The sequence below is a fragment of the Ostrea edulis genome, chromosome 2, assembly GCF_947568905.1.
Source record: "Ostrea edulis chromosome 2, xbOstEdul1.1, whole genome shotgun sequence".
In the NCBI taxonomy this organism is placed as follows: Eukaryota; Metazoa; Mollusca; class Bivalvia; order Ostreida; family Ostreidae; genus Ostrea; species Ostrea edulis.
The window spans coordinates 68,419,856-68,708,213 of record NC_079165.1 but is presented as its reverse complement, the minus strand read 5'-3'; the positions used below and the strand labels follow the sequence as shown (position 1 = coordinate 68,708,213).

At 35.6% G+C, this 288,358-nt stretch overlaps 15 protein-coding genes and 1 long non-coding RNA gene across 28 annotated transcripts in view; 4 read left to right on the top strand and 12 right to left on the bottom strand.

Moving 5' to 3' along the window:
* LOC125679140 (uncharacterized) overlaps positions 1-7,997 on the top strand; it is a 33,599-nt gene extending 25,602 nt beyond the window's left edge. Inside the window, exons 16-19 of the mRNA XM_048918112.2 lie at positions 1,427-1,558; positions 1,796-1,846; positions 1,963-2,055; positions 5,679-7,997. Of these exons, the coding sequence (XP_048774069.2) occupies positions 1,427-1,558; positions 1,796-1,846; positions 1,963-2,055; positions 5,679-5,734 (332 nt within the window). The 3' untranslated portion in view covers positions 5,735-7,997. The remainder of the gene's footprint in view (positions 1-1,426; positions 1,559-1,795; positions 1,847-1,962; positions 2,056-5,678) is intronic.
* Positions 7,998-11,300: 3,303 nt separating this feature from the next.
* Positions 11,301-19,072, bottom strand: LOC125679139 (uncharacterized). Of its 2 annotated transcripts, XM_056157050.1 has the most exons (10): positions 18,934-19,072; positions 16,219-16,457; positions 15,973-16,059; positions 15,565-15,769; positions 14,050-14,300; positions 13,827-13,950; positions 12,924-13,058; positions 12,463-12,528; positions 11,748-11,915; positions 11,301-11,412 (listed from the first exon to the last, which is right to left on the bottom strand). In XM_056157050.1, exons 2-7 carry the CDS (start codon positions 16,451-16,453, stop codon positions 12,944-12,946), a joined length of 1,017 nt encoding a protein of 338 aa, XP_056013025.1. In that variant the 5' UTR covers positions 16,454-16,457; positions 18,934-19,072; the 3' UTR covers positions 11,301-11,412; positions 11,748-11,915; positions 12,463-12,528; positions 12,924-12,943. The 2 variants fall into 2 exon arrangements, with proteins under 2 accessions (XP_056013025.1, XP_048778894.2); XM_048922937.2 differs by lacking the exons at positions 11,301-11,412; positions 11,748-11,915; positions 12,463-12,528; ... (1 more) ...; positions 13,827-13,950; positions 14,050-14,300 and adding an exon at positions 14,825-15,371.
* Positions 19,073-45,124: 26,052 nt separating this feature from the next.
* On the bottom strand, positions 45,125-61,074 carry LOC130052366 (uncharacterized). Of its 3 annotated transcripts, XR_008800685.1 has the most exons (5): positions 55,976-61,074; positions 55,543-55,639; positions 47,854-53,623; positions 46,871-47,459; positions 45,125-46,658 (listed from the first exon to the last, which is right to left on the bottom strand). It is a non-coding gene; the product is annotated as an uncharacterized LOC130052366 (long non-coding RNA). The 3 variants fall into 3 exon arrangements; XR_008800684.1 differs by having other exon boundaries at positions 46,871-53,623; XR_008800686.1 differs by lacking the exons at positions 45,125-46,658; positions 46,871-47,459 and having other exon boundaries at positions 52,759-52,839; positions 53,445-53,623.
* Positions 61,075-72,703: 11,629 nt separating this feature from the next.
* LOC125681322 (O-acyltransferase like protein-like) lies at positions 72,704-91,805 on the top strand. Its single transcript, XM_048921359.2, has 15 exons — positions 72,704-73,425; positions 75,535-75,728; positions 76,384-76,477; positions 80,048-80,153; positions 80,386-80,663; positions 80,898-81,065; positions 84,229-84,325; positions 85,346-85,438; positions 85,860-86,019; positions 87,945-88,024; positions 88,266-88,391; positions 88,494-88,614; positions 88,725-88,914; positions 91,274-91,416; positions 91,521-91,805. Exons 1-15 carry the CDS (start codon positions 72,759-72,761, stop codon positions 91,641-91,643), a joined length of 2,640 nt encoding a protein of 879 aa, XP_048777316.2. The 5' UTR covers positions 72,704-72,758; the 3' UTR covers positions 91,644-91,805.
* A 7,234-nt stretch (positions 91,806-99,039) lies between these two features.
* LOC125682156 (protocadherin-9-like) lies at positions 99,040-123,296 on the top strand. Its single transcript, XM_056157049.1, has 8 exons — positions 99,040-100,449; positions 102,825-103,011; positions 103,250-103,306; positions 106,474-106,581; positions 117,850-120,645; positions 120,812-120,901; positions 121,776-121,881; positions 122,309-123,296. The coding sequence occupies exons 5-8, from the start codon at positions 117,967-117,969 to the stop codon at positions 122,539-122,541; spliced, it is 3,108 nt and encodes a 1,035-aa protein (XP_056013024.1). The 5' UTR covers positions 99,040-100,449; positions 102,825-103,011; positions 103,250-103,306; positions 106,474-106,581; positions 117,850-117,966; the 3' UTR covers positions 122,542-123,296.
* Positions 123,297-126,125: 2,829 nt separating this feature from the next.
* On the bottom strand, positions 126,126-134,801 carry LOC125680833 (uncharacterized). The gene is made up of 8 exons (XM_048920608.2): positions 134,411-134,801; positions 132,588-132,710; positions 130,802-130,896; positions 130,250-130,367; positions 129,485-129,564; positions 128,594-128,847; positions 128,112-128,455; positions 126,126-127,983 (listed from the first exon to the last, which is right to left on the bottom strand). Exons 1-8 carry the CDS (start codon positions 134,730-134,732, stop codon positions 127,820-127,822), a joined length of 1,500 nt encoding a protein of 499 aa, XP_048776565.2. The 5' UTR covers positions 134,733-134,801; the 3' UTR covers positions 126,126-127,819.
* A 5,037-nt stretch (positions 134,802-139,838) lies between these two features.
* LOC125681047 (protocadherin-9-like) lies at positions 139,839-158,393 on the bottom strand. 5 transcript variants are annotated; one of them, XM_048920945.2, is made up of 7 exons: positions 158,262-158,393; positions 147,442-147,502; positions 143,217-145,919; positions 141,988-142,095; positions 141,625-141,736; positions 141,007-141,494; positions 139,839-140,017 (listed from the first exon to the last, which is right to left on the bottom strand). In XM_048920945.2, exons 3-6 carry the CDS (start codon positions 145,881-145,883, stop codon positions 141,313-141,315), a joined length of 3,069 nt encoding a protein of 1,022 aa, XP_048776902.2. In that variant the 5' UTR covers positions 145,884-145,919; positions 147,442-147,502; positions 158,262-158,393; the 3' UTR covers positions 139,839-140,017; positions 141,007-141,312. The 5 variants fall into 5 exon arrangements, with proteins under 5 accessions (XP_048776902.2, XP_048776900.2, XP_048776899.2 ...); XM_048920943.2 differs by lacking the exon at positions 158,262-158,393 and adding an exon at positions 157,585-157,827; XM_048920942.2 differs by lacking the exon at positions 158,262-158,393 and adding an exon at positions 152,386-153,891.
* A 12,223-nt stretch (positions 158,394-170,616) lies between these two features.
* Positions 170,617-174,156, bottom strand: LOC125681049 (protocadherin-9-like). The gene is made up of 3 exons (XM_048920947.2): positions 171,469-174,156; positions 171,277-171,370; positions 170,617-170,946 (listed from the first exon to the last, which is right to left on the bottom strand). The coding sequence occupies exons 1-3, from the start codon at positions 174,154-174,156 to the stop codon at positions 170,870-170,872; spliced, it is 2,859 nt and encodes a 952-aa protein (XP_048776904.2). The 3' UTR covers positions 170,617-170,869.
* A 2,657-nt stretch (positions 174,157-176,813) lies between these two features.
* Positions 176,814-190,952, bottom strand: LOC125681993 (glycine receptor subunit alpha-3-like). 2 transcript variants are annotated; one of them, XM_048922357.2, is made up of 8 exons: positions 190,649-190,952; positions 184,411-184,475; positions 184,042-184,109; positions 183,706-183,941; positions 183,452-183,534; positions 183,213-183,353; positions 178,203-178,660; positions 176,814-178,015 (listed from the first exon to the last, which is right to left on the bottom strand). In XM_048922357.2, the coding sequence occupies exons 1-8, from the start codon at positions 190,738-190,740 to the stop codon at positions 177,824-177,826; spliced, it is 1,335 nt and encodes a 444-aa protein (XP_048778314.1). In that variant the 5' UTR covers positions 190,741-190,952; the 3' UTR covers positions 176,814-177,823. The 2 variants fall into 2 exon arrangements, with proteins under 2 accessions (XP_048778314.1, XP_048778315.1); XM_048922358.2 differs by lacking the exon at positions 190,649-190,952 and adding an exon at positions 188,345-188,488.
* Positions 190,953-201,087: 10,135 nt separating this feature from the next.
* Positions 201,088-226,731, bottom strand: LOC125681744 (glycine receptor subunit alpha-3-like). The gene is made up of 8 exons (XM_056157048.1): positions 226,138-226,731; positions 212,566-212,627; positions 208,679-208,746; positions 207,941-208,167; positions 206,268-206,350; positions 205,968-206,144; positions 205,258-205,658; positions 201,088-202,204 (listed from the first exon to the last, which is right to left on the bottom strand). The coding sequence occupies exons 1-8, from the start codon at positions 226,224-226,226 to the stop codon at positions 202,001-202,003; spliced, it is 1,311 nt and encodes a 436-aa protein (XP_056013023.1). The 5' UTR covers positions 226,227-226,731; the 3' UTR covers positions 201,088-202,000.
* A 4,331-nt stretch (positions 226,732-231,062) lies between these two features.
* Positions 231,063-241,177, bottom strand: LOC125680645 (sushi domain-containing protein 2-like). The gene is made up of 17 exons (XM_048920336.2): positions 241,081-241,177; positions 240,302-240,402; positions 239,848-239,942; positions 239,341-239,664; positions 239,150-239,248; positions 238,935-239,073; positions 238,579-238,842; positions 238,335-238,489; positions 238,082-238,245; positions 237,646-237,932; positions 237,054-237,320; positions 236,277-236,615; positions 235,848-235,990; positions 235,613-235,715; positions 234,276-234,497; positions 234,008-234,193; positions 231,063-232,992 (listed from the first exon to the last, which is right to left on the bottom strand). The coding sequence occupies exons 2-17, from the start codon at positions 240,351-240,353 to the stop codon at positions 232,841-232,843; spliced, it is 2,991 nt and encodes a 996-aa protein (XP_048776293.2). The 5' UTR covers positions 240,354-240,402; positions 241,081-241,177; the 3' UTR covers positions 231,063-232,840.
* A 1,382-nt stretch (positions 241,178-242,559) lies between these two features.
* Positions 242,560-255,762, bottom strand: LOC125679426 (sushi domain-containing protein 2-like). The gene is made up of 18 exons (XM_056157040.1): positions 255,603-255,762; positions 254,450-254,568; positions 253,949-254,332; positions 253,596-253,700; positions 252,050-252,209; positions 251,188-251,451; positions 250,931-251,106; positions 250,633-250,799; positions 250,212-250,502; positions 249,835-250,115; positions 249,552-249,686; positions 249,125-249,298; positions 248,831-248,967; positions 247,897-248,023; positions 247,501-247,722; positions 245,371-245,559; positions 244,951-245,077; positions 242,560-243,805 (listed from the first exon to the last, which is right to left on the bottom strand). Exons 1-18 carry the CDS (start codon positions 255,670-255,672, stop codon positions 243,745-243,747), a joined length of 3,189 nt encoding a protein of 1,062 aa, XP_056013015.1. The 5' UTR covers positions 255,673-255,762; the 3' UTR covers positions 242,560-243,744.
* Positions 255,763-255,889: 127 nt separating this feature from the next.
* Positions 255,890-258,459, top strand: LOC130052363 (ATP-dependent DNA helicase RecQ-like). Its single transcript, XM_056157043.1, has 3 exons — positions 255,890-256,184; positions 256,507-256,666; positions 257,179-258,459. The coding sequence occupies exons 1-3, from the start codon at positions 255,890-255,892 to the stop codon at positions 258,122-258,124; spliced, it is 1,401 nt and encodes a 466-aa protein (XP_056013018.1). The 3' UTR covers positions 258,125-258,459.
* A 144-nt stretch (positions 258,460-258,603) lies between these two features.
* LOC125650100 (uncharacterized) lies at positions 258,604-263,023 on the bottom strand. The gene is made up of 6 exons (XM_056157042.1): positions 262,858-263,023; positions 262,370-262,668; positions 261,515-261,997; positions 261,287-261,416; positions 260,642-260,772; positions 258,604-259,924 (listed from the first exon to the last, which is right to left on the bottom strand). The coding sequence occupies exons 2-6, from the start codon at positions 262,595-262,597 to the stop codon at positions 258,755-258,757; spliced, it is 2,142 nt and encodes a 713-aa protein (XP_056013017.1). The 5' UTR covers positions 262,598-262,668; positions 262,858-263,023; the 3' UTR covers positions 258,604-258,754.
* On the bottom strand, positions 262,980-267,457 carry LOC130052364 (uncharacterized). 4 transcript variants are annotated; one of them, XM_056157044.1, is made up of 4 exons: positions 266,751-267,457; positions 266,344-266,401; positions 263,259-263,312; positions 262,980-263,026 (listed from the first exon to the last, which is right to left on the bottom strand). In XM_056157044.1, exons 1-3 carry the CDS (start codon positions 267,288-267,290, stop codon positions 263,278-263,280), a joined length of 633 nt encoding a protein of 210 aa, XP_056013019.1. In that variant the 5' UTR covers positions 267,291-267,457; the 3' UTR covers positions 262,980-263,026; positions 263,259-263,277. The 4 variants fall into 4 exon arrangements, with proteins under 4 accessions (XP_056013019.1, XP_056013021.1, XP_056013022.1 ...); XM_056157046.1 differs by lacking the exon at positions 263,259-263,312; XM_056157047.1 differs by lacking the exon at positions 266,344-266,401.
* Positions 267,458-270,941: 3,484 nt separating this feature from the next.
* LOC125679425 (sushi domain-containing protein 2-like) lies at positions 270,942-285,003 on the bottom strand. 2 transcript variants are annotated; one of them, XM_048918650.2, is made up of 19 exons: positions 284,631-285,003; positions 284,284-284,405; positions 283,649-284,029; positions 283,056-283,154; positions 281,855-282,023; positions 281,298-281,552; positions 281,018-281,205; positions 279,298-279,464; positions 278,928-279,218; positions 278,532-278,803; positions 278,285-278,419; positions 278,009-278,185; positions 277,779-277,915; positions 277,287-277,413; positions 276,754-276,969; positions 275,169-275,354; positions 273,354-273,486; positions 273,128-273,151; positions 270,942-272,885 (listed from the first exon to the last, which is right to left on the bottom strand). In XM_048918650.2, the coding sequence occupies exons 1-19, from the start codon at positions 284,689-284,691 to the stop codon at positions 272,789-272,791; spliced, it is 3,237 nt and encodes a 1,078-aa protein (XP_048774607.1). In that variant the 5' UTR covers positions 284,692-285,003; the 3' UTR covers positions 270,942-272,788. The 2 variants fall into 2 exon arrangements, with proteins under 2 accessions (XP_048774607.1, XP_056013014.1); XM_056157039.1 differs by lacking the exons at positions 270,942-272,885; positions 273,128-273,151; positions 273,354-273,486 and adding an exon at positions 273,625-273,672 and having other exon boundaries at positions 275,170-275,354; positions 284,631-284,766.
* Positions 285,004-288,358: the final 3,355 nt, after the last annotated feature.

Below are 288,358 nucleotides of genomic sequence, written 5' to 3'. Positions count from 1 at the left end.
GCTCCATTAGAAGACGAACGATTTGTGGAAAAACATATCCATACCCATTTCATGATAATAGCATCGTTTGGACTCCCAATCTTTCCAACATTCCCGCCATAGATGCCTTTGATTGTTGATGTGACATCGTTTCTTCAGAACTACTGTGATACAATGTCGCACAGGCATTACCGCGTCATTGACTAGAATGTTTGTCCCGAAAACCTCGCGAGATTTGTACCGTTTTCATTTTTAAAAATATTTTTGTGGTGGGTCTGGTTAGTTTTTTTTTTAATTAGATGGGTCATTGTAAAATGAGTTTATCAATTTGATGGGTCATGGGGTAATTTTTTATTTTTTTTTATGGGTGCTTGGTATATACAAAAGGTGCCTCCCGACCCCCCCATGTATTTATTTCTGGAATAGCCCTAAGAAGATATGGCCATATATGGCAAAAACTTGTCCGTCTGTTAGCTTTTTCGTGTCCGACCCGTAACTTAAATACTACAAGGCCTAGAATCATCAAACTTTGTGTGTAGATACATCTTGGGTAGAAGGTGTGTCGCACATTAAAACCAGGTCACTGTGACTTTTCATTAAGAAGATATGGCCATATATGGCTAAAACTTGTCCGGCTCATAACTTGAAAACTATTAGACCTAGAATCACCAAAATTGGTCAACTAATGCATCTTAGGTAGAAGGTGTGTCACATCCTACTTTAAGGTCACTGTGACATTTAATTAAGGTGATATAAAAAAAAAATTAATGGGTACAATCTATACTGTTAACAATATGTGACGGGCGTATCATGTGCCGTGGCGGTGCACTTTATTTTAGATGGCTTGTGTAACTTTGTATTGAATATAGTTTAATTTTATGGACTTTTCTCCACAATGCTTTAACTTTGGAAACTGAAGAGAAAAAAATCCTTTTGTATCAAGATGTCATCAGGTGTAGGTGAAGTCTCACAAATTTAGACCTATTCCTGGCACTCCAGGCTATAGCAATAAGGGTTCTCTACTGTGCTAATGCCTTCTGTAACACAGAATCTTGGGCTTTTTATGTTCTCTTTCAAAAGATGTGTAACTTTCTCTTTTAACTGCTGATTGTTTGGCAAAGGAGCTGTCACTACCTAGTTTTGCATCTTATGTTTGTTGTGACCAAGGTACGAGTAGGGAGTATTTTATAACAGGGTAGCATGTTAAGAGTTACATGTAAGACTGACCACAGAATTTGTTATACGAATATTGATTTACAAAGAGAGAAAAATCATGTCTGAAAGTATCAATCATCAACATTATATTGTTCGGAAAAATAAAGGGGGTAGGGTGGTTATGCAATCCAGTGGTTGGGTCATCCTATGGTCAATTTAATGTGTTTGTAATTAGTTTTATTAACTAATAACAATTTCTATCCTTTATGTAGTGTATATGATATTGTTTCAGAGGTAAAAGTTTTGAGTACAATACTGAATTGGCTGGATGGAAAAGAAGAAAAGCTTGCCAATGACAAAGTGGAAGAAGTAAATCAATTGATAACAAAGAAGGAGTTCGAGGACTGCTGTATCTGTCACTCCGGTATCCTTATTAGTCTAGAAGTTACTAATGGAGGTCCATCAGATTGTAGTTTGACATCATTTGATCGTTTTTCGAAAATTTCATTTTTATTTAAAATTCCTAATCCTTTTTTTTTTCAGGCACATATATATATTTATTTTTTCTGGAGTTTTATTCTGGCGATATTCTTTTTTTAAATTGTTAATGTATATGTCATCCAGACAAAATATGGCTTGTTTTTTACTTAACTAGTGTTAGTTTTGAAAGAAGAAGAAATGACATTAGTTTGTCCTAATGGGCATGTATTTGGTAAGTATTGTGTGAGAAATGCAAACCTAGATACTTATAAAGGATATAATATAATGATTCTACAGGATACACAAAAATGCAACATAAACTTTATTGTAATGTTTTGTCCTGTACAGGGATGTGCTGTTTGACTTTCCTGCCTTGTTCAGCAGCGTATAGGACTTGTGTTAGTTGCAACACTCTGGCATCTTCTTCTGAAAAACTTAAAGGTATGATATTGATATAAACTGGATTCTGGGTTCTTTTTAGTCTTGTCCTTTCTAGTCCAAAATTATAATTCCTAAAAACACCTGTATAAGAGATGGAGTTTTTATACGCCCATGATGAATGGGTTGTATTAATGCAGTTTTTATACGTCCGTGATGGATGGGTCGAATTAATGTAGTTTTTATACGCCCATGATAGTTGGGTCGTATTATGGTATAGTGCAGTCTGTTGACACCTTGTGGATTAGATCAGTACTTATAAGGCTAGGATTATCTAACTTGGTACACATGTTCTCCGTGATTAGAGGACAAAAGCCTGTTGCAGTGAAGGTGTAATGTTACAGACACAAAACAAGATAGAAATAAGCACTAAGAAGGCTAGAGTAATCAAACCTGATATACATATTATCGCAATTCACCTTTGAATTAGAACGCTTTGGTCGATATAGTATTGCATTTTGTGACGACACAATTGAATCTGTTTGTAATACAATTGCGAAATGCAACAGAAACTCTCATTGGTCCATATGTATAAGTCCGCCCAAATTCCCTTTTACGGAAGTAGTCAGCATTTGAAAACGTGACGGCCAGATGCTAGATGAAAAAAAACTTTCAAGGAAGAAAGAGAAAAAGTTGTATTCTTGTGTTGTTGTCTCATAAATTTAATATAAAACAATTCCTAACATATTTTCTACTATACTTGTGTCCAAACATACCTTCAAATATTTTTTAAAGCCCCATACGACCCAAAAACTCGATCACAGCTTTTGATGATTTCGTTCGTAGACGTAGCCATGTTAGGTAGCCAGTCAATTCGAATCGCGGTTCATTTCCATATTGGTACAATAGCGTCTAGCTGTGTACTAATTCCCCACAAATATTTTAGCTAAATTGTTTAAATAATATACCACCCAGTCCTATTAAATGATAATTATTCAAAAAGCTAAACTCACGGCAGTGCGGCTTTCATTAGTCATGAGCTTATGTAGCATTTTCGTTCATCTAGAGCTTATTTTACCTAATTACAAAAACTGGTACAAAAATGTTTTAATTTCTATTAATTATTCGTGTTGATAATAAATGAAACCGATTTTATGAATAGATACCAATAGCAAGAGTTCGAATTGACCGGCTACCTAACATGGCTACGTTAAGATTTTTTTATATTGAGTTTATGAGACAGCAACACAAGAATACACCGATTTCAGGCCTCAACTGTCCGCAGCTTTTTGTGACCCGTAAATCGAAGGTTTTTATAAGAGGTGGATCTTTTCAGAGAGCTATGTACAGTTCTCCAGCTACACTGAATCCGCTCGAGAAAGTGGGCGGGCTGTAATCGGCCAATGAAAACTCTTGTTGTATTATATCAAACATGTCATTCAAATTGTTCAATCGTCTCATTCAATTGTGTCGTCACACAACGCAATACTATATCGGGTAAAGCGTTCTAATTCAAAGGTGAATTGCAATAAAACATCTTAGTTAGATGTGCATTTATCTGTCGTCACTGTGAGAGGTAGTATTAGGGTATGAAGTAAGACTTGTATCACTTAAGATCCGGTCCATTTCCTCTGCTCATTTATAGCAAAAGTAAAACCATATATTTATTCATGGGGGAGGGAATTGCATTGCAACAAAGAAACAAAACTAACCCAGAACAAGATGATAAGACCAGATTTCATTGATGGTAGCAATGTAGAAGAGCAAATAATGACAATAGAGAAGGAGGAACTGAGAATGATAAAGAAATTTAAAGGCCGGCAATTGGGTATAAAAGCAGCCAATCGGTGAAAATGGTGGAATATATGAATTTTCTGGTCACATTCGGATTGCAGCACTTATTTTGCAAAAATAAAGATTAAGCTGTTGTACTGAAATTTTAAAATGGGTATGCTTGTTCCCCTCATAACTGCATATATTGGCCATATCTATTTTAGATATACATTATCTTGAAGTTTTAATTTTGGCCTTGAAAATCTGAAGCAGGGCTAAATTTGTATTTCAAACTAGAGATTGACAGTTTGTGGGTGTGATTATCTTTTGTTATTGTTTACACCGGATGTTGACTCACATATTGCACGGGCATGCTTGTCTAGTTCTAGATAAGGGGGATTGTACAAAAGGAAACATGTAATCAAATCACTGTATAACGTGGAAACAAAAGTACTTACTCATATATCATTGGTAAATCCAGATTTTATTTTTTAATTATATATAATCACATTCCTTTAAAAAATTGGTTAACTTTATAAAAATAACTCATTAGGACTGTTCAGTCTGATCGCTGTTTCAGAGTTTTGCAGGATTGCTGGTACCTTTTCTCGAATAATGTCCATCATGATGTTTGTCTGATTAAGCAACAATCTCCTAGGCCAGTTGTGTAACTCCCATTGTCTCTCACCAATAATGACCAATTGATTAACCATCACTCTAAATTTACTCTCAATCTGGACTCTTACGTGTGAACATTACAATGTCAAAAGAGACAATCACAGAAAGAAGGTCTCCAAATATAATGGACAAAGTGTTTCTTAATAATCCTTCAATGCACATGTCCTCCATTGCACAACTACAATACCCCCCACCCCAAATTCTTATCATAATTGAAAGGCACCAAGAGGAAAATCATAAGTATTAGTATATCATACCAATATTTGTGTATATTATCAAAATACTACATGTTTTAAAAGACATGGATAAAACAATGATGAATTCATTTTGTAGTTCCTAGGGTGAAGTTTTGTTAAAGTAAAAACATATCCTTTCAGTGCCTCACAGATTGAACAGAGTGGTAGAAAAATGCGGGAAAACTTTAGTTTATTTTGATAAATCATGCCAGTCTCCCTGTTCAAAATATCGTCTGCTACAGAACAAGTGTAGAGTCAAGCATCAGACTGCTGCTTATTCTGATAACACTGCTAAGCCCTGCCCTCTTGCCATATATGCTTAATTGCTGTAGGGGTGTAAATTTTTCTAGGTTACTCTCGGCTTTTAAATACTCATCAATCCGAGTTTTGATACTGTTACATTCACAGAGTGTGATCCGACTTTCCGGATCACCATACTGTGGTGATCTGATTCCAGATTGTGTCTTTCTGAAACTGATGACATCTGAGTGCATCAACGCAACGTTTTTGGAAAATGATTAACTATGTCACGGACAAAACACAACAAATGGATTTCACTGTATGTTTGTCATTCCTAATTAGGAATGAAATATGCATTTAAAAATATGTAAGGGGTATAAAATAAATTCATTACTACAGTAACTTTGTGAAAAAAGTTGGATCATCAGATCAAACTTGACACTTCACATCTCATTTGATCTCATGATCCACACCTGTCAAATCGACATAATCCAACTCCTTGAATCAAGATACTGTAGAATAATATATGTAGATCATATAATTAATGAAGTACAAGCAAGTGAAAAAGACTGAATTTTGAATATTTTCAACACTGCACACACAGCATGTGTAATACACAAAAAACCTTTGAATATCACAGAAGAGTTCAGCAAAGGGAAATGACTCTAATGCAACTCAGAAATTGTAAATTATTACTGTTCTGATAGATACAAACAAGTATTTATAGTGTTTTTGCATTTTCAAGCAATTCTATTTCAGACATTTCCTGGTTGCCCAAGGATGAATGCTCGTTATGTGGTGGAATACTACTATGAAGAAAAGAGAAACTTGCAGCGCAGAGAAAGCTCAAAGCTAACTCTTCTTAAGCAAAAACTTGAGAATACTGGAACAGATTCAGTTTAAAGTCAAGAAGAAAGTCCACTGCAGGGCTCATTAGAGTGATGAAAAGCTTGCCTTGTGTGTTTACAAGTAAGGCAGTGCATGTTAGCAATAGTGAGTTGGACTTGTGTCTGAAAATTTAGATCCAATGGAGGGTTTTTCCCCCAGCCAGAACAAACAAAAGATTTTGGCTATAATAGACAATTACAGCATACACGTCATTCCAAGATGGAAGGGTGTTTTTGAATAGATGTATTTTCATTATATAGCATCTTTAATTTGAAAGTTGAGTTTGAATTGGAATGACGTATTGTAGTGTTAATAGCAGCTTTGAATGAATAGAAAAATCCAAAGGCTGGAATAATATACACCTTCCTGATGCAATGTGTATCGTGATACATTGATGGTAATAACAATTATTTTTGTTTCTCTCTACTTTATGTGAAAAGATTTAACTTGAGACTTACTGATCATTTTCTTTATCAGTTTATCGCTTTACTTGTTAACACTAGCCCATCATTCTTTTTACTTTCTGTATTGTTAAAGCTGTAATGCTTCCTAATGGCAGATCAGTAAGCAGCAAAGGTAGTTTTATTGTCTCCTCCATTTTGATTACAAAGTGAAACAATGTCTGCCAATATCAATGATAGATCAATGTTAATCACTGCTGTGTACTAAAGCAATGGGTCAGAGTATATCATACACTGAATTGAGCCTAAAATTCGGCTGTACATGGTTATTTTAATTTTGTTCTGTACTTGTATCTTGATATCCTCTTAGTCAATGCCAGCATTTTTGTGTACTATCACAAGTAATAAAGGATGGATTCTTCTCATATTCATTACTATACTGCTACAACTATAGAATGTATACATTCTTATGACACATAGAAAGTGAGTGTTGCAGTTCTTGTTTTTGTGTCAAAGTCACACTTTACAAATCAAGAAACCCAAAACATTCCATTTACAGCAGACATAAATTGTATATATATACTTCTGATTCATTACAAGATTTATCATAATTTGTTGCATAAGCGTTATGATGAACATATTTCTGCCTGCTTGCATAACAGAATTAATCAACTTATTCCTGGCACTAGTCTACTAAGATATTTTTTTTAAAATCTTATAACACTGGTGTAAAAAGATACATAATGACATATTAAAATATGTAATGAAATCAGATCATATAAGGAAAAGAAAATTATTTTCATTAGGAAATGATTAAGAATAGGACATTTAAGATTCATTTGAATGATGAAAGGAATCCATCCTTATTAGTAGTTAGTTCTTCTCTGAACAGTAGATCATTTCTAAAATCCCAAAACACCAGTTTTTGGAGAACCACACTTGCCATTCACTCCCATTAACAAAATTTGAATGAAAAAAATATTAACATTTATTGAAATCTTGCAATCTGTGTTAGGAAAACACCTGGTTGGGAAAAGAAATCATTGTATTCCTGAGTCCTATTCAAATATTGGAGCTCCCCTGAATCCTGAATTTCTAAGGTGTCATGCTACGATACGTGTTCTTCAAATTGCAGTAAACACCAGCACAGATAAATTACAATTTTTTAAAAGGTATATAGCCAACTTCCATCTCCTCGAGAGGGAATACTTTTTTAACGCGATGCCTTGCCATTAAGCCAGGGCCAGCATTTCCCATGCAGTGGAAATTCCTACTTTCGATAACCTTCTGGATAACCTTCTCGATATCTGAAGAGTTTGAAAAAATTAAACATAAATTTTCGGTAAACTTAATTCAAATGCATGCATGTACATAGTTTCACTGGTTGGGGAAAAAATGGTGTGAAAATAGAAAAATGATACCTAAATTGATTTTCTTTTGCTAAATTATAAGTTGAGTTTTCAATTGCTGAATGCATATGTAGTGTATCATGTTAGTTGTCTTGTACTAAATTTTGTATTAACCACCATCCAGTTAGTTTATACGTTCCAACACAAGTGCTGTGTGAACTACAGTGAAAAATGTTTAAAATGAATGAGGTACAGAAATGAGTTTTAGCATTGTCTATGCTTTCTGCTCGGGATGATTCCTGGGGGAGGAAATAAATAATTGAAATTTTATTTTATAAACAAAAGCAAATCTAACAATGTAGACAAAGTTTCAGTATGACATACATTATCGATCTCTTTTCACTCTGGTATACAAGGGAGAAAATAAAGTTCGTCTTGCACTGGACTTTTTATTATAGAAGGAATATGCCTCTTCTGTCATGGGCGATGTGCGTGGTGATGTAGGAGAATCTTTTGTGCTCTTGATGACTTTGCTGAAGTGGTTGAATATATTATCTGGAGATTCATTAAATCTGTATACTGGTAGTATCAATAGGAACTCTTTTTTCTGAAATGAAAATATTACAGTATATACTGTAAGTATGCTTTCTAGCTGCCATGGAATGAAGACCACTTTGCCTGAATAAATCTCCTAGTAGAAATTCTGATTGCATACAATACGGGAAACCTTTTTAAGTCCAACATTGCAAATATTGATTGAATCATACAATTAATCATTTGATAAGCAAATCCACAAACTTGTCTTGGTGAAAATATATCTTCGATGTTTCCAACTTGTTCCAGATTACATACTTCTTTATTTTTTTCCCAGGGTTATTTTTTTTGAAATTGATTACTCACATGTATTCAGTATGGAAGAAAAGGTGGACAAATAGATATTACTGTATACTTGTAGTATTTGTTTCAGACACCAATGATTTGATCAAATCCTTAGAAAATAATTTCAAGAACAAATTTAGTTCATTCTTCTCACTTGAGAATTTAAAAGTTGCCCCAACACTCTCTGTAAATGGTTTGTTGTAGCAGGGATTAAACTTAACCAAAAAATCTTGGAAACAATCAAATATCTGTGTGTAAATCGCTGTATTAAAACGTTTAAATCCTCTGATTTCGTAATTGAACTCAAAGTGGAAAAACGTATTTAAATCAAACCGGCAGTAAACGGAAAATATCGATCGCCAACCTAGGCAATTAAAGTACAAATTCTGCTCTCCCAGTCGAAAGGCCACTGGGCGAGCGTTGATTTTAATCCCTGTTGTAGGGCTTTCGCAGGAACCTCCCTCATGTTTCTTCTTCGTCACTTTCTGAGTCAGTTGTTACGAATGAAATATCCCAAGATGACACTAGAGATATTGCTATATCACTTCAGATAGCTGGATCGTACACAGAACCAATGTCTGACATGTTAAAACGAGTCTTCGTCGCTTAAAATGTCCGCCATTTTGCACGCAATCAAATGGAAATACCCCAGCTAAAAACATATTGAAAGACAAGAAACCCCAGTTAAAAATAGATATTGTGAGACCATGGGATTTAAATATTATTTGTCTTACAGTATTTCATTGGTTAATTTCGTATGAAGTCAAAAATACTGACCAATCACCGTTTGTGTAAAAAAGGGGGAAAAGTCGCATATAAAAATACAAACATGATGGACTACAGCGCATATGTGCTGTATCGGGAATGCAGTGCAAGCTACAAGAGATGCTTATCAGCGTCTGCGGGGATGTTAGCAATAAAAATTCAGTGCATATAAGCGTTTGAGTGGTAGGGAAAGAGTTAATAGGTACAGAAAGGACATTAAAAAAGGGAAAAACAAGAATTTTAAAACTCCATTTCTTTCAATAAAAAATGTAATTTAGAAAATATCTTTAAGTATAATGTAACTATGTACATGTTTGGTAATAACAGGTTTGCAAGTATGTTACACAACACCTGTACTAATGAAATCAGGTAGACACAGGTAAAAATGTCTGAAAGCCACAGAATTAAATATTTCTGTCATCACGTGACACTAATTTAATTTTCTCACAAAATCCACATTTAAATGATGTTTTTACTGGACATCCTGATAGAGTCTTGCGGTTGTGTAGTAAACATTCGCGACATATTTTCTTCCTACCATCTATTTTCATGAGTTCATGATGATTGATAGATTGAATGGCAATTTTCTTGTTGCAGTTCTTTGACCTTTTGCCAATCCTATGTTTTCTGGAGGTAAATGCAGCACGCAACATCCATTCAAAATCCTAAATGGTCATATCCTTTCGGGGATGGGGGATTCTTCTCTGATTTCTGATACAAAACCCATGCATTCAAAACTGATAAATTTACAATGTACCAAAGGATGTTCCTCCACCACTTTGTTCCTGGTCTTCCAACAGGATAATATGAGGCCACACCACCCATGTGCTTATTGTAATGGATGTTGACATGTGGTTTTCCCGTGTTTTTTATACAGGTGTGGTGATGCAGATGTCGAAAGAAATGTGATCTGGCGCTTGTCTTTGAAAGCAGTAGCGATTAGATTTCCGTACTGCATATGTATGAGGTCTCCTTGATTCTTCAATTTTGCATTTCTCACATTATCAGCGAGTCCTTTTCTATTTGCCACTATGGTACAACACACATAGGTTCCCACAAACTCCAGGTGCTCAGCGGGAGTGATGGAGGAAGAATCGATCAGACTAGAAATGTCTGTTTTGTTGATAATAGTGTTGGGATAAATCGTAAACAACGTCATACCCTAGACCATGCTATCGCCCTCATTTCTTTCCAGTATAGATGTCAAATCCACAACAGTACCCAGTGTCCAATTCACAGATTCGCCATTTCGTTGGTTTTGCCGGCATGTGTTGTGTGAAGTGCAACCTCCCTTTGAATCCAATCATTTCTTCATCAATGGAGAGTTTTTTTCCTGGCTTGTAATTTTGGCTGGATGACAAGATTTCTTACTTTCATCAATTGGTCATAGGCAGGATCATTTCGTCCAGGTGTGTTTGATGTATTCCTCAGGTGTAAATACTGATTAATTTTCATGAAACGAGTTTTCGGCATGATTGATGCAATAAATGGGTCAGAAAAGTACTCCAATAATTACTAATATGTGGTGATAGTTGAACACATCAAACTGATGATTAATTTTTGGAAACTCTTTTACTATAAGACTCCTAATCTGAACATGCCTATCTGTTGCTAATATTTCTATTCTAAAGCCCTTTTGAATCAAATATAACATGCATCTCCTAAATCCCTCAACCTCCATTTTACTTGAACTTCCTGTTTCAGTAACTTTGATATTAACAAAAGCTACAATCCCGGCTGTAGAATTTCCATGGATTCCATGTACATTCCATGGAAAAAATTGTCCATGGAATAGGCTGGAGTATTTGGACTACTTTTCCAGCTCTTTTCCATGGATAAATTTTGTGAAACTCAACAAGCATTGTCCATGGAAAAGATGCAAGGCTGAACAACGTCCATGGAGACAGGCTGGACAATGTCCATGGAATCCATGGAAGCAGGCTGGACAATGTCCATGGAAGTACTAGTGGGCTGGAAATTGTTCAGGGGGAAAATGTCACATTGTCTATTCAATACTTAGATCCATCTGTCTGTTGAGAACTCTTATGTGCACCATAATCTAAGCTGAGTGCAAATGCTATATAAGAAAAAAAAGAAAAGAATGTTAATCAATTTATTCCTTTTAATATTGATTTCTTGAGGGTTTCAGGAGTTCCCTAATCCTATCTCTAACCAGGACTTCTGGTATTTTGAACTTCTCTGCCATTATTTCTGGAAGAAGAAAAAAACAACATGTTTACCAAACTGTATACAGATTTTCATGTGATTTTTCTCTAGACTATTTAATAAAACTTAACTTAATAATCTTGTTTAAAATATTTAAGGAATATTAACTATCAATTATCCATCTTAATTATAAATATAATTTAAAATATGTGTGAAATAATCTTAATGTCAGAATTTTAAAAAGGCATTTTAATCATGTTAATGAGTCTTTGATACATCCATTTTAATACCTAGAAAATCAGTTTTGCACCAGTCAATTTCAACATCTCTGAAATTAACATATCTACATGTTACCTTACACTTATTGAAAAATTTATTACCATAAATGACTCCCAATTTGCTTGGATCCTCCAAGGAAGGCTGGGCTGTAAAGGTCTTGTTTGCCTGTACTCCAGTCAAGGACCTTTCCTTGATTTCGTCTTTGGAGTACAGGCAACGAAATAACATCTTGGATCCACTAAGCCAGCAATCTTGCAAAGTAGCTGCATCTACAATTATATGTAATTAATTGAATTCTGTACTTTAAGTTCTTTCTCCGACATTTATATATAATCAGAAAAGCATTGCAGTATGTGAAATTTTCATAGCATTAAAAATCTTGTAAGTTTTGAATACTTATAGGAATTGACACATTATACAATTTGACACAGTATTATAGGAGACTTCCAAATCTCATACGGCCTCAGTTCAAGAGTCTAAATTGGATTTATTCATATTTGTGGCCAACCAGATGATTAGCAATGAATTTGTGAATTTCTGGAAGATTGCCAACTTATGCATCAGTGAAAATGTTTAACTTTTTAAAAGACTTTTGCATCATGTTATTTAAAATATATAATTCAGTGACATTTAAAACATAAACAAGTTAACTTTATTGAAGTCTGAAAAAACTGTTTTTGTCACCACATTCCAACAACAACGGTTTTTGTCCTCTAATACCGGTACTTGTAATTTGTACAATACTGAATTCATTCATGATGATTATGACTCAGTTTTCAACAAAGAAGAAAGAATAAAGCACAATAAATGAATTACCTTGGTATATCCATTGTATGTCTTCTCAGAATTGAAGTCAGGAAGACTTTCAACATTCACCTCAATCTGCATGTTAAAAATCAAAAAATTTTGAAATTGTGTCAGAAAAAGAAGTTGGCATTTAAAATAATGTAAAGCATATACTGACATTGTATTATGGTGGCTGGTGGGCAGATTTCATTTCCTATCAGAAAACATTCAGATCACTTTGAACAGACTCGGACACATAGTTGTGTGAAATACAGACACCAATAAAGAAAGTGTAAACCATAACAAAGTAGAACTGCATTATTGTGAAATACATTTCTTGATAAAATTAATAAAATTTTAATGGTGATTTTTTTTTTTTTCAACCGCTGGAAGGTCACCATACAAGTCAATGTTGCACGACAAACAAAATAATTATAGTAAAATGACTCTGTAACATTTTGGGAGATTTAAACATATATACATGTACTAACGTTACATGGATCGACGCTGGCTAATGGAACCTTTGTATGTTGGGGTGAACAAACTGACTGTGAAGCTCTTTGAAGAGGCTGGGGAGAGGCACAGATATCCCGATGCTGGGGAAGGCTTCTGACCCTCTCTTCAAGCTGTAGTAAAATAATATAAATAATGAACAAAATGAAAACTAGTCAGACATTTTCCCCCAATATTATAACATCCTCTTCCAATGTTCAATCAGATAATGTACTCTCAACTGTGCCAAAATCTTGCGTTTTTGTTATATGTGGCACAACTCCCATCCCCCCCACCCACCCACAAAAAAAACCCTTACATTTTGGGGTCAACAGAGGGTCCCATTTGAAATTAAAGACTTAAAGGCAAACAGCACGAATTATCTAATAGTTTTGTTTGCATCAACAAAACATTTTACTTGTAGACAATTACAATAAATTTTAAGCATGTTTAAAGCATGGATTGGAAAAATGTGCTTAGTAAAGATGACTATTTTTAAGTAAGCTGAAAATATGTGGATATGTGAAGGTCAGAGGATGTAAATAACATAACAAAATAAGGGGTAAATTTCATGAAGAAGCTGCACAAGGATTGATTACACAAAAAAAGAAGGATCTGAAGTCAAAACATGGATTCCAGTTGGGAATGGCTGTGAGACAATAGGTTTTTTGAAGGCTGGTGTACGGTAAATCAACTGATTCGGTGAAGTGCAATTTTATTGTGTTTTAAAACTTACAAATCCAAAGACACAATTGTTTTTCTTTTCACTGTAATTTTAAATTTGCAGCTTTGTCCTTAACCGTGAAAAAAAAAAATTAAATTAAAACTGCAGCGAAAATGAAGATTTATATAGTATTAATTTTACTATTTTTCTATCAATCACCATAAGATCCTTTCAATACCTGTGACGTCCATCCCCATAGAGCAGACAAATTGCTCTCCACTGTCTGGACTGTTCCAACTTGGCAACTTTATTTTCCAGAATGGAACATCCTTGACACTTCACACATCCTTCACACTTGTTTTCTGCCAATCAGTTACAATCATACCATATATATGAATCAAGAAAAATCCTTTCATGCAAAAAAAAACCCCACATGTACACTGCTTCAATTCAATACCTACCAAGTACAGAATTATTGAAGGAAAAGGAGTTGTCAGTGTCTTGCAGTAAACGTAAACTATCTCCAACAACAATTGATGATATGAGCACGGATGATTGTGATGAAGACCTGGTGGAAGATGGAATTTTGGATGATGACGAGGTTAGTTGAGCAGATGAAGTTATGGTAGCTGACAAGGACGGAGTTGACTTTGTAGATGTTGATGGAGGATGAATTTCTCCAGCTGGTGACATGTCAGAGATGCTAGCAGTCCTGGAAATTGAGATTATAGTTATAAAGATATTTTTTCAGAATCACGATGCTATCAAACATTGATAATATGGAATTGAAGAACTGAAGACAATCTGATCTTTCACAGTAAAAGATGACCTTTGCCTACAGACGCATATGCAGGCCAACAAATGAACACAGGAGTTATAGAGTGAAAATGATTATTGTAACTGCCAATAATGTTGCTGAAGACAGACATTAAATTGCAACTATGTTGTAATTAAGGGTAATTAATTAAAACCAACAAGCAAACAAGATTTAGCACAAGTTCAAACTTTCAAAGTAGTAGTAATCAGTGATTAGTGCTTAATTGTGTATGTTGAGAAAATGAAAATAGTTGATAGAATTGTTATGGTTAAAATCAATGTTTAAACTCCTTTTTTCTTTTTGCCTGACCTTTCACAAACGCAAACATCTTGTTTGCATTCATTGGACTCTATCTTGGATCAGGTCCTTTCTAAGTAGCACATCTGTTTGTTTCTGTTGCTAGATTCTCAAAGAAAACTTTAGGTATAAGCCTTAACAGTTGGAACTAATAGGAAAGGGACGTAACTTGGACGGTTGTATTTTTCCCGAATATCGAAGTCAGAGTCAGCTGTTGAAGTGCAGGCCATACTCATCATATCTGCCAGAGGTTTATTTACATTGCTGGACGTCTTGGTTTTGACGAATGCTGACCCAAATCTGGAATCGTGATTTTCTAATTCATTTTCCGAATTTTCGTCAATCTTGTCATCCGTTTCCGAGTCCGCGTCATTACTTGACAACTTCAATCGCTTGGATGGTCTTTCATCATCATCTTCCTGTTTCTTGTCTGACATTAATGAAGACAATTCTCTAATTGAATTGACAATGGCGTTAACTCCTAAAGCTTGGTGCAAAGAAGCTGTTACAGATATATTTACTTCACCCTCATCATCAATATCTACACTCTGTAGTGGTGCTATATCTGCCCAGTGATACCTAATTTTCACCTGTCTGTCATGTAATGCATTGACTGTATGCATATCCTCATCACATGTATTGCATAATGTGGCAGCACATTGTTGACACCTTTTGAGAAAGATTTATTTTGTCTCAAATACATAAAAAAAATTAACATTTATTTACATGAATATCAATCTTAAACAAAGGTAACAGTTTAGTCACACCTAAAGTGTATAAGAAATATATTAACAATTATATGAACACAAATAGACATTACTTATTAATAATAATTCAAGGTCAAGAAACATAATTTGCAAACCTTATTAAGCACACAGTTTGGTATTGGCATTTGGAGCATACATTTGGAGGGTTTGCAAATTTAGTTTTGATTACTGCTTCAAACAAACACTGTCGTAAATTTGCCCAGTTTTCAGTTTCCCGTTGCTTTCTTTTTTCCCAAATGGTTCTGTTGTTAGATTTTGTTGCATTCCTTAACTGTTCAATCTTGATTTTCAGTTCATCAACTAAAAATCATTGCAACTAATTTTAATTCCACAATTATGGTTTTTTTTATGAAAATATTTGTTTTTTTAGAAACAATCAGAAGGCATAATCATGATGATATATGTTTTCTTTTAATATTTGATTGGTTGGTGATATCATATGGAATCTAAAACCATTGAGAAAACTGCAATAAACAAATGTAGATGCACATTGTAATACACACCGGATTTTGATATGTTGGCATTAATTGTGGACATCAAATCATCTTGCTGAACTGAAGGTTCCACATTTAAATTTAAATTACCCTCCTCTGTAATCAATGTACATAATGGTCAAAATTATGAATCAAAATAAGGAATCATTTATTACTAAAGTTACTACCTCTACATTTTCAACACATGAATTAAGAGATATCGATTAAAAGCAATGAAAATCTAACTAATCTTGCACATATAGGAATTTGCAGTACCTTTGTTTTGGTCAGTGTCTTCAAATTTTCTCTTTCTGACAGGATGTCGAATGAGCCTGCCTTCATTATCCCTAGCTGGAAAATGGGCATATTCTCTCTTTGCTTTTTTCTTCGGGGGTGCCAACTTCTTCACTGAAGTTTTTAACTTTTCCTGGCCACTTTTAATTTGTTTCTGCAACTTGGCCAATTTTGCAATGTTCTTTGAGTTATCATCTTTTTCCATGCCATTAAGCATACACCTATGAAAAAAAAAAGATACAATAAGTTAAGTGTTAAAATGAATTTGTAACCAGCGGGGGAATAAATGCGGTGGCCAAATAGCACATTTGGTAGAGCACCTGACTGGAGATTCAATCCCGGTCTGGTCCATTGCATTTTTTCCCTCGCCGGTTATAAATTTATAACCTTAGGCAAGATATAAAATATAGAATAAAAATAGTATTAATCTTTATTTCCTCACTAAGCTTTGCCTACTCTCAAGAAGGAGTGTTTGACATGTTGCATATTATCATGTATTATGAACCCTAAATATTTAAACCATTGGAATGATATAGATTGAAATCTCAATAAAGACATAAATAATTAAGTCCTATAGGGCATGCCTTGGAACCCTACTGTTCCATATATTGAAGTCCATGTACAGGTCAGATAATTTTAACACATTCTCTATTAAATATTACCTATGGGGACCCCCTGCTGTCCCACTTATTGTAGTCCATGTGTCGGATATGGCACCTTCTTCATCAAATGTTACTGGTCTATGATCTTGATTACAAAATTAGACTTGTGATAATCAAAAAGTTTGTGGAAGCCATGCCTGTGTTGAATTTATTCAAAATTATAATAGTTACTAAAGGATATATCGAAATGGGTTGCATGATGCATTTTCTCCACTTTGTTTAAATTTGAAAAAATGGCAAACTCAACAAATTAACTGAAAAAGTAAGATTAGATCCGCCACTGACCAATACATTTAGGTGGGAAATGTAATCTTAAACTTGGTGGGACAGGGATAAAGCCATTTTCATTTGAAAATGAATGCAATTACATGTCTCAAACATAAAATTTTATATCAAGTAGCTGGCTACAGTCTATTTAGAGGCATACTTCTAATACATGTACAAACTCAAAGACGTGCCATACTTTCCTTCATGTCTTCCATACAATATAAATTCTTAATAAAAAATTATTCCGGGAAAAAAAGAATAAAAAGTGAAAAAACATTATTATGCCTACTCAAATATGTACATAATATAATCTGATAATATAATGAGTGTGCTATCTATTTCAATACCTAAGAAAATCAAAACTTGTGCGGAGTCCAATACTTTTGTCCAATTGATATAGAACCCTAATTTTCTAAGGAGTCTTAACAAAGTGACTAAGGCCTTAGCACACCTATCCTTAGATGTTTCACATAAGAAGAAATCGTCAAGGTATGCTACAATATTGTAACCCCTACGGGCCATCATCCTGCATACAGCCTGAGAGAGACGGTGGAATATACCTGGGGCTTCTTTAGAACCAAACGGTAGTTTTGTGTCAAAAAGGTAAGTAATTTTGTCGTTTAAAACCCATTTAAACCCTGTAACCTATTGGCTATTTTTGCTAATTGGCACAGATCTATAAGCAGACTTAAGGTCAACTTTTGCCATAAAAGAACCATACTGGACCAATTTGGTGGCATCATCCAGTGATTGGTACTTGAATTTGTAAGATTTAGAAACATAATCATTGACTGCCTGTCCCTTAGGACGACTGCAGTCGTGGATTATGCGAACACCTCCATCAGATTTTGGAATTACCCCGAGGGGACTTATGATCAAAGGTGGAGATTGGGCCATAACATAATTACCTTCTGCGATTTCAGCTAATATCTGTTCCCTAGCTTTCTGAAATAATTTTGAATCTTTAAACGTGGATGGGTGATTATCGACTTCCACTTGTTGGGGGATCAAACTAGGATCAATGATATCAAAACCATTTTTTATGCCATGCAAAATGAAGTCTTTATCGATATCTCCACTTAACTCCTCTTCCCAGGTCGTGAGGATGAGACCCGTGAGGTGATTTAGTAGTTTTTTGAAATGGAGGAGGGATGGTCGTAGGCCGGATGTCTCTCTGCACACCCAGGCATAGAGCAAACATGCGCAAATTTACATTGTTTGGTCATGCACCCCGTCCTTGAGTTAAACCTCTTACAAATTTCATAACCCTGTGGGGTGTGAGAGGCTCGTTGAAAGAAGGTGCCCCCTTGCATTCGTGTCCCTACTTTCTGTTGAGTTGGGGTGGGCTGAATCACCCTGGGTTTTAAGAAGACCGTTTGAATGTGTGGAATGTCAGTCCCCCATCGAAATTTGTGATAGTGCTGTAGCCTACGATATTCCCTATCATAGAAATACACAGATTTCACCTCATGAGAGGAGAACAACTGGTAAATCCTGGTGGTGTATGACAAATAGTCAAGAATTTGGTCATGGTGAAGGGAAGAGTCTTGCAGAAGTTTATGCATTATACCTAAATTAGCCACCGACCATTGGGATATGGAAATTGATTCCAGTTTAGGTTTCGCAGGGCCTGACTTGAAAATCAGTTGACCATCGTCATTATTAGATAAGACTCTCTCAGATTGGTCTACTATGTCTAAGTAATTAGAGGAATTTGATGGAACAAAAGACTTTAGATAAATTTGAGGGTCCTGCCATGAATACATACCATTAGAGGCTTGCATGGGCTGCGTCGTTGGACGTGGTTGTCCCTGTGCCTGGTGCAGCTGTCCCATAATGTCCCGGATAAAACTGGCGTCAGAGGCGTCCTCGACCGGTTTATTTTGTCCCCCGCGGTCCTCCATTGGCGTACCCATGCGGTCGGTGGATGTTGCCACCGCCATTCCTCTCGGAAATGTCTGTTTTACACTATGGATAAGTAGTTTACGCTGTCCCAGTGGGATAGGGGACTCTTCCAGGTCACTGGGTGTAAGAAGCGACAGGGCTTCCATACTGTTGAAGCCCATGTCCAGAAGATATTCCGCGGTGCGGGGTGAAATTCGTTTAATGTTGGCCCATTTTTTAATGGCGTCTTCTCCGACTGTCAATAAAACTTCGTTTTCTTCGCTACAAGTATTATCCGTCATCATTGCACGATGTCTGTATTAGATCTAATCACAACGGGAAATGGCAAACTCGTCACAACGTGGCAGCGGTTCAAAGAGTTCTGGTGCACATAAAATACATGCGTCGCACATAGCTCCACATTCAAGGATAATAATAAAGCGTGCTTCCGCAGCATCAAAGTCTGAGTCTACCATGATACAGTATAAACTCTCTTCTTCCTCGGGAAAAGTTAAGTACCACGACGGAATGTCAAAGAAAGCACGTATGTCCATGGCGGTACAAGTCTGCATGTAAGTCAACGTATACCAGCCAAATAAAATTAGTATTATAAACACATTGCAATAATTCCTTGTTTGGAAAATTTATGGTATAAAAACGGCCTAGACTGCGTGGCCTTGCTGCTAAAGGTTGCGTGCCCTCTGCCCTTCGTGAAATTTTCTAAAGTGATGCTTAACTAGAATTTGAAATGCCGAAGTAGGAAAATTTATGAACGTTGATTGGATGATTAAATTGTTATGATTTGAAATAAGATAATTAATAAATATGATTGGTAGAAAGGGGGGTCCCCCTAGAGGGTGCAATCAATTGTCCCTATAGGGGGGGTGTCCTAGATATATCGAAATAGTAACAAATGATACTAATGAAAGACAACATTTGATTGGTTGATAAATTTAGACGATAGGCATAGTTACCAAAGAGCGAATGGGGCAGAGAAATGTTAGTTAATAATCATTAAATTAATTTAATAGTATATCAAACCAGTGTTGCTAATATCTTTACCACTCCTAAAAGAATACAGTGCATATTGTCTATGGCAAACCCTTGAAAATTGTCATAGAAAGGCAAATAGGCAAACCATGAAAGCCCTTTATTTTTCTCCACTTCTTCGCCATTTTTCAAATGAGAATCATTGGTTCTTAGTTCATGATGTCCATTCTCACTGTCCATGTTGAAGGGGTACGGAAAAGTGTGGCCACTCTCACTCGTTTGGACAGGCTTTCCTGGAGCATAAAAATATGGGCATCCATAGAAACCATTAAACTGCACCATGTTCATGAACAGACATCTGGCTGGAGAGTCCAACACTCCGTTTAGAAGAATTATCCTGATCAGCTGACCATTTACAGGACTCCTAATAGGATTATAAATAACTTGAATATATTATTTGCTAATTCCTGGGTACATTATACAGGGTTTCAAGTCCCTATTTATTCCTATATTTTCCTATGAACTTGAAGGTTCCTATATTTTGCCTTTAAGTCATTAAAATCCATATAAGCCCTGTATATCCCCCCCCCCCCCCCCCCCCCAATGGAGTCCTATATTGAAAAATTATTGAATGGGTTGGTATTCTGAAATATGGAATGGAGGGCCCAGCGGCCCATTTTACAAAAGAACTTAAGTCACAAGTCTTAAATTGTATTACACAGTTATTACTTTAATACGCCGGTTTCGAGATACATCCGAGTTATTTCCCTTTGGAGAACTCTCGTACATAGTAAGGCGCGAAATAATTTGTTTACACGCGGGGGTGGGACAGATATTCATCACAGCATCAGTGAATGTACTCAGTAAGTTTCTCATATGCTGTTTGATAACCTGAATTCGATTGATACACAAACAAAGTAAGTGATAAGTATTTAGGGAGTATTTAAATACATAAAATTCTTATCCTATCACGTTATTTCGCTATTCATAAGTACCATATCCAAGATATTTCTTGCAAATATGACATTGTTTGTATGTTTCCACTTCGGTAAAACATTTCTTTCAATAGTATTTAGTATTTCCCACATTTACATATTTAAAGAGAAGCCGCTTTTAATACATTTCATCGTCTTCCTCGTTGACTGTATATCCACTCTGTCCCACTTAGGCATTCAAAGTTCCACTAAATGCACCTCCTATACAGAAGAGTTCGTATCTCGAATCTGGCATATTAAACAGTCAGGTAGTAAATACTTGCACACCTAGCTTTATAAATGGCACATACTTGTTGCCATTCCTGCATGATGCCAACTAAACAAAAAACAAGATGATAACATTTTCCATGTTTATTAAAGACTTAACAAGCATTTACAAAATATGTTGCAAACTAAGATGTACAAGGAAATTGGCATTAGAATGGCCGCATTGTGTAAATGTACAATTAAATACTGGGTCCAGAAGGGATAGCTGGTATACCGACTAATAAGTACTGGGCAAAACCAGTGGCCCTGCGTTGGGCGCAGGTGCCAGGGATCCCAAATTTAGGTACTAGACATTTGGGTCCGAGAGAGTTGGGAGCACATCTGTATACCCTGTTTCCCGGTGATTGCTTCTGGTCAGTAGTACTTCTCTACCCAAGTACTCCAGTACTAAATCTCCCCTCCTGTTACGAGAGGTGGAGAGGGCCCCAAGCCTGCGGACTTGGCTATGACCCCAATCGAAAAGTTTTTACTTATTTGATTACATTGCTCTGCATGGCATACATTTGTAGACAACCTGTCTACCCAACATTACACCCACCATCATGCATGACGGCTGGGCAGGGAAACAACGAACCAGATATGCTCACAACCCTCCCATTTATCCCTACGGACCCGCCACAGACATCGATATGATGTTCCTCCATTACTCTGGGGATACCTTTCTCCTGGAGGAAAAATTACAACGGGGATACCTTCCCCTGGATAAGGGACAACAAACCCTGCCTTAGATCGTTTAGAAAAATGTTGTTGCCAAACTCAGATAGGTGAGTACCATCAAGTCTAAACAAGTGATGATTGGTAACAGATATGTTTGGATGGGGAATTACATCCCCACCCAATGTAGTGACAAACTTTGAGATAATACTGTTAATTCTTTTGCGTTTTTTGTCAATCTTTTTACAGTATTAAGTGGTGCTCCATGCCAGTAACGGCGTGGTAAAATGTGGGACCACACAAGCTTAGTATTTGGAAGGAGGGCGTTGTATCGCAGAAAGCTGCACTGAATCTCTTGGATAAATTTTTTCCTTGTTAAGTTTGGAGTTACCAAATCATTGGATACTAGGTGAATTACTAGATACTTAGGGGGTTCTTCTTGCCTGATGAGCTGTAGAATATGTGGGTCCAAGTTGTGCCAGCACATACCCCTGCGTGTTTTCCATATCAGAGTGGCCGGGAGGTTGAGGTTATATCCCCCCGGATTGTGTTTGGCTGCTTCTCCCGCCCAATAAGGGATGGAGGATCCTAGAATCCATGTTCTAATACCTGCAAGGCTTTGGTTTGGTTATTTTCTAATAGATATAGATTAGGGGCTAAAGATGCAACTAAAAATTTTGCACCCATCCCCACCCCCACATTGTTTAATGCAGCGGTATATGGAATTTGTAGGGAAAAGAATTACGTGATCCTCGTGTATTTCAGGAATGCGGTAGATTTCGATCTACCAAATTTCTGGATGTCTGACTCAGTTGTACCTTGTAATGCAAGATCTGTTGCCCTGCCGATTCGGAAACTGTGTGTGCCGAATGGTCTAGTATTGTGACAAACTAATGATACCTTCATGATTCGACAAATCAATACCAATGTATAAAAAGGATCCACTCTCTAGACCATGCTCAATACCAACTGAGAAGATTGATCTTAAATTATCTATTACAGATTTCTGAAAATCCAGTGATCCTGTCCATAAAAAGTCATCAACATGACAAGCCAAAATACCTTGTATATTTCCTTCTTTGTCTTTCCAATAAAAAACAGCTGGATCCACCTGTGATACTTCACCACCACATTGTTTCATGACATCTCTACCAATTCAAGGAGTCATCTGCTAATCCGTAAACACATTTCCTTAATTTCCAAATTTTTCCTTTGCAAGCAGCTTCTATCGGAGGTTTTATGAATATGTCTCTTGTCAATTCTGAGCCTTGAAGGAAAGCAGTTTTAATGTCCATTGTATTAGTAGTCCATTTCCTTTGAGCAATGATAGCCAAAATCATTCTTAGTGACTCAGTACTACATGTCGGAGAATCTTTAGGAATCGTGTTAGTTTTGGTTTCTTCAAAACCACGTGCAACTAACCTGGCTTTTGGTTTAATACCACCGTCAGAACTTTCCTTTAATGTGCAAATCCATCTTGTGGAAACACATTTCTGCCCCTTGTCTATTTCTTCCGTATATACCTTGTTATTTTTCCATGATTCTAGTTCTTTCATTTTTGCTTCATCAAAAGATACATTTTCTGTTATCATTACATTGTTCTCTAATTCATTGTTTTCTTGCACAATGCATTCAAGTCCCTCAATCTTACTTAGATCTACAGAAATCTCTGCATTTTTTAATGATTACGGCTCTGAATATTTCACGTTGTACCATGCTTTGTTTTTTCCAGTAGCCTTTCCGGCTCGACCAATAACCTCAGCCACACATTTATTTCCTGTAGTTGTATCGGTATATTTAATTGTTTGTCCATTTTTAACAGTAATGACCTCAGCAATATCAGCCTGTATTTCTTCTTCCTGATTATTTTCCCCTGGATTTTCAATACCGTTTTCTAAATTTTCTCCCACTTCTTGTGTATCATAGTTTGACTGATCATCACTATCAGAATCATCGTAAATTTGTGGAAGGCTAGGTTCATTGGAATTAGCATTCTTTCCATGTTGTAGTTCATTATCAGGATTTCCATTTAAAACAGTCTCTCTCTGAGCTACATGTTTGTCGTGCTTTTGTAATCTACACTGATGTACACGCACATATGAACCTCCATGTCTCACAAAAACAACCGGGCCATCCTGTCCAATTACAGTCCCTGGCCCTTTCCATTCTTTACAATTTGGTCTCTTATAGTAGACTTTTTCTCCAGTGTAATATTTCTGATCACCATTTGATCTTGTTTGTTTTCGCAGTGCCCTTCTTATTCTTTCAGAACATTCGCTTTGAGTAAATGCAGTTCTAGCTGCATGAAGAGCGACAATATGCTTTCCTACAGTCTTACTCGTAGTAGTTCCTTCCAATGCAGGTAATTTATCAATCAGTGTACTCGGTAAGTTTGGATTTCTTCCAAAGACAAGCTGATAGGGACTATAGCCATGGACATTGTTTAATGCATTTTTCGCCATCAGTGCCCAATTGAGTGAAGTTTCTAAATCACATTTATTGTCTTCTCTTAGCTTCAGCAAAATTTCAGTTAAAGTTTTATTGTGTCTTTCTAGTAACCCATTACTCCATGGACTGTATGCCGCTGTAGTTTTTACCTCGATGTTAAAGTTTTCAGCCATATCTCTTACTTCTTCATTATTAAATTCACCACCATTGTCACTGAATAGACGTTTAGGTGCCCCATGTATTGAAATCCAGACTTCTATAAATTTCTTAACAAATTCTGAGCTTTTCTTGCTCCTAATTATGCATCCTGCACTGAAACGGGTGAATTCATCAATGATATAAAGATACCATGTTTTTCCTTCTTCTAGTTCATGCAAATCTACGGCAACTGTTTCATTGTATTCAGTGGCAAGCGGAAAACCAACAACAGGTCTTGGTACAGGCATCTTATGCAAAAAACAAACTTCACATTCTTCAGTGACTCTTTGAAGCATATCTAGGGTGTTTGCATCTGAAGTTCCAGCACTTTTCAATAGCTGACTTAATCGATCGGCTGAGGCATGACCAAATTGTTTGTGAAGTTTAATCAGAATTTTTTTCTTTTTCTTTTCTGTCATGTTGTCTTCTATTACTAATACCTCATCTTCTGCGCATTCATCTTGAAATGTATCTAAAATATTCACACAGTAGTGACCACTCGACGTAAACTCCAATTCAACAGGCTCGTTGAACATTTCATTTCTTAAATCTAGGATAGTACCTGCCTTTTTCAAAGACGATTTACTCAGAAGTAATGGAATATCCGATTTAACAACTTCAGTATCAATCTTGCAGTACGTGTTTCCTATTTTTGCTGGAATTGACGCATGTTTGAAAGAGTGTACCACTTGTCCATCTCCAAATCTAAATGGTCTGTGGCTCTCATGAGTATCAACTGAGTCTCTATTTACACCACTCATATACTGATCAAACCATTTTTCCCCACAAACTGTACGTGTGCATGCTGTATCGATAACTGCTGACCCTTTTGATTCAATGACGAATTTCATTTGGTGTGGGTAGGTCTTTAGTAAGTAAAGTCAAATTACAATTGTCCATAGTATCACTATCATCTTCTACAATTTTTGCTGACGCTGTTTTATCTGGACAGTTTTTAGCCCAATGAAAAACGCTCTGACATATTGCGCACTTTGTCCTCTTTCCAAATTTATTGAGTGGATTCGTTCCTCTTTGAGCATTCTCAAACTTTTGTCTGGGTAGAAATCTTTTATGCTGGGTAAGAAAGGCTTTTTCTTCTTTAACTGTTATGCCTGAAAATCCGCTTGTCACTCCTGCACTTGCACTTTCTCCAAAAATACGCTGTAGTGCAGACTTCATTGATGCATACTTTACATCTGGTGACGCTGTCAATGCTAACTGTTTTTCACTCGATGAAAGTCCAGCATTGTCTAAAATTTTGAATACTAAAACTGCTTCCGGAAGTGTCATTTCATACTTCTTTGATTTGTTATATCTTTTATCAAATTCAACAATGAAATCAGTCATTGACATATCTTCCGTTCTACTAAATGTGTCGAAGTTCTTATAGGCTGCATAAGCTTTGTCTTTGTCATCCCTGAGAAAAACTTTATCAAGCTGTTCAATCAAAGTTGCCATCCCGGTATCCTTTGCCATATCGGCGGCGGCAATGTCCATTGCCGTTCCTCTTGCATTTCCCACTAATGTCAGTGACACTGCTAATGCTTGTTTTTCGGGTTTTAGGTCTGTAACAAGTTGCCAAACGTTTACTTCGTTTTTCCAAGTTTCGTAGGTCATACATTTTGGATTGAATGCCGGTGGATTTTTGTAGTTACTCGCCATTTTTAACTACGCTCTGCTACCATGAAAAGCTTAAATACTTTGACTTACAGTTTCTGCTGTATAATCCCTCATATGAAGCACTACGTTCGTTTGATCACATGTGAATTCTTCCCAACGTTGGGCGCGCCATTTTCCTCCAGAAAAGCACTCTCCTGCGCGGGAGATTATTCTCGTATATCACAAAATAGTTTTCACTTCCTGTTTACATTGACAGCGTACTGTACTTATGTTCATGTTAACACCGATATGACTACAAATGTGTTTGAAAAGGGCAAGGGTTAACTGGCACACATTAGAATTTGGTGGTTCGGCAAAAAGAAAATCATCTAAATAATGTAAAATATGAGGGTTGCGCGATTGAGATTGAATGATCCAGTGTAAAGCCGTAACAAACTTTTCCCAGATCGCACAGCTTATTGATGCTCCGAATGGCATCATTTTGTCGAAAAAATATTGTTCCTGGAATTTAAAACCTAGTAGCTCAAAATCCGTTGGGGCAACGGGAATGAGTCTGAAAGCAGATTTGATGTCAGATTTTGCTAATAAAGTGCCCGCCCCCAGAGTAGCAATAATAGCTGCTGCATCATCGACTGAAGCATAATGTACTGAGCATGCAGCTGGGTCTATGAATGAATTAATGGATTGATGTTCTGGGAAAGACAGGTGATGAATGAGTCTGAAACCCCCCCCCCCCCCCCCCTTTTTGGGGGACGAGTCCTAACGGTGAAATTTGAAGGGATGGGAATGGTGAGTATTCAAATGGTCCCCCAACCCTCTGAAGCGAAAGTTCGTTATGTAATTTCTGTGCTACTGTGTCAGGGTTTGTGGTTGCGCTTCTTATTAATAAGTTTTTTGATTCCCTGTAAAACTGTGGGGCATTGTACTGGAGCTCAAAACCATGTAGAAAGCCATTAATGAGAAAAACTTTTGCACTGTAACCTTGAAGATAATTAGACAAGTTGTAGACATTGATTGGAGTTTTTCCTGGCGTGTTGACAGCCATATTAGAAATGACTATTTTTGTTCCTGCATTTGACTGCTTGATGTGTTCCGCCGCACGAGTTGCACGAGTGGACGAACCTGCAATTAGGGTAAAATTTGCATGACTTGCCTGCGTTGAAATAAATACAGAAGTAAGCTGAATTGATGTTTTTCTTAGTTGATGGAAAGCTAGCTTGTTTGTTTTGGAAGGAAAAATTTTGCATGGAAGGGTTGGGTTTACTTTGGGCCTGTGTGGGTACATAATTGTTGGTGACATGAATTAACCACAGTTCTGGGTTTATGATTCCCCAAGATGAATGTGGATCCGAGGCTTTGCGGAGCCGAAACTGTTCATAAGAAAACCACCTGTTCCCGGATCTGTCGGCCGCCATTCGGGTATCCCTCATATATTTTAATAGTTCTTGGGGCCCTTGTTTTGTACTTTTCTAACATAATGCTTGTGAAAATAATGAATGCTGAAGTCCATTTGTCAATAGATAAGAATGTACGAGATTTCTGCTTCACTAGGCACATGGTGCCATCTCGTATCTGAATATGACCTTGCGTATCCACATGATCAGAGATTTCCCGCGCAGATTTAGTAAGGATCGCCGTATTTACCCGCCCAGATTTTTTGTTTAATGTTTTGAGGTACGTGGGCGCTAATTGGGTCGAAAGAACTGGGGGTTTGAATGGGTTGATATTGTATAATATCGAATGGAGGGCCCTGGAATTCAGTGTTACTTGTACTGTAAGGGAAGATAGTGTCAACAGGAGGTAAAATATTGATTTCAGACTCACCCGATAGCCTGTCTGTTTCTTCATCAGATGAATTCATGATAGGTGTAGGTACGTGTGTGGGTTCTGCCACTGTTACTGTGGCATTTGACGTTGTTCTGCAGGCTTGTGGCGATGGTTGGTTTGTTCAGCGAATTCCGTCCCCCCTCCCCATGCTCTGGCCGGAGAGCTGAAATTGGTGTCTTGGTCTCTCCTGCTTCGGGTGTTTTGATGCCTCCTCACTGGTGGCATGATGTCGATGATCGAGTTGGGAAAGTTTTGATAAAATTGTGATACGGCGTGTGCAATACTTTGGCTGCTTGCCTCGTGCCTGGTACGGAAGAGGAAGTACTGTCTGCACATTAACTCATACTATGATGACTTTGGTATTGATTAATTTGTTCGATTCTTAGATCAGCCAACATTGGAAAAGGTTTTTCCATTAATTAAATGAGATTAATTTGGTATTGAAGCAAATTAATCTGTCTTAAATGAATGAAGTAAAACTTTTCTGAGGCTTAATTTTCAACATTTAAAAAAAAATATTTTGCATTTGGAGTGAATGATCTTACATTAAACTGGGAAATTATCCATTATGTAAAGTTGGTTGTAAGTTCTTTTGTAAAACGCACCCCTGGAATTCGGCGTTACTTGTATAAGGGAGAATAGTGTCAACAGGAGGTAACAAAATATTGATTTCGGACTCGTCCGATAGACTGCCTGTTTCCTCATCGGATGCATTCCCGATAGGTGGTATGTGTGTGGGTTCTGTTGCTGTGGCATCGGATGCATTCCCGATAGGTGGGATGTGTGTGGATTCTGTTTCTGTGGCATCGGATGCATTCCCAATATGTGGGACGTGTGTGGGTTCTGTTGCTGTGGCATTGGACGTTGTTCTGCGGGCTCGGGATGGTTGGTTTGTTCCGTCTCTCGTGTCGCATCGTCTCCCCCGTGCTCTGGCCGGAGAGCTGAAATTCACATCTCTCCCTTCTGCTTCTTGTATTTTGAGGCCTCCTCGGGGGTGGCTTGATGTCGATGGCTAAAGATGTCGATGACCGAGTTGAAAAAAATTGTGATAGGGCGTCTGTAATATTTCCGTGTTAATTGGCTCGTGTCTGGTACGGAAGAAGTGCTGTCCGCGCATTAACTCGGACTATGATGACTTTCGGTATTGATTCATTCCATTCTTAGATCGTCCAACATTGGGGGAAAAGTTTTTCCATTAATTGAATGAGATTAATTTGGTATTGAAGCAAATTAATCTGCCTTAACAAAATATATATATAATATTCTTAGATTTTTGTTATATGCCTAGGAAAAAAACCCACCCAAAATCCAGGAGCTGATGCTAGATTGATATTTTTAAAATTAGATTGTCATGAAGAGAATATAACTATGATGATTGTATAAGAACTGTATTGGATGGAAAACTGTCTGCACATCTTAAAGGATTTCATCATTGTTTATGTTTGATATTATTGGTTTTTGAGTTTTTCCGGGACATGAAAGCTGACTGGATCAAAAGAGCTGTTGATTGCCGAGGGTCGATTCTCAGTGACTGAGAAATTGGGTCCCGCGAAGTCGACAGCTGGCAGGAAAATGTCAATGTGGGGAATAAGACATTGATGGTTTACGTCAAACTCACCTGACGGATTGGCCTGCAGGTCCTGAGTGGCATGAGTGTCGTCAGTCTCTGATGGTGTGGTTCCTCCCGCTGCATTTACAACAGCGGATGTTGTAGGTGTGGACCTCGAGGAGTTGGTGGCCACGCTGTTTGGCCTACGTCTTCTCCCACATCCCCGGGCTGGGGACACGAATTGACGGTTTCTTTCCGCCTCTGAAAGTCTTTTCACCCTGGTTCGCACGGGTGGCATGATGATGGCAAATAAGAATGTTGAAGTAGTCAATTATTCTGATTACACTTTGTCTAGCGAAAATTCGTGACTTGTCTGCTTGTAGACGGAAACAGAAGAGGTAAGTATTGGTCCGTTTGGTTAAGTCATTCTTGGTTGTGCGTTATAGGAATAAGTCGTACCACAAACGTGACACGTACATTAAATCCACCAAGGCGATAACACAAAAGTCATATACGCAAATGAACTTCGGTCACTTAAGCTGGATTATTTGACATTGAATTCAAATAATCTTCATTATTATTTTTTTTTTATTTTTTTTTTTTAAATAGATATGTGCCTAATTCGAATGAAAATTTGATAGTTAAAATTGCTATACAATGTGTTTAATAGATAAAAAAAATGTGTTCAGAGCACAATCTTTAATTGACAAAATACACAGTATGTGATTGAGTTTTATACATTTACAATAAATGTCTTGGCTTATATCAAAGTTGTCAGACATCAAATACAGACCAGAAACCATACAAATTTTTAAAGGTGGTACATAGGGCTGAAACGATTCAGGTACCTCATGGTTCGGTTCAATTTTCGATTCTTAGGCCACAATTCGATTATTTTCGATTCAATTCAATAGTTGTCAAAAATTCTAATAAACAATTTTAAAAAATACACAGCTTTCATGTTTTTATTTCATTTCCCCCTGAAAATCATCGTTTTCAACAACGGAATATGGTCTTTATTATATCACATGCTATAAAATATCCAAGAGCATTGGTAATTTATTTCTGTGAAACAAATTCTACATACTGCCGCAGTTCCGTTCTCTTTAAAACCAAAATGCTTCCATACAGGGAACCTTAGATTTATCGGAGATTTTTTAATCACGATTCCCGAGTTAGCGTCCGCCATTTTTGTTGTAATAAATTGTAAGGTAAAAAACCAAATCCGTGTTGAATTCTTTATTTCCGGAAAAAAATGTAAACATTAACCGAATCAAAATTTGAAAATGTTGAACTGAATGCCGTGAATCGCGGTCCGAGTGAACCACAATTAATTGTTTCAGCCCTAGTGGTACAGATTATGCACAATAGTTGTGCATACTTTCCTTCATGTATTTATTCATGAACATTGTCATTTATTTGTTATCAATGCATCAGCTACTCCTACTCAAAACACAATATTCAACCACATACACAATACATTTGACAAAAAGAATTGCATAGTATATACTTCATACAGCGTTTATTAGGCTGAAGACTACCCTTGCACTTGGTTTGAGTGACTTTGTATATTCTTGTGGAAGTCCTATTTCTTCCACCAGATGATAGTTCTTTATAATTACTTACATGCTTTGACATCCCATACCGAAAAAAAAACTATAACTAAGTTATAACTTTGTAACTAAGAAAAGTTATAACTAAGTTATCGGAGTTTGGAACCACTTCTTCAAATAAAGTTATATTTTACTTATAACTCAGGTACAAAAAAGTTATACTCATGTATAAGTTATCATCTTTTATTTCAACATGAATACAACAAGTGCATAAAAGTTATCAAAAAGGTATAATTCAAAAAAGTTATGCTTTATAAACGTTACCTAAAAGTTATAATTCAAAAAAGTTATACTTTATAAAAGTTACCAAAAAAGTCATACTTACAGACCCTGAAACGTGCTACTACACCAGTTGCACGGTACGGTTCGGTACGCTTTATGAATGGTACGGTTCGTTTCTTGAATGGTACGGTACGCTTCTTGAACGGTACGGTTCGCTTCTTGCACGGTACGGTTTGCTAAAAATAGCTGCACGCTTTGTGAACGGTTTGCACGTTTTATTTATGAGGTGGGCGTGGCCTGAACGCTTTGACTTCGTATAAATTGTACGTTTCGATAGTTTGTTTTCACTCGATCGGTCTTATTCGGCTCTTTGATTATCGGCTGCAGGATTTGTGGTTGTGTTAGAATGTGCACATGGGGGAAATGAGACGTTATTTTTGATTGCTTCGATGGAATAATTCCATATTGATAACGTACATAAAAGTTATGAATAAAAGTTTTTAGAATTTGCTTAAGTCTAAGTCTTAATGGTTGTTATTACGTTTCAATTTGTTTTTCATTTCTCATCAGACATTTATTAATTTACGATTTTATAAAAAGTTGTTACATGAACTGCTCCCCGACATGGGCGTGCGTAAGTGTAAAAACAAAGCGTATTAAGTTTCCGGATATAAATTACAGTGCCTAAATTGGAAAAGTTTTTAAGAAGAAGTGAATTTTGTTTTGAATACACTAAAGTCGCAAATGACACAATGATTATATATCTGCACGTGAAGTTTGTACGTCCTTTTTTGTCAGCATTCAGTCATTCATAATTAATAATGTTAGATATCTGTTGCATTTGTCTTTGAATCAAATAAAATGATGATAATACATATATATTCCTATCCTTTATCACGCGAAGTCCGATTTTCATTTCCCTGACTTTATTTTTGATCACTGAAAATTGAATTTAAAAAAATTAACAGAAAAGTAAGGCAAGTGTATAGTTTGCAATAAAAATGTTTCATATACCTTTTCTATATATTGTTGAAATACTTGAAAATGCTGAAATGAATAATTTTTTGCGGCCGATTTGATGCTTTGCATTCGTCTCATAGCGAATTAGAAATCTTCTAACACTTTGCCGCGTAGCTTTGAAATCGTACTTTGTTTTAAGCATCTCGGTGATTTTCACAGTTGATAACCCAGCTTCGTGATGTTTGAGGATAATGCTTCGAATAACCAGCGATAGTCTACGACCTCCTTTCCCATCGGGTGCCATTGTGAAAATAATATACTGTGGCTGAAAAAGTGGGTCACATGACATAAATTGCACGCTTTCTGCACGGTACGGTACGCTTTCGGGCTTTTGGGGGCGGGGTTTGCATAATATTATCCTGCACGCTTTCTGCACGGTACGGTACGCTTTTTGAACGATACGGTTCGTTTCTTGAACGGGACGGTACGTTTCTTGAACGGTACGGTTCGTTTTTTGCACGGTATGGTACGTTTCTTGAACGGTACGGTTCGTTTCTTGCACGGAACGGTTCAGTTCGTTTTTAGGGTGTAGTAGCACGTTTCAGGGTCTGTAAATTATAATCATATAAACATCTGGAAAAAAGTTACAAAAAAGTTATACCTGACAAAAGTTATACTCGACAAAAGGTATCAAAAAGTTACGCTCATATAAACCGCAGGAACAAAGTTACAAAAAAATTATACCCAAGAAAAAGTTACACCTTATAAATTTATTTTTTTAAAAAGTTACACAAAAGTTATACTTAGCAACAGTTATACCTAGCAAAAATTATAATGAATACAAGAATAATAAGACATTAAAGTAAAATAAATACAGGGATGATAACACATAAAAAGTAAAATAAGTACAGGGATGATAACACATAAAAAGTAAAATAAATACAGGGATGATAACACATAAAAAGTAAAATAAATACAGGGATGATAACACATAAAAAGTAAAATAAATACAGGGATGATAACACATAAAAAGTAAAATAAGTACGGGGTGATAACACATAAGAAGTAAAATAAGTACGGGATGATAACACATAAAAAGTAAAATAAATACAGGGATGATAACGCACAACCGATTATAAACAGCTACTACAGTGGAACCCCGTTATTACGTTTTCCATTTTGTCACGATAAAATAACGTAATATCGGGGGCAACGTAATAAACGTTCCTAGTTAAATCCATTAAAAATATCATTTGGAAATTGTATATCGTCTGTTGGTACTCCGTGAAGGAGTGTGTGAATATATCTTTACCGTTTCTTTGTTTAAAAGACTATGATACTTTGTTTTATTTACATCTTATCTTTAATGTCCGTAATTCTTCATATTCTTATCCCTTTTCTTTATTTCGATGTAGGATACATAAGGATGTTTTGATAAACGTTGCTTTTTCTGCATTCGTTTGGACCGCCATTTTGTTCAACTTTAAAACAATGCGTTCATGTAAATTTCTCTCAATAACTTGTTCTGGTTCGTATTCAACATTCGTATTAAAAAATAACAAAACATCGTTTTTATTAAGTTCTCTAATTACACAATACACAACACAATAAAAAAAATCCCACCTAAAAAGCAACAAAACTATAGACACAAAACGCACACGATACCCAACACTTGCACACTTCTCACCAACAATAAACATGCACGGAGAACAATTTAAAGACCCATCTCATGACCGTACGGTCGGTGAAAATGTAGGCGGGGCCTATTCTAAACAGATGTTATTTACCTGGAGTGGCCAGGGTCTACCAAGATGTTAATTGCTATATCCCGTGACACTCAGAGAAATACACAAAGACAGGACGCGTTAGAAATCTACCTGTCCGTGCTTGAACAAAAAAAAAATAAGTCTTCAATTCATAAAGAGTACATGTATAAAAATATGACATATTTTATATGTATATTAGTTTATAGCCATTGGAATTTGTTATAAAATTATCTTCATTAATGCTACACTGTCAAAGAGTAGATAAAGTGTCTCCAGATATCCTCACGGTACTGAAATGTTCTTTGCCCAAGGATTCTCTTCGTTTTCCCGGTCGGATACTGATACGTTCCGGTGGACTGTCTGTCAACATTCTCGTTCCAGTGACAAATGGCTAATCCCGTTCTCATGTTGTAGGAATCATCTCCTAACTGGGTTCTTTTGTCGTGAAACATCTTGAGAACATTATTGAATGACTCAACATAATAGGTGTCCAATGCATGCACAAAATCTTCAGGAAACTTATACACCACGAACCTATGTATTGCGTCTGTTAGAAGTTTCTCCGCAGCAGGATCCGTGAGGATAAGTTTGCTTGGCTCGTAGTTTGGGTCTGTTTTACATCTACTTTGGGGTGGGCAGTGCACATGATCATTTTTGTAGTGCGGAACGATGTTGTCTAGTCGTGATCGTAATATTGACGGATCTAAATCGCAGTTTCTCATAGAGTATTGCACGTGAGTTCTTACTGAGTGTACTTTGTCAGAAATCTGTTCATGCCAAGTCTTTCCGTGGTGTTTCAGTGCACCCTTGGCCACTTTGCACATTTGCTTCTCTACGGACTTCGCAGCATGCCAGGTATCATTTTGATTGATAGTGTCTTGTCTTTCCTCCCGAATAAACTTATTAATGCTCGTGTTTCTGTCATGGGCATGGATGTGGATGGTAACTGGGCCACCAACAGACGATATCTCGCTGTCAAAGAACTCGTATAATTTCCTTGTCCCTAGAAGTTCGTGTCTTTGAGTACACCGGTCATCCTCTTTTGTGATGTGTTGCTCTTTCAAAACTTTGTGCGTCTCCTGGCCGATACACACAACGTTCGTATCTTTTGCATTTCTCCTACCTCCATGACGGGCATCGGTCAAAATTGCTATCGCACCACCATTCTCATAAGATAGTCCAATTTCCTCTTGAAGTGCGGAGTCACATGCACGGTCTGTAGTAAGCTTGACTGCCTCTGTATATTTCGCCATCAGATCACGCACATGATTTGATGTGGGTGTTACAAATCCTAGTCCATCTTGAAGTCTGTTTATCTGTCCTGAAAGCAACCCCGTACTATAGCATGAGTGAATCCATCTGGCATTTGCCAGAAAAGTTCCATTCTGCAGGTAAACAGAGCTACTCCACGAAAGTGAGTGTCCAGAATTGCAACTGAATTGAAACGATGCTACAGCTCCACACATCAAAATCTGATCCGGTCGGAATTCAAGTCGGGAATGACATGTATCGTGGTGATGTTTGACTGAATTTAGAAGTTGAGAAACTGCACTATCCGTACACATAAAATAAACATGTTTCCCATCACATCTTGGAATATCTACTCTTTCGTTGGATTCGGAACAATCCCTCTCAATAAGAAAGTCCAGGGCCCGTTCAATCACATCTGCGTTGTTGAGACGCTGGTCCTTTGCTAAGTTGTTACTGGATCTCTGTTTCACGAATGCGATTTTCTCCCTAATTCTCTGCGACACAGTAGAATCCCCTGGTAATTCTAACTTGAATGAGCTGGAACGTTTCCGTGCACTACCCGGAGTCTTTGGCGTTCTGGGTGTAGAGGACAAATTATCCATAACATATAATAGGAATCGCTTGATGGAAAGATGTGAACTCAATGAGAATCTGAATAATTATGCCGACTCAGGAATACCGGGATGGGGTGGGGGTGTTATGAAACCCTAGTGTATACCTTGAAACAGTACCTAATGAACGAGGAATCCCCATGCCAGAATCAATTAGATTGGGTGTGAAGGGGGCTACTGTCACTTGTATAAATCATGATATGTACTCCCCCTTCTATATATATATATTTTTGTAAACATTTAATTCCAGGGACGTTAGCCATTGAAGTATAGAGTGAAATTTATTAATCAAATATATTCAATATACACCCAATAAGTCAACGTTTCCAGTTCTAGCCACGTGGAGGCCCCCCTGCTGTAGAACCTTTTTTTTTTTAAATTTTGTATTATAAATAAGTTTAGGCTTCAATCACTGCCACATATGTCCCATGTAAGGCTGTCCATCTACATTTGGCAACCACTCTCTGACTTGACGAATTACACAGTTTGGCATGATTTCCCGCTTTGTTCCGTAAGTCTGCCACACAAACTGCTTTCGTCTCAAATCCGTTTGTATGGCTCTGGATTTTTTCCCCTGATATCGCTCATCATTCCAGGCTCCTCGATGGCAAAGCATTGTCCAGAATTTTTTATATAAATTTTTTCTGCCATTACTGTTTTTTCGGGATGCCGGTTTTGGTCGATCGGGCCACCAAGATTGTCTGTTGTTTTCTGACAGAACACATGGCCGACAGAGGCAATCCGGGCATTCTATCAATGATGCTAGAGGAGGAATGATAGGATTAGGAAGCTGCACGGAGGCTGATGTTGTTTCGGAAACTTCTTCTTCCTTTTCTGGATCCCATTCCCAATCGCTATGAGCAAATAAAGCACGAATTGCCGCTAATTTCTCCTCTGAAAGTTGCACAGTGATCTTATATGACATTTTCGTCGGGATACAATATGACTATGACTGATTTATTTTTAATGTACAGATACGTAGCTCAGGTAATTATCGTCTCATAATTTAAAAAACAATTCAGAGAAGTTATCTTTGCGGTAGATGAAAGGGGCTGATACGCGTGCCGTTAATTGCTATCAACACGTTCCGGTCTCGGATACCCAGGTGACTCGCTTGGTTAAAGCTGTCAATCAGGACCTGAGCTATTGTCTATTATATGATTGACAAGCGGTGTGTTTTTTATCCTTGTCCAGGTAACTTTTAAGGGAGGTGGCTTAAAAATGGGTCTTTAAGCGCAATCCACATAAAAAAAATATATAATGATGCACGAAGATTTCATTTATAACGCTAAATGATGGCACTAAAATCACGTGCACATCAAGGGATTTTAAAATATTCACTGAGGTAAATGCCGTGCACAAATCGGCCGATAGATTGGTGTATGTATGGACGAGATTTATGAACACCCAAGCTGCATGTCCAAACAACGAACAATTTTTTTAATTGAACACCTTCAGTCACCTATGTCCAAGCAGTTACCCAAGCGGTTGTAACATTGCTACGATAAATTTTGTCTTTCTTGTTTGGTACCAAAGCTGTCCGTGAATAGAGTTTTAATAGCGAAGGTAATCACACTATGCTGAACACGCAGGTGGTTGAGAAATTATTTCTTTGATTATCAAAATATGAAAAATGAAGTAAATTTCATTGTACAATTTCTAAATAAACATTATTTAATTGTTTGTCACTGGCTTCTATATGGGGTATTCACCTGTATTGATGTCACTAGATCTATTGAAGCGTGATCAGTCAAGCGTCTCTAATCCCCAAACAGACCAGGAAATTTACATAGTGACTGCCTCAGGCAGTCAAGGTGTGAATGGCTTATTATTTTGAGAATCACTATTGAATAATTAGGGGTTTATTACGTTTTTGTCGGAATTTTTACAACGTAATACAGAGTCCCGGCATTTTAGGACAATGTAATAACGAGGTCTATTTTATATAGGTTTGTTAAGAAATGGTTTTGTGCTTTGAAATTCCAACGTAATATGCGGACTAACGTAATAACGGGGTTCCACTGTATTGTTAGTAATATTAATTTCATTTATAAAGTTGGCACCAATTTTTTTTTAAAAGAATAAATAAGATACCTATCACTAAGTCTTTGTACATACTATAAAAAATAAATATTATATAATCCCTTATGAAGGCCCATACCGAAATAAAGTACACTAAAGTATGCTTTTATGATACTTTAATGCCATATAAAATTGTGCTTTTAAGAAAAAGGTCAGGAAAAGTATACTTTTTATACACCCGTCTTAAGACGGGACGTATTATGGTATGGCGTTCATGTCCGTCCGTCTGTTAGCTTTTTCGTGTCCGACCCGTAACTTAAATACTACAAGGCCTAGAATCATCAAACTTTGTCTGTAGATACATCTTGGGTAGAAGGTGTGTCACACATTAAAACCAGGTCACTGTGACTTTTCATTAAGAAGATATGGCCATATATGGCAAAAACTTGTCCGGCTCATAACTTGAAAACTATTAGACCTAGAATCACCAAAATTGGTCAACTAATGCATCTTAGGTAGAAGGTGTGTCGCATCCTACTTTAAGGTCACTGTGACATTTAATTAAGGTGATATTAAAAAAAATGTTTTAATGGGTACAATCTATACTGTTAACAATATGTGACGGGCGTATCATGTGCCGTGGCGGTGCACTTTATTTTGTACTAGACCAGGTTGCCTCTGAAAGCTGATGACCTTTTATTGTACTTATTTTGGACTTTGTTTTTATCCAGTGTACTTTTTCTGTACTGTTTAGTACTTTTTCTGAGCTAAATTCTGACTTAGATTCTTTTCATTGACTAAAAATGACCTTTATTGGAACTTATATTTTTCTGACAAAACAAGAAAAATAAAGGGTATACTTTTTTGGTACTCAATTTGGACTTAGTCTTTTTACATTGTACTTAAAATGACCTTTTGTGGGAATTAAATATTTTTGTATCCAATTTGGACTTAGTAATTTTTTTTACTGTACTAAAAATGACCTGTTATGGGACTTAATTTTTTGGTGATGAATTTTTGCACTGGTAGTATTCTAACACATTTGCTCCAATTAAAACAGAAAAGTAAAGATTGTAACGGACATTATTTGACGATAAGCAAATGTTGACCATATTTTCAAAACTAAATAGCTTCCTGTCATTTTATCACATATACAAATATGTACAGAAAAGAAGAAAATTAGTTTCATTTTTTAAATTGTGTATTTTGAAAAGATGTTTTTAAAAGAATGCAACATTTTAACAATGAAGTGACAAATTCACATCAACATGTTCAAAAATGTCATTAATTGATCTATAAACCTAAGTTATATATATATATATATATATATATATATATATATATATATATATATATATATATATATATATACACACACACACAAGCCATTATATTTACTACATACATGCACAGAATAATTAAACATGTTAAAGGGACGGGTTCACCGTTTTTGAAAAAACCCGAAGGATTTTTCATTTTTGATGTTAATTAACATTAAAGATACAACTCATTTATTTTCAAAAGCAAGAAACATTGGAATGAGTGGGTCGTGAATTGTGTTTGGGGCAATGGAAACAAAATATAACTTGTCACTTGCTTTTGCACAAACACAAACGTTGGTGATGAACGTCCTTCACATTCACTGCTCTCAACTGACCACAACTTGGTCTTAAAGCAACCATATGTTTGTCACATGTGCTGCGAATTATATTGTCCATAGATCTTCTGATTTTTCCATAATATCCATCAATGCATAAAATGAAAACTCATCAAAATGTGTTTTCACTTTTACAAAACACTGAATGCGTCCATAGCCATTTCTGTTAAAGCGAACAACACTGTTATCACGTCTTACAGTTGCCTTATATTCTTCAGAATGGACAATTTGATGGTTAGCATACAATCTGGTGAAAAACATTGATGTACTTGCATTCCCACCCACTAAGAATATGGCGTGCTGTTCCTCTGTGGACATGGGCCTGCTGTGATACGCACCAACCACGAAAACCTTTTCTGTCACTTTTTCTCTTATGGGCTGTTGTTTCTTTTCCATCATCTTCTTGAAAAATTCGTGTTCTGCACTTCCATAATGTAATGCATGTGCCATCGTTGGCAAGGACTGATGAACACGTACTGCAAATGCAATTTGTTTATCTACACTCTGGGTACCATGAAATAATCGTCTTAATTGTCCATTAAAGTCCTCGAAATAAAAGCATGACGTAGACCACAGAGGACCCAAATCGACAACTCTGTCTGTCATATGCAAAAGAAGGTGTACATTAGATGTCGAATATCTTTCACCAGTCACCGGGAGTCACATATCACTTTCAACAAATAAGTCATGTCTGTCTCCTAGCTATTCTGCAGGATTACTAATGAACTTATCTTTGTCCTCATTGAGAATTTCACAGTTGCCTCTGAATCTCTCCCCTTAATGACAGCATACTCTAGTAATTTATTCTTGATTTTCCAATTTAAAAGATGGATATTTTACATTTTGAGGAGATATATTGTATATGTTTGAAAATTACAAGTTTTTTGTTTTCACCATATACGTCTTCACAAATTGAAAGAAATGTGGGTGACTGGTTATTCTTAGAATATTCAAAGTTAAAACAATTTGTCATTAGTGTCATATAAACAATTTATTTATTGAATTTAAATCTCTTACAAGAATAGTCTTTAAAATCGTCTTGTCGATTCCTTCCTTGCCATTAGAACCAGTCAAATTTCCTCTCCTAACCAGTTCCTCATTTGTATAAAAGATAGACATTAGATAACAAGTCATACCCATTCCACTTGTTTTTCTACTAAGGACTCAAATGTCTTTAGGATATACATAGATGCCACTACCTGGCATCAGCTTCATCATCTAGAATAAGAAAAAGAAGCTAAGCTAAAAGAAAAGCAAAATCCATTTAAGCTCTTAACCCATTTTGCACTGAGGCCAACTTTGATGCTGTTATCACCAGAACAAGGAGCTTGCCTCCTGCTGCTGTGATAAGCTGGGCAGTCTGATGCATGTTGATAATTATGCTAATGATTCTCTTATCTTTATTCCATTAATGCATATAAAAGCAGGCACGTAAGCAAGTTTTTGACATCGGGACATATATTCACCAACACCCCCATATTTTCCTAATATATATCTTTCCATCTATTGAAAAAAATTGCAATATTTGTCTTCAATTCAAACATTTAATAACTTGTAATATCAAGGAAGTTGTATGCAAGTTAAACACATTAAACTCATTTTTATCAAATTATATAAATGTACATTGATTCATTGAACAGTTCAGAAACGTCCAAAAATAAGCCCTTGTCCATCCCGCGTTGAGACAAACTCATCAGCGACTTCTGATATGTCCATTTTTGACCCCGTGACGTTGACCTTGGAGTTTGACCTATTTTTTGAAAACTTTAACCTTACTAATAACTTTTGAACAATAAGTGATAGAGCTTTGATATTTAACATGAGTATTCCTTGTTACAAGACCTTTCCGTTGGTATTGAACCTTTTGACCTTGAGATTTGACCTACTTTTAATTATTTTTTACATTGGTCATAACTTCTAAATGGTAAATATTAGAGCTTTCATATTGTACATGAGCACTTTTGACAAGATCTTTCTACTGGTACCAAGATATTTGCCCTTGTGACCTTGGCTATCTTTGGAATTGGCCATTATCGGGGCATTTGTGTTTCACAAACACCTCTTGTTCGTTGTCGGCATACTTGTTCGTTTCTCTAGCGATATTTTCAAACAGAGTGGAGGGGAAAATCAAATTGAAGAAATCCATTTCCCGTGCTGTTTCATTAAGTACTGTCCTAGATCCAGAATTCCCAGTGAAAGCCTGTGTTTGAACATTTTTCAGCCCTTCAAACCACATAGATCGCTCGCCATCTTCATTTCTCACATGGGGTCCTCGTCGTTTTCGCTTTCAGAATCGGTCTCAAAGTCCGATAAATCTGAAATCTCCACATCGGAAATATCCTCAGAGTTTACTTCGACAAGCTCTAATAATTCTCTTCTTGCTTTTTCAACAACATCAGGTGCAAATTCTGAACCACTCTCATCACTCGACTCCATTGTTAAAATGCACACCGTTTTCTCTCATTCAAATCTCGCTTTCTTACTATAAAAAGAAGTAAAACGTCATAGGGTTTCCCTAATTTGGTTTGTATGACATTGTATCATTGGTTGAAAATTTGCTTTATTCTCCATTGCCCACGGATTCAGCGAATCAGAGGCCGTTTTACAGGTATTTTGTTAATCACGCTTCTAAACGTGATCCGAATATGAATGAATGTAAACAAACAAGCTTTGAGACGTGACTAGGCTATTAGTGAATTTTATCAGCTCGCCTCCAGGCGTTATCAGGGAGCAAAGAGTTAAGCCTCTCCTGTGTCATAGTCGCACGAAGATAGGTCTTGTCCGCTCACTTGTGGCATTAGTGGCTGGCATCACTAAAATGAGTCTTTAGAGAGTTACAATCTCCGAGAACAGACATTTGGTAGCTGGAGGCATTTCAGACACAAACTTTATCAAATACGAAATAGACAAAACACTAGTTGATGAATTGTTCAAGCTGTTTCTCGCGAATGATGTGAATATTTCCAGCTGCGAAGATGGAGATGTCTGGTCCAAATCATCACAGTAAAATTTTATCACGAAGTCCAGATCTTCTGTGTATGTCTTGTCACCACGCACAGACTTTAAAAAAAAACGTCCTCTAGATGGCGGTAACAGAAAGCCAGATCTTTTGCCTGAAAATATTTTTAAATACATGTATAAATAAACAGTATATCATTTTCAGAAATATCAAGTTTAGTGTAATTACTGTAAATGAACCAATGATGCATTTACTTCATTAATTCATTAAATTAACCTGTAAAATATCATGGAATAAATTAAAACATATAAAATAATGCAACCATGGGTTTGGTTTGAACCAGGAGGAGTTGAACGAACATAGTTCTGGATTCTTTTTGCCGAAAGACCGCTTTTGAAAATTAAAATTAGCAGGTTGATTGATACGTGTTAATCCGACCATTTTTGAAATCAAAATGCAGAAATATATGTGACAAAGGTAAACAAAAAATCTCAAAAAGTTGTTTTAGACAGTAATTTTTATTCATCTTCGGTTTTTTCCTTGAATCCACATGCTCATTCAGCTCATATGCTCATTTATTGTAACAGTTATATTATTTGATAATTGTTTGCGGTATAGTGTACAATGTAAAGCGTCCAAACATCGATCGATCAATTAATGAAGCATACTTGATATCCTATTTTTAATTATTGTGTACAAACTTCGGGCCCAGGTACCTACTTCACCTTTTTCTTTACTATTCTATTTTTATTTTTTTTTCTATTAATTTTTTTTTTATTTTTTGCAAAATCATTGGGGCGGCAACTGACGCCCCTTTGCCGACGCCCCTAAAAAGTATATATATTCAGAAAGCTTATACTTTTTACTGTCCAACAATGTAAATTTTGTATTACATGTATATACTAATTTAGTTATCTTTAAGAAGGGTTAAACCTGATGAAAACTTAAAAACAATTCTTAAAATTTTCCATCTCATTTATTAATTTGCATTTTTCTCAATAAAAGTCAAGGTAAACAGTAAAATATTTTTGCATATATTTCATGATTTACTTTTCTTCTTTCAGATGCACTTTACACAATAAAAATCCATCAAGAAAATTTGAAGTTCGGGCAATTTGAATGTCAGTTTGTAGTTTCCTTGAAAATAGAGTTTTTCATGCTTCACAATACCTGAAAGTTTTTTGTACAATCCAATGTAATATGTCCAAAATCCATCAAATAAAGTACATGAATTTAACACAGACATAAAATTTTAAAAAAATATCAACAACTTTTCACAAATTAGGAAATAAATTCCAATGAAAGTCCAATTATACCATATATGGTATCCGGCATAATCCGCACACATTTTCACTGTCTGATCATCCTCATTATATGTTTGGATTGACATTCCAAATGCACAGGAACATTACACTGTGAGCAACCAAATTTCGTAACTCTTTTTCTTTGTCCTGGGGTTCCTGACAAGGAACATTCTCTGCACACTTTGTTTTTGTCAAACATTTTTGTAATTGAATGTTCTGTGGCTCGCCCCCCACAATCGACCCTTGGTGGTTTTCTGGATGATCGTCTGTCGCCAATCAAGTCCTCCACAATTTCCTCAACAAAGTCTTGAAAGTTTGGCCAGCGATCCTTGGCGATTTCCGGATGAGTGTCCTTTGCTACAATGTATCCATTGTGAGCAGAAACCATCATATGTAGAAAAAGAGTTGGCGCCACCACTTCTTTGAGCGATGATGGAGCATGTAATATCCAATCATCTGGTCGCAAGTGTCAACTCCTTTGATGTTTTTCTGGTAGTCGGCCAGAAGATGGGGGACTTCTACTACATTTTGTGCTGCTGCAGCTGTCCTACGGGTCATCCAGTGATTGGTACTTGAATTTGTAAGATTTAGAAACATAATCATTGACTGCCTGTCCCTTAGGACGACTGCAGTCGTGGATTATGCGAACACCTCCATCAGATTTTGGAATTACCCCGAGGGGACTTATGATCAAAGGTGGAGATTGGGCCATAACATAATTACCTTCTGCGATTTCAGCTAATATCTGTTCCCTAGCTTTCTGAAATAATTTTGAATCTTTAAACGTGGATGGGTGATTATCAACTTCCACTTGTTGGGGGGTCAAACTAGGATCAATGATACCAAAACCATTTTTTATGCCATGCAAAATGAAGTCTTTATCGATATCTCCACTTAACTCCTCTTCCCAGGTCGTGAGGATGAGACCCGTGAGGTGATTTAGTAGTTTTTTGAAATGGAGGAGGGATGGTCGTAGGCCGGATGTCTCTCTGCACACCCAGGCATAGAGCAAACATGCGCAAATTTACATTGTTTGGTCATGCACCCCTTCCTTGAGTTAAACCCTCTGCACACCCAGGCATAGAGCAAACATGCGCAAATTTACATTGTTTGGTCATGCACCCCTTCCTTGAGTTAAACCCTCTGCACACCCAGGCATGAATACATACCATTAGAGGCTTGCATGGGCTGCGTCGTTGGACGTGGTTGTCCCTGTGCCTGGTGCAGCTGCCCCATAATGTCCCGGATGAAACTGGCGTCAGAGGTGTCCTCGGCCGGTTTATTTTGTCCCCCGCGGTCCTCCATTGGCGTACCCATGCGGTCGGTGGATGTTGCTGCCGCCATTCCTCTCGGAAATGTCTGTTTTACACTATGGATAAGTAGTTTACGCTGTCCCAGTGGGATAGGGGACTCTTCCAGGTCACTGGGTGTGAGAAGCGACAGGGCCTCCATACTGTTGAAGCCCATGTCCAGAAGACATTCCGCGCTGTGGGGTGAAATTCGTTTAACGTTGGCCCATTTTTTAATGGCGTCTTCTCCGACTGTCAATAAAACTTCGTTTTCTTCGCTACAAGTATTATCCGTCATCATTGCACGATGTCTGTATTAGATGTAATCACAACGGGAAATGGCAAACTCATCACAACGTGGCAGCGGTTCAAAAAGTTCTGGTGCACATAAAATACATGCGTCGCACATAGCTCCACATTCAAGGATAATAATAAAGCGTGCTTCCGCAGCATCAAAGTCTGAGTCTACCATGATACAGTATAAACTCTCTTCTTCCTTGGGAAAAGTTAAGTACCACGACGGAATGTCAAAGAAAGCATGTATGTCCATGGCGGTACAAGTCTGCATGTAAGTCGACGTATACCAACAAAAAAAAATTAGTATTATAAACACATTGCAATAATTCCTTGTTTGGAAAATTTGTGATATAAAAACGGCCTAGACTGCGTGGCCTTGCTGATAAAGGTTGCGTGGCCTCTGCCCTTCGTGAAATTTTCTAAAGTGACGCTTAACTAGAATTTGAAATGCCGAAGTAGGAAAATTTATGAACGTTGATTGGATGATTAAATTGTTATGATTTGAAATAAGATAATTAATAAATATGATTGGTAGAAAGGGGGATCCCCCTAGAGGGCGCAATCAATTGTCCCTAGGGGGGGGGGGGGGGTGTCCTAGATAGATCGAAATAGTAACATGATACTAATAAAAGACAACATTTGATTGGTTGATAAATGTAGACGATAGGCATAGTTACCAAAAAGCGAATGGGGCAGAGAAGTGTAAATTAATAATCATTAAATTAATTTAATAGTATATTTATGAAGCTCAAGTTCCTCCTGAGCTTTCGAAAGCTGCTTCTTTACTCTTAACTCCCTTTCCTTTATTATTACAGTGCATTGTTTTTGGCTCCCCCATCTGTTAAAAGTAAGCAAGACATGAGCATACAGAAAGAATAATTATACTGAAAGTAAAACTTTAAAATGTTTCAGTGGAATGGGCTCATTCTCAAAAATAATGTAGAAGTCATTGCCCATTTTCTTTTGGTGATCAATAAAATATTAAAGCACACATGTCAGTCTATCACATATATAATGTACCCCATCTGTACTGTTCGGAACATTTGTTCTATCCAAGAAGTCCTCAAGCACTTGGTCTCCTTGAAAAATCTCATCAGCTATCCATGGAATCTGTTAGGAAGAAAACAGACGTTTAATCAAAAGATGTTATTAAATCAGAGTGCTGACCATGGAAATGACAAACCTTTTCTTGTCGAGTTGTTAAGAAATTTTAAAACTTTTTAATTAAATTCAGTTAGAATTTAACAAAAGTCTCCCCTTATCATTATTATTGTGAACATAAACATTAGTTTTTCTTCTTTTAATAATTGAATTTTGATTACCTCTGCAAGAGGAAGACTGGTTGATGGCTTCTTTTTCAATGGTTGTTGCTGTTGAATAAGTGTACTGGTGTTCACCTGACCTAACTAGTGATTTGGTGGCTGTCCAAACCGTCTAAAGCGTGGCTGTAGTGGAGCAGGGTTTTGGTCTGAATCGTAGTAATAAACTTTCTGGAATTGGCCTTCTTGTGCACTGCTACTCTGTACTTCTGATGATGGTCGGGGCTGGACATGTTCCTGTTGCTGATGGTTGCCCTGGCTCTGATGGAATTGTTGCTGCTGGGAGGTGCTCTGGTTCTGATAGAAATGCAGCTGTGGGTAGCTGTGGCTCATATCAAAATGCTGCAGTGAGTTTACCAAGTGTTGATGAAATTGTTGGTGGGTAGGGGTTTGACTGATGTTGTTCAACAAGCTGACCATCTAAAGGCAGTAACTGGTGTTGTTGCTGTGCATCTAAATATGGTCGAAATGGATGGAATGTCTTACTCAGAGACGGATCTGGTTGGTAAGTGTTCTTTGGATGTTGTGAAGAAGGGAACCGAGACTCGTAGGGAGGTTCAGTTGACTGATCCAGTTGGTTCTTGGAAGAGGTCTACAAAATTAGTACGATAGAATTACAAATATATCTCCCCAACATTTTCCCTCATTTGATTTTTTTTTTTTCAGCAAATGATTAATATTAATACAAAAGTTTGAACAATATGCCCAAAAATACCTAATGTATGTAAATTCTCAGACCTCAAAATAACCAATGATTACAATAACCAGTCCCCTCCCCCTTTTTCCAGTCATTAGTAAAGAAACTGAATCATTAAAGTAGTACTTTTTCTTTTCTTTAAATAAAATTAATTTTCTACTGTCAAATGTAAGACTGAATTAAATAAATGGGGAACCAACATTCCATATGGATAGCGAAAGTGACCAAAAATATGTATAAATTTGTTTATGCCCCTCTTGTGTTAAAACAAGCTTGATAAAGGTATTACCTGATGCTTAAAGATGTGTAGCGATTGTAGAAAATCTGCATTCTTCTTCAAGCCAATCTCTCTTTTCCTCTTATTCACTTCCCTCTTTTTTTCTTTTTCTGCTTTGTTTTCTGAAATAGACAAAAGCTTACAATCAATTGTAGTAAATTCACTAAGGCCAGATAAAATAATATGTGTGGTTACAGTTACACTCCCTTGAAAAGTAGGGTAGGTAGGTTGGGGTTTTATTTTTTATTATGTGAGATTTTACAATAGATCATAAGATGGAAGCACGTTTTCCTTTTGATTTCACTTCTTTGCATGTACCATTTATATATGGTGTGATATATATACCAATCAAAATTGGTAGGGATCACCCTACTAGTTTTGACAATTTTTATATATTTGTATGCAAATAAAAAATTAAACACAGAAAAAAAAACACCAGTGCTTTTCATTTTGTCAAAATCATGTTGTTAAACATGAAAGTAGGAAATGATATTTCAACCAGCGTACTGTTTTCAATCCCTTCCAAGCTTTGAAATCTATCCAGCTTTTTCAAAAATAAACAACCTGAAAATTGCACTATTGTTTATGTAAGCACTCTTATAGTTCTAAGTCACTTTCTGTCTAATGTTAGATGGCCTGTAGTGTTTACAACTTAGCATTAAAAACATTATCTATATATTAGCTATGAATGAACTTATAGTCAAGCTTCAACTGAATGAAAATGGATAAAAAACTTGTATGTATTGTGGTACATGTATATATTATGCACCCCTTCTCATAAAACAAAGTCTATTTCATTTGACAAAATACGGTAACTGATTTTGGAAATAGTCAAAAAAAAGTTTTGGGTTGGGAGTATATACTAGAAATAATATATATATAAACATTGTATGAAGTAAAGTTTAGGTGTTAAGTTAATTTCGTTTTTGAATGACTCATGGCTTTGAACACATCTGTACATATTAGTTACCAGTGCACCTGCATTTTGGGTTGAAACGAGTGATGGATCATTAAACTTTTCTTCATATGTCGCAGGAACTGCTACTGGATCAAGTGCGAGATAAAAAATAAAAACATTCGCCTACGAACAGGGTCTCGTTTTTGCTAGCCCTCACTTCACGTCCGCACAGACACTGCCCGCCTTCCGGTTCTGCAGGTGGTTCGCCTTAAATAGGTCACTTAATATTGATTTGTGCAAGACAGTTATCATAATATTTATGGGGTTCTGATGCTGGCATTTATGTAACCTTATTACTGACACCGAAGCAGCTTCTAAAAGATGTGCCGCCATTGTTGTTGTCAGTATTGTTAACTCTTAATTACCAAAATGATTTCGGGTAATAATTCGTACATCGATAAATTGAAATCGGAAAATTGAAAAAATTAATAGGGTTGGTGGATATATTTAGACTGCACAGTGGCTATTGTCACCTTAATTATTGAATTGATATTTTGTGAAGAATTCTGAGTTTTAGCATAATAAAAAAAATAACATGAAAATGTGTAAAAGATGTAATAGAAACATAAGCACCTGTTCCCTTCTCATATTTGTCTGCATTGTCTTTCTTCATGATGCTACACCCCTCAGTGAAAACATTGTGTACATTGGCTGAAATGCAGATGTCACAAAACATCAAGCCCAATTTAGAGTCGTATCTCAACCATTCCCTATTAAATCTCCAGCTGATGTTAAATTTACGTTTTTATGTGGAAGGTTTTGCGATTTGGACAGAATCAGATGTTCGAGCAAGTGGGGTTGAATGTTCAGACCCTGAATTGGAAATAAAGCCAAACAGACAATTTTTTAATTTTAGACTGACTAAGGTCAGAAGCTACAAGTTTACGTTTTCCCATATTGACAAGTCAAAATGTCAAAAAGAATGGGCCATTTTTGAAAGAGCACTGACAAAATGTATCTTGTCAGATATTTCCTCATGCTACTGGTGTTGCCTTATTGATCCCTTTCTGACTCTTGATGGCTGATCTCTCCACAGACTTTGCTGCATGCCAGGTATCAGTCTGGTTTAATGTGTCCGGTGTTTCATCCCTGATGCATTCCTGATGTATTTGTTTACGGATGCATTCCTATTGTGTGCATGAATGTTTACTTCACAAATTGATGGGTCGACCTATGGAAGGAATATCACTGTCGAAGTATTTGTACATGTCTCTGGATGCATAGGTCATCTGTCTTGGTATATATATAAATTCTCTAAATACCTATGTCATCAGAATAAAGTCCTTAAATACGATTAAGCTACATTTAAATCAATGTTCGAAATGACTTGATAATTGCTTCATGAATACTACAATGAAAATCCTGATCTTCATCGTTATAATCAATTCAGTTGTCTCGAACCATGTTATATAATGGTACTCGTATAATATACATTTGATCATCAGAGGTTACTATTCATACCTGTAAATGGTAAACATATATCATAGTATGGTGGTGGTAATAATAAATAAGATAGAAACCAATATTTACAGTTTGGAATTTATTCCGCAATATTATATACATTTATTATGTTACTGGTACACAACTATAAATCACAGAGTCATTTGTTTAACACATTGTTTTCTTGCATAGCAAATTCGTTCTGTTATAGCACTATTCAGCGTTTGCTCGCTTGGTGCAGCATGGTCATTTTTTCGACACCACCCATACAGAAAAAAGGTACATTTTGGTTACACTTTGGGTACTTTTCGGGTACTCTTTGGGTACACCTAAAAGTACCCGGAATGTACCCAAAAGGTACCTGGAATGTACCTAAAAGGTATCTAAAAGTATACCCTTTTTGGAACCGGACTCTGAAAATATTTCTAGCTGCAGGCGGGTACTTTTTCGGGTACATTATTCTTTCCCAAGCAACTGTCTAAGTTATAATTTTCGGGGGTACCTTTTGGGTACCTTATTAATTCCAACTTTCCAAGTTTCAATTTTTAGGGTACCTTCTGGGTACAATGTTTTTGGGTACACATTTTAGGTACGACTCGGGTACACTAAAAAGTACCCAGAAAGTATCCAAAAGGTACTCAGAATGTACCTATAGGGTACCCAAAAGTCTACCCTTTTTGGAACCGCACTTTAAAAATATTTTTAGCTGCAGACGGGTACTTTTTCGGGTACATTGTTCTTTCACATTTTGGAGATACATTTCGGGTACATTCTTGGTACAATCCGGGCACCAAATTAGGTACTTTTCAGGTACAATCTGGGTACCATTTTAGATACAATTCTGGTACCATATTATAGGTACTTTTCGGGTACATTCTTGGTACAAACCAGGTACCAATGTAGGTACTTTCAGGGTACATTTTAGGAACAATCCAGGTACCAAATTAGGTACTTTTCGGGTAGAATCCGGGTACCATTTAAAGGTACTTTTCAGGTACATTCTCAGTGCAATCCGGGTACTAATTTAGGTACTTTTCGGGTAGAATCCGGGTACCATTTAAGGTACATTCTTGGTGCAATCCAGGTACCAATTTAGGTACTTTTCGGGTACAAACTGGGTACATTTTAAGTACTTTTCGGGTACATTTTAGATACCGTTTTCAGTACTTTCTGGATACAATTTTCAGTACTTTCTGGGTACCATTTCTTGGAACAGGATGAAACCACAGTACTATTTTTGCAGAAGGAGGTGTACAGAAGGATCCATTCAAATCTTTCCAGAACCAAAATAATATAGCTACCTTAATGGGACAAAGAAAAAGCTTTCTACAGAAATCAATGAAAATTTATTAAAATCAACAGGATTAGCACTCGATCTTCATAAAATATACTTTCTATTTGAGGCAACAAACTTCTACAACATACAATGGATGAATAAAACAAATCATAACAGTGCAAAGAAATTATTGAAAGATTTTGAGTTCATTAAAAACAAGAGGCCCATGGGCCACATCGCTCACCTGAGTCACCTTGGCCCATATCTGAAGACTTTCCATATATATTTGCATGTAAAACCTTAGTCCCTATTATGGCCCAAACTACCCTTTGCAAACTTGAATCTACACTGTGTCAGAAAGCTTTCGTGTAAATGTCAACTTCTTTGGCCCAATGGTTCTTGAGAAGAAGATTTTTAAAGCTTTTTCCTATATTTGTATGTAAAACTTTAACACACACACACATACCCCACTTGTGGTCCCATCCTACCCCCCGGGGGCCATGATTTGAACAAACTTGAATCTGCACTATATCAGAAAGTTTTCTTGTAAATATCAGCTTTTCTGACTCAGTGGTTATTGAGAAAAAGATTTTAACTATATATTTTTATGTAAAACTTTGATCCCCCTTGTGGCCCCATCCTACCCCCGGGGGCCATGATTTGAACAAACTTGAATCATGCACTTTGTCAGAAAGTTTTCATGTAAGAATCAGCTTTTCTGGCTCAGTAGTTCTTGAGAAGAAGATTTTTCCTATATATTTGTATGTAAAACTTTGATCCCCCTTGTGGCCCCATCCAACCCCCGGAGCCCATGATATGAACAAACTTGAATCTGCATTATGCCAGGAAGCTTTCATGTAAATCTCAGCTTTTCTGGCTTAGTGGTTCTTGAGAAGAAGATTTTTAAATGACCCCCACCCTATTTTGCATTTTTGTGATTATCTCCCCTTTGAAAGGGACATGGCCCTTCATTTGAACAAACTTGGAAGCCCTTCACCCAAGGATGCTTTTGGCCATGTTTGGTTGAAATTGGCCCAGTGGTTCTGGAGAAGAAGTCGAAAATGTGAAAAGTTTAACAGACAGACAGACGACGGACAAAAAGCGATCAGAAAAGCTCACTTGAACCTTTCGAAATGTCAAGTCACTATCAGTACTGCTTTCAGATTCGCTGAAAATAAATTCTTTGCTTTTCTTTTGCATCTGGATCTTTCTTCCCCCCCCCCCCCCCCCCCCCCCTCCCTGTTTTGGATCTTGATAATATGGCAGAGATTTTATGCCATTTTGCACTAAGAAAATTCAGTTCTGTTATCTCTGGATGCATACACTGAAAAATTAAAAGAAAAACATACACAATAAGAGACAATGCACAATGAAACCTTTAAAAAATGATGCTAAAATGTGCCTGAACTCACTATATACATATCTGATAGTAATTAAGTAACATGTGCTTGTTTAATCAAAAGTTGCCCAAGTTAATGCAAAAAACGCCATCTCATTGGACATACTTAATATTAAAACTGGGACAGAATCAGAGACGAAATAATGGTTTAATATTCAGAATTACACTTCTCATAAAATCATGAAATATTAATTTGTTGATTTTGGTCACATTCAACAATATGTCAGTTATACAATATTAAACAGCATCCATTTTTTATTGGTGGAGGAAAGATCCAATATTGGGAGAAACCCCACCTTCTGTAAGTAAACTTACAAATACTCTTACATATAGCACAAGGTGTGCAAGCAGGACTTGAACTCACACATACTGGAGATAAGCTAGGCTCTCCAATTGAAAGAATGATGTTTTTAACACTCAGCCACAAAGACCCATTTGAAATTTTAGTACGATACAATGTTCAGTACAAGTACAAAAAGTTTGTTCAACATAATCATATATTAATTAAATTAGCTTGAAAAAAGGCTTACAGGCAATGGATTTTAGCAAATCCTTGCTGACAGCCTTTATGCTGCCAGCCTTTACGATGTCTTCATGGCTTATTACACACGAAAGAAGAAATCTCGCAGCTGCTGTTGACGAAACTTTCGTTTTCTTCTAGGTATGAGGCCCGGACAAAAATCCCACTGCCGGGCACCATTTCCACCTTCTGAAATATAAGTTTAAAGAATCAATATAATGTTTGCATTAGAAATTAGGATGAGAATTGATTACTTGAGATCAATCAATGCATCTGCAAGTTGTGCACCAATTCGATCAGAAACTGACATATTTGTTTTCTTGTTTGAAGAATGACCCTAATACTTTATGATAATGCTGATGAAAGGAGTAAGTATTTAGTACTTTTAATCCCTTGAATTAAAACATTTGTTCAATTATGCAGGACCATTGTGCTAAGCTGTATTATTTTGACCATTGTGCTATTTTAACTGTATTATTTTGACCTGTGCGAAAATAATTTCCTTTGCATTTAATAGATTTCTGTCTTGTCAGAAAGGTGTCCCATGACCACAGGGGCTAAGCCCGTTTTGGGCCCGAACTCTGTGATACCATAAATATAAAAAGGGGTCTAACTCTGACACAGATAAAAAACTAACCACTCTCTTCAAATGCCTAAAATATCTTAAACTAGGTAAGCTATGCGTAATTTGTCGTTTTCCTTGCATAGATTAATGTTTTAACTACTTGCATGCCAAAATTTCAAGTCACTGGTTCTTAAAATAACAAAGATATACGTCATCGCTCTCTCGATTTCACTTGTTTATTTTTACTAGGACATTTACCGGTCCAGGTCACGGAGTCGTTTCTCGCCTAAGACAGCAGCGAAATTCAGACTAGTATGGAAGATTTCGGACCTATCAATTAAAATTTCACATCAATTATACGCTACTTACTTCCTCATATTTTAATAATGTTCTTCGTGTAGACGTTACACAACTTATTTTTCCTCAGCCGCATCAACTGTTGACAAGAGCTTGTACTCAAAAATGTTTCTGTATTCAAATCCCATTGATAAATGTGACAAAAAACAAGGTATGACCATTAAATGATGTCTCTGTTCATTGAACGCGTTAATGTTCTATTCCCGTTCAACCCTGTTAGGAACTGCGGAAACAAAACAAAGTTTTTCATTTGTAGTTGCACAAACACACATATCCAAAATGTCTTTGACAAGTACAGCTTGCACTCCTCCGGATGGTTATTTCAATTAATGAGCCATGTTATTGTGTTTCACAAACACATCTTGGTTTTTTACTTGTTTTGATTCTCTGTATTAAAATAAATACTCTAATTTAAAACTAATACAGAGAATCAACTCACACCTACATGTACATATCAAAAATCACAATTATAGATGTGCTATTCATCTCATACATCTTTTAGCTTCATTTTGAGATATACCCATTATGGTAGAAACAGCTGACACGTTTTTTTTTTTCCTGCATAAGGAAGATTAATAAGTATGACTGAGCCATGGATTCAAAGCAAATTCAATCAGCTGTTTCTAACATACTGGGGATCACCTCAAAATTAACTGATTGATATGGCCTGTTTATTCGCTCGACAATACACCATATCAACTCGTCGAATAAACCAAATATTAAAACGCGCAATATAGATATCCTATACATACATATATATACACACAGGTAAAATATTAAATAAAATACGATAACACGTAAAATGAAAGCGCTTTCATTAAATGAAAGCGGTTAGTTTAACAAATGTGTAAGCATATTCTATTTTTTACCTATTGATTACTGGACGCTGAGGCAATTTTTCACATTTTGATATCTGATTTCCTGACCCTACCTGTCAAAACTCTATTTTAACTGCTATTGATCTTCAAAATGCATGAAAAGTATCTATAATTAAATATAGACCTGTATTAAAACCACATCAAAACGTGAGATTTCAAATAAATTGTTCTAGAATGAAATGTTTTAACTACCTACCCACCTACTGTTTTTGGAGTGAAACAGGAAACACACATATATGTATTCAACTATATATATGTGTTGGCCTAAGGTTAGGAAGTACTACTACTCTAAATCATTGGTCACTAACCTTCTGACGAAGTTTCATTTAGCTCTTCCTCCAAACGCTTAATCCTCATGTTGGCATTCTCTAGTTCTTCTTTTAGCTTAATGCACTCTTGGCACACCTGTTGAAGAGAGTAAATATTTATTTAGTTATTGGTACACCATTCCACAAGAGTAATTATTTTAAATTACCCCCCACCCCTTCACCATTTGTCTGCATGCAATTTGTAAAAATGTATTTCCTATTTAGCCCTTATATGATATACCCTAATCCATGTCCATAAATTAACGTTGAAAGGGAAGAAAAATATTTACAATTTCTGACACAATTTATAGATACCTTACATCCTCAGAAAAAATTTGCCAACGTACAGAATTCTCCTATAATATGAAAAGCCTTTCAATAAAAACATTTAAAATAGATTGTAGGCACTCAAAATGAAAAGTTTGTATTGTACCTGTTGATCTTTCTGCATATTTCTGGAGCAGTCACCCATGGTATATGGAGTTGTGCTGCATGCATCCTCCTCAGTTAATTCAAAGCTACCCCTGTAAGGATTGATTCCATCATGTAGCCATCTATTAACCTCTGGTGTGTTGCATATCTGATTTTGGTACAAGGTGTAGTTCTGGGTGTGGATGGAATCTGGTTTTGGTGGTTGCGGGGATTACAAGACACCTGGTTCTGGTTGCTGTATGACTCATTGGACATCTGCTTTTGCTTGAAGTAGGTATTTTGCATAACAAAACAGAGGTCATTATCAATTCCTATGCACACACATACATCAGTAATCTGAGTCACAGGCACTGCTCTGAGTTGTCTGGTAGGTGGTGCTACAGGAACCATATGAAATTTCCTGCTCGAACTCAGGGAATCAGTTCTCATCAACACATTGTCTACATAGTTCATCATCTTCACTATCGCAAATAATTCGCATATATCACATATCATGACCTTGACAAAAACTTGAACTTGTGCAGATAATTCTCCTTCCACTTCACAACACTATTGTCTCCTCTAGTTGTATTTCTATACTCCTTGCTCTGCACAATTTGATGACAAATATGCAAACGTTTGAAAAACGAAATGCATTGGAATTCTCCAAACACTAAAAATATTGCATGTTCTTCCTTTTCTGAAAGTCGCCTGCTGTAACATCCACGAACCATAGAAATGCCATCTTGAATTTGTTCTTTTGATGCATCAACTTTCTTGTCCAGAAGTTTACTCATCAAGTTCAGTTCGCTGCTACCATACCGTTATGATTTCAACATCTGACAGTCAATATTTTGGGTCCCATGAAATAGTCTTCTTAGCTGACCATTGAAGTCCTCGAAGTAAAAACAGGAATTACTCCATAGTGGGCCTTGGTCCTCCACTTTCTCCACCAAATGGAAGGTGGGTGTTCGATGTGGAGTAACGCTCCCCATAAAACACTGGTATGTTGAGCACAAACTCAATTACCGGTAGCATGTACCGACACTGCTTTAAATCACTGGGTGAAATTTTCTGTTGAAGTAGTGTGTAGATGGAATACACTAGGAGCGAGAAGTGGTGAAATTGGTCATCTGGAAGTATCCCAAGCAAACAAGGAAGACTGTAAAAGATCAAGAAGTTCTGGAGATCTGCTGCCTTGTAGTGGGCCAAGTCCATCACTGTCCGTGGAAATCTTGGAACGAAGCTGGGTGGTTTTATCGACAGCAATCGTCCATCAACTTCACTTATCTTCGAGTGTATGCTGAACACTTCAATCTTTTGAGTTTTATCAAACCACAGCGACATGATCATTTTCACAACATCAAGTATTCGTTACACAGTGCATGTAGTCAACAGAAACACCACAGACAATATTAAAGTGTTGCAGGTAATGAAACCAAGTTCGCCCCTTGACTCCTAGGACACTATGTTGTCTAATTCCATTAGCTTTCCTCTCTTCTGCTTCCCTGGCATTCATGGTAATGGAATTCAGAGTTCTGGCATCATGATATCCATTGGTTGAATGGATAAACTTTGACCCCTTTCACTTGTCTGGACACTCTTGCCTTGGACATGGCAATAGGGATCCCCAGCCATAAAATCCATTGAATTGCGTCATATTTTGGAAAAGGCACCTTGCTGGGGCATCAAACACTGCATTTAGCAGGATGGCTCTTACTTTGATGTCATTCACCAGAAACCCTGTTTAAAAATTTGAACACTTTGAAAAAAAAATTTCAAAACTGGTCTCTTCCCAGTTACATTGTATCTGGGTTCTCTCTTCCACCAATAAAAACTGGGCGCCACCAGATAACTGAAAAATTGTTGAGTGTGGCAGAAAACATCAATCAGTCGTGTTCTCCTCTTCTTTTGCTTATGACCCCTGTTGTGACTGTGACCTCTGTCATCACCAGTCGCCGACTTGAGTCTTAGAAAATATTTTAAAGGCACAATTGAGTTGTTTTTCGGGCAATATCAACTTTGACATTACTTTTCAATTGTTTAATACTTACTGTGACGTCATAGTACTTTTGTGTATGTAGTCTTCCATTGCATTGCAATGGCAGATAAACACGACTGAAGAAGAAATATTTCTAGAAAGTTTTTTAAGATTTTACTTCGAAAAAAAGAGACTTTATATATTGTAACGGGAATAGATGTAAAACAAGGATTTCAAATCCTTCTCAAGAGAACATCAGTCCCCGTAAATTAGGAAAATATATTTCCTTTAGTCCCAAATGTCAATGTTGGATAATGAGGGGGGGGGGGGGGAGGGAGATCTATGTTTTAACTCTTTCAACACTAAGTAACTGTAAGAGCTAAATACCCCCAACACTAAGTAACTTAATTTGGGGAACTTAATTACAAATAAATGGGGCAGTTACTTAAACACTGATAACTTTTTATGTATTTCATGTATTTCAACAAACTAGGTATCAATGGAAAGATAAAAGTCTCAACTTCAATATAACTGAAATATATTTTGTATATATGTCTAAGTTCAGGTGTGAACAGGTAAATAATCAGGTAGATTGCTGAATTTCACTATCTGGCTCAACTTTCCATATGATCACTTCCAAGTGAAATAAGTTTATCAGCATACTCAGTTTCTTCCTTCCCATTTATCTACCTGTCGTTAGATAACAGGTAGATGAGGTAAAAACTCGTTTAGTGTTTATGATTATTTTAATTATTTACAAACAAGCATACATAAAAACAACAGTTATTGTAATGTTAATTATACCAGTCTCTTAGTGGAAATTAACCAAAAAGTCATTTTACAGGACCTGGTGTAATAGGTAAAATCACTGCCAGTAATAGAGTTTTTTGTGGTAGTCACGGAAGCAGGTGCTTTTGGAGTTACAACACAGAGGAGCGGAACACTTCTCACACATCATCGTTGTTTTACTACACTTGTAAGGATTGTCTTTAACTGAGATACCTGGATGACTTGAAGCATAGTTCTTATGCTTCTTCAAGCAAACAACACAAAGTCTATCAGCACTGCCACTGGGAACAGGCCAGTGTCCCTTTTCATGAAGGCGCTCATCTTCACCATTTGAAATTGTCCGTGGACGTTTGAAGGACTTTCTGGCTTGTCGGAAGCCTCCAATTAGTTGATGTGCTACGTCCATCCGGAAAGAGAGCAGGTCACGCTTCCGTTTGTTTGGCGGAAAATGATTCACAACAGTTCCCTCAATGACATATGCATTATACAATGCACACTCTCTAAGTTTTGCTTCTATCCATCTGTGCCAGCGCATAGTTTTTTTTTTTTTGTTGATTCTGGTGTTCTGATCCAGGCGGTCAACTCCTCCCATATATTGGGCATACACTTCAACTGTTGGCGTGCATGGAAGCTCTTGCACAGTCCCGTCTTTTGCTCGACGCTGGGTGGTCGCAACACCATCTGGTTCGTGACAACTGGACAAGTAGTAAACTACTCTGTTGTCCTTCATGATAATAAAACTAAATTATTTCTTTTCTCTCCACTTCCAAATTTAAGGTTAGAGAAAATAGAAGACAAGTCTTGTAAAATTAACAAATCAACGGTTTATTCTGAACACATTTTATTTCTATAAATCAATAATTTCAAATAAATCCTTGTGAACCTAAGTATTCTGTCTTATTATTGTTCTCTAACTGGTAGATTTAACCAGTAATTCAATTGTAATGGCAACGGAAAAATTTCCGTAAATAATTCCATTAACAGTGATTTTTGGGGGGGCCAAAATGCCACCGATATTCGGCTGTTTCCCCTCACTAAAATTAGCTATTTTTTCCCAATTATATACATATGTTTTTCCCAATTTCAAATCCAGGGAAATTAGGCCATTTTAAAAAAAAAGGTTACCGTATATTTCTGACAAAGAGTAAATACGTTTTTTTCTTCAGTTTTATTCTCCAAACCATTGCACATGCACATGCAAAAGGTTTTGTAAAGAATATGTAAAACAATAGAGGCATCCATATGTAAGCAGATATGCAGCGAAGTATATAGTTTCCAGATGCACATTAAGCCATATTATTTACAATTTAGTTTGACCGCCATTGTATGTAAGGTCAGGCTAATAACAGGAAGTGGCCAACAGTATAGGGTTTTACTAAAATCCGAAAAATATAAAACAGGAGAGACATTCTGGAAACTTGATTATTAATATAATATTTACAAGATTATGGGTACAAATGCTGGTGAATTAATAATTTATTATTTTCTTTATGAAATTAGACAATAAGTATTTCTTAGAAAAAGTAAATAATATCTATACAAGGTGTGACTTCCAATACATATTTAATGTTAAGTAATGAATTATTTTATGATTTTAAATCAGATCTGAAATAAACCTCAAGCCAAAAAAATTGTTATTTGGTTATTTTATATGCATCTTTACCATTTTAATTTACTATGAATGATTTTTCCCAATTTGAGGAAAATGTCGCTAATTTTTCCAAATTCAAAAGGAGGGGTGGTAGTTTGAAAAACTAAAGAAATCACTGAGTAATTTCAGACTGGTAAATTACAATAAACAGCTCAGCAGATAGCTGTTATCAACTTACTCTGTAACAAACCAATACCAATTCTATTCCCAATCTATTAAAACTCTTCCCAAAATAAATGTAATGAAAATTAATTAAATAAAATAACACACCTTCCTACAACCCGTAAATCAGCCAAAATCTACCTAAATCTGTGTTGTCTGCTACAACTGCTGGTTATATACGTAGTAAAATGACATCATGAAACGCGACCAATCATTTACGTCGTGTAAATTACAGCAACCAATGAAAAACGTGACGGGATGCTCTATAGTTCCCCCACAATATTTTCATGCTTACGAGAAATTGATAAAAACTGAAGGAAACATTTGTTTTTTAATCTAATTATTTCTAGTATAATCATTGAATATCTATGTAAGCTTTAACAATAAATTATAATTGAAAAAATAGCGCTCGTTAAACTTCGTAAACACACAGCACAATGCATTATGGGAGGCGACCATTACTTAAACAAAGGATACGTGGTCTTAACAATAAAGCAAAAATAAGTCCAAACAGTGGAACACAGGTAATTATACATGTATAAAACTAGTTATTACTCAGTAAACAAGTTATTTCACACACCGTTCATACTCGTAATAACGAAACATTCCATTACGCATCATAAAACAAACAACGGAAATCGCACAACTTTTAGGGGGCGGTGTCAAAAGCGAAAAATATAATTCATCACCTACATTTACTTATTATTCAGGATGACTTTCAACAATAATTATACATACAATAAACAAGAGTACATGGCCATAATCTTACAGTATTATAGGGAACCAAACTCGGAACAAAGCATCCTAAGATGAAATTTGTTAATATGAATGTGTTGCCCATCTACAAGGGCATATGATAATTAATGAATTTGTAGTCAAGTATAATAATTAAGTGTGATAATTAATTTTAGTCATTACCTTCCCTTACAGAAAATTGGTACATTTTGGGGTACGTTAAAAAAATACTTTTCAGGTACAAACTGGGTACATTTTAGGTACTTTTCAGGTACCATTTTTTTTCTGGGTACAAAAGCCTCTTTTCAGCTTCAAATTGTAAGATCGTTCATTTTGCCTACTATGTCCAGACAGCTATATGTAGTATACCATGATATGTCGACGGGCATTAAATGTCTAATCACAATCTGAACTGTTTTCCGAATCACTTGAAATTCCTCACATTTTGGTGTCTGGATCTTTTCACTCCCTGGTATGTTTCTTGAGAGGATTGCGGTGATTTTGTGGGGCAGTGCCACTTTACACTTGGCAAACTCTGTTCTGCTGTCTTGATATACGTACAGTGAAAAATTATAAGAAAAATCTAGTTTCATGTGAGAAATTAGAATTCTCTTCTGTACGAAATTTGGTATTTTGGTTCAGTCACAATCAACAGTTTCTAGCTAAGTTGCATAGCAAACCTTCTGTACCGATACTAGCAAACTCTCTCACATAATGCAAGATATGTGCAGCCTAGACATGAATCAGAGCTACTTGAGATGAGGGACATTATATGAAAATTTAATTCTCCAGCCCGTGTAGGAATTTCAAAGTTTGCCAAAATGTAAAATACATCAGCTTGGATGATACACTACCATACAGTATATTACAAATGAAATTATGGAATATTTATTTATTGATTTTGGCCACATTCAACAATATGGCAGTTATACAGTGCGAGCAGGACTTGGACTCGCACATACTGGAGATAATAGGCTCTCTGATTGAAAGTGTAATGCTCTAACATATGAAATTTTAGTATGAACTCACATTAAATTAATGAAAAGATATAATTGTGGATACAGATATATTTAAGTTTGTTCAAAATAATTATAAATAAGCTTGAAGTCTCACAGGCAGTACATTTCAGCACATCCTTATTGACAGCCTTTACGCTGCCAGCGTTTACAATGTGTTCATGTGTTATTAGACATGACAGCAGAAACCTTGCTGCTGCCTTTGGAGATGGTTTTGACTGCACCTCTTGTCAAGCCCGGACAAAAATCCCACTGCCGGACACCATTTCCACCTTCTGAAATTGAATTTTAAAGAATCGATATAATGTTTGCATAAGAAATTTAAGATGATACTTAATTACTTGAGTTGAATAAATGTGTCTGCAAGTTGCATGTGCACCAATTTGATCAGACACTGACATATTTGTTTTGTCTGAAGAAGGACCCTAATACTTTATGATTATGTTGATGACAGGAGTAATTATTATTTTCATCCCTTAAACAATTGTTCAATTATGCAGGACCATTGTGCTAAGCTGTATTATTTTGACCTGTGCGGAAAAAAAAATTCTTTGCATTTAATGGATCTGTCTTGCTAGAAGGGTGTCCCACCACCAACATGTTCGGGACCTTGGTTTTACTTCTTAATCCGAAAGACATGGGGTAAAAAGGGATACTCATCTGCACACAGGCCAAGGATTTAAACCCAGGTTGTTTTGTTGAGGGTCCTAAGCCCTACCATGAGACCATAAAGGAAAAAGAGCCAATGAAATTGAAGAACAATTGCTATGAATGTACCTCTTTCTCCTCTTGAGCAACAATCTGTTTTTCTGCTATAAGAAAACATTGAAATTCATTATAAAACTACATTATATTTCTTTAGCTATCAGCAACATCACAATCAGTACAGTAAAACTTTGTTATAGCAAACACAGATAAAGTGAATCATCTGTTACTACGAAATCATTTTTTTTTTTGTTCACTGAATTAATTAGAAGTACAACGATTCACTGCGATACATCGAAAACCTCAATTCTGTCAGCCAAATCGATTCTGGACTGAATTTTGGTTTTAGATAGGTAGTAAAGATTAGAAAACATGTTAGTTTTATTTTGATTATTCCAAATGATTAGCTGCAATTTTGTAATGAGTGTCATTGAGTGGTCGAACAACTTCTTGAGCCAAAATAGCATGAAAGGTGAAGATAATGAACAGTGTTTATAATCTCATAATTCCTATGAGCAATACAAAATAAAAAGTATGGTAAACACGGACTCCTGGATATACCATAGGTGGGATCAGGTGCGTAGGAGGAGTAAGCATCCCCTGCATGCATATTATGCTTTTAAGATTTGTGTTAATGACAACATGGACAGTACCCGACAACTGTTTTCTTTTTGAAGTGCGTCAACTTCATCCTGAAGATTTCTTATTTTGTCCTTAATGCCTAACTAACCCTGAAGATCATCGATGTCTTTTGTCTTCTTTACACATCAGACGCATGTGGCAGTCTGCCATAGAGTCTTTGGGGACTTCATCTCAACAGTTGGTCTTTGAATGGCTACTAAAAAAGTTTTTACAATGTTTGCAATGACAAGAATTGATATGAGTAAACCCATATCTAAAATACTCAATTAAAAATGTTCATTCGAATTATCACTTACTGCTTTATATAATTATTGTAAAAAAGTTTTTATCATTTCTACAACTTGATCCAAAGAGTTGGATAACATCTCGTTGACAGGCGTGGATCATGAGATCAAACTTGACGAAATCCTCGTCTCTTGTAATCTGCAGGATTTGCACCTGCCAACTCAATGTGATCAATTTTCAGATCATGCAGCTTTCATTAGCCTGGACTGTTGTATTTTATGTTGAAGTTAAATGCAATACTTTCAAAATACTGTTTACTAAAACAAAATATAACATTGATGAAAACAAGTGTAAGTTTCTGCGTCGTTTGAATGACAAGATCAGATTTTCTTGCAGAAGCCGGTAATAAGCACCAAATTTCCTTGTTAACTTTGGGCACTGACAATTTCACAAAACTTCACAATATTTGGGAAATTGGGATTTATTGTAATATTCCTCACATTTTTCTTTTCATTTGTCTCCAGAGAACATGACCTTTAAAATTTTAGCAAGTTCCTCTATCACTGGTTTTCTGAATTTATCTTTCCCATCAAATTGTTTAGATAGTTTCTCCAAAATAGAATTGTTGGTCTTATCTCTGAATTGGAACTTTTTTGCATAGTATTTTCCGAAAAAGAAGCCTCTGTAGACAATCTTTTAATCTTTTTCGGTGGTTCCTTCACAATCTAATTAAAATTAGATCCTTTGATCTGCTCACGTACATCACTACACAAGGATCCAACGAAACCGTGTAAAAGTCACAAACTTTAATAATCACTCAATTAAATTCATATCTACTCGATCCGGGAATAAACATGAAACTGATCTGGGAGTGGGCTTGCATATCCCGCGTGATACCCACATGACTTGGTGATGAAGGAGAAGGAAATACTTGCAAAATGTGATTTCAATTTCTAAAGTGAAATGAATACTAACATTGTAATGAAACATAAGGAAAATACCATGCCTCCCCCCCCCCTTTCTTGAAAAGTGTGGCACTGATGTTTTCTTAAAAGCAACACTTTCAAAACGTACAATGAAAATAAAGATATGTGTTTTCATAGCATTGTGAAAGTATTTTGATATATTTTTTTTTTCATTTGGGAAGCATTTGGATAAAAAAGTAATAATAAACCATTCATTTGATAAACCATTTACTAAATGATAAACCAGTTAACTGTTGCTGAAATACCCCGAGTAGAAAGTAAATAGTAGCATATTTAAAGTAATTTTAAAAGTAAATTTAGGTTTTTCCCCCATTTTATATACATATGATCCAGTCCAAATTATTATCCTATTAGGGTTAACATTAGTTATATTTATTTATATTTTTTGTTGTCATTACATTTGTGTATGTCCACACATTTTTTCACTTAAATTTAGTCTATAGGTATTCTATAATGACTTGGATTATCTTCCTTGGTTGGTTTGTCTTGATTCTAAACTTGTCCTATTTTAGTTTTTACACATTATTCAATATAATGGGTATATTTGGCAAGTGTGTGTTTATTTTAAGCAAATGAATTTGCATTTATTTATTTTATAAATGCATTTAGCCAGTGTAATAAATATTGGACAAATTTTGAAATGTCTGAAATAATATTGATATGAAACAAAAAAGGGGGAAGGTGTTTAGTAATTAAACATTGCATGTTCAAACAGAATGATGTAATACATACTGATATTTTAGTATGTAACTGATTTATAGAAATACTTTGTAATTCATATTGTGTTTTTTAAAATCATTTCACATTCACCCTAGACTAATTTAACTTACCAATGTCACTTTTCTTATGTCGATCTGCATAGACAGATTCTTCACATTGAGTGAACAGCCAAAAGCAAGAGGCTATATCTATAATTAATGTATTTTATGTTTATTAAACATATTGTTGTCCATTTTATTTATACACTGACAAGAAATCTGAAGTGATGCTCAGAAAGGCACCAAGTTCAAGGTGAATGTGGGGTACTGGTCTAATTTTTTAACATTTTTAAGCCTATGATATAGAAATGATTTTAGAAATTCATTTTTATCAATATTGTTCAGAATATATGTTGTATTTCAAACATTTAATTTACTATAACTGATGTTAATTATGTATATTAACGAATTGCTAATGTACAGTATATTTACTGTGTGTGTGCACACACCTTGTTCATTAAACTGTTATCTGATTAATATGACTGTTATGATTGATTATCTGATTAATATGACTGTTATGATTGATTATCTGATTAATATGACTGTTATCTGATTAATATGACTGTTATGATTGATTATCTGATTAATATGACTGTTATGATTGATTATCTGATTAATATGACTGTTATAATTGATTATCTGATTAATAGGACTGTTATGATTGATTATCTGCTTAATAGGACTGTTATCTGATTAGTATGACTGTTATCTGATTAATATGACTGTTATCTGATTAATAGGACTGTTATGATTGATTATCTGATTAATAGGACTGTTATGATTGATTATCTGATTAATATGACTGTTATCTGATTAATAGGACTGTTATCTGATTAATAGGAATGTTATGATTGATTATCTGATTAATATGACTGTTATGATTGATTATCTGATTAATATGACTGTTATCTGATTAATATGACTGTTATGATTGATTATCTGATTAATAGGACTGTTATGATTGATTATCTGATTAATAGGACTGTTATGATTGATTATCTGATTAATAGGACTGTTATCTGATTAGTATGACTGTTATCTGATTAATATGACTGTTATCTGATTAATATGACTGTTATGATTGATTTTCTGATTAATATGACTGTTATGATTGATTATCTGATTAATAGGACTGTTATGATTGATTATCTGATTAATAGGACTGTTATGATTGATTATCTGATTAATAGGACTGTTATCTGATTAATAGGACTGTTATCTGATTAATAGGACTGTTATGATTGATTATCTGATTAATATGACTGTTATCTGATTAATATGACTGTTATGATTGATTATCTGATTAATATGACTGTTATCTGATTAATAGGACTGTTATAATTGATTTGAAGATAATATGGTTCATGTTCATTACTATTTTTCCTGTAATAAAATATATGAAATTATGTTGTGTATCTTAATCCCAACCAAAAGTGAGTTATTCTGATGATCATATGTGGCGTCAGCATTTTACATTGGAGTCGGATTATCTTCTACAGGACATTTGTCAAATATGCTGCTTTTGTAGAAAGTCTCCTTGCCTCTTCAAGCTTGGCACAGTGACCTTGAAGTACTTTATATAATGATGAAGAATGTCCACAAGGTCAAAATGAGTGATATGACTTCTGATTCGTGATGCTTCTCTGTCTAGTGAACTCATGCAGTCTATGCACATCCAGCATGGTAGAAGCTCTGTTCTGCAAGTTTGTTTGAATGTCCAATATTAACAGAGGGAGATTTTTTAGTCATTTTACCCACCTCATTAGAGTTTAATTCTTGGGAGGTAATGTCACAGGGATCAACATTAATAATTGCCGAGTGGAAACCCAGTTCAGGCAAGTGAGACTCAATACTCACTTGTCCCATTACAAGTGATTATTTCAGCAGGAAATGTGATTAATATGTTTCCCCTGCCCAGAAGGAGGACATATTGTTTTAGTGTGAATTTGTCTTGCGCTTATCATGCAAAGTTTGTCCAGACCATAATTATAGATATTCTGATCACCCAATGTCTGTCTGTAAACTTTTCACATTTTATTTGCTCCAGAACCACTGGGTCAATTCCAATCAAACTTGGTACATGTTATCCATTGGTGAAGGGGGTTCAAGTTTTTTCAAATGAAGGACCATGACCCCCTTCAAAGTGGAGATAATCATGAAAATGTATTTTAAAAAATAGGATAAGGTCATTTAAAATTTTTCTCAAGAACTACTTGGCTAGGAAAGTTTAATTTACATGAAAGCTTCCTGACATGGTGCAGATTCAAGTTTGTTAAATTAAGGCCCCTGGGGGTAGGTTGGGTCCACAATAGGGGATCAGTTTTACATGCAAATATACATACATGTATGTAGGGAAAATCTTCTCAAGAACCAGGGGTATGGTGAGGTCCACAATTGGGGATCAAAGTTTGACATGAGAATATATAGGGAAAATCTTTCTCAAAATCTACTGGGTCAGAAAAGTGGAAATTTACATGAAAGCTTCATGACACAGAGTAAATTCAAGTTTTCAAATCATGGTCCCTGGGGGTAGAGTTGGGCCACATAAGGGAATCAAGTTTTACGTGCTGACATATATAGGAAAAATATTTTTAAAATCTTGAAAAAGTTGAAATTTACATGAAAGCTTCTCGACATGTAGTAGATTCCAGTGTATTCAAATCATGGTCCCTGGGGATAGTGTGGGGCCAGTATTGGGGATCAAGGTTTTACATGCTGATGTAATGGAAAAATCTTTAAAAATGTTTGTTGAACTATTTAAGTTAGGGCGTTCATATTTTGTATATACATTCTTTACTACAAGACCTTTCGTGTGATGCAGTGTTGTGTGATCTTTTGACCTATTTTTAACAAAAATCTGACCTATTCAATATGTCCTGAACTATTTGAGGTATATCTTGTAAATATATTTCTTATGGCCTTAACTTTCATTTCATATTGTGATCTTGATCTGGGAGTTTGACCTATACTTTTAAGAAAACATATCCAGAACTATTTTAGGTATGGCTTTCATATTTTGTATGTGCATGTAGATTTTTTTTTATGGCAAGATTTTTTGACACAATGGTGTTTGACCTTTTCAAAAATCTGACATTTCAGTATATCCTGAACTATTTAAGGTAGGGATTTTGTTAGCTGCAGAACTGCAACTCTCTGAGAAAATATTGGGATATTTGGACACAAATATAGTAGGAAAATATGTAAGGATTTTTTTAATATTAAATTTATGAGAAAAAAATACAATGATATCAGGCCTCAACCGTGTGCAGCTTTTTGTACCTGTAAATCGGGTTTTTATAAGGGGTGGATCTATAGCTCTCTGATCTGTCCCAATATTTTCTCAGAGAGCTACAGTTCTGCAGCTAGGATTTTGTATATAGATTCTTTATGAAAAGATATTGGTATGTGATCTTGACTTGGAAGTTTGACCTATTTTTATCTTGCCTATTCAATATCTCCTGAACTATTGTAGAGCTATTTCTTATGGCAAGGTCTTTCATTTCATACTGTGACCTTGGTCTTATCCAGAACAGCAAGGTCATGTTAGTGTCATTTTCAGTTATGATGTAATCCTTTGGGGCCACAATATGGGGTTAAAATTTTCATGAGAAGAAAGTTCAAACATTCAAGATAAAATATTTCCAGGAGATGTTTCACTTCGAAGTAAAATAAAATTGAAGTTTCAAAAAGCTATACATTACCCAACCTCTACAAAATCGAAGAGATTTCGGGGAATATTTACGATTTGCCTACATTTTATACGTCCGTCGAAGACGGGACGTATTATGGTATGGCTCTGGACCTTGTGGGCAGGATACAGACCGCACCGAAAGCTTCAGGATTTTACAACTTGGTACATTTGATCACCATGAGAGGAAGATGCCTATTGTTTTAGAAGGTCAAGGTCGTAGTATCACTTAATAGGAAACCCTTGTGGACAGGATAGAAACCCAACCATAAGCTCCAAGATATTACAACTTGGTATATTTGATCACCATGATGAGAGGAAGATGCCTATTGTTTTTCAAGGTTATAGTCAAGGTCGCAGGAAAACCTTGTAGACAGGATACAGACCGAACATGTAAGCTCCAGGATATTGAAACTTGGTACATTTCATCACCAAGAGGAAAGAAAGATGCCTATTATTTTTCAAGGTAACAGTATTACTTGGTAGGAAAACCTTTTAGGCAGTATAAAAACCGAACTGTTTGGGCTAGGACCGTCAAACTTTGTACACATACACTTTATGCCAAGTGGAGGACGCCTATTGTTTCTTAAGGTCAAAGATCTAGATCGTAGTAGCAAGATGCAGACCGATACGTTGGGGCAAGGACCATTAATCTTGGTACACATACATCTTATGCCAAGTGAAAATATTACATAGAGTACATGATTTGTATTGGGTTTTTTTTCAATGCAAAGAAAGTATGTCGCACCCTGATGATTGCTGATACTACTTGAAGCCAAGTTCTACAAATCATGGTGTAAGAAAAAACGCCGTATATTAGCTTTTGACGGACGTATCATGTACCGTTGGTGGTACTCTTATTTGTTAGCAGTATATTTGTTAATCATCAAATCATTTTAATACTTGTTATGTTCGATTCCAATTTATGATAAGAGTGAAATAAACTTAAATCAACATCAATTTATCGCGCCAATCGATAGGAATAAACAATTTATAGGTGGGACCTTTGCCTATTTTAAGCGGTAGACATGCTGTCATACCGTAGTTACTCATCTCTGTTGTGTGTTTACGTCTCTGAAAGACCTTATTTTGAGCGTTGATATTAATGTATCATTAGCAATAGGCGTGATAGTGAGAGCGCTATCTTCAAGATTTATGTTCCCACTAGATACGGGCCTTGTATGTGTAGAATGACTAAAACTTTAGATCGATCCTGCCAATGTCATGTGTTGTGATCATGATCCAATGTCGTGTCAACAAAGATGAGATCGTTTTTAAGCTCGCGTTGACCCAGACACGGATTGGTTACATAATGTAGAATGCTGCTGAAACTACAAAATTCTTGGGAGGGTCACGTGACGAATATTTGACAGAATTATTTGGAGTCTACAAAAAATTAAGGAGGCGTACTACATCGTCATAATGGCTGACTTCCTTTCAAAACATGAATGAAAAAATAACTATCAGCAACATTTGTATATCCCTTTTGATTACCTTGCTGAGTAGTGAGTAGGTACAGTAACAGTAAAACTGTAGATCTACCGCAAGTTTCGAGTCCAGCAGGGGTTTTTTATTTTTCGGATTACTTTCTACTAAAACTGCATTTTTTATCTAGATGAAATGAAATTGAAAGTTTTCAATTTCAAAAATAGTGTTGCACATATCCTCCACTTTTCTTCCATATCAAATTTCTCTGATGTAGTATACCTCCTTAAACAGATAGTATTTCAGTCTTGATATGGAATGAAACATTCATCTTTATCGACTGATTTACAAGATATTAATATAAAATGTCCATTGATAAGATTATTATTTCCTGGAGCAGTAGAAGGCATATCAAAGTACAACATTCTATCATTGGATATAATCACAATAGATGTTCCACTCACATTTTACAGTGAAATGCAGATTAAAACAAACCCTGTTTTGATGGTAAAATTAATACAGTACATTTAGGTCTCTGTTGTTTAGATCAAGGGACTCCTGTTTCCCCGGGATAGAGGCTCTGACTCCAGGGCGGGACCAGACTTGGCATACAATTTCTTGGCTACAGATCTATATAGCTCTCTGGGAAAATATTGTGACAGATGATTTTGTTTGTTGAGAGTTTAGAAGAAGAGATCTGTTGCTTTTCTCCACTTTCCCACCTCTTTATTCCCACCCTTCCAAACCTAAAGAGTAAGCATAACTTTGGTAATGATACATTTTAGCTCCTTCGCCAAATGCTTGGCAATCTCGGGTCTTGCGGATATGACCATAAAAACAGATGTCGCGAAAGACTTTACACGCTCACTGCTACGACCCTGAGTTGTGGTACTTCAGCTGGGCTATGAGTTGGGGGGGGGGGGGGGGGGAGGGAGGTCTCAAAGGAACGTAAACAAAAGAGAAAAAGAAGGAAATAGATATCATTACAATTTGTAAAGATATCAAGGCAAAAACACTGCACGTAAATTGTGTAACATATATGTATGCCATCATTGTAGACATGAAATTGCGTCCTCAAATATTATATTGGTTTAATCTCTACACCTATTTTCAGTCATTCTAACACAAGCGACCCCCACACTACCATTTTCGTGTCGCTATAAGTTTTTGAGCCCGATATATGTCCAGGCCAAGTCTCGACGGGACGTAAAACAAACATCGGCGGAGCAGAAAAAGCATCTCGGAAATTTAGTGGTTAAGGCGCTCGTTTCCCAACCGAGAGATAACGGGTTTTTGATGCAGCGCCCCGTCATATACATACATACGATGTTTATTATTCTTTGCCCCGGCATTACAGGTAAATATCACGGGTTTTTCGATATGTCCTGAAAAGTGAAGGTAGATGTTAACATGAAAAAGACCCTTCACCGCTACAGTCTCTGGACGCCGTGCATAGGTCACAATCTGTGTCACTTCACATAAAACTTGTGACGTCTCTATAGGAGGGGAAATCCTCGAATGGGGCGTAAAACAACATGCAAATAAACACTGGACATAAAGGTCGTTTTGTTAGCCCAAGGTCAGTTTTACATGTAGGTGATAGAAAGAAACTAACGATTCTTTATCTTACATGTACGTAATTAATTCATATTCGTGTTAATTTCCCGAAAGCCCCACTCGCACATTTAATTTGTACTTGCTACTTTTTCGTTTCATCCTAAATCATGATATATCTAGTGGTAAAATACATTGTGAGGAACTGTACCGGACAGTATATAGGGACCTTGCTGTCTCCTCAATGTGTGTTCATTATCGTGCGTCGATTTGGGAAAATTCATAAGTGTTGAATTTCAGAAGGTTAAAAGTCTGCGAATTTTGACAATGACTCGTATACATCAGATAAGCGTATCTTTAATATCAATCGTAACGATTCAGACGACTCGGGAATGTTTATCTGTTCTCGGGTGAAAGCGGGGGTATATTACAGATAACAACTATTTTGTGCCAATACTGTTCTCAGTTTTCAACCTGTCGTCACTATCATGGCACGGAGTATCGTCCTACTGCTGCTTGTATTCTGTGTGACTATTCTCCTGAGTATAAAGCCAGTAACTACCGAATTTTCCTATATCGATCATGTCTTTAACCCTGTTGGTGTCCTTCAAAGGAACCGTCAGGTCCGAAAGGAGCTTGCTCCGCTCCTTCATTCGTCGGAGTTCTGGGATTGGACACAAAAACTGAACAGCAGACATTCGATGCTACGGGCGGCAGTACTCTCATCAAATAACAGTGGTCCTGTCAATGGAACCGGAAGTACTCCAGCACCTGCAGGAGGAAACGCTATCTCAGATTTATTCGGCGCTCTCTTTGGTAATGGAAATACTTCTTCATCGAACAATGGTAGTGACCTATCTGCTCAATTAGGTCAACTCTTTGAAAGCCTTTCTCAACTCCTTCGACCAGTAACGCCAGGTCCACGACAACCTATCAATGATTCTAATGTCAGCCATCCACCCTCAAATGGAGGGTTACCACACGTCATTCCGACTGTGAACAGTTCACCACCCCAACGTAGCCCCACTCCTGCTGAAGCAATCTTCGATCAAATAAGAGGCTCTATCTCGATGTCTAACGCATCTGATGCATGTAAAAAAGATGCTATAACGGTTGCTTATGGTCTTCAAACTCAACAGCCATGGGCTCTGAAAAGTGAGTATTAGGTGACCTGATGGGTCTTTTCAATAGTTTACGTTGTTATTAATTAACGTCAAGAATGACTATCTTATTTAAGAAATAGATGCAAGAATAGTTTTTAGCTCACCTGAGCCGAAGGCTCAAGTGAGCTTTTCTGATCACATTTTGTCCGGCGTCCGTCTGTCTGTCTGTCCGTCTGTCTGTAAACTTTTCACATTTTCATCTTCTTCTCATGAACCACCGGGCCAATTTCAACCAAACTCGCCAAAAAGCACCCTTAGGTGTAGGGGATTCAAGTTTGTTCAATTGAAGGGCCATGTCCCTTTCTAAGGGGAGATAATCACAAAAATGCAAAAATAGGGTGGGGTCATTTAAAAATCTTCTTCTCAAGAACCACTGGGCCAGAAGAGCTGAAATTTACCTGAAAGCTTCCTGACATATTGCAGATTCAAGTTTGTTCAAATCATGGCCCCCGGTGGTAGGATGGGGCCCCAAGGGGGGATCAAAGTTTTACATACAAATATATAGGGGAAAACTTTTAAAATCTTCTTCTCAAGAACCACTAAGCCAGAAAAGCTGAGATTTACATGAAAGCTTCCTGACATAATACAGATTCAAGTTTGTTCAAATCATGGGCCCCTGGGGTGGGATGGGGCCACAATAGGGGATCAAAGTTTTACATACAAATATATAGGGAAAATCTTTAAAATCTTCTTCTCAAGAACCACTGAGCCAGAAAAGATGATTTTTACATGAAAACTTTCTGACATAGTGCAGATTCAAGTTTGTTCAAATCATGCTCCCCGGGGGTAGGATGGGGCCACAAGGGGGATCAAAGTTTTACATACAAATATATAGGGAAAATCTTTTTCTCAATAACTACTGAGTCCGAAAAGCTGATATTTACAAGAAAACTTTCTGACATAGTGCAGATTCAACTTTGTTCAAATCATGGCCCCTGGGGGGTAGGATGGGGCCACAAGTGGGGGGGGGGTCAAAGTTTTACATACAAATATAGGAAAAAGCTTTAAAAATCTTCTTCTCAAGAACCATTGGGCCAAAGAAGTTGACATTTACATGAAAGCTTTCTGACATAGTGTAGATTCAAGTTTGCAAAGAGTACGTATTTTGGGCCATAATAGGGACCAAGGTTTTACATGCAAATATATATGGAAAGTCTTCAGATATGGGCCAAGGTGACTCAGGTGAGCGATGTGGCCCATGGGCCTCTTGTTTTAAATAGTTGTGTATCTCATAAACACCAAATGCTTCCAACGAGCTCCAATCCATTGATCATTCCTCATCATTTCCCAGATAAAGCAGAAATTTATTACATACATGAAAAGTGATCTATCTCATAATGATAAATCGAGAGTAGGGCAAACACGGACCCCTGGACATACCAGCTGCGGGAGCAGGTGCCCGGGAGGAGTAGGCATTCTCTGTTGACCGCAAACGCCCTCCGTGAGTCCTATATCTAGATAAGGTAAACGGAGTTGACCGTGGTCAAAATCAATGTGTCAAGAACGGTCTAACAATAGGTATGAAACGCGTCAGACAGCATTTGACCCAATGACAGGTTGTATTAATAAATCAAATCGTTATAACGACCATTGATTTTGCGAAATGCTGACTTTAAACGAGACTGTTGAAACCCCTGTGACATCAACTTATTTGGCAGTAGCCTGCCTCGATTTAAAAACCGATTACACATGTATATTGATATTTTAAACTGTTTTAGGACACCTGAGTAACTCTGTAGTAAGATAGTTTTACTGCGATTGTCCGTCTATTGGTGAATTCATATATAACCTTTCAAATATTACGAAGCAAATGTTTATCAAAGTGGGTATATACGTACGGTACGTGTGCCATATTTACAAGGAAAATACTATGTACAATGTACAAATTGTGAATTTAGATGTCCCCAAGGGCTCAGGCTCGGTTCTAAATTTAAAATTTGAATTAAATTGACCTTTTGTTATTGGGATATATAGAATCGACATATGAATGAAAAGGAATAAAACGTCTTCGATGTATCTAAGAATAGCTGAAGGTCACAACAAGACTTTTCTTCTCATGTACAACTTTTTGAATGCTGTTTGGTATCTGTTTCCTTTCCAGTGTTTGATGCTTCAGCAAAAATTCCTACGGATTTGTTGAATCTCGATCTCCTCTGGTTAGGATCTTACGATGAATGTTACAGCGAACACACCGTGGCTGAATTATTTCTCCATCCTAGTATCTACATTCCGCCTGTGAAGCCTCGACACTGCCAAGTTTTCATCAACCTGCCGCTACCAGCTTCCACTGCTGGGGTAACTAAACATTCTTTACTTCACATAGTTACTTCCTGATGCTTAAAAAAAACCCAGAGTATCCCTAGTGTACAAGTGGCTACCGCTAGTGTACAGGTGGTTACCGCTAATGTACAGGTGGCTACCGCTAGTGTACAGGTGGCTATCGCTAGTGTACAGGTGGCTACCGCTAGTGTACAGGTGGTTACCGCTAATGTCCAGGTGTCTCTCGCTAATGTACAGGTGGCTCTCGCTAGTGTACAGGTGGCTACCGCTAGTGTCCAGGTGGTTACCGCTAGTGTACAGGTGGTTACCGCTAGTGTACAGGTGGTTACCGCTAGTGTCCAGGTGGCTACCGCTAGTGTCCAGGTGGCTACCGCTAGTGTACAGGTGGTTACCGCTAGTGTACAGGTGGCTACCTACCCATTTAGATTTAGTACTACCTACTTCAATTCACAATATTTTCTTTTCTTTCCAAATTCATCCCTTTTTCTGAAATCTGCATCCTCTATTGTCAGATATGGTGTTGGTGAGAATATCTACCAGGACTAAATATGTGTACTCGTAATAGTCATCTTTTTAAAAAGAGTTTATAAGGAAATCCAACCTACTCATTCAAATCACTGGAGATTAAAACGAAATTGGAATAAAGCATAGAAATATTATATCATTTCAGATTCTACAAACAGTTGGAGGGGGTGCAATACGAGTGGGTACTTGTTTACCCAAAGCCTGCAGTGCCGAGGACACGACGCTACTCACTAACCTCCGTAAGACCTCTTGATTATTAGAATAAAGAGTATACACCATTTGACTGTTGTACAGTAAACGAAGTAAGAAAGAAAGAAAGACAGATGATAGATAGATGCATACATACATACACAAGCACACATACATTAATTGACACTGTCATTTGTTCCTTGTTTTAATATTTTACATCCAACAGAATTACTTCATTACATGTATGCCGGGGAGAAGCGTCACAGATCATGCCCTCATGTTACATTACTATTTATTTCTATAACCCCCCGCAAAAAAAGTTCTGGGGAGTATATTGGAATCACCTTGTCCGTCTGTTCGTCCAGAGACATAATTTGTCCAGAGTATATCGAGCACCGATGAACAGATTGGATTATAACTTTATGTTTATCTTTTATGAATAATGAAGTAGTGCACCTTCTATTTTGTATTGAAAATTTTTAACATTCAAGGAATTTATGGATATTTTCCCTTTTTTAAAAGGTGATGGTGATGGTTTTATGTTGCCATTGTCCAGAGTATATCGTAAAAATCATTTATTTATCAATGACCACAGATGCCCACAAAGAAGTATTTATTATTCCAGTTAGGACAGTTCTTGTTATTTTCGCATTCTACTTTCATCTTTGTCGGAATTGCCAGCCGTCAAAATAGACTATATATTAATTTATTATCTGCCCGTCATTAGTCGAGACGTATTATGTTATGGCGCTGTCCGTGCGTCTATCAGGCTGGCTGGCTGGCCGTCTGTCCGTCCGAGGTAATGTTTTCCGAACTTCTTTCCGTAACAAATGCATGTACCACTTTGAAATTTGGTCACAATTTCTCCCTCAACAATTGTAAGAGTGAGTTTGCATTTCAGCTGGATTGGTCCATCCTTGACCTGCTTTAGGGCTATAAGTAGGTCAAACAGTTTTCCGGAATTTTTAAAGTTACATATACAGATATTGCCCTGAAATTTACACATAAGCTTTATTTCAGAGAAATACAAGTTCAGTTTGCATTTCAGCTGAATTGGTCCGTCCGTCCGTCCGTGACCTACATTAGGACTAAAAGTAGGTCAAACAGTTTTCCGGGCTTTTTTCGTTACGAATATAGATATTGCGCTGAAATATAGTCACAGGCTTCCTCTTGGATGAATACAAGACAGTTTAGTTTATATTTCAGCGGGATTGGTCCATCCTTTGCCTACTTTTGGGCTAAAAATAGGTCAAACCGTTTTCCGGGCCTTTTTCGTTACGGATACAGATACTTACTTACTTATCCTCTTCGTCCCCGGTGGGACATAAGGCTTCAACAAGTTGTCAACGGATACTGATATTGCCCTGATATTTAGTCAAAGGCTTCCTCTAGGAGGAAGACAAGTGCAGTTACCATTTCAGCTAGATTAGCGCATTATGGCCTACAATACTTTAGGGTAGAAGTGAGTCAAACAGTTTTCCAGAATTTTTTTTTTTTTTTTTTTTGGTATGGTCACAGGTATTGCTCTGAAATTGAGTCACAACCTCCCTCTCAGAGAAATACATAATCAGTTCACACTTCAATCATTTCAACGTAATTGGTGCTCCATGACCTACTTTAGGGCTAAAAGTAAATAAAATGGTTTCCTGGACTTTTTTCATCATAGATACTCGTAGATATTGCACCGACATTTTGTCACAACCTTGCTCTTAGAGAAATACATAACCAGTTCACATATCAGATGGATTTGTGCACCATGACCCACTTTAAGGCTATTATATTCAAATTATGTGTTGTATCAATTCAGGGTGTACAATATGCTTCCAGGTTGAATTTCACTGTCCGACGGGCGTATATTATACCGTTTGCGGTACTCTTGTTAAGATTCACACGCGCCTTGCTCACAACTGCAAGACTTTCATGAGGAAATGGCTATCATTACAATTTGTAAAGATATCAAAGGCAAAAACATTGGAAATGTAAATACTTAATTCTGATTAATGCCCCCCCCCCCCCTTACTAGTGACCTTTACTTTTCGAAAACTCTAACCCTTGCTATATCTTTTGAACCAAGGGGGTAGGACACTGATATTTTATATATAGATGACTCATGATCAGGCTTGCCTCTTGATACCAAGACTTTGACCTATTGACCTTGGACTGATCTACTTTTCAGAACTTTAACCTTGGCTTTATGTTTTGAAAATAAAGAGATAAGGCTTTAATATTTTCACATAAAGATTCCTCATAATCAGGCCTTCCATTGGTACCAAGACCTTTGACCTTGGACTTTGACTTACTTTTCAAGAGCTTGAATATTGGCTGTATCTTTTAAACCAAAAAATATAGGGTTAGTAGAGACTCGCTTCCCTACGAGCTATTCTGTCGTCTGACGACTCTTGTTTAGAATCTTTACCGACGAAGTTGAAGAGAGCTTTGATACGGCACGGTATGTAACAATGAGACTATGTAACAAAATAAAATGTTGTTACAAAGCGTCGCCATTCAAGCTACGCTTTGTAACAAATTGTTACATACCGCCTCGTTGTTACATATACGGTACCATATCAGAGCTTATCCTATAACCCAGGTGTCGGCGTCACGGTTACAACTTTGACTTGGTCTAATTTCCTAACTATATTATATTGTCCTATATGAAGGAAATTCCCATTGAAGCTACTTCTGGTCCATAAGATGTGAATGCTGACAACATTACGATGGTTGGAGAAATCGAAGTTTTTTTTAGATTCAGTTCAATTCCTTAATAAGTTGCGATAGACCCTAGCTAGACCAAACCTGCAAAGTTACAGCTAGCTTCAGATGCTGAATTTTGTCCATATGATTCAGATGCTGAGCAGTTAGCAGTGTTTGGAAAAGGTTTAAAGTTGTTGATTTGGTCATATTCGAAAGGAACTTGAACCCAATATGACTGAAATTCTACGGAAGTTACACCAACGCTCCTTGCGTTGGATGCCGAGTTTGACCTTTATGTTCTTGATGATTGACTAAAATGGGATTTTGGAGTAGGTCAAAATTCCTTTGGCATATTCATATTCCCAAGTGACCTCAGATCATACTTTGAAAATCCAACTGCATATCAACTACAGTTATATATCTAGGTATGTAAAACCAACAAGCCTCTTTCGGATGCTGAATATGACCTAGTTTTCTTAATGTGAGCCATTTTACCCGCTGTTTATTCCTGATTATTTATCAGTACAATATTGTACATGTATAAGTCAATATAATGGCAATGAATATAGTTAGATTATACCAATAATCCATTCTTAGTAATTAAAAAAAACTCCAGCACAATTACAAAATGTGTGACTGTATGATAAAATAAATATATGAATATTTTATTTCATGTTTATTTCATGTTGTCCCACTTTATGATACACTTTTACATGCATAGTTATAAGGATAATTTGTGGGGTGCGATGACATTTTAGATATACAGCCGGATGGACTCATTAATAAATTTCTGCTGGTAAATAAACTCTACAGTCTACACCACCAGTCTAACATCCTTCTGTATGAAAAAAAGAATGATTGTATTGAATTGAATTCATTTGTTGAAGGCTAGGAATGATTTTAAATGGTTACATTTTGAATTACAGTTTTGGGTTCTATTCCGCTGGGAAATTTCTCCTTAAAAGCCTCTTACTCAAGCTGCCCACTGACCCCCGAGGAAGTACCGTACGAAACTAAGGACATCGCCATGATGTAAGAATGATAATAAAAGCAATGGGCATAAAATGGCTGTTACCTGTGATTAAAAAAAATGAAATTCCCTACTAATAGTAATTTGATAAGTTTTTATTGATTTTATCTCTGTAGAATTTGAGAGATTATTTCACTCTCGATTTCAGAACCTGCATTATATTTCTGTTTCCAATGCTGCTTACAGTTTCTTTTAACCCACTCCGCATCTATATTTTTATTTTTGCTTTTGTAGCGCCTTCTTGTCAGTTTTGGGTCTTATAATTGTGGTTGGTACAGCGTATGAAATAATTGCAATTGAAATTCCAAAGTTCCTAAGAAATCGAGACGAAACACACGACGAAGCAATTCCAACAACCGTAGATGAAAAAGCACCAAATAACGGTAGCGCTTATAAGCTCAGAGAGAAAAACGAGGCACCGCCTGCATACTCCGAGAAAGTAGTGGACATCGAAACAACCAAGACAAAAGACATGGAGCAGAAAGGCAATAAGAATACAGAGGAGAAGAAAAGTATGAATTGGATATAATTTCTTAAGTCATAAACAAATTCGAGGGGTAGGGTGGGGATGAGAAGAAATTGAATTAGTTTAATTATACTCATATCAACTTCAAGCATCAGGTTTTAATGCAAGCGTCTTTAGTTGCACGAGTGCCTTTCGTCCGACAATACCGTTTGCATCAAAATATAACGACACACTCATGTACATGTACATCGTCTATCTATGATTTGAAATTTCATTACAGATGTTATCGTGAGAATCTTGTTAGCCTTTTCTGTGTATACTAACGGTAAGAAGATTCTAAGTACGTCCCAGCCTAAAGGATCACTTACCGCTATCAACGGCATCCGATTCTTCAGCATGTCTTGGGTCATACTGGGTCATAGTGTCAGCTTTGTTCTTGGATTCTCTTGTAAGTATCTTCATGAAACGTCACTTTAAAGGGAAAGGCAACCCTAACCACATATTTGCTTTTATGAATAAAGTATTACTTACTGATATCGTAATTTACAGTCTTTAACAACAAAAATCCTTGCTTAACAATTAAATCAATATTAATATATCATGTATTTTAAATTACCCGCCGCTAAGAGAGTGGCCATTGAAGTTTAATTTATGACGTCACACCGTCTATTCCGGTTTATTTCATCAGCATTTCATAATCTTTCTCACTGACTGTTGGTCCACTCTGTTCACTTACGCTTTCAAAGTTCCACTAAATGCACCTCCTACACAAGAGAGCTCTAATCTCGAAAATGGCGTATTAACGCCATCAGTTGTATAACAATGAAATCAACGTGACATATGATATATATATAATAACGTTTTTCTATTAGACAAAGTGTGAAATTAGTAGATCCATTTTACTTCAGATTTTTAACATAGTTCCACACTCATGTGACGTCATAAGATTTTACAAAGTCAATGATTTAATAAAAATTATGCAGGACAGGAACATAAATTTTGTCGGAGTCCTTTTCATTAGTTATTGTAAAAAAAAAAAAACATCTTGTTAACCATAACATATTTCAAAAATCTAAGTTATCAATTGTGTTTCAAAATATGGAATCCAAGGGCAATAACTCTGTTTTCATTAAATTATTTATCAACCCCGTTATGCGATAGATTTCCTCTATTTCTCACAAACATTTTGTATATTCTTTAAAGAAGCAGTTTCATGAAATTGGTATGAATAATATTATATGGTTAAAATGACCGGATACGGAAAAGGACGTGCGCGTGATCCGATTGACGGTGATGTATAAAGCGCGAACTTCGAGGGCTTGAACGTACTAAGGCTACTTGTGAACTTTCAAGTTTTGAGTGTAGTTGGCTATGACGTCATACACTGAGTGATTCGCTTACACTCGACATACATACTAGTAAATTATATCTGATTGTTTTATATTAGTTTGTTTCCTCTGCCCAACTCATCGTGTTGATTTCAACCAACATACAATAAATTCTATAAGGTCATTATACATGAAAGGTGAAGATAACGAACAGTGATCAATCTCATACAATGCATGTATTTTTGTTAAGTAATATTCAACATAGATTTACGTTCATTATACACATCTGTACTGAAATGAGAGGTAACCCGTTCATTTGAATAAAAATATCTCTATAACATTTGAAAATGTGAACACGGAGGTCGTGTGAAATCTGGATACTCTGGAAAAATTTATTAGGTATTTTATCTCTGGTGTGTCCAGGGGTCCGTGTTTGCCCAACTATCTATTTTGTATTGCTTATAGGAGTTATGAGATTGATCACTGTTCGTTATCTTCACCTTGCATCTATAGGTGCTAATTATTAGATGTGTTAAGTTGGCGTTCCATGTGTAACTTCTTATCATGAGTCAAATATATTTGTTTATTGCTTCAATTTTTAGCCTCCTATCGGCGAAACCGGAGGGAGCTTTAGGTTTGCACTGTGTTCGTCTCTCTGACAGTCTGGCAAATTAGTTTTTCGGTTATTGTTGGGTTTTTTTTCATCATGCTTGCTGATAATCATTAAAGGTAGTGCCAAACACCTGTTAAATCAGCTGTGACAGCTGTATCCTAATTCTTTTAAAATTCTGTAATTTGATATATGAATTTTCATAATACTAATTTTAGTAATATTCAAAAATGCTGTGAACAAACAGTGAAACTAAAATAATCTATGGCATTTATTTGGCATATTCAGAAAAATATGGGAGACATCCAGTATATTGGGGGTCTAAATCTTGAATGCATTTATTTCATCTTTTTAAGTAGGCTTTTGTCTTAAAGCTTGATAAAAGTCAAGGTCAGGTCTTAAGGTTAAATATGATGACGAATGTATCAATTCTTTCTTAATAAAAACTTCTAAAAAGTCCGAAATGTCTGAAATCCTAGGTTGAATGGGGGGTTTTTTTTTTTAAACTATATCAATTTCTTGACCATATTTTTATCATGTTAAATTTTTACTAAATTTGAATCATACTTTTCCTTTTTAGAGATCTTGTTATGTAGTGATTTTACGTTTAAGATTTGCTATTGACGTGTCTTATATGTTATAATGTACATCGTGGTGTACGCAAATATATCAATCACGATATATTTTGTTGAGATTTAGTAACAAATAGGTCGGCTTTATGAAACGTATTATAATTTTTGGTAAATTATCTGTAGATAATTTTTACATAGGACACATTCCTATCGCGAATGTATTATTTCACACTATTGTAACTGGGGTCTGATACCCTATATGTGGACAACAAATGACAGGATAGATTTCTTTTTCACCGTACACAGTAAGAGGTTTTGTTCCTATTAGAACAAAATGTTAAAAGTTTTTAAAAAATGAATTTGAGGGGAAAAAAATTATGTATCTATTTGGTATTACCTCATTATTTGGTACATTGCTTTACCATGGCAAGTTATAGATCAAGTTTGAATTTTGTTCCGGTCCATAAATCTTCTTTTTTTTTTTTTTTTTGCCCTTGGACTTAAAAAATTAACTCGAATACTCAGTTTTCCGCACATTATTGTCATGCTTGCAGATATTTATTTGAAATTTGTTCCGTTTCATTGATTTTTTGCTGTGGTATGGCCATTGGATATAGAAAATATTGATTGATTGATTGTATATTGTTTAAAGCCCCTCTCGAGAATATTCCACTCTTATGGAGACGTTACCATTGCCGGTGAAGGGCTTTAGGCCTATGCTCAGCGCTTACGGCCTTTGCGCATGGAGGGATCTTTATCGTGCCACATCTGATGTGACACGGGACCTCAGTTTTTGCGGTCGCATCCGAAGGACTGCCCCATTTAGCCAACTCTTACGACAAGCAAGGTGGTATTGAGGACCTATTCTAACCCGGATCCTCACAGGAAGGAAATACGGAATTTGAATCTTTCATATATGGCTTTCTTTCTATGGTCCGTGGTATTATGGTAGTGCATAAACTGTTGACGTATGATTATTCAACAGAATAATACGCAGACGACTTGCCTTGGGGCTGATAGGAATATGTACTGCCATAATGCAATACTTACAGAATGTTTTTTATTTCTAAAGTAATTCTAATTACATGGATTGCCTTGTAGCTAACTCGATAAAATACAGCATGGACTTCTTAACAAGAACGTCGGCTCAGGCGATAGCTAATGCCCTTGTGTCTGTCGATACATTTTTTGTCTTGAGGTGAGTTAATTTCTTTTATGTGATTCCGGTAGAATATATTTTATATTTTCGTTGGGTTAAAAATTTAATGGCTTAAGAAAAGAAAAAAAGCTTATATACATTAAAAGGTCTTGAATTCGTGGGAAAATGTTTATATTCTTTAAGATTGTTTACTTTTTCTCATGTTCATAAAACATTGACATTAGTCCATATCAGAAAAATAATGAAAATATAACCCAACAAGAATGGCGATTTTATAGCATTAAAAAGTGAAGATAATGAACAGTGATAAATCTCACCACTCCCATAAAGAATACAAAATTAAGAATAGGGCAAATACGAACCCCTGAACACTCCAGAGGTGGGACTAGATGCCTAAGAAGAGTAAGCATCCACTTTTGACCGGGCACACCCGCCGTGATCCCTCTTATCCCTATCAGGTAAACGGAGCAATCCTTAGTCAAAATCAGCATGCAAAAAACCGACCTAACAATTGGTATGAAATATGTCAGACAGTATTCAACCCATTTACAGGTTATATTTGCAAATTATATCATTATAACGACCATATAATTTGCAAAATGCTGATTTCAAACGAGACTGTTGAAACTCCTATAACATCATATTATTTGTCAGTAGCTTGTCTCGATTTCAAAATTGATCATAAGCAGAACCTGCTCTCGCGTATCGAATCGTTTGACCATATGCCATATGCAGATGATAATGGAATATTGCTGCATAAATATTTGAAGTTGACGATGGAGAAGCTGAATTCATCCCGTTTGTCATAAAGTTGAGCTGTTGGTTTGCCGTGATATCAAGTATACTGACGTGTATATGTACAAGATCGTTCTTACTTGACTCTCGGCCCTTCCATTTATTGTCTAATTACGTGCAATGTTTTACATGACGATATTCCTCGAGGAGACTCGTGTTCATTGTACTTATGATATTCTAAGAAGAACTTACATTATTTTGAAATTATAAAGAAACGTGTTTTATACATCTATATATTTTTTTGTCATTAATTGCTTTTTACAGTGGACTTTTGACATCGTATCTCCTACTGAAACAGATGAAGAAAACCAAAGGAAGTGTAAACTGGTTCCTGTTCTACTTCCACCGATACTGGAGGTAAATTAAGGGGATGCGGATGAAATACATGAGATTATTAACTGCAACGCTTAACATCGGCATTACGCTTCATGAAAAGTATGTTGGCGTGGAGCTTTGCATTTTTACCTTCGTATAGTTTAAAAATGAAGCTTATTTCTTATATTCACATTCTATTTTCATTTCTGTCGGGATTCGTTAGAATAGACATATTATATTTAGCTGTATTCATACGCGCATTGTTTACAAGTGCAACACATTCATGAGGAAATGGGTGTCACTATAATTTGTATAGAGATACTTTGTAAATGTAAATATTTCTCTACAAGATTGATTAGATGAGTGTTGTGACAGCATACCGGTATTAAGATTTATAAATCTAAATTTGTATGACGTCCTCTGTCTGTTGATGGTTAGAATATATCTCATCTTCGTTATTTAGATTGACCCCAATCTATATGATTATGATTGGATTGTATGTGACTTTGTTCAATCACGTGATATTCGGACCGGGACGTCCGCCAAAAGACACCGCATGTGAAAAGAACTGGTGGATGAACCTTCTATATATCAACAATTTTGTCGATGATTCAAAGGATTTGGTAATATATACATTCATTTGTGTGTTGTTGCTTTTTTAATAATCCCATAATTTAGAATGACAGTGATTTTCCAATGTATCAAGAATATGACGTGTGTTACTTTGGAGTTTCTTGAATGCAAACAATGATTCTTGTGTTGCCTATAACGGACCGTAACGTAAAACACAATGGGCACCCTAATCACAAACTTTCATTTTGTTGATATGGGCCCGCATAAGGCCGTATTTACTATTAGATGATCCATTCTAATAAATAAGTTTTGTTTGTGTGTGTTTTATTACGAGTTTTAAAAATTCTCAGACTAATTTTTAAAAGTTTATTTGTAATATTTTCATTTTTTATTTTGTTGTAAATTATACTTTCATATTTTGTACGTTAAAACTTTTTTTTAGCCCATTTACCTAGGGGAAATCTGATATCAGCAAATATTCAATGAAAATTACCGTTGATGTTGTCTTGCAAACTGCGATCCTGACGAAAAACTAATCTTATAATTACCTATAAAATATCATTTCAGACAGTTCCTTGATTAGGAACAATATATAAGACGATAAATGATTAAAAACAAAAATATCAGCTGGATATTCGGACTGGTGCTTTCACCGAATCTCGGAACAGTCCTTCATAGTTCATGTCTGGAAATCACATTCAGCTTTGGTCGGTTCTAACAATTAATGTGTACTGATGTGACATTGTCGTTCTCTTCAAATAAGTGATTTGACGATTAAATTAACTCTGTATCACTATCAATGCTGCATTACTTACCGTCTAGGTACATGTATGTAACTTCCATAATAAATATTATCGCTAAATTTTCCGTTCAAATGATGACTTCCATGGTCCAATATTTTATCTCCCGAAATTGAAGAGTTCCTTAATAGAATGCAATTATGTACACATGTGAAATATGAAAGCCCTAGCACTAATCGTTCAAAAGCTATGGCCAAGGTTAAAGATTTTCAAAAGTAGATTAAATTCCAAGGTCAAAGTCACAAATTCTACTAACTAGAGAAAGGTATTTCCACAGGGAAAACTGTATCACCATCCATTTAAAAGTTATAACGAAGGTTAAAGTTTTTGCGGACAATCGGGCCATGAAACCAAAAACTAAATGCGCCCGAATTTCCGATTTAGACTGATTCCAAAATTAGTAGACCAAAAGTCCAATGCGCGTGCATGCACGCTCAGACAAAATGACATTCGTTTTGCACATTTACAGATGCTTTATACTATCATCCTAAAAAGGTTTCAATTTAATGCCTTGTGTAGTTTCTGAAAACACTCCAAAACAAAAAGTTGCTAGAGGAAAATAAGAAGAAAGAGCATAAAAACAACTTGTTCCCAAACGGGATATTAAAAACAATAGGCCTATGTTTCCAAACGAAGTTTGGGTAACTAATCTGGCCTCTAAGTTTGATGCTTGCACCAATGTTTCTTGAATTCCATGGAATAGTTTTTGGGGATCGTATAGAAAACGACGCATACTGCAGATACTGGACTTCAGTTTCAGGGAAGAATAAACACGTATAGTGAATTAGACATTTTATTGATATTAATGCCATTCTTTAAAAAAAAATGTTTACACGCACTACTACAATACATTGTAATTGACCTGCACATCTTGTAGCTTAAAAGAAATGTTTATTCGGTATATACGTACATACATACATTTCAAGGATAACCCACGAAAGCTCCAAAACTTATTTCCAATGGGGTCCTTTTATGCACGGATGTTTGTGCTTTGGGGTCATTTATGTGGGAGGAAACTGGAGGAAACCCACGTGTTCGAGCGGGCGACAGCCATACCCTCTCACATACAACCACTGCCGATCACGAACATAATTGCTGTGTAATGATACTCCTGAATTTTCTATTGAAAACTACGTTTTCTTTGTAGTAATTCGATACATGTTTCATTTTTTTAGTGTTTGGCATGGTCATGGTATTTGAACAACGATATGCAGTTCTATATATTGAGTCCCTTGATGATTGTTCCGTTGTTCTTGTAAGCAATATATTGTTAAATTTGAATATCAATTCAATATACGAAAAATTAGTCCAAACGAGTGAGGGCAAATGCATATAGATTTGTCCATTTCCATAAGGTTTACTTTACACACGTATTTTAAAATCCAGATTTATATTGCGAATGGTTTGCTAGATGTTTTAAAATATTTCAATTTTTACAATGATAGTACTCAGCTAATCTAACATTACATTTTTCTATTGTACAATCTTACTAACAGCAAGGAGCTGCTTGGTGTGGTCATCTCGGTTGTTTTTCTGTTGGGGACCATCATTACTTCCGGATTGATTAGCTACACCTACAAGATCCCACCATCCAGTCTTGGTGGCGGAGATGAGAGTACCATGTAGGTGAAACTTAAATACTGTATTTAAAAGTTCTTAATTCGAAATTGTCATCCGTAAAATAATATCATCTTAGCAACGTAAAAGAATCGTCCATCTTTCAGCCCTACCAATTTCATGACTTTATATTACATACGACCATATTGTCGGATGGGACCCTATATTTGTGGTGTGCTGACAGGGTACTTTTTATACAAAACCAAAGGCAAATGTCGAATAAACATCGTAAGTATTATATGTTTTATGTCTCTCATATCTTCAGTTTGCAATAAGAAAGTTTATGCATACAGTATGTATACAAAATCATGTTTACGCGCACATTGATATCATTTCAGTACTTGAATTTGTTGGGATGGGTGATCGCTACAGGTTGCGCATGCGGAATCCTCTACGGTCTTTCTGATGCCTTCAGTGGTGGACACCGTCTGAATGTTGATGAATCCGCGGTTTACAATGCCTTGCACCGAAGTGTCTGGGGAGCAGCAGTATGTTGGGTCATCTTCACATGCTCAACTGGGAATGCAGGTACCATTTTGATTGTTTTCAAACTTCAAGTTCCCTGCAATTTGTTAAAGCTGTATGGTCCGAATTACAATATTTTTTTTCCATCTCGTAAAATCGCTATTAAATCATTGCATGTATGTATTTATGAGACTGTACGACATATCATAAATTATTTCACCTGTTTTAACCCAAATAATTTGATTTTAAATCGATGTTTACAAATAACCGCGTCACTGCCATTTCAAGTGACAGTCACGTGACCAGTTCAAACTTTCAGATCATCGGTGGTCTTATCTGTGTAAAGCTGTTTATTTTGTTATAACAGTGCCATACCTAATCCGAGATTCCTCTGACTCTTACCCCCGCTTTTATATTTGACATGTGCGGGGGAGAGTCAGAGCGGACTCCATATTGAAAAGTGGGAATTCAGCGACACCAGCTGGTGTCGCTGCTTTACCTACCTCTTACAACTTTATTTCGCGGATCTATCTTCCAAGACGTGAGAATTCAGTTAACGGAAGATAAATCTATAAATAGATCATGATTAATACGATGCTATCGCCGTTTAAACGGCCCTAACACCGACAAATGGAGCATCACTTGAATTAGGTCGCCGCCTCGCCATTTGATTTCTTTGCGCATGACGTCAGCACATGTAAACACAAAATTCCATCGTTTAAACGGCGATAGCATCGTATTAATCATGATGTATTTGTAGAATAATCTTCCGATAACTGAATCCTCGCGTCTTGGAAGATGGGTCCTCGAAATAAAGTTGTAAGAGGTAGGTAAAGCAGCGACACCAGCTGGTGTCGCTGAATTCCCACTTTTCAATATGGAGTCCGCTCTGACTCTCCCCCGCAGAAGTCACAAAATAAAAGCGGGGTTAAGAGTCAGAGGAATCTCGGATTATGCCATACCATAAGTTTAATAGAAATAAAAATATCAAATACCTCTTAGTAATTTTTTTGTTTTACGCTCTTTCAGCCCTAAAACTAGACAGTTGCGTATGAGTTAATACATCATGTTGGGATTCCCTTGACGCGCGTGGGTCTATTTATAGACGTCTATTATGGAATGATTTATATATAATGTAGCCACTATATTTACTTTCTAAATAATATTCGCACTGTTTCCTTTTACATGCAGATGTTTTCAAGCATATAATTAAGGGAAAGTTAATAACTTTATAAAGTGATTACATGTAATTTGCTTTAAAGTAATTATGTACAAAAATAATACATGAACATCGGGTCATGCAGCTTTAATTTTGAAAAGTTTCAGACAAGTACATTCGACACAAAACTTGTTTAGAACATTTAGGTTTCTGATGATATCTGAGAGTACCTAATTATTTAGAACATTTAAGATTCTAGCGGTATGTGGATGTACCGAATTGTTTAGAACATTTAGGTTTCTGGTGGTGTGTTAGTGTACATATGTGTAAATAATCTAGTGGTAAGGGCGTTCGCTTCGCAATCTGGAGGCAGGGGTTCGATTTTTCGTCTTGGATATAACTTTAACAACAGACGTCACGTTAGGAGTTCGCTAGTAAAGAACCCTCACTGCTCCAGCCTTCTGTGCCATGCTTAGTTCAACATTTGTGGCACTTCGCCTATACATGTAGCTAGTGCCGTCTCTATAGATGTAGGCGTGGAAAGATTTCGAATGAAACGTGAAGCTACATACAAACTAACAAACAAATGAATGACGTCAAAGTCTGCCTGGTAATATCAGTTGGGCAGTGTCAAAAGAGGGAGAAAATAAAACAGATTTTGTCAGATACCTTTGCAACAAATGAAAGTATGTTTATACTGATACAACATTTGCTTATAACACTAGTAAACTGACAAACGTCAGCTACATTATTGCAGCTAGCCAAATCTTTGCAATGTAGAAATATCAGACGCTTAATTTGAACTCTAAGGTTACATGTAATTATGACTTCAGGGTGTACCATGACCTTCACCCATGGTGATACATGTATTTGGTAGGTTCTGATTTTATTTTGATATATTAAACTTTAAATTGTGACTGATAACAATGGTTGGTAATAGTCTTTTTTAAATTTCGTACATGAATATCAAAATATGATTGCTTTATTGTTTGTGACATTACCAACGAACTTTCCTTAAGTTGTACCATGATGGTATATTCGATCATTCGACATGGGAGAGCATGTTCTGCTCACTTTCTAAATCGTGACAGGCTACTGACAAAGAAGTGGATGTTACAAGAGTTTCAACAGTCGCATTTGAAGTCAGCATTTCGCAAATTCTAAACTTTAAGTTATAATTGAGTTCAACTGCTCACAATTTTGATAACTCGTGTGTGAATCTCATTGATGTATTATTTGTTACATTCCCATAAACTTTTGCAGGTTTTATCAACACAATCCTGTCCTGGTCCGTGTTCGTGCCGCTATCCAGACTGACGTATGCCGCCTATTTAGTTCACATTATCATCATGTGTGTCTATTATTACCTCCACACGGTGCCAGTCTACATGACGGACTATGAATTGGTAAGAGCTAACACATTTCACCTGTAAATCAAAATACATTAGCTATATTCATGTATATGCAAGTACTTAGCTGTTTCGTTTCACATTGTAATTTTATTTTGTAGGTGTACATGTTCTTGGGAAATTTAGTGCTGTCCTATTCCGCAGCCTTTGTGTTGTCGGTCGTGTTAGAGTCGCCCTTCATGGCTTTGGAGAAAATTATTTTTCCGTCAAGAGCCAAGAAATAAATTGATTCTGTTAATGTACATTGATAGACAGCATTTGATGAGCATATTTCAACGGGATATTATCAAGATAATATCGAAATAAAATGCAAAATATTGTCAAACGCACTTATACATTGTATATGCATATGCAGTGACCTTGAAAAATACTTCATTTTAATCGATCCTCGTGTGACTTATCAATATTAATGGTTAAAAGTGGAAAAACTGTATTAATTTCCACTCAATATAGTTTAATCTAACGAATAACCAAAGAAAATGTATGTTGCCACCCTTTTAAAGATGTCAGACATACAAAAACAGCATATATCAACATAAAAAAAATCGCACATTTTCGTTAAACAGAATGATGAAAATTAATAAAAACTTGTTGAAATGACAAATTTTAAATGTCAACAGTTTAAGAAATCTGATCATTCATAGATATATAAAAATTAAGTGTGGATATTAGTGAAATCATTGTGTCATAGACATGCAGTAGAGGAAATTCCAGCATAGGAGTTATTGCCCTTGACAACCTTTTTAAAATTATAAATAATTGATTATCTATGGAAAATAAAAACTTTTTCAGTATCAAACGTTTACCAAATTTTTTATTTTATTCAGTGAATAAAATTCCTCTGAAAGATATGTTTCAATCATGCACATATTTCAATTAAATTCAGATTTTGCAAAAACCTATGACATCACATGAGGATCGATTACCTTAATTAAGATGTCCCAACATTAGATGCAGTTTATGGGTTCAGAAGATGATAATTTTTTCTGTCCAGTTAATGGCAGCAATCTGAAGAGATAAAGCGCGAAATAAGTTTCATAACACTTAAACTTCTGACTTCATATTCAAAACACATATCCTAAAGGGTTGAATGTAGAACATGTTGGCGTAAACGTCTTTCTCTTTCATGAATTCGAAGTATATAGAAAATATCCGAGTTTTTGTTTTAAATGTCTTTTAACGTATTTGTCTTGAAATAGAAAATTCCGATTTGAAAAATATTTCAATAGGCCCAACTTTTATTAGATAAGGAAAGTTGACATCCCTCATCTTTTTTCTTCAAAATGTGGTTCAAACTTTGACCGGAAATCGTCGATATCATTAAGGAAATTTGGCCGGGTTACACGCAATGTGCAAACGGCTTATAGAATGGTGATTGACGGGCGGGCGGGTGTCCCTGCAATGGGGTATACCTACTTTGTGTAATAAACTCCTTTCACACCTCTAACTTGATATTCCTCAAACTTTGTACGGTTCTTATGGACACATTGAAGATGTGCATGTGTCTTTTTGAAAGTGATCAGACATTTTTCAAAAAAATTACATGTAGTTGAACTTCGTCATTTTTAAGTATGTCTTAAATAGACGGTATATATTTTTGTAATCAATTCCTCTTACAGCATTTATTTGACATCCTTCAGACCTTGTACAGTTGTTATGGAAGCATTGAAGATGTGCAGGTGTCATTTTGGAAGTGATCGGATTTTCCTTGAAAAATGTGCATGTACATGATGTAGATGAACTTTAATATAAAAAAAAAAAAATGTTGAAGATATACATATGGCATTTTAAAAGTGCTTCACTTCTTTTTTTTGTTGAAAAATTCTACATTTAATATGTCATTTTTCCAGTATGGTTTGTACTGCTTCTCTATGAAAACTAACATTTTAAACCAACCCGACCATTTATGTTCTTGAATCGATTTTTCATAATTGGACTGATACTATCCATTTTCTTCAATTGCTTGTTATATGAAAATGACGGAAGTTATACACGAATAACCAAAATGTACTATTCATTATACAAAAAATAAACCAAGGGCTGCGCTTTAAAGATTTGCAATACCCGTGCGTTTATATTTAGTACACTCGTTCACGGGAATGACAGACACATGTCACAAACAAATCGAATTTCTCTGTTTTCAAATCTTTCTGTAGAAAATGTGAATAAATATGTAAAATAGCAACTTTCCAAACTGAATTAAGTCAAGTCGATCAAATGATTAGTATTTATTAGATGTTTGTATTCAGCTTTCCACCAAAGAAACACTCTGTAATCGCCTGAACTCTTTCACGCGTTCATTAGAAAATTGCCCTGGGTGCATCATGCTGGTAAATAGATATCAATAGATAATTCTCTACAGTAAGGAAGCTTTCAAACATGTCCGAATTATGCCCCCCCCCCCCCCCCCCCCCCCCCCCCCCCCACCCCCCAAAGAGAGTAAAATTTGGAACTCTTCAAAAGGAGATTTAAAAAAGTTGTTGTAGCAAGTGTCTTTTAAAAGAAAGATTGATTGATTGAATATTGTTTAACGTCCCTCTCGAGAATATTTCACTCATATGGAGACGTCACCACTGCCGATGAAGAGCTGCAAAATTTAGGCCTATGCTCGGCGCTTATAGCCATTGAGCAGGGAGGGATCTTTATCGTGCCGCACCTGTATGGAGCGCCAAATTAACATAAACTCAAATAATTGAAGATATCTTCAATTATTTGAAGATATCATCAATTCAATTATTGCTCTCTTTAATTGAATTAATGCGCGCATTAAATCAATTATTGCTCTCATCAAATGAATTAATGCTCGCTTCAATTCAATTATTGCTCTCATCAATTGAGTTAATGCGTGCATCAATTGAATTAATGAGAGCAATAATTGATTTAATGCGCGCATTAATTCAATTATCGCTCTCTTCAATTCAATTGATGCGCGCATTAATTCAATTAATGAGAGCAATAATAGATTTGATGCGCGCATTAATTCAATTATTGCTCTCTTCAATTCATTTGATGAGAGCATCAATTTAGTGGAAATATTGCTCGCAATAATTAATTTAGAGCTCGGTATAAATAATTTGATGATCTCTTTAATTCAATAGAAGATATCTTTAAATCATTTACAATGCTTTTGTATAAGGAATTATGGCGCGCATCAATTCTTTTAAAGAGAGCAACAATTCAATTAAAGATAGCATTAATTCAATTGTGGATATGTTGAATTGAAGATATCTTTAATTATATAGTTGCTCTCTCTAAAAGAATTATTGCTCTCTTCAAATGAATTAAAGATATCATTAATTCAATTGAAGAGAGCAATAATTGAATTAATGCGCGCATTAAATCAATTATTGCTCTCATCAAATGAATTAATGCGCGCATCAATTCAATTATTGCTCTCATCAATTGATTTAATGCGCGCATTATATCAATTATTGCTCTCTTCAATTGAATTGTAGCGCGCATCAATTCAATTGTTGATATCATCAATTCAATTGAAGAGATCATTAATTCAATTAAAGCGCGCATCAATTCAGCTGAAGAATTAATGCTATCATCAATTCAATTAATGCGCGCAATAATTCAGAATTGAAGATATCATTAATTATTTGAAGAGATCTTTAATTCAATTGTTGCGCGCATCAAATGAATTGATGATATCTTCAAATAATTGAAGATATCTTCAATTATTTGAGGTTATGTTAATTTGGCGCTCCATACACCTGCTTTGACACGGGACCTCGGTTTTGGGGGTTTCATCCGAAGGACCGCCCCATTTAGTCGCCTCTTTCTTACGACAAGTAAGGGGTACTGAGGACCTATATTCTAACCCGGATCCCCTCGGGATTTTTAAAAGAAAGAGAATTTAAAAGAAAAAAAATATCAATGAGACTATAAGGACGCCATACATTACACATGCGTTATTCAACTTTTGACATATACCTTTGCCAATGATTTCCCTTAGATGAACCCACTAAATATGAAACCAGATTATTTCTTTGTGAACTTTCTAAAGGATCAAGAGGTCACCCATAACCTAGTCACATGGCGTATTAAAGTGTAACAAAAAGGGAGAAAATGCAACAGACTAGACAGGGATTCGAACCCAGGCCCCCCGAATGTCTTGTCTGGTGCTTTACCAACTGAGTTATCTCGCCAGCGGCGATCGAACCCGGCTGACTGTTAAACATGTATTGTTTACGCATTTTGAGCTCTATATATTTTATATTTTTATAATGATGTATATCCGGTCTTGGGCTAATTAACCCTTACTTGAAATAAAATTTATTTTACAAGACAATTATATTTGGTAACAATAAACAAACGAACAAAAATGAATAAAATGTACATCTTAAAACTCTTTCCGAGAGAAAGCTGAAACACAACAAATCTTATTGACATGTATTACAATTTCATGTAAAATACTCGAATCTGATTGGTCGAGAGACATTTGAAAAAACATATTGTAATTACCGTCTGAGAACAGAAAGCGCGCGCTCCAGGGTGATAGTATCTAGCAACGAGTAACAGTACTTGATAACGGGTGGTATTATAAAAATTATCACATGCGTCAAATTTATGCGCATACGGTTCTAGTCAGGTTCCCGAGACTATATAATAAATGCAGAGGGATCTCGGGAACCCGACTGGTACCGTAGATTGTTAGACGACGTCGTTTGAGTGTTTGTAATAAACACAAATACCCGCATCGATATACGAAATATCTGAGACAGTCATTGATCAAATGTCAACAGAGGGTACCAGTCTTGTTTTATTATACTGAATGTTATATAAACAGCAAAGCAGAAAGACTTAACATTCAGTATAATAAAACAAATATTGCATGTAGTTGAGGGTAACATTTTTCACATAGTTCGGCTACTCCTCGGTTGACAGTGGTTTTTCCGGGGTGAAAATTTCCAATGATACTCTCAACTACATGCAATATTTATATATTATTATAATTTCATGTAATATACTCGAATCTGATTGGCCGAGAAGTATTGAAAAGCCATAATATTTACCTAAGAGAATAGAAAGCACGCGCTCCGGGGCGATAGTATCTAGCAACGGGTAACATTACTTGACAACGGGTGATATTATAAAAATTATCACATGCGTCAAATTTATGCGCGTACGGTTCGCTGTAGATTGTTATACGACGTCTTTTAACCGTTTGAAATAAATAAATAATATTTAATGATTCATTTAATATTGTTTAATGTCCCTCTCGAGAATCTTTCATTCATATGTAGACGTCACTACTGCCGATGAAGGGCTGCAAAATTTAGGCCTATGCTCGGCGCTTATGGCCTTTGAGCAGGGAGGGGTCTTTATCGTGCCACACCTGCTGTGACACGGGACTTCGGTTTTTGAGGTCTCATCCGAAGGACCGCCCCATTTAGTCGCCTCTTTCTTACGACAAGCAAGGGGTACTGAGGACCTATTCTAACCCGGATCTCCACGGTAAAATAAATAAATATTTATTCGGTATATACATACATACAAACATACATACATAAATACCAATGATAACCCATGAAAGCTCGAAAGCTTATTTCCAATGGGGTCCTTTGATGCACGGATGTTTGCGCTATGCGGTCATTTATGTGGGAGGAAACCGGAGTACCCGGAGGAAACCCACGTGTCTGAGCGGGCGACCGCCATACCCCCTCACATACATCCACTGCCGATCACGGGAATCGAACTCGGGTCACAGGGATGAGAAACGAAAGCGCTACCCGGACACCCCAAATAAACGCGAATACCTGCATTGATATACAAAACATCACTCGATAATGATTGATCAAATGTCAACAATCGTAAGTTTTCTGCTTTGTTGTTAGCTCAGCTGAGCTGAAAGCTCAAGTGAGCTTTCTTGATCGCCTGTTGTCCGTCTGTAAACTTTTTACATTTTCGACTTCTCCAGAACCACTGAGCCAGTTTTAACCAAACTGGGCTAAAAGCATCTTTGGGTGAAGGGCTTTCAAGTTTGTGCAAATAAAGGGCCATGCACCCTTCAAAGGGGAGATTATTGCAAAAATAGGGTGGGGCCATTTAAAAACCTTCTTACGAACCACTGGGCCAGAAGAACTGAAATTTACATGAAAGCTTCATGACATAGTACAGATTCAAGTTTGTTAACATCACGGACCCCGGGTAGGGTGGGGCCACATCAGGGGATCAAAATTTTACTTACAAATATTGAGAGGAAATTTTTAAAAATCTTTTCTCAATAACCACTGGTTCAGAAAAGTTTACATTTACTAGAGAGCTTCCTGACATAGTGCAGATTCAAGTTTGTAAAAAGCATGGCCCCCAGGTGTAAGTTGGGGTAGCAATGGGGAATATATATATATATATATGAAAAATCTTTAAATATGGCCCAATGTGACTCAGGTGAGCAATGTGGCCCATGGGCCTCTTGTTTAAATAACATTAAGTATAAAATGTATACTAACATAAACAATGTTGCATGTAGTTGAGGGTAACATTGAAAATTTTCACCCCTCGAGAAACCATTGTCAACCAAGGCTGTTACCCTCAGCTGCATGCAATATTTAATGGCATGCATTTTTGCTTCCATCGATTAATGTAGATTGAATAATCATTGTCCTTGGAATAAAATCTACCACGGCGAGGATAGTTCCTGCATTTGGCAGAGAATCTACAATTTTATTGCCTTTTGTATAAAGAATTGATATCAATTTAAACTAGAGTACTGAAGGGAAATATACACATAATTAAATGAGATATGAAAAAGGTGTTGAAAGTCCGAGACAAGAAAGTGTGGTGTGAGGTGGATTCGAACCATGGGAAAAATAATGACAGCGTATACTGCCAGCGGTGCTGCTGACTGAGCTATTCTAAGCATCAGTATTACTGTTCTCTTTACAGAAGTGGACAGGCATAGCCTACATCCACTTCTCTGCGCAAACCTTCATGGTTTGATTCTGGAAAACGTACAACTGCCGGAACCGGTTACCGGTTTGTAACGCTCCGATCGCATTTTCGATTCAAATATATGCCTGGATTTCCATAACTGACAAGTTATTTCCACAACAAAAGCTTCTGCGTTCGTAAACACTCAAAATGAAAAAACATACCTAACTCATTTCCTGTTTACAAAAGTGGATTTTATGGAAGTTTAGGTATTCTATTTTGCACCCGAACACGCCGGACAAACAGTTTGCATATTTCAAAATTTGTTAAAAAGGACGAATCTGATAAATTTTTGTTTTTAAATTTATACTTACCCCGGTATGCAACACATTGAAGCAATCTCAACGATTGAGATTGGTTACGTACACAAAGTGCGGGAACAAAGAACCTATGCAAACCTATACAAGCCAATTTACCAGGGACACAGGCACGGCTCGTAGCATCATCGTTTTTCAAGGGAAAACAGAGGGGGGGGGGGGGGGGGGGGGGGGGGGGGGGGGCAAAGAAGAACCTGACTACTTCACGACTGCCTAAAATTCTTGACAACACGGGAAATTGAATTACAAAAATAGTTCGCCCAAACTTCGAAATCTTTTATCCTAGCACAAGCGTTGGGCAACCTCTGTTGTCTGGTGTCGGGAAGAGTTATCTATCTTTCTGTATCTATACTTTTATAACAGAATTCGCTTCTCTTATGCACTGCAACTCTGCAAGCATGCATGTTACTTTACCTTGTCCGAAGCTTTGCTTGAAAATGATCTTTCATATTTTGATGGAGATAATACATGTAAATAGATTGAATATAAAATTAAAAAAATTACGCACTAGACCTAGTCACTAACTATACACAACTATAAAGGAATGCATGCACAACTAAGCATACAAGTGTATAAGATAAATACGTTTGTCTACAGAGATTTCATTTAAAATTGCTGATTTGAAAGCATTCATTTTCCTGTAGGTATCGCATGAGGCATGATAGTACATATATTATATATTGAAGGAAGAACAAATTTATTTTTCTTCCATCATTACAGATGTTAGTTCCTGAACAAATCGATCATTCCTATAAATGATATAACCACTTATAAATATCAAGTATGTTGGCCTAAATGATTTCATGTTTACACTGACGTGTATCCCGCTGGTTGTGACGTATTTGGATGAAGTGAAAACGGCGGAATCATTTAAAGATAAGGTTGTTTACACTGAATACTTGATCTATGGTGCCTGTTGGTTAAACTAATTTGACTTGATCGTGTCAATGAATATAGAAGAATGATGTCATAAATCGGTGATCCTTTTTATTTTAAGGAGGTACTCTACATCGTCATAATGGCTGACTTCCTTTTAAAACATGGATGAAAATATAAATATCAGCAATATTTGCCTATTAATTTAAAAAAATCATCTCCTAGGTGAGTAGCTTAGCACGTCGACTGCTGAACTGTAGATTGTTGGTTCGAGTCCAGCAGGGGTTTTAATTTTTTTTTTTTTTTCGATTGCTTTGTACTAAACCTGCATTTTTTGACTAAATAAAGTAAATTTGAAGGGTTTTAATTTTAAAATATTGTTGTAGACATCCTCCACTTTTCAGCCATATCAAATTTCTCTGGTGTAGCATACCTCCTTAAAAGCTCTATGATCTGACCCAAGGTACATGTAGGTAACCTTAGTTTAAAACTGGATATTTCTATATTTACAATATGGGGTCCGGGCGGAGAATCAGATGTAAATTAAGATTTGCATGATGAATGTATAGATCTCGCACCCTACTCGCTGGATCTGCCAATGTACATATATGTGAATCATGTAGCGAAATCTGCGTGGGTTTTTTTTTTTTAATGTATGGTGGTGGTGGTGGGTTTTTAGACGTTTAAAAAATTGCGAGGGAAATATCCTGACGAACGGTATAAGAATTGTGACGTCATAATTCAACAGTTCATAACAAAATCGTTTAAAAGATATGCATATGCCTCGTAACAGAATGGGAGGTCTGGTGAAGATGGGGCAAAGGAGTCGAATATCAGAGCTTTATGTTTCATAAAACAATGACAGGTTATATTCCATAAACAACGACAAGTAAATGAGGTAATATAATTTTGCTATTTTGAATGATACACGTGTAGAACTAACATGACTGAAAAATACTTGCGATCTTTTTTCTTTCTTTATGTATTTCTTTTATCCTCTTGTCACGGGCACTTGTTTCATATACTTGTTAAGCTATTCTGTTTTATGTTATTAAATAGCATAGATTACCAAGTCTATGAAACAAATATCTGTGCCTCGCACGTGCCCATATTTCGACAGTCTGTTGATCAACATGTGTCAGTTTTACACACCAACTGAGCATTCAACCGTACTGCAAAAACTCCCATCATTTTAAAATAGAAATTGAACCAATACTATTTATCTGCTTTCATTAGCCCAGCGGCAGAGCGCCGCCATTACCGAGCCCCAATCATAATTACCCGGTCATTTATTGTACAAACGAGATGAAATCCCGCGCAAACGCTCACTTTCGTAACTGGAAAAAAAAATCGCGTTATAACGCGAAAACTGAAAGTCACACGCAAACGTTTCGCGTTGTGTAGCGAATTTTTTTTTCAGCTGTGAAAATGAGCTCAATGGAGCAAACCTTTACAAAAACTGAAATTACGTTTTATAAAGGGAAAAAATCGCAATATACTTCACCCCCGTTTCATAATATTTATAAACGACTTGGGTCTGTCGCGGCCGGGATTCGAAACCCGACCTTCCAAATGCGAAGCGAATGCTCTACCTCTAGACCATCGATAACAGAAGCACTTTTAAAATTTTGATTTAAATTTTTAGATTAGCAATTGTTGTTTTGATTGCACACAATGGAAGAGTTTTTGACTTTCTTTCCTATGCTACATGTATGTGTAGAATGGGATTTTTTAAATCGCTTGTATGATTGATTAAATCGTAGAAAAGACATTTTACGTTTCTACGATTACGATTTATTTGCTTTTTTTCTGCTATGTTAAAATGACACGTATACGCCGTCGTAGTCAATGATTGTCTGTCTGGTGGTGCTGCTACGCTACGTTATATGTACAATGAAAAGGACGAGGGACACACCCAAGAAAATATCTTGGAGACCAACATGATTAAAGGAAAACCCTATACAGCTAAAACTACAGCCGATTAGAATCCAAAGCTGCATTTATTATAATTATATGCACGCATTTTTAAACTCGTACACGCATACATTTTAAGGAGCATAGAAAAATTCCGAGAAAGGAGAACAATTTAGGATTATACAATATACAGCATTGCCTGGAGTCGGGGTACGCGGTGCAATGTCGAAGTATTTGTAAATAGACTGGGCCAGTCTACGCTGAAGGAAAATCCCACATTACATGTAGCAAAGCACAACTCGGTCAACTGAATATTTCGTTTCATCCCAATGTGCAGAGTCGAGGAGTGAGATGAAAACCAGTGTTTTGTGCTTTCTTTGGACAGTAGCAGCGTTTATATTATAATTTCATGTTGTTTTCACGTTTATGTTGGAAATCTATTTGGAATATATATATATATATATATATATATATATATATATATATATATATATATAAACAACTTTTGATCAAATATTATACATACACTGATATCAAATTTCTCAATATTGATTGAAACATATTTTGTTCTAGGAAATGCTAGATTAAAATTTTCAGTACATTGACCCGAGATATGTTTGGCCATATACCTATATTAGGCCTATATGTCGTTCATTTCTTAAAGAATAGCGGTCCAACGATAAAATAGGGGTGTCGGTGCTTAAATTTCTTCGAAAGGGATAGAATATTTAAAACTAAAAAATTCTTAGTAATAGTTTTTGATGGGGATTCAAGCATTACACAATATATTTATACCACAAGGATTTGTTACATATGTACAGAGTTGGTAAGCCATATCACGAGTCCATAGTTTAAACCTTTTTACTGTAACAAACCCAACCCCCAACCCCCCGTTCAGAAATTTCTGGCTCCTCCACTCAAGGGTGGTCTTGTGGTGAGAGGGAAATATTTTACTTCATTTTCTCTTGTGCATGTAATTACATCGTTGTCAATGTTCGTATGGTCGCGGGATTGTTAGCAGTGCTAAGCCTTGCTTGTTAGAGAGCTGAAGGTGTATAGAAAACTGATAGATGAATGCGTTTGTATCTAGTAATCGTTCAGAAAATGCGTTTGTATCTAGTAATCGTTCAGAAAATGCGTTTGTATCTAGTAATCGTTCAGAAAATTTGAAGTTAATGTAAAGTGGAATTTATTCGTGTTGAGCTTAAAATGCATAAAATGTAAAATTGAAAGATTTATGATGACTTTTAAAAGAACAAATTATCATATATAGACATGTCTAAGTTTCATATTATCTCAGAAAATTGCCTGAAATTGTTATAATCTAATTCCATTTATCTGAATTAAATATCTTTTTAGTCTGAGAGGTGAAGGCTGATTTGAGGACAGAGGTGTGAGCGGACCAAGGGAAAAGTGTGAACCATAAAACATCAAAGAGATTCCAAAATTAACGCATGTGACGGAATCCACCAAGGGACACGACTCCTGCACAATTAAACAGTTATGCCCTCTGGCGGAGTCTGATTTATATCAACAATCGAAGACAGTTTGTTAATTTATCTCACAATCTTATGGAATTAAACGTTTAAGTCATTAGAAAGGAAAAAATATTTATGGCTTTCCTCAAGCTATCCATGCAGACTATGTGGTATCTATTATCTGTTACATGTTAAAATAAGATCCGAGGGTTTAATTGTGTGTAGAGATGATGAAATTCAGGTGATAGAGATCCTGCAGTAAATGATTTTATAGAAACAACTCATTGCTGTATTTTTGTTTGATAGAAGCAGTTGTTGTTGCCAGAAGAGTGAAATTGAAAACAAACTGCTTTGATTCCTGTGGTAAGTGAAATAATATTTTTAGAAATAACTAAATTTAATTAGAATTTTGAAATCCTTGATTTTAAGAATCATGAAGAGAATATATGAGTTAATAAATTGCTTAATTCACTTATCAGTGAAATGATCTAAACAAACTATTGTATTTTTATAAAAAGTTCAAATCCTTTTAATATAAACCTAAAAATAGTTTTAGACAAGAATTCTTAAATGAGAAAAAGCTAGGTGACTGTGTCCCCACTATTAATGTTAGAGCTATAAAAACTTCTTTTATGTGGTTTTTATAATTGACTTTGGAAGCTGGAAGGCAAATGTCTTGGATTTGTGCTGCTATTGTGGTCAGTATAAAACCCTGTTGTGGGAGATTGTTCCGGAAGACGAAGGTGATCTTTGACATGATTATTTTGTGATGAGCATCTTGCAGTGATTGACAGATCGACTGTATCTTTCTGATCGATTGTTTACTTTGTCAACACGGATTGTTTACTTATAGCATTACATTTCAATTAGCTTCTGTCGCGCGGGGCAGGTGAGGAGGGGGATAACAAAGTTCTTAGGGTATGGAGCTGATCTCCCTACCCGATCCGGTTTTTATACGGAGATCAGACAAAAGAACAAAAGGCCTGTGACTGGCAGTCACATGTTTTGTAGGACTTGTATAAACACTACCTTAGGTCAGCCAGTCACCAACAGTTGTGTGGCTAATGTGCTCTACACATTCATAAAAAAAAAAATGAAAGAAACACATGGAAAATTAGCATAGTTTATGTTATGTAATACTATATAATGGATTACAGTTTGCCCATTGAGAAAAAATTCTACTAGGAAATAGTAGTAGAATATGCAATGAAATGGAGCAGACCAGGGTGTAATTCTAAACTCAAATCCCTGAATCTCCAGTCATACAATGTGTGCCCTACCTCTCTGACCATGAATTGTGATGGAACTTTCCTGCCTTCCACATACCTGCCCCCCCCCCCCCCCCCCCCTCCCTCCCATGCCTTTTGAATGCCTTCATCCACAAAGCATATAAACAACCAAGTTCTCTTCTGGGAGTGGGAGGCATCCACCAAATGCCATGGAAAGGAGAAAATGCAACAAACCATACCAGGCTCCATGACCATAACATGAGAATAGACTTGGTCAAAATTTAGAAACTGTATCTTTGACTTGTTAAAATCAGACAAATGATTTATTGAAATTTTGAAAAAAAATTAAAATCTAATTTCAACATAAATTTTATTGACTTAGAGATATCAATATTTTTTGGATTAGATCTGTTTCAAAATTTGACTTAAGTCTCTTATCAGTTTATGTTTCATAGAGCCAGGATTCAGGCTAAAAACCTCTCAATCTCCGATCAGATGCTCATGCAGTACCAATTAACCTCTATGGTAACTAAAATATTTTCTGCTGATTTGTAAAAGACAGTTCTGACCACTACATGTGGATGCTTGTATAGAACAAGTGACTTGTACATAGTGATGACATGTATCCAGTCTCCATGAATTTGCTGGTACAGGTATTTAGATCCTAAAATTGTACAGATATGAATGATTGATAATTTCTTGTTGGTGATCAGAATCACAATGATATTGTTTAACAGTAATGGAGAAAATACAACAGACCAGTCCAGAATTTGAAACCCGGGCCCCCTGAATCTCTAGTCAGGTGCTCTACCAACTGAGTTATCTGGCCACTGGTGATCGAACCCGTCTGACCCATTGCATTTTCTCCTTTCCTGTTACATTTGGTGTTGCAGGCCAGCCTCTGGAACTGACAGGTGGAAATGCCTGCCAGGAGGTAAAGATCCTGGGTTGATGTCTTCAAGGTGTGAAGAAATTTAAGGAGGGAAAAATGTGATGGAGAGACGTTTTGGCTGCCAGTGGCCAGACACTTCTGCTCAGTTGTTAGAGCACCTTACAAGAGATTCAAGGGGCCTTGGTTCGAACCCCAGTCTAGTCCATTTTATTTTATTTCTTCCTGTTACAACAGAGAAAATGCAATGGACTGGACAATGCCTGTTGGAAGAATTTAGCCTGGTCTTGAAATAGTTTGTTGGGAGAGGGGGAGGAGACAGTAAAAGTACTGGAGGGTTTAAATTACCATAGGACATTGCCACATAGATATACAGGTATATGTTTACACACATTCCTAATGATGCTCATATAGTCACATTATTTTAGACTTTTATATATGTAACATTAAACAAGTACCCCCCCCCCCCCCCTATGTATAGACCTGTTACCATTGTTGTGTATCTCTTGGGGATTAATGATAGATTGGATAATGTAGATTTCAGTCATAGAGTCACACTGTGGTCAAACTGTTATGAGTTCATTACAAACAGTTTTTAGTATCACATTCTGAGCAATTAGTGGTATATCGTGTATAGAGTAAACCAAACAAGTGGTCAGTTAGAGTGGTCAGTTAGGGACTGACAAGGATCTACAGACAGACACTGTAGGTTGTGGACACCTCAACTGATGCTATCTTTCAATTCCTTCTCTTCGCTGACAGACAGCTCCTAATCTTTTATGTGCTGTCATCTTTAAATACATAGTGTGTAATGCAGAAATGTTTTCTTCATGTAACAGGTATTTAAAAGATTTGTGAGGGCTGACACTTTCAATGTTATTTTTATTTAAGTACTTTTGAAAATTTTATCTGAGGATTTAACCCAATGAGAGCAGGATGAATTTATTAATTTCAATCTTGTCGGAATATCTTTTAAAACTTATGGATCTTATTCAGAGTGTTTGAAGGTCAAATTGAATTGACAAAAAATTATCTTAAAAATATTGTTGATCTTTGATTTTTCTCTGTGAAGTGTGATAGAAAGCTTGCCATTTAGCATGCACTGATGCTTAAAACTCGTCAACAGGTGGGGTTCAGAATTTTGTCTCTTCCATTCAGATTGCAACATTACATTAACAAGATTTCTCTGATTTTGTGATAATGATGCTTTGACAGATGTTAAATGAACTAAGACAAAATTACGCAAAAATTAAAAAATAACTCGCAAAACACATGCTCGTGGAGAATATCAGTCTTTTTTGTGCTACTGACACCCGGATATCAAGCGAGATTTAATTGTAATGTTTGTGCTTCGTGAGCCGTTCACTGGCTGCTGACGGTCGCATGTCTTAATCAGTCACTTTATATTACAGATCACCTTGTGTCGCATACCCCGAAATCACACGATTTCACCCAGAATTTAAATCACTGTTGACTGTTACTGAAAGAAGGGCACTTTAAATCATCAGAGAGCTATCAAGGTAAGTTTTCATTTTACTGGTCTTCTACATGTAAGATTTTATAATAATATAAAGCTCATTATCATTGCTTTATACCTGTCATAATTGATACCAAATTTGTTTTCAACTACATGAGAGCATTTACACATTTAAAATTTCAAAGTTTATTTGAAAATTTCATTCTGAATCACTATTGATACAATTGAGTATGTGTTAAATAGTAAACTTTTAACAATGAGATACAAATTGAATTAGGACACAAACAAAAATATGGATGTCAGGGTTATATACCTTTTATTTATCTAAATAATTTACAAACTTATTGAATAACACATTTTGATATTTTGAGAAAATCATTGAGTGTTATTACATGTAGTACTAATGGTTTTGTCGTTCAAATTGAAGATCTTTGAGATTTTGCCATGCAATTTATTTTTTAATTTCATATCCCAATGCTGTAATGAAAATTTAATAAATTTACATTCTTCGTGATTTTTAAAAGCCAATTATTATATATCATTATTTGATGTATAGGTACAAGAATTTTAAATCTTTGAATAACTAAGAAATATATTTGTCGTAATATTTCGTGCCCTTCATTAATACTTGAATAGATATAATCACTGAAACAAAATTGTTTAATATGTTCTTTAAAGACCAAACACCTGACGCAGGCCCCATAATGATTAAAGCAATCATTAGTATCAAATCAGAATATTTGAATTATTTTGATATTCAGAATGTTATATTATAAGCTTTTCAAACAAATACCATATCATTCATGTGAATAATGCAAATAATGGCTTAGCTAAGAGAAATGTGTATTTTCATCACATTTAATATCATAAAGAGCACATTGCTAGTTTTTTTTAATTTAATATATAAATCAATATAAAAGTGACAAAATGGTAACAATTTAATTACCTTTCTATGGGAGCTAGAGCTCGTTACTTGGAATTATAGCAAAACTTTTAAAATACTAAGTACCACAAGAAAAATAATATTTATAATTAACTACTGGTACACATAATGAAAGATGTTTAGTCTATATTAAAAGCATATATGAATTTCATTTGAAGAAAACGAATATAGTATAGATTTTTGACTGCAGGTATTTAGCGTCCATCTGCCACCACAACACTACAATCAAAAATATTTCTATTCAATATATCGAAATTTGTTATCAGATACAGGTAACACCCCCCCCCCCCCTCAAAAAAAACCCACATTACATGTAATTATGTACATGTAAGCACGCCATAGCATGCACAGTATGCCTTTCTATATACACTGCACATGTATATATATATATATATATAATATACACATGTAAAGTGAAACTTTCCTTATGAATAAGTTAATTAGCCCAATTTTTAAACCATTATTCATTTGGCTTGCAGTCACACTTGACAAATACATTTGATTTGAAATATAGAAAACAAATAACCTAAAATTAGAATTTCTAATCATACTAGGTTAAAATCGAAGTTGGTCATTATAGGAATATCATAAGGTACCTGAGAGTCGATCAATATGCTATGTACTTGTAATGACACAGGAGACGAGTTCCATTTTATTTTGAAATAATTTAATAAATTGTACTTGTTACATGCAATTTGATTGTTTCATTTCACTTCATCAACATTCTTTATATCGTATAAACAAAGTTGCCCTTTGTCCTGCTATGTGACGTTATAGGAATGATGTCACAATACGTTTGGCCATTCAGTTTCCATTTTGTTGCTAATTGGCGATATTAATCCGCATCATATAAAATTGATATTTTCTTTAGAATTATCAATCAAATGATATCAAAAATGGTAAACTACATAAATTATAAGGAATGAAAGTAATTTTTATTTGTTTTATACGATATAAAGTAAGTCTGGACAGATTATGCAATTTTATGAAGTGGTTTATAATGTGTAAACTGCCCCAACTTACTTTATATTGTATAAAACAAATAAAAATTATTTTCATTCCTTAAATGTCCATTTCACTCAGATATCAGAAAAGTATCATAGACCAAGTATGTTTGAATACAGTGCAGTACAAAAAATGTGGAAGATTTATGTAACCTAGGAAACTTTTTTAGCAAAAGCAGTGCTACAAATGACTGAATGGATTGAACTGTTAACTTGTATAATATTTGTAAAATGTACATATATATGTTTATGTTGTACAAATGTACATGCATGTCATCAATTTGATGAACCTGTAAGTTTAAAAAGAATAAAGAAAATGTACTGCACTGTAGTAGATTGATACCCAGTATAGGTGTGCATCGAAATGTGATTTGATTAAATTAGAGTAAGTGAAAGGATTATCTCATAAAGGTGTAGCTCAGCATGTCGAAGTGACATTCAGAATTAATTAAATCGTGGGCACCCAGCAGGGAAGAGAGCTAGGTCCATTGTTATCAATGTCATTACTTATCCCATTATCACTTAAAACCATAATACACATTAAAACTGGACACCTGTAGATGCTTTGCCATGGTTAATCAATCAATGAAAGGAGAGACCAACAAGGCATATTCTGCAATCTTCTACATTTGGATGTTTAATGATTAATCATTAGCAGAAAGTCCTAATTTTATTGACATTTTGTGAACATTATAAGGTATTGCAGTAATGATGGTGGATTTTATGCGGAAAGGTAGCGTGATATGCACGAGTTTTGTTCCCTTTATTTTCGTTATAATCATATATATGTTTCATTTTATGTCTCTGATCATTGTTGCCATTGTAGTTTCTAGGTTTATTAGTATAATTTTGTGATACTGTTTCAAGTGGTCAACCGATTTTTTCCTCATAAAAAATTTGTCTCACAGTAAAAAAAAAATTAGTTACATTTCATGGGATCATGTTTCAGTTATTATTTTTTGTTGCCCAAGCCAAACCTGCCCATTACACACAGGTAGAAGATTGTTTTGAGTCAGTTGATTGTTAAATAAGATTTCATTCGAATCACTGGATAACATAAGAAATGAAACAAAGTATACATCTAGAATTTGTAATTTGGCCATCAAAGGGCCTGAATATTTCAAACTGCCAGAGCAGGTCTCATGAGGCTTAAACAGGCTTCAGTGATTTTATGAGATTTTCTTCAATTTTCGAAGTATGGAAGTGGTTTGACTTTCAGGCCTGACTTGGCTTTACATTAGCCATGCTTGTTGGCACCACCTGTTGTCAAGGGCAGTCACAAATCTTGATCTTAATATGTAGCACCACCCACCAAATAAAAATGCCACATCTTGTTCCTTTTTGAAGTATTTAATCTGTACATTAATCAACTAATGTACCTTAACAATGTACAAGAAACAACATAAAAGGGCTTAAGAAATTACATTGTAGAGGCTTTGTCATGGGCATAGCTAGAATATAAACTTAACTATATGTATAATTTCAATATTGCAGAGATTTTAGAGTTATATATATATATATATATATATATATATATATATATATATATATATATTTAGAGTTATATATATATATATATATATATATATATATATATATATATATACACCCACCCACACATTGTAATGGATGGGAACCACAGATTTCAACTGCTGAAAGAGGGGGACATTTTACGTAATTAGATTAGCTCATGTTTTAGTAAACTTTGAATTTTTCAGTCAATTTCATCAACTATTCACACAGTTTGAGGCTTTTCTGGTCTTCTTCAAAATGTTTGAAGATTTATGGAGCTGAAGCAATTTTTATGTTTTTTCATTTGTTGCTGAGAAGAGGCATTTGGTTAAACACAGGGGCACAGTGGCACCAGTATATAAAAGATTCAGCCAATCCCCTCCCAGGAATTGCAAATTTATGTGACTACCTTGTCCAAATGACTAAACCATCCAAAAATAAAGAAAGGGTCTCTTGTTATAGCCTACAAGTGTTTGTGGAATCTGAATCAGAGTTAAAAGCAAGGGAACAAATAAAGCCTACCCACAGTGTAAAGGAAAGATTTATGATGATTTGTTTTCAATATCACAGTTGGTTTAAGAAAATTGAAATTGAGGGGCACAATTGAGAGAGGTCATAATTTAAAAGACCACAAAGACAGATATTGGCATATTGGAGATGATAAATATCTAGTTTTACCCCTATTAAACTTTTTTATTCAGAGATTAACATTCACTCATTATAGCGGCTCTCCAGCATTAGCAATAGTTGACATATTGGATAGCATGAAATAGTTGTGGTGATTTACTCCTTGTGTAGGTCATGTTAATTAATTTATACAAAAAGTTTGGTATATATCTTATCTTTTGGGGTGAGAATTTGTAAGAGGAACAGACCAGTGTTCTCCTTCATCAAATGATCAAGAGAGAATGATGGTGAAATCCATACTACAACGTCGCATATCTATTTACATAAGCATTTTGCCTAAGGATTGAAACATTGTCAAGTGTTTGAATTTGTTCAAAGATTTTGAATATTAAGTTACGGTCAGTCAGTCGTCATAGTTAGGTGTAAGTGACAGGGAATAATTAGTTTCCCTGTTTGAAATTAAGGGATAGGAGACACTTGTGGTTCATACCAAGGCTGAGGTAACATTGTAACCACTTAATATATATGCATGATGGCTCGGGGGATTCTGGACTTGTTCACACTGCCAAGAACCTCCCGTGATCTGTAGGTTTGAGTATCCCTGTGACTCACGGACACACACAGACCTTGTACAAAACCCGCCTAACACTTCTCCCCTTTTATCTCCTGCATGATGAATTAGTTGTGTTGAAATCTTGTCCATTTTAAAAGTATACATTTGGCGATTTTTGACAGGGCTCCCATTTAGATGAGTAATTACAATGTCGCACTGAGTTGGACTACAACAGGTTTAACACCTTGTAAGGCAGCTGGCAGCTTCCTCTATTTAGAAAAACAGATGAATTTAAATACAAGTTACTGATAACATGAAAATTCCACATAAAAAATCCGATAGTCGGACATTGGCAGGACAAAGCTTTCGGCTTGATCAGATTTGCAATTATGACACGTATTGACAGCAGTGACAATCACTTAGGTCTTTTACTATTGATTGCTCAAAACATTCCAACCTTTAAATGACCAGTTGGACACTGGGCAGTACATGTTCAGTAGATAGAGAAAGACAAAACAAATTTGGTCCTTATTTGATTAAAAATTTGGGTAGTCCTGTGGGGGTTACAATTAGGTGATATTATAAATTCATTGTATACAACTATATTCTTCATTTTGGTTAATTAATTATGTATGTATATTATTGTCTTTAATGCATTTATATTATTGACAGTTGTCATAAATTCAAGGTAATATAGAACCTAGTGGGTTGTCAGAACTTGTGTTCAAATCTTTTGTGTGTTATCAGTACAGTAGAATATGTTCAAACCAATTAATTATTTTCCAGTTTCAAGAGGAAAATGTCCATTTTTGGTGTAGATGTAAATAATATGAAAACATTTCATTTTTGTAAAGGAAGACAGAATGATGAATAAGATGCTTAATGGGAGCTTCAACTTGGCATGAAATTTTGACAAGCAACTTATAACATCATTAAAGATCAAAAGGCAATAAAGTGAAAACTTGTTTGTGAGAAGAAAATGTAATGAGATGTGGAAATATTTAAAGAAAGCTGGAAGCACTTAGCTCCTTTTGACACGGGCTTGGTAACTCCCTGTTCTCCATTTACCCAAAAGTTTTCAGATATTTGTTAAAATTGTCTGCTTGATTTACTGTTAATGAAAAATTAAGTCCAAATGACAGACTATCTAGAGGAGGGCTTAGTCCTCATTGATAACAAACTCCATCTAATGGCTGGACATGAATTGTCCACTTATAATTGGGTGGAAAATCTGCAGGTTAGTGTATTTTGTGTCTGCTGATAGGAGGTAGATTTATCAAAACAATTGCACAAAGCATCATTGTGTCTGCACCACAGGACGGCTATATTTGGACATTTGATTCTTAATGTTTGGGATTTGGGGATGGCACAGAGCTAGTCTCAGCCTCTGGCAATCGATTAAAAAGGGGAGTTAACTGTGTTATCTCAGGGCCAAGTGCTTTCTTTTTGTTTGATGTCTTTCATTTCACTGACTGGAGAAAATTTAGAATTTAATCTGTGTGCTTAAGGATTGATTCAGTTTCTGAGGTTTGTATAGTTTGAATGCTGAAACCTTAGGGCTTGAGCATATTAAGATGTATGTTAAAATCACTCCTAATGGGAGGCTGATAAACCTAGATAATTAAACAGTAAATTTAAAGAAGAGACAAAAATTCCATCAGTGTTTGGGAAAAAGAGAGATGAACAGTGACCGAATTGAAGTTAAATATGTCAAGTGCAATGAGATGGGGGGAGGGGGGGGGGGGGGCACTAAGACATTTGGTACTTTTTATTGTGTACTTGATGAACAGAATTGTCTGGTGGCTGTATATCTGGCAAAGAAACTTGTGAGATATAGAACATGTACATTGGTTTGTTTGACAAAGTTAAGGGATGGATAAATCACATTAAAGTTTATTTGATTTAAACAAGTTGATCTATAAAAAATCATTTCATAGCAAAATTCAGCAAAACTCTTATTAACTATTTTCATGTAAACCTCATTACAATATTGTCACATTTTCAAATAATTCTGTTTATCAATCATACCTTTGTACTTGACCTATGTATTTGGGAGAGGGCCTACATGTACATAGGCGATCGATGCCTACAGTTTCCCGATTCTATTGAGTTTCTCAATAAAATATGTTTAAACTAAAATTTGATTTGAACACTTAGAAACTAAACATGATCAGTAATCTCTGCCAATTTGTTGAGAATTACAAGATTAACACACAAACATCAGGTGTTTATAAAGAATTAGATCACCTAGCCATACTCAGTCAAAATCAAAGGGAAATAACTCACACCAAACAGAAAAGCAAGATCAAAGAGGTGAAATATTGGTATTAAAGGCCCTGTGGTTGTAAGAAAACACGATCCCTATCTACTACAGAGAAAGTGTGAAAATGAGAATTGGGTTCATTTGTATTCAAGTAATTAAAAGACGTGTAAAGATACTCAATTAAATGTGGCCAAAGGGCAAACTTAACTTCCTGTGAAAACATGTATACTGTTATGGAAACAACCAAGAGGAAATTAATTCAAGTATTTATTCCATAGGGTAGTTTTGATATCTATGGAGAGAGGGAAAGAGAGAGAGAGAGAGATTGAGATGTGATATATACAGTGTATATTTTAGATATAAGGTATATAGATTAAACAAAACATTTATTGTCAATTAAAGGTATTACTTTTTTATTTAGCAATTCACACATTACAATTTGGTACAACATTATATATATATGTTATATGGGTGTTGTTGATGTATTGTAATTGAGGACTTTTGTTTGTCATTAGTTATAGTACTATTTTGTTCATTACCTTAGTACTATTATAATGGGGTAACTTGTATGTTGTACTAAGTGTTAGTCAGGTATAAATCACCACCAGAGGGTTAGACTTTGTCACTAATGGCCATTACTGTAAGTTTGTGATTGATACATCACAAGGCCTCCCAAATGGATTAAAGGGGACCACTACACCCCATTTCACACATTGTCACACCAAACATTGACCATTACAAAATATTGTCCTGTTACAGCCATTTATCACACTAATGGCTGATCACATGGTCTATAGTCATACTGGAAGGGTAGAGAAGTGGACTGCAGACCTGGAGGCCCTGTGCAATCTGTCCAGTTGATGGAAATTCCATCTGTTGTGACTATGTTGTTAGAATTAGGTGTTCTGTTCACATTGTGTCCTTGCTGAGAATTCCAAGACCATCTGAGAAATTTGCTAGTGGCCAAGTCTTGGAAAATCAATGAGGATGTCAGGTCTGGGACAAAGTCAGAAACAGATTTCTCATCTCACTGTGAGAGAGGGTAACATCTTATTGATCATTGATTTTGTCATCACTGAAATTAACTTCATTACGCTATAAATAAATAATGATAGTTTTTATTATTACTATGCGATGTTACATATGTTTTGTGTAATTATTATACAACAGCTAATTTGTTGAATATTTATTTACCATTCATATCATATGTTTCATGTATTTTTATCAATTAATTAAATTAATTTCTCAATTCAATTCAATTTATTTTCATATTGTTCAAAACAACATAGAGAAGATATACACATGCACACAATGTTAAACAAAGAATTCAGTTGATGCAATGCATGAAAGAGTGTACCGTCGTAACTTGGAAGGGTAACTCTCTTGTGAATTATATTTATGAATTTGGAAAGATTACTCGATATCTAGTATCAAATTCACAAGAAAGATTTTCAAACTGGAATTGTTATCAGCTTTAGGAGAAAATTCATAAGATAGGAATGTGTAGTGATAGTACTGTTCAATATTTTTTGTCATTGGTATTTTGTAGTTTTGTAAACAGCCTGACATGTGTATACCACTTTATTTTATAAATCACCCAGAAAAGCAATCTCAAAGCCCAATACAGTCTTGATAAAGCTCTCTTAATTTAATAATTCACTCAATAGCACTGGCTATGGCAGCAGTATTTTGTTTTTATTGGGAGTCCATTTAAGTGCTTGACATGGAGTGGAGGAGGTATCAGAATCTTGGGGAAATATTGAAGTTTATATAAAGTATTGGGTGATAATAATGTTAATAAAAGGTGTCCTTACTTTAAAATGTCTCAGGAATTGTGAATCATTTAAATTTTATTTTATTTCATGATTAAATAATGTCAATTATCTATGAAATATTTCTTGTGCTTTACACATTAATTAAAACTTGTATGAACATATTTTAAGATAAATTTCCAATTTGAATTCAAAAACAGGAAATCAATAAACAGCTAGAGCATGAAAATATATTTTTTTCAAAGACTGATGAAAAAATTTGAAACTTATCAAAATAGCCTTAATTCTTCTGCAGTTAATTTATAATCATTCAGATAAAGGGCTTAATTTTTTCATAGCTTGAGGTCCAAATCAAAATTCACTTTGAAGAGGAGAAAAAGTGTGAAGTGTTTTGTAAAATGTGAAAAATCCTGGTGTTAATTGTTCTAATATAATTCATAGTGTTCAGATTGCGTGAGTTATTTATAAGGTGGAAAATTAGATTAAATGTAACCTATAGCCACAGGTACAGAATATATTTCTCACCTGGTCAGTAATGAAATTTACATGCAGTGGTTAATTGCTCAGTAAATAAAACACTTTGGACAATCAGAAGCAATATCTTCCACACATTTAAGCTTTTGTTTAGATTGTTAACAACAGATTTTTAATTCCTTTTGTTGTTCAATTTGAAAATATTGACAAGTGAAATCGTGGAAGGGGAGGTCTTTAAATCGGCGCTTTCTGTGTTTTTCTCTTTGGAGTGGGAGAGTGTTGGGGTGTTTATACGGCTGAGGGTTGGTCAGTATTTATCATTGTACTCATGGTTCTGGGACAAGAGGCTTCAAGTGTCTGTGATACTGTGTAAGATTTGGTAAGTTTGCTGAAATCATTTTATTTACATTAAGTACTCGGTTTTCATTTTCTCATGTGGTTTTACATTAAAGTGGTGGACCACTGAGTGGGAAGGTATGTTGGCTGAAAATATAGCGTACGCTGAATGTAATGATTTTATTTTCATATGCTTTTATTTTATATGATATCAATGTTATCTATCATGCATATATATATACACTTCCTAGAGAAAGTTCTTATTTTATGTGTATTGTATTTATGAAGAGTGGTCATATATCAAATAATTTATAATACAAATCTAGATAAAAATATTTTATTATTGTTTCTACCTGTAGAGTGCATGTATATTGTTTAAAAATATTTAACATTGATAGATTTTTTTATTAATTGAATTAAATCAGAATAACAAGTACATTTCTGGCAATAAATAGTAATAAATAAAAATGCATTATTACTAGAAATAAAATAATGTCAGCAATGATGGATTTTGTGTTAGATTTCATTTGATATCTAAGTAACAAATATGTAAAATGAATTAATTACACAACTTATTTTTGAATACTTTACTCATATACCAATATACAAGGGCAGAGTCATAAAATAGAAATCCTTTTAGAAGGACTATCTTGGGAGCTGTTCTGTGTACATGTTTTTCCTTTGAGACAATTTCCTCAGACACAAATATTATGAGGGATGTTTTAGCCTGGGGTATCGGGCCCCAGAGGATGTTTGTACCTCTCACAGCTTACCTGTTTATTATCTACATCAATACCTTTCATCTAGGTAAACAGTGCTAGTATTCCAGGCCCATTCTTTGATGGGGTGCTAGGTATTTATCAGTTATAGTGGAAAACTTGTATCTAATCCTGATAAAAACACCTGTAATATATGTGATAATAGCATCCTGCTTGTGTGATATATGAAGAGGAGGAATGAACAATGATTTCGGCCTTTTACAGGCTGCTGAGGCGTAAAATCATATTAGATTAAAAACATTTTGTGAGCAGGTTTGACAGCATTCGGATTAAAAAAAAAAGATCGAATATTAGGTCTAATTTATTCTTTGTGTAGGAATTGCTGGTTTGATGTATAAAGTGGATCGCCTTTAATCTATGCTCAGTCTATTTGGCTAGTAAATATTAGCCCCTCCTGTCTTGATAAATTTCTGATTACATGATATTGACACATTTTCTATTGAAAGTGACACCACACTGAAAGATGAGATGTACAGGGTAGTAGTTGGTTGTTCAGGTGTGATAACGACTGGACCGGTATGCCTCTTGCAAAGTAAATGAAAGATGTTTGGTTCTTGCTTTGTCTGATAAATTTAGGATGTTATGGCAATCAGTGTGGGTCTTGTTGTCAGGTGATGAGGGTGAACAGTGCTATGTATTTCTGGCGTGCAGGTTTTCCCTTCACTAGGATATTTTATCCTCTGGTCCTACACTCTGGTAACCCACACTCAAGATATACATCGTATAACCTCACGGCAGAGGGAATGGTAAAAACTTACTACAGGCGTGAATCAGACCTTTCTGATACCCTCTAAAGGTTTACAATTTTTCTCTCTTGGCGCAAGCGATATTCCTTATCATATCATCAAATGTTACGGGGTATTGTAACAAAACAATGGGTATTACTAACTCTGCATCATATTTCACATTGCTGCAATTTATAATGATTACCTTACCTTTTAGCACATGGGTACATTTTTCCCTTTCATGTTTGTAACAGACAACATATATGACAGAATTTGTTTATGTAACCTACCTTACAATGACTAATCACTCTCTAATTTTTCAGGTAACCTCAAGGGAATGGACAATTGATGAGAGTAGATCTCCTAAAATTTCATAGATGGAATGAGCAGCTCATGAGCCAGGGATACTGGGATCATTTCGAGTTTTGGGGTTTTTAGAGATGGCAGTGCTGATCTCTGTGTGCCTTTTCCTGATGGTTGCAAATGTAGCCTCCGGTGAAATCATCGTGACAATGAAATTGTGGGAAGAGGAACCTGTCTCAACTTTCGTGGGAAATATAGCTGATTTGAGTGGCTTGCAGGAAAATATGACACAGGAGGCTTTTCAGAGTCTTCGATACAGCTTTTTGGACCAAACAAGGATGGATGATCTTTTTCGAGTGGATAATGCTGCTGGTGAATTGTTTACCAATGCAGTGATTGACAGAGAAAAACAGTGTGGATTTAATCAGGATTGTGTGCTTCAATTTGACATTGCAGCTCACTCTTCTATTAACTCCAAATTTGAAATAATATCAGTGAGAGTGACTCTGTTGGACATCAATGACCACACCCCCACCTTTCCTTCCTCAGATGTCAACAAAAGTTTGTCTGAGTCGGCAGTCATTGGATCCACAATACAGCTGGATGAGGCGCTGGACCTTGACTCGTCAGCTCAGAATGGAATAAAAAATTACGCACTGCAAACTACTGGTTCTCCATTCCTGTTTAGTGCCATTAAAGCAAGTGATGGATTCTCTCTACAGCTGAAGCTGAATTCAGCAATCAACAGAGAGAGCAAGGATCATTATGATCTTAAAATCATAGCAGTGGATGGTGGAACGTCTCAAAAGACTGGAACTCTAAATGTTAAGGTGGAAGTGACTGATGAGAATGACAATGCACCTCAATTTGACAGAGACACTTTTGATATTAGACTTAGAGAGGACAAAAATACTGGCTTTCAGTTGATTCAACTCTCAGCAACAGATGCTGACATTGGACAAAATGGTCAAGTGGTTTATAAATTCAATCCTCGTCAAAGCTACCTAAGTGAAATCAATGAGTGCTTTGAAATTGATGAAACCACTGGCAAAATTATTTTGAAAAACAGGTTGACACGAAACATAAGGAAAATTTACAACATCACTGTAGATGCCAGTGATTTAGGACAACCTCCAAAAGTTTCCCAGTGCATTGTTCGGGTTACCATCATTGATGTTGGAAATAACCAACCATCAGTTCGCATCACATTGCTGTCTACAGGCAACACAGGGGCTGTCAGTGAGTCCTCAAGTGTTGGCACCGTGATTGCTCATGTCACTGTCGAAGACACTGACTCTGGTTCCAACGGAATTGTCACTTGCAAAGTTGTCTCAGACGAGTTTCAGCTGCAGACAGTACTTAATAAAGGCTACATAGTGGTCATCAACAGATCTCTTGATCGTGAAATTTCTGACAAGTATAACCTCACTGTGGAGTGCAGTGATCAGGGAACACCCCCTTTATCCTCATCTTCAACAATAGTGATTCCCATATCTGATGAAAATGACAATGCACCAGAGTTTTACAAGACTTTATATCAAGCATCCATCAGGGAAAACAATGCTTTTGGGGATGGAGTCACACAAGTTCTAGCAAAGGATGACGACTTGGATAAGAATGCTGAAATAAGATATTTACTGCCTCCCGCGTCCAAAGAAAAACTAGCCATCAATGAAGAAACTGGAGTCATAACAGCAAACTTTAGATTTGACAGAGAAAATGTTTCTTCGTTCTTTTTCCATGTTCTTGCTGTTGATAAGGGGAATCCTACTATGACAGGAACTGCTACAATCCAGCTGACTGTGGTGGATGAAAATGACAATAAGCCTACATTTAGTGTGCCTATGTTCCAATTTTTCGTAATAGAGAACATGGGACCTCAGATGAAAGTTGGATCACTCAGTGCCTCAGACCTGGATGAAGGTGACAACCAAAAGATTCTTTTTGATTACCATCCGAATTTTAAGAATCTCCCCAGCAGTCAGCTGCCATTTGAGATTTTACCTTCAGGAATAATTTCTACAAGGCGAGACCTTGACAGAGAGGACAAAAACAAGTATTCGTTTGACATAGTGGCTGTGGATCAAGGAACCCCAAGGTTAACCAGCACAAGTCGAGTTGTTGTGTATGTGGCAGACCAAAATGACAACAAACCCTTCATTACCTTCCCCTTGTTTTCTAACCAAACTGTCTCGGTGTCTCATCAAGCTAAAGTTGGTACTGTAATCACACGGATTCGAGCTTATGACCTTGATGAAATCGGACCAAACAGTCAACTCAGGTACTCTTTTTCTGCTGGGAATGAGAAGGATGTCTTCTCCATCGGTGAAACCTCAGGAAACATATATCTCAAAAGAACTTATGAAGTAAATGAGAATACTCCATTTAAGCTCAGGATCAATGTCAGTGATATGAATGTCTCTCATATGCAGTCTTCATTCTGTGATTTGACCATCGTCCTAGCTCTTCCAACACCAAGCCCTCTGTCCTCAGAGGATGGGGGAACAAAGAATATCATTATTACCATAGCTGTTGTGGTTCTCACCATCATATTGTCAGCTGTCATCATCACTGTCATCATCATTCTCAGACGCAATGATCAGAAACTGCTGCAAAGCAAACGCTCAGATGATCTAGTAAAAACCATGTACAGTGCTGCTTCCATTGAGGGCTGCTCATCTCCAAACTTGGACAAGATCCCCAGTGACATGGTGACCAGCATTGTAGACTCGCCTCGGAAGAAGAAGGGGGTCAGCTTTACATTTGATGTGGAAAGTCTGCAGCTTTCTAATTGTGGCCAAATAGGCCAAGGACAGGTAGGTGTTGTACATGTATAAAGTCTGTAATGTAATATGTATGTTTCTTCGATAAAATAATATGTAAAATAATTGAGATGTCAGGAAAAAAACATAGCGTCTTAAATGTATTTTTCATGTACTGGTAAGTAAATTTTGTATGAATAAAATTTTCTCAATTTTACAGCGAGAGGAGAGTTCATACAACAGACAAAACAACAATGACAAGACCCTAAATTCAGTGCTGTTAGATAATATTGGAAGATCAAATTATCAGGTAAATTTTGGAGTTTTGAATCTCTAATATGTCTTGCTTCATGTACTGCGCTCATATTGTATCTTTGTGAAAATGATATTAACTAGGTGCAATAATGTAGCCCTCTTCAATTTTTTAAAATTATGTTTTCGGGAGAGGAAAAAATTGGAGAGGGTTACATTATTGTAGCTAGATATTGACCACCATCAGAAAAATTGTATTTGTTAGTTTGGAGTTTTATATTACCATTATAATAATCTTTGACATATGGAGACATCACCAGCTGTAGGTAAATCGTCACAATCTTTTTGCCCCCGGAATTGAAGATTTGGGGGCATATAGTTTTTTGGCCTGTCTGTCCATCCATCTATGGCAAAAAAATTTAACCTTGATCATATCTTTTACACCATAAGAGGTAAAGCTTTCATATTTGGTATGTGTATTCCTTGTGGCAAGCCCTTTCCATTGACACCAAACGTTTTGACCTGGTGACCTATACATTGACCTTTGAAATACTTTTAGAAAATTCAAATATAAGCCATATCTTTCAAATCGTAAGAGGTACTGTTTTAATATTAAAATTAAGCATGTGCAGTTTTGTGAGAAAACCTTTAAAACAATACCAGATTTGTTGACCTTGTGACATTGACCTAGTTTATGGAAATTTTCCAAAAAAAACCCAAAACCTAGTGTCTTACAATTCCTCTTTACTGTAATCTAGGGGCATAAGTGTATGGTTGGCAATCTACACCATTCAGCAGTGAGGATTCTTTATCCAATGCCTGTTTTGAAACAGGACAGAACTTGAATCCAGTAGAGCTCATGAGTCATAACAAGTAATAAAGTGAATAAAAAGATAACTGAAATGTAATTATTTTTATATTTTTCATTTTAGCAGCAACATCAAGATAACATGAGTGATTCATCAGGGGAGATAACCACATCAGACAGTGGTAGAGGTGGGAGTGACCTTGACCTTTCACTACATATGTCAAAATCAGGTATGCCAATTTAAAACCATACATCAGTTAAATGTCTTACTGACCATAAAATGATTGTACATTTAAATTTGTGTAGGTTTTATGAATCAAAATTTAGATATATGTACATTGAGAAAATTGAAATTAAGCTACAAAATGTAGTAGATTACAGTGGTGGATCCAGCAAATTTTCAGGGGGTGGAGGTGTTGCAACCCAAGTTTGTACTTTTCCGCCCAAGAAAGGGGGGGGGGGGTGTTGATGACCCGAAAATGAGAAAAAATTACCTTTCTGAAAAATTTAATCAAAGGAGGTGGAGGTGTTGCAAGCCCCGTAACCCCTCCCCCATTTTCTAGATCTGCCACTGGATTTACATGTATAGAATAATGTGACATGGCATGTGTGTAAAACATACAGTAATCATTATGATCATTATTTGTTATTTCACAGATGAAAGACATCAGACAGGTGCTTTTAAATTCAAAATGAATCCTGCTCAGGGCACTAGATCATATGGAAACCAGTATGAAAATATAAACTATATAAATACTCACCATTTAAAGAGTAATATTCAAAGGGAGGCAATTCCTGTTAGACCTCCCAGACTTCCTTCAGATAATGAACTGCAGTTTCGTTCAGAGGAATCCCCCTCAAAAGAAGATTGTTTTCCATCGTACGTATGACCACGGACTGAATCATTCCAGTGGAACGATGATTTCAACCGGGTCAACTACTCAATGTGCCAAATATAACAGACTTGTGTCTCATATTGCGTTTTACGCAATCACTCTATTCAACCACGTGAATTGTTTTTATTGTACGTTGATATACTGTGGATTCCTTGATATTCACATCGACAGTGTTTTGTCTGTAATCAACTGTTTCATTGTATTTCATTTCTTCATGAAAGCATTGTAACACACAAGTGATCTTTCAACTTGACATAGAAGTCTATACTTATTTGTTTTATCACATGATACATATAGAAGAAATATATCTCTATGCATAAGTTGTTTTGTATTGGAATGATGAAGTATTTTCTACATAATGACTATACATGCAGGTTTGCAAATGACCCCAAATGTCCATTGTTTTGAATTCCTCGTAATACACCCAGCCTAGACATTCCTTAAATGTACTTGATGAATTATTATTCACAAGAGGACTATATCGTGAAATCAAATGACTTGCATTTATTTATTCATCACTGATTTATATTGAATGAAGTCTTTTAGAGAATAACTCATGCTATATGTCGGTTCCATTGAACAACCATTTAGCAAACCTTAACATAAGGAATCTACAGGAATTACACACAGTTATCATTGTTATGTGTTCTGAACAACATGCATTTTTCAACTTGTTGATTGAAAGAAGTGCTTTGTACAAAAATGAATGAATTATTATGATATTAATAAACATGTATTAAATCTTGAAATGGTTTCAGCTTTTAAAATTATAGCCTCTTAAAAACTGGAATATGAAAATTTTTGTTAATTACATGTACTTAATATCTATTTTGGTATATATAGATAAAATATATATTTTGGATCTTTATGTCCATCACAATTGTTTCTGATGCCCCATAGACATTATGATTCAACTTGTGACCGATGTAAGAATCTGATGCAGAGAGTGATTTATTGATGAAAAGGCTCTAAATATTTTTTTAGATGTCCATGTATCCAATTTAACCTACAGGTGGTCGAGGACAGGAAACAGCACTTAATACCCCATAACAACAACAACAACAACAACCCCCCCCCCCCCCCCCCCCCCAAGAATGTTATTCCGTCTAGTATAAACAATGTCGGAATTGGCTTTTTATTTATTTAAGTTGAATTTTTGGAGTTGCATAGGATGGAGGGGGGGGGGGGGTCATAAAGGAATAATTGACCAAACAAGACGCGGGGGGGGGGGGGGGGGGGGGGGGTGTGTGCTGTTTCCCGTCCTCAAGCACCTGTGATTTAACCGTGGTTTGTAGCAAGGCACTCTGTTTTATCACCGAAAGGGGAGATAACTCTGTATTTTCATCATTATGATAATTTAGAAATACATAATACATAACGAAACTTAAATTGAATGATCCAGTACAATGGTTACCCCTCTATAAGTGATATAATCTTCAATAAGTTATATATACATTCATACCGACGATATCCAAAAATTAGAATCCAATACTTAAGAAGGCGACACAGGAGTCGGCAATTTTATCAATAAAGTGAGAAAAAGGTATGAATGTTACCAATGTGCTTTGCAAGCACTCCCGAATTTCACATTAGCTGGCATTTTGGTGTAGGGAATTTTTGTTGTAAAATTGTGGTCGACTATTTCAATGACAGAATTAATTAGGTTATTAATATTTGCGTTAGAAAACCTATTCGGAGGCTCTAAAGGAAACAAATTAACATTATTGTCTTATCGTACAAAAAATATTTATAAATAATGCCATATATTCAAATGAACCTAAATCTTTATTTTAATAAAATCTTAACCTAACTTTTAATGATTATGGTTAAAGTTGCATACAAAAATAAATAATAGGACATTTACAACAAAACAAATGTTTCAAAATTAGAACACATTGCTTTAAATTTCTCATCCCCCCCCCCCCCCCCCCCCCCACTCTATTGATAGAATTACCAATTCTCCTGAAGTGAAGGCGATCACCCATGAACATTTTTTTTAAAAAGTAAAATGAATACAATTTCCCATATGGAATGGACTGGTGGCGGTAACTCAGTAGTAGAGCTTTTACTTCGAGATAGGGAGGTTCTCAATCCTACGGCCCTATCTTGAAGGTTAAACATAGGTCTAAATTTGTGGTACTTCACCTACAGCTGACCAGTGACGTCTCAGTATGAGTGGAAAATTCTTGACGGGACGTAAAGCAAACAACTCTATGGGATGTAATTCATTCTCTTGGTTTCTCCATTACACCCAAAACAGCGGGGGAAATTATATAGAGTTATAAAGGAACTGTAAACTTTGAGCACATATAGGAAATACAGAATATATGAATGACATTGGGAAGCAGACAAAGTCCGTTTTAGCCCTCTACCTACGTATTGCTACATGTTACAACTTACGTGTACATAATTATAACCTTAATATAGTGGCGTAGCTACACTGTCGCACTGTATGCACGTGCTTACAAATATTTTCGTTAATTTTTTATTACACATTACGAAAAATGTCCTCGGCTTCTGGTGGGCTCCCGCCCCCCAGACCCCCTGCTTACAAATATTTCAAACCTAGTTACGCCACTGTAATATATTTACATTATATTTAGACACGATATTTTAAAGGTGTCTCTGTAATCTCCCATTTTCTAGAAATTCTCTGTGCACGTGAGACAACAAGTTGGAACAGGGTTCTGTGTGCGTGTGTGTGAACCTCCATAAATTGCATGTCGACAGATTCCATTCTCTTCTCAAAGAGAATTCCGTCGGAAGGGAACCGATACCATTCGAAGATTATTATTTTCAATGAGTGTAATTACATATCATCATTATATAAATAGTGCATGAAAATTTTCACCCCGAGAAAACCATTGTCAATCGAGGCGTAGCCGAGCAAAACCAAACTTGGCATAGAGCATCCTTGGGTGAAGGAAACAGACGGTTTTACAATTTTCATTTTTCCAAATTCATTTCTGCACATCTTGGAAAGTATTCGGAATTTCGGGATGAACTTTGGTAGTAATGTAGATTGATTATGTATGAATATATCAGAATACAGAGTAGAATTTTATATCATTTGGTTTATTGTTTTCACATCGGCTAAGTTGGGTACCCTATATTTAGAGTTCTATACCTTTACTCGTTAATAGTAAATTCGACCCCAGGCGATGCAATTGCCCGTGATTCTACTTCGACATTGATATTTATACTAATTGTAAGCTACACATAAGAGGATAAAACAAATATTCTACGTTTCATTTTATTTGACATGTCGGGCCACTCCGGCGTTCTTTGGTAGAAATATGGTATAGCCTAGGATGTCATAATTTTAAAAAATGCTTCCAGTTTTCCCCACACGGAGATCGATTATAATCAGAAAATATCCGGGCACATAGGCTCCAACTCACGGAATGCATGGTTTTCTAAAGCTCAGTGTATTCGGACGCCAAAGCTTAGAATTGGATAGGTCTAGCCAAACCCAAGGTACCCGGAAGAAGAAGGAAGTTCCTGGGAATTAATGACTGTCATAGGGAAACACGACTATAATTTTTTGTGAATGAGAGGGAAGTCAACCAGCACGTTTTGTTGCAAGTATTTTAATATCATCTACAAAATGCAGGTTACATGATAAAAAGCTGTGTTTGAAATAGCTAAGGTCAAGAAACGACAACACTAGTGAAACGTAAGCGCAAATCAAATTTATCATTAGACGTTTTGCATTCTTTTAAAAGACTGACTTTTAACATCGCAAATTCTGAAGTATGCTTCCGGTACTGCCCAGACTTTGATTTCAGAGAACGTGTTTCTATGGCTTCCCTAAACACATCTATCGAAAACTATTACATAAGCAACAATAGTCATATTTCGTCACTTGCCTCAACTCAGAGGCTCTTAGTTTAAGAAAAATCGTAAGAGAACCCCCAATCTTCGAAAGAACGCCTAAGCAATTTTATGGACACCCCCCCCCCCCCTAAAGCCTTTATGCACAGAAGTTAAAGGGTAGACAAGAGACAACTTGGACTTTTTGAGATATCTGCCTGACAAAATAAAACCCATTGACAAATTATTTACAACAGATGTAACCAATATACATGTAGATAAAAATATCACAAGTACATCAGGTCTCAAGACTCTGGATTACTGGCAAACATTCAGAAAAAAAAAATGAACGACCGCTTCACAAAATATATCATTTCGGAAGCGATAGAAATAGTATTAATAATCAATACTTTCAATTTCGATGGTAAACATTACGAACATATAAAGGGGACTGCCATGGGATCCAAAATGGCACCGGCCTACGCCACACAGGAAAAGATACCCATATGACTGTTCCATCATTTGGAAGAAAACTACATGACTTTAGAAACATTCTACATTATTTTAAAAGAACTAGATTTACAATGGATGAAAGTCTACAAAGTATTTCATTTCTAGATATTTTTTATTAAGCACTATGGAGAGAATCTGTCTACCGATATTTACTATACAAACCAACAGACACCCACCAATACCTTCATATCGGACCATATCCCCCCAGGCACAACAAACGGTCTATTCCCTATAATCTAACACAGAGAATCTGCACCATAGTAGTGATGAATCCCAACGATATGAACGTCCGAGAGAAGTACAAAACTATCTTCTCCACCAGGGATACTTCAATAAAACTATACAAGATGGAATTGAAAAAGCTCAAAAAGTCGACCGTACAGTTAATTAACCCTCATACTACAAAAGAAGGAAGTATCTTCAAAACGCCGGTATGCCCTGTGCTTCTAAAAAAAAAAATGATTTACTACATAACGGATGATGTGGATAGTACTACATTGGTGAAAATTAAAACATACTTCGGACCATGATAAGTATCCAAAGTAACATTTGCAGCAGCCGGAACACAAGAAGATCAAACTTAGAGGACATCTCGATAAATTTTTCCGTTGTCCCTTCATATAAACTCTTTACAAACGGCGTACTAGAGAGAGCAAAACATTTTTTTCTTCAGTTTTTTTAAAAAACCAACATTGAACTACATGTAATTAATTTCAAATCCCATTTCAATGATGTGCGTCATTCACGTTGCTTAATTAGGCTTTCTAACAATAGTGGTATGGACTATTTACCAAATATATAATGGGACGTTATTGTAAAGTCACAAATTTGCAAAAATTTTATGTTTTATCTTACATTTCACTAGTATTGACATTTCTTATCTTATTGCCGGACACAGGTATATTGAATTTTGATATATAAAAAACGGATTCCTTATAAACATGGACTACTTTCTTTTTTGTCGGTTAGTAATGAATGCTTTGGCGGAATCTTTGAGACTGAATCGTCTTGGTCCTGCTTCTGATTTCTCCATTGGCCTCAGAGATGTCCCAGAGTGGGCTTGAATACCCATTCGAGCACGAAGTTTTGTCAGTAAACCACCAGAGCCCCCTGAAACAGTTTAAGTCAAAATACCTTAATCGTACTGATTCTTTGCCTACATATCAGATTTATCATTTATGCGTAATAATAAACGAGCGCCAAGCTCAGGACAAGCATTGCTCCTGATTGATGATTACCTGATGCTATTTCGTCCATCTGTTTATCAGGTAAATCACTGTAAATGGCTGGTTTTCCTGCGATATTTTTAGAAATTGCTCCCTCCTTACTCTCAATGGTTGGTTTCTCTGTAATATCTGTTCCTGTGATACATGTAGAAATGGTGCCCTGCTTACTGTCAAGCTCCTGTTGCTGATCATCAAGAAACTCGATTTTGACGTCACTGATGCTGACGTCATCACTCACATCTGACTCATCACTCGTTTCCTCGGAATCCACAATAGGAGTTAATCGCCTCAATTCGTCTAGTTCTTCTGCATTCCACATTTCAATAGGAATGGCAATGCAAGAATGCTTCGAACATCTAGTAGGAGGAAATAATTTTGTATAGTGTCGTTGCGCTTATTGTCGCAGAATTGAGACATACATGTACCAATAAACAAAAATGCTAATATTACTTGGGCCTATTTCTGAAGAGGATAGTGGTATTGTAGTTGTGTACCTGTGAAGGTGTGTGCCACCAATATGACTGTAGACTTCCCCTGCATTTACCGATTCCTCGTCATCTGAGTCATCGAGTTGATCATAGTTAACCCGAAGATTCGTGTGACGACTAGTGCGATGAAGTTTTACCCCAGGCTCGTCTTGATCCTCTGGATCCAAAGCATAATTCTCTTCTATCAGCTCCTTCCTTGTATCGAGGAGCTGTGTAACACTGTATTCGAAATCTCGGGACATAACTTGCAAATCAAGTGTCTGTGTAAATGTAAAGTACAATAAATTTATTATGACTGATTTCTTTGAATAATCAATAGTGAAAACCAAAACGATGTACGTAGATTAACATTATAACTGATTTCTTTGAATAATCAATAGTTAAAACCAAACAGATGTAGGCTACGTAAGCTGTACAGACAGGAGTACGTAACGTAGCTTTACAAACAGGAGTATGTAACGTAGCTTTACAGACAGGAATACGTAACGTAGCTTTACAGACAAAAGTACGTAACGTAGCTTTACAAACAGGAGTACGTAACGTAGCTTTACAAACAGGAGTACGTAACGTAGCTTTACAGACAGGAGTACGTAACGTAGCTTTACAGACAGAAGTACGTAACGTAGCTTTACAGACAGAAGTACGTAACGTAGCTTTACAAACAGGAGTACGTAACGTAGCTTTACAAACAGGAGTACGTAACGTAGCTTTACAGACAGGAGTACGTAACGTAGCTTTACAGACAGGAGTACGTAACGTAGCTTTACAAACAGGAGTACGTAACGTAGCTTTACAGACAGGAGTACGTAACGTAGCTTTACAGACAGGAGTACGTAACGTAGCTTTACAGACAGAAGTACGTAACGTAGCTTTACAAACATATCTACTTAGCTTTACATTTTGGTTCAGTTCCCGCATTTCCCGCTTCATCTCCAAGTATGTGATCAGTTCTAGAATATCTTTATCTTGTTTGTTATCTAAAAAAGATCAGTATCAGTTATAAAACATAAATAACATGGATCATGTTTAAACTTATAGTTAAAAAATAAAATAAAACCATGAGCGGATCCAACAGGTGGGTGGGGTGGGTGAACCAGACTACTATGGAATACTGGCATACAATGATATCCTTCAAATTAAAAACACAAATTCATTTATTCTGTTAATGGTGCGATCACCGGACTTTTCAGAAATATCTAGGGTTTCACCAGCCTTAATATGACAAACAATAAATAACAGATGCAATGCAAGACTTATTCTTAAGTATAATCGTGTAGATGAGCTGATTTTAGATAAGTTTGTTGCAGGAAAATCAGTTAAATTTAACTGCTGAAATTATCTTGTCATCAACTGTTACATTTATATTGTGCTGACTAAACGTTAACTGCGAGTTAAACTTAACTAGTTAACTGTTGTGCACTGGGCCCAGATTAAAACATAAAGGCTACGTTCCAACAACCACGTTCTTGCTGTACAACCGTATGACCCTACCAATGTATGTACACTAAACATATTACGTCTTTCATTCACCTCTGTACGTCACCAGCTGTAGGTGAAGTGCTAAACAAAATTTACTTCTTAGATACAGCAAATAATGGTGGTTGATGGACCGGTCAGAAATTCGTGGATCCGCCCCTGTAACTTATCAGCTCTCTTTGTTACCTGGATTTAGGCACATGCTACGCATTTTTAACAGTGCCTTGTTTTGCAAGTTCTGTAGTTCTCTTTCATAATGTCGGACTTCTTTGCGATTCTTTTTAATGTCCTCTTTTATTTCACTCTAAAATAAAAGATATTTTTCATATGCATGTCACAAATGGTAGGTGACAATAATTCAAAGTTTGATGTCGTCCATTAATTTAAGGAGGTATGCTACACCAGGAAAATTTGATATGGATGAAAAGTGGAGAATATGTACAACAATATTTTGAAATTGAAAATTTTCAAATTTACTTTATTTAGTCAAAAAATACAGTTTTAGTTGAAAACTATCTGAGAAGAATTTAAAACCCCTGCTGGACTCGAACACACGATCTCCAGTTCAGCAGTCGACGGGCTAACCTACTGAGCTACTCACCTAGTTGAGTAAAATTTGAATGAATAGACAAATATTGCTGATATTTATATTATCCGCCATGTTTTAGAAGGAAGTCAGCCATTATGACGATGTAGAGTACCTCCTTAAGAATTTAGAATTTGTTATTTGATTCTTACCCATTCCTGTTGGTAAGTGGTTTTCAATTTCTGACTTGTGTCTTTTAAATCTTGAAGACATCGAAGTTTGCGGTACAAATCACAACGGACATAATCTGTAGACAAAACCCAAATCACAATCAACCGTATCTTATGCTAAATCACAATCATATCCTATATTAAATCACAACCATATCCTATACTAAATCACAACCATATCCTATACTAAATCACAACCATATCCTATACTAAATCACAACCATATCCTGTACTAAACCACAACCATATCCAATACTAAATCACAACCATATCCTATACTAAATTACAACCATATCCTATACTAAATCACAACCAAATCCTATACTAATTCACAACCATATCCTATACTAAACCACAACCATATCCTATACTAAATCACAACCACATCCTGTATTGAATCAAAACTATATCCTGTACCAAATCACAACCATATCCTATACTTAACCACAACCATATTCTATACTAAACCACAACCTTATCCTCTACTAAACCACAACCATATCCTATACTTAATCACAACCATATCCTATACTTAATTACAACCATATCCTATACTAAATCACAACTATACCCTATACTAAACCACAACCATATTGTACACTAAACCACAACCATATCCTGTATCAAATCAAAACCATATCCTATACTTAATCACAACCATATCCTATACTAAATCACAACCATATCCTATACTAAATTACAACCATATCCTATACTAAATAACAACCATATCTTGTATTGAATCAAAACCATATCCTATACTTAATCACAACCACATCCTATACAAATCACAACCATATCCTATACTTAATCACAACCATATCCTATACTTAATCACAACCATATCCTATACTAAATCACAACCATATCTTGTACCAAATCACAACCATATCCTATACTAAATCACAACCATATCTTGTACTAAATCACAACCATATCCTATACTAAATCACAACCATATCCTATACTAAATCACAACCATATCCTATACTAAATCACAACCATATCCTACACTAAACCACAACCATATCCTGTATTAAATCAAAACCATATCCTATACTTAATCACAACCATATCCTATACTTAATCACAACCATATCCTATACTTAATCACAACCATATCCTATACTAAATCACAACCATATTCTATACTAAATCACAATCATATCCTGTACTAAATCATAACCATATCCTATACTAAATCACAACCATATCCTATACTAAATCACAACCATATCCTATACTAAATCACAACCATATCCTATACTAAATCATAACCATATCCTGTACTAAATCATAACCATATCCTGTACTAAATCATAACCATATCCTATACTTAATCATAACCATATCCTACACTAAACCACAACCATATCCTGTATTAAATCAAAACCATGTCCTATACTAAATCACAACCATATCCTATACTAAATCACAACCATATCCTGTATTAAATCAAAACCAAATCCTATACTTAATCACAACCATATCCTATACTTAATCACAACCATATCCTATACTAAATCACAATCATATCCTATACTTAATCACAACCATATCCTATACTTAATCACAACCATATCCTATACTAAATCACAACCATATCCTGTACTAAATCACAACCATATCCTATACTTAATAACAACCATATCCTATACTAAATCACAACCATATCCTATACTAAATCACAACCATATCCTATACTAAAACACAACCATATCCTATACTAAATCATACTTTTTAGTTGTAGTTTGAACCATTTTCTCACCATTAAGTTGGAGTTCAGTCTTCTCCTCCTCGGTGAGGTCTGTTTCCTTTAAGCTGTCCTCCTCTGTCCCGATTTTGGCTGCCGATTGATTGACAAGAGAAGACTCTTCCTCATCAAGAATATCTGTAATAACACCAATTTCAAAATTGTACATATGTACCAGATATTGAGTGACACATGTGGCCTGAATAATAATCTGGAAAAGACGTTTTATTTTTGATATTATATTCAATCAGTTCATATTATATACATGTTCTATGGCATAGAGTACGTCACATTATCATGATCTGATATAATGATTAGAACTATTCAACTGTTGACAATATGTGTGTTTCATTTTTCTAATCAACTGGCAGATGACTTTAAATTGCATTCAAACATGAAATTTGAACTCTTCAAGTGACCAGTTTATATAGGATTTTTAATACAGATTCGTATTAGTTCAAATGATGACCCTCCTAGATCAGGATTAGGCAATTACAAACATGTACTATGTTGTTTTATGTTTAAAAACATCTTTGAAAATCTCAGAAAAGTAAGTCTATGTGACAATCAAATTTCAAATATGAAAGCTCGATCCTAACAAGTATGTAATACAGTATTGCTTTCTTGAAATAATATTTGTATAATGTTGTATTTTCTGGATCAATTTTCTTTCAACAGAAAATATATACAAAAATGTACTTCTGAACATAAGTTTACATGTTAAAAAATAATCTAGAATATCTTCAATAATCCACATGTTCGCTTGTTAATCTCCATGGGATTTTATTTAAACATTTCTCATGGCTTCAAATCAGCTAGGTAGCCTAATAAATGGTATGAACAAACAATCAAAATTTTGGTGTAAAGCTACACACTATTACATTTCATGCAAATTCTAATTAGAATATTATGGATATGGGGTTACCCATATCTTTTCTTGTTAGAAGGATGGTTGGGGGAGTTCAGTAGAGGGATGATGTAATAACTTATTTAATTGCACTGCATACTTTCTACAATTCTTCGAAGTAAATTGTCAATTTTGTGGTATGACGCACTTTGTAGAATTACATAGGATACTACAGTCTACTCCACTTAAACTGAAGTAAAATAATACCTAGTAACATTACTTATACAGTTTAACATCAGCTATATTCAACTTAAAATGGATATAATGATTAATAAACAGTTCAGGTTGGTCCCCTGCAGTAATGTATCTAGCATTTCCGAGGGGGGGGGGGGTGCCAAATCGGGAGTTTTCATCTATATACCGGGTATGCCAGTAATGCCTAGTAAATTTGTGGCAAAAGGGGTGGGGTGTGTCATACCCGATTCTAAATCCGCCACTGCCCTAGCCTGAATTTCAATATCTCCGGAGTAAACTGTACATTACTTTTCGCCAGCGCCATAAACAGACAGCGGTAAACAAACAACGAACACTGCTTCGTGAACTTTGATTTCAGTAAGTTAATAGTTTTGTTTTAATCGATGTAAAGGTGAAGATAACAAACAGTGATCAATCTCATAACTACTATATAAAGGAATACAAAATTAAGAGTTGAGCAAACACTGACCCCTGGATATACGAAAGGTGGGATCAGGTGTCTAGGAGAAGTAAGCATCCCCTGTCGACCGGCTACACCCGCCGTGAGTCATACATCTTGATCAGGTGAATAGAATGATCAGTCGTAGTCATAATTAGTGTGTAAAGAACAGCCTAACAATTACTGAAATTTAATCTTTGAATTATGTTACAAAAGAATTTTGCTGGTATGGGGGGGGGGGGGGGGGGGGGGGGGGGGGTTACAACAAATCATTTTGACTTTTGATAGACAACCGACCTTTTTCTTCCTGCAGCCCGTGGATTTCATGGTCCAGTTGGTAACCCTCTGACCTGTACTCCTGTATTTTTTCCCAAAGCTTTGACATTGTGCCTGAGAATTCGGACATGGTTGCTGACATACTGGTGTGGTAGTCGCCCATCATAGAAAGCTTGCTGCTCCGTGACTTGAGGCCATTGCAAAGGTACGCATTGTTCGGCCCAAGCTGGTTTAAATCCTGCCGTATATTATCGACTACACGACGGATTTCATCATCATTGATCTGATCCGTCTGCGTCTGTACTGAATCCCAAGTCTGCGTTTCTTCAATGCTACAAGCCATGAAAAAGGCTTTTCACGGACTTTTCACCGCTTCTCTAAACTATTCTATTTCGAAGACCTTGATATTGGCAAAATAAAATATTTCTAATGCTATTTCTACGGCTAAAGACACTCTTATGACGTATTGTCGTGATGCTTCTATTATTACGACACTCCATTGTGACGTCATACTCTGGGAACTACGCAATGGATAGAAACCACGTGATCAGTAAAAATTGGTGCATTTCACGTAACCTTCTGGGCCAAGTTTTACAACGGATTAGAGATATTTTTATTTTATCGAGTTGATAGTAAAATGGGCAGTTGCCATTGTTCCACCTCGCGTGTAAACAAATATTTTTAAATTAAACAAATCTCATTAAAATCAGACTTATTAGATTCGCGCTGTATACTCTTACGCAAAGTATATACGCGGCGCATAATCTAGTCTAAAAAGTTTGATTTTAGGCCTATATTAATACTACACCAGGGAAATTTGATATGAATGTAAAGTGAAGAATATGGACAACATTACATGTACTTTAAAATTTTAAAACTGTCAAATCTATTTTATTTAGTCAAAAAATACAGTTTTAGTAGAAAATAATCCGGAAAAAAATTTATAATAAAACCCTGCTGGACTCGAACCCACTAACTAAAGATTAGCAGTCGACACATCAACCCACTGAACCACTCGGCTAGACAATTAAATCAAAAGGGAATATAAAAAAAAAATATTGCTGATATAAAACACTCAATTAAAAGATTTTTTTTAGAACCCCCGAGCACTGGACTTGAATTGCTATCTACAGATCAGCCGTCAACACGCTAACCCACAAATCTACTCCGCTATTTATTTACATTGAAAATGAATAGATAAATAGTGCCCATATTTATTTAATTAGATTGGTAAATAAAAGAACGCACTTCATGAAGTACCCCGGCGTGAAGCATCGCAGTTCATGCCCTGTCATTTATTTTTCAAAACTGAAATTTATTTCTTAAATATATATACATTGTAGAATATATATAAATGTACTGTACTTCATGAATGTATTCTCATGCATAACAAATGGGTTTCCAACCAAAATTTTACCATTTATATAATTGGAGTTTTATATTGTTCTTCAAGTTACAACTTTTTTTCTTCACTTAAATGAAAAGACAAAATTAGGAAGATTTCTTTGAAAAAGCTTACTTTGTCACTTGCACTGTAAACATTGCACATATTCTAAAATATCGCGATATATCATGATACATTTTTAAGGCAATTCCCAGTCATATAGCTGATTATGAAGTAATTTTACTATACAATATGTGAGTCAAAAGGTTATTCTGAACAAACAAATAATCAGTTAATTATGAGTGGACAAAACAAAACTAAAACGAATAGGCCTAACTTGGTGGGGTGTTTTTTTTTTTTTTTTTGTTGTTGTTTTTTTTTTTTTTGTTTTTTTTTTTTTTTGGCTGTTTTCCGGCAATCTCAACAAATTTTCAGTTATCTGGTGGCGCCCAGTTTTTATTGGTGGAAGAGAGAACCCAGATACAATGTACCTGGGAAGAGACCACCGGCCTTCCAAAAGTAAAGTGGGAAACTTTCTCACTTACCGGCGCGAGCGGGATTCGAACCCGCGCCGAACAGAGGTGAGAGGCCGTGTGACTTAATCTCGGTTGAGATTCGGCTCGGCTGGGTATTTTGACTGACGCCTTCACCGAATCTCGGACCAGTCCTTCATAATTTATGTCTGGAAATTTACTTTCAGCTTCGGCAACTTCTAGCAATTAAAATGCACTTAGGTGACACTGCTGTTCGCTTCAAATAAGTGATTTGACTGTTAAACTAACTCTCTATCACTATTAATGCTGTATTATTTCGAAGAATGGATATACATGTAATAGTATACGTGCAATGTACACCCCCATCCCTCTGCGTTACAAGTTTTAGATCGTAGTAAGGGAGAATAGTTTTAGAACAGCAGTGTCAGCTAAGTGCACATTCTAAAATTGCTAGAACTGGCTGAAGCTGAAAGTAAATTACCAGACATGAATTATGAAGGACTAGTCCGAGATTCGGTGAAGGCGTCAGTCCAAATATTCAGCCACGCTGAATCTCAGCCGAGATTACGTGTGACTTTGAGCGCCATGCGAATTTATGGGTTGTTATGTTCAGTGTACATATAGCCATAACATTGGTTTGAAAAAATAAAGCCGGTACTAAAATTCATCACATTGTAAATGTGCTGTACACTTGCTCACTATAATTCGAACCCCAATCTAATTAAGATTAGATCTTCAATCCGCTCCCCGGTTATCGATACGTCGAAAACCGGGGAGCAGATGGAAGATCTAATTTTAATTAGATTTGTTTGAACCCTACCTATACTACTATCTATCTAGATCCAGAAAAAAAATGGAAAGAAAGGGGGAATTTGAGACACAAAATCATATCTTATCCGCACCTGAAGAATGGGATTGACCAAAATGGCACAAAATGACAATTTTTGTCAAAGATGTTCAATCAGAGGAAGGGGGTTGCAAGCCCTGTAACTCCCCCCCCCCCTCCTCTATCACTGACTATGTACAGTCAAATGAGTCATAAATAACAACTATTCTCCCTTACTACGATCTAAAACTTGTAACGCAGAGGGATGGGGGTGTACATTGTACGTATACTATTACATGTATATCCATTCTTCGAAAGCCCCCCCCCCCCCCGCTTTTTTTTTTTAACTAACTCACTAATAGAGAAGTTTCATAATATGAAATCGGTTCAAGTCTTGTCTTTAAGATACGTATACATTCATGTATATCTAGATTATGCTGATTACACATGTAAATGGGGGTCTTTGATACGTCCATGAGTACTTGCATCTCTAAGGGCAACACACGTGTTGATGTGCATCTAATTCCCGTATCCATGTTCCAAGCAGTATTGTCTTGGGGTGTCTTATGAATGTATATTCCAATTCCTCTGGAAAATTTATGCAGTACTAACTTTAATTTACTTAAAATCTTCTTCAAGACATTCAACATCGTACAGATCTCGTATATATCTCGGTTTCGGTTTGGTTATAGATCTATATAGTCTCATGCCAGCATATGCACCGTGTCTGTGTACACTTCTGCGATAAATGATTGTAAATTAATGATCTACTAGGTTTTTCGTGTGAAGAATTATTACTTCTATGATGTAGAGACGGCGATTCTCCTGGCGATCAAAGACTAACTACTCTTGTTGATGTTGTTTGTTAATATTGAGTTATTTCCCTTTTACCGTGAAAGCAGTACTTAATATCATTACAGAATGCGTTATCTCAAACATATCTTTTAAAAAAAAAAAGAAAAAAAAAAAAAAAAGAAGACTTTTTAGAAACAATTAGCAATTTTTAGAGTCTTTGAAATGTTTTTTTAATAAAGTGAAAGTTGCATTTTCTTTGTATGTTTACAAACACGACTGCCAAGTGCCACCGCCTACTGTTTACTATCACTAATTGCTGTAACCCCCTAAGTACCAAATCCGTTATTACTATTTATCTTTTAATTTTGATTTGCATATTTTATTAATTATTAAGCTTTGTACCTAGTACATATATTACCTGTATATTGAAACATTCTAGTATAAGAATCTAAGGGGCACAAATGCGCTCCAGTGTAAAGAGGCTCAAGTTGTATAATCTCATGTACAAAAACTGAAAGGCATTTCTCATATTTACATTTTGATATTTTTTACTGCACTTTAATGATGAATCCGTACTGTGGTTAGTCTACGTGTAGAATAGGTCAAGTGTGTTGAATGTTTATGATGTTTCAGTTCAGACCCTGATTTGATTTCGCATTTATTTAAATACGAAATGTTGTATGCATGAAAACACATTTCACTGTAATAAATAATTTATTATTTATTTATTTTAGTTAGTAAGAATGTTAAAGAAGAAAAAAAAAAACACCGGAGTGAATGTAAATTCCATGGCATGATATTCCATGGCGTTGCAATATTTCATCTTTTTCATTTGTATTGCACATTTTCCATTTGTATTGTATGTTTTAATTTATATTGTATGGTTTTTTTTATTTAGTAGTGTATGATTTTTCATTTTTATTGTATATTTTCCATTTCTATTGTAAATATTTTTCATTTGTATTATATAATTTTTCATTTATATTGTATAATTTTTCAAATGTATTGTATCCAAGGGATTGTCTCTTTTGATTTGTAAGGATTTTATTGGTCAAGTTTTAGCTTGTATCGTGTTGAAAATGAACGAAATGTTCCGGGTGCTGAACCACAAGACACCCCCTCCTTTTTTTTTTTAAAAAAAAGGAAAAGTTAAACATGAGGTTGATAAGCGAGAGGAATTCAGTAAACTTTACATGTAGGTAAACATGTAAAGTCGTGAAGGTTACATGAAAAAGATACAGCCTATGGCTTGGTAATCGAACCATGGTTTAATTAAACCAATGCCGAGATCCTTTGTAAAAAACCAAAATAAACAACCCATCGGATACAATATAAATGAAAAAATATGCAACGCAAACGGAAAATACATAATATAAATGTCAAATGTTGCAACGTTTGACATGCCATAAAATACATGCGTTATCCAATGATTTTGAAATGAAATATATTTTTATATATTTACATTTCCATTACTTTTTCTTTTGATATCTTTACAAATTTTCGTCATGAATGCGATGCAGTTGTGAACAATGCGCGTATGAATCTTCATATATATATAGTACGCCAATTTCAACAGTTGGGAAGTCCAACAGAAATGAAAGTAGAATGTAAATATAAGAAACAAAATTACTTTTTGAAAAATACATGTACATGATGGTATCAATCTAATTAGATTGATGATGGTATGAACTATAGCGCGTCATTCTGGCATAGTTTACGTCATGTGAAGCATCACACTAAGTTTATAACGCGCTTCCTCAGAAGAATGCTAGCGTGAAATGTTGCAGTTCATACCCTCATGTATTTTCAAAAATGAAATTGATTTCTTAATCGATTGCCTACACCAAAGGAGGCCATGGCGGATACAGTCAGAGCAGTTGCATTTATAGCCTTAATCACGCAACTGCTGAGTGTAGAGTTCACAATGAAGAAAAGCAAAATAAAGATGTATTAATTCTGATCATTTATTAATATTACCAAGTTAAAAACAATCAACAAATGTAAAATTTACAACTGTTCTCTAACATACATAATGTCATGATGTTCATACACATGTCATTTCCTTCCATTGCTGTTATAGCACTATAATTTCCCTCAGTATGTCATACGAGTTGTTAAAATTCATCAACCTGAAAATGAAAAATACATCAGATAATAGCTTATTTATGCGAGTTTGAATTATCTGTAAATCATAAAGAATTCTTTGCCATCAATTCACTTCAGGAAATGCATATTCTTTGTACTGTTATGAAAATAGGTTTTTAAACTAAATTTAAACTTAATATACTCTCATAACTATTTGTGTTTAATCAGCTGGGTAGTATTGAGGTCTTTAAAACCATTAAATTGAATGCCATGTTGTTTATTAACATATAAATTTATAGCATTTGGAGAACTGCATGGTTTGCTTATGAATTTGAATTGATTTAGAATTTTAAATCAAATACGAGAACACTGAGGGCATATTACAATTTTATGAGTGAATAAGTTGAAAATGTATTCAAACAGCTCGTCAAAAAGACAAGAATTTGGCCTTTCTTTAAAATATGTGTCCAATGGAATTTTGTTTTCCTTTGTCACATAAATGTAAATTAGAAAAAAAGGTTTGTCCCTGTTAGACCACAAGCATCAAAATTGAAGGGACAGCTTGTGTTTAATTAACATAGATGTGTTAGAATCTGCTTCCAACATAACGTTTTGTTGATATTTTTGAACAAATAATATGTTTCAACTAACTGGTGCAATTCACTTGGAATTAATTAATGAATGATCTACCACAGTCCACCAGTTTGAAAATTGCAGTTAACCCATTTACCGTACCCCCCCCCCCCCCAAAAAAAACCCCACCCCACACCATTCTTGCGTTTTGGTATTTTAGTGGAGATTTTATACTTGACATCATATGCAATGAATGTATGTCTCCAAAAGAACTTTACTTTGTATTATATGTTACAAAACATCATCACAGTAGAATAGAAATAATTTGTTGTCAGAGTTGTTGAAGAAATACCCCTCCCCCCCTCATCTCTCAAGATATTGTTTGAAAATCTCTTGCCCTTGAGGGCTATTCTTCATTAATTGATGTAATTACAAAATGTGTATATACATGTATACTTACTGTTGAGTTGATATGGCTGGAGACATAACTTTGGCACTGCACTCCTCTTAGATGAAAGCTCCATCTTTTTTTCTTTTTTTTTTTTATAACATTTGTGCAAATGGTTCCTTACTAGGTCAGCTAAGCACGGATACCTCCACACAGTATATGAACAGTTTCATGAAATAAGCACCAATAAAAATGAGATCAGCGTGAAACATGCATCTTTGCTACATACAAATGGTGTCGTAGTTTTCAAATAATGATTTCTCTCAATGTGTACAGGAGATTTAGAAATGTAATGGTGGCTGGGTATCTAGAACTACGTCACACATACGAAGGCTTCCACTCCCCTGTAGGACTACTAGAGTTTGTTTTACACATAGCACTATAGGGTTGGGATTTTAAGTGTCCATGTGTGTGTTGTATGAAATTGTCAAAATGTGGAAGATGCACTTTGTTCAGTGATCCTGGGGGCTGCAGTTTGGCATACTCTGATCCAGTATCATCTAAAATAATCAAAACATAATTAATTTTCATTTACATTATAACTGGGAATTGAAATATCAAATTCATGAATGGAAAATACTTCTAAAAGTTGGTAAAGTACTAGGATTTGAGGTGATTTTTTTCCCTTACCTTGTCGATGTGCTTGACTTAGGTCAAGATCACTGCCCCCTCTCCCACTGTCTGCAGTGGTGGTGTCCCCTGATGAATCGCTGAAATTGTCTGTAGATGGCAGCTGATGTCTCTATATTGAGTAAATTTTACTTTAAAAAATTCTCAAATGCATTTACAATAGAATACAAATCAACCAAGAATGATCCCCTTTCACATTCTTAAATTAAAAAAAAAATATCTTAACCTATTGCCAGCATTCTAAATCAGAATATGAATAAAACAAAAGTTATTTCCCATTTAGATTTCTGAAATTTGAAGAGTTCAAAATTGAAAATGAAGCATATGACAAATGAATTTTTATTTCATTTTATAGACCAATACCTGCTTGTGATTGGGTGGTCTGTTGTGTAATAAGTACTGAGATTTGGGCGGAAAATTTTGGAAATCTGCAGGTGCTCCATCATAGTCTGGTTGGATAATTGGGGGACTCTGGAAACAACAAAAAACACAATTTTGGTCAATACATGTATGTATGTCACAAATATATACATGTCATGAGTCACATTCTAATTGAATTGATGGCTAAACAATTAACTGAACATTGCCCGGAGGTTGTTGTTAACATATGTCCAACTATCATATTTACATAAGAGTTATAGCATTGTTTGCTCCCCAAATTTTAATCCCTTTTTAAAACACCCCCAGGATATTATACCCCGAGCCCTGTATTCACTACCCTGTCAGATATCTGAACAGTAAAGCTTGGCAAAATAAAATGTAACTACTAGCGTACATCTGTTGTGCAAGACCAGATTTCTGGTATTGACATTTCAATTACTACACAAAAAGACAGGAATTCTACCCCAAACAGAAGGACTTGTGAAGTGTTTGACTTGTAAATTTACCTTTTTTAAATGAAGTACTCTCAGATAAAGTAACAGGGTGCTTTAGAAAGTTAAAGCTAACATTGACACCAGTGAGCTGAGTGAGATCTGGGCTGTTACCAGTTTTGTGTATCTTTATATTAGCATTATGAATGCTCAAAAGGTTTCAATGATCAACTTTAAAGGTTTCCGAAATAGTTGAAATTTTTACTATAAAAATCAAACACATTTTCCCCCTTCTTTTGATACAATATGATGTGGATATATTGCAAATGTTTGATTAAGAATTAAGTTTAATCTTTTTAAAATACATTTTATCCCACTAGAAATGTATGTACATACTTAATATATCTGATATATTTTGACTTCAACAATAATTTTAAATTACACAACACTCTTTGAAAAAATGTAATGTTGCTCTAGCTATACAGTACTGTTAGGTTAAGAATCTCAGATACATGTATAATTCAAACCACTAAATGTAATGTTGTTTACATAAAATGAATTTTAAATATCAACTGATTATCAAATAAATTATTTACCAAAAGGGTTTTGTTTAAAAATTTAACAATAATAAATGATTTTGAATATCTCAAATTAATAATACGAATGTCATTTTTTAACCTTATTTTCAAAGTAAGCCCTGACATTTCATACAGCATTTGTACTGTATATATTTTCTGAAAATGAATTTCAAATGATTCATTTTAATTTTTGTGTGATTACCTGAGAGTGTGATCCGATGAAGCCTGGGTTGTTGAAGGCAGGGAACATATTGGGGTTCTCATCATCTAAGGTAAAACTGACCTCCTTTTTCTTTTTCTTGGAGGGAGTGTCACCGGGGTTACAGAGAACCCCATTGATATCTGGGGTCACTGCCATTATAACCTCTGGTACCTTCTCATCATAAAGGGCCTTCCCTGCATTTTGCTGACGGGATTTTTTCAGCTTCTTATCCTGACGACACAAAATGCAGATGACAGTGAAGATGACTGCTGAGATTAAGATGGTGAAACAAACGATGATGACGGAGATTACAATATTTTTATTTCCGTTGTCTTCAAGGGCTTTCACGGTTGTCCCATTAGAAAACTTCAACACGATGTAAAAGTTTGTTACATTATGTCTTGGAGTATCTCCTTTGTCTTTGACCAGGACCGACACAGCAAAAGTCACATCCATATCAACATGGTAAGTCTTTCTGAGGGAGATTTTCCCTGTGTTCTTTCCAATGTAGAAAATATCCAGCTCATTACCATTATTAAAGGCATATTCCAGTTGGCTGTTTGGACCTTCTTCATCTATATCATAAGCCTTGATGCTAGATATCAGGGACCCAACTGGAGCCATGTAGGGAATCAACATGGTATTGTTTTCTTTAGAGGGATACGCAATAATTGGAGCATTGTCATTTTGGTCACCAACAATAACATTGACTGTAATTTCACTGCTTAAAGATGGTGAACCGAGGTCACGAGCCCAGACCTGGAAACTGTATTCATCCCTGACTTCTCTATCCAGGGTCATGTTAGTTAGTATACTACCATCAGTCTGGACTGTGAAAGGAACATGAGAGTTGGGAGACATTGCAAATATCACATTACCATTTTTTCCTTCATCAATGTCTCTGGCACTTACATAACCAATGTTAGTATCAGAGTCAGAGTTCTCCAACACAAAAAACCGAAAGTCTGGCACATCAAAGATTGGGGGATTATCATTAATGTCACTGATGTTGAGTACAACTGAGGCTGTGCTGGATCTAGGAGGGTTTCCCCTATCAACTGCAATCACAGTAAACTTGTAAAATAAATCTGTTTCTCTGTCAAATCTCTGGTTGGCAGTGATCACTCCCGTTTCAGAGTTAATGGCGAATTTGTTTTGTGAGTCAGGGTGGAGTTGGTATCTAACCACTGCATTCAAGCCAATGTCATCATCTAAAGCCAGAACCTGAGTGATGAAATCTCCAACAGCATTGTTCTCATTGATGGCTGAAAAGTAAATGGCCTGTTTGAATTTTGGACTGTGGTCATTTTCATCCTGAACATGTACAAGAAAATGTGAGGAAGTCATTAACATTGGAGTTCCATGATCTCTACATGTAACAGTCACATTATGGATAGCTTTTCTTTCCCTATCTAAAAGTGACTTAATGAGGACCACATATCCCTTTCCCTGCACAGCCTCCAAGGCAAAATAATTGTCAGAGATATTACACGACACTACTCCATTCGAACCAGAATCTGTATCCTCCACATTTACATGAGCTATCACTAACCCCGGCTTGGAAGATTCAGAAACATTTACCACACCTATGCTGCTTGAAGACAGGAAATTCACACGGACAGAGGGGGGATTATTTCCAAAATCCTCCACGGTTATCCTGACAGTGCACTGGGAGTCTGTTGGCTGCTGACCCAAATCTGAGGCCTCAACGCTGATCTCATAAACTTTACCTGCCTCGTACACTAAATCTCCAATCACTGATATATCTCCAGTGGTATCATTGATTGCAAAAATCCTCTTTATTTCACCAAGATCAGACTGGGTAGAGCTAAAACGGTACCGGATTTCTGCATTCTGTCCTTCGTCTGAATCACTTGCCGATACTTTCAGGACAGAGGTACCAATTTTCACTCCCTCCTTGACATTTGCCTCATAAACACTTTGAGTGAAGACTGGGGAATTATCATTGTCATCTGTCACCTCTACTGTTACTGACAGGGTTCCAGAGTTAGGGTGGAGTCCCCCATCATAGGCAATTATACTAACTTGATAGGAATTTATTTTTTCTCTATCCAGAATTTTTCTTAGGACCAGTTTCAAGATATACCCACCATCTTTCTTTGTCACATTTAATCCGAAAGGTCCTTCATCAGGAGAAATTCTATAATTCTGAATTCTATTTTTTGCACTAGAGTCTGAATCTGCGGCACCCTCAATGCCAATGGTTGTTCCAATTGCTTCTGATTCAGAAATCTGCACAGTGATAACATTAGGTTGGAATGTTGGACTTTTGTCGTTTATATCCAGAATGATGATATTCACAGAGATGATCTCGTACTTTGTGCTAATAGTTGATCTCACCATAACATCAAAATCCAGAGAACACACCTCTTTAAAGCTACACTCTGTCTCTCTGTCAATCACCACTGCAGTGTAAATGTTCCCATTGTCATTATTGATAGTGAACAATGATGTCATTTTGGTCTGGTCCAAGAAATCGTACTTGAGGCTTTGGAACTCATCATCTGTCATGTTGCTGGCTAGTCCACTCTCTGTTGCAATGTTTCCTATCAGTGTTCCTGTTGCTTCCTCCTCCTGAAGAGTGAAGAGGATTGATCCATAGCAACATGGCAAGAAAAGAAGAACAGCAGCCAAAATCAAAGCCATGATCTTCCTGGTCAAAGTCTCACATAACAGGGTTTACTATTAAAAAAAGCAAAGGAAATATTTGAAAACATTTTCTCATAGAAAGATTTTTGTACAGTTGTTGGTATTAGTAGATGAGAGTAGAAACTAAGCTCTCTGGTCCAAAGAGTACTATAAAATAAACCCCTTTCATCAAAATTTTACCTCTCTCAATCTGTTTATCTCTAACTTTTTCACATTTTTAAACAGCGCAAGGCTATACAACAGTTTACTTAAGGAACTGTGACTAACCTTGTCAACTATAACTCTGACATTAATAATCTGATGTTCAGTCAGAAGCATCATTACCGTCACTACTGGCCTTACAACTGAGACATGCTTCCCCCGACATTGCGGTTAGCCCTCTCGTGGCTCAGGAGATGGGGACTTTCTATTAATATTGGGGATTTAGACGGAATGATATTCAATAATGCCACCTCTTTTGCTGGGATTACTAGAGCAATATGAATTATAATTGTTTATCTGAGAGCCTTGTTGATAAGTCTTGTTGGATTTATCAGCCTGGTAAAGATGACAGATAAGAAAACAATAAAAGTTATTAAAAACATTCCTTTCCAACCTACAAAAACAATCACAGCTACCAGCGGACATGACTTTTTTCATTGAAGGCAGGAAAATAAATGATGGTATTGATTTTCAGCTCCCTAGTCATTTGAAATATTTATCTGACTGTCAAAATACAGTTTGTTTCAACAAACACTGTATATAGGACAATCCTATATTTTGCTATTTCATTTTGTTGAACTATCATTTAAATGAATGTACCGTTTATTTATTCAGATACTACAGATTTGGAGATGAAACAATAGTTTATCCTGCAACGATAGCTCTGATCAGTTATCTATGTAAAGTTTGCTTTGGTGATTTACAGAAGCTTGTGGACGAGAAACAATTGTCAACTTTCCTTGACCACTGTTAACAAATTACAAGATAATTCAAGAGTCTTGGTCATTCACCACACAAACATGGTATGCAATTTAATACCCATCAATCCAAAATGTCTTTGTGTAATCTTTAATATTGCATAATTCAATTGATATTGTAAATATATCAAGGATCTGACAGTTTCTAGGGAAAGACACGATTTATTTACAAAATTTGAACAAGGAATCATATACAAGTATCTTTGCTTTGAAGTTTAGCTGTCTTTGAAAATTCAGATTAAACTATTGCAATCTCAATGCATTTTTTTTTTTTTACATTAATGACACTCCCCCAAAATATTTTTTTAAAAAGATAAAAACTTCAAACGGTATATACAATCTAATTAATTTCAACAATAATGCTACAGTAACAAAGAATATTTTAAAGTCTTTACACAATTATTTTTTCCAAATAATAGTTGATTCGATATATCAAATTTTCATACAGAATTGTGCATGTTTCTCCATAGAGTTACATGTACAAAGTACCAGTGCCTTTCTTATTATTATGTGCATACTAATTCAATATGTTTACCTGAATAAAAAAGAAATTGCTATATTGATTGATAATCAGGATAAGTAATGTGATGACTTACCTCAATCTATAATTGATGGAAACAGTCTGACCAGCTCTGGTCAAATGATCAGGAATGGACCCTGTAAAAAATACCCAAGATGTTAGACCAACACTCCAGAGGTGTTTGACATGTAAAAGGCTCAGTAGGTATACTGTTGTGTGACTCTCACTCAAACAGTGTCAATATTGTCCCAAAGTGCTACAATGACCATTTAAATCCTCCTTACCAAACAGGAAGCATGGCAAATATTGACTGCTTGGCTTGTTGACTCTATTTGTTTGTTTGTTTGTTAATTAGAGACCTTGGTCAGAAGCCGTGGGGCCTCTCTATACCCAGGATGCAAGAAAGTGTCAGAGGAGAAAGGTTGGTGGGGGGCTAGCAGGACTCCACGGTAGAAATTTCGAGTTTTCAGTAGGATTAATCAAACATGCAAAATGGTTCTATTGACCGACTGATTGCATTGTCCCAAAAAGACAGCATGGGTCAGATTGAATTTATTGACATACAAGTATATCTTCTTTGCTAAAACAACCTCTGTTTACGTGTGAACACTAAGTATTAATTCAATTTTGATAAGAATTTCTGCAAATGGTTTTTTTTTTTTTTAAGAAGAGTTATTTATATGATGTAAACCATGTTTCATCTGTTAAGTCTGAAGGGCTGTCAACATTATTACTTTAATTACTACTAAAAAGACCATTAGGGCAATGAATATCTTCTTTTAAAATTCTGATGGACATACAGCAATTAGCCAACAATTGTGTTAATTAATGTAAATATACTAAGCAATGTGATACATGTAATTAACGCAGATACTAGTATATATCCCGTATTATTTTGCTGTAGACTAGGTCAAGAATTTTTCAAAAGTGGATTTTCATTTAAATTATTATGGCGCTACAAAGAACTTCACGCCCCATTAGTATTTCAGGGACATAATTGTAATCAAAGGAAATGAAAATAGATTTTCAAATTTCAAACAATGTTTTATGTACATTGCACATTCCACACTTTGGTGTTTTGTAATCTTTCACACATACAGAATAATCACATACTTGAAGAAAGTGTTGATAATCCCTAAACAACTTAATGAGAATTAAAAGTGTCCATGTCAACTAATATCTTCTTACACAAACAGGCATTAAACATTTCAAGAGTTATCTCCCCCTTCTTCGTAATTATTGCTGTCGGCAAAATGCCTCTTAGACAACAAACAAACACACTCACCTTCTTCCACTAAAATTTCAATGATTTTTCATTAGACCTATTGCATGTCTGAATTTCCCTTTCCTCCAACCTACCAACTGTATATGATAAATTATAAAATTTTCCATTGAAATAACGATCTCAAAAAACTTTTAACAAAATGTAATTTTTTTTCTTCTATAATCAGTACAACTGATACCGATACAGCAGAGACAAAGAAAGGAATGGTAAATTATCGCTTATCATGTTTTAATGGTAAATTATCGCTTATCATGTCTTTCAAAATGGACAAATTAAACTCTATATACTTCTATATATAGTCCCCTCCCCGTGAATACTCGTACTTGTGTAGTACACGTAATGAAAGAAAATGTTATTGTACATGAACGTTTCATCATAGATAATACCACACAAGAACCACATTGTGTCAATAACATCTACTCTTACGATAAAATATTTTGAAGTTCCAACAACTTTCTGAGAAGAATATCAATATGTCCACTTAAATTGATGAACACAACCAACATTTACTCAATTAAAATAAAGTTTTTTGAACTAAATCCATTTGACATTGAAAAAAAGCCCACATCTTATATAATTCCAATTAATTATCATTTCACGGTTTATTTTAATTTTACTGCTCAGAATATTTGGATTGGAAACTTTGAAATTTCTCACCTGTACCTCCATTAAGAATAAGACAGGTGCTCTATAAGTTGTCTGCACCCTAAGTTCCCATTAATACATGAATTTCAAATTGACAGAGTTTAAAGGTAAACCAACAGAAACACCTTTCTTCTCTTTGTGTTTAACGAAATGATCTAATTAAATATAAAAAATATATAATGCACTTCAACCTGTGAAGTGTCTCAACACTGAAAAAATAAAACTCTCTAGGGAAGAATCGTTCTGCCAGCGGAAAATCCGCCAATCTGTCGACAAAAACAGGAATAAGACCCTACTATTGAAATCAACACCGTCCCTCTTCATTATTATTTTTTATGATGATACAACAGCGGTATTGTTTAGTCTTTACAATCAATTTATTTAAAACCTCTTCCTCAATAGTCTTAAAGTTTAATATGAATATTAGACAATATCTAAAACAACATTGTTAATAAGGAAATTTTATATATGGGAAAATAAGTCAAGATTACATGCCGTGATAAAGCACGTATTCAGACCTCAAATAGATAATTCAAATGAGATGGTAAAAACTCACCCAAAGTTTTACACCGTAGAACACGAATTTTGGTTCATCTCTACATATATTGATTCTGGGCAAAGGGAATTTTCAGACAGAATCAAAAGACAAGGGTATTATTAATTCCAGGCGATTTGTACCTGATCAAATGTCATATTGAGTGATCAAACGGACCCAGTGTCCTGTCAGTTTGAATTTAGTGCGATGGATAGGGATAAACACCAATAACAATCAAGACCCCATGTCCACACCCTAGGGGTAACATTAATTGTATAACATATGATGGCCCCACTGACTGTAATTCATTCTTTGGGATCAATTTAGAGGGCATGATTATAGTCAGGGATTAAGGTAAGACAGGACACAGAATAAAAAAAAAATTACAGAGATGAAAAGAAATAAAGATGTTCTTTATCTATTATGTGTTTAGAAACATGTTGCTGAATTACATAGGCAACAATGGGATTGATTTAAATGTTGAAGCATCTTGGGGTCATAAAATTCTATTGTTGCAAGTAATGCGAACTTCCGAACCAATTCAAAATCATTCACTCTGTCTTCTAACATGTGTGGTTAAAATTTCTTAAAATTCATTTGAATCAATCAAATGTAAATTTATGCAATGGATATTAAAACATATTGCTAGAACACATCTGTGGCAATATTTTACGTCAAAGTAAGCGTACAGTTTTACTGCAGCATATTAGGTTTATCTGTTGGGGCATGTACATGTGGTATGTCCAACTGTCTTTAAAAATCATCTGTCATAATACATAGGGGGAAATCAAAATTAAAATGTTATACGTATACATGTTAAATGAAATTCTAGAATCATAATTGTCGATTAAAGACTGTGTACAATATGTACATCAGTATTTAATCATGATTATTTATCAAATGATTACCATATCCTTGTATGCACAATATTCAAAATGCATTTACTATATAAAGGACATACTTATCCAGTCATATAAAAATGATTTGTTAAAACTTATTCCGTATTTTTGGAAGACCCGTCACCACATTTTAATGACACGCGATCTTAAAAAACCCGATAATTAATAGTTCATATTCTATTTATCACAGCAAAGCCCTTCTTATATAATATCTAGATCTGCCATTATGCTTTGTCAACCAGCTTAGCCGGGTTTACAACTGGAAATGTGATAAATGTCGACATTTTAATACAGGAGGCACACACAAAAAGAACTTTTCGGTGAAAGAAAAACCTCATTGAAATCAAGTTGACTCCATCTTAAAGAAGAAAAAGAGGAAAATGTGAAGTAGAGAAAACAACCAACATAATACACGTAAATAAACCACTTAAAATATAAGAAAGAATTTAAAATAACCTTTCCGCAGCGTTCAGCAGCCTTTTGCTATCTCGGTCATATCTGTTCACTTAACACATTCGCCATATTAACTACTATATACGTGCAAATGTATATGGCCAACTAGGCTCATTCCGCTTTTATCACCTGATAAAAAGATCTCCATATTTGTATTTACCTTATTAGCGATAGATCTTCTCTATCCCAATGCCCCCCATTTCCCACGACCGTCTGTCCAATATACGGCGTGATTTCTCAAGAGAACAGTATTACTAGTTCTTGACTACTTACACATACTAAATATGTGTTCAGCGCAAATGAAAATGAATGCAAGTCAATAGCATATTAATTAATGAAACTGTATCCCCAAGCAAGCAAACATTTACGGTTTTACTTTTAATTTCCATACGTTTAAATTTATTAACCAAATCAATTTTCCTTTTCATAGTTGTCGAGGTATGTCTCAGTGCATTCACTTGCATAGTATTAGTACATGTATTTAATTTAGATTGGAAAATGGCATTGTCTTACCTTCTTTAGGTGTACGTTGTAACGAAGTAGGGGTGTTAAACGAAACACGACTATTTCCTTCTCTAACAAGTTATTTTTTAAAATAAACTTTAACAATTAGAAAATAAACTGACTCTTTAATACGGGATAAGAAAGTCCCTGATTACTACGGATTCAAAGCCGGTCATTATACAAAAGTGAAATAAGATTTAGCTTAAAGCACTTAGAGAACTGGGTTTTTAAAAACAAAATCATGAGTCAGGGGCCGCGATAATCCAGTACTAATGCTCTTTTTAAAAAGTGTATGTTCGTTCAGTTTCAATGTCCATCCACTGAAATCAAATCCTTTATAAGGCTAACCAGGTACACTTCTCAAACTTCCACAGATCCGACATAATCTGGAAACAAAGGGACTTAACTCCCATCGGCCTCAGGGTCCCACATCTCCCAATGATGTGTTCCGACATCGCTGAATTATACGTGTACACTTTTTTTATCGTTTCAAAATGAAGTTTCAAGAAAAAGCTTTGTCCTACTTTTACGGCAATGAAAATATTTCTAAAGTTCCGTGTACAATTGAAGGTTTTGATAGGATTTTGTTTCATTACGACAACACACTACAATATATATTAATAATCCATTATTCAATAACGAAATCAATTAGCAATAACAATATTTCTCACAAAACCCAACTCTCCCAAAAATATATACCTTTTTTTCTTGAATCTCTCAAATCAATATAACGTCCACAGATGTCCAATAGTTTTCAATGATAAAAAAAAAAGTATTAAAATTATTAAAGTGACGCATCACACCATCAATATTCAAGCCCCGAGAGGCGAGGCGTAAAGACGAGCTCAATACCGTCACTTCATTTGATGGCTATTTATAAAACTCCACAGAGAATACCGTTAAACTTTTATAAAATAAATCATTTGAATAAAGATATTATACACACTGGCATAAGACCTGTCATATTGAGGATATTTTATGAGTTTTATTCAAAGGCAGAGATGAAAGAACATCCACCTAAAACCACAGGCGTAGAGGCACACAGAGAGAGTTTAAACGTTACAGACACAGAGACGTGATTTACATAAAGTCGTGAATTATCTGTTAAATATTATTGATGACTCTCAATCAGATTGATAAAGCACATAACTTAAAAATTTGCAGATCAGAATAGGATATGATTAAAGTTCTTTTTCGTATGTTATGCTTGAAAATCGACTATACAAATAATTTAACTATGTTAGAAGTTTCTTTAAAAAAAAATTTTTATAGTCTCTATATCCAAAGTAAATACATTTTTAAGTTTCGGATTGTAATTTTACATACTTTTTGGAATAAGATATCTTACCGTTGTGGCGTTGTGTGAATTCACCTGTAGTGTAGCGATCCTGCACTGAGTGTATTTGTGTGAGATAAATACAGTGACTCAATGTATATTTGATCTCTTTATCCTCTCTTGGTCCATTGACTTACAAGAGTTGTTTCTACAAACATTAGCGGAGAACCCACCCTGGGGAGATTGCTATTTTCTTCACAATTACGGTTACACAAAGAGAGGTCAGATAATAGGTATGAAATTTATTGGCCTTCGACGAGACTTCAATAGAGACCTGCAGAGACGGACATAAAGTCAAACTAGACTACGAATTTTATCATCAGGGAAAAAAGAAAAATAAAATACCGGAATCCAATAAACTCCGGATGGTCTAAATAGGGACACCAGGGGGAATGTGAAGTAGATTTAGTCTGACATCTTCATATCCAAATAATGGTGATACTAAAAGTTCCGGGTGTTATAATGAGAGGCAAAATCGGGTCCAGGGCGATATAATGACAGAGCGACTATACACTCCAAACTGTGGAGCCACCGCTTGTGCAATCGGAACAATCTTGTACCAGACAATAAAGTGCTGCTACTGCATCGCCATACATTGTTAATGTAGGGAATTTAGCCTAAGCCTTCTAATTAAGTCGTGTTAGGGACGGTACTAGTACCAAGCTACATGTAATTCTTAACTAAATATTTTAAGAGATTTCTTCAATTTTCACCCTTCTATACGTATATGGATACAATTAACATTTTTGAAATTCAATATTTCTTTTAACAAATATTAGATCCCATTTGCTACATCTGATAATCAATGTGCATTTAGTCAAAATATACATTAGACTTATTTCACTTAAGAAAAAACTGTTTCACTTGAAAAAAAAAAAAAACAAAAAAAAAAACAACAAAAAAACTACACACACAAAAGAACAAAAAACTGATTTTTTTTTTGTAGGTATAGAAACACAACGAGAAAAACAATTATAAACTGTATATGGTAAACAATGAAGAACACCAGAGATTTGTAAAAACATGGAGATTATAACTACCTTCATCCCTAGAATTAAATAATAAGCAAACAAATTTGAAATTTGACAACATGGGCTAGTTCTGCCGTCTAATATCCATTAGTGCGTGGCCCGAGTGTAATTCACAGTGCATGAATGACTAACTTTTTGTGATGGTTATAATGGAATATAAAAACGCATATTTTCGTGCTTATACATCGACACACGACTACTTATTAAAAATCAATTTGACTCACATAAAAGCTGTGGTATTTAATTGAATGAAATATGATAACTTTCTAAAACTTTCTGTGGCGGCGTGATGGATGGCCAATACAGAGAGCCCCAATCCAAGGGGAACAATAGTACTTGCTCTTATCTGACCTTCCCGAAAGATATAATCAGGCATTTTATGGCCATCTTTGAATAAATAGCTCGCAAATTTTCCGCAAAGTTTTCTTAAGATGTCATCACTACATAATTATTAACAATTATGCCCTCTATATGGTCTCAAAGTATTCTTTAAACAAGCCTTAATTTCTTCATCGGATTTAATAAATTTGACACACGAGCTTGTAATTTTAATGCCTTGGAGTAAAATTAGGGGTTATAACCTTCTAAAATAAACTGTCAATAAAAGCAAACTAAAGCTTTCTCGGATTTCATCGTTGAACTGTTTAAAAACTGTATCCAAAGAAAGCGATTGACAAAAGTTTCTTTCAGTACCATTTTGAGGCTTAGCCCTCGAGGCGAATAATATTTAATTGGCAAGAAGACAGTGGTGGTTGTAACTTATCCTGACACTCCCAGAGCAAAAAGACCCTCTTTTTCTCACCTGCCCCGTAAAGTATCCCCCTAGCCCTGGGGTACTCTGTTTATGAGATTGTAAATTTCCTAGCTGAACGAACGGGGTATTTTCATTCAGGGAACCTTTGTTGACTGTGAGGTGTAAATCTGTCCTGTGGTAATTGAAATCAGTATAAATGATTCTTTGTTTGATCAGGGAAGAAGGTTGTCACCGGACAGGTGCTCTTATACATGCAGATAACAGTACAACTTCCCCGTGCACAATGTTGGACAAGTTATACAGCGTCAAAAGCGTTTGGACAGGAAGTATATGTGAATCAGAGACACTATAGTGTAAAAGAATCAAAGTGACCAGAGACTTTTACCACGTAACAGAATAAAAATCCTTCAGCAAATACCCCCCCCCCCCCTAAAAAAAACTTAGTTTAATATTATATGTCAAATGTTGCGATATTCGATTTTTCCCTATTTGTATTCTTTAATTGTCCACCTATAATGTATTTTGCAAATTTTCAATAAGCAATTCATAATTTTCCATTTGTATTCTATATATAATTGTCCATTTTAATTTCGTATTTTGTTATTTACATTGTATTATTTTCATTTGTATCATATAACACACTATTTGTATTTATTTACTTTTTCAATTTGTATTGTATGTAGATTCCATTTATGTTTGATAACAAAAATTTATCGAATACAAACCACATTTACTGAATTCACATGCAATAGAAATTGAAACACTACAGATTATACGTGATAGAAATGAAAATTATACAACATTAATAGCGAAATGTAGAATACAAATAAAAATTATATAATATACATAGCGAAATATAGACTATAAATGAAAATTATACAATATAGATAGCGAAATGTAGAATACAAATGGAAAAGTATTGAATACAAATAAAACTTATACAAATGGACATTTATAAAGAACAAATTTTAAAAATACATTACATATTGTGAAATATACAATACAATTGGAAAAGATCGAATATATGGCAACGTTTTAGATGGCATATTATTTATGCCCAGGTCTGCGATATAAGGTAACAATGACTGATGCATATATGTATGTGCACGCATTCAATTTTTATTTTAACAAATACTTCCATTTTAAAATAAAAATTCAAAAAGTTTTCCATAAACAATATTTCATAACACATACCCGTTCGTGTTATAATACTTACATAAATATTTTAAGTAATGCGCACGGTACGTATTGTTTACAAGTATTTACAATGTAGTAAATAATTCATGTTTTCAATTTTATTTAGAGAAGTCGGAGCCAAATTGTATGAGTATATATATTTTTTTTAAAAAATTAGGCCATCATCTCACAATTTGGCCGTCGAGAGAGGTAGACATAAAAACATACCTCGATGTCAAACGGTATGATAAAAAAAAGTTAGATACCGAAGAATGAATTCCATTTTATTTCAGTGTGTCCAGTCTATAAAGAACTACATTTTGTACGTACTAAACTGATGAAGAAATAGCATTGATACAAACCCCCAGTGTTTAAATTTATACAATTGTTAAGTGTCAACAATGTCAAAGAAATTTATAATCTTGGTAAATACATTTCTGAGGCTATTGAATTCAGGAAAATGCACGGCATATGATAATAATTGTCATTCTCCGGTTTAAGTAATTTATTGGTTTATTTGGTGTACATTCTACTGTTATTTCTCATATTTGTCCAGAATCAGACCACCTGTCTTTTCTTTTCTTTTCCATGACAATATATTGTCCATATGTTAAATTCTGCTGTAAGACGAAGTCTTGAGCAATACAGAAATTGAAACGTACAGCTGATCCCATAAAGAAAAAGGCCAGTGCCAGAGTCCTTTATTCTGTATTCAATAGCATTTCGTATACCGAGTGCCATACATTTTCAATATCAAGAGAAAACTCTTATTTTGAATACATATTGTATATGACGTCATGACAATCAAGGGGAAGTGAAGCTCGCCTGATTATATAGCAGAATCCTACTGTCATATCCAGTGTTGAGCAATTTGATTTGTTTTGCTAAAGTATTAACATTCTGTCAACCTCACCCATACACACACACACACACACACATGTACACACACACGTCTAGTTTACGGGTTGTGTATGGAGATATATAAAAACGATGGAAGCATATTTGCATAATCAATAATTGGCAAAATCGACCATGATTCCGTTGTTTTTAATATCCATAAATACAAACTATCTGTACCTAAACAGTTATTTCTTTAAGAGTATCAAAAATTCGGATATCAACCTCCAGTTAATTCAAAAGATAAATATAAGCATTGCTAACACCGAATTATGCAATCACTTCACACAGCCATGAATTAATTGAAAAACCCTCATTTAAATTTGCATGCCGTCTGCAGAGTTCGATTGTATTCACTTCGTTTTGCAGAGATCGTGCAGTCTAGTTGCTAACAATGTCAATAGCCACTTCACAACGTTTCAATATATGACAATCAAAATGATTTTATTTCAGTTAATGAATTGTGTTCTTTATTTTACGAAATCGATTTTGTGCCTTTACGTATAAAACGTCTTTTCACTCCTATTTCCTGTCGGATGAAATGATAAGTTTGAATATGGCCAACACATCGTTCGTTAACTTGATCAACGTATTATTTACAAGATGGCGAAAAATCGTATGATGGCGGATAGAATTTGAAAATGTTCAGCTATACAGAAAAAAAGAAAGAATTCATTCAAACAAATATTAAAAACAGGACAGACCTTGTGAAATGTCAGAATGGTGAAATCATCATCTATGTCTAGTAATACATGTAGCTCAACATCTGCTCCACATAAAGAACCTACAGGGGCATGTCATATATATCAATAAAACACAGAGACTGTCAGCCTAACGGCCACAGCAAGTCTATTTAACAGTTCCTCATCATTACACCCTTACAAAGACACCCACTCTGTACAAACACAACCTCATAATATTTCTGATAATTTCTTAAAGTTGAGCTCAACACTCAATAATCACTGTCACTTAATTTCAATGAGACTCCATTAGATTTATATTCTCTGATAGTCTCGCAGGATAAAAGTTCTTTTATGCTTCATCTACCAAAAGATCGAACGACAGATCAAAATATATAGAAAATGATAATTTATGCCTTATCTCCGATCACTTTCACGTTAGTACATGAATGGGGTTTAAATAATTGACTGAAATAAATCTTTCATACATAAAAGATTGCAATCGGTCAAAGCAATACACGTGGAACATTTAAACATAAAACGGCCGAATATTAAAAACTTTAAAAAAAGAAGATATGATTTATTTCATGATATGTATCTAACCTTGCGAGGTTTCAATTCTAAGAATAGAATTTAATCCATTTTCATATTGTGTCTACAAAATGTTTTAGTTTTTCCCCTGATTCAACACTAAGTCTTACCTGAAGCCTCACGCAGTCTAGTTTTAGGTGGTGTAGGGAAATTTTCGTCAAGAGAGTTGTCTGTGTTGCGATTGGAGAATGAGCAACTGTCTCCTCCGCAGTTGGACTTCTGGCGCACCTGGATCTGCGTTCACTGGGAGGTACTATTTCCTGTGGCGGACGATTTCAGTCCAATCATCTACTCAGTAGACAGCCTTTTCTTCTCCTTACTTTGCATGCAAAAGATATATCATTTGAAAACAACTTATGCACATGTATATTTCAAACTATTGGTATTTATTACATGTAAAGTAAGGTGGTGGACAGATGTCTGTCACAGACCCAGAAAAGACTTCCAACTGTTTTATGAACAGTTCAGATGGGTCATGCAGAGATTTAAATGAAAATTTCGAGGAATTCTATTTAGAACCAATCATGTATTTGTTACGATCTTCTGTAAATATCAGTAGAAAGTGACTAAATCTTTTTTCCCCTGCAAAATATGACCCAACCTTCTGCGGGACAGCAAGTTTATGGCTTCTGTGACAGTTCAGCTCGTTAATTATCACACCTAACGAGTCACAATAATTAATTAGCCTCTATGCAGGGCGAATGGTGCAAGTAGGCAAAGGTTACAATGTCAACCATCCTTGTTGAATGTTGTCACCTGAATACACATGTAGATCATAACAATTAGAAAAGATATGGAATACATCAATAAAAAAAGGAAGACAGTCTGCATAGAAGAAATGATACTGACCAATTGTACTTCCTTCATGATACGTACTATATTTGTTATACATACTTAGTAAGAAGTGCACACGTGTTGTTTGACGAGGTCTGTTTGACACGGCATCGTGTGACTTCTCTTAATGAGACCTCCCGTTTAGGAATTTCTCAACTCTTGTGTTGACACGAACTATGTGTATAAGTTTTGTATCACTGCGATGTACATAAAAAAAATAATAGATTTGAAACCCCACAATTTTTTCAGCGTTAAACAAATCAGAAACAATTTCGGGATATATTGTAAATGTAGCAATGAATATTTTTATTGCAAATGGCGTTCCAACAAAATGTTTGGATTGAGATTAATTGCTTCCCCCTCCCCCCTCCCCCTCCCGGAAATCACCGAGTTAAGTATTTTGACTTGTATAAAAAAAATTAATGTGTAGTTTGTACACTCGTGACAATACAATTGGGATCGTGATATCCACAACAATATGCTACATTTGGTAGAGTTTACATAGACTGACAATTTTAGCTTTACGTATACACAATGTAAGTTGTTGTTTGATCTGCCCATACATACAATAAAGTATCCATGAAAAACGCTCGCAAGGCACATGGTCTTCAAATCATGTTTTGAATTTTTTTTTTAAAAACTACCCTGAATAAGTTTTCAATGTAATCTATTCTGTATTTGTCCTGTTTTGCCAACTGCACAATTCTATGATCACGTGTCGTTACTTCATCTTTATGCTACATCTTCCACTGTCTTTTTATTATCAGTCTTTTATTATTTTCTTTGGGCCTCTAGTAAATAGGATGTGCCAGAATCAGTCAGCTGATGTAGACAGCATACAATATACATGTATATTACATGTATAGGGCCAAAATAAGACATAAAATATTTGTCCCTTGCAGGAAAATTATCACCCATTTCATAAATTTACGACCGCCAAACAATTAACGTACAATTATAGTCATTCAAGGAAAGGCTTATATATCATATGCATGTTGTCCGCTGCCCAATCCATTGTTGTACATGTACAATTATACACTAGAGTCATCTTGACATCGGGCAACTGTTCCTGCACTGGGACAAACAAAATGACTGTTCCCTCGTTCCCTTTCGAGTTCTACAATTAAATAAAAACATATGTTCCATATTCAGAGTCTGGACAAAGAACGCAACACACACTGTGACCGAGGATGTATCACGTTTAAAAAAAAAAATTATTTCATGTATATAATCATATAAAATGGAAAGGAACAACGTGTAACTTGAATTGTCAATGCGGAGACCAATTATATTTTAGCATGATCACGATATAACCATAATTTTTTTTATATTAAATTAATGATATACTTAGTGACTCCATGCAATACTATTACAAATAGCAGTCTGTGTGGTCTAAGTTAATTTACCACCATCGGAAGGAAATCAGATTTCATTACACTTTAAAAGATGTCCGCGTGATCTGTTGTAAAAAGAATATATTTCTTAGAAAAATTTACTTTTACTTTTAGACTTTAATTGAGTACAGGGTGGATCTGTTTTTGCCAACAACAAAATAAATAATAATAATAAAAAAAAAAAAAAATGTATCACATCCACAAAGAAAATAAAACTGTTACGAACTATATAAGCTATTGTAAACCATCAATACAAAAACACGACTTTTGAGGAAATTTATGTAAAATTTATCATAAATCAGCTAATGAAATTAATAGTGTGGAATAAGTAAGACAAAGATTAATTAAATAGATACATTGCAAAGGGTCAGAACAGCACCACATATTCACACATTTCCTGTCAAACTGACACAGGCCACAGGTAATGCAGGTGTTTTGTCCGAGGTGACGTCCGTTGTGGCTACCCTCCAGCAGATGATCTTTTGAATAGGAAGGTAGTAAAGTGAAAAATCGTCATCGAGTTATAGTTAACTTTAGTTTAGTTTATTGAAACCTTGAGAGACATCTCATTGGTATAATACAATTATATGACAATCAAATAGCAATAACTTTAAAGACCTTCGCAAATTGTGGAGACATGAACAGTGCCCATTCAACATCTATCCAAGTGAATTAGGAGACTTAGTTTTCGGTGCCAATCATCCTCTAAACCTTCTAAGAATGGAAAATATTCTTGTATCGTCGTGTTTGGTCATATGTTTATCATAATCTCCCCTTGGCATTCTTCCTTTTCTAATGTGAACTTTTTTCATTGAAAGCATCATTCGGATGGTCTTCGGGTTCAGGCACATATACTTTTTCTTGAAGTACACTCAATAGAAGCCGCCAGTAAATGGTTTTACAGTGGTAGCGAACTATAAATTGTTGACAGCTTTAATTACTTTGGTCTTACTTTAAATTTTAATGGTAAATTTACAAAATCCCCATGTATCATCGCTGAACAAGGTATATGATGACATGTTAATTTGCAATCATAAGACCTGCAATTGACAGTGTCAAGTTTAAGCGATTATTATTGTCGTAAGGATTTAGTGATGTATGGTTTAACCACTATGTTGATAAGTTTTGTTTGTGGAATGTCTGAAACAGAATTCAACTTACTTCATTCAGTCACGTGATAAATTTTGAATAAACACCTTATTGATAATGTTAGCATTCAGTTTTATCTGACAAAATCTATTCCGGAAAATTATATTAGTCTTTTAACAAAATTTATATTGTCCGCTCACCAGCTTAGAATAGAACAACGTAGATATAATGGCACAGCAAGACAAGATTGATTGTGTGAATTTTGTAATATATTTTATCTTAATATGTCCATTGTACAAACGCATCAATTATGCTTGTAAAAAAGTATTATTGGTAGGGCTGTGCGGTGCACTGAAAATTTCGGTGCACTGCGATTCATAACATTCGATTCGATGCACCGATTACAAATTCCGGATTTCGGTTCGGTTCGGTTTAGATTTTACTTACACTAAAACAACAAATATGGCGTCCGAGTGATGTTGAAAACGTGGTTTTTTATGCAACAGAGACTTAAATCACTACTGTGTTGAGAGTTAGAATTTTCACCAATCAGATACCAACAGAATATGGTCTGTAAGATTATTGCAGTTTATCTTTACATGACATATAGCATTTTCTGTCAGTGGTGGAGTGAAATCAACATCGTAGGTAATGACACATATGAGAGAAGTATAAATCAATAAAGGAGAGATTTTCAAAGACTCTCAATTGATAAAATTGTTGAATGTTTGCATACCAATGAAAACAATATCATATACATTTTAGATTCACTATAAATCTGTGCAAACCAAAACTTATGCAGCACATTAATATAACAAAATTTGATAGACTGTCAGTGTTTTCTTTTTTCTATCAAAGTTATAAAATATCATTATGAATAGATATGATGCTTACAAATGACGACATATAGTTATATAACCTGAATAAAATGAAATCAAATATGCTACTCATTAAAATTGTTAATTTTTGTGGTGTCATTAGATAAATTGGACCTAACATGAACCGAATCGAAAATAACCGAACCGTGCTGTTCTGAATCGAAACCGAACCGAATCGAGGTAACCCTGAATCGTCCCAGCCCTACATGCTTCTATATTTAAACTGGTACAACTGATGTCAATTAGAAAAGAAAAAAAAAAAGAAAAAAAAGAAACAAATCTGTAATGGGAGTAAATTTTTAAAAAGGAATTCACTCTTACGATCTAGCCAAACTATCATCTAATATATGTTATTTAGACTTACTTATAACTCTCTTCATGTATGTCCATCCTCTTATATTCACTCCACTTTTTATATTGTTTACAGCTTTTTTGTTTACATTTTATAATCTAATATTCATTATGCTGCTTAAAGCCAATATACAATTACAATTACACAATTCTACACACTTTGGAAGCACAACTTTTGGTGTAAATACCAGATTCCGTAAAGGCCATACTTATAGGTTATAGACTTTGTATGGGAAAATATGACGACCGAGTTTATTGGCGCGTAGACGGACCGAGCTTGAGAGGTCCGTTCGCGACAAAAAACGAGGTCGTCATATTTCCCATACAAAGTCTATAACCTTTTTATTATATACTTTCAATTTCATTTAGAAACTAACAATAATTTTATTTTTAACAATAACTTTATCGGTTTAACTGAGTAAAAGATGAAAAACACGAAAAATTTGAAAATTAACGGCGTAGAAAATTGATTGTGACGTAATGTTTCCGGGCATATATCGTGTGATATATGCCTGCAAACTTTTAAAGAAAAAAGAAGAGATGAAATTGAAAGTATGTAATAAATGTAGGTATTGACGTCGGATGCAACCTTCAAAATTTTCCTCTACCCAATCACAGAGGTGGATCCAGGATATCATAAAGGATTGTCGCGTTGAAGGCCTACAATGTTTCCCCCTTGATATTGAAATAAGAAATAGAACCTTTAATGACGTTTCAAAAATGCAGGGGCGAATCCAGGAATTTTTGAAAGGGGGGGGGGGGGGTCTACCAAGAATTTTTTAAAAAGGGGGAGGGGGTCCACCTTTAAAAATGCATTATTTTTACCTTTTCTAAGCAAAATTTTCTAACGAAAGAGAGAGAGGAGGGGGGGGGGGGGGAGTCCAACCCCTGGACCCCCCTCTGGATCTGCCACTAAAACGATCATGATAAAATACTACGGGATGCAAATGATGAGGGGGGGGGGGCAACTTACTGGGTTCGGATTTAGGACTGCATAATATAATAAAACTTGCGTAAAATCTCTGGGATCAAAATTGGAAAACTGGGGTCCACTATCCTACATAATGAAACAAGGGCGGACCCTGGTCCCCCCCCTTTTTTTTTTGCTTGGAGATAATCATACAAAAAGAATTGCAAGATCCGTCACCCAATGCCTTCTAATAGGTCTTGTATTCCATTTTTTTGCGTGATCCAAGAACTTATGGTGGTCACCCTCTAGACTAAGAATTCTATAGAGAATGATACTAAAATTGTTCCACCGAACAAGTCCCGTGGGGGTCCGGGTTAGAATTGGTCCTCAATAGTCTTTGCTTGTCGTAAAATGCGACTAAATGGGACGGTCCTTCGGATGAGACCGCAAAAACCGAAGTTCTGTGTCACAGCAGGTGTAGCACGATAAAGATCCCTCCCTGCTCAAAGGCCATAAGCGCCAAACATAGGCCTAAATTTTGCAGCCCTTCACCGGCAATGGTGACGTCTCCATATGAGTGAAATATATTCGAGAGGGACGTTAAACAATAATCAATCAATCAATCCATCGAACAATATTGAATTAAAAAAACCCACCAAAAACAACAACAACAAAAAACCAAACTTCTGGTGGCATTGAAGACGGATCCAAGAATGGTTGCTAGGGAAGTCCACCGTGAAGATGGTTCACATTAACTTGTAAAGCAAAATATAAACACTCTGTATCACCTCACTCCATTCTGTACATTATTGATGAAAGAACACACCCACAGATTTAATACCCAACCGTTGTATGTGTTCTAAACCATTGAAGTATAAGGACAATCATGTTTCACTATGAGTTCATAACACATTGATATGTATATGTATTTTATTACTGGCAGTTTCTTCACAAAACAATGAATTTTTGTACACAATCATAATTCGATAATTATAAACCAAAAATAACTCATGGAAGAAAATAGTGCACGACACGGAAAAAAATTTTTTCCTTAAATTCGCTCGATCAGAGCTCATGATTTTACATGTAAGAACACCTAATGTACTATAATGTATGACTGAGAGCAGGTGAATGCGCCAACGGTATGAGTAATGTGCATATTATACATCTACGTCCAAAATTCAAGAAACAATTTTTTTTCCACAATAAAAAACCGCTCTTCCATTTCGATAGAATCGCGGCCCCCTCACACCTCCGTCAGAGGTCACGGTGCAGTCAGGCTGAGCCAACAACCACACTCGGCCTTCACGGAAATCGACATTTTCGCTCCAGTTTCTGTCGACTGTGTATCACACTGAATCAGCAGCAGTATAGAATGCATTCTGCAGACATTTTACCAAAATAAAAAAAAGGGGGGGGCTGACATAAACTAAAACACAAAGAAACTTCAGAGTTGTAGTACTAGAAATTTACACTTACATCGAAATAATTGTACACACACACTTATTTCACAATCCTATGATAAGATTCTTCAAGCTGTTGACCAATGCAGTATTATTCAGTAAACAGTTAAAAGGCCCAGTTTCACGATAGATGTTGCAACGATGAGCAATGAGCAACGATGCAATATGCACCATAGGTCAAAATTTTTGGCACTACACCTAGACCTAGAGTTGGTGAAAATTCCTGGAATTTAGTGGGACGCAAAAACAACATACTGTAAACAAAAGGCCCGCCTAATCGATCACCTAAGTGTTAGTTACATAAAAGTATCACCAGCCCCACAGGGGCTTGCTCCCGGTAAAACATTGTAAACAATACTATACCATTATAATGTTAAAATACATATTTGTAGTATTGTTTACATTTTTTAACGGTAGCGAGCCCCTGTGCAAGCCCCAAGAGCTATGAAATTAATAATAACTTTCCTCTTCTGCATATCTAAACTACATTCTAATATTAAATAAACAAATCCCCCCCCCCCCCCCGAAAATGCCCATACTGATAAACAACCTTTTATACTGTGCAATATGCTATATTACACTATATTCTCTATCTTGGGCCTGTCCTAGAGTCAGAACTCTGGGGTTGCGAAATTCACAATTTTGGTACACCCGTTTCTGCTTTGAATAATAAGTTACATGTTTGGTACAGCGCTACCTGCTCTATTCTTAACGAGGGGCTCACGGGCCTTAACGGTCACCTGAGTATTATAGCCTATTCATAGCTCATACAGGGAGTCTCATATGATCTTTAAACTTATGCATATAATTCTTATTTAATTACAGAAGAGGGGAAAATGGAAGTTTGACGCATATAAATCATTTTGACATTCCCCACCCCTCAAGTTCAACCCCCCCCCCCCCTGAAAGCCTCAACCTCTGACCCATGGACTGTGTATTTTACAATTTTAAGAAGAGAGCTTTACAGACACCATAACCAGTGATTGATAACCATGCATTTAGTTTATCTCCAATGACTATGAAAGTAGAGAAGAAGAAAAATAATTTTTTCAATTACATTTTCATGATGTGTCCATATTGGCCCTGTCCAAGGGCCTGGACCACTGACCCAGGAACCATGCATTTTACAATTTCAGTAGAGACCTTCATGGACACCATAATCATGCAATTAGTTTTTCTCAATTATATATATGGGAGCAAAGAGGATTTTCTAAGATTTAATACATGTAATGTTCACTATATGGTCATATTGGCCCCGCCCTAGAGTCTGAACCCCTGACCCAGGGACCATGAATTTCACAATCTTAGAAGAGGGCTTCATATATGTTTTAAGTTTATTTTTAGAAACGGCTAATGAATCCAGCGGGAGGCAGTTCTACAGGGTTGATGAGGACACATCGAAAAATTGTAACTTTGGCCTTGCAGTTTTAAGGAAGAAGATAAAAATTTAATGTAAAATTGTTAACGGACGACACGTAGACCAACGACAATAAGCCACCTGAGAGACTCAGATGGCCTAAAAATATCAATTTAGTATATTTATTTAAACAATATTTTATACATAAATAAGTGTATGGGATAGGAAAGCAAAGCCTATTTTAGCCCTCTCCCTATTTAGTTTCAATTTAGTATATCAATAGCATAAAGAAGATGTTATTCGAATGTTTTACACATGAACTAAATACCAAGTTAGTCAGCCCTGGAGTCAGAACCTCTATCCTGTGGATCATGACTTTATATGATTATGCATTTTAGTTTTTCTTACAGATGTGCAGAAGATTTTTGAAAATTGGTCAATTTTTAGCAGTTTTTGTCCGACCCCTAAGGTCCTAAAATTTACAATTTATGTCCCCCTTGTCCCAAAGATACTTCATACCACTTTTTGAAAAGAATTGGGATTTTAGTTATCAAGAAGTTAAAAATGTTCTATTGTTAATGCACGTTGCACGACGGACTGCAGATATACATGTAATATATCAAGTGATCAAATAAAAGAAATATTTGGTGACTTAAAGTAGGACTAGGACTTCATTTCATTCATAAAACGATGTCAGCGCTTTATTTTCCGCGCTAAATATAGTGAACACTGAGTAAAAGATCTAGAAAAACTGTATTAGGTCGCCTGCGTCACTAATATTTATTTTGCTGAAGGAATGCTGTATAAAGAAATCACGGAGATGATCTCAGTGTGAATAGTATGATTATAATCCTACACAGGATAAGCCCATTAACACTATGCCGGACTATTCATGAATGCGACTGTACATAGACGTCAAAGTGATTTTTCATATATGCGTCAATTGATAAAATGATAAATCGCAGGTTTTCACTTATTATATTTGAATACAGTGAATTAATTGGTTAAGTACTGCTTAAGATAAAACAGAAGTTTGAGGAAAAAGAAAGTGACAGACGGACGGACCAGAATAACAACACAATACCCGAACGTTCTGTAGAAATTGCGGGTGTAATAAGGTTCAAAGAAAGGTAACTCTTGTGTTCAGAAGCCTGGAAGATTTCAGTCAGTAATCAATGTTTTTATTTCTTCTTTCTGATGCCATCGATTCCAACTCCGACAGATTTTATATGTACATGGTTTACCTGTGTACCCTGCATTCGCCATTAAGAACACACTATACTATTAGCTGTAACATCTCTATATACATGTATATACTTCTTGGCCAAAAGGTTTTCAAAGAAAATATCCCCTCTATGCCTCATACATTTCTTTCCATTTGTTGAAATAAAAAGCGCTGATCTCAGAAATATTCACAATATGATTATCTAATTACTCGGAATAAAACTCTACAATCGATATCATGGATATGGAAATTTCAACACGTACTTTAATTCAAAAGTGAGTACAAGAGTATTTCATTTTTTATATGTTTGAATCATAATTTCTACATCATGATTTGTGAATAAATGTTTTCTGACTGTAATATTTCATTGTTTACACTAATACAGGAATTTAAAAAAAAAATGAAGATTGCAACTTTTTGATATATCTAAACTCAGTGGTGATTATTTCATCAAAATTAAGAAGAAATTGGCCTAAAGGGAAGATTCAGAGAGGAAAAATGAAAGATTTTTGCATGAAATAATTGAAAAATAGGCCTATAGGGATTTTCCCCCTGGAAACAAAGTTTTGTTCGTACCTTCATGCACATGTAGAAATATATGTTTGACAATGTGTTAAAGTATCTTGAGAAATCGTCCTGTTTCCTGGAAATTAGGGCATTATTTTATCAGTTCTAAGCTACGCTAGGTCTATTGGGGTTCGGCCAGTTGACTGTTGCAAACATTTTCATGACTTTTTACAGAGGGTTTGAAATTGGGCTAGAACATTGGAATGAAGTAAGTTTGGATCTTGACTTTCATATCTGTCAATAAAAGAGTTCTCAAAATATTGAGCGGACAACACTTAGCTCCATCGTCATGTGATGTCAGGAACGGGTTTCGCAAAATCTTTTATTTCATTAAAATTTGTGCATAATAGAAATATACCTTTTAGAGGAATTTTATTCCCTGGTTATAATAAAAAATCTGGTAAACACTTTGATACTGAAAAGGTTTATATTTTCTATAAATAATCTATTACCTCTAGCCTAGTGCGAAAATTATGTCAAGGGCAATAACTCCTATGCAGGTATTTCTAATGATTTCCTTGATATCAACAATTAATTTGCCTTTTGAAACTTAACCAGTTTTTATGTATTTTCATCACGCTGTTAAAGTGTTTACTGAAAATGTGCGATTTTCTGATGTTGATATAAACTTTTGTTTTTGTATGTCTGACATCTTTATAGGGTTGGCAACATACGGCCTATAGGCTATATATTTCATTTGGTTATTGATCAAATTAACCTCAAACAGAAATAGATGTATTAATTTTGATAAGTCACATGAGGGTAGAGTAACCTTAATCAAACATTTCACCAGAGATCAAATGCACTGTACAGATTAGAAACACATAACTACAATACATGTAAACTGTATAGATTTCAGAATACTAGTCCGATGTCTTGTTACAATAATAAAATGCATTGCCACAATATCTTACATTCTGCTAGGCCACCAATGCACAAAAGTTAGTTACGTTTAACTGACAGTTAATTTCAAGTTAACGCTATATCAATGTTAAAGTTAATGGCAAGTTAACTGTTCGTTAAGTTTACTAGCCTTTGTACAACTGAACCATCGCCATTTTGATCACTTTCAATATTTCCTCGACATCCAACAAAACCTATTTCAATCCGAGCCATGTATGCTGACCCCCATCACTCACTAAAATGCTATGAACACCCTTTCTTTGATTAAAATTTACCATTGCTTGGCATCTGCATACAATATTTAAAAAATGTTACCTTTTTTGAAATGACTCGATCACTGTCCAATGCCCACAATTTAAAAAACTAGCATCCAAAACAGTGACGCTATCACTTTCAATATGACGTATTACATTTGGATTCTATTCAAAAAAGGTAAAGGCCCAATGATTAGGCTAATGATGACAGCTTATTGATAGCGAAAGTTTTCAAATCTTCCTTGAAAACAATAAATATGTAGATATATAGGCCTATAGCGAAATTTTTTAAAAGAAGATATGCATAGGCGTAGCTTGGGTTCGAATATTACCGAGGCAGGGGGTCTGGGGGGCGCAGCCCCCCAGAAGCTATCGACATTTTAACAACGTAAAAGGTGTTTTTTTTTTTTTTACCGAGGCAGCTGCCTCGGTTGCCTCAATGGAAGCTACGCCACTGATATGTATGTTGTGGGTCACGACAAAATATTTGAAATTGTGTTTATCGACAGGGCAGATATCTTTTTTAAAGCAACCAAATTAAATATTCAGATTTCATTTCTGTTAAATATTCATTCAATATATGTGCATGTAATATTAGGCCTACATATTATCAGAAATAATATTTTCATATCTTAACTTACAATGTATGTACCGAACCACAAACGGAGAGAGGGGGTGTTGTTTCCTGTCTTCAGGCACATGTGCTTCTCCCCCTATTAAATCCGCTACTGTTGTATATATTTCAAAGTAGTGATGATAAAATAAGTTTGTTTAGCCTAATACCTATGGTGAGTTGCCAAAAATATTACAGCATTTGATTTTTTCAAAATATACTTTTATATATCTTGTTTTTAAATTATTTTCTGGATAAATTATAACGAAATGTGAACAATAGAGCTCTGGATTTCGTTGTGTGTGTGTGTGTGTGTGTGTGTGTGTGTGTGTGTGTGTGTGTGTGTGTAAGGAAGTTAACTCCTCAGCCCTCAGCTTTTGAGCACGGTTGAGGCCTTATATCGCTATACTCTTAACGTACATGTTTAAAAAAAAAAATGATCAGTTCATGCAGACAGAGACGTCTTTTAAAGCTTCCTAGACCTTGTCTTCACCACATACAACGTACATCTTGTACGATGCAAATATTGCACTTCTTTTTTCGACAGCGATACAAAGTAAACTATTCCAAATTGACAACCAGCAACACAATCTTTGTGAATGAAATCTTTTACTATTTTGATGAATATCATTATAAATAATTTCATTAAACCTTATCAATACATCAACAGTGGTTAGTAACGTTCTTGGATTAGTCAGACTACTCTAGTAGCACTATTAGTTCCCGACTTTTGTAGACGAGTTCCATCCGGGTATTTCCAGGGCCAACTCGCGCGTGTCTGGTCACGGGCATTGTCTATTTTTGTTCGGACCAGAAAATCGGAGAGGCAGTTATCTCAGTGGCAGGATTAACTTTTTAACAAGAAAAGTTCCTGGAATTTTCATACTATATCCATGACATCCATTTTCTCCAGTGGGGGCCGTTTTGGTCCAAAATATCCCAGAGTTTTCATTCTATCTGGAAAAGTATGAAATATTTAAGAATTCTAAAAAATATCAGATTAAAGAGGAAAACTTAGGAAAACTTAAAAAACAAAATATATTATGACTAAGATAAAAATTTACAAACACTGTAATTTTCTTATTTTTCATTTCTTGTAGACTTTCTTGATTAATATATAAAGTACACCCATGGTTTATAAAACTTGAATACATACACTGTACTTATGACCTTATGATCGATATTTGATTATCAGACAGAATTATTTTTTTCAGCATAGTCGTAAGATATTTTGTGAATACGAGCCCTGGATCATTTATTTCAAGGTGATTAATTTTCTTGACTTACTCAGTTTATAAATGTCCAGGTAGCTTCCGCCTTTTCCACGGTCACGGTTTATTCTACAGTCCGAGTCATCGCTACTTTCGTCAGTCATCATCCTCTGTTTAAAAACGACATAAATTCATGTCATATCACGACTACCATACAAACGTCATTTTCAAATATCTATCAAATGAATTGGTTTTCTCATTCACTTACTTTGCACTCGATGAGAGAATTGGTAAACATGGAAGTTCCAGTTGAGTTGTACAATTCCATGTTGTCGAGGTCCTCTTGATCTGTTGTTGATGACGTCATATTAACGCTTTCTGGTGCTTTTTTCTCAGTCGCGTGGAGACCGACCTGATTAGGATCAGCGGGTTTGTAGGTGAACGCCTCTATGGGGATCACTTGCTGGGACTGTTTGTAGACTTGTGCTCGATTTTGTTTTTCTTTTCTCTTTTTATGGGCGTTTCTCCTGAAGATGCATAAGATAGTTGTTATTGCGACTGCAGCCACCACCGTGATTGCCACTAAAGAAGTTGTAACCATTGCGTTTCGTGGCACCATGTCCGATTCATCCTGTGTGTTTACATATTTCAGAATGACTTTTAACTTGGTGTCCGCGCTTTTCGTGTGATATCCTTTGTCACGGACTTGAATGTGCAGCAAGTAGCTCTCATCTTCTTGTGTTTCTGTTTCTTTCTTTATGATTAGAGTACCGAATGTTTTATCCATGGCAAAGACCCCTCTTTCATTTCCCGATGTTATAGTGAATTCAAGGTCACTGTTAGGTCCCGATTCGTCTGCATCGCTTGCTTGAATGACAGCCACTGTAGACCCGATCGTTTTCTCAGAAAACACGATAACCGTTTCATTTTCTTTGGCAGGATAGTTGATAATCGGTGCGTTATCATTGTCATCAGCGATGTAAACTGTGACTTCTGCTGTTGAAACAAATGAAGGAGATCCCGAATCATACGCTTTAACATTGAAAATGTACCTATCCTTATCCTCCCTATCCAGAGTTTCGCTTGTTTTTATTGTGCCGTCTTGGAAAACGATAAAAGGAATCGTATTTTTGTATCCATCTGTGACAGAAAACAACAAGTTACCGTTGATGCCAATGTCTTTGTCTGTTGCGCTGAGTTGTCCAATCTTCAAACCAGCTGGCATGTTTTCTAAGACAAAAAACTGGAACCTTGGAACCTTGAAGGACGGCACGTTGTCATTAGTGTCAAGGATTGAAACGAACACTGTTGTTGTACCAGTAAGTGGAGGCAATCCGGAATCCACCCCAACCACTGTCAGTTCATACTCACTGACCACTTCACGGTCCAATCTCGTTCTTGCCTTTAAAATTCCTGACTCGAAATCTATTGTAAATGCTTGATGTTCATGTTCACCTTGAATAAAATATTTTACTCGAGCGTTTTGGCCCACGTCTTTATCGGAAGCAGATACTGTTACTACATGTTTTCCAGGTTCATTGTTTTCAACGATTGATGTGAAGTAAGATTTCTTGCTGAATATTGGCGCATTGTCGTTAATGTCTTGAACCAGTACTGCGATGCTGACCGTAGATGAAAGCGGGGGAGTCCCGGCATCGGTGCACAATACCGTTATATCATGACGTTCTGTAGTCTCTCTGTCCAGCGATATCCGGGAAACAATTATATGTCCGGAAGAGGGGACATCTTGAAGTTCAAACTCTGTACCTGAGACGGAACAGGAAACATTTCCATTTAGACCCATATCTCTGTCTATGACGCTCATGAAAGCTACAACACTACCCGATTCCGAGGACTCTGGCACCAGTGCAGTGAGATTATTGTTCGTTTGCGCACCTCCATGGGACAAGATATTCACGTCAATCACCGGAGCGTTGTTCACGACATCTAACACTGATACAGTGAGGTTTACGACAGAAGCAAGCGGCGGATGTCCTTGGTCTTCACCTACAACTTCTAGTTGAAAAGTCTCTCCGCTTACTCTACTTAGATCCCCGTCCACTAGAACATCACCGGTATATTCATCAATCATGAAAAACAATCTAAAGAATGGCATTTCTCCTAAAATTTTGTAGGACACGCGTCCATTGTCCCTGAGATCGGCATCAGACGCTCGTATAGTCAGTACAGTTGTTCCTATTGTGGCATTTTCCAGAACTGTAACGTTGTAGCTAGATCGTTGGAACTGTGGACTGTTATCATTGATGTCTGTGACTGTGACGTCGATAAGAATATCGCTGGAATCCGATGTTTGTTCTCCGTCCGAAGCCGTGATTCGTACGTTGTATGAGTCTTTAGTTTCACGATCCAAGGATTCAAGTAGAATAAGAGAAGCCACTCGTGAACCTTCTTTGTTCTTGGTTACATGAAGACCGAACACATCTATAGCATGTAAATTGTAAGTCACATTGCAGAATTTTTCTGTGGAGTCCCTGTCTGTTGCTGTAACGGTTGTGATAACAGTTCCCACGAGGGTAGACTCGGGAACATCGATACTGATGCTGTTCGTAGGAAATCTTGGAACATGGTCGTTAATGTCATCAATTAGAATTTCCACATCCACAATTTCGAAATGACTCGCTTTTGCTGAATACAGCGCCACCTTGAGGTTGATGAAGCATTTTTCCCGCTTTCCGCATGTAGACTCCCGATCAATAAGTTCCGTTGTGTAGAGATTTCCGCTTTCCTTGTTTAGTTTAACTAGGTTTGCATGTTCCCCGGACCCGATCATACTGTACACAAGGTCCGCTTGAACCTCTTCTGGTAAGGACTGCATGATTCCATTTCCGGCGTGTCCAATAAAGGTGTTTATATCGGACTCCTCGGTAACATGAAGTGTGGTTTTAGTCCCTTGCACTACATACACACAGGAGATCAGGAAAACAATACTCAACATCTTCACCGTGAATTCTGCAATAAATGTAGAATAAAAAACTTACAACCTTTCTAATCAGACAGATGTCAAGGAAAGGCCTATCTTGTAAGATTTCCTTTCCCTTTAGTTATTTACCTAATTGATAAAATCTGATCAACGTTTAAAACACAAAGAGTATTTTTTGTCTTTCTCGTGAGAATCGCTTTGACACCCTCAGTGCAGAACAACCACTGTAGTGATCAAATACATTACACACTACACGCGTAAATTTATTTAATTACTTAACAAAACCCTTAGGCTTAAATCACTTGAACTTTTTTAATTGTGATGGGTGTAGGGAGTTGTCAACAATTATGTAAACGAACGCGTGAAAATCCGATGTTTATTTGTACTCGGGCGTTACGCCATAGCTTTGTTTTTGATAAAGTTCTACACTTATTGTGGGGCAGGTGTCGGAAGTAACAGCGAGAATAGAAAACGTCTTGTCCACCTTTGTAACTTCCGACAAAAGTCGGAATAGTATAGCGTATTTCATAAATTACTAATTTGTGATCAGGAATAGACATGCATCAACATCAAAATAATAGATAACAATATTTCAAAACAGTACGTTGGATTATGATAAATTGATAGATTTATTATGAATTAAATTGTTTTACTTCACATATCCAAAGTAATTTGAGATAAAAAGAAGAAAAAATGCATCGAGTTTGTTTCTAATATTTTGATTTACAAGTTACAATAATAAAAAAGATAAACTATTCAAGTTTATTTATACGTAACACACAACTATATACATTTATGTAATGTGAAGTTTGATATCAAGAAATCGAGAGTATCTTACCCATTATTTTACGTGAATATCCATGAATTCCGAAATAGATAATGAATAAATCAGTTTGATCTACCCTTTAATATAACCTATCTCACACTGGCGGCTTTAGTCACAATAAAAACATTACACAAAGTTATCTAAAATGATAAAATTCCCCCTACCAATAAACTCTCACCGACACTTTGTAAAATATTTTTATATGTTTTTTTATATTCTATATTATGTCCACGAGCCATTATATGTTTCAAATCAAACAAATAGAATTTTACGGCCATAATGTTACGAAATTTAATGGCTATTAGTGACTAAAAATGTTTGGAGGTGTTTTAGGACAAGTCGTTCCATAAATAAATGGATGACAGTACTACATTTTTATGACTTTAACTCAGTTACACTTCAAAGTATCTCACCTTCAATATAGATCATCCGAATGACTAATGTACTGGTATGCACCTGTCAAAATGGTTAGTAATTCCAAAAACGAAAATATACTGTATTCTGTCCGTGAATGATTGATTCTAAACTTTCTCAGCTGAAAATATCTTTATATACCTACCCGCAAATTGACCAATTAGTTGGCTTGTCAGTATAGAAAATTAAGAAACTGAATTTTTAATATTTAATACTCTTTAATGGTCATCAAAATTCGCGAAGTTCTACACGTGGGAGGCGTCAAGTGGGAGCCCGCGATGCCTGCAAGGTTTAATCACACGTGTTCGCCTTTTGAAGCAATATTTTGGTGTTCAGTGCAGCAATTTTCCCAGGATTAAGGACGCCTTACCTGAGGGGACTGCACATCTTTGATTTATGGTCTGGAAAATCCGTATAATCCCCATCTAATATTGTTCTCTTGAATTTGATGAACTAGAGGGCTTGCCCAGCATCTTGAAATTGGATGTTGACCAGTTTATGGCCAGCAAGGATTAACTTAGATTTACTTCTCCTTTTACGTGCTGTTGGTTTTCAATAGCTAAAGCAGAGCCATCTTCATAAATTAATGATATATATTTATATACTTTTTAAATCTAATCACGAGGAACAGTTTTATTGTGTTTTTAAAAAAGTGCTTAAGGTATACATGCAGAGTTTTTAATCGATATATCCAATAAATCATGAATGTATTTTGTATTGCTCAGGAGTTATTAGGTAATATATGTATTATATCATCTAATATTAGTACTTATGATTATCTAATTTTATTCACATCAAAGATATCAACAAATAATAGTCTTCTAAAGGCAGATTTTTTCAAGATTAAAACGATCGCAAGGCTCTTGTTATTAAAATCATATAGGCCTATACAAATATTTTTAAAAAAAATCTCGATCTTGGAAGAACTTATACTTGCGATTGGCAAATACGAATTCTTACAAGGCATCTAAAAAAAAAATCCATTTACCAAACTAAGTACAAGTAATTCAATGTCTGGCTATACTGTGGGAATGATATTTCCCTGTATTTTCCATGCTACCCTAGTATTACAATTGCATCTTGTTTACATATGTAAAATGATAAATTGAATTGCTTCGCATTATTATTAGTTACTACACATGATATAGAAATCGAGGCTGAACTTCCATTATAAAATCATTTGATACATATACTCGTTCTCAAAGGCGACACAGATGACGGTGACCGATGTTGGCTATTTTTTCTGTCAACATCGCAACAACGAACATACGCTAACTAACGAGCGACCATATATCTGTAGGAGTTCTGTATATCTGTAGGAGTTCTGTATATCTGTAGGAGTTCTGTTACATGTACACGGGGATAATAAAGCTGCGATCCTATTCTATTTCACTCAATTTCAGACTTCAAACCAGGCTACACTCAGAATATCTCGAATTTTTTAATTTTTATTTTGTAACAATACTGAAAACCAGTGGAATCACAATGTATAACAGTCCAATACACATGTACTTCACAGCGAGTAGAGTGTTAGTACCGCAAAACAAAACAAAAACCACGTGTTAGTGATCACACAGTAACACACGGAGGCCTCAGTGAACATGTTCATCAAGTGATCGTTACATGTACATGTAGAAGTCGACAATAACAAAATCATTTAGAAATACTACAAGTATTGCACATGATCACAGTCCTAAACAGTACTAATTGATATGGCATATGTTTAGTTAATGTGTGGCATCGAGTATTCTTTACTTCCAATAATGTACCTTGTTTGGATGGAGCCTTAATCAAAATTTTGTTTTGTTTTCAATTATTGACCGACCCAAAAAGATAAACTGACTGAATTTAATTGTTTTCATTATTGTATCTTTAGAATTACTAAATCATTTCAAAGACGAACCTTTTCCTGCATTTTAAAATGAAAATTGTGTACGCTCTTTACCTAAACAAAATAGTCTTGGCAAGATGGATCTAGTCATTAAAAATATCACCGTTTTGTAGCCGCCGCCCCACCAATGAAAATATATTTCTACCCACTTAGCTACTTATAGGACAAAATAAAGGGTCGCAAACAGAAAACAAACAACATTTCAATTTAGGTCTAGTTCCATATGATGTCGTATGAAATCAAGAAATGGTGCGAGAAGTGCATGGTAAGAACAAAACAGAAACCCCACTAAATTCACGGACGGATGATGAGGATGAAAAGCAACATCTTTTTCAAATATTGTTTATACATGTGTACAATACTTGAAACGAACCCAATATACATCATACGAAAATACATCAAAATCAATGTTTAGAAAGTAATCCGAGAATTGAATAAACTATATAACAATGACACCTGATAAGTTTTAACAATTGATATAGGGTAGGTCGTATCGACAACAACTAATAGTCGGTTTTTTTTGGACATAGCTATGCAGGGAATGATAATGATCAGTTGACGGTTAATTTCCAGAAATACACCCAGTAGACGATGTTAAAGATTATAAATATCGTTGGAAAAAGGACCCTGCACGTGACATCCAGATAGGAAGCGTAGACCAGACCCTTGTTTTGTTGGAGTTTTTCTGTCTTCTCTTTGGCTTCTGGCTTTAGATTAACATTACCATACTCGTTTACGATGAGCTGGAAAATGTAAGAAACATTCTTATAACGCATAATATATCGAGGCATGTCTACTTTTAAATTAGTGATTCCGTACGTGATGTGGTTTAATTCTTTACATAATCCTTTGCTCAACACCAAAGCCGCAAAGTATACACATAATTGAAGTCAAAAGTGAAAATGTTCAAATTATGGGATCCGCACTTACATCTTTCTTTTCAGCGTCTATCTGACTCTGTCGACGATGCCGAAGGCCTTTCGTTACGTCATTACCATTCTTTTCTTTTTCTATTCGACCGATTTTAGTCATGCGAAAAATGCTCTGCAGAAATTCTTTTTCCGAGCTGTTATTACGACTCAGTACATTGGCAACTGAGAACTCAATCAGGGCCGCAAATACAAACACCAGACATGTCGTCATCCAGATGTCGATGGCCTTGATGTAAGAAACGCGGGGAAGTGACGCATTCACAGCAGAACTCTGGGTAGTGATTGTTAGAACCGAGAGAACTCCTAAGGAAATTCGGGCTGGTACTGAGTTGACATTGAGCCAGAAAGAGACCCAGGATAGTAAAACAATCAGGAGGCTGGGAATGTACATTTGTATCATGTAATAGCCTATGTTGCGCTCTAGATGAAAATCGGCCTGAAGGTAACTGAAATTTCCTACAAATGAAAAGAAAATTAGTTAATATTCATATCACGTGACCACTACAGAACCTTGCCTGTTCTAATAAAATAATATGGCCTACATGCAATGATATATAATCCATTTTAGGTCTCCAACTGCGATCTGTTTTTGTCTATTGTTGCCTGTCGTGTGTTAACATCTGTACAGTTTCAAGTTCAATCAAATTTTAATATGATAAATTGAGCAAGAAAAATTAAGAAATCGTGTTTGTTCCAGCCTATTCAGGATAACCTCCGAGGTCGAGAAATGTTGTTTAGAAATATAAAAGCCGAAGCGTTAACCGAGGATTTTATATTTCAATCAACAATTCAAAACCAAGGAGGTTATCCTGCACCATCTATGAAAACCAGAACTTCATTTCTATTCTACTACGACTCAGAAATATACATTATACAGCTGATCGTTTACTTATACAGCTATGAATTAATTAAGTCACCGTGACGTCGTGGCACTCGGCCTACATGTTTTTGCTGACGAAAAAGGTGAGACGGCAGGGTATGATAGATCTATTTTGAAAAAATATTTCAAGTCTTTAGTTGATGTTGACGGATTATATCACACAGTACAAGGCCTACGTAGAAGAGGGTTAACTTGTCTGTGCATCGACAGTTTTATATTTGCATCGATCTCGGAAATGCAGGCGATTGATTTACATGTATATTGAATGATAATATTCTTCAGTCAAGATGTGTGTATCAATTTTCTCATAATCAGTTAAATAAATTCGTATGAGAGTATATCGCAAAATAATGACCACGGCATTCCTTTGATCTTGACCGAGCTCATGCTTCTCTTGTGGGATGAGGATCGAGTCAAAAAAGAGGAAAAAAAGATGAAAACCAACGACAAAACCCCCAAATAATATAATTTTTGACAAGAGGTACATGCTATACACCAATATTGGTTAGGATAGATTCAGCCGTTCAAGTAAAGAAGCTGAAAATGTTCAAGTTTACGACCGACGCTCGACGCACTAGTTGACACGACGGCGAACGAAAACAGCAATAGGTCACTTGAATGACTCAGGTGACCTAAAAAATCCTATTCTTTACCTGGACATGTAATGTTGAAATTCGTGCCCCTTCGATCAGGGGATTTGGTGCAAGGGTGAGGCTCTATTATTGAAAATAGAATATTGAAAATAGAAATGTTTTTGAAAAACCTTCATCATTTACTAGACCAAACAAACAAATATGATCTTAGCTGCATGTGCCACTATCATAATTATCATTAAATTCATGGATCCAGGTACAAGGGATATAGTGGTTGGTTTTGGCCGTGAAAGTGTATGAAATTTAGAAAAAAAATCTTATCTATTCCTGAACATTTAGCAAATAAAATGAATTCCTAGTTATTCTTAGTAAAGGGTTTGGGTGCATTTTTCAAAATTGTGAAATTCATGGTTTGTGTTACATTATTGCATTGTCATGGGCGAAAGCAGAGGATCATGTATTTAGCACAAAGTACCTAACTTACCAACTTACCCCCCCCCCCTCGATAGTTCTACTATAAAGGTATTTGTATCATATCGTTATTCAGAAAATCCATGTTCTTTGGAAGAAAAATGGCATTGCATTTTGTTTATTTCAATGGAAAAAGTAAGTTACATGTATCTATATAAAAAATGGAATTTTCACCTTTTTTTCTAAAACAGATCTAGAGATATTTTGTAGCAGAACAACATCGTGAGATCTAGGTCTGAAACGATACGCCCCTTTCATGATACGATACGAATTGCAATACTTATGTCACGATTTTACGGAAGAAAGCAATAATAACTTTGAAGTAAAATTTAATTACAAAGATTCACAGTCCCAATCTTAAAAGCAAACTATTTCCAAACCGCCAAACGGTAAGATGCCCTTTGGCTATGTAGTTTAACGTAAGTTCATTGTTGTTTTTGTCAGACTAGAGGCTACACAAAAGTATGACATTTTGCACCTCGTGCATGTAAAAAATAACAAGTATAGGTCAAGCACGAGGTATTTTACTCAACCAATTTTTAGAATACATGTACGTATCGAACCGGAGATCGAAGCATTGAATCGAGAATTTATATTGAACAGTGTCGATATTTCGGTTAATCGTTTCACTCCTAGGTCTGAGATAATAATTTTTAAAAATAATTTTTAAGAGGGGATGGTTTTTTTTTCAATATTCAAGTACAAAGTGCTTGAGTTATCTTTCTTACAAAAAGAAAAAAACCCACACTTTTAAATGATATAAATGTTGTTTACACTATAAAGTCTTCTGAAGCAAATATTTCATTGTACGAGATTTTAGTATGAAATTATCTAGTACAGAACATTTAAATATAGATACTCATACATATCATAGTTTAGTGTAATTTCACGCACAAGGGTAACAAAAGAAAATGCGTATAGAGGAGAATGATTTTCCGGGAAAAAACCCACATTTTAGGTTACAATCTTCAGAACAATTTACATTAGTATTTGTCAAAGGGACACTCCTGTTTTGTGGTCGAAATTCACCAAAAACCGACAAAAAGGTTAGGAGAACTGTTTCTGAAAACCTGGTTCATATTTACACGGGTATTACTTATGCTTGAATATAATTATATAGATCAGTCAAGTACACCGCTGTCACTGTGTGTAGAGGTTTCTTTTTGTCGTCCACCTCACGGATTAGTTTTACATTTTCGTTTTATTTCGATTCGCCTTTTCAACACTTTTTATATTTTATATAAGAATTTGTATATTTTCCTTCAATACTCTAGTTAAAATGCATGTTCATTTTCAAAATATAAAATGCATTTATGTGAAAGCATATTCCATGTACACAAAATCAATCAAGTTCTCGAGGTAGCAGATTTTGTTCCGAGGACAATAATAATTTAGTATGTGTTATTCGACTCAAATCATGAAGTTGGTCACGTGATCAAATCCTATAACGCTCGAAATGTATCTTTGAGTTACTGACTTTGAATATGAGAAAACAATTAAAAGAAATCCGCAGACATCCTAATTAGATTTTATTTTTCAAACTTTATTTGTTTTTGTTTGTTTTTATATTACTCAGGCGTATGAAAAAATATCATTCTTGATTACCATGCAAAATAATCTTGCAGTATCTAATGTATATTACGAAAAATATAATAATTTTTTTCTATGTATGAAATTGGTTAATTGGTTTTGATTAATGAATTCAAAAGCAGTGGTAGATTTAGAGGGGGTTTGGGGGTTGCAACCCCCACCCCACCTCCATTTGGATAAACATTTTAAAGAAAAATTTACCCCCCTCACCCTCTTTACGCGTGACACCTCCTTTGTACCCGCCCCTGATTAGTACACGTATAGTAAATTAAGCTGTACATTTCAGTATGTATATCCGATATAATGTTAAACGCTGAGCTTAATTATAAGTAATCATTATAACATTTTATTACCAAGATGTGTAGAAATGCGTGCAATGTAAAGACAGCTGCTGAACGATATTATAAACCGCGTAAGCCATAAACTATTGATCAATGAAGTTGAAAAAGTGCTTTCTACAAAAACTTTTTTGTCTCTGTCAAACATAAACACGACACATTATGCAATGCATGTAGATACAAATACTATGCTTCGGACAGAAAATCTTCAAACTCTAAATCGGAAGAAGGAGCTGACGACAGCTACTGCCCAACACCGAAACGTCCTAGATCGAACGATATATCATAATTCATTTAAATTTTCCGTGATAATGATAAAAAATTTCCAGGTATATAAATGAATATCTAAACAAGATTCCTCTATAGAAATATACTGTCAGAAATAAAATGAACAAAGTTTTTTTTCCCCCAGCGATTGTAATTTTGTTTCGATTACATAAGTCGAAATTTTTTTTACACTGCGCCGCTTTATGGTTCCCTATAATGAAAAACCTGAATTTTTCCTATTCAATGTCAATTAATATTAAAACTGTTTACATATTTTTATTGAAAATTGTTTGCTCTTCATGTTGTAAAAGTTTAATTTCTCAGTGACGTTAGATTATTGAAAAACGCCGCTTGTCCACGGAATTTTGAGACAACCCTCGTACATGTTTTAATGACGATGTATCTTGTCTGCCGACGCAACGTTATACAAAGGCAACTTTCCAAGTAACCCTTTCCATCAAAGGAAGCAATATCATGCTATATTTTATTTTTTCATGAAGTACATTGTCCTAAGATTAAATTTTGACAATTTCATTAAATTCAAAGAATGGGCCGATTTTGACCTTTCGTGGCTCTAGCTCTTTAAAATAAGAAATTGAAACCTGGCATAATCTATAGCACTATGCAGTTATAACAGTTAAAGAATAAGTGACTGTATGAATAACATGACATATGATGATATAATAACCCAAGGATAACCCATAAAAGCTTAAATTAGCTAATTTTAATGAGGTCCTTATATTTATACAATATATATGATCAACAGACAAAAAGAATAAACATTACATGACTAACAATTGGAATTTATGTTATTGCTTTAAGATTCCTGGAAACTATTTCATTCATCTTGAGACGTCACAATGCTATACCTCTAAATCGATGGGTTCTCTCGCGATGTGAGTAGTTCCTCCCCGTGATTTCAAATTGCGGCAGGTCGGTCTGGTTCAGAGCTACAGCATTTTCGGAAATGTTGGACCATCTAAGCTGTATACTGCTGGTCGTGTAACCAACTGTTGGCGATTTTATAAGGAAATGTTAGGTACAGTCATGACGTCATTTTTCAAATCTTCGATAATTCAGAATGGAGAACATTTGACTAGATACTCACAGCTTTCTATCTTAATGGAACATGTTTGTTTGTCAAATGGAAACCTCTCTAACTTCATAGGACAAGAAAGCGTTAGCGATATCCTACAATGTATAGTAGAAATGCATGAATTTAGCTAAAATAAATTCAAAGTTTGAACCACCACAACCGTCATTTTTTTTTTTTTTTTTTTTTTTTAGATTTTATGATTCAAATTTTGAAAGAACACGGTGTTGGATATTTGTAAATTTTTATCCGGATTGCCAGTCATTGACCTGGTTGTGTAGTCTATAGTTCCATTTCGGTGTAACCTCATCATCTTATTGTCCGTCATCACGTTAAAAAAGTTCGATCGTTTTTCGTTGGGAAAGTATAAATCGGGGACCCACAGACGCCCCATCTTCGTGGCGTCCAGCTCCACATAATCCAAAGTGCTCTTGACTGAGGTGAACTGGTTAGTGATCAAATTATTGGTCCAGCGCAGGTGCAACATCACAGAAATCTTGAAATCCTACAAGAAAAAGTTTTGAAAAGTTTATAAATGTCAGTGAGTTATTATATCGCCAGTCTCATGTATGATGATAATTGAATGCTTATGGTTACGGCTTTACCATGTTTGCCTCATTGATGGAATCAAAACTGTTTACGTTCAAGTCAGCCTCGATGACTGTGATTTTATCTGCAAAACAAAAACCCGCGCATTTTGTACACTATGCTTGTAGAAACAGGATGGAAGCACGACTCCAAATAAAATACGTGTTAGTGGAACTCGAATATTCTGTTTATAGAAACAATTATGTATTGTTTGGTTTCTAGATCGGAACTTACAGCTGCAATTTCCGATAATGAGCTTCGTTATAGAAGTTTACTTTTTAAAAATAGAGCAACACAATAGATTGGCTTCATTAAATACTTAATGTATAGGCGAACAGGATGCAAGATGTTACTTTTAATTTTTTTTAAAATCGAAAATAGCTCACCAGAATCGTAGTTTGGCGGGTTCTCCAAATCTTTGTAACTAAGAATACGCATCAGCAAGTCTGTCCTAAAAAATAAGAGAAATCATGTCGTAAGAAATTAACATGAATGCCACGTATATTTATTTGGTCTGAACTTTTCATAATTTTATCAACAATATGGCGTGATATACATATATCATAATTACATGTATATACATATAATAAAAGTAGTTTGTTGGAGGTGAAACGAAGACAGTGGTTTTTTTTTGGTTTTGTTTTGTTTTGCTCTTTATAAAATGCTATTACTGGAACTACGAAGTTATCACTCCTCTCCAATAAACCGAACCCTGTCTCTACATCTTTTCTATGATATCGATGTTATGAGATAGAGCAAACATCTCCAGTGTGAAGTACTCTTGACATTCTTGACTTGGGCAGCGTGAAATGCCAAATCCTTCTAAATAAAACATTAGCAGCCGACAACTTGGACATTTACAAAACAAAACTCCGATAAACAAGTTTCAATTTCATTCATATTGATATAAACAAAACATAATTGTTACTTTTCATATTCATACGCTGCTAATCTCTAAGGCTCCAAATGAAATTTGCTTATCGTTCGAAGTCCAAGAATTTATTATGAAAAAGCGAGACAGTTTATGTCTTTGCAGAATAGACCCGTCGTTTCGTATTTATTTAATTACATTTGATTGACACGAACGTAATTATTTTAGTCTTTTCTAGGGTACAACGTCTCACAACTTGGAAGCCACTATGTTTTCATTTTACTCGAACCGCACGTCATGTCTGCGTTTGACAACATTACTATTAAGCACTTAACCGGATGTGACAGAGAAGCATCCCCATGCAGTTGTTTTCCAGACTGGTACTTTTTTTAAGCCCTCTCCAATGACTGGCGTCTACAATAATGTTCTGTAATGCATGGTCTGGGACTATAACTAATTATGTAAATATGATAGAAATAGTCGTAAAATGAAATTATGATAACAACGCAAAATACAGAATGCGAAATGCGTATCTGTTCCTATGACATATACCATGGGTCTGTCCAGTTATCTGTATTTTGTATACGAGGCGTAGGTTAATCCATTTTAAGACTTCTTTTGATCGAGTGAGAGAACTGACATACTGTTGTTCTTAAATATCTAATTGCAATATTTCAACAATCAGAGAAAAGTGTACATCCTAGAAATTGTACACAATGTGAAAAATACAATTTGTACATCCTAGAAATTGTACACGATGTGAAGAATACAATTTGTACATCCTAGAAATTGTACACAATGTGAAGAATACAATTTGTACATCCTAGAACTGTACACAATGTGAAGAATACAATTTGTACACCCTAGAAACTGTACACAATGTGAAGAATACAATTTGTACACCCTAGAAACTGTACACAATGTGAAGACTACAATTTGTACACCCTAGAACTGTACACAATGTGAAGACTACAATTTGTACACCCTAGAAACTGTACACAATGTGAAGACTACAATTTGTACACCCTAGAACTGTACACAATGTGAAGACTACAATTTGTACACCCTAGAAACTGTACACGATGTGAAGACTACAATTTGTACACCCTAGAACTGTACACAATGTGAAGACTACAATTTGTACACCCTAGAAACTGTACAAAATGTGAAGACTACAATTTGACCCGGAGACGTGTTCACCTGTATTTCTATTGTACTCTTCTTGATTTAGCAAAGTTCTGCAAAACTGATATGTCAACTTCTAGTACAAAGTAGCATTCCTTTCTGTGTATAGGTTTGTTGTCTTGTTTCATACTGTGTTTGTATGTCTTTTTATGTCTCAGGTGAGACCCAAAGTGAAATAAAAGTTTAAAGATGATCGTTAGAATTTTATGACAGTTATCTTTTATGTCCAAGCGGTACAGTGTAGATATAAAAATACTACGAGTTTCATGATGTACAGCACCCACAGTATATTGTAGTATAAAATATTAAAAGTATACGTAATTACATGTATATGTAGTTTTAAACCATCTATTTTCTATATGATTCTCAGCTGGGCTGCTACGTCACGTTATTTGATTTGATTCATGTATCAGGGAATACTGATATTGTGTGTGCAATTTCAGACTTCAGCGAGGGAATCTCACCATAAACAGCATGTTGGGAAGGACGGTGAATTTATATTAAAAAGTCAGAGATGCAGTAGGATTATCTCTCTTCTTTTACGATGAGGATAATAATATATTTTAAAATATTTATTCATTTTTTAAAGTGTAAAAAATATTATTTTATAGCATATGAAATAAAAACAAACAAAATGATTTAATAAAACTTGAATATAAATAAAGCACCGATATGATCAACAACACCAATAATTCGATATGCCTCAGGAAAAAAAGTTTTGCTAATATGATGATATGTATGAATAAAAGCGCGGGTGAACATGGACCCCCTGGACACACCAGAGTTAGGATCAGGTGCCTATATATATATATATATATATATATATATATATATATATATATATATATAAGTTATAACACTAACACATGAAATAACTATTTTGCACAAAATTAGGGTGCCACCCTCTCCAAAACAAATTTACATTAGGTGTATTTAGTATTTTTAAAAAAAGAAATCAATTCGGATCACATTCTAAATATGCCAATATTATTACATTGTGTATATTGTGTTAGATATATGGCCTTCCTACCAGCACTGGCTAGTGGGTTAACCCTTTAGCTCGATCACTAGAGCACTGGACTGTCGTGCCAGAGGTCGCGAGTTCGATCCTCAGTAGAGGCATATAATTATCTGTGTTACATCTGGTGCTTACGTTGGGACCCTGGTATACTCTCTGGCGGGTGAGAGTGATTGTCCCCAGAACTTCGCCCCACAGGCACTGGCACTCCGGGACAGTCGGGCCGCCTTTCTTACTGGAGGGGACAATGTGGCAGTGTTAGATACATGACCTTTCCACGATCCCTGGCTAATGGGCTAACTCAAACTTAGCTCGACTGGTAGAATACTGGACTGTGACATACACTTGTTGTCTTACAATTGTATGTTAATTTTTTGGTATACAAATGTGAAGTTGAATTTGATTTAGTTTGGATTTTGTTTGGATTTCTCTGTATATCCAAAATGAAATATAAATCAAGACCACGTCTCAACTTTTAAAGTTCTATAATCGAAAATTACTCTAGATATTACCACATGGATAAAAAAAAATTCCTGCGCATGAGTAACCAAAGAACGTTCGTCTAGTTATGCATGTTTGATTTACTGACTGATAAAGGCGTAATTTATGTCACAATCAAACTAATATTTTCATTTCAAAGCAAAACAAGGCGAAGTAATATACGACCGTTTTTGCAGCCTTGTCACATTGCTTTCATTTTGCTATGATTACATGCCAGAGAAAGCCATATCGGTCCACTCGGAGAATTCATGCCGTCTATTGGTTAGTGTAACGACCCATTTATCATCCTTTGATTGCGTTTGCTTGCTCGAGTTACAACACAAGTATGGATATTAATCAAATCAAACTTCCATGTAACTGGTGCTACAAGGACCACTTGCAAGAACCTAAAAAGACCTATGTGAATAGATGAAATTAGGCATATATGCATGGCATGCATTGGTTATCAGTTTGGAAATGAAGTGCATACATGTATATACAATCGTTTCTGTTTCTCACTTACGGGAATATTTTCTGAGTTCAAGTTTAGTGCACATAGACTTTAAGCCCCTCTCTTACTATTTTCAAGAGAGCTTGAGCTTTAGCCAGTGATACTCATTCAAAGAAGAGTTAATTTCTTTTCATATCACTGTTTCAAAATGTGTTGCATACAGTTTCTTTATTAAAGGAATTTCCTTCTGTCTACACTTATCTTCTCTAAACAAATGAGCAGTCGTGAAGCTACAGAAAAGCTACAAATTCATACCTTTGCATTCTGGAGTAACTCCATGAAACATTCACACAAAACAAAATAGAGAGCACCATTCGAGTCTCCATTCTGAAACTTTCTCTAAAACATTTGTTAGCACTCTGGGGCAGATTAGCACTGTCGATATTCAGAATTAGATACAGAAATAGCCAACTAACTGACACACATTGCAGCTATCGATTCTAATCTCGGGGGAATTCTTCATCTGTTTAGGGGTCAGCACCCTTTCCTAAACCGAAAGCTTGTCGATACTGGGATAAGGAAGTATAACGGGCAATACGTCAAGAAAGACAACCTGGGTTACTAGGATTAACTAAATGCATGAGAGAGAGAGAGAGAGAGAGAGAGAGAGAGAGAGAGAGAGAGTTGGTGATCGTAATATCTTCTTTTATGTTAAAGATCATAAAGTTCCGCCAGAAACAACATTTGATCGTTTTAGTATTTTTTTAAAAATATATATAAGTATATTTTATAAGAAGTTGAAAATAGACAGTCACAAGCATAAATAAATCGAATTATTCAGTAGTAGTTTAAAATTCCAGTTTGTGTATTTAAAGAAATACCGGTATATCTGTCAATAATTATGGTATTTTGAAACTTCATTAATTTATTTATGTAAATTAACTTAACATCCAATGAGATTTCTTGAGTTTTCTTGAGTTTTCTAGGCTGTTTAAATTGAATCATATTCGTTTCATTTATTGACGAGCTGTAGTGTGTTTTTGATTATTAAGGTGATTAATTATATTTTGTACCGCAGATTCTCTTCCCAATACATTTAATTTTTATAGATTATAGCTGTATTTTGAGGGGGAAAATCCAACTGACGTCGTTGCGAAAATCTATCAACCCAATCTGTTATCTAGATAGATATTTTTTTCGGATCTGGACACGAGTAGAATTATAAAAGATGTCGATCAGACGTATCAAATGACTACCTCCATGTTTTTTCTAGCAATCTTCAAAATGTGTTTTGTTCACGTCCCTGTTTTTCTTTTCTAATTTTCTCTCAACAAGAATGATACTACCCTATCCAAGAATAACATTCGAAACATGAGAAAACTCTCAAAATAAATTTGAACTCTTTAATGCAGCAGTGCTTTTGACGAAGAGTTGATAAACCAGCACTTGGGTTTCTCTTTTGATGGATTGTTGGGAAACAGTAGATGACTCGGATGAAATGTTCGATGTTCACGTCAATATATTACACCATTTTAATTTATCAGATTACGGATATAAAAATACAATGTATTGTACATTGAACTCAAAAACAAATACACGTATACTTCACGATAAAAGTGAACAATGTCCTGAATGGAGAAATATACTAATATTTTTCTTATCTATCAAAGTGGGTTTTTTTTATCAAAGCATGCAAGCTCAAAAGCCCAAATAATCATACAATATGTATTCGCAAATTAAGTAAACAGAAACAAGATTAGCTACGATTTAGAACAGCCGCAGATATCACTTTAGTTCGTTTAATCTCGGAAGGTTTAATAGTTGCAATTTGTGAAGTCTTGAATTTCTTGATTTTACACGTGCGTTGAATTGCTTGCCCAATAAACATTCATTTGAACCAATATCTGTAACGAATATTTCATCAATTGACCTTTGACTCCTTTTATCTAAATGTCTCCAGATAGTGTTTACAGTCAGCGGATCAGTCCAAATAAGCGGAGTGTTCGGAAAATTAGAGATCAATAGAGGGATCGACGTATTCCTCAGCCAGTAGGTCGGTGGGGGTGGTATTATGTGAGTACAACAAGACACATTAAATGGTGGAATCGCTCACCAGTTATTCTTAATTTGTTTCCGATCTCCAGAAGATTACAATATTCGTGAAATAGTTAGCCTTATATAGAGTGCTAGTTGTTACTTTATAACAATTTATTAACGCATGGTATCTACAGGAATGGTGTATTCGAATTGGACGAATAAAATATCGTTATCATTCCTGAGTTTTAACCAATGAATTATCACTATGATATAACAACATTACTCTCTCTCTCTCTCTCTCTCTCTCTCTCTATATATATATATATATATATATATATAATTATGTGGCATAGTACATATTGTATAAACAACAAGCAATATACGCAAAGAGAATAACATATTTATATCTGTTCTCATTAGAGTCCTATATGCACAGCCAACGCAGGTCTATATTACAAGTACAATCTGTCATTCACTCTTTTAAAAATATACTTGTGGCTCTTTTCTTTTTCTGATATGCTAGAAGAATAAGAAGAAACATTTCACTTTCGTGTAACATGACTGATAATGCTCACTACTTACCTTTTTTCTTTCTTTTCATTCGGTCCCTTATTCTGTGCCCAAGCAAATACTGAAAAACCTGCAAGGAAAGGCCAAATCCATAGAAACTCCATATTTTGACGTCCACCACTTCTCACAACGACATTAGAAAATCGGAACCGTAATATATACAATTGAATGAGCTGCTTCTGGAAACAAATTATATATTTTCCTCGTAGCTAACTTAAAACATTTGGCAGAGAGCCGAGCACCGTTTTATCAATCAAATGTTCAGTCGTAACTTCGGCTAACTATATCCACGGTATTCAGTGATGTATGAAAGCGGATGATGAAGGAAGCGCTAAATTCAACATACGAATCTTGCATGTTCTGGATTTTGATTTTTCGCTCAGTCATTGGGGATATGATAAACAGTGTTCCAGTAGCTTTATAAATATATTCTGTAGCCTATATGTTTTCTGTTTGTCTTTCCGTTTTTGGTCCTTTTTTCATCAAATCAAGAAACTAAACCATTTATAAATGATAATAACGATTAAATTCATATCAGTGTAGAATGGATTAATTTTTTTAAAAAAAGATTTGAAAGGACAATAAAAAAAAATTAAGGTTTAGCTAATCAATCATAAACATTGTGCCAATATAAATATTTGCAAGTCACTTTACACGTTCAAACCCATTAGTCGAAAAATGTAGGCTATACCTTCGGAATATTTACATTGTAGTATCCGGTCTTGCCCGAAGAACACTCACCGAACTATGAAATAATTAATTTTCAGGGAGGCTTAATGAGAAGATTATTATCTAGACTAGTCACAGTAAACACAATCATTAAATAAAAGACCTTTTGGTGTGAACAAAAGATCGTTTGGCATTACTGAGTTTATTAGTTTAGCAGAAACAACTATCATCGGGAAATAATCAAGCGCAGAAGACTGAAAAAGCACATTATCCACACTGTAGCTGGTTTCATCTGCCCTCTGTCTCAACGACCTGTTTAATTTTTGTTAAAGTTTTGTTGTTCTAAATTATACCTGAATTATATCTAAACACCAAATAATAATCTAGAATATATATATATATATATATATATATATATATATATATATATATATATATATATACAAAGCTGTACTTTGTCATTGACCACAGACCACGCACCGATTACGTCACGGACAACGATCATTGACCTTTCATCGATTACGTCATGGACAACGACCACAGACCACGCACCGATTCCAGAACGGACTACGACCGACAGTATGATGTCTTTGAAGACGACTAAAATTTTGGATTAGCTAAGAAGAATGATAGTACAATGTTTCCTTCGTTGGATGGATATTGTTTAACGTCCCGCTCGAGAATATTTGACTCATATGGAGACGTCACCACAGCCGGTGAAGGGCTGTGAAATTGAGGCCTATGCTCGGCACTTACGGCCTTTGAGCAGGGAAGGATCTTTATCGTGCCACAACTGCTGTGACATGGGGTCTCGGATTTTGCGGTCTCATCCGAAGGACTGCCCCATTTAGTCGCCTCTTACGACAAGCAAGGGGTACTGAGGATCTATTCAAAACCGGATCCCCGCGGGATTTGATTCCTTAGTACTTTCTGTTCTAAATGAAATAATATGACAGTGCAGAAATATATAGAAATTGCATTATTTTTACATGACACTAATGCATATATTATACCTTTTTGAATTTCCAGTCAGTTGGGATATAGACATCATAAAGAAAATGTTCTGTTTACTTTAGTGTAACAACAAATAATTTCTAGTGTTAAGTGCCGATTTGAGAAATGATAAGGAATGAGTATTCAATACTATATTGCGGTCTTTCAAATTGAAAGAATAACAAATATAGGTAGGTAATTACCTAATCTTGTCTTTCACCATTATTCTTTTAATGCATGCTCAGTTTCCAGCCAAACCTCAGGGGCAAGTTTTGTGTATTCCAAGTATTGTGCGAAAGAAATGTGACAATTCAAAGTTCGATTTACCCAATTTCTTTGGTTTCTTTTCGGTGATGGTCCCTCTAAATTACTCCCCAGTGACCGTAAAAGAAATTTCTTAAGAATTTTAAGGTAAAAATATGTAATTATAATGTCAAAGATCTGCGCATCTTTTCACAAAAAATCAGTCGTAGACATATTGGCGCAAGTTTTTGTCTACTGTATTCACAAAAAATCTTAAGTTTGACGTAACGTAAAAAAGTTGTAAGTTTCATGAAAGTCGTTGTCGTAATCGTACGGTTTTCTGTGAATATATGTCCTGGACCCCATGTACAATTTTTCGCTGTATTTTACCATTTTGCCTTTACGCTGCAGACTTTTGACAACCAATTGCAAGACAATATATATATATACCAAACAACATGCCAGCTGCCTACATGTATATACATGTGACCTCTTCTTATCTGCCACCTATCTCTTTTTAAAAGCTGTTCCACGTGCCGTCTGTAACGTTTCGCAATATTTGAATTAATAGCTTTACAACTAGAATTAAGTTTCGCATTTGACTTCTGACATTCATGCATTTTACTATGGGGATTTGCATATTGTAGATCTATCCCTCTATGACAAATTATTATCATTGAAATTTTAAGCAACATTCAAACACCAAACCTAATTTTCATTAAAAATAATGACCGAAATTAATTCGAAACAATCCCTTGTCACCTCAATAAATGATAATCTTCTTGTCAATGAAATACTTTGTTCGGAAATCACCAGCAACAAGGTCCATTTGCTGTTTCTACAAGCCACTCGTCAACCTATAATAACCAAGACGTGGATATACTACTGTCAAGGATATCTGTTCGAATTGGAAGATATGGTGTCACGGTTCGGCGTACCATATAAATTCCCGTCTTACAGAGTGAGTACCGACTATGATTGACCGTAAAATTGATTTCCGAATGTTCTCTATCTAGAATCATTACTCTTGAACGCTTATTAGAAGAATGACCAAAATATTGCGAAACACAATATAGCGTTCGTGGTTTTGTATTTAATTAGCGTGATTGATTCTGGCTCAGAAGAACTTATAATCAATGTATTGTGGTCCTAATGACTGCATTTATCGCTTTATCAAACTCGGCCCAAGACGCTGCGACCGCCAAAATCTCCACGATCTCTTTCTTTAGTAGAAACCAGACACGGCCTGGATTTTATAATTCGTGGTTCCTCTGAGTTTTCCAAATCCGCTGTTTTATTATCCTCTGATCTTATTTTATTGCTGTTCATCAAATGACTAAACATCTAGTTAATTAACCATCAATTCTGGAACAAAGAATAAACGTAAGCTCATGCAGACAAGCCAAGACAAGATATTTCTCAAGATAACAAGCCAGGAATAGTATTCGGATTTAATAATACATTTAACAATGATAGGTCTACATTATTTTTATATATGTCCACAATATATCCGATGAATTTATTCGTGGAAAACAATTTTGCACAATGACGTCATACATCAGTCATACTAGTACCCCAAATATATCCGTTTCTTCAACTGGTTCTCTTTAAAGTGTAGATTCATACGTTTTCGTCAGGAACACGCAAGTTACACGTTAAGATACACAGTATTGAGTATTGAGTTAACACATATAGTTGGGTCAAATACACATTTAAGTTACGATAATCACACACCTGTGCACTAATGATACATGAAAAGGACACAAAAGAGAGACACAAGATATCTAAAGTAAGTTGCACATAAGGCACCCATTTTGACACGAACATTTTGTTGCGTTAAATATTCCGGTCACAACCTGGCACATTTGCATGTATGACACAAAATCTCAAGCTCACAATGACACTAAATATAGCCCCTTCCAAAAACACTGTAATGGAGGGTTTTTTTCATATTTGAAATTTTTCAATATAAAAAGTGCAAAATGTATTTATATTATTGAAATGAAATTTCGACAAACAGGGTAAAATTTATAAGAACTGCGCAAATTGTTGTGCAAATCACAGGATCGAATATGTTTTTGAAATATGATAAGACTATAAAAGATGTGAACAAGTGTTTCCTGTTTACATCTGCCTGCGGTTTAACTATAACAAGAAGGAAATAATCAATACTATAAAGTTATTCAACTAAAGATCGGTAGGAATCCTGGCGTATAAAGAACGTCAAAAATTATCGTCAATTTATTCCAACAGTTTGACATTTTGATGATAGAAAACATACTTGTGATACAGTACAGAAAAGATAATAAAATTATCCAATTCTTATTTTCATGCACTTGAATGATCCTCTCATTATCGTCACACATGGCATGCATGTATTTTACCGTGTCTTCGCTCCAAAAATTCAAAACGCACAACATGTTTGTTTGCCTTCAATGATTTTATTGAACTTTCAACAAGAACACAACAAGTTGAACATCCCTCACAAATGCATGGGCATATTCATAAAGTGAATGTTTATCGAATTTGATGCATTCAAACACACACAACACCGATCATCTTGGATACAAGGGGATAAATATGGGAACCAAAATGGAGACAAGATCCATAAACTTTTCTGGGGGGGGGGGGGGAGATCCTCTAGTAATTTGATAGTCGTTGGTGGTATTCATTGCTATGAAAATGAAAATCACAACATATTCGAATTCATGACCTACAGATTGAAAACATTAAGACACTCTCATAGATTGGGCTAATTTAGAAAAACAAAACCCAACATTTTTTGTAATTGGAAGCATTTTCTCGTCTACTGTCATTTGACTATGATAAAATAACTAAGACTTCTACAAATCTGTTAGATTGCAAACGTGTGCGCGCGCGTGCACGTGCGTGCGTGTGTGTGTGCCGTGTGTGTGTGTGCGTGAGAGAGAGAGAGAAAGAGAAAGAGAGAGAGAGAGAGAGAAGCTTGCTATAATGCGACTTTGAATATTTGGTTCCGGAAGCTTCTGATTACTTACTTTTGATAGCGTTTTATTCCAATCCAAACAATGGGCAATCTCGATATTTTTGCGCTCCTAGCGCTGATTGAGTCAATATTGGAATTGTATCACGAATATCCTCTTTGTGTTCAAAATGGTAAGTGATTTCATGATTCTTTTTTTATTCCGATGTCAAGGATGGAAAGTAGTAAACGAACGAAGGGCAATACAGTGCTTTACCCTTGCCGACACAACATGTACAACCCACATTACATATATACACACATTCAATATATATATATATATATATATATATATATATATATATATATATATATATATATATATATATATACACATTTTTGACTTTCTTCTTTTGTATGTTGCTTTTTATTCGTATGCCTAAATTGGTTTCAATAAACGTATTTCTGTTTATATACACACATTACATATATACACACATCCATTACACATATACACACATAGTCCCGCGGGGATCCGGTTTAGAATAGATCCTCAGTATCCCTTGCTTGATGTAGGAGGCGATTAAATGGGGGCGGTCCTTCGGATGGGACGGCAAAAAACCGAGGTTCCATGTCACAGCAGGTGTGGCACGATACAGACCCCTCCGTGCTCAAAGGTCGTAAGCGCCGAGCATAGGACTAAATTTTGCAGCCCTTCACCGGCAATGCTGATGTCTCCATATGAGTGAAAGATTCTGAAGCGGGACGTTAAACAATATTACCGTTATCTTCAATCTTGTATACAAAGTAGGCTCCATACTTTCGTATCAATCAGCGTAAATGAGAGTTGTGTTTCAGTTTACATTAAAATTTTAAATTCTGTAATCAATTCTGATGGTTAAATGGACTGAATTATTTGCCTTCATCTACATGTATATCTAAAAGAAAAAAAACCTGCACTCTGTAGCCTTTTGAGACAATAATAACATCTTGAAGCAAAACATGGTTGACTGAATGTAAAATCCATGTCAGCTTCTTAACGTGGACCATCAGCAGGGGTATCCATTTCAGTCCATGCTCAGTACAGTATTGGGTTGCCATATACTGCTTATAATAGGAAATTTTCACCTGTTTCACGTTCAGAGCAACAGACACACAATGTCACCTTCCATCACCGCAACTACATTTACTTAAACCCGGATTTTATCGATAAACAGACACAAACATACAATTAAACAACTTCAATCCCAGATGAAGAGACAATTTCTCGAAACTATGCATTAGACCGGATGAAACTAATTGCATATAGAGACTCTAATTATTGCGATCATTTGAGTTTGGAGGTTAGTCCACCACCACACAGTGAAACATTGTTTAAAGTGAAGGTTTGAGAAGAGGGAGATATTTCTCAGGAAAAAAAACTTGGAACTTAATACGGTTACCACAGATGTTAGATTACAAGTCAACATAATATTGATTTGACCGTGAAATTTTTATAATGTATGAATGAACAATATTTGTTGGTGTATACATACTAACGACACAATCATATTGTCAAATTTTTGGGACTACCTGTCCCTTCCTCAAGACAAACAGAAAAGTTTTACATAAGTAAAATATATATCCACTGCAAATTACTGAACATGATTATTGTTTATAACTTGCTAATCAATAAGTTATTTAAGGAGCGGCTTAGGGTACATCCTATTCGTCCAATGGACTGATGCACAAAGCGCGAAGAATTAATGGGTGACGTAATTATTCTCAAACTGATGACGAGTTTAGTGTTGTTCGAACTCATTGTAGATTGTTTGACATGCATTAACGGATAAGTATTTTCAACTTATACATCACTACTTCGGTCAAATTCAGCAAACTTGACATGTAGCATGAAAGGGTGACGGAAACATAAATAGTGAATTTCGTGGTCCCTGCCGCGTTGGGAGTGGAGTAAAAAAGAAAGATGGATTTTTAAAAAAATCTTTCCTATTATGGGAAATGTAGCAGACAAAATGTGTCCATAATCATGGCCATCAAGGATGCCTCAAGATATTCATGAGGTTCAAGGTGTTCTGTTGCTATAGTGGGGCTTTATAGTTTAGATAACTGCATTGGTTTTTTTGTTGGGTCCCAATATTCTTGATTGTCATCAAACAACCAAATCGAAACCAAACAACTAGTAACAATGAAGAGAGAAGTCTCTACCAAAATTGTGAACTTTGTGGCCGTTGGATCTGGGGGTTTTCTGGTGACAGGGGTGGTGTTCTTGTGAAAATGCATAGGTTTCCTTCTGGGCAATACACATTCAAACTGAGTACATACAAGTAGTAGCAATGAAGACTAAAATGTGAAATGCATGAACCCTGGTCCTAGGTTTGGGGATCTGGTGCTAGGAACCCTGGTCCTAGGTTTGGGGATCTGGAGCCCGTTTTACAAAACAACTTACGGCAAAGTCGCAAGTCTTGAATTGTATTACAAAATTATTAATTTAAGTGAATGGAGTAGCTTAATTTTCAACATTTTATAAAAATATTTTGCATTTGGATTGAATGACCTTACAATAAACCTGAAAATTCCAGTATGTAAAGTTTTGTTGTAAGTCGTAAGTTCTTTTGTAAAACGCGCCCCTGGTGCTAGGAACCCTGGTCCTAAGTTTGGGGATCTGGTGCTAAGAACCCTGGTCCTAGGTTTGGGGATATGGTGCTAGTTTTGGGGATCTGGTGCTAGGTTTGGGGATCTAGTGCTACGAACCCTGGTGCTAGGTTTGGGGATCTGGTGCAAGGTTTGGGGATCTGGTGCTAGGAACCCTGGTCCTAGGTTTGGGGATCTGGTGCTAGCAACCCTGGTGCTAGGTTTGGGGATCTGGTGCTAGGAACCCTGGTGCTAGGTTTGGGGATCTGGTGTTAGGGTGGGACTTGACTTGTATGATAAAAATGCATTAATTGTCTACAACTCCTTGATCTTGACACCTGGACACCAAACTGAGTACGTAATGCTAATAGACTGAGAAGGTTCTACCATACTGTGGAATTCATGGCCTCTGTAGGTCAATAGTTTTGGTACTAGGGTAAAGCTCTTTGCATTTTATGGTGAACTGTGGAATATACGGTTCCTGGGTTACGAATTGTGGTAATGGGACGGAGCTTTATCAATAACATAATGAAATGCATAGTTTTTCCAGTCCTGGTCACCAAATACCTAAACTGAATCATTAGTAAAATTGAATTCCAGTAGTGAGGGTTGAGGTCCCTCGACGTGGCGTATGAATATTGAACCGGTAGTATAAAATAATTAAATCTTCTTCATTATACTCCTGAACATTTGGTCTCAACTCAAATGTTATATTTCTGATGGCTAGCTAAGACTCTTAAGTCGGAACTACATGTGTTTTGATCAGATACTGAAAATAAACTAAATCTTGAAAAGCATGGTGAGTGGTTAACAGGGGATGCTTACTCCTCCTTAGCACCTGATTCCACCTCTGGTGTTTATAGGAGTCCGCATTTGCTGTGTCATTGATCTGGCATTCGACATAGGATTTATAAGATTGATTACTCTTCGTTATCTTCACTTTTTTCCATTGTGCCATGACCCCAAATAAAAGTCATTTGGACAAAGTCAGGATCACTACGTAATAAAAGAGTTAAAGTGGTTTTGGTGGGTCATAATTGCATAGTACAGAGGTTTTAGACAAAAGGTTGATTATAACCAAGCAGTAGAATCATGCCAATCAGTCAAAGTTATGAGTGATTTTTGCAGAATAGGATAGTTTGTTGTTGTCAAAATTAAAGTCATTGATACGATTGTAATATAAAAAAATATCTGTTCAAGATATGAAGAAGAAGAAGGATTCATCATTCAATCCTCAGTACTTGAAAGATGCACCGATTGCACCAACAACATACATTTCTTCTAAATTGAGGTTTTGTCGTTTGGTACTCCGGTGACCCTTATACGGCTCGTGGTCTCCTTGTTTTCTATAAAAATGATCGATACTGTGCATTTTCGCCAAAATTTTAGATTAGTCTTCCAATATGGTTTTGCGCAACGCCTATATTTAAGCTGAATTGATCTTCGATTAGAATAGTGTATTTGTCCTGCAAAGTTGTACTCCTTTCACCTGCAGGTGGTTTTCAGTATTTGCTGTCCTCTCTAAACATTGCGTCTACAATTGTATTTTAAAGTAGGGTGTCCATCACTTTGACTGAGCAATCTGGATTATGTTATGATACAGTGTTTTGAGTCATTGTTTAGGTTAGATTCTGGAGAAACATGCAGCGTGTTCATCTGTCGATTTTCTGACTGAGATGCCAAATGAAATAAACGTATCACAAATAACTACTTCAAGAGAGAACAAATCTCCGGGTTAGAGAATATTTTATGTCTACAAAGTCAGACATGTTACTCAGCCATGTCATCATGTAACTGCCAAACGAACATTGGTGAGAAAAATGTTACATGTATCAAATAGTATCGACAGGCGGTGACTTATAACGTATGTGTGAAAGACGAGGACTTGAAAGATCAGTATACAGCATTCTCAATTTCTGCTGGCAAGAGATTTCTAAAAATACTATACCTATTGACACTTTAATCAATCAATAAATCGGAAGGATATACGTCCTTACAGTTTTGTTCTTTCTTGAACCTAGTTAGGAATCTACGTCATGCTATATAATGTGCACAACCAAGCAAAAGCAGACATTTAGACACTGCTTCAATGTACATGCATTTAAAATTTCAGTTCACTATGAGTCTTTCACTTCCCTAAGGGGTATTATTTTTATACATATATTGCATACTACTGTCATAAAAGATTCATTGGTATTAGAGAATAGGTATTGTTGTGTTCACAGTTCTTAGCTTGTGTGAGGTCAAAGTATATTTGATGGCAGTACGTAATACTTTAGAGACCAAAAGTGTACCGGGAAAACGAATTTGGAATTTGAAAAAAAAAATGTATGGGTTAGTCATAGACGAAGTATCCCAGCAAGCTTTGTTATTCTGGCAAATATGTGACGTCAACTCCGTTGGCTGCACTTTCTTTTCGCTGTTGCGGTACTGCGCTTTGTTTAATTAACAGCTAATAATTCCAAAACATGCTAGGATCCACCGCGTCGCTCGGAAAGTTCTCACCAAGATTGTTGTAGAACCGCTGCGCATGAACGCATCACTGTGATCTGTTAATAGCTCCAATTAGACAACAGAGATCAACACCTTCAGCAGGTGTCAAAATTATATGTACAGACATGTACCAAACCCCAGTAACACACAGGAGGAAATTATACAAGCTCTCCGGAACATTGTTTAAATAAAAAACAAACTCTGGAAATAGAAAACTAACATGGAGCGAGGAAACAGTCATGCCTACTCATCCCAAGAAAACACGTGAACGCAGGGTTTTCCTTCTATTTATGATTCTTTTATTTCATATTTTAAATTCTATTTTTTCCCTGTATCAGCGTCATCGTTACTATCGAGAGTCTGTAAGGTCGGAATCCCTTTGGCGGTTTCTAAAAGGTCGATGCCCATTCGAACTACGACTTGCATTTGGAACTCCCTTATTCCCAGGGTAAATCTGTCTATCAAGATACATCAAAAACAATTTGTGTAATTGTACCGGTGATTTTATTTAGAAATAAGATATACAGCGTTAAAACAAAATAATGAAAGAAAAAAAAAACCCAAGTACACATATTAGTTTTCCGTTATTCGTTTCGATATAACCCAACATTATGCTGTGGCTCTAAGGAAATTAAGCAAGTACTGTTCACACAGTAGAGAGCTGGAGTGTACACGTGTACAGATCAACAAGAAATGTGACAGTGACAAAGAGTTCTACAAATATAGGTACGCAGTACATGTCACGTGTTTATCGTTGTCAAAATTCAGACAAGAGCACAAGCAATTTATAGATTTTTGCATTAATCAAGTAACATCTGCTATTTTTCCTCGTACTATCACAGAAATTCAACATGACTGAACGAAAACCACTTCACAATGCGCATATACTAGTGCATATTATAAATGTACGAGCAATACTGTGAATATTCGCACCCTTAATAATAATGATGTACATAATGTATCTGACATTTATAATCATTTGATATACAGGGAACTCATTTTCCAACACATTTGAGCTTCAGAAAGACAACAAGTTCGATTGTAAAAATTTATGGAATGTAATCCGATTTATGACACTGTCACACTCATACACTTGGAAACATTTCCTTCGGTCGACATGGTCCATCAATTCGATTGACTTCTGGTCCATACATTTCGATTAACTTCTGTATTAATTTCCTATGACCATGAAATATTAAGCGCGTGCGTAACAATGCAAAGGTAAAGTTAATCATTGTTGTAAACGGCACGTGGTGACTTGCTTCAATCTAACTTGATGGCATTATATTCTATTATGAATCGCCATGGGAGTTGACTGAAAATTTGCATATAGGAAAGCTGGAGTTCATGATTATGAGATTATTATCACATTTAAGTTCTTTTCTCCATATGTGTTAGCGGTTTTTATGAAAAGTATCGGATGTATATATTGTCCAGTACACTAGGTTAAAAATCCCAAAACAAATCGGAAATAGAAAGCGACACGCAACATCCAAGTACATTGCGTGCAACAATCCGGAAAGTTCTCGGTGTTTTTGAACGAGAGTAGGATCCATTTCAGGATCCAGTCGCATCAGTCCTTTGTCGTCTACCAACACCTGAAGAGATAGGTAAACAATAATTATACCAATACATCAATTGTTCAAACAATTCTTCTAATCCAAACAAACTTTAGGTTATCGCAATTTATTGATATTTAACTATTTTTAGAAATCAGCAAATCTATACAAATGATCACTTATTTTGAGATCTGAGATTATGATTGCTTCTGATTCAATAGAACAATGAAAAGGCGAAGATAATGAACAGTGATCAATCTCATAACTCCCACACGGGATACAACATTGAAAGTTGGGTAAACACGGATCCCTGGATATACCAGAGGTGGGATCAGTTTGAAATATAATTCGAATGTGTTTATACGTGTATGAATATGATTAAATCAAAAGCATGTTGAATTTTTAAAAGAAAGTTTCGTTTACTTTTGTTGGTCCTTTGATACCAGGTACACAATATATAGCAAGCGTTTGTTCAGACTTTTACAGGGACTGAGAGTTAAGTGGAATAAATTTTTGGCGCCTCATAATCCCATAATCAAAAGCAACAGCAGGCCTCGCTTTCCGTTCCCGATAACCACGTGTGTTTTGGCGAGAATTTGAACTTTGCTATTTATCATTCCTGATATTGTTTTAGTTAATACCTATGTATATATTTTTAACCCTTTAGCTAAATATTTTCAATTATGAAAATGTAGGTGCTTTCCTTCCATCTGTTTCTATATAAACTCGTTAAGCAAGATTCGGGGGATACAACAAAGTATATAAACCCAATATTGTTATTATGGGTTCGTGAAAACACTTCACCATCTCTCTGAGCGCAAATGCAGTGTAATATTCTTCTTCCTTTTATTTTTTCAGTTCCACGTCTTGAAGATGTTTCCACAGCTTCGTGGAATTATCCATGTCTTTCTCAATTTCATTTGCAAAGACTTCCAACTTCTTCTTTCAAATTTCTCTCTATGGTTTTAGTCTTTGCGTGTTGACCCAATTGTCTATGACCGTACAACACGTCCTCTCTTTCTCTTATAGATCCACAAGAAATGCACCTGTTGATATGTTACATTAGCAGCAGAGGATTGAATGGACACTGATGCCGACATGGAAGGTATCAAACGGCGCTACAGTGTATATTTCCTTTTTGTTTGTTAGAATTAGATCATTGACTGATACCCCAATTTCTGTGATTCTTGCAGTCTTCGTTAGCATTAGCTCTCGAAAATGTTCAAAATTTTGGTCTAATATGTTTTAAAATGAGAGTGTGTGGATTTGTAATAAATTCTGAAACCTTCAGACGTGATTATTGTTGGGTCACATTAAAATGTTTGGTTTGGCGTTGGAGGTGATTAGTATTAGGGAGGAATAATCAACTAGTGATCTGAAAAAAGCCATCTGATTTTCTTGAGTATAAATATATTTTGGATTTTTCTAAGAATTGAATACCCTTGTAAGTTTACTTCTCCATTGTACATGGATTGGTCTAACCACTTTTCTGTAATAGTTATGACTGCTGGTTGTGATTTCGACGCAAATAATGAATGGGGTTTAAAATAGTGATCTGATAGTCAATGTGCAAAAATGCGTGCCTATTTGTATAAAGCAGTGAAATTGAAAACTGTCAACGTCAGTGACGTTTGATGTTTCTCCTGACGTGCATTACTACCTATTGGTTCTAGGTTGACAGCAGACTGAGAGAAAAAAAAAAAAGCTAGTGAAAATCATTTTGTTTAAGTTGACAACAACCATCATCATGTAATATTGTATGGATATCATCATGTAATATTTTATAGATATCATCATGTAATATTGTATAGATATCATCATGTAATATTGTATGGATATCATCATGTAATATTGTATGGATAGATAAATATAATCTAAGTAAATTTAGAAATGGTTCGTGCTCTCTGTCATCATTAGTGTATTGCAGGGTAATTACTTTGTGATTGTACGTAATTACTATACAAGTTTTTGGCATAACAAATATGAATCTGCTAACGAGGGTACATGTAGATGACCCACAACTTATTATGTGGAATGCTGTCTGATGTGTTTCTTACCGATTGTTAAGGCTCTCTTTACATATTTATTTTGACTACGGATTATTTAATTTACCTGATCAAGATATAGGGTTCATGGCGGGTGTGACTGGTCGACAGGGGATGCTTACTCCTTGGTACCTGATCTCACCTTTTGTGATTTCAGATGTTCGTGTTTGCCCTACTCTCAATTTTGTATTCTTTATAGGATTCATGAGATTGATAACTGTTCGTTATCATCACTTTTTCATACACTACCCTCGTGGAAAGGAAGAGTTTGTTTCAGTTTGACGACACGGCTGCCTCATCCGACGCTTGGACTCGAAGAGGCATTCTCAAACGTTGGTCCTATCCATGCAGTGGGATCGGTTAACAGCAGTGGGGAATAATAATCACATGATCGGATATTAGTTTTTTTCTGAGAATTAATGATTTTGTGATGAGTTTAATGAATCATCTACGTGTATTTCTGACATTGAATTCACTTTCACATAATGAAAGAATGGTAGAGGCATGGCAAATATTTAATGAATTAATTTTTAAATGCTAAAACACACTCGATGTTGAGAAACGAATTGGCAACTTTACCTAAACTTTTGCATCCGGGATGCCCAGGGTTCGACATTCGATCCTGGCGCGGTGTCAAAGCTAAGACATTAAAAGCGTTCAACATTAGCATTGAAAGTTACGGGTCTTTCAAATATAACCTTAAAAACACAGGTACCGCGTCACTGAAAGCATTTCTTCGATAAAAACTCTCATTGCTACAGTCTTGAGCACTATACATGGGTCAAAATTTGTGACACTTATCCTTAAGCTGGTGACGCCTCTATACTCCGTATCAGCTAGAAATTCTTTGAATGGGACGTAAAACACGACGGGTCTAACCGGTCAGTAGGGAATGCTTACACCTCTTAAGCCTCTGACCCCACTTCTGGTGTTTCCAGGGTCCGTGTTTGACCTACTCTAAATTTTGTATTCTTTATAGGATTATGAGATTGATCACTGTGCATTATATTATTCATGTAAAAATAACAAAACATAAACGTGACTTACCCCAGACCCTTTCCTCTTCTTCCTCCTTTCACTTAATGTTGGTAGGAAGAACATTTTTTTGAAATTGAATCCTTTGTTACCATCTCTCCTGGCTATTACATTGGCGACCGCGAATTCGATGAGAGCTGCAAACACAAACACTAAACACGAGGACATCCATATATCTATAGCCTTGGTATATGAGACACGAGGCAGGGTGGCGTTGACGGTGGAACTTTGTTGAGTCATCGTTAGAACGGTCAGCACGCCCAATGAAATCCGCCCGGGCACGGCATTCACATTGAGCCAAAAGGAGATCCAGGACAACATAACGATAAGCATACTGGGAATGTACATTTGAACCAAATAGTATCCTATGTCTCTCACCAGGTGAAACTCAGCTTGTAGGAGACTGTGGTTCCCTGAAAAGAATGGCTTAACATGACTCGTTCTTTTCCATACAATTTCAAACGTAACTGCACTACTAGCAAACTGTAATGAACAAATGATGTCTATGTGAGCGTAGTTTTAGAATTATTAAATGACCAATGTTAGTCTACTTTCGTGAACAATTGCTAAACCATGATAACGATAAAACAAACTTAAAATCTTGATACGATGGACACCATTGGAGATAACAGTGAATACGAACAAGATGCCACTAGACTACTCTACAATTATATCCTAGTCAACATTTTAAAAAAAACCTATATAAATCACGACATCTTTACCTGCCCCTCTACGTTCATTTAGAGTCTTGAGCGTTTTCTTTTTCACGACCCGGAACTGATTCATTTCAATGTTGTCGCTGATTTCTACAGGCATGTCTATCCTTCTGGTCATATTGGCCATGCTAGAGCTGTCCGTGCCTGTCCACTCCAATATAATGTTGTCTTCGTTGTAGCTAACTAACAACGAATACAAAAAATACATATGAATAATTCATTTAGTTAGTATAAAAATTCAATTAACATTCACTTTATTATAAGTATCACTTATTGATCTACAATACAAAAACAGGATATACGCACAACTCTCCATTTCTATTCTGCAGATTTGTTTGTCAAAGGGATAGTTTCTGAGATCCATCGGACAACTCAGCGTCAACGACAGTCTGGAATAATAAATTAATGAAGAAGTTAAAGCAAACTATCTTTTAAAAATTCATGGGAATTTACATGAACGCTGTATTAAATAAATATATGTAGAAAACTTGTCTACTTAAAGAAAATACCGAAAACTCATTTATCACAGATTTCTAGAAATCTGTAAATACCATCACTGTCCGAGTTCAAACGGTGAATTTAAGTGAAAATTACATGTACGTGAGTAGGCTTAGGTGTGATCTCTTGGCGGATGAATGAAGAGAGAATTCGGGCGCACTTTGCCACCTGCTTAACGTTTGCTGGTCATGATCAAAGAAATGTATCGGATGGTAAGCATAAAATGAGAAGTCCTACTATTATTAAAGTTCTAAAGTTGAAGGGAATAACCTGATTGCATTAATTATCGAAGAATTTCCCGAAGTAGTTCTGTCGAAATTGTTGTCGCTAGACGATGTGGTGCTTATCAAACGTCGATCACAACAGAAGAAAAAATGAAGCGGCATCAACCCGCATGTCAAAATACAACATTTTCTGAATACCATGTAAACATACACCGAACTGCCAAGTTAACATTTGCTTCATTTTGATCATTTTTAAACTGACAGTCAGACAGTGGCATCGGTTGTATTTCAACAAATCGCACTAAACTATTTGTCGAGAAATAGGTGATTGTGCTGCGGCAGTTTTCCCTCAACAACTTTATTATAGAAAGGAGATATTTGTTTTGGAATCTCATAATCCTGATTAAACATTCTTGAAACTATGTCAATATTTATAGTTCCGTTTTTTTACCCTTGAATTGCCAACAATCTAAGGTATAATCACATCCGATAACGCGGATTATGTTAAACCGCAATAGTTAAGCTACTGCAGTTTTCTCGACTGTTGAGTTATCCCACTACGGTTTATGTATATATACAATATATTATACATGTACTATATGTTCGAGTAAAATAATGTATCGTGAGGCTGTCTTAAATTTTAAGAACTTGTGTCCAAATCCATTGTAAATGTCATATTTCAACAAATTATGTTTAAATCAAATCAACCCACTGCGGTTCAGAGCAGTTTGATTAACCAACTTCGTAGATTTAGCAAAGATAAGCTGTTGTAAAAATCTGTAAATATTAATTCTTTTTACTTCAGTGATTCAATTACCTCATTACTTCTGATCCCACCTCTGATGTCAGGGTCCATGTTTGCCCTGTTCTTGATTTGTATTGGTTATAGGGACGAGATTAATCACTGTTCGTTATCTTTACCTTTTTCATTCTGATATATGTTAAAACAAAATCAAGGTTTTATATGTTTTATTGTAAATTGTGTTAATCAATTCACTTCGAATGTACACTGCACTTGATTCGATCAGGTTTAGTTACCCCACATTACATCAGATGTGGGTTAACTTAACCCACTTTAGAATTGGGTTCAGTTAATCCAGTGATGTAATGCGCGTCAACCCACTGATACCTCCATTAATCCGGATTGTGTTGTGAAGTGCCCCTAAATACATTTGTACTTTGCACTACTACTAAAACGAAGTTTATACCTGACGGTGTAGGAGACCCGCCCACCACCATATACACGTAGCATTTTACCTGACGGTGTAGGAGACCCGCCCACCACCATATACACGTAGCATTTTGTTTGGCATGAACACATGGTGGATGAACGCACTTTTCTCGTTGGGAAAAAACAAGTCAGGTGTCCATATATTGTCTAGCCTCTTGGAGTCAAATTCTAGAATATCGTCATTGCCGGAAGTCCAAGTTATAAACCGCGCATCCACCCAACTTAAGTGCAGCATTATACTCACTGTGAAATCCTGTAGAGATAAAGTAAAGTTAAGGAAATGAAGAAAAAACCAACCTCAGGCAAGGACCCCCCACCCCCCACAAAACTGATACATGTATAACCTGGTATAATTAACACACAATGTAATACATTCTTTAAAAAGCATCTCAATATCTACATACCATGTCTACTTCATCTCAATATCTACATACCATGTCTACTTCATCTCAATATCTACATACCATGTCTACTTCATCTCAATATCTACATACCATGTCTACTTCATCTCAATATCTACATACCATGTCTACTTCATCTCAATATCTACATACCATGTCTACTTCATCTCAATATCTACATACCATGTCTACCTCATCTCAATATCTACATACCATGTCTACTTCATCTCAATATCTACATACCAATTCTACTTCATCTCAATATCTACATACCAATTCTACTTCATCTCAATATCTACATACCATGTCTACTTCATCTCAATATCTACATACCATGTCTACTTCATCTCAATATCTACATACCATGTCTACTTCATTTATGGAGTCGAAACTGTCGATTGCAAGCTGACACTCTACCTTTGTTGCAAAATCTGAAAATAAGCGTAACTTGGCTTATATCAAGTAACTATTGTCATCAATATGCAATACGCAATTTCCGGAATATCAGCTCCTCTGTGATGGTATTCTACTGAACGCTTCGGTGGGTACAGGGTGCATGCATGTACGTATACAAATGTACTATAAACTTGTTATGTTGACAACTATAAAAGTTATGAAGACGTGAATTCTGTTTATATCATCCGGTGGTATACATTAATCTGACCATATCAAGAAGAAATTGCTTGAATTAAACTATATCAAATTAAATATGCAATTATCACTCATTTCATCGTCGAAATGGTCGATAATTTAACGAAGAAAGATGATGAATTTCAATTTTTGTTGAGCTATTTTATTCTCAAACACTCGTAAACTTACTAAATTTCGCAAATTGCGAATTATGCGGTAAGTATCAGTACTACGATTGCTACTATACACATCTCAACATTTCCCCTCCTATCTATGGGGTGGGGATTTATACCCCTGCTCCATAGGAAGGCATACTGTTTCACTCTCTTCGTGGGCCTTCGGATGAGACCGCAAAAACCGAGGCCCCGTGTCACAGCAGGTGTGACACGATAAAGATCCCTCCCTGCTGAATGGCCATAAGCGCCGAGCATAGGCCTAAATTTTGCAGCCCTTCACCGGCAGTGTTGACGTCTCCATCAGACTGAAATATTCAATCACACGTTTGTCCGGCCATGTGTCACCCATTTCTTAAAAGCCTACTACTGACCTATACGCATGCATGAATCCAACAATTCTAAATTACTTTTTAATCTTCAATTGTAAACTTATAAAATACATATCATTTGATAAGATATTGAATGATATACCCTTATGAATATTTCCCATTAATTACTTGATATATAATTAAGAAACAATGATCGAGTTTTCGTGTATGTTGCAGGATAACCTCCGAGGTTGAGAAATGTCGTTTTGAAATATAAAAACCGAGGCATTGGCCGAGGCTTTTATGTTTCAAACAACATTTCAAGACCAAGGAGGTAATCCTGCGACATGCACGAAAACAAGAACATTTATTTCTATTTTACTACGGCTCAGAAAACATATAGCTACGAATTTAATCATTGTGTCGTCATGGCAGTTTCCGAAATGACCTACATCGCTTTTTTGCTGACGAAAAGAATGAAATGGTAAGAGTATTCTAAATCTATTTTGAAAAATATTTCAAGTATTTAATTTGATGTTAACGGATTATACCATTTGCTTTTAATACAGTTTAGAAAAACTTATCTGTGCATCGCCATGTTTACATGTGTATCACTCTCGGAATGCAGACAATTGGTTTATAATGAATGAAAAATGTTCTTCAGTCATTTATGAATTTGTTTTACAACATATATTGGTTGATTTTTATGATTATAGAATTGAATCATTCAGTCATCGAATTTATTGTTGCATTAGCAAAACTCGAAATGCAAGCGAGGTGTGTATCAATTTTCTCATAATCAGTTAATACATATGAAGGTATGTATATCGTGGAATAATGACCGCGAAATTTCTTTTGATCTCTACAATAACCGTGGTAGAATATGTAACCATGTTTCAGCTATACTTCATTTAATGCTAATGATTAGTTATACTGCTTATTTTCGACTGATGCACAAGTCTGTATCAAAAGAGCATGATTTTGTCAACAGTGTAAAACTTGCGAATATTATTTCATTTCTGTACACACTGACCAGTTATATTCAGAAGAACGTGTAATGAAAGAAACTCTTCTGGATGTAAATAGATCTGATAAGGCTTTATCGAATTGCGATATCGGGAATAACATTCTGTAGATGGACGAAAAAGAGTTATCTCCCTTTTTCTCTTGGGGTCTGTTATTTGACAAGCAATTAACGCTCAAAAGGGAGTATCCCGAAGGCTGACAACACGATATCCTCGCCGGGAACAGTCAATATTACATATTGGTTACAATGGTCATTGGACGCAAGCTCCCTGTCCATTATATTGCATAGTTATTAATCACTCGAAAGCCGAGGGGATCCGAGGGATCGTTGATTTAGCTGACGATGAATTACGTATGTGTTGGAGGTCATTTGAGTGGTATTTAAGCATCATATCACCTGCCCCACACCACAGTTGGATACTTCTCAAAACAATAAACTGAGAATAAAATACACAATTTTTAACTGATTAATAGCATCAAATGACGTCATTCCAGATTTCTGATAAGGCCAAACTAAAAGTTCAGCAGAATATAACCGTTTATCCATTTTCTCATTTCTGTATCTTTGTTACTTATTTTATATACAGCAACGCCTGGACAAGTGACAGAACTAGGCTGAATGGCGATCGTTAGACTGAAAAGCCTTAATGTTGATATTTAATGTTAAAGATTTTTTTGCATATACGGTAGGAAGACATAAAAGCTGACTATTGTATTCTGATAAAGCGGAATCCCGCCCATAATTAACGCCTATTGAGAAGACATTGAATGTAGTACTGTTTCCGTCAACTGATTCATTTTAAGGCTTTTACGTATACCACACGTGCAGATCTAGAGTAAAGCGCTCTCAATCTTAGTTAATAAAGGAGAAGATTTATATAGCCTCAGCCCAATTCTTATTACGTTTTGCATAATAAAATATTGTTTAAAGTTTTAATTCTTGATGTAAGCAATATTAGCCTTATGTTACTTTTACAGATGCTGCAAATAAATAATGCTGTCAGCCAGTCTGTAATCAGAAAATTCTACCATGAGAGCAGGCTTAGGTTTCAAACACAGTACACTCTTTGCTAGCTGCAGAACTGTAGCTCTCTGAAAAAATATTTTGACATAACAGAGAGCTACAGATCCACCAGTAACTCTGCGTGCTGAAAATGTATATGTTGTGTTGTTACGTTCGTGATTCAAGCTTTCATGTATTGTGACAGAGAAAGACCATCGCGATGGATTTCAGTAACTTCGTGCAATCAGCAGATCAGAAACAGAAAAAGTAATATATTCAAGGGAACGAAATAAATGTGTTGCAATTAAAACTTTCAACATCAACAATGTCAATTAACAACCCGCATGAAAATTCCCTCCATGATTAACCAAGCGACTTCGCCGAGGATCTGAAAATTGTTGTCTTGGAACTTAACCATTACGGATTCCGTGCTGTGTTTGTTTCTTATTTACACAATAAACAAAGTTGAACATGTAACATCAGTAGAGATGTGTTGGTCAGCTGTGATAAAATGGCTTGGACAACTGCATTCCGCACTGACAGCGGAAATGGCGGGGACGGTCTTAGCCTAGTTTGTAGCTCTTGCACTTTTCATTAGAATTCATTACCATGTTTTGTCTCATTCTGATTATACAACAATGTGACGTCATATGATTTGCTTTACTCTGATTTTAGAAGACTGTACGACCATTCTTCAAATTTTCAAAACTGAACGGAATGTACGTGCGTATATTACAACCTACTTTACTACCGCAAATTGAAGTAAAAACGCAGATATCTTGCATTACATAACTTAAAATAATACGTTATGTTGATAAAATATAGATATTTCAGATCTATCTTGGTTAATATTAATCGTACACATCAAGATATTAGAAATAAACATATTTTCAGATGCATAACGATATTCTGTAAAGTGTTTGAGTGACATTTTCCAATAAAGTTAATACGTCTCGTGGGTCGCTGTGTCTACGATTCGACATACATAAAATACCATATATACTTTTAAAAGATTTACAACTTTGTTTTCTTTATATTCTGACAGACAGGAAGAAGTGCGAATTACGAATATCACAACTTAATACAAGCATTCCCCGTCAGTCTTACCATCGTTAAAATTGGGCGGCGAGTTCCCTATCTTCTCTTCTATGAGAGATAAGCGCTCTGTTCTGAAAAAAAGAAGAAAGACAATGACTTGATGTTGACTAAAAGATGGAAATTCTGGTGCCTTATTAGTTAAGAATGAACGGTGGGAAAAGATAAGAATTCTGGTGCCTTATTAGTTAAGAATGAACAGTAGATAAAGATAGAAATTCTGGTGCCTTATTAGTTAAGAATGAACGGTGGATAAAGATTTGAATTGAATAATTTACGATCAGAAATTAATCCATTCATTGTCTACTAATTCACCAATACACAAAAAGTTAAATCTTAGTATAAATAATTTCAGTAAATGATTTAGTAAATAATAAACGAATAATACGATGAGTATATTTAATTAATGAAAGTCAAGGTCTTTTGTATAATGGAATATCCGTATAATTCCGTCATGCTTCCATTGTCCATAATACAACACCCTAAACATTTATTCCTGCATTGTATTTATATTTTGTAATGTAGGCTTTACGTCTATTTAAAAGATCGATGCTTTTATCGAGAAATAAAGACATCGATACAGCTTAGGTTGTAAATATTTCTCAATGAATTTCATCTTCGTATCTTGTATCGTCATCATCGGTCAGAGATGGCGATGATTAATGGTGGAAATTATCTAATTGTGAATTATGCATTCAATGAATGACACGAATCTTCTTCAGAAGCTCCCAGTAGGCTTCTAGACTTGATTGTTCGCCACAAATGGTATATAATATACGTATTTGCCACCAATATATACTACTGGGATCAACGATACAGGCACATGTCGTATATTACATTGTAGAAATAATCTTTGTCACACAACTAACAACCAAAAACTTACCACAGGGAATTGTGGTATTTGGAACAAAAGTTGCCCGACATTTAGATACAAATGTTTAATCATGAAAGACAATGCCATTTCTTTAGTGGTTTTGATATACTTGTGCTTTCGATGACAGTACATATATACTATCTGGGTCTGTATACGTACAATTTACTAATCACATGTAACTGTATGAAGGTACGTGTGTAAACATGTGCTAATGGAGCATTAATACATCAAACAAGAGGCCCATGGACTACAACCTTTCCGTGAATTACTGACCTAACAGCCCTGTCTCACCCCAAGATTAACCCTACGTATGTTCATTGATAAACTGTCCGAGAAATATGTAGTTATAAACGTTTTCTACAGGGAAAGTTTGGATCTCTATTATTGACCAATTTCACTCCTCTCCTTATCACAATTCTAATCAAACAGTTTACACACTATACACTACACATAAACGTAACACACTGTACACTACACATAAACGTATCACGCTGCACACATAAACGTAATACGCTATACACATAAACGTAACACGCTGTACACATCACATAAACGTAACACGCTGTACACCATTCTCCCACCAGAGGACGCGTTACGCAAGCTTCACATACACCTTTGTCAACGCTTGGAATCACTTGACGATATAATCACATGATATAAACAATAATTCTCAGTTTCCTTTTCGTTTAATAGTTCTGGTAACAGGTGATGACATCAGGCTCTTTTCATATCCCACCGACACTTTAATAAGTACATATTTACCATTTAGCTGTTTGTCTCTTATTTCACAATTTTTATCGTATTTTTACAGCCTTTCTTACTTTTGATTTTATGTTTACATTCAAATCTTCACCACGTGGATGTCCAACATTCATATGCATTTTATGAAGTAATTCCAAATTTAGGATCAGAAAACGGCGATTTTAAACAATTTACAGTAAGCATCAATTTAATTGCACCAAAACATTTCATAGTATGACTAGATATTTAGTCGAAAACATAAATGTTGAATATTAGAAACTTTTACAAGATTTCTGTAAAAAGCCGTTGACAGAGGTGTAGTGCATGAGCGCACGGAACTCTGGGTAGAGAATGGCTGTACACATCCCATAAACGTAACACGCTGTACCCTACACATAGTCCGTGTTTGTCCAACTATCTATTTGGTATTGTTTATAGGAGTTATGAGATTGATCACTGTTCGTTATCTTTACCTTTCATAGACGTAACACATCGCACAGACGCAGGCCCTTGCACATTACTTTGAGATAATTGTAGAAAACAATATTAAAAAATATTTTCCTTTGCAATGCGAGATGTAAAACTTTGTGTCTGAATTGTTGCTCCAAAGCATTAAATCCGAGATGAGCGCAACTTTGACCTCATTCTTAGGTTTCACTGTACAGTTAGTATACTAGTATTTCTTTATGAGATTCGTGTGAGATTATCTCAGCATTATAGCCTCGGGTACGGAATTCTTGGAGGAATCATTTTAGGTATTACCTCTAGAACTACTTTATCTCAAATTTGAAAGTCCCTCTTCCGCATGGTATAAAATCATACTGAAATCAAATGGAGAATAAAGACATGACATAACAACAGGGCGCTCGTTAAAAGTTGAAGTAGTTTGGACTCGAACAGTTACAAACATATGTTCCTTTCTGTGAACATAAATTGTTAATATGTTGTACGATGTGACCGTTGAGACGAGCGAAGCCCATTAACATCTTGCAACACGACTTATAGACATTTTATCCGCCTCTTCATTTAACGCGGGAAATATAACGCGGTGGATGTAAACAGTTATATTGTGACGTCATATTAGCTGCAATGTTTTTTCTACTTCTCTCAAACCAAGCAAAAACAAAACGTTTGAAGCTATAAGAAAGCTTGTCTGGAGTTTAAAAACGTTTATGGTACTTTCTAAACAGTCTAATTATTTTAATTACGGGTTTGTCCATGAAGTATACCGCAGTGACGGCGACATTTTTCCAGAAGCATTATGGGTAATACTCATCTTTTTTCAGCTGATGAAGAGCAAATCACGTGACTCATATGTGTAATCATTGGAGTGAGCTCGTCGCGACGCGAGCTTCGCTCGCTAATATGATTACGGTGTGACCGTTGGGGCGAGCGCAGCATATGTGAATACATTTTCAATTTTTTTTTATTGAAAACAAGGAAAACTGATCTGGTTCACTGTCAATACGTAGGATTACTGTCTTGCTCTTCTCGCCAATGTAGGAACCAGTTTAGCGGGAAATGCAACGAGCGTGTTGTGACGTGACTGTTTACATTTCTTTAGACAATATTTTAAAAAGAAAAAGAAAGGGGGAAGAATATGATTGTCATCCTTTCCTTTCAAATAAGAAAGGTTTGTAATACTTCAAAGATTTTTTATTATTATTATTTTACGAATCGAACCATCCGCCATTTTGTACGAGGGACTTCTGGGATTGGCGTCAAATAAAAATTCTTGTTAGAGGTTGAGATTTAGCTCGGATTATTTCCCGCGCTCTAGTCATTAGAGCTCGCAGTACGAGCCAGCGCTCCGCGCTGGCTCGCTATCATACAACGTGGTGCACAGGTAAGTCTTAATACTTCGTAGAGCTCCATTCCGTATGAAGCACGTATCTCTATTAAATCCAATAGATTTACTTTTAAAGAAATAAATTTAATTTGTGAAAATCATGTCATCGCTTCATAAAACGTATGCCGACGAGAGGCTTCACAGTTCACAACCCCAGGTATTTAACATTCTACTCTCATTTCCATAGGAATTCCCAATCGTGAACAGGTTAAAATAGACGTATTGTATTTATTTGTATCCATATGCGTATTGCTTACAACTGCAATACATTCATGAGAGAATGGTTGTCATTATAATTTGTAGAGAACCGGTCGCTGTAGCTCAGTGGTAGAGCGTTCGCTTCGTAACCGGGAGGTCGTGAGTTGGAGCCCCGCTCGTGCCATGGCCACCTCAAAACGAAGACGTGTGTAGTGACTGCTCCTCACAAAACACCCGGGGTTGTTTGGATATGACCTTAAAAACAGAGGTCCCTTGTCGCGGCAGGCGTCGGCACGATAAAGAACCCTCACTGTTAAGCATAGGTCTAAAATGTTTCTTCACCTACAGCTGGTGACATCTCAATATGAGTGAAAAATTCTTGACGGGGCGTAAAAACAATCAAACAATTTGTAGAAATTTGAAAGGCAAAAAACAATGAAAATGTAAATAACTTGCAAAATTTTCCGAAGAGAAAGATGATCTATTTACACGAAAACGAGTTCATAAGTACATGTATATACTCTTTATTTACCTATTTTCTATCATTTACATATACCAGTCGCGTTAGACTTGTAGTTACGGCGTTCGCGTGACAAAAAGAAGGTCCTGGGAATGATTCTGGCGCCGTGTACAGTATAATGTGGTTATGATTGTTGATCTCGGCGCCGTGTACAGTATAATGTGGTTATAATTATTGATCTCGGCGCCGTGTACAGCATAACGTGATTATGATTATTGATCTCGGCGCCGTGTACAGTATAACGTGGGTTTGATTGTTGATCTCGGCGCCGTGTACAGTATAACGTGGGTTTGAATGTTGATCTCGGCGCTGTGTAAAGTATAACATGGCTATAATTATTGATCTCGGCGCTGTGTACAGTATAACGTGGGTTTGATTGTTGATCTCGGCGCCGTGTACAGTATAACGTGGGTTTGAATGTTGATCTCGGCGCCGTTTACAATATAACATGGGTATGATTGTCGATCTCGGCGCCGTGTACAGTATAACGTGGGTTTGAATGTTGATCTCGGCGCCGTTTACAATATAACATGGGTATGATTGTTGATCTCGGTGCCGTGTACAGTATAACGTGGGTTTGAATGTTGATCTCGGCGCCGTGCACAGTATAACGTGATTATGATTATTGATCTCGGCGCCGTGTAAAGTATAACGTGGGTTTGATTGTTGATCTCGGCGCCGTGTAAAGTATAACGTGGGTTTGATTGTTGATCTTGGCGCCGTGTACAGTATAACGTGGGTTTGAATGTTGATCTCGGCTCTGTGTAAAGTATAACGTGGCTATGATTATTGATCTCGGCGCTGTGTACAGTATAACGTGGGTTTGATTGTTGATCTCGGCGCCGTGTACAGTATAACGTGGGTTTGAATGTTGATCTCGGCGCCGTTTACAATATAACATGGGTATGATTGTCGATCTCGGCGCCGTGTACAGTATAACGTGGGTTTGAATGTTGATCTCGGCGCCGTTTACAATATAACATGGGTATGATTGTTGATCTCGGCGCCGTGTACAGCATAACGTGATTATGATTATTGATCTCGGCGCCGTGTAAAGTATAACGTGGGTTTGATTGTTGATCTCGGCGCCGTGTACAGTATTACCTGGTTATGAATGTTGATCTCGGCGCCGTTTACAATATAACATGGGTATGATTGTTGATCTCGGCGCCGTGTGTAGTATAAAGTGGGCTATTGCTCTGCTAAGCTCCTGGCCTTACAATTTTCCTTTTCGAAAAAGAAAGGTCCGGTTTCACGCTAGTTGTTGGCGTCTTGAGTCCAATGTATATAACTTAAAACTTCGCCGACAGCTGGTAATGTCTTTTTATGAGTGAAAATTTTCAAATGGGATGCAAAACAACGTTAGCAAGCAAAACAATGTAGTGAATTGCTAAATATGTCACCGCAATCCACAGATTAAACATAATTTGCCTACATTTAAAAAAAAAATTGTGTGTCAGTAGTGCGGATTGGAAATAATATATTCATTCTTTCTTAGAAACAAAATACACAATTTTCCTCATGGTGAGTGCTCATTGTAATTTCCTTTTGACGAAAATGCCCACCTCCCCAGTACAGTTCCTTGAGAATCCTGGTTATAATAGGTCCTCAGTATACCCCTTACTTATCGTAAGAGACGACTAAATGGGGCGGTCCTTCGGGTGAGACCGCAAAACCCGAGACCCCGTGTCACAGCCGGTGTGGCGCGATAAAGACCCCTCCCTGCTCAAAGGCCGAAATCGCCGAGCATAGGCCTAAATTTTACAGCCCTTCACAGGCAGTGGTGACGTCTCCATATAAGTGAAAAATTGTCGAGCGGAACGTTAAACAATATATATAACCAACTAATACTACATGAGGATGGTTCAATTTAATTTTGATTGGGGGGGGGGGGGGGGTGCGATTGAAAAGAATATTCTACTATAGTAATATATTTCTTCAGGAAATCTTTGGACCTATAAAGCAGTCCCACATGCACTCTGAACACGGGCTTTTGAAATTCAGACAAACTGGAAGCTATTCCCCACACGGCCACTTGTTTTCTTTGTCTCCGCTAAGTAGATTATGTTCTGTCCGATCTGTTGACATGATTTAATTTACATAAAGATTAGAGCGTAGGTTTCATTTAAAATGTACTTAAAATGAATATTATGACCAAATTTTGTAGAGAATATTTACAGACATCAGGAAGTACAGGCGAGTGTTTGCAGTCCTTGAACGCTCTTATCTCAAAGATGTTCGACCCTGAGATTTTTGATAACTTCCGTGCTCCTTATATTATTTCCAAACACATTTTTAGTATATTGAATTGTATACATATACAATATTTGGAAGGACCCATATTTGCGACAGGAAGGGAGGGGGGTTAGACTCTTATATTTTCTTTCATAATGCATTGTATTCGTGATTTCGTTTTACATTGCACACGAGATATGGTACCAGACATGCAGTCTAGAGATTCAGTTATTATCTGATAAATGAAACGTATTTTCAACTCGTGGAAGGATTTAGTTACACAAAGTAAATATATATGAAAAGTACCTGTAAACTTTGCATAAAAAATATCTTAAAATGCATTTGCATGCAGTTCTTCTATCTAGATCGATAATTTCAATACAGATCCCCATAAATTCTACTTGAACTTTAGAATTTTATGATAAAACGATGTTAATCACATGAGTTTAAAAAAAAGCTGATGACTTTGGGATTCTTTATAAGACACCTTTACGATTTTGAGATTAGATTGCTTCACATTATTTTTAGTATTTTCATTATGAATATTCAATTTGTAGTAACTGCAACTAGTTTAAAGTTTTTTTTAAAAAAACAACTATATGTTAAATTTCATGTGCAGTAATGCAAATTCCGATGTCATATGGCCCATTAATAAGCACATAGATCTCCACTTTTTCTCCGATTTTGTATTTCGTCATATATTTAGACAATAAAGAAATATACTTTAAATTTAAAACAAGACCTTCATACTGAGAAGGGAACGTCCTACTGGACTCCACATGGAAATACTATTACGTGATTTTGACAATTCGTAGTCAGGTTATTCTAAAAAAAAAAAAAAAAAAGTATTTTCTTTATATATTTCTGTGACCCAACGCTTGTTTTTCTTTTCTTGAGCTGCGAGTCATATACCACACGCAGATTTTTTTCACATGTATGTTGATATAAATGTTTTATATCTGTCAATTCTTTGCATCGTTTACTTCGATCCACACTGGACAACGAACTACAAAGCTACATGTACATGAGTGTATACTTCATATGGATGCTTGCACGTAAATGTACTTAAAAGACGAATTTTGGCTTTCTGAAGTCTTTGTAATTTGGGGCAACTGGTTCGAGGCTTAATTATTCAAAATTGTATCATCATTTTTACGTGTATAAACTGTGAATTGCATTTTTCCTTGAAACGATATTTAGATATTACAATGTGAAATGTTCGATGCTTGCAATCTTAAATCCATACTTCATGAAAATACTTTCATGTTACTGTTATCAACTCAAGCCACATTTCATATCTGATTTATATCAAAAGCTAAATTATATGAAGAAATATTTTTTCCAAAAGTCTTGTGCACATGATTTAAACTACATTTTTTTTTATCAGATTTTATCAAACTTTCAGATAGGATACTTTGTATAAGAATCTACAGCTTGTTTGATTTTCAAGGTCTAATGTAAAAGCTGATGGTTTCTGAAAGACAATATATGCTAGATTTATTCTCTGATTTTTATGCAACGACCTGCGATGCAGATCTGGTCTGGGATGCAATATCGATATCCAAGACCAGGTGTTAAATGTCAAGGTTATTAGAGAGGAAGTTCCGAGATTCCTTGTGTACAACTGATTTTAATTATACACATATTTCGCTTCATCATTTTTTAAAATTCCTTTAATCAAAGAAGTTTGATTTCCCGTTTAGTACAAAGGAATGCTTTGTGCGAATTGAGAAATTTACAGAAATAGACCCGGGCTGGAGCTTTGAAGAAGTAAAGTAACTCACAATAGGACCAAAATAAAATATAAAAAAAAAAAACACCTCGCAATCGGACAAACTTTGAACATACAAGGGCGAGTCAATAAGTAACCAGCCTAACTTACTTCCGGTTGAGATTCACCTCTTCTTTTTCGATGCAATTGCCCTCTAGTGTGATGCACTTAGACCAACGGTGTTTAAGTGCCATCAGCCCAGAACTGAAAAGTCAGGATCCTTTCCATTGACCCACTCCTAAACTGCCGTCACGACTTCTTCGTCAGACCGGAAATGACGTCCACGGATTTTTCAAGTTTGGGAATAGGAAGAAGACGTTAGGAGCTAGGGCAGGCGAATAGGCAGGATGTGGTATTTTTTCATACCCGTTTCATTCTACAGCATCCATTGCAACTTTGCAAGTGTGGACTCTCGCGTTGTCCTGTTGCAGCAAAACACCTTTAGAGAGTTTACCTCGATGTTTTTCACGGATGTCGGTTCTCAGTTGGTCTAGCAAGTTTGCATAGTCAGTTATTGTACTTCTTTTGGATAAAAAGTTCAATATAATAACGCCTTTTGCGACCCAAAATACTGTGGCCATCATCTTGCCAGCAGATGATTGCGTCTTGAATTTCTTTGGCCTACCCAATGACGACTCTGAGCTTTATTCTCTGGCTTATATAATGAACCCAAGTCTCATCTACAGTCACCAGACGCAAAAGAAAATCATCTTTTGACCTAAACCGCTTCAACAAGGGGCTGCATACTGATGCTCTGGTTGCCATTTGCTCATCGCTATGGGATTTGGGGACGCAACAGGTTGTTAGCTTGCGCATACCTAAACGATCATGTAAGATTGTTGAAACGCTACCATGCGCTATTTCTTTCACCCGAATTCGCTTATCAGAGTATACCAGATCCAGAACGTCCTTACACGTCGGTGACATCCAGTGGGCGTCCATACCTGGCTTCATCTTCTAAAGACGTTCTACCGCGTTTGAATTTCCCTACCCAGAATTTACCTGAGCATAAGATGGTGTAGAAGATCCATAAACATCGGCTAACTCGTCCTGTATTTCCTGGCCTGTTTTACCCTTTAAATACAAGTACCGAATTATAGCACGGTACCCAACTTTAGATGAAAAGCATGCCTTTGCATCACTAGCCATGTTTGACATTCAATATCTTATTAAAGAGTGACTCGACACTCGTGCAATTTTGTTCCCAAGTATAAAACATGTATTGAAACAAGGCATGAAAATTATGACCGTCTCGATCAATCGGAAATGGGATACGCTGGTTACTTACTGACTCGCCCTCGTACTAGTTCACTTGGACCTAGTTATGGATCAGGTGAATTAATTTCCCCAAAATATTTATACAAATATATGTATAATCTTAGATAAAACAGGGACATTCTCGGACATATAGTCAGAAACCGAATCATGCGCAAGACAAATGTAGACTTTTACACACTGGACGATTTTTAATTTTATATATATATATATATATATATATATATATATATATATATATATATATATTTACAATTTTTGTGATTCTGAGGATTTGGGAAGAACAAAGAGCCGTGAAATGTAAACATAGGCGAGGAAGGCTTAAACATGTATGTGCATGTATGTCTATCGTTAAAACACGGAAAGCTATAGCAAACAAAACAGCTATGTAATGCATCTTATAAGAGTATTCAAGTTTTCTTTAGGGGGAAGATTAACATCACACTCAATTACAGACTTCGGATAATCAAATATGTAAAACATGGTACACTTAAGCGAAGAACCATGTCTCTCTATTCCACGACCGGTGCGCCGGACATTGACGTTGAGAAAAGAAATATTAGCTCGGACGAGCTAGAGTTTATTTCAGATTGCTAAGAGCTGGAAGAATAGAAAAAAAAGTGATATAAAACGTCAGTTTTTACTGAACACGTCTACGTCAGACGGTTAGAATAAACAGCCAAGGGCACCTGCCGTCGAAAGGATTAAAACTCGCAACTATCTCCTGTTCTAGACAAAACCAACAGATCATGAGATAGTTTCTTGTTAATACCCCGGAACTCGACAATGACTAGATAATTTGATATCTTTTCAACACAGTATATAAAAGAATAAAACGCTAATAATATCAAATGACTACCTCCTTTATTGGTTTATTTATCAGTTAAACATATCCTACTTTATATACTTAAGGTTGCTGGCCTTTTTATTTTTTTCGCTCTGACTCATGATTGTCAAAAGAGAAATATTAACTGCAGCGTTAGTGTAATCGAAGCGCATTTTACAAAGAATGTTTTACAGTTGTGAAGTGCACTTTTGCTTCAGATCTGCAACAGTTATGCTTATAATGTTCAATGACGAAATGTGGAAACTTCTCTATTTTCAATACGTCCAATTTGAAAAACAGTGTGTCTATTGTCCCACGTTTCCACAAAAAACCCTTTAAAATTGGATATGTTTATTACAAACATTCCATGTGATTTATAATTTGGTACGAATACAAAGTTAAGATAAAATGTATTTAATAGGTCTTATCCCTAAATCAAAGAAATTAAATCATTGATACTTCCAAACAATTTACAAAGCGGATTATAATAAATTACAGAAATGTCAAAAAAGTTGACACCAGTGTTTCCCGCGAAAAACATATTGCTTTTAGGTGATAAAGACTTAACAAATACATGTAGGTAATTTACACTGAAGGGTCAAAAGTGACGAAAAACAGATCGCAGCATCTCGATACTTTAGTAGAAAAGATTAACACACGTGTCCGCCAAAAGATGACTATATAGTTTGAACAGCATTCCATTTATCTATATTAAAATGTGTTTTATATACATGATGAATGTTATATGGTTTAATTCGATAGTCGAGCGATCTAACGCGCTGGTCACAGTGCAGGATATTTGGTTTGTAGATCGTGAGGTGCAGATGTGAATTTATAACCATATATATATATATATATATATATATATATATATATATATATATATATATATATAAAGGTGTATTCTACATCCATGTACATTTTATTGGTTACAATGAATATGATTTGCACACTTTTCATTTTGTTTACATAAACGGTGAATTTATCTAGAAACGATGCATAATTATTCGATATTCATTTTCGAAGTATGTTAGTGTGCACTGGATGCAGATATAAGAAAAGCTTTTGTACCATACCGAGATTTCTGCGGCCTGCAGGTATTTAGATCGGGGTCGAGATACCGCGAACTGAATTCCAGGGAACTTCTTACAGAGAGAGACTAAAAGAGATATATCTATACTTCCCAGAGAGAACTAAGTGAGACTCCTATCAATCATTGGGTTGCTTTATCTAAACTTTTCAACCTCCCTGATGTATTCAATAATAATCAAGTGAACTCTTACGTACATGCATGATATGTCATAGAAATCAATTTATCAAAAAGAAACATTTATACAACTTGGTTTTCTTCAAATTAATTTTGTTGAGTTTTCTTCCTTATCTTAGCACGTCTCTGCAATTGGCAATTAAAGAACCGCCTCGAAATCTATAGTAGGCTCAACCACATTGTCTCATATGCAAAACGACGCACAAATTCGTGATGTTCATAGGAGCATGGAGATGTTTAGATTCATGAACTCTAATGCAATTTATACAAAGTCAAACAGTCTGACGTATTGAGGGAATTCACCTAAACTAATATAACTAACGACTAGATGCCACACAATGATTTTCAATATTAAACCGAATCTCACGGTTCGTCTTCTACATATACAAAGGCTAAATATTGATATTTGGACAACGGTCAGATTGCTTCAAGTGCCATAGTGTATGTTTCTAACCAACCTGATAAACAAATGAATCAGGGCAGTAAATACCAAAATATTGAAATATTTTCAGCAACATAAGCTGGCAATCTGGAAAAAGACCAACCATATGCGGTCTTCAAAGTGTTTCCAATGGTATCGTATTATTATCTGAATTCATATTACCAGTGATATATTTTTGAATGTAGGTAAATTAGGAGCAATTTGAGGTCAATTTCATAGCAATAACATCTAGAGCACTGGGCCAAATATTTTCATACAATTTCTATGATGGAATCCTCACGTAAAACTTGCATTCAGTATCTATTAAATGGCTAATAACAGGGTATATCTCTAGTATCTGGTGTGGAAGGGTGAATTAAGACAGCGAATATCGATAAAAGTTTCGTATATCCTTTAACCCAAGTGTTTATCAAACATTATTTCAGGTAAATAAATTTTATATGACCGATATGCCAAACTAAGTGAATACCGCAGACAGTGTGTATTGCTTCTGTTTTTCATTTCATATCATCTACGATCTTTTCCGTGAGGTGAGATAAATGTTGCAGAATTCTAACTCCCGTAACATTGAAGCTTGTCAAAGTGTATTCATTATTTGCCACTCGTATTTTGGAGGGTTACCTGTGTATTGGCCGCATCGTTTATATAATGTCTCATTGAAAAACTCTAATTATTTCTCTCCCCGAAATACTAATGATGTGTATAAAGGGGGAAAAGAAATCTTTGAAGTCCTGGAAGGAAAACTCCGATCATTTTGAGATATTTCAATATCTAGAGGTTCGTAAGGCTATCTAATCATACGTGTTACTTATTACGCTATCTATTCCATTAGGGAAATGGAGGTGGCAGTACTTTACCCTAAAAACTAGGAAATTGTCTGGTAGAATTCATTTTAACATTCTCTACGAATAATTAGCCATGAGTCAGCAATTGAATTAAAGTCTACGTACAAAACGGAGAGGGACTTCTTTTAACAGGTTTTCATGTGAACAGGACAAAGAAACTTTATGATTAACCAATCTCTGATATCTTAAAAGAACCGTTCCTGAAATCAAAAGGTTTAAGAAGATGTTGCTTTGCTGGTAAATACTCATTTACACAAACATTGGTGAACTTTAGTGTGTTGAATAAACTTTGCCATCGCTTGCTACTTGTTGATTATTGGGAATAATTTGCAGAAGAAAAGACAGGTTCTTTAAGAAGTTTTTTTAATGTTGGACTCATCATTGCAAAGTTTGTTTTTTACACGATGATTTACGGCATATCCGAAGTTTGACGTTTAGCGTTAATAACCTAAACTTGTCAAGAAGAATAATAATCCATTTATATGAATTTACCAATAATACACATATCACTATGTACAATTTAAAATTTTGGCTGATATTTAGAAGTTTATCTAGGACTCCGTAAGTTTTAAACCAACTTATGCTATACACGTGTCTCAATTAGAACCCTATATTTTACTTTCTGATCCAGGTACCAGCGAGCATTCTTCTAAAAAAATAATCGTAGCAGGGTGTTATGTAGTAGACAAAAATCATAAGGTTTAGAGAATAATTGGTATCCAAATAAAAAATAAAACTTACCTTGAAAAGTCTTTGAGAGCTTTTTGACTGCTGCCAATCGCAATTCCGTTTAACACAAACAAACATACCGACACTCCAACCAAAGTCATCTTTGAGCACGTATCAAATGCAAATTATGGCAACTTTGCACTCAGGTTCTTCTTTCCATAGAGTTCACCAACTTAAGGGTTTAGTAAAAACGCACTAATTATCCCTAAGGTTTCTGGTTTATATGACGTATATCTATCGGTGACGGGGGATAAACTGCATGTTCCGAAACAACCATTGAACACCTCGTCACGTGACATCAACAGACCCGAAATTGATGTATCATGTGTGATTACTACATCGGTGCATTTCAGGTGAAAAAATTAAAGAAAGTGCACGAATGTGTCCTCGAGTTTAGAACCTCGTCAGAGGGTGGTACATTTACATCTGCCTGGATGGAAATCGACTGCGTCTACACGGGCCCGTCTCAGAGTAATCGATCGTTGTAACCAAATTTCTAATATTTGCAAATCTATGCACCTTGGAAATATTCAGCACCAGCCACTAGACAGTCAATAAACGGACGCTATAGGGAAACGAGTAAACACTCGGCATGCTAAAGTATTTATGGGAGCAGTCTTGCTGTATAATGCAACACTGCGGGATACAGATAAAAAAACCAAAGCAATTGTGTAAAGTTTGACAAATTAACGCTTATAACAGAAAGATATATATTCTGGCATAACTAGTGGAAACGCGCAATCGGGGATTTGAATCGTCTCTTTGGTGGCTTTTCTAATGGTAATATTGCAGATTGAGAATCTAAAACTAAGAATTCAGCTTTATTTACCACGAATTCGCAAAAACGGGTAAAGAACATTATCAGGATGCAAAAACAAACCTTGTTAATCTCGGGTAATTAGAATTTTAATTGCATCTCTTTTAATTCAGGAAAAAATCTTGTATTCGATGACTCATGAAGCACAGGTTTGGGTTAAATGATAACTGAAAGGAGAGGGAAGAACCTGTGTGTGATAGATATCTAGCCTGTGGGTGTGATCTGAAGCAATCGTATGACAGAATCTCTTAAAGCTGAACATCCTTGATGTAGGATTACGCAGACTTTTATATCAGAACTCTTTGAATCTATCACCGCTGTTATTCTAAGCCTGATAATTGTTGAAAGCATATGTTGAAAATTTAGAACTGTATTGCAGTGATCGTGTGGAGGAAGTGACGAGCAATGACGTCATAAAGGTGTGTATTTGACATTGTCGAATACTCAAATGAAAACCTGTCACAAAATAGTTTTAAGTAATCATTGTTCATATCTATAAATAGTTTAATCTTTTTTATCCATTATTTAATTAAAACTCTTTATGTATTGCTATTCTAATTAAGACGTAGGTATAAATAGACATATCCTTTGCCAATTTTTTCCCCTTCATTTTAATGAATGTTGTATTGCTTAATTTGAATTACATCGATATTCCCATCTAAATTTTGTTCAAATTAAATGTATAACATCGATTTATTGACGCTGCTATTGTAGAGTGAAATCCATTACAAAATTAAAGTGATTCTTTGAGAACGGGTAATGTACATATTCCTAATTCAATGATGCAAGAAATGTTTTGAAATTAGAGATAATTTTGCTAGATCGACAGGACTACAATGTATTTTACTCACATTCTTCTAGATCAGTTACTGAAAAATGACAGTTGGGCAGGTCAGTTACATGTGAAATATGTACACAAATATATCAAAGTAGTGCAGTATACGATTTAATCTTCAGTGTTATGAATTGTTATGATATACAATATAGATTGCTGTCATCCTGAGATTTGTCTAGTATCATTATTTAAAAAATCGAAAGTCAGTTTACTAGAGACAAAAATCGTACGATAAAGAATATAACAAACTTACCTTAGTTATCTCCCTTTTACCTCTTAGCAGCTGTGACATTAGTTGCTGAAATATGTTTGCTCATTTTATCTCACTTAAGGTGAAGGCTCAAGTGAGTTTTACCCCATTTGTTTGGTTAGTTGGCTGTATATCATTGTTTAACGTCCCGCTCGAAAAGTTTTCACTCATATAGAGACGTCACCATTGCCGGTGAAGGACTGCAAAAGTTAGGCCTATGATCAACGCTTACGGCCTTTGAACAGGGAGGGATCTTTATCGTGCCACACCTGCTCTGACATAGGACCTTTTTACGATCTCATCCCAAGGACCGCCCCATTTAGTCGCCTCTTACGACAAGCAAGGGGTACCGAGAACCTATTCTAACCCAGCCCAGATGTCCATGGGATTTATTTGGCGTCTTTAAACCTTTCTAACCCAGCCCAGATGGCCATGGGATTTGTTTGGTGTCCGTCTGGCGTCTTTAAACTTTGTACACTTAAGAACCAACGGGCGAATTTCAACTAAACCTTCCACAAAGCTTTAATGGGTGAAAGATGTTTAAGTCTCTTTAAATGAAGGGTCCTATTTCAAGGGGAGATAATTAAGAAATAGTGACATTAGGTTGGTATATTTAAAAACTTCTTTGTAAAAAACCAAGAAAGCGGAAACACTGAAAGTTGTATGGATTATTCCTTTTATAATGAAGATTAAAGTTTGTTCATATCACGACCAACGGGGTCAGGGCGGGGTCACAATATGGGTTCAATGTTAAAATTTAATATTGGTTATACATAGCAACAATCTTTTTATAAAAAATCTTCTCAAAAACCAGAGGTGAACAGTGTGTAGAATTAGTATGTTAGCATTCTCTTGTGATGTAGGTTCAGGTTTGTTTATGCCATGGCCTCTGGGTCCAGGGGGGGGGGGGGGGCACAATAAGGCTTCAAAGTTTATCCTTTGTTATACGTAGGGTAAAATCTCTACAAATCTGCTATAGAATTACAAGGTGGCAGAATATCAACTTAAGATGTAAACTTCCTTATGTAGTGTAGCTTTAGCTTTGTTCATGCCATGATCCCTGGGGCCAGGGTGGGGGATATATTTGGGTTTTTAATTCAACATGGATTATATTTGGAAGGACTCTTTGAAAATCTTTTCCTTAAGAACCACATTGATTCAGATTGTCCAATTGATTATTTTCAAGTATCCTCATATATTGTAGTTTCTGATTTGTTCATATCACGATACACAGGCCACGGTGGGACTGTAATAGGGGCTCAAAGTTTGATATGGGTTCTGAGTGGAGAACAAATTTTAAATTATTCTTCTCAAGAGCCTTAGGGATGCATATTGTCAATTGATAGAAAGCATCCTCATTAAGTGTGGTTTCGAATTTGTTCATGCATGTATTATGAGAGAGTACAAGTCTCTCTTTCTCTCTGAAACTTTAGACACCTAACCATCATGACGTTGGGGGATGGATTAATTAATCCAAAATGCATTAGTGATTGGCATGGTGGTTGTTGATGTTACAATTTTGACTTTCCCACAAATGCTGCAGTGTATCATTAGGTTAATATGTAGTTATCACAATAATGCATCACACAGGAACATGTTTGTCGTTTACTAAGTACACGAAAATAACAACCATTGTTCAAATATACATATAGTTATCGTAAATTTTTTACCATAGTGGAAACGACGTTCACACACCCAAGAAACACAGCATATGTACATGAAGTTGTAAAGTAGCAAAAAAAAAAATATATAATATGAAACATTTTCTTTTAACATCAAAGAGGAGCACTTGAGCTCTGCTTCGTAAGATGCAAAAAAAATCAAATATCATGTAAGACAAACATGTGAATTGTTTTGTTTTGAAAATACGAGTTCAAGTATATTGTCTTGATTAACCTTCCTCAGAAAAAAATACATTAAGAATTAAGTGAATTCAATTGATTGTACAGTGCATTGTTTTACGCCAATTTGACGACCAGCTGAATATGGCTAAACTAAATCAATTTGAAATATTCAGTAATTTTCCGTTTCTGGTCAGCCATCCAGCGCTAGAGATTTAGTGGTGATTAGAACTTCGTACAGATGTGGGATTTCTTTACTAAGGCTCAAGAACAGAGCAGCCAATTCCTCTAATTGACTGTCGTATTCAATGTCAGAAAAGGAAGACGAACATTGCATGTGATACACCACATATATAGGAATCGAAGAACGAGGAAATGTCTTGAAAATTTATGATCGCATTTTCACTTGAGTAGGATCTAATTTCTCAATTGCAGAGGAAATAACATCCCATAACTACATATATACCGCCAGCAAAACAAGCTATTTTATTTCCAGTTGATCTTGATCTCCAGCTCTGTAATTGTGTTGTCTGGTTTCGCCATTTGTTTTGTATTTTAATTAAAAACCACCCAAAGCCTGTTAGCGGATCTGCTTTTGAAAATTATGTAATTATAGCTGACCAACGCGTCACAACTGATATTACTGTACAATTCATTCCTATTCAAATGCTAAACATTTAACGGTAAATATTTGAAACTCATACGCGTATGAATATTGTGCTATTTTTAAACATCTTTGATATTTGAGAAAATTGTGAAACTTTTGTTGTCGAAAGTGGATGGTGGGAAATAACTGCTCCCAAACCCATATAAGAGAATTTGATGCGAGACCAAAGTTCCATGTTATAATTTCTTCAGCAAATTTCTGTACCCAGCATATGATAGAATATCCTAGAAACCAAACTGCTATCTAAAATTGCTTTATATATTTGACCCGATGTAAGATTTACATAAAGTGGAATTCTATCTCCCTATGACCTTTCTTTCAGATTCTTACATCTCCTTTAAAATGAAATAGTATAACTCAATCATTCAATGAGGAAAAAATATGATTTAAAAGAGGTAGATTATAAATTAAGAAATTTAATTAAACTCTCGACCATAGAGTCCTGCGTAAGGTACTTGTATAAAAGTGATAACCCTAAAAGAGTTCTCATTCACTGAAAAAATAATAGCAATGCTTTATTGGAGATTAGTTTGCATAAACCTTTTATTTTATTCTTCATCACCGAGGGCAGTATATAGTTCGTTTTAAGTCAAATAGCGACATGCTATAAATACTACATGTACCTATACTACACATGTATGCAAGTCTTCATTCGCTAATTTTATTGTCATGGTGGCTGATATTTGAGGGATTATATTCAATTTCATTAGAATTCCACCCATCACATGCATGTCTTTGACCTTTTTCACACACACACACACACACACACACATATATATATATAGTCACCCTTTTAGACAAGTTTTGGGTGTACTGTCTTTTCGTCCCCCGTGTGTGTTATTCATATTGATTGATTGTATCTTGCTTAAGGTCTCACTCGAGAATTTTTCACTCATATGGAGACGTTACCAAGAGCTTCAAAAGTAGGCCTATCTCGGCGCTTACGGCCATTGAGCAGTGAGGGTTCTATAGCGTGCCACACCTACTGTGACACGGGTCATCCGTTTTTAAGGTCAACTCCGAGGGTCCGTGACATTCACATCTGATGCCGAGCGTGTCACTACCTGTTTTAACGACTTAGGTGTGACGCGGCCGAGATTCGAACCCCGGGCCTTCTGCATGCGGGGCGAACGCTCTAACCTCTCGCCTTTCCTAAGGTCTCAAATTTTTAAACAATTTGTGCAATATATATCCACTCGCTTAATTTATTGTACCTTGCATATTTGTCTCATTCCCGATTGCATCAATACACACTAATATACTCTTGAGTGATGTTGCGTTCATAGCAACTTCAAAAATTCTGCTATTGTAAATTAACATTATGAAAATCAAATTTCATTTCTTCCATAAGTTAGAATTCGACGAAAGTTTCCCATAGCTTTGTTATTTTTCATCTTGCAAGAAACGAATGAACTTTTCGTCTGAAGTCTTACCATGAAATCCTGGACATGTCACCCATATATACTTCTAAAAGATCCTGATTATCCATGTGTTTACTGTACCCAAAGTAAGGCATTATGCCTTGTATTTACCCTTTATATTTCAGCTACACGATTAAATGCAGCTTTTCATGATTATTTGGTATCATACATAATTTCATAATCACCATCCATAATCTTAAAGGTTCACATAAAATTTGCAGAATTTTTTTTTTTTTTACAGAACATACACACATTGACATATAAATAATTCGACGAAAGTTTCCCATAGCTTTGTTATTTTTCATCTTGCAAGAAACGAATGAACTTTTCGTCTGAAGTCTTACCATGAAATCCTGGACATGTCACCCATATATACTTCTAAAAGATCCTGATTATCCATGTGTTTACTGTACCCAAGGTAAGGCATTATGCCTTGTATTTACCCTTTATATTTCAGCTACACGATTAAATGCAGCTTTTCATGATTATTTGGTATCATACATAATTTCATAATTACCATCCATAATCTTAAAGGTTCACATAAAATTTGCAGAATTTTTTTTTTTTTACAGAACATACACACATTGACATATAAATAAGGATATTTGTCTTCTGATGAAATTCTTCTAGTTTAAAGTCAGTACATAAAAAACATGATGTTGAGTATAAAGTCTTGGTCCTTCAGGCGTTTTTATCCTATGGAAACAGTAATAAGGACAGGGAATCCATCCAAAGTCCCAAACAAGCTCTGTGTCTTTGCTTAAGTCGTTAGTTAATTATTTGTTGAGTTCTATATCAAGATTTCAAACTATGTCCATACACATTGAGAAATGAACCACTATTAAATTCCATCAGAAGCCAATGGGTAATATAAATTGTAGGTATCATAATTCCCCTTGAAAAGAATATTTATCTTCTCTTTTCCTTCTTTGGACGATGACTACAATAGTAACAAGGATTATGAGAACTACCACGACAGTGGTGACGATTCCAGCGATGAGGGAAACAGGGGTGCTAGAAGACTTTGTTGTAGATTCTGAAAGATAAATCAAAAGAATGAAAAGCATTCTTACATTTTTATAATCCCATGCGGACCCGGGTTAGAATAGGTCCCCAGTACCCCATACTTGTAAGAGGCTATTAAATGGGGCGGTCCTTCGGATGAGATGGCAAAAACCGAGTCCCCGTGTCATGGCACGATATAGATCCCTCCCTGCTCTAAGGCCGTAAGGGCCGACCATTACCGACAACGGTGACGTCTCCATGAAAAGTGAAAATAACGAATAGTGATCAATCTCAGAACTCCTTTAGGGAATACAAACTTGAGAGTTGGCCAAATACGGACCCTGGATATACCAGATGTGGGATCAGGTGCATAAGAGGAGTGAGCACCCCCTGTCGACCGGTCACACCCAACATAAGCCCTATATCTTGATAATGTAAACAGAGTAATCCGTAGTCAAACATCAGTGTGCCAGTAAAGGCGTGACAATTCTTGAGTGGGACGTTAAATAATATACAACCAACCTTATTATATGATTATTACTAGAGACTCATAGGCCTTAATAGTTACCTCAGTAACGGGCAACGACATTTCAATGGGCAGCTCTATCAACATGGTGTTGATTAATTTTAAAAAGTGAAATAATTTGTTAGCTTTTCAGGTTCAGTTTTCGAATGTCCAAGAGTAACAGAACATGTCTAGTGCTTTATAACCATATATATCGTATAGTAATGTTTCACAGTAGGATAGAAAAAATATGTATCATCAATCTTTTCTTAATTTGAATTTTGGTAGAGGCCTACTTGCTTCTCATAAACATACATAAATAATTCACAGAAGATTATTTTTAAAGATTAAATACATTTTCACTCCATACGCATTTGAACCCTCCTTAAGACAACTATAGTACGACGCATCACAGTAGGTCACCTGAGTGAGAGACAACAACTGAATCTTTGCAGTGGATATCCTAGCATATCGTTATATATATATATATATATACTGGAGAGAAAAGATACAGACAAAAAGTATGTATATATTCAGTTACCTATACTGCATGATGCAGTAACGCTGGGTAACCATTCTGGGGAGTTCTCAGTGTTAGTGCACACGTACTCAGTTTGGCCTTTTAGACTTCCAACACGACATCCCGTGATGCTGACTGTACTACCCAATGAATAGTTAACATTGGACTTCGTGCTTCTAGGTACACTAAGCAAACCACAGGAACGCACTGAAATATGAGGTCATATTCAAAAATCATTTTGCAGAAATATTATATAAGAAAATACAATGTGAGCAACATTGTATTCTACCTTTAGAAATTTCCGTCATGCTTGCAGAGTATCTTTGATACGAATCCCATGTGTTTTTTGCTACTCCAACATCTTCAGTTGTAAACAAATCATACAGACACCGTGCATCACCAAGACAGATTTCGAATGTGAAGTTTTGATGAGGTCTCGGACATTTGATTTCTGACATCTCATTTCCTACATTGTATGGTATTATTTGATTTAGAGTGTCGTTGACGTACCCTGCAACATTGAATACATAATGTATGTAACTGCGCATGTTCAGAGTTGTATTTACTTTATATGATCACGATAATTCGAGGATCCAATAAATTACACTGTTTATTACATGTACAAGAGTCTCTCGACCACATTGCTTATAGAGAAATGAATTTTTTAACTTTCTGTACCTTACTTTACAGGTCCAGAGTGACTGACCTTTGAGCACATGCTAATTTGAACAAAATGGAATGCTTGAACATCAATTTGACAAATTATAAGTTGGAAAGGATAATTATCCATATTATCTTTTAAAATCTATATACATGTATATGAACACCTTTTGGTTTAAACTTGAGCATTGCTGTCATATCTTGAAAGATTAATGAATCTGCATGTACAAGACTTGAGGATATTTGCATGTCATTTGAACAAACTATAATCACGTTGATCTTGAAATTTCAAATCTTCTTTAGCACGATTGCATATCAATCGGCATAGTTTAACCCTGATGCTCATAAGATGCGGACTTCTACAAAATTTCGAAGATTTTTATGTAATATGTCCCTCCTTTGCAACATTCGGTGACCCTGACTTATCCAGAACGAACTCTAGATCAACAATAATTCTACACACTAAACTAGCATAGATTTTATCGTCTCTGATCGAGTTTTAGGGAATATTGATTGGTTCTGCGGTTTAAAGTACTACCATTACAATCCCTTCTAACACAAGGAAACATGTAACTACACATAGATGACAGGCAGATGATCAAACTTCGTACAGAAAAAGCTTATCCGGACCCATAACACAGATCAACTGATGATCATTGTATGTAAGCTTATCCGGACCCATAACACAGATCAACTGATGATCATTGTATGTAAGCTTATCCGGACCCCTAACACAGATTAACTGATGATCATTGTATGTAAGCTTATCCGGACCCCTAACACAGATCAACTGATGATCATTGTATGTAAGCTTATCCGGACCCCTAACACAGATCAACTGATGATCATTGTATGTAAGCTTATCCGGACCCATAACACAGATCAACTGATTATCATTGTATGAAAAGAAACTAATAATCATTGTATGACATTCTCTTCAAATTTTGATTTAATAGGAAAACTCACATTTTGATATCCAAGAAAACTGAGTGTCATTATTTGTAATGGATTCCGTGAAAGTTGTCATAGATGAGGCATCTGATCTGCTAAGTAATCCTTCCGAATTGTCCTATTGTCAACAAAAATGCCAAAATCTTTTGAAATACTTACTCACTTCACTTTGAAAAGGTTTCTCAAATCAGCACGAAATTATTTGATAATGATACATACATACATGTGTATTCCTATAAATGAATCTTACCATTTGTGCTGAGGATATAGAAACAGTGACGTGCAAAGAACCAGTTAGCTCAAACATCAGGATACCATGGCCATTTTTAGAAAGAATGGTAAAATTAGACTGCCTGCGTATTGATAGATCGTCATTGTTTACAACCGTCAACTCTGTAAAGATTCACCTATATAGTGACTGATCTGAACAGAGAATAAATAAAGCATATACTATCTATGCGTTATATAGAAGGTAAACCTATGAAACGTTGTATTCTAATTCAGTCATACATACACTGTGAAAGTTTTAATAAACTGAGATGATATTAGTGATGTGGGATTTCCCCAGTTAAATGATATTTTACTTCTATGGAGAGTTCAGATTGACTAAAATTCAAAAGAAATGTCCAGTTTGATCGGTGCAAGGTACATCTCGAAAACGGCTATTTATTAACAATACCCTCAAAGTCTTGCCATTTGTTGTCCTCTCTGTCGTAAAACTGATACTCATTGTTGACAGTGACATCAAGTATGTGCTCTGATGTACTGGAATTCAGGTAGTTTACGGTTTTGTGGACTTCTCTAGATTTCAGTTTGATTACTACCGTTTCCCCCTTCACTCGTACTCCCACAGCTGTGAGTATTGTTGATTTTATTGAAGATCTCGAGTGAGTGTTTTTCTGAAATCGACCCTGGACCATTATCTCTGAATCCTGATATAAAATGTAGTCTCCGTTCTCACACACCAATCCCGGAAGTGCGTCAAACGTGATCACGTGAGACTGTCCAAACACCATGGCTATAAAATACAGTAAAATTGTATAGGTATATTAAACGTTTTACGGTGATTATTAAAAAGATGGACGGATGGCATGAAGTTTAGAACAAGGTTACGCTTAAACACACTGAATTATAACCAACAATACAAACATAAGAAGCTATACACAGCTTCTAGTAGTACATGAATATAGTTACATTGTATGCTTTCAGATAATTGTACGTAGTTACGTATTTTAGCTCATATTTTCATCTGTATTCTCACTTTAATTGTTTTACCAATCTAACTAAAATCAGATCCTAGAATACGCTCACAATCGCTACAATAGGTTCTTACGCAGAGTGTACGGCGTGGATCTAAGAAATCTGATTTTAATTAGTTTGATTGCTTTACAAGGATTGAATTTGGTAATCACCCAATTCCAAGTTTAAATGGTTATCATTTAGTATATTTTTATACCCTGTGTTGGAGGCATATATGCTTTGCAATCTTTAGTAGGCCTAACATCCATGTAAAAATCACAGTCTTTGTAATTCGCCCAGATACAACAATAGAAGAAGGTCATGACGTCAGCAAGGCCATGTGACAGAGAGGGCACGGACCCAGGAGTTCCGTATGGATCGGCTCCCCAATCATGATATCTATCTGGCGTGCTTCCTTGAAAAGTGTCCTCGGAATACTTTAACAAGCCGTCAGCACCGTAACAGCACTGGTTTCCCGCCTTCCCTACAATTCACAAAAAGTATGTAACAGTAGTTGAATTTGAAGCCAGGACAGATTTAAGTAGTGTAGTATAATTCGACATATTTAGAAGAAAGAAACGTGAACTTCGGACGATCGATATACAATGTACATGTATCTATACTTGATTTCAAATTAGCAATTTGTGTAGAAAACCAAAGAGAAATTAGTATGCAGTGAGTTCATTGCGTTATCTTCAGTTATATTTCATTAAGTCTTCTATTTCATTAAGTCTTCCTTTTTGTGCTACCTGTATTATAGCCTTTCTATCTTACTGTCAAGTACACATAAATTGTTTAAGTATATTAACCTATGGTACTGACGCTCCTAACACAATGTACTGCGCCCTTGTGAAAAGCACAAGTCGGTGTTTTACTGTACATGTTGCATGACAAGTCGGTCTGCCATCTTCCAAAGTCAGACAGTGCCTGTTGAAGCGAGCAAGGACATGGGTCAAGGGAGGTTATCCACTGCATATCATTGACCTCAGTTTGGTACCAATTCGTGCATTTTTCATGCAACCACTGTGTTCCATACTCTTGCTCCAAGTATTTCTTCATAAGCCAACCAAATGGAATTGCACCACTTGGCATAGTTCTTAAATGAGATTCACATAGATGTATACATACATGTAAACACCCGTAGGTCTTGCATGTATTTAGTATGGATTGTACAAATAAGACTGCACCTAAGGCATCCGTATGTTAACTTAAAACCAATGCATTATGCATGCAGAATACACTTACCTATAAAGATTTGCATGGGTAATATTTCTAACTTTAACGGCAACAAATCCAGCCTCGTATTCAGCACACGTTTCGTCACATGTTACGTCACTAGCATTAAAGGTTACATATCCTTTGTATACAGGTATATTCTTGGCTATGGGCAGATAAAACCCCCAGAATGTCTGAAGAAGAATGACTAATTGACAGTTATATATATACTGTTTACATATAGGGTTATAAACAATCTAATGAAGCATCAGTATTTGCTTACTTTTTCTGAGTATCCGACGAGAAAAACATCGACATGTGCTTCAGGATAAACACTCAGCTTCGATGCATTCCAACGAACGGTTAGACCACGTGCTGATGTCCCACCCCACCCGGATCCTTCCAAGGAAACGAAGCGGGATGACAGTGTTGGGTGAACTGAAAGGAATAGTGTTTCCCTACTAGAGGTACAGTTATGTTCAATAAGACGATTTCAGACGTTTACATGTTATGTCACGGAGCTTTACCTACGGTAATCCTCGTTGTGTATGAAACAGAGGCACCATCATTGAGGGACACACCCACCATGACACGCCCCCTTGCTGTTAGTGGAGGAATCTCACATTTCGCCTTTATTTTCGAAACACGATAACAATCTCCTATGATATACGGATGGGAAAAGTCGCCTAGCACGAGTTTGATTGTGTCATTCTTGTAAAAGCATGGCCCCGATACTTCAAGAATATTTCCTCCAAACATATCTATTACTTCTGGTGATACATATGCTTCACCTAAATATAGTATATAACATTTGAAAAACAAAGCATTGATCAACACTAATTGCAAACAAATCTATTTCAGTTTTGTTTGTTTTGAAAACTACCATCATTGCATTCACGTCTGACGTCACAGCCTCCTTTTACTGGTTTTTCTGAATGAATAAGGTAAAGGTGGCGACCTGACGAATGATCTAAAGGTACTACATCAATCCACCCTCTTCCGTAACCGTAATTAAAACCTGACTGAATAAACAATTTCATAAGAAATACATTGTGATCTATCTTGATGAAAATTCTCAAAATCTGGGAAAGTTCTAACCTGAATTGAAACATTTTCTAGCAGGCTTGTATCATTTAACTCTACCATGGCAAATGTTTGTCGGCCGTCCGTAGCAAGGGTGAGACTGGAGTTTACATTCTGTTTAAACACACGTATTTATAATGTATAAATCTTCATAATTTTGAGTGATCACAAACACATCTGCCACATAGAAATGAATATTTTGATACCTGACATATCTCTCTGTCTTGACAAGATACTTCTTTAGTGTTCCACATTACAGATATGGCTAAAGTCACAGAAGCTGATTGGATCCCGACAAAAGACCTTGAAATGATGTCATCCAGATTACTTAAAAACGTTTTACTTGATTTGTTTGAACTCAAATGGATATGATATTCAATGCTTGTTGTTTTGTTTTTCTTCTCAAACAGAAGGGGTACAATAAACGGATAGTCGTCAGATGCCTTCCAGGACTTTAGTGAATTGCTGTAATTTCTGTCAGGATTATACCTTGCTCTTGAGTCAAAAGCAAGCATTCCCTCTGGAAGAAGCTGGAATGAGTTAAACACAATTATATACAAATATCCTGATATGAAGTACACTATATTTCTATGTAACGATTGCTTTCTTTCTTGTTGTCACAACAATGATGTTAACTAAATGGTACACTTAATGGTGAAAGAAACACCACTCCTAGATAATCGTTGTTCTCAAAGTGAGGAAATTTAACGTACAAATATATCGGTGTAGTATTCCCCAAAGTACACCAATCTCATATCTTCCGGGAGAATTATGTGAATGGTTGAATTTTCAATTCCAGTTAAGACACCTATAAAGAAATTGGCATCAAGTGCTTTTAATATTACGAAATAATTTTCTTTTAAAATCTTACCATATGATTAGGTTATTCATATATGAAGCGTCCTATTGTCCATTTTTCAGAATATCTTTTTACAAAGCATATTTTTCTCAGATACTAAATCGTTAAAAACCTACATAATTTGCGATTGAAAGAAATAAAAAGCTTCCTGGCTTGGATTTTTCGAAAAAAGAATCTCAAACTTAAGTTTGAGTTTTCTTTTATTTGAGCAGTGTAACTTAGAGTAAAATCTCAGACTTTAGTCCAAGTTTCGACTTTTAAAGTTTATTTCAAGAAATCCAGGTCGTTAACTTACAGATGTTACTTACATATCACGAAGTTCAGTGCAAAGATGCAAAGGGAATGGAAGAAGATATTCATGGCTTCGCAAACCTTTTATGCCCAGATTTTTAAATCCCACTTCAATAGCCTGCAATTTGAAGCAAATCATATCACATATACTTAAAATGCGATTATATAATTTTAACAACACCCTTTCGATATTACGTACGTGTCACATGTCAATGATATTTTATTACCTTTCACGTCTTAATTCCACACATATACTGTTAAACTTAAAGTCACTTGATACGAACATAATAATGGATGCTGTTTAATTGATATACATGTATACTGTTTGAGTTACTTTGGTTGTGATAAGTACAAATATAAAATTCCTTTAGAAAATAAGGGACTTGTAAACTTTCTATGATGTTCAAAAGTTAAACTACGAGTATATTACCCCTCCCGATAAAACTCTACACAAATTTACCCCACTACTTTGTACTTCATTGAGAAATCAAAAGAATAAATTACATGTCATACGGTAAAATATATTCATTTACCTATAAAAATGTTTTAGTTTCCATCATTTTTGAAAAAAAGTTGTTTGTAGCAAGTGTCGTTCTTAATCTTACTTGAACCCCCCCCCCCCCCCCCCCCCTGAAATTATGATATTGTGCAATGCTATCAAGAATATTTCCACACATGGCAACGCTATTTTGAAAAGATTTCTTTTTTACTTTCGATTTCTGTCCATGAACATTATAATGATGTAATGAAAGACAAATGATAAGTTTCATAACTACTACACATGTACAAAACTTACCTGTAAAGACCTGCCTATTCAGTGCAATTCATAAGCATCAAAACCAGGATACTCTTTCCGCGATACGATCCGGGTCGTGTTCATTGTTTATATTCATACGTGCCTCGTCTAATCCCTATCTTGGTTCCTCTGTATTAATCTGTTTGTTTTAGGAGCTTGGTAATGTACACAACTTAAGTATCACACCAGTGTTAACTTAAATATTGACATTTGATGTGTTGGAAGTGATGTCTCGCTCTGGTACATGTAATTCTTAATTCTGAAATATCATTCTTAAATATGTTTTATGGTATCATTGTATCTATCTGCTATTTTGAAAATGGGTTATTTGTTGATATATTAATATTTGTGTTATTTGTTGATATATTAATATTTGTGTTATTTGTTGATATATCAATATTTGTTGATATTAATATTTGTGTTATTTGTTGATATCAATATTTGTGTTATTTTTCATTTGATGAATCACCCAATCATAAGACAATTATGAAAAAATTTATGACCTGTTCTTCAGTTATATTGAACATTATTAAAAACCGATAAAATTGCAGTACTGTGATCATGTGGAAGACTAACATAATAAGTTTGTCCTTCACAGCTGTTAGTGAGGGCTTGGTAGAGCACCTACTTCCTCCTGCTCAATCTCTCTCCAGAGGGCGTATTACGCTGCGCTACAACACCTCTGTCAACGTCTAAATGACAAGATTCTTGGCAAAACTTACCTATACCTATAGCATCATGGATAATAATTTTATAACTTTAAGTTTTATGCTTTAAATCTTAAAGTAGGTTCATAAAAACAACGAATTCCATGATTATACTAGTATTATTGAATGAATGAATATTTATATATAAACCTTCTAATTCGCTCAGGTGTCTCATATTTACCATCTTCTGATTTTAAAAAATTCAGAGAAGTGTTAGATTTGCTCAGATATTATCATTACAGTTCGATATGCTAAGTTAGTTTTTGTACATTTTGGTATAACTTTTCAGACATTGACAGAGGTATTAGTGGAGCGTAGCGGGAACGATAACTCTGGGTAGAGATTGCCTCTTGCTATGTAGTTTAGGAATCCAGTGTAGGTACGGCAACTCATATTCATTCGACCCATTGCCTGGGATATTAAATGTGTTTAAAACTGAAACATGATTTTAAGGAATTACGTCTCACGAAAAGGAATTTAGAGTATAAGTTGATTCCCAAATGTGGAATTAAAGCCAAGTTCTTCTAACATACAGCTGTAATAATGAGCCTTATAACGAAGACAGTGTTGTTACACGCTTTGGCAGCTGGAACCAGAACACATTTCCCATGTAAGCTTTCTAAACATAGAATGATAGATATTTTTTTTCCATATCTTTGATGAACATATTATACTTGTATGTATCAACAATGTAATTCTAGAAATATTATGCAAACAATTTACATTGTTTGCGAGTGTTGTGAGTCCAATCGAATAAATAAGAACAACAGAATTAAGAAATGATTTTATAGAACTTTCACCGTCATCAGACGCAAGAAGAGAAAACTAAGAATAGGTATACACATGTACACAAATCTACAGCGGTTACAATGACAGCTTTTATTTCATGCATTAATGATATAATTATCTTTAAAATATCATCAATTACCTCTATGTGAACTAAAACATCGGTAACTTAAATAGCATTTAACACCATGACTCCTATAAAAAGTTGAAAAATTTGACGACGTGCAGGGATTTTTTTAAATTTGAAAATAAAAGTCCAAAACTCAATCTAAGTTCAGAGCATAAAATCAAGTATAACGGACATGAGGTATGACAAGACTTTTTAAGTATCATAGGGAAAAGGCATTTGAAATTTTGTTCAATTTCACAAGTAACACAAACACTACAGGTCTTAAGACTATCATCTACACAAAGTGAAATGAGATGCTCTTAGAGAGTATTCGAAGAATGCTGCACACGAGATAACGAGATCTGTTAACATACACACATTTATGAAAATAACAGTCCTATGGCATAGAAAAAAATTATATATATATATATATATATATATAAAGCACTGAAGAACCAACAACATTCAGTATTCAAAACTGTCGGATCTACATGTATATGAAATATATATATATATACATGTATATAACACACAAACGTTACTATTATGCATTCTGAGGGTTGAAATGCACAACTGTTGAAATGCACAACTATTGAACGCTTTTCAAATAATTCATAATCAAATAACATCTCAAATTTCTTTAAATTATCACGGTTGAATTGTTCATCAACACAAACCTTGGGTTAAAAAGCATTTTAACCTACGGATCGATAAAATGAAGTGCAATGTCAGATGTCCCCAGAAACCTCTCAAACCATAGTTATGAAAATAAAATATTCACCCACACATCAAACATTTAAGTTGCATTGTACTACAATCAGTCATGATAGTTTGGTACATTTTCTTTGATCTTGCAAATTGAACACTTCTGATACACCATATGAACTTTTAAAAAAAACATAAACACAATTTTATCATGCTCTGCTTCTGTTTCTTGAAGTTTTCAATGTCTAGTCCTCAAAGATACAGATATAACTATATAAAAATTCTTTACATCTCAAAAACTCTTCATTATGCATTACGATATGATTGGCTATATATTGCACGTGCTGTCTTCGTCACTTATATTTTAGGTTCCTTCTGGGCGACCACACTGTACTGTTGTGCGTCAGGCTCACTTTTCCTATTAAAAAAAGTGGATTAACAGTAAATCGATTTTAAAGAAGTTAGCTCCCAAGCTTTTGAGCACAACTGCGTGGGATGCTACAACTAAGTATTTACTGGTTCAATACTGATCCTATTGGTGCAAACATATTACACATCTATTGCTGAACCCTATATACAATTGAAATTTTTTTGTGTCAATTCAAATTTGGAAAGGGTTTTGCAGGAACTATATTTTGTGACAGAAGGATTCATTAGTCAAAAAGTTATAAATCTGCATAATATTACAATTTCTGTTTCATCCAACGTATCGTCTATTTTTATACTTCTATACATGTATTTCAGTTTTATAATTTATGATACAGGTAGTTGAGACTTGGAACTAGTTTAAATATTGTAGTTTATCAACTTGGTTGATATATTTTTACAAACAGAATACCGATTCTTAAAAATTCAGTATTTTCGCCAATAATTCAATTTTTTTATCTTCTTTGGGGGTCCATTTTAAATTGTAAGACCAGACCTTGAAAATTATGTAAACTTTTAGAAATTGACATTACTCCTGATATGTCCTTTTAAACTCTCAATTTTGATATCATGAAGGTTTTCGTATATCAAGTGCAAAAAGGTCATTATTTATTTCCATTACTAGTACATCTATCAATTTTTTTTTATCTGTAGTGTTAGAAGACATAATTATATATCTATTTTATGTAATTTTATCTGTAGTGTTAGAAGACATAATTATATATCTATTTTATGTAATGATTGATTTGTCTTGCTTAACACAACAGAAAAATCAAGGTTAATTGAATAAATTTTAAGTGCCAAAAGGTCATGTTTAGAACACTGTACCTCAAAAACAAGTGTTGCAAGCGCAGTTTTTCTTTTTAATTTCCTAATTCTCCTTCAATGCAGAAATCAAAAATACACTTCCCAAAAAATTGACATTACTCCAAATCTCAGGCATGTACCTCTTTAAAATAGATTGATAGAAGACTTTAATGACTACAATGGAATTCGTATAACTAATGATTTTGACATCAATTGCTAAAACAGCATTGAATAAAGTGTGCAGATTGTTGGGGCATGCATATGATCTAATGTAGAGTGCATAAAACTGATCAGCGAATTTCAAAAAGTAATACAGACATCGATACTTACTTCTCTTCCTTCATTGATCCTCGTCGTTTCCTCATAACCAATAGAATGATGATAATGATGGCAAGGACAACGACCACAGCGATGACAATGCCAACAATCATCATAGTATCTGCCTGTTCAGGAGACTCTAAAAGTAGGTTTACATAGAAATACTTTCATTTATAAACTAGTCAGTGTAATTCATACAAACAGATCAGCGCTTCCTTATTGCAATTCTACCTTTCTTCCGCCACATTAAAATCTGCAACATAACTACATGCACTTATTAAAATAAGATCAATCAGAAAAGACAACTTGCTATAGTTGTTATAACACCAAAGTATGATTAGCATAAGTACGGAAAATACATATTCAATATTCATTGATTGAGTATTAAGGTTATCCTTCATGATGAAAGCACTAATATTTTAATTTCCATACCATCGCATTCAGCCGTAATATCAGGGATCCAGCTTTGAGTATTTGATTTTTCCTTTGCGACACAGGAGTATTCCTTATCACCGGTCAGCTGCCCCCTCCTACAGCCAGTGATGGTCACACTGGATCCCAAACTGTAGTTATAAGTACTTTTAATGCTTAGCGGGACATTCAAGAGACCACAGGACCGCACTGAAAAAAGAAGAACTGTAGGTATCAGAACGTTCACATGAGGTATTATCTTTTGGTTAAGAACAGTCGCAAATACTTGTAAATCGCCAGCACTGTATAGACAAATACTTGTAAATCGCCAGCACTGTATAGACAAATATTTGTAAATCGCCAGCACTGTATAGACAAATACTTGTAATTCGCCAGCAATGTATAGACAAATACTTGTAAATCGCCAGCACTGTACAGACAAATACTTGTACCCGTAAAAGGACATTTGGATGATCTGGCAGGAAACTCGGCAAATCAAAGTTCATGTCATGAACGTTGAAATTGCCCCCCCCCCCCCAAAAAAAAAACAACATCACATCGATAGAAGTGCAGTGGTTGGCTGACCAGATATTCAGCTTTTGCCAACCAAGTCTCTGTGCTCTCATTTCTTAAAGTCCTTGTACTTGACAAATAAGTCTTCGGAACCCTAGAGACATAACTGTGTCATCTATGGGTACTAAACACTGGTATGCAGACATTTCAAAGTTGTTGTACACCCTGCTGCAACGTAGAATTTCCCAGTTCTTCTCTTCGACATACTCAAAGTTATGTAGAGAGATGCGTCTACGTTAATCGGAACTCGTCGAATGTTCCGATTGGCGTCAACGTCTCACACTTATGACGTCATATCCGGTATTTATGCATTTTTACTGAGTGCATTCAGGTGTATATAAGTTACTTTTAGCATTATCTTGGAATAGCGGTCAAAATGGGGGGGTTGGGTTGCAGATCATTTTACTCGTGATAATACAGTTTTCTGAAATGTCTCATATACATTATACTGATAATTATCGATGATCCTAATATTCCTGTTTTACTAAACGTTTCTTTGCCATTAACATTTTCCTTTCCACAAACATAGAGCGCGTTTTAGATGTGAATCAATGATAAAAAATAAGTTCTGTTCTCCAATGAACTCGGTATTTTCAAATTTAAATCCAGCACCGAACGTGATTTTTGTCAGTCGAAACAACAAGATAAACAGCTTGATTTGTGATGTACTGTTACATGTACAAATAGTCGTAAATAATTGGAAGGAAAAAAATCCAAATCTTGAACTTCATGTGAAACTTAGACCTTTATCATATATATGTATAACAGGTCTTTCGATCAGAAAAAAAAAACTTACTTCAGCTTTGGATGACGGTGTGTTACATACATTCAATATACATGTACATGTTTCGAGATGAAGTGTAATATCAATATAATAAAAATGGTGTTTAGTTCCATGTCGCAATTATGATGAGAAAATATATACCTCATTCAAGAGCTGCAGCTAAACTGCATTTTGGGTAAAATATATGTATATTTACATCCAAATGGCGAAATAATGGTACATGTAGCGGTAGCCAAGTGGATATGACGCTCGTTTTGCACCAGTAGGTCCTAGGTTCGATTCTCGAACCCAGCGCCGCATCAAATCCAAGACTTTAATAAATGTAATGACTATTCCTTCTCTAATACAAATGTGACCTATAAAACAAAGGTCGTGTCTCACGATATGCGTTTTCACAATAAAGAACCCTCACTGAAGCCATATCATTAGCGCCATACCAATGGGGCGTAAAACAATATACATGAACCTACAAACAAATCCCATCTCGTGGGTATCCGGGTTAGAATAGGTCCTCAGTACCCCTTGCTTGTCGTAAAAGGCGATTAAATGGGACGGTCCTTCGTACGAGACCGCAAGAACCGAGGCCTCGTGTCAAAGCAGGCGTGACACCATAAAGATCTCCCCTGTTCAAAGATCGTAAGCGCCGAGCATAAGCATAACTTTAGCAGCCCTTAACCGGAAATGGTGACGTCTCCATATGAGTGAAACATTCTCGAGTGAGACGTTAAGCAATATACAAACAACTAGCCAACATCCAAACATTTCTCGAAGGTTTGATTTTCACACACACTCACCTTGTTTCCTGTCTTCCTGTATATGTTGATAACGAGAGGACATACTCATTGTTTGATAGGCTAAGGTCCAGTTCTTTGTTGACCAGTAGTCGTGGTTACAGGCCTCATCCTCATGACACTGAGGGTATCCTTGTGGATGAGAAACACACATATCTGTCTTGTTTGTAGCGAAGACTGGGAAAGGAACAATTGTGGAGGATCCTTTGTTTTTGGTGATAGCCCCTATAATGAATATTTAAATCTTAAAGGCACGGCCACATATGACTAAACCAATATAGAAATTGAAGTCTTTATCCAAATATTATTTTAATAGAATTTTATGATATTTTCAAACAGCGTTTAGTAATTTACATAATTTTATGCAATTACCATAAACTAAATGACTTCAATACTTACAAGAGAAAACAAACTGGCTGTAGATTTTTTGAGGAGTTTTGTATACTATGGGGTAAGGCGAGTCCCGGGGTTTTAGATCGTCGTCACTATTATTATTCCAACTACCCAGCAGACCCTTACTGTCAAACTGCGAATTTCAAAATGAAAAATACATTATCAACGAAACCAAACCTTTCTACACACAAGGAAATGGGAATTATACGAACTGTGAATTAAACAATTTAAAATAATCTAAAACATTATTTTTGGTCCTATTGAAAGGAATATTATATCATCAACGATATCAAACCTTTTTAATCATGATCATGACTACGGATACCATACAAATGTCCACAGTCTATGGTTTTAATCCGCCACTAGCCGGACCAGCAGACACAATGATTGGACTTTCTATCACATTTACCTGTGGGGGAATCATGGCCAGCAGACACAATGATTAATCTTTCTATGACATTTACCCGAGGGGATTCATGACCAGCAGACACAATGATTAATCTTTCTATGACATTTACCCGAGGGGATTCATGACCAGCAGACACAATGATTAATCTTTCTATGACATTTACCTGTGGGGGAATCATGGCCAGCAGACACAATGATTGGACTTTCTATGACATTTACCCGAGGGGATTCATGACCAGCAGACACAATGATTAATCTTTTTATGACATTTACCCGAGGGGGGATCCAGCAGACACAATGATTAATCTTTCTATGACATTTACCCGAGGGGGGATCCAGCAGACACGATGATTAATCTTTCTATGACATTTACCCGAGGGGATTCATGACCAGCAGACACAATGATTAATCTTTCTATGACATTTACCCGAGGGGGGATCCAGCAGACACAATGATTAATCTTTCTATGACATTTACCTGTGGGGGAATCATGACCAGCAGACACGATGATTAATCTTTCTATGACATTTACCTGTGGGGGAATCATGACCAGCAGGCACAGTCTTTCGTCTTTCTCTGCAACTTGAATCCCAACTCCACTCTTCGTAATCACTGTCACATTGGATGCCATAGTGTTGGATGGGTCATCACTATTCATTACCGTTGAGTCTGAATAACATTTTCATAACGTGTGGAAAAAATCCATCAAACTTTCAATTACATACTTGGTCGCTATGGATTTGTTTTCAGGTAACACAATTTAATGTTTTATATACATTCATTAAAATCTACTAATAATTATATTTACGCAACAGTGTATGAATACCTGTAAAATCCTTCCATCGATGCTGTCCATTGTCAAGGAATTGATATTGTCCATTTACAAGGACATCTAGGACTCGTTTAGACCGATCTGTGCTGGGTCCTTTCAACCTTATCTCAATGACGTCGTTTCCGGCTCGTACACCAACATCAGTCAGTATTGTTGAGTTGTAATTTTCTTGATCGAAAAAAATTATTATTATTATATATATATATATATATATGTATATATATATATGTGTGTGTGTGTGTGTGTGTGTGTGTGTGTGTGTAACTCTAAACACTTTATATATATATATATATATATATATATATATATATATATATATATATATATACACTCTATCGGTTTTTGGATAATTTAAATGTATTCAATGTCTAATATGTATTCAGAAATTTTAACCAAATACATCACCAATCCGAAAACTCACGATTGAAGGGGGATTTCTGGAATCGACCCTCAATTGAAACAGGTGACGAGTCCAGTAGAATAAAATCCCCTTCTCCACATACATGATATTTTTCGTCGTCAAAGGTCCTAACATTTCCTTGACCATACACCATAGCTGAAAGTACATTATACAAAACGTAATCATAACAATTCAAAATACCCCCCCCCCCCCTCGAGAAAATATCTTGTTTCCTTAAAGTGAATGAAAGTCTCAGGTAAGAGTAGAAGGAGTTACGAACTCTCTACGAACAAGATTAACGAACCTTGTTTGGGAGAAGAGTATGTTGTACAATCACGTGTTGGTCGGAGACTCATATACTTGTCACAGTCTTTGTTGAATCCTGTCCACAGACAACAGTAATAGAACGAGACGACATCATCCACCCAATGAGACAATGAAGGCACGCGGGCCCCCATATCCTGAGTATTATATGGGGCCGAACCCCAGTCATGGCTTCGATCCGGGGTGCTTCCTTGATATGAGTCGGCAGAGTATATCAACGTTCCATCAGCTCTATAGCAACATTGATTTCCGGCGCCATATCTAAAATAAGATGAATAATTGTTAACGAAATTAATTCACATGGAATTATATTTGAATAAGCATGATTTTTTGTAAAAATAAAATAGATCAGCTTACGAGTTTGGTTGCACTGATCGTGCACAATGAACAGCTTCGGAGTGAAATTTGCAATTGTTCGCACTTTCACTGAAGATGTTGCACCCAAAGTCCTTCTGCCATCTTCCAATGTCTACAAGAGCCTGTTGAAGGTAGCAAGGGCATGCTGGGACGGAATTCAACCAGGATGTTATCATTACATCTTTGTCATACCAGCTCTGGCACTTAGCTCCTGGCCAGGAGTCTCCATACAAATCTACCATTCCCTTACTGACGAGCCATCCAAGTGGAGTAGGTTTGCTCCGAAGGGTACTTAACATCATCATAATAGCCATTAGAAAGATATGTTGTGTACAATAAATCTCTCGATACTTTGAAGAATCGCTATACCCCAAAAATCACAAGAAAAATCAAAAGAGTCGAAGATAACTTGAATATTTACCGATATTTGTTGGCCATTATAGGATGCTGAAGTTCGACCTCAATAACCCCAACCTCATAACCTTCACATCTTTCATCACAAGTTATATCGCTTGGTTTAAATTGATAACCACCTTGATTCACAAAAACGGAGGTTTCAGTGATTGGAACGGTGAGATCCCATGATTTCTAAAAAAAAATAAAATAATAAAATATAAAATTACATCGATCCGCTAAGTTTGTCTAAGGAAAACGATGTCAAGAGCAGCATGAACACTTATGAAATATGGTAACACATGTAAATTGATTCTAAATAATACCAGCTTCTTGTTATATCCGCGAAGTCGAATTAAAACTTTCGCATTCGAATGAGTTGATAAAACCAGTGGACTCCATTTTAAATTTAATGTTGTTGCGGAAGTATCAGTCCATCGAGAGTTTGGTCCTCGGTCGACAAGCTGCACATGCTCATCTAATGGCATCATACTCGGTAGGACTGTAAAAAGATTCAATCAGTATAGTAAAAATACATTGGACTTTAAATTGGTGTTCTAAATAGAGCTGTACAGGTGCATACCGATTGTTATGGTGGTGTTGTACATCTTGCCGTCCAGTGCTTTCATAAACACCGACACCTGTCCTCGTTCTGTCAGAATGGGTATTTCGCATCGACGTTTCATTTTATCCACTCCACCCTCCTCTGTCACACATTCTGGTGACGACGTTCTCTGGGAGTTTCCGAATGACAATGAATAGCTTCCGCTAGAAAAACAAGGGCCTGTGACGTCCACCATCTGTCCGCCGAGTAATCCGGCAAAGTCAGGAACGATCTCCAGTTTCCCTTTACATGTAGATAGAATTATGAAAATATTTTGTAATTGTATCATTTTGAAAATACATTCTTCTTCTATTCATTGGACGCGTGGATATCCGATACATTGCAGACTGCAACCTTAGGATAAACACACGTTTCGACACAGAAGTAAGTTGGTATTGTACGGGTATTTTTTCGGTTCAAAATTAGTTAGAGAACACAATCTTTTCATGCCCCGGACCTTGAAATCTAGCTAGATCAGACATCTTTTTGTATATAGTAGTGTGTCATTGCAAACATTTTTTATTTGACAGTGCTTAGAAACCGCTGTGTTTTTCATCAACTAAGACGAACAGAATTAAGGTACAATGTACATTGCATGAAAAGTGGGAGGATCATTCAGATTAAAACAATTTCGATGTTTTCCATTAAATTTTAAAGTGAATGAATAAAGTGATATCTCACTTTAATTATTTCTGGTTCAATCTAAAACATAGCTCCCTTTAATTCAACTTCCCTAAGTTCACCCCGTTTTACAAACCGTATGCAAGAAAGAGTTTAAAATTGTATCATGTAAATAACCCATCCTTCATACTGAAAGGTGTGGACATTTCGACTTTCATACCATCAGGATTTCCGCACCCTCCCATGATAATCGATTCCTCGTTGATCTGGTAGATAAACCTTCCTTTCCGGTCACTGGCTTGGAGCGTAGTGATGTTCACTATACGATTGACAGATATAGCTGAGGACCATCCTCTTCCATAACCACCGTTGAATCCTGCCTGATAAATATGGAGTTTTTGATATTTTCTTTTTCTTTTTTGCTCCAAAATATACATATAAGTAAACATATTCTTATTGTAATTGATGACTAAATCGCTTAGCAACTTCTATAACAGTAATCAAAACATTTATGAAAATTTTTACTCCGGTATAATACAAGACAAAAAGAACCCGTGCGTTTTATGCTCAAAGATGACAAAATACCGTACATAATGTATAACCACTTTTTTTTTTTTTTAATTTGGCGGGGTACACATTTGGCGGATATGGGTCTACAAGGCATACTATTAGTTTTGGTGGATAAATGTTTGAAGAACTCATTTTTATTTATTTATACCATGCATGTGTATGCTGATGATGTACTTACAACTTGCGATTTTTATTTCATTGAATCCTTGGAAGTCGTCAAAATAGGCCAAAATTATTGACTCGTCAAAAGGTAAGTGCAAATATTTCATTGGTATTCATTAATCTATATTTCAATAAATTGACTATAGTGGACAAAGAGAGTTAAAATTTCGACAAAGTTGGGATTGGATTTTAAAACTTTTTCCTCATAGTGTTGTTATTAAAATTCTAAATATTTCCTCAGGAATAGAATTAAAATTTTGTGTTTTTAAATTGAACTATGTATTGCAGGGCAAAATTACAAAGTCTGTTGGATTTTTACTTTTTGAATTTCTTTCTGTGTGGAAATTCTGTTGATGAGGAGGCACTTCGCTGGTTACTACAGTCATTAACACTTAGCCCTGTTTGGGTCCAGAGCAGTGAAATTCCCAAAAGGGCATGTGATAATTTCCTACTAATGCTTTATGATCTGGATATACGAAATAAATCATGATATATATATATTATATTTCTTCAAATCTTGTCGTCAGTTTCAATAATTTATTGCACAATATTTATACATTAGAAATCAGAAATAAATCCAAAGAGTGGATTTCACTTCAGATCTCTCTCTCTCTCTCTCTCTCTCTCTCTCTCTCTCTCTCTCTCTCTGTGTGTGTGTACGTGTTCTAAATCCCAAGACTTAAATCAAAATTAGATCCCACCACAATAACCGATATATTCATTAATGAATTCATCAGTGTGAAGTCGCAACCATCGTGTTGACCAGTCATGCTGTTCTTAGACGATTACTCGTACACATATAAGAAGAGTATTTCAATGGTACATGTACATTGTATTAATGGTGTTTTTCTTTAATATAATACAGATTAATTTGAACCGGCAACATTGTGTTAATTGATATAATATTCATAAAGGCGCATATCAATAATATTTACATTAAAAGGTACATATTTGAACCTATATGTATTTACTCAACATTCCTTCAAAGGCACTATTTTGTTATATTTTATATTTGATTTGAAAAATTTTCTTACTTGGTAGTTTGATGAAGAAGGGAACCTAATGTTCATTTCTTCATAGTTGAAAATTGCGAAGCTCAGAGTACTATTCGTCACAAGAACAACTTGAAATGTGTTAGACTGGAAAAGAAATATTGTTAGTTATATGATACTTATTTCAATTACTCCGATATGATTTACTGTAAAGTAAAATATTGAGCAGTTTTTCCCATTTCAGATTTATAAAGAATTAGCTATATGATTATTTTGAAATATAATGTAACTATGAATGTGGAATATCATAATAGATATACCTTTAGGAAAATGATGAGTGCAAAACTGTTATGATTGACTATAGTATGCATAAACATGCTTTCCTATCAGTTTACCTGACACTCTCTTCCTGGTGTATCTGTACATTTTAGAATACCCGTGTTATATTGGTCAGTGACCTTCACCCATGTTACAACCAGCGCATACTCAGGGTCAAATTCCCTGACACCTGGAATGGATGCAGTGATGTTTTTCCCAATCTCCTCTAGTTCTCGTTGTTGTTGTGAGTCCCCCTTCTTCAGCTGGTTGTAGTAAATTTTGCCTCTGTAAGGATTTCCTTGTTCTAGGGTTGATCCAAGATCCGCGCCACCATAATAAAACGGTGCCACAAAGGGATAATCCTCCGCTGAATTAATGTGTTTTTCGTCCCGCTTCGTAAACTGACGACTTGTGACGTAGCGAGCATACTCTGAGAACGCGACGAACCCATCTCTAGATATCTGTAAAGGAAGCGATATTTTTCTCATCATAACGCAGGTGCTTGTTTTTAATGATATAGGTAACCGATACCAGTAATAAGAAAAATATATCGATTTCGAGCTATAACAGAAACTTACGTATAGGGAATGGTAATTTTGACCGAAAAAAGGGAACACCAGGTCATCGTGCAGTTGGATCTCTTTCAAAGGAAAATTAACCGCGACTTCCCCACTTCCTTTGGAAAACAGCACTTCACCTATTTTGTGAGTTAAAGAATTATGGTTTATATTTCTATTCTTTGAAGCTCCAATGTGTAAATTTCCCGTATACAATATCAGTATGTAAGTTTCTTACTTGCATGCAAATCAGCAACTTGCCATAACGTTAGTGGGCGGGGACTATAAAAATTGACATGGAATGTCATGTGTATATATATAGAAATGTCGATACGTCGATTTTATATTTTTATGTTCATTTCAAATATAAATTGAAGGAATCACTCACATCTACTTTGTTGGGTTTGTGAGACGATTAACTACAACGGAAAACATAATAATTTATGCGATACGGCTTCACCATTATTTAAATTATCACGCTTTCCATTGCAATTAATCACTTAAAACTAAATAGTGATCACTTAGATATAATTTTTTTAAGACAGTATAATATGAATTAATGTTTTGCATATATGCATATGTGCATCTAACTCCAAATGTTCAAGATCGATTAAGAAATTGGTAATTGTCTTAACACGTACCAAACAGGAATGGTGAACAGTATTTTACAGGAACACAAACGTATAAGGGGGAAAAATCCATTTCAATACATTTAACCTTTCAGTATTGCATCGAGACATCGTGCCGACGGTCATAAATCGAAGGCGTTGTCCCAGAAGATGTTTTATAAATAACACATGGCGATCAAAGAACCGAAAGGACGAAGGAAATGCTACACGCATGTCCGTACTAACATGAGGAAGATCAAAGTATGTTTCCGCAAATGTAATCGTGTGAATAATAAAAAGATAATTTTAATGTTTATGCAATGCAGACCAGCTTATAATTATTGTATAAAATCTTATTTTGATAAGAATTGTAAATAATGATACGATGTTGCATGGTTTTACAGATTATCTTTCGCACGCAGGTATGCAATTATTGGTGATATGAAAGATACATGCACGTACTATCTATTATACCTTACACACTGTATCTAGAAATATTGTGCTCAAATGATATTTAGCATGAAAATAATTATAAGATTATCCTATTAAACAAAATATATACTTACCTTTTAAATTATTGAACAAAAACGTAAACAAAAGAGTGAGACCGGTGACTCTACGATGAAAGACCGCCATATTGTATGAATTCTCTTTATCTTGGCGGTAAACAGGCCGTTATCATGACTGCTCGTGACCAATCTGACTAAAGTACAGACCTATATTATTATATATATAGGATCTGATAACTCCCCATAAGAGGTCATGTTCTGGTGAACTTTGTATTTGCATATTGCATCATAATTTGATCCAATCAGATAACGCGTTTCAAATGAAGCGCGGTGTATAAACAAAAATGGCGGATATTGAACGAGTAGTGGAAGAAGTTTTGAAAAAATTTGGCGTTAAGTGTTTAAAGGATGAACAGCGGATGATTTTGGACTGCGTGCTTGATAAAAAAGACTGTGTCGCCGTGTTACCAACAGGTTTTGGAAAATCGCTCCCATTTCAAGCGTATTTGCCAGTGAAGAGAGCTTTACTCCGTGATGATAGCTTCGGGAAAGTAATTGTTTGCTGTCCTCTGGTGTCTCTTATGCAAGACCAAGTCAGAAAATTAACTTCCATAGGATTAGTAACTGCTGCTTTTAAAGGTATGTATATATTTATTCGTTTATATTTATATAATTTAATTGAAATTGGGTCTCATGGCCGGTCTTAAATCGAAGTTCACTAAGGATCATCTAAATAATAATGGATAGTCATCATACTTATATATGCTTCTGACAAGCAGTAGACCGTTAACAATACATAAGAAATTCTTGCGTGAAATGTGTTATCCACTATATGTTGCACTGCAAATTTGATTCCAAGTTCACTGTTGAACTGGTTCATTTATAGTTATCATTTCATTCTTTAAATATTGTGTTGGAAATGTTAAGAATTTATAAACACAGTCACTCTTGAATGCTCCAGGCACAGACAAGGAGACCGATGAATTGATACAGGCAGGAAAAGTAGACATCATCTATGCATCCCCCGAGTCATTAGTTGGAGACAGCCAATGGAGATCAACAATACAAAGACTTAATGTAACTGTCATCGTAGTTGATGAATTCCACACAGTTGTCACATGGTAATGTCTTCCTATTCATGTATTTTACATTTATGAGAGTTCTTTAAAACAACCTGAGTTAATAAATCAAATGAGATATTGTATACTGTCAGTGCTATTTTTTCCATCAATATATTGATATTATTTATTTATTTTTTTTTTTTTTTTTTTTTTACATTTATTGACGAACAAATTGCTCACACATCATTGACACAATATTTTGCTCCAAAGGTGTCTTAGGTCTTTATGCAAAATATGTAATCATATTCCCCAACCAACTATCAGCATTGTAAATTCCCTAAACTATAATTATCTTAACTCTCATATTTTGTTTGATTTTTATAGACATACTTGGATGTCTTGAATTTAGAATATGTAAAAATAATTTTAAACATCATTAAAAACTGTTGCTTAGTGTACTGCAACCCATTTTTTTGAAAAAGTGGAAGGAATGTTGGTAGTTAAAATTTTTAAAACATGTTTAAATGGTTTTAATTTAGATTCTTATTCATAACCTTTATTATCAAATTTAGGGGTGGTCTAGAAGCAGATAAGGAGGATAAAGTGTTCCGAAAGTGGTTTCGGCGTGTTGGAGAGATCCGATCGTACTTTCCTGAGGCATCATTATTAGCACTAAGCGCGACTTGCACAAAGACAATTAAAAAGAGGGTGATAGAAGTTTTGGGACTGAAGGACTACACGAACATTACAGTTTCCCCAAATAAAGAAAACATCAAGTACATTGTGAAGAAAGTAGACCCTAACATTGAAAGTTCTTTGTTGTGGATTTTGGACTCATTTCGAGATTTAAAAAAGGAGTTCCCACGGACAATATTTTATTGCAACTCAATAAGAGATGTTGGGCGTGTGTACAACTTCATAGTGTCTGAACTATCAGATGTTACTAACATTGAAAACATGGTTGAAATGTTTCATTCTGAAACAACAGAAGATAAAAAAAAGAAAACCCTTGAAAAATTGACTGAGGACAGTGTTTTGCGCATTATTGTTGCTACCAGTGCACTGGGAATGGGTGTAAATGTTTATGCATGTCACAATGTTATGATTTATGGACCTCCTAGGTGTTTGATAGACTTTGTCCAGGAAACAGGGCGAGTGGGAAGGGATGGGGAACAATCATGTGCCTTTTTGATGTATTATGGTCAACAACTACGGAATGTTGACCAGGACGTCAAAGACTTCCTCACTTCAACTGATTGCCGAAGATTGCAACTGCTCAAGACATTTCTTTCGGAGAGCGAGTTAAAGCTGGTACAAGGTACCAGAATACATACTTGTTGTGACATTTGTGATACAGGATGTTCCTGTAATTCATGTTCTTCGACAATTTTAGAAAAATATATGACAAATCTGTCTTTAGATGATGTACATGTAATGGAAACCTCAAGCAGTGACAGTGATACTGTATCATATGAGTATGAATCTGATGAGGATCTTGATGATATTAAATCAACTTAAGGTTCAAATTTACACAAAACTTGTTAGTGTTTATTTTTTAAGTAAAAATTGTATTGTTTACAGTTTCATAACAATGCAACAGTTATCTAATGATCAGATACAAAACTGTTTTATCAGTCTCTAAAAGACAATGTCCTGTTTTCTTCTGCATGATACTAATTATAATTATGTGTACCAGAATGAATTGAAGCATATATAAATTACAGAGTAATGTTGGGATTTGTGAAGAAACAGTAAACAACACATTTTTTCTGGGACCCGTTTTCTTTGGGTTGATCAAGTCTGGGGCAAAAATGGTAACAATTGGCATTGTAGTTTTTAAGAAGTAGTTACAAATGTAAAATTGTTAATGGATGACGCACGACGACAAACAAAGACCAACAGCAATGAGTAATCAAAATTTGATTTTTATTTTTTTTTTAAAAATATGGCCAACACCAAGTTGGATCTTCAAATATTGTAAGTTATCAAAGATGTTATTGATTAAATCCATGTTTATTCCATTTGAAAATTTAATTACTGTACATTGTATATGTGTGCATGTACATTGGACAAGTCTTGGCGATAATCCTCCATAATATTTAATTTGATTTTATGTCTCATGTACCAGGTAGATAAACAATCACATCATTATAGTTGTTTATTCCTTAATCGACGGAATGGAAGTAAAGGTTTATGTCTGTATATCATGTTCACCAACTGTTTATAACTGTCTGCAAATGGATTGCTTTTCTGGACTAGTTCTCTGCACTTGAGCTTGCGTCCTTTATGTTGGGAAAAACCATCGATGTCAAAAAGGTCTTGTACAATCTTCCGAACATCAGATTTATATGAAGGTATGTTGTGGAATCCTTTTCTTCTATGTACATCATTAATCATGTCCAAATTTTTCACAGCTTTGATTAAAAGAGGAAATTGTTTCGAGTGCGCAATTATACTCTCCTTTGTTTGGAATCCAGAACAAGTGTTTTTTGTATCTCTGTTGACTAGTTCTACATACTCATCTAGTGCCATGTTCGAGTTCTTCCCACCTGACAAATTTATACAGCGATTTGCAATAAGTCTCTCTGTTTGAGGAGGCGGCAAGGTTCCTGATACGAGGCCTGTTAAATGGATGCTGCCGATAAGATATTTTGTTTTGTGGGTCTTGTTGTACAGCGGGGTCTCGTACTTAGCTGAGCGAATAGATCTATAGCCATCAGCCATATCCACTGCCGTATCAAGATTTCGATGTAATGCTGACAGACGGAAAAGGGCTATCAAATAATCAAAAAGTTCATCTTGCAATAGGTTTGCTTGTTTACTTTTTCGTAATGCTGGTTTGGAATGGCCATGGACTTCTTTTTCATGAAATTCTGCACTTTTGATATGACAGTAAGTTTTTTCACAGTAGTGGCAGGAAAAGCGACCATCTTTAAAGTTCCCGAACCAATAATTTTCTTCATGATCTGGATCAGACAATACTTGTCGCAACTCTTCAAACAAGTCACTGTCTCCAAAAAACCACTTGTTCACAATTCGTTCACATATGTTATTCATCCACTGTATTTTTTCCTCTCCTGTCCATTTGGAGAATTCATCAGGCAGTGGTATGCTCTCTGTTAAGTTAAGAAGTCCAAACTCTTTCAAGAAAAATGCACAACACATAGCATCAAATATAGTACGGTATAGCATTTTATATCCTCTGTAAGAGTTCTTTACTTTCCCCTTCACATTGCGTGCATTTAATATGTTCTTATAATAATACACTGTTCCTCTGTCATTTGCTGACTGGGTGCTGTATGTTTGCAACACAATTGCCTGAAAAAAAAAATAATTGGTTTATTTTTACCTATATTCATATCAAGTTCAACATTATTAACAAGATCATACCACATCGCTCACCTGATATCATGTGAACAAAGGAGGCCCATGGATCATATCGCTCACTTTAGTAACCTTGCATATTCGCATGTAAAATTGTGATCTATATTGTGGTCCCATCTTACCCCTGGGGATTATGATGTTAAGAAACTCGAATCTCCATTATGTCGGGAAGCTTACATGTAATGTTAACTTTTCTGGTCCATTGGTTCTTGTGAAGAATTTTGAATGACCCCACCCTATTTTTGTGATTATCTCCCCTTTGAAGGGGGCATGACCCTTCATTTGAATGAACTTGAATCCCCTTCACCCAAGGATGTTTTGTGCCAAGTTTGGTTGAAATTGGCTCAGTGGTTCTAGAGAAGATTTTTAAAACTTGTTAATGTAATTTTGCTATTATCTCCCCTTGGACAAGGATGTTGCAACTCAGTTGCAATTCAGTTGAATAAATTTGATGCTTTATGCCAAGTTTTAGTTGAAATTGGCCCAGTGGTTCTGGAGAAGTCACAAATGTGAAAGTTTACAGACAGACGATGGACAGCAAGTGAGCTAAAAAGTGAACCTCACTTTATGAAAAAGGAAATCTTAGTTGATAAATATCTGTTATATCTTTTATTTTTAAGTGCACATAAGAAACTGTTTGACTTAATTTACCTCGAGGAAGTTCATGAGCCGATGAAAATCTTCAATTTTGGAAATGAATCCTTCAAACCTATCCAATGGATTTTCATTATTGGTCATAGCTTCTTGGGCACTCTGTATTCTCTCATCAGTCAATCTGTCTCCTTTAAAGTGGAAAAAAAACACTACATGAGTTACTCTTCACTATCTTTTTCAATATTTCATTTCAAATAAAAATCACAATAATTCTAACAAATCTATATAACTGCAATCAGGGCTTGAAACTAACTTTTCATATCACCAGTTTAGCCAGACTGATACGATTTATTTTAAACAAGTCTGCAGAAAATTTTACCAGTCCACCAGGGTTTTCCAGATATAATTAAAGATATTTCGTTAATGTTATTCAAATAAAATCATGGGATTTAACTCTGTGCCTTGGACAATTTTGCAACACTAATCAGGTTTGTCTGATGTCTATAGAGGAATGCCAAAAGCAGAGTTTAAACAAGTTTTTCAAAATGACGTTTTAGAAAATTAACCAGTCCCATCGGACTTACTAAAACAAATGTCAATCAGTCTGCCAGACTTTTATCCAGTCAGTGATAAGCATATGTTAATTTTGAGCCCTGCTGTTGATGTTCCTCTTGAAATGTTCCCCTATTAATTTTTACTTGCCTCCAAAAAACACTTCCTCAACTATTTCCCCAGCATCATCAATGGGCACATACTTCTTTGATAGGTCCTTTAGTAGCCTGATCACATCTTGGGTAACCATTTCATTACAATCAAAAAGTCCCAAAGAATACTGTAAAAACAAATGAATATGCATGTATTTGAACTGGATTTGTTGGAGATAAAAACATGCCTAGAAGTGTCTAGAAATTTAGTATACATGTGTCTTACTTGTTCCGTTTTCATTCCTGAGAATTCACTATACTTGTGCTTCAAGTGTTTTGGATATATATATCCAAATGCTCCGTTCAGCTGCTCAATATTTGCAATCACTGCATTGGCCACTAAAAAGGTCAACTCATGCAGAAGAATGTCCTGATCAGCTACTGAGGGAATAAAATCCACAGGAGTTAATTCTAAAATATCTAGGAGCTGTGGATCAAAAGCACAATTCAGAGAATCCACCCTATCAACGACTCCAATAACCTGAAACAGGTGCAAAGACAATGTCTTGTCTTGAGAGGTATGATAAGATGGAATAATATTTCTATCCCAATTGTCTCCAATTAGCTGATATTTCTTGCTTCCTCCTCGACTCCATTCTGTTTTGTACTTAAGTAGTTCTTCGTCCAAGTATTCGTCCCATGAATTCAGCTTTCTTCGCAATGTTTCTGGGTGAACTGAAGCACCAAATTTGGCAATCCTCTCGATATCCTAAAGAAACATGTAAAATCAATTTAATTAAAGCAAATATCACATGTCAAGTAATAGAATTTATCAATCATACTAAAAATCATACAAATGTATATATATGTAAGAATGCTGAATATAAAATTTAAAATATCCAATATGCTTTAAACCTTGACAACTGTATTAGAGTATATTGGAATATTTGTCCAATCTCAACAATGCTCAAGACTTAAAAACAATATATAATTATTAAACAGATATATTTGCAATTTAATAAATCAAGCTGTGCCTCAGATATTCAATAGCAATGTGTTAATGAATAGTTGTTTGTTTATCTGGATATCTGTCTAAATATGGTTTGTAATTATCACTTTTGAATATGGTAGACTAAAGTACCTTAAGGGTGCATCCTCCATGCATTAACACTAGTCCTGACAAGTACTGTACTAAAGACATTTCTTGAGATCTGGCATGCAGAATCTGGGACAAAGTGTACATTACAAGTTGAAATGGTTTGTTATTCACTTGGATTGGAATGTCATTGACCATTGCTGATACTATCTTCAGGATATTAGGGGCACGTATTTGTAGTTCTGTGTACAGTTTGTCCCAAGTGAATTCCATAACATTTTGAATTGATTTGTCTTGAAGCACACTTCCAGAATTTCTCTTGCACAAGGTTTTGCATTCATCACCTGCAAAACATGACAAAAATTGCAAGGCATGCTATTTGAAAAATACAAAATTTAATCAATAAAATCTATTAACATACATTTATACACAGAAGCTTACAAATCTGCTAATGACTGCTACCATATTTTTCATACATGTCTTTCTTAAATAAGATTTAAAAACAGTTGATCACTAGACTTTCAAGTCCATACCTAAAATTGCTACAGAACCCTCAATTACTTCTTCTGGATGACTTGTCTTTAAAAAGTCCCTCAATCCACTGCCTATGTCTTTTCCCCTAAAAACAATTTTGCAGACCTTCTTCTCCTTTTCATCGGTGATGAACCTACTTTTGCGACCACTTGGATAGTAAATACTAATCTGCAAGTAATTTAAGTACATGTACATTAAATAACACCTTTTCATTCTAAGCCTAAGACCATGACAATAATAACTAAGGTATGCAAACACACTACAGAGAATCTGTTAGTTGGATATAATTTTCATCAAACCTTTGTTTTTCATCTCAGAACATTGGATAGGAGATAAAAACTTCTATATCTTTATTTTGATATAAATTTTGTTAAATATAATGATTTTCTAATTTGTGTACCTTTTATCATAGTTGAGATTTATAGAAAATCCAAAATCTGAATTGAAGCATAATCTGAAAGAACAACATGCACATGCATAATTAGCAAATACAAAAGGTCAACTTATTTTCAAATTCATTCACAGCTACATCAACTACAAACAAGAGGCCCACAGGCCTTATAGGTCGATCATGTGAGTACTAGTAAAAAAGTATCACTACTCCCAAGGGCCATGAAATCTAGAGGAAACAAATTCCTGTTTTGACTAAATTCTAATGTTCAGCAACAGTATAAAACAAGATGTGTTCTTACAACTTAAGCGCCCTTAAAAGTGCATACACTGATGAAATAATAGGTGTATTAAATTAACATTAAAGCATTAAAAGATATGACTGATTTGGACCCATCCTAGAGTCAAAACCCAGGCTTGTGAAATTCACCGTACATCCTTTTCTGCTATTCCTAAGTATGCATTTAGATTTTATACAGTACCAGCAAAATTACACATAAACAATATATACAAAGTTTAGTCCCACCCTGGAGTCAGAACCCCTACCCTGGGTATCATGAAATTTACAATTTTGGTAAAGGCCTTCTCGCTCTACATAATTATGCATTTAGTTTTTCTTAAACATTTGCGGATCTAAAGAAGAGTTTTGAAAATTTGTCAATTTTGGGCAGTTTTTGCCCCACCCCTAAGGCCCCAGGGGTGCAGGAATCCTGAAATTTACAATTTATGTCCCCTTTGTTCCAAAGATGCTTCACACCAAATTTGAAAAGAATTAGTATAGTAGTTATCAAGAAGTTAAATATGTTCAATTGTTATCAAACAACAATGGACAACAACCAATTGCAATATGAGTTTACTCAGGTGTCCTAAAATATATAGATCTGTACTTTAGTCAGATTGGGTTGTTCACTACAACATGAAAAAGCTTATCAAATCGGCGCAAACTGATTTAATTATGAAAGATGTGATGATACGTAATGAGTACATATGTCAAAAAGCCAAAAATATGCAATTGGGATTTTAAAAAAACATGATTTTCAAAAATTTATATCAGTAAATATGAACTGAAGACTGGTGGATTTGAACTTGTGATCTGTGGGTCACTCACCGGTAACTTTATCCACTGAGCTACGATGATAGACAAACAAACTGATTGATACAAATAATTTTTTAAAAAACATAAATCACCATCTTGTGATGTAGTTTCATAAAAGTATAAGTCTTGATGTAATGAGCAACCCTTACAAGAGGCCTATGGGTCTTTGATCTCCTAAAAGTCTTCTTGTAGCCCAACCCTTCTAACAAACTTGCATCTACACTATGCCAGGAAGTTTTCCTGTAAGATTTGACTTTTCTCACCCAGTGGTTCTTGAGAACATTTTTAGATCAATCCATTCTTTCTTTCTTTTTTTGCATTTCCTTCATTACCTCCCCTTTGAAGAGAACATTCCTGTGAACAAACTGAATCCCCTTTACCCAAGAATTGATTTGTGCCAATTTTGAATGAAATTGGCTTCATGGTTCTGGAGAAGAAGTCAAACATGTGAAAAGTTTTTGGACAGACAGATGTGATCAGAATAGCCCACTTAAGCTTTCAGCTAAGGTGAGCTAAACTGAATCATGATTAATGAAATACTATGTTAGTGACTAAGTATAACATGAACATCTAGTAATGAACTGATCAGTAAAAACTTTTGCTACACTTTCAATTTACAAGTTAACCTCAATCGACCCATCTAAAGGTGTGGGTTGAATGTCGCTTTGGTCTCTATTAGTCTCAAAATCTAAAGATCGCTTAGATCCTTTTTTATTTGTTGATGCACCCTCTAGAAAGATAAAATCCAGTATTTGTATACAGGAATTTTTGCATTTTCTTTTCATTCTGATAAGGATGTTTTATTGAAATCTATATATGTTAGATTCAAATCATCCAATGAAAATAATGTGTTATTACAGGTAATGTTATAGACTACTTACAATCCATTTTCATGAAATTAATCATCTTTTGTCCATTTATTATACAACTGTTGACATTATACATCTACAGTATAGTGCTATAAATGAGTCAAGTTCTATATTTCATTGAAAACAATCACTTTTCTACATATTTCTCATAAAATCATCTAAGGTCAATTTTTACACCATTAAAAATACAAATATCTGCAGTTTCTGGTCTCAATGTCTTGATTTTGTTTTCCTGAACAGTCAAACACATTATATGACTGTAGGAACACCACACTCAATGATTTCATTCCATTCTGACAAAGGATAATATTTAAGGAAATGGAGTGCTCTAAGCTGATATTAAAGTTTCAGTTGTCATATTTCTGCAATTGTTGGTAAAACTTTAAAAAACACGAACAGAATTTATGTCTAAATGTTATGTATTATATGCTTTAGATTTCATAATAATTAGACCAAAAATGGATTCAGAAATATTTTTCAAATGAAATAATCATTGTATGGCATTATGCTGTATTGTGACATAACCTTTTGTTTCCATAACTGTGTTTAAAATCAAGTACAATGCTGTTTAGTAGGACAACATTTCAAACTATGACTCTGTAATTCCTTTTCTGGTCACATTCTGATTGAGGTTCTCAAGATGCTTTGTAGGATAACGCAGGTGCTGTGTATAAAAATGTGCGAGTTGTTGAACTGCATTGAGATTCAGATAGCTTTCAAAGACACATGTAACACACTGCCATGTTGTCACATATTTCCTATATGTCCCATATGTTTCCTGCAATTACTTAAATTTCTTACTGGCCTAATATAGTACCTTTAAAATGCTTCGTATATAGTTAATGTTGATAAATAAGCATTGATACACAATGTAAAACAAACCCATAGGTATATCCCTAAAAAAGTCAAGTACAACAGTTAGTATATATAATGAAAGCATGCACTTTCAGTCTTGAAACTTTTCATGTCACAGAAGTTAATTGTTTTCAAACAGAACGACTGCCAGGTGGACACACTGTAAGGTGTTTTTTTTTTTTTTTTGCATTTCATGACACACCTTGATTATTGAAAGCTCTATTTAAATCAATCATTCATTCTATCAATTATGATTCACATATTTTTATACATACCAACTTGTTTCTCCTGTGGTGCAATAGGGATACATGCAGTATATACTGGCATAGACAGCTGTCAATTAAAAATGATTTAAGATAATTTTTGAATATCTAATTATATATTTAATGGTATGTTGACACATACAGACATTTGACAGTCACCCTAAGACTGGGGTGTATTGAATTCCTAAATTTTCCTTTGATCCACTAATTAATACACCTGATAGTAATTAGCATATCTAAGGATATAATTTTAATTGTATTGTCTTGGATTGTGCCCGAGAGTGTGATGACAGTAACACTTCTTTCAAGTGGTATCTGTGTTTAAGACCAAGCCTAGAGATTTTTGTTTTCAATTTGTAAATGTTTACCATGTTTACATATAAATGTTAATATTACACCAATATGCTTAGATAACTTACCCCTGCTTTCGATGAATCCGTTCTTGTATTCGTCAGATCTTTAAAGGGCGTCAGTTGTACAAGCTTCACAACAGATACGTCGAAAGATTTCTTCTTCGTAGAGGGCACATGTGTATCCGGGCTCCGAAGCATTCTTTTCGTTATTGATGTTCTTCGGGGAGACGGCAGTTGTAACATTTTTGTTTTCAAAGTTCGCACTGCCATTTCACGAAAACGTTCTTTAACAACTGCATTTTTGGCTTCAATTTTTAAAACAGATTCAACCTGTCGATAACATTTTTTGCAAACCCCTCCAAGGCCTTTTTCATCCAAATCTGTCAACACACCCGTCAGTTTCCTGATATTCCCCCACCTTTCTTCATTTAAACGCAGTTTAATTTCGCTAAACTTTTGGATTTTTTCACTACCGTCACTTGCTTTCTCAATTTGTTTAAAACAAAACCCACAGAGGATACACGCATCCGACAAAAGACATGTTTTCCTCGGCGTGGCACTTATCGACGCCATTTTTAATTGTGTTATTTGCTTATCGGAACTCATCGGGTATCATCTCATACGTATGAAAATGGAATGACTTCCGAAATACCAGACAAGCAAAAGGAAGTTATGATTTCATTGGCCAATGCAAAATTCACCAGAACATGATCTCTTATGGGGAGTTATCAGATCCTATATATATAATAATATAGGTCTGTACTTTAGTCAGATTGGCTCGTGACGACTCCGGCATTTTTTCGTTATCTCGTGGGTTTCCATCATATTCCAAACAAGGAGCACCCTCGTAAATTTATGGGGAATGACTAACAGTCTGACTATATATAGATATTAACGCGTAGAATAGTAGGAAAACCATGAGCAATTCTTTTATATATAAATTTTGGGGAAATGGTGTATTCTTATTATCGTATTTGTATAGAAACAGACAGACATACGTTTTAATTTGATAATATCAGCAGAGAAATGTGTCATCGGTGTTATAAGTCATTAATCAATCGCGTTCAATATGAACACTGTGTTTACACTGCGATAAGATGATGGATTTAAAATATGTGGTTGTCTAAAGCCCGCCAATTATTGCACGCAATGAAGTACAAGGGGTTTGGTACAAATCGACTGTATCAGTGAAAATCTTAAAATTCAGAATACTTCATAATGTGCAAATAGTTTGTTTCGAAAATCTTTCAAGTGGCATGATCTACGGAAGCCCATAAGTGCAAATCGAAGTTAAAAAACCCACCATGTTCACGAAATATATTGTTTGATAAAAAACTGAATTACGAAATCAAAAGAAAAAGTATTAGACAGTAAAAGTTTAGTAACAAAGACTGAAGTATTTGTGAATTTTCTTTTCTTTGACTTTCTGGTACAGTTCATTGGTATACTTTGTAAAATAAAATCTTGTGGACAGAAATTCAATTTTGAATTGTTTACATTTTATTAAATATTCTGATGTCTTAAGAATAATGTTGTCGTTTTCTTGATATCGTTTTATCCTTCATTTTTCAAACTTTGTAGAAGTGTATGCTTTGTAGAGATTTTGTAGGGGGTCCAATTCAAATAAGACTTACAAAATGAAAAGTCTTGTTGCACATGACACAATGCACTGAGCGACAGGTTTTTCTTCGTTGTTTTACCACTCCATTTGCCCCTCAAGGTGAAAAAGAAAATTAAGAAAACGTACCAGCATTGGACATCTAAAAGACACCACCAATCATCTCCCAAAAGATGATTTGGTTACTGTATAAAATGTAAGAGTTCTGGGAACCAGTTTTTCAAAAGAGAATTGTTGTAGTTCAACCCCGATTGGTTCCAAGGGTGAAAATGAAAATTCAGAAACCTTATTGCACATCTATAGGGCAATACCAATTACTTTCCAAATGATGGTTTGGTCTCTGCGTAAAATGTAAGAGGAGTTCTGGGAATCAGGAGGAATTTTGCCCCCCCCCCCAAAAAAAAAACCCAACGTTTTTTTTTTACCACCATTTGGCCCCCCGGATAAAAATGAAAATTCGGAAAACTTGTTGCACATCTACAGAACATAACCAATCATCTTCCAAAAGATGATCTACTTACTTGGTAAATTGTAAGAGGAGTGCTGGGAACCAGGTTTTTTTTTAGTTTTTTTTTTTTTTTTTGCTTTTAGAAAAAAACGTCGTTTTCCATCTCCATTTGGGTTCCAGGGTGAAAATGTAAATTTTGAAACCTTATTGTAAAACTACAATTATCTTCCAAAAGATGAGGGGCCTCCGTGGTCGAGTGGTTAGAACATCGTGCTCAAAATCACACGGCATCTCATCTATGGTCGGCGCGGGTTCAAATCCCACTCGCGCCGGTGCTATAGAGCCAAACTTCCCCCCAGAAGTCTGGCTCTATAGTGAGCCTTCCTTCCAGGGGGAAGGCTCACTCTAGAGCAAGACTTCCCCCTAGAGCCAGCCTTCCCCCCGCGGAAGTCTGACTCTAGAGTGAGCCTTCCCCTTGCAAAAGTCTGGCTCTAGAGCGAGCCTTCCCCCCAGAAGTCTGGCTCGAGAGTGAGCCTCCCCCCCCCCGGAAGTCTGGCTCTAGAGTGAGCCTTTCCCCCGGAAGTCTGACCCTAGAGTAAGCCTTCCCCCGGTAGTCTCGCTCTAGAGTGAGCCTTCCCCCAGCAGACTTACTCTAGAATAAACCTTACTCCCAGAGGGAAGACTCTTTCTAGAACAATAAAACCCTCTTGAAGTCTCTCTCTCTAGAGGGACCCCCCCCCCCCCCCGCTTTCATCCCCCACCTGCGCAAACTATGAAATAAATTTTAGTTTATCGGACAGGGAATTGCTTACCTATACCTACCTCTCTACTTACATGTACCTACCTACCTGAAGTTGTACAAGTTTAAAAGCATAACCGATATTTGTACGCAGATGAGAAAAAACATAAATTCGAAATTTCCTCATTTCATTTTTTAATCTTCTAAAACTAACCAAGGCATAATATGTATTGTGTGGGACAAAGTTCAAGGTCTATGGGTCAAACAAAATGACTTATTAATTTCAATGTGTTTTATTCACCGTTTTCTTCTCTTGAGTTTAATGAACGAGTTACGCAAAATCAATTAATGCCCTGCTGAAAAATGGCTTGGTATCTAAACAATATCCATAAAGTGATAGTAGTTTACCAGGAATAAATGAAGGGGAAGTCCTGTTATGGAGGGAAGTCTGACTCTACAACTAGTGATAGAGTAGGTCTCCCAACGAGGAATTCTGGCTCTAATTTGAGACTTCCCTGGGGGTTCTCCTGCTCTAGAGTGAGCCTTCCCCCAGGGGGAAGGCTCACTCTAGAGCCAGGCTTCCGGGGTAAGGCTCACTCTAGAGCCAGGCTTCCGGGGGAAGTATCATTATGGGGGAAGGCTCACTCTACAACACTGGTAAGTGAGAAAGTTTCCCAGTTTACTTTCGGAAGGTCGGCTGTCTCTTCCCAGGTACATTGTATCTGGGTTCTCTCTTCCACCAATAAAAACTGAGCGCTGAAAAATTGTTGAGTGTGGCGGAAAACAGCAAAACAGATAAGAGGAGTTATGGCAAACAGATTTTTAAAAAGTGCCGTTTTCGGCCCCAAGTTTGTTCCCGAGTGAAAATAAAACTTCCGAAATCCTATTGCTCATCTACAGGACACCACCAATGTGTGTACAGCATAATATTGCAATATGCTGTCATGTACTTCAATTCCATTAAAAACCTATGTGGCTGTTGAGCTGAGGGGATTGGTTCTCTCTCAAGTTAGCCTATTATCAATTGAAGGCAAATAAACCGGAGCACTCTTCATGGCCCAATCGAAGATCATGTAATAAGCCTTTCATATCCATGTCGTTTTCATTTTCATTGACTGCATGGATAACACAATGGACAGGTCATCAGGCTACAAGCTATAGTAAAGTAAATAATCCTCTCGCGCGGATTTTAAATTTTTGTCCATTAATTTTGCATAAAAATTCCATTTTCCTTTAAATAAGGTAAATTTCCAAATGTTATCATACATATCCATTACAATTTTCTCAAGTGCGATATACAAAATGTATCTCCTAAAGCTAAATAAACAGAACTTATACAAAGAAATCTTTCATATTTTCTGTGATCAAAAGCGTGAATATTTAACGTACGATGTTCACCACTTTGTTTACCTTGCTTCCCATTCTGAAATTCTTGTGAATAAAATCACATTGTACACATATTACTGTTTATTGTAAAAAAAAAAAATAGGCATGTATAACAAAACATTGATGATATATGTTATCATTTGCAAACTGCAACATACTCTCAAACTCTCATTCAACACCATCTAACTCATTTTCAAAATAGCTTGGGATTCCTTGACATCAAGTCTTTTATAAGAGCAATAAATGTCATATTTGAAAATATATGAGGATATGAACTGCTACACTTCACGCTGGCATTCTTGATGACGCGCGTTAGCTCCTCATGAAAAGCATTCAGGCGTGAAGCGTTGCAGTTTATTTCCTCCCATCCTAAACAAGAGCACCGGAAACGGTACATAATGAGCACCGGAAACGGTACATCATACGCTCGTCACAAGCTTCTATAGGATTTTTTTTTTCTAAAACTCCGAGTTGCAGAACTTTACTGAAGGTAGTATTAGCCATCATCAAGCTGTGACATATTTTTTTTTTGCATCGTACATGTACATGTATGGAGAAAAGGTTCTAGTTTAAGAACTGTGACAGGCTGTAAATAAACAAACCAAGAGCCCTGTGTTTAAATATTTTCAAAAATTGACAAAGTTTAACAATATGTAATTTTTTTTTCAAACATCGAAGATTTTTCTTTTTAAAAGTTGGGAATCAAAATCCTTGCATTACGCACATCTTCAAGTCGTTTACAGATATACAATGTACAAATTCCATACAAACACTCTGTAGAATGAAGAAGGTCCGCATTTCAAACCTCTGGGAGAAGCTAATACGGACAAATCATGGACTAGCTTATGTAACATTTCCTCACAACTGACAGCCTGTCATTTTCTTCAAAATTTAAGACAAATCGAAAACCTTGCCACATGCACATCTTCAATATCCATAGAAAAACTGTAAAATAAGTACATGTAGATCCTCACTTAAAAACTCTGGGGGGAATTAGGCGGACAATTCATACACCCGCCATATAACATTAAATTTAAAATAAAGGGACAATACTCATGCGAGAGAGTTCGAAATAGATTGAATTGCAACATGATCTAGAATGATCTACAAAGATACAATTTGTACAGCAAATTTCAGCTTGATATGTGACAGAGAAATGAAAATAGAAACAGAAAACCCTGAAAGGACAGACGTTCATGTTCGTAAATACATTTGTACATCACTGTACAATAATACTTCCATCTAAAGATGGGCGTATAAAAGTGAAATAAGTTTTGTTTATACATTTACACTATCATTTCTGTCGGAATTCCCAGCCGTTAAAATATACGTACTATGTTTATAAAGATCCATGCGCGCACTGTTCACAACTGCAGCGCTTTCATGGGGGAAATGGTAATCATTACTATCATAATCAAAGACAAAAACCTTGGAAATGTAAATGTTACACGTTGAATGCCAACTTAATACGAGACAGTATAATACATGGAAGATGAACGGAATATGACACAATCTAAAGCAAAGAAAAATAATTCGATAAGGAAGCAAACCGGATTACTGTAAAACAATATCACTAGAGCCTACAATATAAGTGTAAATACATTGTATATGTGCCAAGTATAAAGGGATGCTCTTTATGTTGATGGCAAGAGGATGTTTCTGAAAACTCAAATCAACTCACATACATATATAGTACATGTATATTAAAGAACTACATATCCACAGACGCATCCACACTACATATATATATGCAAAATTTTATCACTAAATTGTAGTTATAAAGTGTAATTTGTTTAGTATGTCAAACACAACATTCTTACATCTCACTTACACAGGACACAAAAATTGAGGCAGTTTTGTTCCATGAATGATGTGGCGTGATAAATTCCCGTTTCTCTTGTTCATTATAGGCCTCATATTGTTGATTCGCCTTTCGTTTTCTTGTGCCCCATCGGAAGTTGGGCGGTGTCATATCGCGGGTCATAGTCTTCAACGTATGAGCGGTTCTTCCTAAATAAAAATAACATAATGTTTACAATCATAGTATTTCTGTATTACAATGGGTAATATGTGTCTAAGGATATTTAGTTCCTACACTTCCAACATCCATTACATAGAATACTGAAAATGGTGTTGTCCCCAGACTACACGAATACACCGAATCTTATTATTCATTTGATCAATCACATAATTATATTGTACTTTAGAAATAAGCATTGCTGCGGTAAGTGATGTATAAAAAGAACTCTTACCCAGATCTCGCTTCGTCACTCTCTCTGAGAGAAAAAAAACCCACAACAAAATGTACAATATTATAAACAATATAGAACTATAGGATATTGTTATCAAGATTCACTCCTTCAAATTAACAAACTGAAATGAAAATTGAATTGAACCTAGACTGTCTCTATCATAGTAAATCACTATTACATGTAGGCATCAATAAAGTTAATGTATTCACATCGGAGGTGATTTTACCCTCTAGAGGTTTTCTTTTTTCCTTTTCTCCTGGCGAAGACAACCAAGACCGCAATCACAACCAGCACCAGGACTACCGCTATAACAATCCCCGCTACCGCTCCCTCGTCCAAACTATCTGACGTATCAGCCACTACAGATACAACCAAAAATACATTAACAGTTACTCATCCAAACTATCTGACGTACCAGCCACTACAGATACAATCAAAATACATTAACAGTTACTCATCCAAACTATCTGACGTACCAGCCACTACAGATACAACCAAAAACACATCAACAGTTACTCATCCAAACTATCTGACGTATCAGCCACGACAGATACAACCAAAACACATCAACAGTTACTCATCTAAACCAACTGACGTACCAGCCACCACAGATACAACCAAAAAAACGTCAACTGTTTCTAATTTCAATCAATGATTTCAGACGAAAAAGGTTTTGTAACGAATTAATGTTATGCAATCCTTAACAATTTCGCCTTGCATCCGGTAGTAGTAATTCATATCATAGCTTTCGGCATTTATATTTGCATTGGGAATTTTGTAGAAGGATATTCTTGGGTGCAGTTTTAAGGACGGAGTACCATGAGCTATTTAAACCAAAATGAGCGGCGAATAAAAGCACACAAAGCAATGGAGAAGAAAGGAGTGTTCCTAACAACATACACCCATTCAGAAAGCTAATCCTTAAAGTTAAAACATAAATTCTCAGTAGAAATGGTGCGAAAATTGTAACTTCATACATTAATCGTACTAAATTGTTTTTAACATTACAATACCTATATTGTAGAATCTATATGATGCGATTACAAAAAAAAAGGATGATGACATTTTCCTAAGTTTCTATTATCTATCGCTACGAAATACTATATACACTTTGGAGCTTCATTGAAAATTTTGTTAGAAAAATAGATTTAAGATATCAATAAACTTGTTCGTATAAATGATTTATTGGTAAATTAGTTTTTACTATCGGTCGAAGTAGTGGATAGAACACTTATTTTGATTGAAAATATCAATATAGTTTTTCACCTAAATGATTTATTGGTAAATTGATTTTAAATACCGATCGCAGGAGTAGTTAGGGGTCGTTTTGTACCCGGGTGGTTCCGAGTTCGATACAGGCACGGCGTCAGACTTGTTAATATAGGTACATGTAGTGACCGAACCTTTGCCAAGCTCCCGGCAATAGAAGAGACAGTCACGGACCCTACAGACACCTTATCGCGGTAGGCGTTGTATGATAAAGAAACCCCCACTGTTACAGTCTTGAGCGCCATGCAGTGGTCAATATTTATGATACTTCATATACTGTTATATGTAGCGATGTGTCTATAGGAGTTAATAATTTTCTATGAGGTGTAAAACAACATACACACAGTAAGCCTGTTACAAATGTCAGAGACAGATAGAGTTGTTTTTATGTTTCTTGGCTTGAAAATGAAAAAAAAAATTACTTTGTTTGTCTGATTGTGTATGGCAACTTACAGTTTTTTTTGTATATTGTGAAAAAAATTGTTTTGTGCAGCTATCTTATGAAATTATCTTTCTTTTATTTGATATGCAAATTATATGATTTCCTTCGGCTTTTATGTTAAATCAATTAGGAGATATTGTAAATCTCATAGCCAATCATTATATGTGGATACCATGCATTTATTGTAAACCAGGGTTTTTAATATCTAGTTTTCCTTTGATGAAAACTTGGGTCAAATTATGCATCGAGTACCTCAGGTAAAGACCCCGTTTCCAAATCTCCGTTATATAACAACGGGAATTACATATGTATTCTTAAACGACTTCATACCTTGGCAAGCAGCATTGACAGGGGGAGACCACACCTGGCTTCCTTGGCCTTCATTGGTACATGTGTATTGCGTCCTTCCTGTTAAGTGTCCAATCCTACAACTTTCAACAGTAACAGTGCTCCCGAGACTGTAGTTATAATTATCCTTTATACTACGCGGAACAGCCAGCAAACCACATGAACGTACTACAATGAGAAGCATACACTTTTGTACATGTACACATGTACATATAATTCCTAAGGAAAATATCTAATGAGTTTTATACTGCGTTCGCCTCAACTGTCAAACGCCTGGAATATCAATTTTATATTTTTCTTTCATCAAAACTTATATCAAAGTAAGTTGTTGTATATCGATGTTCTGACGTTGCGTTTTAACGTCATATTGAAGTTACCTAAATTGAAACCAATAGCGTGCGCGACGTCTAATGAATGTACAGGTTCGCTTTAATCGTGTTTTACTACAATACTTTATGTTGATATTTAGTGTAGTTACATGTCCTATTATGTGATTTTCGATATATTTTGTAACATCAAGCGCTTGGAGAAGTTGGATAACATTAGATTTGTTTCATGTTTCAACTTAAAAGTTTGATACTATGGTTATACATTGAGTAGATTTACGACCTCCAAAGGCAAATCACTGAACTGGAGTCGGTTGATCAGTCCAAACTATTGAGCAAGTGGAAGAAAATTATAATACCCTGCCTCATTATATCTTTCATTAAATGCTCATATACTCTCAAAAGTCACACACACCATCCGAAGAGAAGAAATATCATAAGGGTTTTTCCCCCAACGTAAACTACATCTAACACAAATATACCAATTTCATGGAAAACTATATATACGGAAGATTTAGGGGTTAAAAAAGAATCCTTTATCATCCTGCGAAGGCGGCACTTTATGGACCACATGGATATATGATGAAATCATCGATTATTACGTATGATCTGACCTTAAGAGACACTGTGGTGGTACATGTATTATAGAGGCGGCCATTGATGTGAAACATAATGCTCATGAGCGTCGATGTTGAAAATAGGAAAATGTTGCAAACAAAACTTTTTTCACAATGTTAGTTTGAATAATATTGATAATAAACGGACTAGGTGATAAGTGTTCACGATTTTGCGATTACAAGTAAATCTAATTCGGTAGAATTTGTCTACTCGTTCATGTTAAGAAGAGGAGAATATTGCAGCCAAAATGTTTTTTCTCTAAAAAAGTTAGAATAATTAGGGATGTGACTGAATTCCTCAGAAATCAGTGGGAAAATGGTCAAAAAGGGAGGAAAACACTTTATCCTACTTGGAAAAATATCATTTTCTATCAATTTAAATCCAACCTAGAATGTTTCATGTTTTGTTTTTTCCGAAAATTGAGCGAATCAGCAGAGCATTTCCTCTGAAAAGAGGAGAAATCACACCCCTGATTTAGTTTTGATAATTCAACTGACAGATCGGCGCTTGCTGTGACTTATGTGTTTTTGACCATATGATTGAAATAAAGTATGTTAAAATAAGGAAATGCTGCAAATGAAGGTTTTAAGCAATGTTGATAATAATTTAGACAATTCACCGACCTGGAAGGAGCTCGCTTTGGAGTTCTTGGTACCTCTGCGAAAATGACCGCGTTTTTTGCGCCAATGAGTTGTTCCCCGTACTCCACAAGTCATAGTCACACGCCGAGTCCAACATACAAGATGGATGTGAAGTTGATATCGCTGTACAGAGGCTAGATGTAGCTTTGGCATAAGTTGGGTAGGGCAGGACGAAGGAGCTGGATCTCTCTACAGCCCCTACAATATACAGGAAATATACCCAGCGATCTCGCTCAAACTATTTTTAAATAATCGTGATACTTCAGACACTTCGTTTACTAGTACTAATACAAAATATGACAAATGTGTTCTTCCTTTTAAATCTTGTAAAAAGCATTAACTCTACAGCGAATTTCATCAATACTTCAGTACCTCTGATATCTTCAGATAAAAAAAACCCATCGAACTCGTACTTAAAAGAGTTGGCCTCCACAATAGTTCCGCATAAAATATAGCTTATGTGGTCTAAGATTGAAAATAATCATGTATAAATCAAATACACATAAAATACGTACAACTATACACAAATTGCTCGTATAACCGGCTTGGATTGGTAGTTGTTGGGGGGACTGTTCCGTTCGTTGAAGCTAGATCATCGCTCGCGTTATTATTCCATGAACCAAGCAAACCATTACTATCAAACTGCAAATCCAAGTAAACAGTGTTCTCTCAGAACTACAAAGTACGACTCATTTTCTCAGGGAATGGCTTTAAATTATATTACATTATTTCACTTGAAGTGGTCTAATGTATCACCAATATTCTTGCAAAGGTATCAAGTGTTTCTGATTGGAAAACTATTTTTAAAGGTGTGCTATTTCCACAAAAAACAAGCATATTCATGAAATATACCGCGTGAACATTCCCATATCTATGCTTAATACACTTCATCCATTGTTTATAGGGATGTAATAATGCGAAGTAATTTTATTATTGATAACGACACTTTATCAATGTACCATCCTTGATTCAGCGGAACTTGAATTTCTTGTAAGGATGTTACTTACTTGCGGTGGAATCATAACAATGAGACTGAGCATGTCGTTCTCTTCAGCTATTTGGATCCCTACACCATTTTTCACAATAACAGTAAAGTTAGATTCCTTGGTGTTGGCACGATCGTCACTGTTTACAACAGCGGACTCTATAAAACGCAGTAAACCACTTTTCTCATTGAAAACTTATCATGATTTTTAAAAAACTTAACTATTCATCAGAAGCGTCTGTATGTGCATACCTTTGAAGTCCTTCCATCGCCGAGGACCCTGGTCAAAATAATGAAACTCTCCGTTGACCACAACGTCTAACGTTCTTGTGCTTCTATCAACTTGCGGGCCTTTCATTTTGATTTCTATCATTTCCTGTTTGATATGGATGCCGACGGCAGTTAAAATGACGGATCTGTTGTACTGAGCTACAAGTTTAAAGAACGTCTCACAATCTTATACAATCCAGATACATTTTAATCTAATTCAAGAAAAATCTTATATTTGTCAATATGTGATGAACCTACGATTGAAAGGTGACTTTTGAAATCGCCCCACAATTTTTACGTCAGTCGAATTTAGAAGCACAAAATCTCCCGTCCCACACACATGGTAACTCTGGCCATCAAAGGTCCTCACGTTAGATTGACCAAATACCATTGCTTAAAACACAAAATGGAACAGTTTTGATAATTCAGAACTGTCTATGATCATGAATGCGAAATTATTAAAACACCAAGGTTAGCAACCTTTCTATATAGTAGATTGTTTTACCTTGCTTTGGGGGAGAGTATCCTGAGCAATCTCGAGTTGCACGTTGGTCCATATAATAATCACAGTCTTGATAATCCGTCCATAGACAACAGTAGTAGAATGTGACCACATCCTTGATCCAATGGGACAGAGATGGCACGAGACCAGGTTTCACGTAAGGTGCCGCTCCCCAATCATGACTTCTATCTGGTGTGCTTCCTTGAAATGTGTCGGCAGAAAATCGGAGCTGTCCATCGGCTCCATAACAACATTGATTCCCAGCTCCTTCTTGTCTTTACAAAGTAATTAACACAATCACGCACTTATTTAATTTGTCGAGACTTCAGTTTTTAAATTTCTGTATGAAATGCAATGATTTGCCTTGCATAATATTATTTTTAATACAAAATACCCTACCGTGTTGGCTGAACTGCGCGAACACAATGCACTGCACCCAGATGAAATCGACATTTATTGGGGTTGTTGCTGTAAAGATTACAACCAACATCTGTCTGCCATCTTCCGAAATCTGACAGAGCCTGCTGTACATTACACGGGCAATACTCAAGTTGTTCTAACCACCTCATATCCTTCCGGTCCTCATTATACCATGCCACACATTTAGCGTGTTGCCAGTTATTGCCATATAGCGCCAACATTCTGCTATTCACTAACCATCCCATGGGAACAACACCACTGAACATCGCTCTAAAAGACGAAGGAATTTGTCTTCATCGTAGTACGGACTATTTTCAATATCCGGATTTATCCGTCTATTCATTCTTACCTTCTGCTAGCGGCCTTTGAAACATCTCTAACGCTCACTTCGACCACGCCTACTTCGTACTTAGCACACTCGTTGTCACAGAACACGTTGGATGCATTAAACACGTACGTTTTCTCACTCACGCGTACATCACGTGAGCTCAAGGTGATACGTTTGTTCCATCCAGCCTGAATAATCAAACACCAATAACAATATTTGAATTCATAATGTAGGAAGATAAAGTTATTTGTGTTCTGTTCCTGGAGTCTGAAAGGTTTTACATTAAATCATGAAACTATTTTAAAATGATTTGACCAGGAACTTGGGATACCGTATGATAGGAACTCACTATACAATGGACGTGTCTGCGTAAACTATCGATATAACGTCAAGTTATCAATCAAACAGAATGCATTTCAAAGTTGGGCAATTACTTATAGTTAATACAAATACATTAATGATTATATTTGTATAATCATATAGACCGTTCAAGGTGTGCAGAGAAGTTAAATATAACACAAGTAATCTCGTTATACAAAAGTCTGAACACCCGTTTCGTATTATAGCACAACATTTGTAAAACAAATAACCGTTCACGTTCAAAGTTTGGAAGTTATTTTTTTCCACAGGCATCCGTGCTTGTGCATCTACCAGATACAACAGCCACACAATAAACAGGACAACTAAATTGAATGTAATCGGTTATATTCACATGGTGATGTCGGTTGTGTGGTGTTGTGTATGATACAACGCTGTTGTTCTCTAACATCACTAAGATTCAAATAATTCTCAGAAAATCATCTTGTAATATTATTACGATGAATTCCTTTTGCAACACAATTCAAACGAGTCAGAGTGATCCGTACATTCCGTGTATTTTGAACGAACGGAAAACCCTCCAAAGCACAATGAAACCTTTCGGTTTGTAATACTTGCATCGGTGTCGCATATAGCATGCATCAATATACATGTATGTTGGATATTTTACAAACTCTCATAGACTACCACAATCAATCAATTAACGTAATCCATGTGGCGGCCATCTTGATTTTCAAGAAAGTTTACATGTACGAGTCTCCAGTTAAACTTTGTGACCACAGTCCTCCACACCTCTGGAAAAAAAATCCGAGTTTTCCTTCGATTGGCTAGATTGAGATCATCAAGGGTGTAGATGTATGGCAAAATCTCATGACGGGAGTGTAGCGGCAGATGCAGTGGAGAAGAGATATGTGAACTGGTGAATGTAAAACTTATACGGTACCAATTTTGATGCACCAGATGCGCATTCCGACAAATAATGTCTCTTCTGTGATGCTCAACCAAATCCGAAATACATGTAACAATGTAGGTCATTCCGTATACTAGTAATTTCATCAGTATGGATATGAAAATGTAATTATATCTCATTAAATCACGGCAGTAAAGAGTAACATACAAGTCACGATAACCGACAAGTCATTGAAAATAGCCTATGTAGAAATCGTTTACGATATCTTAATTCACATGGCAGATTTTTTATTATTGTTTTTTATATTGTCGGTGAACATAACACGCAGAAAACAGTTCAAGTTTGATGTATACATATATAAGTTAATATATACATATATATGTTGATGTATACATATATAGGTTGATATATACATATATAAGTTGATGTATACATATATTATATATATAGGTTGATGTACATGTATAAGGTTGATGCAAACTCATAGATTCATTCAGGACTTTTTAAAATTACCTTGTATGTCTTTTCGTTTTCAATGAATCCCACAAAGTTAATATCAACGATGGCGTTAGGATCTGTGGAGAGGAGGTTCGGATCCCAACTCAACATCAACGCTTTAGCAGACGTCTCATTCCACCTCCGCCCGGACCCGTTATCGTGCAGACTGATTTTTGTGTCTTTGGGCATTCTGCTTGGATGCACTGTGTGGACGGTGAAATGTTTGGGTTAAAGCACGGTCATTATTATTTATTGTTAAAAACGTTTTGGTAGAAATCTTATGATTGTTTCTAACCTATTGTTATGGTGGTGTCGTAGTAAAAGTGTATCTTTTCGTCAAGTGATAAGGCTATATTGACTTCGCCTCTCTCTAACAGCATCGGTACAGGACAGCGTGCCTTCATGCTGTTGATCATGGAACACGCAGAGTATGATCTTTGTGTTCCAGCCCTTAAGTATAGCTGATCCCTTGGCATTAGACAGGGCCCGGAAACCTCCAGCATTTCTCCGCCAAGCATACCCGCAAAACCTGGAGTCACTTGTAATCGACCTGAAACAATAGTCATTTTCTGTAAAACATGAATCAAGTAAAAATATAAAAGTTCACTTTACAAGCAGCTAACATTTCCATTAAGATACAGATAGTTTATCATTAAATAACTGGCCCCTAGGGGCATATACATTATAAACATAGCAAAAAAGAGTACAGCATAGTTCATCATCAACTAAAGGTACCAAGGGACGATGCATTGGGAACATATAGTAATAAATATTCTCATTTTCTTTTACATATTTGATAAGACCCAATATGAAGTACGGTTAATATTTTTGCGCATGTTTCCTTTTTCTCACCAATTGCGTTTCTTTGACCATTGCATCCACCTTTGACGATCCTCTCCCGATCTATTTTGTAAAAGAAACGTCCAATAATGTCACTGCCCTTTAGTGAATCAGCGTTTTGAAGACTAGCGCTAGGCATGGCCTCACTCCACCCTCTCCCATACCCAGCATTAAACCCGGTCTGAAACGGTTTGAGAGTAATGCTAAAACAACACAAAATCTATCAATGAAATTTTATAAAAATGGTCATAACTTTTGTAAAAGTAGGTCAATCGAAATGTAAGTCAAATTCAACTTCTCGCAATAAAACTCATGGTAGATTTCTTACTAAGATCTAAAAGTTCAACAAAAACAATGAGGACAATTAATTGCAATAATTACTCTTGCAAATCGTCAAGTGTGATGAAAGCGAAAATTTGATCTATAGTTGAAGCGTGCACAGACTATATCTCAAGGAAGCAATTTATATATGTAATTTGCTGAAAGAGTCGAAACAAGAAAACTTATTGACGCAAATTCGGCCGCAACTACTTTAAAATAACTATCAGAACTATGCAAAGTGAAAAAGTGAAGATAACGAAGAGTGATCTATATCATAAATCCCGAAAGAATACGAAAATGAGAGTAAGACAAACACAGACCCCTGGAAATATTTTAGGTGGGATCAAAGTCCTTCACTATAGCTCATTCTGACAGGCTTAGGTTATTGCTCACATCTTAGATAGTATCCCCTTGTATTTTAAGTAGCTTTCATTCCTAAATAAAAATGCTCTTATGTAGAATGTATTGAGCTGTAAAAATAGCTATTTCAATTTTTATTTAATATAGTATTAAAAAGTTAGCGTATGAATATAGAAAAAAAAATGAACAAAATAAAGTGCACAACAAAGAGAATAAATGCTTTTTACTCTGATTATCTGAGATAAAACCATAAAGAGCGAAACTAAATGTACGATCGAGTTTACAGATTCCGTATATCGAACATTGTTATTTATCAAAATTGATTATTGATAAATATATGTAAATACCGTAATTCAGTTTAGTAGAGTAATTAAATAATGATGGCTTGGGATATATATAATACGCCAGTTTCGAGATACGTCATAGTTCTTTCCCTTTGGAGAACTCTCGTACATAATAAGGAACGGAACAACTTGTTTGCATGCGGAGTGGGACAAAATCGCCTGCCTCCTGGCGACCGATTTTGAATTACCTGGTATGTCGGGTTCGTTGTTACTTTAGTTTGTTTGTAATTAAATATTGCAAAGCTCTCCTTTCCATCCGTCACCAAAACTGCTTGAAATGTGTTTTTCTAGAAATGAGATAAGTGAATTTCAGGTCCGTATATCTCAGTTACATACAAATCATACATCAACATACAAGTGGGGAAAAGTCGCATCTTAAAGCATACGCAGCAGTCAATGACACTTATGTAATCAAAATATTAAGGGAAAAACTATCGAGCGATCTTATACATGTACACCATATTTCTACTGATGAGTACGCACAATACAGTAGCATTCAATAGTTCAAACTTACATGCAGTATAAGATATGTAATTTGGAATAAAAAAAAGTGTCACACACACACACACACACACACACACACACACACACACACACACACACACACACTCGCCCAAGCGCACGCATACACACAGAATGGGAAACGAAGAAAATAATTTGATACCTTTGAAGGATCAAATCGCACCAAAAAAAAAATTCAACTGCAAAAACTACATTGTATCTGTTCATCATGTTATCGAAAACAATTTACTATCTTTTATAAACATATAGGAAATTTTACCTTACATGGTTTTAGATTGTCATCGCATCCAGCGATACTGATCTGGAATTCATCTGTAACATTTACCCACGTGACCACAAGTGCATAGGATGGCGTAAAGTTGTACACACCGATAAATGCCCCATTGATGTAACTTCCCATGTTCGTAAGGTCCATTTTCCCACTGGGGGAGTTGAGTAGTACTTTATGATAAATTTTTCCTCCATAGATATTGTTCCCTGTTGAAAAGGGGGACAGGAGAGGAGCACCACCGTAAAGAAAGGGGGCCACGAAGGGATAATCCTCCACCTCAGTTGAATATTTCTCACGTTCAAACGAGTATACCTTTCCTATGATATGTCTGGCTTCAGGAGTAAACCCTACAATTCCATCTTTCGAAACCTTTTTGGAGAAATTAGAGTTTTTGCAAAATGTGTATTGAAAAACAATACATGGTCAGATAAAATGTTATCGATCACCCCGATAAGGTGGCTCTGTATTCTATTTGTTGAAATGATATTTTTTTTACCGTAGGAAATAATCATCACGTGTACTGCATATCTATACAATTTTAATCTTCACGAGTGCATTATTTTAAAGTGATTAAAATACAAGAATCTCATTACATGGGAAAAAAGAGGTTAACGCATTCTTACATAGAAGTTGTCATAAAGTTGTCCGAAGAAGGGGAATTTCTGCCCTCCTGGGACAGGTACCCGCACGGATCTCGACTGTAGAGTAACTTCCTCACTGTTGTGATAGTCAAACAGTACTTGACCTAAATACACGAAGAATTGGTTCCTGTAAGCCTAACCTTAATCTAGCACTTCATAAATGGTACATATTTAGAATAGTTTGCAAAATGGGTGCATCGATATAGTGCAACGGATTTGTTAAACAGGCTCTGGTATTTATAAAGACTAAGACTTCTTTGGTCCAAAGTTAAAACGTAATGTTCAAGAGTATCCAAAACGTTCTGAGTATATTTGAAATTAATCATTACCTTTCACCAGAGCTAGAATTCCGGTCAGACACACGCATAGTACAGTATACAGGACCACCATTGTTCCGGACGGTTATCTTACAACGCCATTTTGACAAGTTTGTGTTATCTCGTCGCAATTCAAATATTTTTATCTTCGTAGGATTTCGTAAGATCGGAATTTAACGGAGGGGAAATAAAGCTACTAACGCAATTCGAGAAACATTTAGCTAAATTGGTTTCTATTTGACAAGCATACAGTAGAAAGTTTTCCCACAAAAATGTCTTTACCACGAATACATCACAAATTTACTCAACAATGAATTATCAGGGTCACCTCACACAACACAGTAGAATTAATTCACTCAATTATGCACATCGTATATCCTTTTTCATCCTGAAGGTAAAACAATTAACAAACGTCACGTTTGCTCGAAGGAATTAAAAAAAAAATGTTTACTTTTTCACAAGAGTTCATGGGCCATAACGCTCACCTGAATATTTTATAGAAGAGGTCAAGGGTTCTACTGGTCAAGTACATGCAAGTACTGCATAATGACTTAGAAATAACGCAATGTAACTGTGCATTTTTATATGCAAATTTTCAAACAGTATCTGGGCGTCTCCAGTTTCTACCAATGTTTTCCAATATCAATATATACATTGGATAGATACCGCTTATTATTTGTGAAAATACGAAATACTGAATATTATGCGAGTGTGTTAAAACAATGTATTAATCATGCAATATATCTGCTCTATGGGAACGGGTTGTAAAAATATATTATTAACTCGTAACATGTACATGTAAGTTATGGTTCCATCAATTTATGCATTTATTTATGCATCCACGAGTCGTTACTTATACTTCTATGTACATTTAGGCCATACATATTCATCGATGAATTCAATGAGCATACAAATTATTGAATAAAGTTCAGCTATTTTTACATCCTTCACTAATCATTTTCTACTATTTCTACTGTTTTTACAGTACAACCTATGATTTGTAACGTTTTAATTATTGACCTTAATCAATTTACTGTAATCCAAGGTCACGACACATACAGGGAGGATTAACATTTTCTTTTACCAGTGACATTGGGTGAGAATTACGACACATACTATTAGAGAAGTTTGTGTCTCTAATACAAATGATATAAGATTTAGGATTATCTCACATTGTCCAGTAATACAATACTCAACTTTATGACAAACGAGATGATTTCAGCTTCTCCATTGTGGATTTCCACATATTTATGTAGCAATATTCCATTATCACTTGTGTATGGTGTTTATGTCTCTCAACTGATTCAATATGCAAGAGTTTGTTCTATGTATGATCAGTTTTGAAATCAAGGCAGGCTACTGACAAATAAGTTGATGTTACAGGGATTTCAACAGTCTCGTTTAAACTCAGCATTTCGCAAATTCTACGATCGTTATAATGACCTAGTTTGCCATAATAACCTACCATGGTGTCAAATGCTGTCTGACGTGTTTCATGTTTGTTAGGCTGTTCTTGGCACACTGGTTTTGACTACGGATTACTCCGTTTACCTGATCAGATAGAGGGTTCACTCTGGATGTGACCGGTCAACAGAGGATACTTACTTCTCCTAGGTACCTGATCTCACCTCTGGTAAATCCAGGGTCCCTGTTTGCCCACCTCTCTATTTTGTATTGCTTAAAGGAGTTATGAGATTAATCACTGTTCGCGCTCTTCAGCTTTTATGTTTATAAGTGACCATCGACATAAATATAAACTGATTTTCATGACAGAGTTAAAACAGAAAATAAGATGGACACATATGGTATTCCCGATTCAGCCCCCCCCCCCTCCCCCCAAATTCTGTTCGATTAAATATGCTATGCAAATTTACTAGTTAGAAAATCATTAAGGAAGTTTTACTTTTCTTTTATCAGACCTACTAGTATCCTTGAATATGCCGACATAATTTGGAATAACATTTCTACTGGATTCAGTCAAAAAGTCATCTAGATCAGGAAGCAGCTAAAATCATAATCGGGGGTACAAAACTTACAAATATATTTACTTATGCAAATAATTGGACTGGGGACCTCTTGAAAACAGGGGGTGGGGGCATAAAATTATCCAGTTTCATAAAATGGTCCACGGCCAAGTTCATGAGTACTTATGCAACCTTCTTCCTCCTAAAATATATGAATCCGCCCACATAACACAGGATAAGTTGATAATGGTTTACAAACCAAATGTAAAACCATGTAATACAAACGTTCATTTCTGACCTCCAGTGTCTCTCTGTGAAACAGTCATCATTAAGATATAAATAAGAACCCTTCAAAATTTTACATACCCGTCTACGTATGAATTGCAGTTCACTCAAATATTATTTATTCCCAAGCACATTGTAGATAGTCCTCTATGCGTATGTGGTAAGATAGAGGACACCAAACACTATGTCTCGTAATGTCCATTGTATGATCAACTGAGGGACAAATATCTTTTAAATCTAACAAACATTGACACAAACCTGCTGCTTTTTGGAAACCAAAACTTTTCAGTATCCGAAAACATATCTGTTTTGTATTGCTTATAGGAGTTGTGAGATTGATCAGTGTTCGTTATCTTCGCCTTTCATCTATATTCGATCAGTACATAAATTCCTGGTATATTATTTAAAGTAAAAGATTTGTTGTATCACAGAAATCCTGAAGCATTATCTAATTATGATACCGGTATCATTTGTAATATTTAGGTTTGTATTATGTCCCCTGTCTTATTGTAATTAGACAGAAGCGCATGATGGGGAGGAGCATTTCACACAACCCCATCACACATTATCATCACCCTTGTATACATGTTTTAACACTATAATGACACCCTGAAACGAGAAGTTTTTACCAATGATTGTGAGTGTGTGTGTGTGTGGGGGGGGGGGGGGGGGGGGGGGGGGGGGGGGGGGGGGTCACCTAACAAAAACGACAAAATGTCATTTTTCAACACAAGACTTACAATTAAAAAGTTAATGAATTGAAAAAGGTGAGGAGAAGATGAAAGAAGTACAAACATGGCTTTACATGTAAATTATTCTTTGTGATTGTATTGTAATCGGGGGAGGATTGACAAATATATTACTATATCCTTAATTGGAGTTGCGATTTTCAGCTTTCGTAGTGTCTCAGATATTGCACAACTCTTTTTTGGTATCATACCTAGTTTTGTAGTTGCCAACCCCAAATCAATGCTTTCATATTTAAATCATTTTTGTGCTAATTTTAGGTCAAATGAAGTGTTGGATATACCTGTACGAGCATAGGCCATTGGGAATACAAAATAGCCTTCACATATTTATACAACAATTTTGCTGGAGCCAGAAGAACATTGGACAATGCAGTGAAAAAAGAGATAAGAAAAGGTGTAAGAAACCTCCTTAATGATAAAGAAGGAAGTCTTCTGAAGAAGTGCGATGTTGCAATTTAAACATATTCCCATCTTGTATTCGGCATTAATTGCCACTGTTGCCAGTCCATCCAATGAGAAATCTCTTACATCTAGGTTAGTATTCATATAAACTCTGTAATCATTAGTTGCAATTGTACATTAATTGTAAATTTATTCTGCAGTGTATAATTTGAATGTTCATTGATAAGTATGATATGTTAATGTATGTAAATATAGTACAGGTAGTTATAAACGTTTCTTGATATGGTTATTAGTATGTATTCGTTACATTTACTCAATTATTTTCTAGCCACCACAAAAT

Coding starts and splice junctions, on each gene's coding strand:
- LOC125681744 (XM_056157048.1), bottom strand. CDS start 226,226: ATGACTTTGGTTGGAGTGTCGGTATGTTTGTTTGTGTTAAACGGAATT. Junction 212,628..226,137: donor GCTCTCAAAGACTTTTCAAG/GTAAGTTTTATT, acceptor TCTTTTTTTCAG/AACAGAGCGCTTATCTCTCA. Junction 208,747..212,565: donor GCCGCCCAATTTTAACGATG/GTAAGACTGACG, acceptor GCTTATTTTCAG/ATTTTGCAACAAAGGTAGAG.
- LOC130052364 (XM_056157044.1), bottom strand. CDS start 267,290: ATGAGTTCCGATAAGCAAATAACACAATTAAAAATGGCGTCGATAAGT. Junction 266,402..266,750: donor CGGATTCATCGAAAGCAGGG/GTAAGTTATCTA, acceptor TTTAATTGACAG/CTGTCTATGCCAGTATATAC. Junction 263,313..266,343: donor ACCACAGGAGAAACAAGTTG/GTATGTATAAAA, acceptor TTGTTCTTTCAG/ATTATGCTTCAATTCAGATT.
- LOC125682156 (XM_056157049.1), top strand. CDS start 117,967: ATGGCAGTGCTGATCTCTGTGTGCCTTTTCCTGATGGTTGCAAATGTA. Junction 120,646..120,811: donor GCCAAATAGGCCAAGGACAG/GTAGGTGTTGTA, acceptor TCAATTTTACAG/CGAGAGGAGAGTTCATACAA. Junction 121,882..122,308: donor ACTACATATGTCAAAATCAG/GTATGCCAATTT, acceptor GTTATTTCACAG/ATGAAAGACATCAGACAGGT.
- LOC125681047 (XM_048920945.2), bottom strand. CDS start 145,883: ATGGCTTTGATTTTGGCTGCTGTTCTTCTTTTCTTGCCATGTTGCTAT. Junction 142,096..143,216: donor TCATCGGATCACACTCTCAG/GTAATCACACAA, acceptor TGTTGTTTCCAG/AGTCCCCCAATTATCCAACC. Junction 141,737..141,987: donor GACCACCCAATCACAAGCAG/GTATTGGTCTAT, acceptor TACTCAATATAG/AGACATCAGCTGCCATCTAC.
- LOC125679139 (XM_048922937.2), bottom strand. CDS start 16,453: ATGCTTAATGGCATGGAAAAAGATGATAACTCAAAGAACATTGCAAAA. Junction 16,060..16,218: donor AGACACTGACCAAAACAAAG/GTACTGCAAATT, acceptor CATTGATTACAG/AGGAGGGTAATTTAAATTTA. Junction 15,770..15,972: donor TGCCAACATATCAAAATCCG/GTGTGTATTACA, acceptor AATGATTTTTAG/TTGATGAACTGAAAATCAAG.
- LOC125681993 (XM_048922357.2), bottom strand. CDS start 190,740: ATGGAGTTTCTATGGATTTGGCCTTTCCTTGCAGGTTTTTCAGTATTT. Junction 183,535..183,705: donor ACTATAGACTACACAACCAG/GTCAATGACTGG, acceptor TATACATTGTAG/GATATCGCTAACGCTTTCTT. Junction 183,354..183,451: donor TTCCATTAAGATAGAAAGCT/GTGAGTATCTAG, acceptor AATCGCCAACAG/TTGGTTACACGACCAGCAGT.
- LOC130052363 (XM_056157043.1), top strand. CDS start 255,890: ATGGCGGATATTGAACGAGTAGTGGAAGAAGTTTTGAAAAAATTTGGC. Junction 256,185..256,506: donor AGTAACTGCTGCTTTTAAAG/GTATGTATATAT, acceptor TGAATGCTCCAG/GCACAGACAAGGAGACCGAT. Junction 256,667..257,178: donor TTCCACACAGTTGTCACATG/GTAATGTCTTCC, acceptor TATCAAATTTAG/GGGTGGTCTAGAAGCAGATA.
- LOC125681322 (XM_048921359.2), top strand. CDS start 72,759: ATGGCACGGAGTATCGTCCTACTGCTGCTTGTATTCTGTGTGACTATT. Junction 86,020..87,944: donor TCGATGATTCAAAGGATTTG/GTAATATATACA, acceptor TCATTTTTTTAG/TGTTTGGCATGGTCATGGTA. Junction 88,025..88,265: donor ATGATTGTTCCGTTGTTCTT/GTAAGCAATATA, acceptor TCTTACTAACAG/CAAGGAGCTGCTTGGTGTGG.
- LOC125650100 (XM_056157042.1), bottom strand. CDS start 262,597: ATGGAATTCACTTGGGACAAACTGTACACAGAACTACAAATACGTGCC. Junction 260,773..261,286: donor TGAGGAAGTGTTTTTTGGAG/GCAAGTAAAAAT, acceptor TCCACTTTAAAG/GAGACAGATTGACTGATGAG. Junction 259,925..260,641: donor GGCTCATGAACTTCCTCGAG/GTAAATTAAGTC, acceptor TTTTTTTTTCAG/GCAATTGTGTTGCAAACATA.
- LOC125680833 (XM_048920608.2), bottom strand. CDS start 134,732: ATGGCTTGTAGCATTGAAGAAACGCAGACTTGGGATTCAGTACAGACG. Junction 132,711..134,410: donor CGGGCTGCAGGAAGAAAAAG/GTCGGTTGTCTA, acceptor GTGTTATTACAG/ATATTCTTGATGAGGAAGAG. Junction 127,984..128,111: donor GATGGACGAAATAGCATCAG/GTAATCATCAAT, acceptor AAACTGTTTCAG/GGGGCTCTGGTGGTTTACTG.
- LOC125679425 (XM_048918650.2), bottom strand. CDS start 284,691: ATGGTGGTCCTGTATACTGTACTATGCGTGTGTCTGACCGGAATTCTA. Junction 281,553..281,854: donor TGGTCAAAGAAACGCAATTG/GTGAGAAAAAGG, acceptor CTATTGTTTCAG/GTCGATTACAAGTGACTCCA. Junction 277,414..277,778: donor TTGTTATGATTCCACCGCAA/GTAAGTAACATC, acceptor TTGGATTTGCAG/TTTGATAGTAATGGTTTGCT.
- LOC125681049 (XM_048920947.2), bottom strand. CDS start 174,156: ATGTTGAGTATTGTTTTCCTGATCTCCTGTGTGTATGTAGTGCAAGGG. Junction 171,371..171,468: donor ATTCTCTCATCGAGTGCAAA/GTAAGTGAATGA, acceptor GTTTTTAAACAG/AGGATGATGACTGACGAAAG. Junction 170,947..171,276: donor CCTGGACATTTATAAACTGA/GTAAGTCAAGAA, acceptor ATACTTTTCCAG/ATAGAATGAAAACTCTGGGA.
- LOC125680645 (XM_048920336.2), bottom strand. CDS start 240,353: ATGAATATCTTCTTCCATTCCCTTTGCATCTTTGCACTGAACTTCGTG. Junction 239,943..240,301: donor TGCACTGAACTTCGTGATAT/GTAAGTAACATC, acceptor ATTTCTTTATAG/GTGTCTTAACTGGAATTGAA. Junction 237,321..237,645: donor TAGGAGCGTCAGTACCATAG/GTTAATATACTT, acceptor TGTGAATTGTAG/GGAAGGCGGGAAACCAGTGC.
- LOC125679426 (XM_056157040.1), bottom strand. CDS start 255,672: ATGGCGGTCTTTCATCGTAGAGTCACCGGTCTCACTCTTTTGTTTACG. Junction 249,299..249,551: donor CCAGAAATCCCCCTTCAATC/GTGAGTTTTCGG, acceptor TTTTCGATCAAG/AAAATTACAACTCAACAATA. Junction 245,078..245,370: donor TATTACGGCTGAATGCGATG/GTATGGAAATTA, acceptor ACCTACTTTTAG/AGTCTCCTGAACAGGCAGAT.